The 288,358-nt window shown below is 38.2% G+C and overlaps 3 protein-coding genes and 1 pseudogene across 4 annotated transcripts; 2 read left to right on the forward strand and 2 right to left on the reverse strand.

Annotated features, from left to right (window-relative positions):
* Positions 1 to 12,289: 12,289 nt before the first annotated feature.
* C1H11orf97 (chromosome 1 C11orf97 homolog) lies at positions 12,290 to 42,872 on the reverse strand. The gene is made up of 4 exons (XM_061143998.1): positions 42,731 to 42,872; positions 36,917 to 37,021; positions 24,696 to 24,821; positions 12,290 to 12,629 (listed from the first exon to the last, which is right to left on the reverse strand). The coding sequence occupies exons 1-4, from the start codon at positions 42,870 to 42,872 to the stop codon at positions 12,625 to 12,627; spliced, it is 378 nt and encodes a 125-aa protein (XP_060999981.1). The 3' UTR covers positions 12,290 to 12,624.
* On the forward strand, positions 17,483 to 17,785 carry LOC133064477 (non-histone chromosomal protein HMG-14-like; annotated as a pseudogene).
* Positions 42,873 to 84,350: 41,478 nt separating the features above from the next.
* Positions 84,351 to 232,326, forward strand: CWF19L2 (CWF19 like cell cycle control factor 2). 2 transcript variants are annotated; one of them, XM_061143949.1, is made up of 19 exons: positions 84,351 to 84,469; positions 87,010 to 87,120; positions 87,836 to 87,955; positions 101,773 to 101,883; positions 102,605 to 102,724; positions 110,292 to 110,385; positions 130,859 to 130,965; positions 142,731 to 143,383; positions 150,088 to 150,300; positions 156,211 to 156,307; positions 158,039 to 158,131; positions 173,770 to 173,874; positions 175,795 to 175,932; positions 185,174 to 185,386; positions 201,390 to 201,506; positions 207,682 to 207,837; positions 212,890 to 212,970; positions 228,522 to 228,623; positions 231,644 to 232,326. In XM_061143949.1, exons 1-19 carry the CDS (start codon positions 84,377 to 84,379, stop codon positions 231,785 to 231,787), a joined length of 2,868 nt encoding a protein of 955 aa, XP_060999932.1. In that variant the 5' UTR covers positions 84,351 to 84,376; the 3' UTR covers positions 231,788 to 232,326. The 2 variants fall into 2 exon arrangements, with proteins under 2 accessions (XP_060999932.1, XP_060999940.1); XM_061143957.1 differs by lacking the exon at positions 150,088 to 150,300.
* Positions 232,327 to 271,863: 39,537 nt separating this feature from the next.
* Positions 271,864 to 272,308, reverse strand: LOC133043893 (small ribosomal subunit protein eS27-like). Its single transcript, XM_061125328.1, has one exon. The coding sequence runs from the start codon at positions 272,302 to 272,304 to the stop codon at positions 272,023 to 272,025; it is 282 nt and encodes a 93-aa protein (XP_060981311.1). The 5' UTR covers positions 272,305 to 272,308; the 3' UTR covers positions 271,864 to 272,022.
* Between the last annotated feature and the right edge of the window lie 16,050 nt (positions 272,309 to 288,358).

Consider the following 288,358-nt stretch of genomic DNA (forward strand, 5'->3'; position numbering starts at 1 on the left):
GCCCATCCTCTCTCCCCCACTTCAGTAAAATGAGACATCATAGATAGAGCCTAACATCGTGTTTGGCATTTGGTAGATGTTAATCTGCTTGCTTATTTATTCAATTTTCCTTTGTTGTTGTTCACTCGCTCAGTCATGTTTGACTCTTTGCAACCCAGTGGAGTTGCAGCACATCAGGCTTCCCTGTCCTTCACTATCCCCCTGAGTTTGCTCAAACTCATGTCCGTTGGGTTGGTGATGCCATCCAACCATCTCATCGTCTGTCGCCCCCTTTTCCTCCTGCCCTCAATCTTTCACAGCATCAGGGTCTTTTCCAATGAGTCGGCTCTTTGCACCAAGTGGCCAAAGTATTGAAGCTTCAGCTTCAGCATCAGTCCTTTCAGTGCATAATCAGAGTTGGTTTCCTTTAGACTGACTGGTTTGAGCTTGCTGGCCAAGGGATTCTCAGGAATCTCTCCAGCATCACAGTTTGAAAGCATCAGTTCTTCAGAGCTCAGTCTTCTTTACGGTCCAACTCTCACATCCAGACATGACCACTGGAAAAACCATAGCTTTGGCTAGACGAATCTTTTTAGGCAAAGTGATGTCTAGCTTTTTAAAATACGCTGTCTAGGTTTGTCATTGCTTTTCTTCCAAGGAGCAAGTGTTTGACTCCTGGAGAAGGAAATGGCAACCCACTCCAGTTTTCTTGCCTGGAAAAATCCCTATGGACAGAGAAGCCTGTTGGACTACAGTCCATGGGGTCGCAGAGTTGGACATGATTCAGCAACTGAAAAACAACAACAATATAACCAGTTAACAATGTTGTGATAGTTTCAGGTGGACAGCAAGGGACTCAACCACACATATACATGTATCCATTCTCCCCACAACTCCGTTCTCATCCAGGCTGCCACATAACATTGAGCAGAGTTCCATGCTTTATACAATGGGACCTTGTTAGTTATCCATTTTAAATATAGCTGTGTGTACATGTCCATCAAGATTAGTATTCTTAAAAGCTCACTTGTGAAAGGAGATGGATATACACATGAGATGGGCTTCTGGTGTGCTGGCCGTGTTTATTGATGTGGGCACTGGTTAGTGGGTATATTTGGTTGAGGAAATTCATCAGACTGTATGCTTACATATGTAATTTTATGTATGTATAGTATGTCAATAAAATGTTGCTAAGAAATCATTCTGTCATCAGTGAAGAATGAACTGGGTATGGTGCTTAGTTGCTCAGTCGTGTCTGACCATTTGGACTGTAGCCCGCCAGGCTCCTCTGTCCATGGGGATTCTCCAGACAAGAACACTGGAGTGGGTTGCCATGCCCTTCTCCAGGGAATCTTCCCAACCCAAGGGTCGAACCCAGGTCTCCCACATTGCAGGCAGATTCTTTTCCATCCGAGCCGCCAGGGAAATTGGGTATTAGGGACCAGGATAAGAGTAGAAGTATCTAGTCCAGTTAGAAAGCTCTTGCTATAATTAAGATGTGAAATGAGAGCCTGAACTAAGATAGTAGCTGTGAGAAAGAGATTAAAATTAAAGGAATCAATTCAGAGATACGTAGCAGGCCAGTCTCTTTCTCCAGGAAGCCCTCCTGGACATCCATGTGTATACATCTGGGGTAGGTCACATGGCCCTCCTGTGTGTGCCTGTATATACATCTTTCCGAACATGAATGGGCAGTGATCATGGCTGTTTCTGTCAAACTCTATCCCTAGCACAGAACCAGGCATCTAGTTGTATTCATCATCTCAATGAATACTTGTTGAGAGAATGAATGCTCTTATTGTATCATTAACATGCTCTGTTAATATCACTGATCCCCAGCTAGAAAGTGGGCAAGTATCAGGAGAAGCTGGCTACTTGAATGACTTGTTGTGACTTTAAGAAGTTCCTTAGGCTTTCAGTGGTAAATGCTATACATATATTAATCAGGACCCTGAGGACAGTCATCAGAAACTCCATCAAATTAGGCTGGGTCTCACTGGCACAACTCGGACCAGGCACCTATGCCTGAACAATCACTGGGGTCAGGGCATGTGGACTTCCTTCAGACCCTCTTCTGGGTCTCAGGGGTAGAATCAATCCCATATAAAGACGGTGGACTAACAATGGGGGAAAGGTAATTCCCCAAAGGAAAAAGTGAAGTGCTCTTCTTACCTGAAGAAGAAAGAAGGGACAGTGGCAGACACCGAAATCATGTGTCTACCAGCCTTGTGCAATTCTAAATAAATTCTAAATCACTTTAGAACTTTAAACATTCTATGATTCTTTTTAACTTTGTAACAATAAGCAAATGCTTCTTTTGTATGTATTTAAAGACCTCCTAGTTTCCACAAAATATTACACAAGAAGAACTGGATTTCAGTCGTAAGCATGATGACAATGTCAGGTATCAATAAGGAATTTTGACTAAAGGTTTGTAACTTTAGTGACAAACTAGAGGAGAGCTCCAAAATTCAAGGCTCACTTCATCAAGATGGTTGACGGAGCCATGCACAGTGGGACCAAGGATGGTGTATTCAGTTCCAAAATTTGATATAGGGACTGGATTCTCTGGGGGCAAGAACCAGGCTAACTGTGGTTCCTAAAAATTCAACTCATGCTTTGTTCTTCTCCATGGGAAGAGTTCATTCTAAGCCTGTCCTGCTGCTCCTCAGGACTTCCCAAGTGGTGCAGTGGTAAAGAACCTGCCTGCCAAAGCAGGAGATGTAGGAAACATGAGTTCCATCCCTGGGTGGGGAAGAGCCCCTGGAGTAGGAAATGGCAACACACCCCGGTATTCTTGCCTGGAAAATTCCATGAACAGAGGAGCCTGGCAGGCTATAGTCACGAAGAGTCAGACATGACTGACTGAGCACACACACACACTGCTCCTTCCCAGAGACAGATGCTATTTTCCAGAGATGCCTCAGAATGTGTTGTGACTGCCCCGGGTCTGCCCACCAGCGCCAAGCTCACAGTCAGCCTGGGGTCCGTGAGAATCAGACTGTCCTCAAATGGGTTGCTATTTTTGATTAGATCTGAGATGTCTGCAACTGAACATTGACCTGCTAAATATACTTCAATTTTTTTTTTCCCTTGAAGACAGAAAAGGGCAAAGTTCCTCCCAGGATGACATACTTACTAGGAAATGGGGAGCAGCCAGTGAGCAGGTATAACTGGAAAAGCTAACTCGTACGCAGAAAGGTGATTATTTCTTTTGTCAGATACGATTTTTCTCCTGTGCATAATTGGGCTGATGATTATGGAGTTATTTAGTTAATAACTGTTAAGGATTGTGTAAGTTCCATAACAATCCACAAGTTATTGTTCATCGCCCTATTAAATCCTTGATAGAAAAATAAAACTAGCACCAACTTTTAAGGTTGCTGGTCTTTATCTCAGTGCAAAATTTTACTGCCCCTAAAAGATTGTGATGAATAGTCAATATGAGAATGTATTACACTTACTTTAGGATTTTAACTCTTATGCACTCAAGTTCTGTCTGTATTCTTACTTGATTTGAACAGGTAATGCAAGAATTTTGGATGTTCAGGAGAAGGTACATTGTGAAATTCTGGTTTACAGTCAGAAATATTTGTATCATATTCAAAATGTTTGTAGGGCTTACATCTGCATTCTCCTTGTTAAACTACTCTTTCTTAGAGTGTATTTGCAGTCACGTGTACAAGTTATGGAATACAAGACTTACACGACAGAAAATTATTTTGGCCTTCTGAGGTGACCCACAATCTGTCTGTGGAATGTGTTTCTCTCTAAATAAACCCACTTCTTACTGCCCAAAAAGAGAAATAGAAAATTACGTTGACATTGCAATGAACATGTTAATATCACACAGTGCAGTGCCCGGCACATGCAAGGTGTATAATAATTGTTTGTTAAATAAGCGAATAGATGGGTGAATGAGTGAACACCACTTTTATTTATTTATTTTGGCTGCATCAGTCAGTATGTGGGATCTGAGTTCCCTGACCAGGGATTGAACCGACATCCTCTGAGGTGGAAGTGCAGAGTCTTAATCACTGGACCACCAGCGAAATCCCCACTTTTAATTTTACATTTCATGAAGCACTTATGAAACAGTTCACTTTGTTCATTCATGAAGAGTATGGAAAAGACTTTGGACTGAAAAATAACGACTAAGATAAATAATATAGCACAAGTGTAGGGTAAAAACATGGACTATCATACTGGCCTCCCCAATCATCTTCACCAGCACTATCTTCATACCTCACTTGAAGTCTATCTGGGTCCTCAGTCAAATGAGTTAGCACAAATCCTGTATAGTCTCAGGATTGCAAACAGTTCTGATCTGGGTTTACTATGGTACTGGCTCCACATCAGAGCTTATGTGTGGCCATACTCAAGGCAATCAGACCCTAACTCAAGACAAGACCCGAACTCAGGGAGGCAGCCCAGCTCTTTACAGTTGGAAGAAGGGATCCTGAATCCCCTCACGTTTCCCCTGTCCTGACCCCACTTCTCACACAGACCCAGGGCACAACTCACTACAGAAAATGGAGAGGAGGTGCATTTTCCATAGAAGTCAGGGAAGTCCACCTTGACCAGCAAATTTCCCTCAAGCAACCACTGAGAACACAAAAGTAGTCAGATCAGATTCCATCACGCTTGTTTCTGTGATTCTTCTTCTAAAAGGAGTCTGAGGTACTTGAAATATTAAGAAATACTTGCTGGATTAAAGTCAGCAGAACTAGTGACATATGAATGATTTTGAAAACATACGGGAATGGAAGGGTAAATGCATGTTGCTCATGCATGGCAAAGGAAAATTATTGTCAAAGAATTATTGCCACATTTTGTAGTTCCATGACCAGCTTACTGTGGTCAAATAAACCACAGCCCCAAAATCTTGCATGATTCACTGTGGTGAAATCACGATAAAAATGCTGGTTATATTATTTTCAATCACTCCAAAAAGAGCCTTTGGGTCTGAATTTACCCTTAGCAATGTTTCTGTATGCTCAGTTGTGTCTAACTCTTTGCTACTCCATGGACTAGAGACTGCCAGGCTCCTTTGTCTGTGGAATTTTCTGGGCATGAATACAGGAGCGGGTTGTCATTTCCTACTTCTGGGGATCTTCGGACCCAGGGACCAAACCTGCATCTCTTGTGTCTCCTGCATCGGCAGGCGGATTCTTTACAACTGCACCACCTGGGAAGCCATAACAATGTTTAACCAGATTCAACAAACATTTGATCTCAGGAGAAAGAGACTCTACAGGTGAATAAACACTGCCCCAACTGTCTGATTGCATTGCCGGAACTACTTCTGGCCTCGCAGCACCACACAATTCTGCAAAAAAAAGCAAACTTCTTTGCGTGAGTCACTGTTCAAAGACAATTTCCAGGAGCATCTAAGACAGTAGGAGGAGAGCAGCCCCTCTTAAAGTCAGAGGAGAGAAATTCGATGTGATTGAAGACTGGAGATGCTGTCTGATCACCATTCACAGAGCCCGCTCTTCATCACTGCAAAGCTGCTTTGCCTCCTTGGTTCCCTCCAAGGTCTCAAGGACCCATTTCCCTGTCCACAGTTTGAGAAAGAACTTTAGGGATTGTTGTTAGAAGATTTTGATATGATGACCTCAGGATTGTCTGTGTTCCTTTAAAAGGTAAAATGCTGTGATTTTTCTTTATTTTGATATATTTTGACATTGTCAGCTTGCAGAGTTATTCCTAAAGTGTTTTCCAAGCCATATAGCACTGAGAATCACTCTGTATTGATATTGGGTTGGTTTAAAACTGAACAAACTTTCTGGCCAACTCCATATTTGCAGGGCTACATTAGGGTCAGAACTTGTTTGGGTTTAAAAATTTGCAAAAGCTGTAACTTCACACAGTAACACTTATTGGATGTCAAGGGTGTGCCAGGCACGTGAGGTATATCTAAACAAACAAACAAACAAACATTTCTGCCCCTGTGGGACATGCTAACTATCACATTCAATCCATACTGTGAATTGTAGCTTTAGAGAAATTTCAGACTTGAAAAATCCACAAGTAGACTTCAGAAGCTGTGATGTGAGGTGAAAAACCGTGCCCCTTCCCTGGCTAGCCCGAATTTGCATAGGGCAGGCTCACTGGGGAGGAGACAAAAAGGAACAAAAAGAGGCAGCCTCTTTTGAGGCCTCTCCGTTGGAGTCCGCCTGCCCTCACACCTGGAGGTTGCACGATTCTTTGTTTGCCAAATAAAACTCTTGAGCTGTAACGGAACTGTGAAAAAAAAAAAAAAAAAAAAGCTGTGACGTGTTGGGCCTTTAGTAATCCTGCCTGTTTGCCTCTTGAAGCAACATTTCCTTGATTGCCTTGTCACTTTGTTCTTTGTCACTTTGAATTAATCAAGTGTTACCATCAGAGTGGAAAGTTCTTTTAGACACCTATCTCAAAAAAAAAAAAAAAGACACCTATCTCTGCAACTCATTATTAGTTAAGCAAGATTTTTTCATACTGTCAAATAACTTTTTCAGGTTAAAGGGAAGCTAGGGTTTGTGAGGGGCGGGGTGTAGACATTGATCTCTCCACCCAAAGTTTCTACTTTCTCACCTTTAGTTATAAAGATGTGGAATTATAAACTGGAAGGAAGCTATTTAGCCCATAGGTGTGCTCCAAGGAAGCACTATAATTAAGACAGATAAAACTAAAGGCAGTTGTACTACTAAGGATTCTTTTGGTTGCAATTACAGTGACCTACTAGAGGCAGCTTTTGACAAAAAAGAAAAAGTTGAGGGACAAAATTTACTATTATGTAAGAAGTAGGTCTCATAGTGACCCTTCTGTTTTATTTTTTTAAGAGTTGAAGAGTTTTATTAAAGATAATAAGAAAGCTAGTGTAATTAAGTTAAAGAATCACTCAGCAGAAACTTCCTTAAATGATGCAAGATTAAAGCCATCTGTGAGGCCAAAGGCCCCTCCACTGAGGGACAGTATCCAGTGATGCTCTGCAAGTCCACTGGCTCCCAGACTCTCACCTGACATCATGAGTATCTAAGGCCTTGGTGTCCTGCACCCAAAGCTAGTCTGTGACAGAGGGCTCACTTGAACAAAAGTTACTCTCTAGTGAGAGGGGTTTCAAAGTCCAAAAGGAGGACTGCGGGGCAGAGAACGCTGTCAGAATTCGACATCTGCTTCTTTCCCTCCACCCCGCCACCCCCATCGGCTCTTTCTGTGTTTCTCCCATTTGCTGGGCAGAACATAATCTTCCGTAGTTCCAACAGCAGTGTCTGACAAGCAACTTTGATTTTCAATTTTAAGTCTTTGGCAGCAAGAATCTGACTGCACTGTCTTGGGTGTAGTGTACACCCAGTGAAATTAGCTATGGTCTGGAATAGGATCCAGAGGTGTGGTGGTCTGTGGGTGGGCTGGGGAAGGGAGAGGGATGGTAGTTCTCAGAGAAAATGAACACCTGTGTGAGCTGAACAGTTCTGAAGAGGTGCCTGACTCTTGTTTTTCTTCTGATTTTAGACAGATGACCAAGGAAGGAACTTTCTCAGTCTATTATTTCCATAAACAAATGTTTCCTTATGTCTACTCTAAAACAACTTATTATGAAAAACTATAAACACATACAGACATAGGAAGAAAAGGGTGATGAGCCCCTCAGTTCCCTTCATCAAGATTCAGCAATTATTGATTATTGATTACCCACATATGTTCCACCTAACCACTTTCCCTTTATTTCTTTTATGTTTTCAAGTAAATCCCATTTATCATACCATTTCACCCCTTCATGACTGCCACTACAAAGTCTACTTACTCAAAAGGGATTACATGAGTCTAATCAGGCCTGGTAACTTAGCCCTGGTAAGTTGGTAAATTGGTAACAGTGTCCCATTGTTGCACTTACGTCATGTTAAGATTAATTACAGATTCTGGTGGTGCCCAGCCTGCTCTCCCAATGAGGAATCTCCCATCAACACTTGTCTAATGGTTTCATCCACTGACGAGCAGAGTCAGTCAATGCTTTGTGGATTATAAAATGATGGTTTCATTAATCTATCATTCTTTCCACATTTATTAACTGAAATTCTGTAAAGAAGATTTCCCTTAATCTACTAGGGCTCTTAGGTACCTAAATTACCAAATTGCTCAGAAAAGGTAAGAGAACAGATGATTCTTTCTTTTCAGTTACTACCTTTGTAAATAAGAATTAATGCCTTTGCAAGATCTTGATTGGTATTTAGTGAAGCTGGCTTTTGTTTCTGTTGTTGCTGTTTGCCTTCATTCTCTCTCATTTAAAAAAATATCCATTTGAACTCATGGCTCTTTATATATTCAGTGAGTGTCATTTATTTTGTGCTCAAATTTCCCCATCTTTGGCCAGAGGACTGCTTTATGGTGACTCCTAAGTGCTTTGGATGTGACCTATTAATTTTGGAAACTTCTCTGTTTTCTGGAACAACAAGATGTTCTAATTGCACCCTGGAGATTTCCTGCCTCAGGTCTAGAATCAGACATTTTTCCAAGGAGCCCTGGTTTCTTTTTTAATCTAAGTGTTTTTAAAAATCAGCTTTATTGAGGTACTAGGAGTTAGGCTTTCAACATAAAATTTTTGTGGAGACACAATCCAATTAATAATATTCAAACCAGGGAGATTTTTTTAAATGTTATGAACAATATTATTTAACTTATCAGGATTCCCTTTCAATAATGGCTACCAGGATCAAACTTGATAAACTTTAAATTAGAATTTAAATGAAAGAATATAGTGAAGTAAAGATCAGGATCAGGAGGAAAAAGGCATAGCTTTTAATGATCCATGCACACTTACAGCAGGGAGACTAAGAATCTCATTGTACAAGAAACTCAAGTGATAAATCTCTTTTTGAAATTGACCAGAGCATAAGCAAATAAAGGGTAGATGGGGAAGGAAGGAAGGAAGGCAGACAGACCCTCAGAGAGAAAAAAACAAAGGAAGGAAAGAAAAGTGAGAAAGAAGAAAGGAAAAAGAGAGGGAGTGTGGCAGGGGTGGAAATGAGAGGAACAGAGAGAGACGGACTCTGGCCAAATTAGGAAGTGGGATGAAGCCCTATGACTCAAGTGACCCAGCAGCCTATGGCAACTGTCCCTGGTTTGAATCCGGCCAGCATGGGAATTCCAGACCCAAGAGTGGATAAAATGAAGGAAGAAGGTGGGCAAGATCCAAACATCTTAGGAAAAAAGCAGTTTTCTTTTGTCCTCTCCTTGAAAAGAATGCTTCTGTCGCATTTCATCAAGAATAAAAAGAGCCATTGGTTTAAGATTGCTATAGATTTTTATCATTTGAAAGAATGCCCTTGTAACCCTGGCTTTCAAGGAGGTTTCATTTAAAAGTGCTTTTTAAATTTAAAAAAGAAAAATAACAAGAAGCATCCTATTATATAGTAATTTAAAAAATCATCCTCTACATTATTCGTTATTATAAATAATCCTGGCATGAAAAACCCTGTACATGAAACAGGTTCGGAAGATGTGCAGTGGGGCAGTGAAGAACAGAATTTGACCCCAGAAGGACCAAGGCCCCAAAGTAGAAATGGGAGGGGAGTCCTAGCAAGGAAACAGTGCGGTGACATCAGTCCCGAGGGGGAAGGCTGCCTTGTGAGCCAGCGGTTGGTCCGGAAGGGAGAGGCTGCTGGGGAGCCCCCGGCCCAGACTGCAAAGCCAAGGATGAACTGGGGGGAGCTTGTTTGGGGGCAGAAGTAGAGCAGACATGGGGAAGGATATTTCTAAAGTCACCCTGAAAGCCCAAGTGCAAAGAGGACACCATTTCTAAAAATAGATGGCTCAGTGGTAAAGAATCTGCCTGCCAATGCAGGAGACTTAGGAAACGTGGGTTTGACCTCTGGGTGGGGAGGATCCCCTGGAGGAGGAAATGGCAACCCACTCCAGTATTCTTGCCTGGAGAATCCCATGCACAGAGGAGTCTGACCGGCTACAGTCCATGGGATTCCAAGGACATGACTGAGCAGCATGTGCAAATAAAAGTCAGTCACCTACAGAGTCCCCCTTGGGGTCTGTGAGCTAATAGCAAGGTTTGTATCTTCTCCACAGGTAGAACCAGTGGAAACCGAGCTATCTTTCTTATAGTGAAACAAGATTTCGACTTCTGGCATTAAGAGCAGCACTGCTGCTGCCTAGATGGAACTACCAGCCAGCTCCCTTTGGGACAACATCATTCCAGGTCCCTTTTGGCCCTGGCCACGTGGAAAGGTATATGAGTCCAGAAATCTTCTCTGAGTATTATTGTCTGGTGTTGTATCTGTACTTGAGTATCTAATAACCATTTTTCTATCACAGTAGGAAAACATTTTTCAAAGTTCTTTTCTAATCTTTCCTTACACAACATGTTTATTAATCAGAAATAAAAGGATGCTGCCTATTTTGTCATGAAAGTTCAAATCTATTCAGCCAGTATTTACAGAGAATAGTGTAATCATCTGGCATTTATGTCATCTTGTGAATTAGGGCAAGGTTTGGGATTTGGGGCAAATTACTTAAATATTCAGTCTTGGCTATCTTGTCATATGTATATGTGATTTGTAACATGAGATTGAAGTGAAGTGAAATCGCTCAGTCGTGTCCGACTCTTTACGACCCTGTGGACTATAGGCTACCAGGCTCCTCCATCCATGGATTTCCCAGGCGAGAATACTGGAGTGGGTTGCCATTTCCTTCTCCAAACATGAGATTAGCAATGTATTTATTTATTAAATAGGATCTTGCTATTCAAGAAAACAAGACTTGCCCCAATGCCTGGAGCCTAGTAAATAATGAATAAAAGGTAACTGACAAAACAATGATGCCAGTGATGATAAGTAGGAATAAAGTCACATTCATCATTCATTTTCTGAACACTAATCATAGCAATCTATGTTTTATGCCTTGGAGCACATTAGTAAAAGTAGTATATATATATATATATATATTTCTGTGTGTTGAAATGTTGCAGACATGTTGATGGTAAGAATTTTGATAAGGTTAAGATTTTAGATTTGTTAGAATAGTAAATGCTTTACCCCAACTCCAGGTAGTTTTTGGTGTTATATTTCTTGGCTCACTGAAGACATAATCTCTCCAATTTTAGCCACTGGCTCACAACACTGTTTTTTAAGTATCCAGTGATGAGAGAGTTCCATAAACATGGTGGTGGCTGGAACTGGCTTACATGTAGGATCTCTGAATGTGTGGAAATGAGTGGAAATTTTTACATTAAATCTGGAAAAGTTTGGATTTTGACTCAAGAGATTGTTGACTGTTTCATAGTATAAATATTTTTAAGTAGGGAAGGGACATACCCAGTCAACAAATCTTTGTTGACCTGAGTTGATTTATTTCATTAAATCTGAGAGAACTTGAGAACTATAAACTGGGGAAAGCTTTAAGATGAGCTTGAGAGAGGAAGGTGAATGAAAGTTGTGTAATCACAAGACTAGGAAAAAGAATTTTTTTAAATTTGAGGGGAAAGCTGTAAGTAAATTGGGCTTCCCTGGTGGGTCAGCAATAAAGAATGCACCTGCAATGCAGGAGATGCAGGAGACACTATCTGAAAAACCCAAATATCCAAAAAGTAGAGTAATAAATGCAAAAAAAAAATTAGTACAAACATATACAGATTTTTTGGAGAAGGAAATGGCAACCCACTCCAGTACTCTTGCCTGGAAAATCCCATGGACAGAGGAGCCTGGTAGGCTATAGTCCATGGGGTTGCAAACAGTCAGACACGACTGAGTGACTCCACTTATACAGATTTTTAATGTAATTATTCAGTTATATTTTAATGAATAGGAATGATATGTTAAAAAGGGGTAAAATATATACCATACAATGTGAAATAAACATGTGAAATAAAACATGCATAGGAAAAAAGAATAAAACTGTATCAGCATGTTATCAGTGGTTAGTTCTAGAAACGAAATACAGATGGGTTTTTTTTTTCCTTTATTTTCCAGTTTTTCTATATGGTATATGTATTACTTTTGACAATTGTGGGGGAAAGGAAGGTTAGGTTTTTTTTTTTTTTTCTGCTTTTTAACTCTTTTTAGCCCAGTTGTATTATATTGAGTATTTGTAAAACCTCTCACCCCACTCCTGTTTTCAAGATCACTTCATAAATTTCCCACTTCCTTACTTTTTAGTGGACAAATTCTAGAGAAGTGATGAGCTCTACCAAGGCTAGCATTAAAATGGTTGTCTCTGAGTCAGAGGCTTTTCATCTCTGCCATTCATTTACTAACTTTTACCTTCACCTGGATATTCTTTTTAATGGATGACCATAATTATACTACAGTGAAAGGTTAACATTTATAATGTTTACCTTGAGGACTCAATAAAATGTCTTTGTTTCTTATCATATTTAGCATGTTTAATAAAATAAGCTGAATTAGACATCCAATGTATTCCAACTGTGACAACTAAAAATAAATATAATATTTTCCTTCATTGTTTTCAGGTGCTTAGCAAACTTTACCAATAGTCTTTCATTGCTTTGAATTAATTTACAGATAGGAACTAATACCGATAATAGGAATTACAGGCTAATATATGCTTTTTGTACACATCTAAGCTGTGAAATAAGCTTGGGTTTCTTCTGTGACATCAGGAGATAGAAGTTTCTTCTCAATGGAAAAGTTGTTCATCTTATCCTAGAGTAAAGAAATAAGTGGACAAATAAGCAAGTTTATTCTTTGGGGGAAACATTCTTTAGTCCCAACCCCATTTTAATCTAAAATTGATTTAATGTCCTCAGTAGTGATTCATTGGGCAGAGCAGCATGTAAAAGCATGTAAATCACCCAAGTGATTCAGGTAACTGGAGAAACCCCAGTCTTCTAGACCCTCCTCACTCAGAGCATAGTGTCTGGACTGGCACCAGCATCATCACCTGGGTGCTGGTTAGAAATGCAAAACCTCAGATCCTACCCTAGACTGACTATATCAGAAACTGCTTTTTAATAACATACCCATGTAACTGACATGCACATTAAAGCCTGAGAAGAGCTGGGCTAGATAACTTTATTATTATTGCTTTGTTGTTCAGTTACATGCCACAGAATAAAAAGGAAATGATAAAAGTAAATAATTCAATCTTATTGGTATAATGAAAGCAGGAGATACTTCACAGTCTCTAACTAAAGTGGTTTTTAAAATTTTTTTAAATTATAAAAGCATGATAACACATTCACAGGAGATTTGGAAAATACAAAGTTACATCTAGTCCCACTGTATATTACAATTATTTTATTATTTTTTATTGGAGAATAATTGCTTTATAATATTGTGTTGATTTCTGCCATACATCAACATGGATCAGTGCTTTTCAGGTTTACTATCGCCTTCTACTTTTCTGTCTATCCATTCTATTAATTTTTGAGAGTTTGATATTGAAACTCCAACCAAAAACTTCAACTTAAAAAAATAAAGATTTTTAGCTGGAGTTTCAATGTCAAACTCTCAAAAATTAATAGAATGGATAGACAGAAAAGTAGAAGGCGATAGTAAACCTGAAAAGCACTATGAACCAATTCAACATAACTAAGATTTATACAATTTTCACACAACAGCAGGATACAAATTCTATTCAAGTTCCCATGGACTGTAAACTATAAGACACTGGAACATATCCAGGGACATAAAACAAGGTGCAAAAATTTCATGGTCTAAAGGTATTGAAATCATACAGAGTCTGTTCTCTTATAACTGAGGCATTATGTTAGAAATCAATATCAAAAGATATTTGAAAATAGCCCACATATTTTCAAGTGCAATGTGACATTTTCCAAGAGAGACATTTGACTTAGTCATTGAAAGCCTCAATAAAGCTAAAAGACTGAAAAAACACAGATTGCAGAGAAGAAAGCACTTAAACGAGAACTTGATATCAAAGATATTTTTAAAATCCCATATATTTGGAAATTAAATGTCCACTTTTAAATGATGGGTGTATTGAAGAAGCCATAACAAGAAAAATTAGAAAATAATTGTAAGAGAATAAAAATGAAAATAATTTATCAGAATTTGTTGTATGCAGCTGAAGTTGCTCAATGCAACTAAATACAATGTGGAATCTTGAATAGGTATGAAAACAAATAATGGAAACTAGCATAAAATTTTGTGAAATTTGAACAAATCTGTACTTTAGTTAATGATACTGTATCACGTGTTAATTTCCTGTTTTACTTTTCTTTTCTTTTTTTACAGCTTAGTATTTCTTTATATCCTCAGAATTGGTTTAAAAGTTTCAAGCTTCAAAAAATTGTTTTAAATTATTAAGATAATAAGCTGTCTAGACTTTTTCGCAGTAATACTAGATGCCAGAATAAATGGAACTATATCAAAGTTTTGAGTGAACATAAATTAGAAATCTAGCATTCTATTCATACTTAGTTAAAGAAGTGGAACCAAAATGTCATAAATTTTTTAGCTAGGCAAATATTCCTAAGTTTCCTAAACTATAAATATTATGTCAGATCTGAAGGTGGCTGGCAGTGAGGGGCAGCAGGATTGCTCTTGAACTGGCTTTTCTGGGTCTGGCATCTGAGAGAGAGTTTCTGACAGAGTACATTAAGAGTGGTACTGTGAGGCTGCCAGGGCTAACGCCATGACAGGCAGCCTAGATTAGGAGTAGGCCTGGTTTTCCGGGGTAACATGATTATCAGGCCACCTGGAGCCAGCCAATCAACATGCGCCTAGTAAGAAAAAGGGAACCTATCAGGGGAAAGCTGAAAAGCCTGCGAATGCCCAAGTTTGAAAAAAAGCCCGTGAAGGTTTGGGCCAATAAGATTGCTTTGCAAACATGTAACCAATCTGCTTAAGCCAGCTACCAACTGCTTATGCACACCCTATAAATTTGGGTAACAGCTTGGGCTCAGCGCTCTCTGGCCCTGCACCACTGTGTTGGTTGCGGCAGAAGCCCTGGCTCGAGTCAGTAATAAACTTCCCTTTTTGCGAGTTGCATTGTCTTGGAAGCCTTCTCTCTTCCCGCTCGGGGATTCAGACATCGGGCAAAACAGTACTCCTTTCAGATACTCTCTTGAGATCTCCTAGGGGCAGGTCCGGATATCTGGGAACTGAGTGTTGGGGCAGAGAACTGCTCACGGAACAGCAGAGCCGGGTTCAGAGTCATCTTCTAGCTCCTATTTAGGTTGAACTTCAGTTCGGTCAAGTGCTTAGGGTAGCACCTTGCACAAATTCCAGGTCAAGTTGGTGGAGCAGGACAATCCCGACTCACCTCCTCCCAGGGACACACCAAAACTACAACATCATAAAGAACAGCTGTCTCTCAGGACTGACCTGAAGACTAGCACAACAGACTTTCTACAACCAAGGCTATAAGGAAAAGGCCACGATGAGAAAGGCAGGAGGTGCAGAGTCCTGGTCCATGAGAACCAAACCTTGGTTCTTCTCCTGTGAGGCAACCCACAACCCCAAGAGACATCACAACCACAGAGATACCCCCTGAGGAGCCAGGGGGCCATCATGCTCCCCAGCATCCGGACCTGCATGGGGAAGCTGAGTCCCCAAAAGAGCTGGTTCTGAAAACCAGCAGGGCTTACACCTGGGGGAGTGGGGCTGTGGGGACGAGGATGGGGGGGTTGCCCTGGGAAACAGCAGAGACACCACTCTTAAAGGGCTCAACGCAGAAACTCACTCACTCCAAACCCAGCGCAGAGGCAGCAGCTTGAAAAGCTCCTGGGCCATACAAGACGGGGAGTCCTTGACTCATTTTGGGGCCCAGAGGGGGAGGGGTCCAGTGGAACTTCCTCTGGGGGCGGAAGTGCCCGCAGATTTTCGTTCATTTTCACTTTCTTCTCATGTAGCTGGCCTGGTGCTAGTGAGCCCCGTCTCTATCAGTCTCCAGCAGCACACACAGCAACTGCTGTCCACCCATCACAGGAGGGCACACGCAGCCTACACAGGGGATACCCCGGGGGCACCTGGCTGGTTGACCAGGGGAGATTGTACTGCTGGGCCCCATAGGACACCTCCTACATAAGACCACCCTTTCAAGACTGGGCGATGAAGCTGATATACTCAAACAGAGTTCAGGAGTCAGTCAGTTCAGTTGTCGGACTCTTTGCGACCCCATGAACTGAAGCCCATCAGGCTTCCCTGTCCATCACCAACTCCCTGAGCCTGTTCAAAGTCATGTCCACTGAGTCGGTGATGCCATCCAAACATCTCATCCTCTGTCGACCCCTGCTCCTCTCACTTTGAATCTTGCCCAGCATCAGGGTCTTTTCTAACGAGTCAGACCTTCCCATCAGGTGGCCAAAGTATTAGAGTTTCAGTTTCAGCATCAGTCCTTCTAATGAATATTCAGGACTGATTTCCTTTAAGATGGACTGGTTGGATCTCCTTGCAGTCCAAGGGACTCTCAAGAGTCTTCTCCAACACCACAGTTCAAAAGCATCAATTCTTCAGTGCCCAGTTTTCCTTTTAGTCCAACTCTCACATCCATACATGACTACTGGAAAAACCATAGCTTTGACTATATGGACTTTTGTTGGCAAAGTAATGTCTCTGCTTTTTAATATGCTATCTAGGTTGGTCATAACTTTCCTTCCAAGGAGCAAGTGTCTTTTAATTTCATGGCTGCAGTCACCATCTGCAGTGATTTTGGAGCCCAAAAATAAAAGTCTGTCACTGTTTCCATTGTTTCCCCATCTATTTGCCATGAAGTGATGGGACCAGATGCCATGATCTTAGTTTTTTGAATGATGAGTTTTAAGCCAACTTTTTCACTCTCCTCTTTCACTAACATCAAGAGGCTCTTTAGTTCTTCTTCACTTTCTGACATAAGGGTGGTGTCATCTGCGTATTTGTGGTTATTGACATTTCTCCCAGCAATCTTAATTCCAGCTTGTGCTTCATCCAGCCCAGCATTTTGCATGACGTACTCTGCATATAAGTTAAATAAGCTGGGTGAAAATATACAGCCTTCACATACTCCTTACCCAATTTGGAACCAGTCCGTTTTTCCATGTCCAGTTAGAAACAGAATCAGGCAAAATTAAAACAACAGAAAAAAAAAAAAAAAACTAAACGAAGAGGAGATAAAGTTTATCAGATAAAGATTTCAAAGTAACAATTATAAGATGCTTATCAGACTCAGTAGAAAACTGGACGAATTCAGGGAGAGAATCAACAAAAGGCTCAAAGAATTGTAAGCCTCTTTCACCAAAGGGCTAGAAGATATAAAAAAAGAAAGATTCCACAATTTTGAATTCATTAACTGAAATAAAAAATATACTAGTAGGAACCAGCAGGAGATCAGAGAATGCAAAAAAAAAAAAAAAACCCAAAAAACAGACAAGTGATTTGGAAGACAAGGATAGTAGAAGTCACTCAATCAGAATAGTAAAAAGGAAAGAGAATAAAACAAAAGAAATAAGAAGAGGGCTCATGAGGGGTCCCAGCTCCTCTGGCAGCAGTAGACAGGCAGCCCAGCTTCTGGATTTCTCTCAGCACCCCCAGCGTGCGCCCACCCCGCCACCAGCATGTCCGAGAAGAAGGGCACCTCTGCATAGAGGACAGTAAAAGAGGACCCCAAGAGGAGATCCGGGAGGTTGTCATCTAAACCTGCTCCTCCAAAAGTGGAAACAAAGCCAAAAAAGGCAGTGGGAAAGGATAAATCTTCAGACAGAAAAGTGCAAACAAAACAGAAAAGGGGAGCAAAAGCAAAACAGGCAGAAGTGACCAACCCAGAGACTGGAGGTTTGCCTGCGTAAAATGGAGAAACTGAAAAGGAGGGGAGCCCAGACTCTGAGGAAGCAGGAAAGAAAGAAGCTATGTGTGGTTAACATCACACACCAGGTCCTATTGGTGGTCCCAGTCTACCTTCTCGTTCAATCCAGATGCATTATTATTATTATTATTATTTATTATTAGTTAGTTTCTTTAGTGGTTCTAGTAGTATTTTTAAGAAGGAGGGAATCCCACTTCATTCATTTTTAAACTGTAAGGCTTTTTTTTTTTTTAATTGGAGTATAGTTGATTTACACTGTTGTGTTAGTTTCACGTGTATAGCAAAGTGAATCAGTTATACACATACATATATCCACTCTTTTTTAGAGTCTTTTCCTATATAGGCCATTACAGAGTATTGAGTAGAGTTCCCTGTGCTATACAGTAGGTCCTTATTTGTCATCTATTTTATATATAGTATGTGTCTTTGTCAACCCCAATATGTTCCCACCTTCCCCCCGGTAACCGTATGTTTGTTTTCTACATCTGTGACTCTATTTCTGTTTTGTAAATAAGTTTATTTGTACCATTTTTTAAAGATTCCACATATAAGTGATATCATATGGTATTTGTCTTGCTCTGTCTGACATTACTCAGTATAACAATCTCTAGGCCCATCCATGTTGCTGTTGTAAACAATTTGCTGGTTGTTTTCTTTTTTTTTTTTTGGTACAATCAGAAATAGTGGAATATTGAATATGGGAAATTTTGATTGTGTTAGGTGTCAGCTTAATATTCCATAGATGAGGTTAGCTTTTATATCCTATAACTCAAAGACTACCAAATGACAATTTGGAGTCTGTTGTGCGTTTAATGTCTTGAACACTTTTTTTTTTTTTTTTTTTTTGGCTGTGCCGCATGGCATGCAGGATCTTAGTTCCCCGAGCAGGGATCAAACCCATGCCCCTGCATTGGGAGCATAGAGTCTTAATTACTGGACCACCAGGGAAGTCTCACTGAACACTTTACTTCTCTTCCCATGTTGATTTTGGGTAGAATTGTTTCCTAAAACAAACCACTCCTTGATCTTGGCTATCCTGGTCAGAATTTTGTGCACTGTGTACCATCTTTCTTTGGTCATGGTAGTCCAATTTTCCTAGAAACTTTGTTAATGTGCTGTGAACTCATCGAAAACTTGAAAAACTTGAGTAGGTATTGTATATAATACCAGACTGTGAATTAGTGGGACTTATGATATAACAGCACATCAACATTTGAATATATTGGTGCCTGTATCCTGTTAAGGAAAATTTGCCTCCACCTTTTCAGCTGGATCATGAGAAACGCTGGGCTGGAAGAAGCACACGCTGGAATCAAGATTGCTGGAAGAAATGTCAATAACCTCAGATATGCAGATGACACCACCCTTATGGCAGAGAGTGAAGAGGAACTAAAAAGCCTCTTGATGAAAGTGAAAGAGGAGAGTGAAAAAGTTGGCCTAAAGCTTAACATTCAGAAAACTAAGATCATGGCATCTGGTCCCATCACCTCATGGGAAATAGATGGGGAGACAGTGGAAACAGTGTCAGACTTTATTTTTTGGGGCTCCAAAATCACTGCAGATGGTGACTGCAGCCATGAAATTAAAAGATGCTTACTCCTTGGAAGGAAAGTTATGACCAACCTAGACAGCATATTAAAAAACAGAGACATTACTTTGCCAACAAAGGTCCGTCTAGTCAAGGCTATGGTTTTTCCAGTGGTCATGTATGGATGTGAGAGTTGGACTGTGAAGAAAGCTGAGCACCGAAAAATTGATGCTTTTGAACTGTGGTGCTGGAGAAGACTCTTGAGCGTCCCTTGGACTGCAAGGAGATCCAACCAGTCCATCCTAAAGGAGATCAGTCCTGGGTGTTCATTGGAAGGACTGATGCTGAGGCTGAAACTCCAGTACTTTGGCCACCTCATGTGAAGAGTTGACTCATTGGAAAAGACCCTGATGCTGGGAGGGATTGGGGGCAGGACGAGAAGGGGACGACAGAGGATGAGATGGCTTGGTGGCATCACTGGCTCGATGGGCATGAGTTTGGGTAGACTCTGGGAGTTGGTGATGGACAGGGAGGCCTGGCGTGCTGCGATTCATGGGGTCACAAAGAGTCGGACACAACTGAGAGACTGAACTGAACTGAACTTTCAGCTGGAAAGTCACTGGAATAAACTGTTCAGAAAGAATCACAATTACATGATTTCTTGGTATATATATTAAGAATTGTGTACAAATTGAAATGTCTGTGTCCTGATCCTCAAAACAACCAGTAAAATCTCAGTTATGAAAGAAAAGAAGACAAAAGTGAGGATAGTAAAGGGACCACTGAGAGAACATCAAGGGGAGGAACATTCACATAAAAGAGGTCCCAGAACAAGAAAGAGAAAGGGACAGAAAACCTATTTGAAGAGATAATGGCTGAAAGCATCCCTAATCTGGCAAAGGAACCAGGCAACCAAGTCCAGGAAGCACTGAGTCCCAAACAAGACATACGCAAAGAGACCGTCATGAAAACACATAATTAAAACCTCAAACTATCCCACAGGCCTCATGGCCAAAAAAACCAAAAAACAGAATATAAACAAGAGAAGTGGGTTTCCTGGTGGTTCAGTGGTGAAGAATCCACCTGCCAATGCAGGAAACATGGGTTTGATCCCTGGTCCAGGAAGGGATCCCTGATCCCTTAGTTGCCGCGAAGCAACTAAGCGTGTGGGCCACAGCTCCTGAGCCCGAGAGCCACAACTACTGAAGCCCGTGAGCCCTGGAAACCATGCTTTGCAACAAGGGAGGCCACTGCAATGAGAGGCCCGAGCACTGCAACAAGAGAGTGGCCCCTACTCTCCGCAGCTAGAGAAACGGCAATGAAGACTCAGCACAGCCCCCCCAAAAAAATCATGATAGAGGGTTACCCTTTTTGCTTTTGGGATGCTGATAAGATTCTGACTCCTGTTCTAAGTGCTGGTTACTCAGATGTGCTCAGTTTGTGAAAACTGAGCTGGACACCTACAATATGTGAACTTATCTGTATGTATATTATGCTTCACTTTTTAGGTCCCTCCTCTAGTGTCTTTCCCCTCCCTAGAGACAACTCTGTAACCAGTTTCTTAGGTCCTTCTTGAGCTATTTTAAGCATATAAAAGTTTATATCTTTTAAAATATATATATTATAATATACATATTATATATTATTTATATGTATGTGAGTGTGTGTGTAAGTTGCTCAGTTGTGTCCAACTCTTTGAGACCCCATGGGCCCTCTCTTTGAGACCCCACCAGGCTCCTCTGTCCATGGAATTCTCCAGGCAAGAATACCGGAGTGGGTTGCCATGCCCTTCTCCAGGGGATTTTCCCAATCCAGGGATCAAACGTAGGTCTTCTGCATTACAGGCAGAAACCTTACTATTTGAGCTACCCGGGAAGTTCCATTTATATACATATGTATACAGAAGCTTTTCTACTACATTTGATAAATGCTTGAGAAAGAACAACAACAACAAAAAGAGACAAATTGGAAAACATAAACTAAATGAAAGCACTGAATTGAAATATAAAGAGTACTACAAACTAGATAAAAGTAAAAGATCATCATAGAGTCCAGTTGTTTTTAAACACGGCTGCTCATTAGAATCGTATCTGCAGTTTCGGAGAAAAAACCAGTACCTGGGCATGTGTATTTTTCCAAAAATTCCAAGATAATTCTAATGTGCTTTTGGATTTTAAAAAGTGATTACAGGTTTTTTTTTTTTTAATTAAATGGTAGTTTTAGTGATATAGAATTCTATTATTTTCTGTTGACCAATCATGATACAATGGTATTAAAATGAATAATAGTTCCATAATCACAGTAGTAAAAGATGTTTATCAGTTTTCACAATCAACAGCCAGAAAAAAAATTAAAGATAATTTCAATTGCAAGCCATAATGGAAACATGATTAATCTAACAATTTAACATAATTATGTACAATTTGGGGAGTTAAGTAGAGTGACGTTGTAGGTGGACGTGCATACATGCACACATTTTCATCCACTCAGCCAGTCTGACTTTCGGTTGGTGCATCTAATTCACTTACACTTAAGGTAATTTTCGGTATGTATGATCCTATTACTATTCATTGCTTTTGGTTGTTTTTTTTTTTTTTTTAGGTCTTTTTCTTCTCTTGTGTTTCCTGCTTAGAGAAGTTCCTTTAGCATTTGTTGTAAAGCTGGTTTGGTGGTGCTGAATTCTCTTAACTTTTGCTTGTCTGGAAAGCTTTTGGTTTCTCCATCAAATCTGAACAGGAGTCTTGCTGGGTTCAGTATTCTTGTCTAACTTAAGTGTTTTAGAGTTTAGAACTACAATTGATTCTAGAACTGAAAAGGATTCTAATTTTAAATGACGTGTGTTAAATGTTGGAGGAGTCCCAGCTACAGTGATCACTGTACTATAGATAGTGATTCTTAGCTATCAGTTATCAACAGATTCTTATGGATTCATCAACTATGATTTGTATAGCAGATAGAAGCATTTTAGATGGCAAAATGCAGCTGGTAACTTACAGAGTTGAAGCTGAAACATTCAAGAATAACAGTTACTGTAACATGATCACTGTAAGAGCTTGACACTGGGCTGGAGATAGAGGGCTGAGGGCCGCTAGGAAGGTAGTGTGGATGAGTATCAGTGAGTGGGAGCTGTGAACAAGTTTCTCCTAAACTGTATGAGTGAAAGTATTGTCATTATAGTCAAAATCAAACATATGTTTTTTATTATATGCCCTTAATTGATAAGTCAGGGAATCTGTTGCACTTCTAGGTCTTAAGCTGAAGGTAACTTGTTCTTCAAACCAGTCTTATAATATGACCTTTAGAAAATCACCTTTAAAATAAATTGCTTTCTGAGTTTTATTGGAATGTTGGATTTACTCTCTAGAGCTGGGACCTGACTAACTGGGTGGAAAGTTGAAATAAACCATCCCCACTGGGCAAGTGTCCCAGACTTCGGTTGAATAACCATTACTTTAGGACACTCACATCTTTGTGGATTTTGCATTCAGTTGCCTCCCAGGTTCCTAACCCTGCATTCCTATGGCCCTGGCATTTGAGCCTGTTTAACTGCTACTATTCCACCTTTGGTGTCCAATGTGTGAATTTCTCTGCCATGGTTTCACAGAGGCTGAAGCATAGTGTTGAAAGTTAGATAGACATGGGCTTGTAGTTCTGGCCTCACTACCCTCTAGACATAGGAAGTTGGGTAATGCAAAAGTCTCCAAGCCTCAGTTTTCTCACCTGGAAAATGGAGACTAAAGCCCTCATCTTGTGTGACGCTGCAGATTACATAACTATAAAACACCCACTGCCATGCCTGGCACACGGTAAATGGTGGTTACGACTATGTTATTATTATTAAACCTAGGTCTCCATTACTGGTTCCTTTTTGCTACGTGAATTCCTTAGGTAACAAGTTTTTGTTTATCTTTTCACCTTGTGTGTCAGTCTTTAGTGGTTGTATTTTCCTCCTCCTGGATCCGTATTCCAGAGGCTGCCTCCCCGGGAGCCCCTTCTTTTGTGGCAGTCGGGCTGAGCCCTCACCTGCCTCCAGGCCCGGTGGACAGCCCAGATTCTATGCACTGCTGGCTCAAAGGGCTGGTGGTGTCTAGACACTGCTTCTCGCTAGCTGACTGACTTGGGTAAATTATTTAAAGCTTTCTAGGCCTCAGTTTCCTCATCTGTGAAATGAACTGTACCTGCTTCATGTGATTGCTGTGAAGAGTTAATAGATAATTACATGAAAAGGGTCTAGAATAAGAAGCGCTCCATGGCACTTGCCAGTATGATTCACATTTAGGTAAAGAGTACCCAAGCTTGGCACTTACCCACTTCTCTCTTCTCGGCCCAGGGTTCCCTCTCAATGTAGAGCTGTTTTCAGGACCTAACTGCATGTCCCTCCACTATCTGGACACTGCTTATGTCCCCATCTGAGAATCCCTGCCTTCTCCACATCCTGCCACAAATATTGCTGGCAGACGCTGGCGGGGAGAGTGAGGAATGAGTAATACTTTTTCCCCAAACATACTGTCTGTGAAGAACAGTGTCCTGGAACCAGCCTGTTGGCCTCCTACCTAAATAAGGTAAAACTCAGGGAACTGAGCAAAGCAGTTACCTTATTCTTCCTGAATTTCCTCATCTCTCTTTCCTCATTGCCACTAGTAAACACAGATCATCCATCTGCAAGAAAAGGACAGTGCAAGATTCCTACCCACTGAGCCTGTGGGCTGCAAAGTGTACCATGGATAAAAAGAGTCAGGGGTGTAACTCAGGAGTGTGAACTCCTATTGTATTCATGGGGTAAAATTCCCTGAACTGTAACTGTTCAAGTTCCACAATGAGGCAACGTATTGAACTGCTAAACTACAAGTAACCTGGGAGAAGCAAATCGAAAGAAGATTGGATTTTGACTGAGAACTATAAATAAAATACATCACTGGCTTATAAAGTGCTCAGCACTAGTGGTCAAGAACCTGCCTGCCAATGCAGGAGTCATCAGACGCAGGTTTCATCCCTGGGTTGGAAAAAGATCCCCTGGAGGAGGGAATGGCAACCCACCCCAGTATTCTTGCCTGGAGAACCCTGTGGACAGAGGAGCCTGGTGGACTACGGTCCATAGGGTTGCAAAGAGTAGGACATAACGGAAGTGACTTAGCATAGCAGAGCAATAGCACCCTCCACACTAGGCTTGGAAATCAAGTATGAAAGAAAGAAAGTGTTAGTTGCTCAGTCCTGTCCAACTCTTTGTGATCCCATGGACTGTAGCCTGCCAGGCTTCTCTGTCCATGGAAATCTTCAGGCAAGAATAGTGGAGTGGGTTGCCATGCCCTTCTCCAGAGGATCTTTCCAACCCTGGGGTCGAACTCAGATCTCCCACACTGCAGACAGATTCTTTACCAACTTTACCATTCTTTAGCCACCAGGGAGCAAGGGGAAACCAAGAGTATCAGGATCTTACTTCTCAGGCCTCCGTGCCTTGAATAGTACTTGGCTTGTGGCAGTAAACTGTTCCTGCTCGGCAGTCCTGGCTTCAAGCCTCCCACAGGGAGGTTCCTTTTAATGCTCCAAATCCCTTCCAGGGCCACTGTCAATATTTTCAAAAGCAAGATAATGATTATTAGTTTCTACTCTTTTTAGCACGAAGTGTTTTTAAACTATTTACCTGGCGATTATTTTTCTCAGATTTGGGTGGAGACTTATTTGACTTAATTACACTACCCAAAGACTTTAGCATTTGTTTAATGTGTAATTCCAGTTCATTTGTTCAATTATTTCCTATGCAGTTAAACATCTACAGTGCTAATTTAACTTCCCCTAAAGAAAGAGATGAAAAGTCAATAAAGAAACCAACAGCAAAACACAGAGAAATTAGGAATACGTAATAGGCAATGTATGGACTTCGTCTGTCAGTCTTATCTGAATCTGATTTAACTTCTAGAAGCACAAAATATTTCCAAAGATAACATAACCCAAAGTTACCAGATTAACTCCTCCAATAGAGCCTACAATCTTTTAAACTAGATGCTGGTTAATCTCCCTCTTGAAAGAAACAGTAAAGTAACTGGAAAACATCACTGCAAAATATTTGTAAAGTAATGTCTACTCATTGCAGAAGGCAAATTATAGTCCTAAATCCTGATACTGTCAATAAGTGCTGGCTTAGTAATGATTTGCACTGGGCTTTTCTCTGTATCTTAAAATCACATGTTTAGATTTGGGGAGTCAGTTAACAAGTATTTAGGGAGAATTTACTGTGTAGAAAACTGTGACCCAAGTTAAATAAAGAAATGAATTCAGGTAAGTGCCATAAGTTGGTTTTCCCATTTCTGAAGCTACAAATGTTAATATCCAATATTCTCCATAGATGTAAGGTTGCCCATGGCAAATACACTGACATGACTGCTCCTGAAAGGAGTCTATGCCATGTAACGACTAGGGGCACAGCCTTTGGGATCCGAGGTGATCTGGATTTCAGTAACTTCTCTACCACCTACCAGTTTTATGACTTTGGGCAAGTCATTTAATCCAGTATGTGTCAGTCCCCTCATGGGGATGACAATAATATCTACCTTGAAGGATTGTTATTGCATTTGGATGAAATGGACATAAGTGCTTTGTATCCAATAAATAGTAGCTTTTTTTTTTTTTTTTAAACAGAGACATTGATTTTCCTGTCCAAGCATGGACTGAGACTCTTTTTCCAGAGGCACAGTCATTGAACTGACTCACTGAACTGACTCCTTCTCTGCTCCTGAATGGAGTGCCTGAAGCTATCTATTAAGATTAGTTTCCCACTGCCCTTCTAAAGACCTTTAAAGAAGCCTACACAACCTCCTTCTGCCAAGACCTTTCAAAATTCAAGCTGTTTCTAATATTTAACCCAAATCTTCTCTTACTGATCAAGCCGGCTTCCTCTTCTGCCCTGTCTAGACATAGAAAAGGGTAATAAACTCTCAGATGAAGGAGTCCACAAACATTTACTCAATACTCTCTGTGACACCCTATGTGAGACCAAGGAAATAGGTTTAGATTTATTTCATATTGTGGGGAAGTGTGATAAATAGAAAACAGTTAAAAATACAGAGGCAGGGACTTCCCTAGTGGTCCCTTGGCTAAGACTCCGTGCTCCCAATGCAGGTGACTGAGTTCGATTCCCAGGCAGGGAACTAGATCCCACATGCCACAACTAAGAGTTCAGAAGCAGCAACTAAGACCCAGAGCAGCCAAATAAATAAATATGAAAAAAAAAAAAAAAAAGATCCGGGGGCAAAACTCTGTAGAAAACCCATCTCAAATTAGGTAGAAAGATTGTACCAATCTAATTTCGTTTGCTCTTTCAGATGCAAGCACAGCTTGATAGAAAAAAATTTGTTGCTGCCGTTGTTGTTTACTCCCTAAGTCACATCCGACTTTTTGCAACCCCGTGGACTGTAGACCGACAGGCTTCTCTGTCCTTGGGATTTCCCAGGCAAGAATACTGGAGTGGGTTGCCATTTTCTTCTCCAGGAGATCTTCCCGACACAGGGATCAAACCTGAGTCTCCTGCATTGGCAGGAGGATGCTTTACTGCTGAGCCAACAGGGAAGCCCTAACAGAGAAAGTACCTGAAACACAAATGCATATGCCCACAAATGCCTGGGTGAAAAAAGAAAACTCTCAAAGCAAAATATTGTTAGGCACAAGCATTTGTTGTACTTGGGGACAGAGGCTGCTGGGATAAATAGCATGATTTTGAGCGGATAGGATATTTTTGGATGAAAATGTTATGGAAAGTGATACATATTCTACTGGAGGAAAAGAGGATCAGCAAGAAGTATGAATAGCCTTTGAAGCAGTGGCATCTTTTTAAAGGGAGCTTCAGCCTCTCAGCTCTGGGCAAATGCTTTCCAGGTGGAGAAAGGAAGACAAGGGGTAGGGTGGGGGGGCGGGTGGAGCTGGCCAGAGAGACCTCAATGCTGGCAGCTTAACCTGAAAAGAGAAGCAGGCACAAGAGAGAAGCCAAGAGAAAAGAATTAAGTCCTTTCTAGAAGGTAGGAATATTATAGAGATTCTTTTCTTTCTCCTCTTTTCTTGCCTCCAACCCTCTTCTACTCAGAAATCTTTTTAGGTGTGCTTTTATCCTGAATTTTAAAGTTACAGAACAAAGTCTTTATGCTAAAAATTTTGGCCGATGGGCTCTGACCTGGTCTGACAGAGAAGGCTGCCATTTAAAAATATTTTTGTAATAAAAATAAATGAAAAAAAATATTTTTGTTTCCTTCAGCTGTCTCCAGACTGTGAATAATGAACATTAGACCTTGAAAAGTCAGCTTAGAAACATATTGTCTATGCTTCCTTTGTGTAAACATGGTCAGAGGAAGAAAATTTTAAGTCATTTAAACTTATGTTTGGTGACTTCTAAGCTCTGTAATTATCTTTTTTTTTTTGTAATTATTTTAACATGCTTTTGGTGTCTAGTAAGTTCCTTGTATATATATTGTAGGTACAAAAATATTTTTGTTGAATGTGTTAATGAATAGCAAAAATATCCGCAATTGCTGGGTAACATTTTAAATTTCTTAAATCTATACTAAACATAATAAACCAGACATATAGACACAAATGAATGTGTCTGGTAGCACATTCCCAAAATTAATTGGGAAATAGAATGTTGTATAATAGAAAACTAGTAAGCTTCATTAATCAAATTTTTCACGACCACCATAAACTCTGCTAGTTTTAGCCAGAAAAATACAAAAAACCCTAGCAATTTAAAAACATTAAATTACATATGGCAAAAACCACTACAATATTGTAAAGTAATTAGCCTCCAACTAATAAAAATAAATGAAAAAAAAACATTAAATTAGTACATTAATTTACTTCTGTGTGGTCCTGTTATAGAATTTTTTGAAATGTAGATGTAGTTTTAAAATAAATGGCAAAATGAATGCAGTAGTCCCATAATGCATGCCTCATACACCTACCTCTTCTTTTAAAAAAAATTGCAAGGAGGGGAAAATCTTCAGGGAACCACTAAGAATACATGAATGATCATGCTAGCTAAATTCTTACTTATCCAGAAAGTTACATGGTGGTGGTCAGTGGTTTAGTTGCTAAGTCATGTCCAACTATTGAGACCTCCATGGATTGTAACCAGCCAGGTTCCCCTGTCCATTAGATTTCCCAGGCAAGAACACTGGAGTAGGCTGCCATTTCCTTCTCCAGGGCATCTTCCTGACCCAGGGATTGACCCACATCTCCTGTAATAAGGGCTTCTCAGGTGGTGTTAGTGTTAAAGAACCTGCCAGCCCATGTAGGAGATGTAAGAGATTTGAGTTTGATCCCTGGGTGGGGAAGATCCCCTGGAGAAGGAAATGACAACCCACTCCAGTATTCTTGCCTGGAGAATCCCATGGACAGAGGACCCTGGGTGCTCTACAGTGCATAGGATCACACAGAGTCGGACACGACTGAGCACCTAGCACACACACTCCTGTGTTTCAGCTGGTCTTCTGCATGGCAGGCAGATTCTTTACCTCTGAGGCATCAGAGAATCTGACATCAGAGATCTGACCAGAAAATTGCATTTGTTTTTTTTTTTTGTTTTTCAGGATAATGAGATCCTGTAGATCCAGGCCCAATGACTTATCTGAACCTGTAAAGCCTCTGAAACCTGTTCTATCTCAGGTTTGGACCTGGACCTGGAGAAGATCCTGACAACATTGTTTTTACCAAAAAGAATACTATTCACTACCAATGCAGTTTCAAATCTTTTTTCCCTCTAAGAAAATATAATCTCATAAAGTATAACCCAATGACAAAGAACAAAGATATCAGCTTCAGATGAACCTATATTCATGTATCAGTTATTCCAGTGAGTGACAACAGTTACTGTTCCTCCCCTAGTCTCAGCTTCTAGAGCTACAAAATGGGAAGAATAGTGATAAGGAATGAGTAAACAGACAAAGTGGGTGATTAAATAGCTAATCCCACTGGGGGAGTAAAAGGTACAGGAGACTCCTGTAAGTTTATGATAACTCAAGGAGGCAGACTTGCTTAACAACAAAACCAAGCAGGCTTGTTTAGCAACAACATCATGTAACAAGAGCAAGAGACATGCCCCCAAACAATAAAACAATGCTAGAGGTGAGGCCCAGTGAGGTCAATAAGTTAATGATTCCCAGAATTTAGATAGGCTTGGGTGTATATAAGGAACAGTAGAAATTGCTTAAATTCAAATAAAAATATATATTCATATATGTATATACACATAGGAAAAAGAGAGAGAAAGGGCCAGGCAAGTAATATAAGTAAGTAGAGCAGACTAGAGGTAAGAAATAATTGGCTCTCCTAGTTTTTTCTTTTTCTACATTTTTTAGAGGCATGGATACCACAGAAATACGTTTTTTTCTTATTTCTACCACTTGCTCCATGGAAGAAAAGCTACAACAAACCTAGACAGCATATTAAAAAACACAGACATCACTTTGCTGACAAAGGTCTGTATAGTCAAAGCTTTGGTTTTTCAGTAGTCACGTACAGATGTGAGAGTTGGACCATAAATAAGACTTGAGTGCTAAAGAATTGATGCTTTTGGACTGTGTTGCTGGAGAAGACTCTTGAGGGAATTTCAAGAAAAACTGTGCAGCTAAAGTGGAGTCAGAAAGTACGGGAGACGAGTTCACAGAGGTGAGCAGGCCACCCGACAAAGTTGAAATTTAGCCTAAGGAAAATAAGAAGGCATTAGAGAGCTTTAAGCATGGAGGTGATGGGCAAAGATTTATGTTTGTCAGAGATGCCTCTGGTTTCTGAGAAGAGAATCGACTGCAGGGGGAAAGAGTAGAACCTGTCACTGGGGGCTATTGCTGAGCCTGCAAGAGATGGCTGGGGTTTGGGGAAGGTGGTTGTGGGCAAAGTGGTTGCTGTTGTTCAGTTGCTTAGTCATGTCTGACTCTTTGAGACCCCATGGACTGCAGTACACCAGGCTTCCCTGTCCATCACCATCTCCTGGAGCTTGTTCAAACTCATGTCCATTGAGTCAGTGATGCCATCCAAACATCTCATCCTCTGTTGTCCCCTTCTTCTCCTGCCTTCAGTCTTTCCCAGGATCAGGGTCTTTTCTAATGAGTCAGACCTTCCCATCAGGTGGCCAAAGTATTGGAGCTTCAGTTTCAGCATCAGTCCTTCCAATGATTATTCAGGACTGATTTCCTTTAGGACTGACTGCTTTGATTTCCTTGCAGTCCAAGGGACTCTCAAGAGTCTTCTCCAGCACCACAGTTCAAAAGCATTAGTTCTTCAGTGCTCAGCCTTCTTTATGGTCCAACTCTCACATCCATACATGACTACTGGAAAAACCACACCTTTGACTAGACTGACCTTTGTCAGCAATACGCTCTCTAGTTTGGTCATAGCTTTTCTCCCAAGGAGTAAATGTCTTTTAGTTTCATGGGTGCAGTCACCATCTGCAGTGATTTTGGAGCCCAAAAAAATAAAGTCTCTCACTGTTTCCACTGTTTCCCCATCTATTTCCCATGAAGTCCCATCATGGGACCAGATGCCATGATCTTAGTTTTTTGAATGCTGAGTTTTAAGCCAACTTTTTCACTCTCCTCTTTCACTTTCATCAAGAGGTTCTTTAGTTCGCCTTCACCTTCTGCCATAAGGGTGGTGTCATCTGCATATCTCAGGTTATTGATATTTCTCCCGGCAATCTTGATACCAGCTTGTGCTTCATCCAGCCCAACATTTCTCATGATGTACTCTGCATGTGAGTTAAATGAGCAGGGTGACAATATACAGCCTTGATGTACTCCTTTCCCGATTTGGAACCAGTCCGTTGTTCCATGTCCAGTTCTACCTGTTGTTTCTTGACCTGTATACAGGTTTTTCTGGAGGCAAGTAGGGTGGTCTGGCATTCCCATCGCTTTAAGAATTTTCCACAGTTCGTTGTCATCCACACAGTCGAAGGCTTGTAGTCAATGAGGCAGAAGTAGATGTTTTGGGCAAGGTCAGGAAATTTCAAATATCTTTCAAATGTAGATTTCACAGGATTCACTGATGGACTGACCACGGAGGGAGGATTTGCCTTCTAGGCCTAGTCAACTGAGTGAATGGCGGTACCATTTCTTGAGATGGGGAAGACCCACTGAAGAGTGGGATTTTAAAAGCTGGTTATGTAGGGATGTCCCTGGTGGTCCAGTAGTTAAGATTTCACCCTCTAAAGCAGAGGGTGCAGGTTTGATCCCTGGTCAGGGAACTTGGGCTTCCCTTGTAGCTAAATCAGTAAAGAATCTGCCTGCAATACAGGAGACCAGGTTCAATCCCTGGGTTAGGAAGATCCCCTGGAGAAGGGAATGGCAACCCACTCCAGTATTCTTGCCTGGAGAATTCCATTGACAGAGGAGCCTGGCGGGCTACAGCCCACGGGGTTGCCAAAGTCAGACATGACTTAGCGACTAAAACACTACCACCAGGGAACGAAGATACCGCATGCCTCGTGGCCAAAAACCCAAAACGTAGAACAAAAACAATATTATAAAAGATTCAATAAAGACTTAAAATGGTCCATATTAAAAAATCTTTAAAGATTTTTATTCTATTCTGGTCATGCTAAGTTTGAGAGGCCTTTAGATATCCAAGCCAAGTAGACTTCTGGGAATTTGAAAATCAGAGGCTGGAGATATAAAATTTGGAGTTGTCAGCACAAAAGGGCCAAGCGTGATCTGCAGGGAGGAAGCATGGGTACAGAAAAAGGTCTGTGACTGAGTTTTCCACATTTTAGAGCATAGAAGAAGCAGAGTCAGCAAGGAGGGTAGAGGAAGAGAGGTACAACTGAAACCAGGAGACTTGAGTGTGGCGACCTGGAGGCTGAGCGGAGAATGTGTTTTCCGGGGAAGGCGTAAATGGTTATGTCATATGCTGTGGAGAAGTTGAGTTTGTGGATTGGATTTGACCTTGAAGATCACTACATTTGACCTTAATGAGAAAGGTCATTTGCAATCTGGAAAAGAACAATTTCCTTGCATGTGCGGAAGCAAAGGCCTAGTTGGGGCGGGTGACAGAGCAGATGATAAGTAAAGAAATTAGAAATAATGGGTCAAGTGTACTTACTTCCAACGTCTAGGAAGAACTGCTTATACATCATGTGTGTGCCTGCTCAGTTGCTGTTTTGTATGACTCTTTTGCAACCCCATGGACTGTAGCCCTCCAGGCTCCTCTTTCCATGAGATTTCCCAGGCAAGAACACTGGAGTGGGTTGCGATGCCTTCCTCTAGGGGATCTTCTCCACCCAGGGATCGAACCCCTGACTCCTGCGTCTCCTGCATTCACAGGCAGATTCTTCACTCCTGCACTACCTGGAAAGACGACATTCAAGCCCCTAAAAGTTTTATGCAGAACTCTGGATGTGTGTGGCAAGGTGTGTCCTCCAGCAAGAGAGGCCATATCTTTCTTCTGATATTTAAAAGAGTTTGTCACTGTAAACCTTCTTCCAGTTTACAGTAACTGATGCAAGCTGCCAGCCTTAGTTCTTGGGGCTAGGCTGGAAGAGTGTGGAACTCTCCCTAGGTGCTAGTTTCCTGTTCTGGTCAGTGGGGATGCCAGCAGTGAAAAGGAGAAGAAACGAAAAAGAAAAAATATAGTAGGCTTCCATTTTTCATCATTCAGTTCAGCTCAGTCGCTCAGTTGTGTCCGACTCTTTGCGAACCCATGAATCACAGCATGCCAGGCCTCCCTGTCCATCACCGACTCCCAGAGTTTACTCAAATCCATGTCCATCGAGGCGGTGATGCCATCCAGCCATCTCATCCTCTGTCGTCCCCTTCTCCTCCTGCCCCCAATCCCTCCAAGCATCAGGGTCTTTTCCAATGAGTCAACTCTTCGCATGAGGTGGCCAAAGTACTGGAGTTTCAGCTTCAGCATCAGTCCTTCCAATGAATACTCAGGACTGATCTCCTTTAGGATGGACTGGTTGGATCTCCTTGCAGTCCAAGGGACTCTCAAGAGTCTTCTCCAGCACCACAGTTCAAAAGCATCAATTTTTTGGCGCTCAGCTTTCTTCACCGTCCAACTCTCACATACATATATGACCACTGGAAAAACCATAGCCTTGACCAGACGGACCTTTGTTGGCAAAGTAATGTCTCTGCTTTTAATATGCTATCTAGGTTGGTCATAACTTTCCTTCCAAGGAGTAAGCATCTTTTAATTTCATGGCTGCAGTCACCATCTGCAGTGATTTTGGAGCCCCAAAAAACAAAGTGTGACACTGTTTCCACTGTCTCCCCATCTATTTCCCATGAAGTGTTGGAACCAGATGCCATGATCTTAGTTTTCTGAATGTTAAGCTTTAAGCCAACTTTTTCACTCTTCTCTTTCACTTTCATCAAGAGGCTTTTTAGTTCCTCTTCACTTTCTGCCATAATGGTGGTGTCATCTGCATATCTGAGGTTATTGATATTTCTCCCGGCAACCTTGATTCCAGCTTGTGCTTCTTCCAGCCCAGCGTTTCTCATGATGCACTCTGCATATTAGTTAAATAAGCAGGGTGACAATATACAGCCTTGACGTACTCCTTTTCCTACTGGGAACCAGTGTGTTGTTCCATGTCCAGTTCTAAGTGTTGCTTCCTGACCTGCATACAGGTTTCTCAAGAGGCAGGTCAAGTGGTCTAGTATTCCCATCTGTTTCAGAATTTTCCACAGTTTATTGTGATCCACACAGTCAAAGGCTTTGGAGTAGTCAATAAAGCAGAAAAAGATGTTTTTCTGGAACTCTCTTGCTTTTTCAGTGATCCAGCAGACGTTGGCAATTTGATCTCTGGTTCCTCTGCCTTTTCTAAAACCAGCTTTAACATCTGGAAGTTCACGGTTCATGTATTGCTGAAGCCTGGCTTCGAGAATTTTGAGCACTACTTTACTAGCGTGAGAGATGAGTGCAATTGTGCGGTAGTCTGAGCATTCTTTGGGATTGCCTTTCTTAGGGATTGGAATGAAAACTGATCTTTTCCAGTCCTGTGGCCACGCCTGAGTTTTCCAAATTTGCTGACATATTGAGTGTAGCACTTTCACAGCATCATCTTTCAGGATTTGAAATAGCTCAACTGGAATTCCATCACCTCCACTAGCTTTGTTCATGTGATGCTTTCCAAGGCCCACTTGACTTCACATTTCAGGATGTCTGGCTCTAGGTAAGTGATCACACCATTGTGATTATCCGGGTCATGAAGATCTTTTTTGTTTTCATCATTAGAGCCCTTTAAAACATTACCTTACAGAAGCAGCTCTCAGCTTTGATTTTTTTCTAGGCTAAAATAGCACCTCTGTGCGACCTCTGGTGGATGCTATAAAAAGTGCAGCACCCCAGGCGGTCTTCATTTTATAGGAAAAATATTCGAGAGGTCTTCCCTGGTAGCTCAGTCCGTAAAGAATCCACCTGCAAGGCAGGAAACCCCAGTTGGATTCCTGGGTCGGGAAGATCCGCTGGCAGAAGGGATAGGCTACCCATTCCAGCATTTGTGAGCTTCCCTTGTGGCTCAGCTGGTAAAGAATACACCCACAATGCGGGAGACCTGGGTTCAATACCTGGGTTGGGAAGATCCCCTGGGGAAGGAAAAGGCTACCCACTCCAGTATTCTGGCCTGGAAAATTCCATGGACTGTATAATCCATGCGGTTGCAAAGAGTTGGATACGACTGAGCCACTTTCACTTTCAATATTTGAGAAGATTGCCTAGAAAAATGAATTTTTATAAACCAAATGATTTTTCCTAATTATTCAGACTGACATAAATAAATTTATCCATTTATTTATAATTTATAAATAAATAATTTATTTATTATTTTATATAAATAAAATTTATTTAAATAAACAAATAAATAATAATAAATTTATTATTAAGAATCAACACACCATCCAAATAGTGTATAAATTAGCTTTTCTGTAATCTCTGAAATGAAGGGGACCCAAATACAATTGCATAGACTTAAAAATTCTTTTTTAATCACAAGGGAAACAGTATATGTAGATTGGGTTTCAGAGAAACAATTTAGTTGGTCATTCTGCATCCATCCATAGAGTTCAAACTCTAAGACTTTCAACTTTCCTTCAAGACACTGTATGAACAAAATTAGCCATTCCTTTGACCTCTCTTTCCATAAGAACAGGTGATACAAGAAGACCTTAAAAGGCGTTTCTATGCTGGTTTTAAAACGTGAAGTGGGGGGAAAAATTCTTAAAGGAAAAAAGACATTATTTAAAGCTGTAGTATCAATGTGGCATTGGTATTGAGATCAATAAATAGATCAACGGGACAGAACAGGGAGTGAAGAAATAGGAAAAACCCCATAAAGTGTGAAGCTATGTCATGGGGTCTGAAAAGATGTCCCTCTGGGCCCGCAGCCTCTGCTCTAGTTTGGGCCCCACTAGCTTGGGCTTCCCCGGTGGCCTGAGAGGTGAAGAACCCGCCTGCCAGCACAGGAGATCTGAGACATAGGCTCGATCCCTGTGTTGGGAAGATCCCCTGGAGGAGGAAATGACTACCCACTCCAGTATTCTTGCCTGGAGAATCCCACGGACAGAGGAGCCTGGCGGGCGGCAGTCCATGGGGTCGCCAAGAGCTGGACAGTTCTGAAGCGGCTTAGCACAGCACAGCCTGTTGTTCAACAGTTCTCCTCGGAAAGTGTCAAGTTCTCTAAGTTCAGGAGTCAGGTCTTACGTTGCTTTTGTATCTTCAAGCAACTGCTGGTATCCAAGAGGGTTTCAATTAAAGCATGAAATATGCACCTGCTAATCACCGAGGAGGAGCTATAAAAATAAGGAGCTTCAGCAGTCTCAAAACAATGTCTATAAGGGATTCTTTAGAGTATGCACGTGTGTGTGCCCAGTTGCTTTAGTCATATCCGACTCTGTGCGACCCTAGCCTGCCAGGCTCCTCTGTCAATGGGACTCTCCAGGTCAAGAATACTGCCGTGGGTTGCCATGCCCTCCTCCAGGGAATCTTCCTGACCCAGGGATCAAACCCACATCTCCTGCATGGGTAGGCATATTCTTTATCGCTGAGCTGCCAGGAAGTCCTCTTTAGAGCATATCTTTTTTCAAATGAACCATCAGTGTGAGCTATCAAAGCCCAGACCATGTAACCCATATACTATGTGTATGTGAGATAAAATCCTGGGATGAATTGACCTATTTAAATGACTTAGATTCTTCTGGGTCAGTGATTTGCAAAGTGGGGTCTCTGGACCAGCATCATCAACTTGGGACTTGGTAGAAATGCAAATTCTTGGGCTTCCACCCCAGACTTTCTAAGCCAGTTATTCTATAGATGGGGCTCAGCTATCTGCTTTTAACAGGTAATTCCTAGATAATTCTGATGCAGTCAATACTTTGAGAATCACTGTTATTGGTATTACTTATTTGATAAAGATTGAAGATATTATTGTGCTTTCCAGACACTTGGAAAAAATTCTACTTATCATTAAGTAGAAATAAACCCACCAAAAATGTGGGACAGCAATGTAAATGCAACAGTTTATTTGGACAAAGGCAAAATAATTATAAAATTAGCCAAGAACCTCCAAGGGGGCTGTTTTTCTTTTAATACTCATGGTTTTGCAATAAATAAAATAATCACTGCCACCAAACAGGCAATTTTATATCCATTTTGCAAACATACTTCATTTGTCACTGAGATTACCTGCAGGTGGATGTTTAATGTGGCATTCATCTCTTTTAATATAAAGTTCTTCTTCGAGTACTTCCTTAATTCTCTTATGTGGTTCACAATATAAAAACTTCTTCCCTGTAAAGGCATTAACAAAATTGTTTGCTTATCATAAATTCTGCCCAACCTTCTAGTCATTATTTACATAAATAACTATTTTTTAAAGAGACAAATCCTTCCATACAAATAGCAGGTGTTTCATCCTGCAGACTCTATTTTGGAAAGATCCCTTCCAGTGTAACTTATAGCATTGTGGGGGACCGGGGTGGGGGGATGAACTTTATATTTTGCGGTTAAGTTTCAGACAACTTATTTTAAGTATTATGAAATAATATATGAAGTTTTCTTCATTAGCTTGAAGAAAACTTTCATTTATTCGATAAATTCTTATTAAAGACATACTCTGTGCCAGGCATTTGGGGCAGAGGACACAGCAGTGAGTAATAAAGATACATGGTGGCTCAGTTGATAAAGAATCTGCCTGCAATGCAGGAGACCTGGGTTCGATCCCTGGGTTGGGAAGATCCCCTGGATAAGGGAAAGGCTACCCACTCCAGTATTCTGGCCTGGAGAATTCCATAGACTGTATAGTCCACGAGGTCACAAAGAGTGGACATGACTGAGCAACTTTCACTTTCATGCATAGAGCCTACAATCCAGATACATAATATAGAACAGTCTAGCAGTATTTCATCACCTTTTTAAAATAAACCTGAATTGTAGTGGAGTGTCACTAATGGACATGTGACCTTTTCTTGTCCTCCAAACCTGGCCCCACAAGACCTCACTGCTATAGTTGAGGATGGACTATTTTTTCTAAATCTCTTTAGTTACATTTCTTCTGCTCAGTCCAGGGAGTGATCTGAGTCCATCTGTCTCTCTCTATACTCTCCTGTCAGCCCTTCTCTCTCTTGCTCTCTAAACTCCAGTCACGTGGACTTTCTGTCCATCACCACACATTGTCTCTTTTGTGCATTCTAGTTTCTCTGCCCGAACTGTCTTTCTCATAATTATTTTTGCCTGGGTAACTTCTACCTGAATGTCAGGTCTAGGCTGAAATGTCAGTTCTTTAAGGAAATTGTCCTTGGCTCCACAATCTTGAAATGTTCCTGGTTACTTTTTCTCATAGTATTCTCCTCTTTTCTTTCATTTGATTTATTGCAATGTGTATGCAGCCTCATTTACTTTATATACAATTTTATTTGTGTAACGATTAGGACCGTATGTCTCCCTTGCCAGGATATATACCATAAGAGCGGAGGTGTTGTCTGCTCAGTTCATCAGAGTCCTAGAACAGAGTGTGACATAATAATAGATGCTCAACAGGATTTCCCTGCTGGTCCAGTGTTTAAGAACCTGCCTGCCAATGCAGAGGACACGGGGTTTGACCCCTGGTCAGGAAACTAGATCCCACATACCTCGGGGCAGCTAAGCTTGTGCACCCCACCTGCTGAGCCTAGAGCCTGTGAACCACAACGACTGAAGCCTGTGCTCCCCAGAGCCTGTGCTCCTCAATGAGGGACGCCACGGCAGTGAGAAGCCGGCACCCTAGAGAGTACCTCCGCTTGCCACAACTAGAGATTGCCGGTGTGAAGCTACAAAGACCCAGCATAGCCAGAAATAAATAAACACAGACTTAAAAAAATAAGAGATGCTCAACAAGTGTGTGTTCAAGTGGCACTGAAGCATAGTCCAATCAGGTGGAGTGCAGGTTCCTCTATGTGTGTGTCTGCCCACGCAGCCCTGTGAACGGCAGGCAGCTAGTAGGTTCCAGCCCTAGTGCTTCAAAGCTCCATCCAGGGAGCCACGGAGACTCTCAATGACCAATGCAAAGATACGGCAGGTGTCATCTTTTCCAGACTAACTGATAAAGAACAAATTTGACCTGTGTGCAGACTGGCCCAAATGGGGCAAAAGACCCACTGCTTCTTGCTGTGGGTCTGGGTCATTCCTGGTTGTGAGACCCAAACACACCCTCAGACGTGAACAAGGAAGAGTGAGATACTCTCTGGGTCTGGTCTTGTTTTCCCCCAGATTCAGTCATATGAATGAGAGATGAATGTGGGTCAGCATTACTCAAGTTTAACTCTGGTTTCAAACTCAGTCAAATCATGATCTTCAGGCAGAAAAGGGTTTAACAAATTTGGCTAAGAGGAAAAGTCTATAATAGCTCAGTAGAAAGGAAGAGATCACGTGCTGTAATTTCAAGTCTCTTGACAAATTCCAGCCCTTCTCTCACAAGAATTCACAGGAGAAATCATCAAAGGTTTTGAGGAACTATGAAAAATGATAGACTTGTAAAGAGCTGTGTGTGTGTGTGTGTGTGTGTGTGTGTGTTTGTGTGTGTGCGCACGCATGCACACTCAGTCATGTCCAACTCTTTGGGAGCCCATGCATTGTAGCCCGCCAGGTTCCTCTGTCCTTGGGATTTTCCAGGCAAGAATACTAGAGTGGGTTGCCATTTCCTACTGGGGAATCTTCCTGGACCAAGGATTGAACCCATGTCTCCTGCATTGGCAGGTGGATTCTTTACCATTGTGCCACCTGGGAAGCTCATAAGGAGCTAGTATGGGCAAATGTTCCTTGCTCCAAGAAAGACAAAGAAAGGAAGGAAGCAAACAAGCTGGCTATTAACAATTGCTACGATTTATTGAATGCTTCCATGCCCTAGGCATCTTATGCATACTACCTTTCTTCTTGACAATCAGCCTATGGGAAGGTAAAATTATTCCTACTTTATGGATGAGGGGCTTCCCTTGTGGCTCAGCTGGTAAAGAATCCACCTGCAATGAAGGAGACCTGGGTTCAATCCCTGGGTTGGGAAGATCCCCTGAAGAAGGGTAAAGTTACCCACTCCAGTATTCTGACCTAGAGAATTCCATGGACTATAGTCAATGGAGTTGCAAAGGTTGGACACGACTGAACAACTTTCACTTTCACTTATGGATGAGAAGGTAAGTTTCAAAAGTCTTAAAACTAGTCATAAAAATGAAAAGAAATTGATGCTTTCAAACTGTTGTGCTGGAAAAACCTTTTGAGAGTCCTTTGGACAGCAAGGAGATCAAACCAGTCAATCCTAAAGGAAATAAACCCTGAATATTCATTGAAAGGACTGATGCTAAAGCTGAAGCTCCTACCCTTTGGCCACCTGATGTGAACAGTCAATTCTTTGGAAAAGACCCTGATTCTGGGAAAGATTGAAGGCAGGAGAATGGGACAACAGAGGAGGAGATGGTTGGATGGCATCACTGACTTAATGGACATGAGTTTGAGCAAACTTCGGGAGATAGTGAAAGACAGGGAAGCCTGGGATGCTAGCAGTCCATGGGATCACAAAGAGACAGACACGATTTAGCGACTGAACAACATAGCTGACCCTCTCAAACCAAGTTACTAAACTGACTAGATTAGGGAGATGTTGCAGCCATAGTATAGTATTTGCATTTCAGCAAGACTTTTGATAAACTGCATTCATATAGGAGGCAGAGTGCCCACGCCAAAGATGCTACTTGACAGATCAGGGATTTCCAGAGACTCTACTTGGAACTGTGGGGTTCACCATTTAATTAGTTAATCTGAATATAGGAACTTCCAGCAAATTCACCAAATGTGAGAATGACACAAACTTGGTGAATGGTTTATGTGCTGAATGGCAACCTCAGGACTCAAAGGGCCTTCCATACTTGGAATGAAATGTTCACATCCATAGGATGGTATTGATGGGGATAAATATAATGACCTGCATTTAGGACCAAACAGAGGGACTGCAGAAGTACGGGACAGAAAAGGCCTGGGTCAAATGTTTTCAGTTGGACAGAGGGAAAAAGAGAAACTAAGGATGTCATAGATTGCACTTGTCATGTGCTAGTAATCTAATGTGTCTGCCAAAACAGCTATGGTAAATTTATATAGATTCACTTAATGGAAGCATAATGTTCAGATTAGGGGAGGTTATGGTCCGACCACACTACCCTAATCTAACGGTACCTAGAATACTGGATTCAGTGATTTAATAAAACGGAGAATGTTGGGATAGTTCAGCCATCATGGTGAGAGCACTAGAAATTATTTTAAAGGCATGAATAAAAAATAAAGGTAACAATAAAGGTAACACTGAGACAATAAAAGATTTGATGGGGCTCAAATAGCCACCATTATATAATCCAAAGATGTTTCAGTGGGAAAGGACCATATTTTATCTGTGTATATTTGGGAGCAGATGTGTGATTAGGGAATAGAAGCTGTACAGACACTGAGGACCTTTCCAAAAAATAGAGACTGAAGATTTCAAAAAAAAATTTTTGAAAATTAAATGGGTAGTTGTGCAGGTATGAATAATCTGTCTCTACTTCAGCTGAAGCCCTAAACAATGAGCTCAGGAAGCTTAGGCAGGCACTCTTCATATGTTCCCACCCTGACTCTGTGCCCCTGAGTGTTTGGATACCAGCCTTAACTCATTACTCATTTCCCAGCAACTGCCCAATGGCAGGCACACAATCAGCACTCAATACTTGTTCAATTGACAAGAAAATGGCTAATTCCACCTTTTACTCCTACAGCCAAAAAGAATAAAGAACCTTTAAATTCTAGCATCGCTTATGAGAAAATCTGCAGGTAGAATTTCAAGTCAGAGTAAGGAATTCCTTAAATATACTGAATACTTACATATACACTGAACTTAGTTGCTCTAAATAAGGTCTCTGCGTGCTGTTGACAAGAACGAGAATGAGGCATCATAATCAGGTATATTGTGACTGATGCTGAGGAAAGAGGCAGGCAACAGCAGTTCTGAGGCGCCTCCGGAGGTCCCGGGCTCCCAAGACGGGGTGTGTGGTCCCTGGGGGAGCAGAAGTCGCTGCTCCTCGTCTGGAGCCAGGCGGCTCTCTAGAGGGGCAATCAGCGAGGCTCTGCAGAAGGACTGGGAATCGCTCACCTTCTTCACACTATTATGTTCATCTTCATCATTCCTTAGCACCTACTGAAGACGTGTGGGTTACACGGGGCTGGGAAATATCTGTAAATTTATGGAACAAGATGGATGAGCGCTTCGACCAGGCGCGGACTCAAACTTTTCGACTATGTTGGTTGTGACTGTGAACCAGACCTGCTTTTTACTTCTTGGAAGGTTGTTTGTATGTTTGGAAGGGCAGGAGGAAACAACATGTTAGCATGTGGCCCATAATTGTAAGATTCTGAAAGGGTCAGGTAATCATAATTTAAGAACGGAGAATCCAAGAGATGGGAGTTTAATTGTTTGAAGGAGTTCTCCTGGCACTGGGTGATGGTGGGTTAGGTACGTCCTTCCGCTAGTCTAAGACTTCAATTTCCCGGTTTGAAAAATGAAGGAACTGACAAAAATGATACGCGTATTTCCATGCGTGTGTATATAATTTATGTATTTAAAAACTAGTTTCATATTTTATATGTAAAACAAATTTAAATATTTTACACATTTTATAATTAAAATATATTTTGTAATTTAATATTTTGAATACTATATGTATGTGTATTCACACGTGCACAATTTTTTTCAATACCTTCCAGGCCAATGCCACTACCCATTAAGTTGGAGGCTACCTGGGCTCAGATAACCTTTTATGAAGGAGGGCTTGGGGAAATGGGCCAGATGCCTTCGGCCCTTACCTTTGCCAAAACAGCAACTCCAACCCCTCCCTCCAAAACCTTTGCGGCTTCAGCTAGTCCGACCGCGGTCTCCCCCGTCCGCCTTTCGCGGCTTCTCCTCGCCCACGTCCCTCCCGCGGTGTCCACGGCTGGAAGGGAACTCACACTGCTTGCGGGACTCCTGGGTTCCGCCGCCGCCCGGCTCTCCGCGCGCCGCGCACCCCGGGCCTGCAGGCGGCCGGGGCTGCTCGCCGTCGCGGCCCGCCTCGGGCACCGTCACGGCTGCGGCCGCCTCCTCCCCCCTCATGCCGCCGGGGTCCTCGGGGCCGGCGGCCGGCTGGCCTTCTCCGCTCTGCCGCCGGCGGCCGCGAACGCGAGGCGTCTCCGGTTGCCATGGTGGCGGGATCCTCGCCGCGCCGAGCAGATCTAAGCTGGCGTCTCCTGTGTCCCGCGCGCCCAGGAAGACAGACGCTGGAGTCGGCGGGGAGCCGTGATTACTAACCCACCAAAGCAAAGGAATTTCTGTTAATTTCCCGTATGTTTGTCACAGCAATTTTGCAAGAGAGGCTTTACTATTGCCTGGTAGGGAAGCTGAGATTCGAAAATCTAAGAACATTGTCTGAAGTTAGGCAACCAGAAGTGGCACAAGCTGGAATCCGAATTCAGAAAAGTTTGGTCCCAGATCCAAAGAGTAGATAGCCACCTGGAACAGGTAAAAGCGGGACTGGACGCGTGAGTTGAGGTAAGGTCACTGGTTTCACGCAGTGATGATGTTTGTCGTGTCCCGGCTCCTTGCTACACACACAACATGATGGAATAAATCAATGTTAAGGACTCCTAACTTTTGGATTGTAAATTCTTGTTGTTAAACAACTCTTGTAGTGTCAAGCACTTTTGTATTCACAATCTATTTCAATCCATATAATAACTGATTTTACGGATGAAGTCAAACTCAAAGTTTAATTTAAATAGCAAATGGGAAACTTTAGGGTTTTTGGAGTATGAGGTTGCGTTTGTTTTTGCAGTTATTTAAAACAACGTTGTGGTGTTACTTTTATATGGGGTTGAATGCATGAGACAAGTGCTCAGGGCTGGTGCACTGGGAAGACCCAGAGGGATGGGATGGGAGGGAGGTGGGAGGGGGGATCAGGATGGGGAACACATGTAAATCCATGGCTGATTCATGTCAATGTATGGCAAAAACCACTACAATATTGTAAAGTAATTAGCCTCCAACTAATAAAAATAAATGAAAAAAATAAAAATAAAATTGTATATAAAAAAAAAGAAAGCTAAATGTGCAGAATTAAACAGTTCTACAAGGAATGTAGTCCAATGCAACTGCCTCCATTTTACCTCCATTTTACTCCACTTTTCACATCTTTGGGCTGATAATTTAGTATCTACAACACATAACCAAATGCTTACTTTGTCACTTTTTATATTTTTCAGTTCTAGGTATCATATCTTGATTTCCTAGTACAGGAGATGAGAATTTAGCTCTCTTCCATGCTTCCCACCTCACATGTACTTACTACACCTTCAGACTCTGAATATAGATTAACTGAAATTTTTTCTAGAGTTTTTTCATTACTATGGCTATGTAAACTCTAACTGTAGTCAAGTTTAACCACCACCTAATACCCTAGGGTCACTTTTTTCATTTGCATAGCCTTTTAATTACTTGGAGTTAATAGTTACCTGGGCTTCCCTAGTAGCTCAGACGTTAAAGCATCTGCCTGCAATGCAGGAGACCTGGGTTCGATCCTTGGGTTGGGAAGATCCCCTAGAGAAGGAAATGGCAACCCACTCCAGTATTCTTGCCTGGAGAATTTCACGGACAGACGAGCCTGGCAGGCTATAGTCCATGGGGTTGCAGAGAGTCGGACACGACTGAGCGACTAACACACACACACACACAATAGTTGCCTTGCTCTTTCTTTTTTTTTCACTTCTTTCTTTTTAATTGAAGTATAGTTAATTTACAGTGTTTTGATAGTTTCAAGGGTATAGCAAAGTGACTTGGTTAATGTATATGTGTATATGTAGTGTGTATATATATATACTACATATATTATTATATATGTACATATATATTGTTTTTCAGATTCTTTCCATTATAGATTATTGCAAGATCTACAGTATAGTTCCCTATGCTACACAGTAGGTCCTTGTTGTTTACCTATTTTATATACAGTAGTGTGCCTCTGTAATCCCAAACTCTTAATTTAGCTCCCCTCCATCCCCTTTGTTAACCATAAGTTTGTTTTCTATGTCTGTGAGTCTATTTCTGTTTCGTAAATAATTTCACTTGTATCATTTTTTTAGATTTCACATATAAGTGATGTATGATATTTATGTTTCTCCTTCTGACTTGCTTCACTTAATATGATAATCTCTAGGTGACTTGCTCTCTAATTTGTTAGATTTTTCATGTCCTTATCACTGATTAATTCCCAAACTCTCCTTGTGTAAATCTCTTAATATGTTTAAACACATGAAGAGTTGTATCAATTTCATCTTTTTGAAAAAGTCCCTTCCAGAGAGACCTGTGATCTGCTCCAGTCTGCACTGGTTGCTCTCCAGATCTGTGGGTGCACAGCTGCTGGTGTAAGGATTTCCCTTCACTATCATACCTCTCTCTTGCATTGAATCCCTGATTTGTGGAGCCCCTCTTCCTCACTTTCCTAGTTTACTTATTTATTTGGTGGAGCCTACCTCCAAGAGCTTTTTTTCAGGAATGGTATATGGGACATAAAATGTCCAGGGGTAGACATTGACCGTGTCCAGGGGTAGTCCAGGGGTAGAAGTGTCTTTATTCTTTACTAAAGTGAGGGTCTAGCTGGTTAAATAATCTAAATTGGAAATCATTTTTCTTCAGAGTATTAAAGTCGTTGCACCCATTGTCTTTTGGCATCTACTGTGGCCAATTGAGAATTCTACTATCATTCTATTCCTGACCCCTTGGATAAAGGCTGTCCTTTCTTTGAAACGTGGAGGATCTTCTCTTTGCACTCACTGTTCTGAAATTCATGATAATGCACCTTGATATAAGTAAATTTTCAACCATTTTTCTGGGAACTCATTTCAATCAATAAATTCACCACTTTTATTTTGGAGATGTTCTTGAGTTATTTGTAATCTCTATTTTCTCTGTTCCCTCAGGAATTCCTGTCATCTGTATATTATTAGTAGATCTTCTGATTTGTCCTCTAATTTTCTGGCCTATTTTTTTCTATTTTATATCTATTTTTGCACTATTTGCTAGGAGATAGCCTCAACATTATTTTCTAAACATTTTATTTTTCACTTCTGCTATCATGTTTCTATTGGTTTGCCCCAAAAGTTCTTAAAGACATGATTTTCATTTTTACCAAGAACGTTATTGAACAATGTATTCACCATTTTGTTTCACTACCTTCTGTCATTTTCCAGGCAACTTTATAATTCCATCTTCCCAGAACTTTTTATCTTTTTAAGCAAAGAACTGTCCCAGGTGCCCTTTACAGTCTTCCAGGGAATTAAAATTTCTTCCATTAAGAGAATTTTTTAAAGATCAAAATAAACAGACATATGAAGGTGTAATGTCTGGTGAATATGGAGGATGATTCAGAACTTCTCAAACTGTAACAGTTTTTGCCTGGTCATCAAAAAAAATGTGGTCTTCCATTATCCTGATAGAAGATTATGCATTTTATGTCGACTAATTCTGGGTGCTTCTTATTGAGTGGTGTTTTCAGTTGGTCTAATTGGGAGCAGTACTTGTTGGGATTAATCCCTTGCTTTTCTGGAAGGAGTTCCCTTCTGTATGCAACATCACCTTCTTTGGATGAAGAGCAGTGTTTGGCATGGTTGGTCGTGATTCATTTTACTTGTCCCATGATCTCTTCTGTTCCACATTATTGTACAATATCCATAGTATTCATTGCCCATCACAATTTGTTTTATAAATGAAACATTTTTGTTACATTTCAGTAGAGAATCACAAGAAAAAACACAGTCAAGGTTTTTTCACTTAACTTATGTGGAGCCCAAACATCAAAGCGATTAATGTAACCAAGTTGGTGCAAATGATTTTCAGCACTTGGTTTGCATATTTTGAGTATGTTGGCTATCTCCCTTGTGGTGTAACGGAGATTGTTCTCAATTAATGTCTCCATTTGATGGCTATCAATTTCAACAGGTCTACTGGAATGTGAAGCACCATCCAGCAAGAAATCTCCAGCACAAATCTTCACCAAGCACTTTTGACACATTTGATAAATCAGATGCGCCAAGCACTTTCTCAAAACACTGCACAAATCTTTATTTTGTGTTTCAGTTGTGTTTTCACCTTTATTGACATAATAAAGTATAATATGCTGAAAACGTTGCTTGTTTCTTCCATTCTTAATATTAAAATGGCTATACAAAAATTCACCACTTTTGATAAGATTTTTAAAAAATGCAAGCTAATATGATAGCTGTCACAATAGTCTAACAAAATTGTTTTGGATGAAGTTAAAGACAACTCAGTGCTACTAGAGGTCATCATACTGAAAAAACTAAACAAACTTTTTGGCCAACCCAAAAATTTCTCAGAACTCTTTTGTGCATATGTGTAACACCTTGCCCTTATATCATGGATGGAACATCTTATCTCTCTAAGGATATTAGTGATGTCATTCCAGTGTTACTTTTTCCTTGCATAACTGCTGCACCCCCCCAGTTAAGTGTTCTGGTCTGTTTTGTCTTCTGTCTTTGTAGCTGCAGGTGATCGTTGACCATCTTGCCCCACCTAGTAGGAGAGTGTGACTCTCTGCAGACAGGTGGACTTGTCGACTGGGGGTTTCACTGATGGGTGACCTGTTTGGGGGAAGCCCTCATGTCACTATTACGGTCTTATCTCTTGAACTTCTCTGATTCTTCATAGAGTGACTTGTCTTGTCCCCCTGCTGGAGAGTATCACTCTGGTGCCAGCACCCGAGGAAGTGAGGGGAGGAAAGAACTGAAGGCTCAACAAGAAGAATGTAAATATTCATGAACTTTCCGTTTCAGTGTAGTGGTCCTACCCTCAAGAGGGCTGTGTACCTCCCACCCCTGAAAGCCTGTTTGACTTCCTTCAGAGAATTACCCTCAGTCTTCTGCTAGGGTAGAGCTGGGGGTGTCATTCATCTGGCTGCCAGGAATGGGGGTTCTGGGGGGCTAACTGCTTTTATTATTGTGGTAAAATGTACATAACATAAAATTGACTATTTTTTTTTTTTACTATGTTTAAGTATATAGTTCAATGGCATTAAATACACTCACATTGTTATACATCCATTACCACTATCTATTTCCAGGCTTTTTTCATTATCCCAAACAGAAGCTGTATTCATTTAACAATAATTATCAGTTTCCCTCTCTCCCAGCCCTCTGGTAACCTCTTCTCTTTCAGTCTCTATGAATTTGACTACTTGGGCACTTTGTATAAATGGAATCATACAAAATTTTCCTTTTGTGTCTGGGTTATTTCATTCAACAAAATGTTTTTAAAGTTCATCCATGTTGTAGCATGTATCAGAATTGCATTCTTTAAAGTTGAAATAATATTCTGGTTTATGTACATATAAAATTGTGTATATTCATTCATCTGATGGACATCAGAGTTGCAAATAATGCTGCAAAAGTGTAAAAAGATCAGTTCGAGTTCCTACTTTCAGTTCTGTTGAGAATATACTTAGAAATGCAATTACTGGATCATATAGTAGTTTGATGTTTAACTTTTTGAGGAACCATCAAACTTTTTCAAGTCCCTACACCACTTTACATTCCCACCAGCAATGCACAAAGGCTCTAATTTTTCTATATCCTTGTGGATATTTGTTGGTTTCCTTTTTGAAAATTTAATAGCCAGCTATTCTGATGAACATGAAGTAGTATCTTTTTGTGATTTTGCTTTGCATTTTCCTAATGCCTATTGTTGTTGAGCATCTTTTCACGTACTTATAGGCTGTTTGTACATCTTCTTTGGAGAAATGTCTATTCAAGTATTTTATCCATTTTCAAACTGGGTTTTTTGTTGTTGAGTTTTAAGAGTTCTTTGTATATTCTGGATATCAATCCTTTATCAGACACATGATTTATAAATATTTTCTCCCATTTAATGAGTTGCCTTTTCACTTTGTTGATAGTGTCTTTTGATTTTAAAAATGCTTCAGTTTTGATGTAGTCTCATTTATCTCTATTTTTCCTTTAATGCCTATATTTTTGGTGACATATCCAAGATTTCATTGCCAAATCTAAAATCATAAAGATTTTTCTCATATGTGTTTTTCTAAAAGTTTTATAGTTTTAGCTTTTACATTTAAATATTTGATCATTTTGCGTTAATTTTTGTATTAACGTTATAGTATGATGGATGAGTCCAACTCATTCTGTTGCATGTGGACACCCGGTTTTCCCAGCACCATTTGTTGAAATGGCTATTATTTTCCTCCATTGAATTGTCTTGACATTGTTGTCAAAAGTATTCAAAGATCCATAATGTGAGGGTTTATTTCTGGACTCAAAATTCTGTTTCACTGATACATATATATATATATATGTATATATATATATATATTTATCATTATGCCATTACCACAAGGTCTTGTACTAGCTTTCTAGTACATTTTGAAATCAAAAAGGGTGAGGCCTCCAACTTTGTTTTTGTTCAAGATAGTTTTGGTGTTTCTGGGTCCTTTGCATTTCCATATGAATTTTAGGATCCGTTTGTCAATTTTTGTGAAGAAGTTAGCTGGAATTTTGACAGATTGCATTGAACCTATATGTCAATGTGGGAGTGAGTGAGTGAGTGAGTGAAGTCGCTCAGTCATGTCCGACTCTTTGCGACCCCATGGCCTGTAGCCCACCAGGCTCCTCCATCCATGGAATTTTCTAGGCAAGTGTTTTGGAGTGGGTTACAATGTGGGAGTATTGCCATCTTAATAAGAAAAAGTGTTTTGATCCAGGAAAATAGGATGAAGCTTTCCGTTTATTTAGTGCTTCTTTCATATCTTTCAACAATATTTTATAGTTCTCAGAGCAAAAGTTTTGCACTTCTTTTGTTAAGTTTATTCCAAAGTTTTTTTTTCAATGCTATTATAAATGAAATTGTTTTCTTAATTTAGTTTTCTTTGATACTATTGATACTAAAAATTACAATTTCTTTGGCTCATTGATACTATATAAAAATACAATTGATTTTGTATATTGATCTTGTATCTTGGAGCATTGCTGAAGTTCTAATAGTTTTTTTCCAGTGGATTCCTTATGATTTCTTATATGCAAAATCATATCATCTGCAAAGAAATACTTTTAATTCTTTTTCAATATGTCTTTCGATTTCTTTTCTTGCCTACTTGCCCTGGCTGGAATTTGCAGTACAATGTTTACTAGAAGTGGTGAGAGCAGACATCCGTGTCTTAATCTTAGCGTGAAAGCACTCAGTCTTTCACCACTAAGTATGATGATGTTAATGTTAAGTTTTGAGTTTTTGTAGATGTCCTTTATCAGGTTGAGGAACTTTCTTTCTATTGCTAGTTAGTCTGTTAAGTGTTTTTATCACAAAGGTTAGCTATAACTGTTTGCTTTGTTAATTTAGTGGTTGCATCTGTGTTTATGGCATACATCCTTAATTTTTCATGGGCTACTTTCAAGAGATATTATACTGCTTCAGGCATAATTTAAGAACCTTCCATTTCTCTCTTTCCAGTCATTATATAAATGTCAACATATATTTTACATTTAGATATGCTATAAACTGTAAAAATTGTTAATATTTTTGTTAAAATGGTCAATTATCTTTTAATTATACTTTAACATATTTAATATTTATGTTTTTATATTTAAATAATACTTATTTTCCAAATCTGTATTATAATATTTATTTGTAAAATTAATGTATGAGACGATTTAAACATTTTGACAATCACAAACAGTTGCAATTATATTCTTTATATGACTAATAGTTTTTTTAACCATCTTAACCATTTTAAAGTGTTGAGTATATTTACATTGCTGTGTAGCAAGATCTCTAGAATTTTTTCATCTTGTTAAAGAGAAACTCTATCCCTATGGAACACCAACTCCCTGTTTTTCCCTTCCCCCAGCCCCTGGTAACAACCATTCTATTTCTATGAATTTGAATATTTTAGATGTCTCATATGAGAATTTACTTAACAATCCTTTCATGCCTTCCTTTGTGTGTAAGACCAAGGTCACCCCTCCACATACCAGTTTACAAAGCCTGGCCCCACCCATTAGTCTGTGTGGTGCTACCAGCAACGTTCCTATTTCCTGAGGAAACAGGCTAGAGAGAGACAGAGCCCTCAGTTCGTTTAAATTCTCTAGGCCCCCATGCCGGAAAAGATTGAAGGCAGGAGAAGAAGGGCACAACAGTGGATGAGATGGTTGGCTGGCATCACCAGCTCGATGGACATGAGTCTGAGCAAGCTCCAGGAGCTGGTGAAGGGCAGGGAAGCCTAGGATGCAGCAGTCCATAGGGGTGCAGAGAGTTGGACATGACCGAGTAATTGAATTAATACTGATGAGTAGTTTGTCGGTGCCAAGTCGCTTCAGTTGTATCCAGCTGTTTGCGACCCTTTGGACTGTGGCCCACCAGGCCGTCCATGGGATTTTCCAGGCAAGAACACTGGAGTGGGTTGCCATGCCCCCCTCCAGGAAATCTTCCCGACCCAGGGATCGCACCCACCTCTCTTATGTATCCTGCATTGGCAGGTGGGTTCTTTACCAGTATCGCCACCTGGGAAGTTTGTCTGTTTGTGATTGACTTATTTTATTTAGCATAATGACCTCCAACTTAATTCCTGTTGTAGCATGTGTCAGGATTTCCTTCTTTTTTAAGGCTTGATAATATCATATTTTACATATACACTGCATTTCTGTATTCATTATCTATTTATTAATCATGGGCATTTGGATTGTGTCCATGTCTTAGCTATTGTGAATAAAGCTGTAATGAATGTGGGTAAGCAAATATCTTTTCAAGATACTTCTTTGAATTCTTAAGTGGAATTAATTGCTAAATCATATCGTAATTCTATTTTTAGTTTTTGAGGAACCATGTCAACATGGTTATACACATAGGAAATGCAAATGAATGTACACATAAACTATTAATACTAGAATTAAAATAGTTATTAAGATCATTGGACACATAGCCAATAAAGACAAATAAATTTCACTTTTATATATAGAAACAAAAATATAGAAAAATGGAACTATTTACAATAGCATAAAAAGTGAGAAAATACATGGGTGAATCTTTTTTTAAAAAAAGGAAAGAATACCAGAACACACTAAAACATTATCAAGAATAAATAATGAATATCTAAATACATGAAGGGATATATTACATTCAAGCATTGTGACACTTCATTATAATGTTATTAATTCCTCAAATTGATCTATAGTGTAAGCTCAGTCTAGCTCTTAGCAGGGTTGTTTTAAAATAGAAACTGACAAAGGGACTCTAAAATTGAAAAGCAAATGCAAATATCCAGGAATGGCAGAAACAATGTTGAAGAATAAAAACAAAGTTGGAACATTTATACGACCACATATCAAGATTTCCTATAGGGGAATTCCCTGGTGATCCAGTGGTTAGGACTTGGCGCTTTCACTGCTGGGGCCCTGGTTTATTCCTTGATTAGGGAACTAAGATCTCACAAGCCACATAGCCTGGCAGAAAAAAAGAAGACTTACTATAAAGCTGTAGTATTAAACCTGTGGTAATTGAGGGAAAGATAGGTCAATTTGAACAAAACAGAGAGTCTAGAAACAGGCCCAATCACATACAATCACTAAATATACGACATAGTTGTCACTGGAATGTAGTGTGTGGCATTTGTGTGTGTGCAGGGTTTTGTTTTTTTTAATACATAGTATTGAATATATGGGATATTTATATGGGTAAAAAAATGAACTTTCACTTCTACCACAATCCAACAACAACAAAAAAATCAAAATGGATTATAGCACTAAAACTAAGAGAGTAAATTTCCTAGAAGAAAACTGTGAAAAAAATATGTTCATGATCTTGATGCAGGCAAAACTTCTTAAATATGAACTAAGAAACCCTAGCCATAAAGAAAAACTGTCAATAAATTAGAGGTCATTGAAATTAAGATCTCTTCATTAAAATCACCATTAAGAGAATAAGTCAAGACAGAGACTGGGAGAACATTTTTGTAATTCATATATTGTATGAATGACTAGTATCTAATATATAAAGAACTTCTACAAACTGATAAGAACAGGGCACACAACCCAACAAGAAAATGGAGAAAGATTTCACAAAAGAGAAGATCCAGATGTACAATCAGCATATAACAAATTGTTCCACATCATTAGCCATCAGAATAACACAAATTAAAACTTCAGTGAGACAATATTACATATGCAATAGAATCAGTTCAATTCAGTTGCACAGTCGTATCCAACACTTTGCGACCCCATGAACTGCAGCACCTTTGGCTTCCCTGTCCATCAAACACTCCCGGAGCGTGGTCAAACTCATGCCCATCAGATTGGTGATGCCATCCAACCATTTCATCCTCTGTCATCCCCTTCTCATCCTGCCTTCCATCTTTCCCAGCATCAGGGTCTTTTCCAATGAGTCAGTTCTTCGCATCAGGTGGCCAAAGTATTGGAGTTTCAGCTTTAGCATCAGTCCTTCGGATGAATATTCAGGACTGATTTCATTTAGGATGGACTGGTTTGTTCACCTTGCAGTCCAAGGGACTCGCAAGTCTTCTCCAACATCACAGATCAAGAGCATCAGTTTGTCTGTGCTCAGCTTTCTTTATAGTCCAACTCTCACATACACACGTGACTACTGGAAAAACCATAGCTTTGACTAGATGGACATTTTGTTGGCAAAGTAATGTCTCTGCTTTTTGATATGCTCTCTAGGTTGATCATAACTTTTCTTCCAAGGAGCAAGCATCTTTTAATTTAATGGCTGCAGTCATCATCTGCAGTGATTTTGAGCCCCCCAAAATAAAGTCTGTCACTGTTGCCATTGTTTCCCCATCTATTTGCCATGAACTGATGGGACCGGATGCCATGATCTTAGTTTTCTGAATGTGGAGTTTTAAGCCAACTTTTTCACTCTCCTCTTTCACTTTTATCAAGAGGCTCTTTAGTTTTTCACTTTCTGCCATAAGGGCGGTGTCATCTGCATAACTGAGGTTACTGATATTTCTCCCAGAAATCTTGAATCCAGCTTGTGCTTCATCCAGCCTGGCATTTCGCATGATGTATTCTGCATGTAAGTTAAATAAGCACGGTGACAATATACAGCCTTGATGTACTCCTTTCCTGATTTGGAACCAGTCTGTTGTTCCATGTCCAGTTCTAACTCTCGCTTCTTGACCTGCATACAGATATCTCAGGAGGCAGGTCAAGGTGGTCTGGTCTTCCCATCTCTTGAAGAATTTTCCACAGTTTGTTATGAGCAACACAATCCAAGGTTTTGGACTAGTCAGTGAAGCAGAAGTAGATGTTTTTTCTGGAACTCCCTTGCTTTTTCAATGATTCAATAGATGTTGGCAATTTGATCTCTCATTCTGCCTTTTCTAAATCCAACTTGAACATCTGGAAGTTCACATTTCGTGTACTGTTGAAGCCTGCCTTGAAGAATTTTGAGCATTACTTTGCTAGCATGTGAGATGACTGCAATTGCGTAGTAGTTTGAACATTCTTTGGTATTGCCTTTCTTTGGGATTGGAATGAAAACTGACCTTTTCCAGCCCTGTGGCCACTGCTGCATTTTTCAAATTTGCTGGCATATTGAGTGCAGCACTTTCACAGCCTGGTCTTTTAAGATTTGAAATAGCTAAACTGGAATTCCATCACATCCACTAGCTTTGTTTGTAGTGATACTTCCTAAGGCTTACTTGACTTCACATTCCAGGATGTCTGGCTCTAGGTGAGTGATCACACCATTGTGGTTATCTGTATCATGAAGATCTTTTTTGTATAGTTCTGTGTGTTCTTGCCACCTCTTCTTAATAGTGTCTGCTTCTGTTAGGTCCATACCATTTCTGTCCTTTATTGAGCCCATCTTTGCATGAAATATCCCCTTGGTATCTCTAATTTTCAAGAAGAGATCTCTAGTCCTTCCCATTCTATTGTTTTCCTCTATTTCTTTGCACTGATCACTGAAGAAGGCTTTTTTTTTTTTTTACCTTTGCATGCTATTCTTTGGAACTCTGCATTCAGATGGGTACATCTTTCCTTTTCTCCTTTGCCTTTCACTTCTCTTCTTTTCTCAGCTATTTGTAAGGTCTCCTCAGACAACCATTTTGCCTTTTTGCATTTCTTTTTCTTGGAGGTGGTCTTGATCACTGCCTCCTGTACAATGTCATGAGCCACTGTACATAGTGCTTCAGATACTCTATCAGATCTAATCCCTTGAATCTATTTGTAACTTCCACTATATAATCATAAAGGATTTAATTTAGGTCCTACCTGGATGGTCTAGTGATATTCCCTACTTTCTTCAATTTGAATCTGAATTTGGCAATAAGGAGTTCATGATCTGAGCCAAAGTCAGCTCCCAGTCTTGTTTTTGCTGACTGTATAGAGCTTCTCCATCTTTGGCTGCAAAGAATATAATCAATCTGATTTCAGTATCTACCATCTGGGGCAGGGACTCAGTGCAGCAGACCTGGGTGTGGCATAAGTAGTCTTGGTCGCCATTAACCCCACCACAGAGCCACCAGAACTTACATAGGACTGGGGAAACAGACTCATGGAGGGCACAAACAAAACTTTATGCACACCAGGACCCAGGAGAAAGGAGCAGTGACCCCGCGAGAGATTGAACCAGACTTGTCTGTGAGTGTCCAGGAGTCTCCGGCAGAGGCGTGGGTCGGTGGTGGCCTGCTGCAGGGTCGGGGGCACTGAGTGTAGCAGTGCGTGCATGGAACCTTCTGAAGGAGGGTGCCATTATCTTCATTACATCCATCATAGTTTGGCCTCAGGTCAAACAACAGAGAGGGAACACAGCCCCGCCCATCAACAGAAAATTAGATTAAGAATTTACTGAGCATGGCCCTGCCCATCAGAACAAGACCCAGTTTCCCCCTCAGGCAGTCTCCCATCAGGAAGCTTCCATGAGCCTCTTATCCTTATACCTCAGAGGGCAGAAAGAATGAAAACCAGAATGACAGAAAACGAATCAAACTGATCACATGGACCACAGCCTTGTCTAACTCAATGAAACTATAAGCCAAGCTATGTAGGGCCACCCAAGGCGGACGGGTCATGGTGGAGAGTTCTGAGAAAACGTGGTCCACTGGAGAAGGGAATGGCAAACCATTTCAGTATTCTTGCATTGAGAACCCCATGAACAGTATGAAAAGGCAAAAAGATAAGACACTGAAAGATGAACTCCCCATGTTGGAAGGTGCCCAATATGCTACCGGAGAAGTGTGGAGAAATAACTCCAGAAAGAATGAAGAGACAGAGTCAAAGGTAAAACAACGCCTAGTTGTGGATGTGACTGGTGATGGAAGTAAAGTCAGATGCTCTAAAGAGCAATATTGCATAGGAACCTGGAATGTTAGGTCCATGAATCAAGATAAATTGGAAGTGGTCAAACAGGAGATGGCAAGAGTGAACATCAACATTTTAGGAATCAGTGAACTCAAATCGACTGGAATGGGTGAATTTAACTCAGATGACCATTATATCTATTCCTGTGGGCAAGAATCCCTTAGAAGAAACAAAGTAGCCCTCATGGTCAACGAAAGAGTCTGAAATGCAGTTCTTGGGTGCAATCTCAAAAACGACAGAATGATCTCTGTTCATTTCCAAGGCAAACCATTCAATATCACAGTAATCCAAGTCTATGCCCCAACCAGAAATATTGAAGAAGCTGAAGTTGAACAGTTCTGTGAAGACCTACAAGATCTTCTAGAACTAACACCCAAAAAGGATGTCCTTTTCCTTGTAGGGGACTGGAATGCAAAAGTAGGAAGTCAAGAGATACCTGGAGTAACAGGAAAGGTTGGCTTTGGAGTACAAAATGAAGCAAGTAAAAGGCTAACAGAGTTTTGCCAAGAGAACGCACTGGTCATAGCAAACATCCTCTTCCAACACCACAAGAGAAGACTCTACATGTGGACATCATGCCCTGGAATAGCTATTTAAAGAAACAGACAGGGCAGTAAGAAGGGTGTGGAGGGTATGGTGCAATTGGAGATCTCATTCCCTGATGCTAAGATTATAAATTGGCATAACCACTTTGGAAATCTGTTTTGGCAGTTTTTACTAAAGCTGAATGCATAAGTATACCCTGCACCCCAGCAGCCCTAACATATACATACTTCAAAATCTTGTAGTAGAATATCATGCCAGCACTATTTACAAAAATACCAAACTGGGAATAATTCAAAGGAGCTTCAAAACTGGCATTAAAATGTATATATTGTATATTCCCATAGCAGAATACAACAATGAAAAGGAACAAATTCCTGCTACATGCAGAAATATGTTTGAATCTCACAGATGTGATATTTAGTGAAAGAAGCAAACAAAAACATAATTAATAAATGATTCCATTTAAGTAGGCAAAACAAATGATGGTGATAGAAGCTAGCATAGTGATTACCTTTGAGGGATCATGCAAAGAGGGAGCACAAGGTTGACTTCTGGGGCACTGGCTTTGTTCTGTTTTGCGGGGAGGGGTGGCTGCCCTACACAGCTTGTGGGGTCTTAGTTCCCCAGCCAGGGACTGAACTTGGGCCATGACAGTGAAAGCACCAAATTGTAACAACTCCACCACCAGGGAATTCCTGCTTGCTGTGTTCTATGTCTTGATGTAGGTGGTAGTTAAATGGACTTGTTCACTCTATAGAATTCATCAATTTCTGAACTTTACTGCATTTGCAATACCTCTATAAAGTTATACAAAAATTAGCATATTTTAGTTAGAAAAAATTAGTCTGAAAATGTTTTTACTCATAAGAAAATGTGGTTTATTTTGATCAAATGGTGAAGATTTACACAATTATTGTTTTTGTTTGCAGTACCAAAATACTTGGAGATAATTTAGTCACCAGTTATAGTAACTATATTAACTTAGGTGGTTTATTTCCTTCTTTCTCCTAAATGGCTTTTGGTTTTCTGTTCCCAATTATTACGTTCATGCCACTAATTATATACCACCTGAGATCTTTCGGGGACTAAATATTGATAAAAATAAGTACCTTTTTTATCCATGAACTGTGGTTACCATTTTTTCCTTGCCTTTTTTTTTTTAATTTCAAAAAACTAAAAATGAACAACAAAAGCAGAAAGGCTTATCATCTTTTTTCATTTTAGTTAAATGACAAGGACCAAAATATCCACTAGATGGAGGCAAAACCCAAGGCTAAGTTTTTCTGGTAACAAGTGAAAAATTGTATTTAATGTAAAAACAGAAATTCTTTATCAAGGAAAGAAAACAAGATATTGCCAAAGTTAATATATTACTTTGTGTTACTTAATGGTATATTAGTAAAAAAAAAAAAATCTGGGTGGATTAAGTTTTACATTCTATATTTAATTCCATATATTTCAAACACATCTCCAGAAGTCATCCTGGTCTTTCTTCTGCTTAGTAATAAGACAACTGAATAAGTAATGGGATGTTTAATGTTACTTTTTTTGTAACAATTTTGGGATTTATTTATTTTTAACTTTTTATTTTATGTTGGAGTAAACCCAATTAACAATGTTGGGATAAAATATTTTTGTTTTTTCTTCAGAGAAGTAGATGCTACAATCACTTTGGTATGCTATTCTAGATTCTGACAGCCTTGACCTAAATTATTTTCAAAGCCAACAAAATCCTTCTTACAGTAACTATAAACCGTCTTTTTCAAATTTGCTGAATGTTGTCAAGTGACTATTTTGGAGCAAATATTTTGTTTCTTATTCTATCATTTAATTAAGAAACTGCTCCTTGCAATTACAAAGGGTTTTTGGATTTGGATTTTAAAATTCCAGTGAATTGGTGAAATTTTTTTTTTTTTTTTTTTTGATAACTCACAACACTCTGCAAGCCCCAGAAAGATATATCCCTAGAATTTGGGGAGGAGGTTCTCATGTATTCCTCCTTGCTAGTGAAAATAACAAAAGGATGAAATTAGTTATCTCTGGATGACAGTTTTTAAAAATCAAACTTATTAAAGTATAACATATGCATTAAAAACTTCATCCCACTTAAAGTATAGAATTCAATGACTTTTGGACAACGTGTACTTGCAAAACCACCATTGCAGTCAAGATACAGAACATTTCCACCACCTCCAAGAGAATTTTCCTGACCCTGTGCAATTAAACTTACATCTCTGTCACCAAGCAACCACTGCTCTGCTGTTTATAGATTAATTTTTCCCCAAATGACCTTTCAGTTGTTCTGGATTTTTTAGGAGAATTCTCCCTCCCCCAACAAAGAGAACGCATTGCATTCCTCAGCATCCTTGTCCAAAAATGAAGTAACTCTTGTTCCCCCTGCTTCCTCTTGTAGTCATGCTTTGCCCTGCCATGAGGTTTTGCTTCACCTGTCTGAAGGTGACCTGCAGCCTCTGCTTTGCCTTGCTCTCGGACCAGCCACCACCCCAACAAGGGAATCAGCTGGGTTCTATGAACCTGTACAGTACCTGTGATTACACAGTACCACCAGTGGAAAAGGGCTTCCCTGGTGGCTCAGCAATAAAGAATCTGCCTGCCAATGCAGGAGAGGCGGATTCCATCCCTGGGTCAGAAAGATGCCCTAGAGAAGGAAATGGCAACCCACTCCAGTATTCTTGCCTGGGAAATTTCATGGATAGAAGATCCTGGCACATTACAATCCATGGAACAAAGAAAAGTTTGAAGTCAAAAAGAGTGATCGAATTGCACAGCTCATGTGTGAATGGATATTTTACCCAGAAATAGAGGAAGTTCAGGTTAGATGACACCAAAAATGACTTAGGTGGTTTCAAAGTTTCCACTGGAAATAATTAAAATTTAAGCCAAAACGGAAAATGAGAAAATGTACTTTTTTCTTGAAAATAAAGACTTTGCTTAAAGGGGCAAAAAAATGAAGTGACTGGTGTATATCTGGATCTATTTCTAGACTGTGTTCTATTGGTTTACATTTTCATCCACAAGTACTGTAATTTTTTTTAAAGTGTCCTTGTTACGTGTTTTAAACACAGTAACGTGTACATAGGTGTTCATTAGAAGGACTGATGCTGAAGCTGAAACTCCAATACTTTGGCCACCTCTTGCGAAGAACTGACTTATTGGAAAAGACCCTGATGCTTGGAGGGATTGGGGGCAGGAGGAGAAGGGGACGACAGAGGATGAGATGGCTGGATGGCATCACCGACTTGATGGACACGAGTTTGAGTAAACTCCTGGAGTTGGTGATGGATAGGGAGGCCTGGCGTGCTGCGATTCATGGGGTCGCAAAGAGTCGGACACGACTGAGCGACTGAACTGAACTGAATGTGTACATGTCAGTCCCAACATACTGCCTTGATAACTGCTTTTTCATAATTATCAAATCAGGTTGTATAAATCCACAAACTTAAAAAAAAATTACTATGGCTTTCATGATTTCCAACTAATGGATTCTCTGCTTATTTATGTTTTCGTGCTACAAATTGCAACTTTCTCCTAATAATAAGTGAAACTCCCTAGTCGTGTTGGACCCTTTGCCACCCCACGGGGATTTCAAGGGGTGAGAGCAGTGCTTCTGCCCCAGAACTCAAATGGCAGGTTCACGCCCATCATACCTCCCTGCTGTGTCCCAGCCCTGAAAACACACACTCGGCATTAACTGAAGCTTTCCATAATGGCCCGGGTTGAACTGATTTCTCTCTATGTGGAAGGTGGCATAAACGTAAACGCATTAAGAACGTTGGTGTTCTATGACGTGAGCTTTTAGTGTGGAGATCCGAGCTCATTGTTTCCTTTAGTAGCGTCACTTCCTTGCCCTTACGGACTGTAATGAAGTCAACTACCCAAGGAAAGCAAGCACCCAACCTGTTTTCCTAGGTGGGTTTGAAAGTGAAACACTCTTAGCTTGCAAAGGGTGAGAAAACGGCGTTTACTCACTGAACGTAAATGGCCGAGGCACACCCCGCATAATCCGCGGCTGTCTGGCAGCACTAGAAATGAACAGTTGGCACAAACCGAAATTGTGCGTTTAGAAGTTAAGTGAACTCGTCTCTATGTGGTGAGTGGCAAACCCATAGGACACAGTAGGAACCTTAGGTGTTAAGCAGAGCTGGTCGTAAGGAGAGTCAGGCAGATTTTACTTTAGAAAAGTTACTTGCTTGCGCTAAACATGGATGGCCGTGAACTGAGACTCAAAGTGTTTTTCTAAGAGGCTTCAGACTGAAACGTTCTCGGATTTACAGCGTGAGCACACTGTTTATGCCAGTGGTCCACAAATGGCAAGTTCACAACAAATGTATTTCCTGGCAGTGTCCCAAACTTGAATCTACTCACTTGGAACACACTGAACCTTTCCACAAAGGAAGGGGTGTGCACTGGTTGATCACTGTGCCATGAGTGGCTTCACCCTACAACGTGTTATGAAGCTAGGTGTTCTGTGGGCACACCTCCTAGTAAGGAGATGTAAGTACAGCGTTTCTTCAGAAAAGTCACAGCCAGGTGACCAGTACTGACAGTAGTGAGCAGAGAAGCAGCACCCAAAGTGTTTTCTCAAACACCCGAAGTGTTCCCCTAGGTGGGTTTCAGAAGGACACATATTTGCTTTCACAGAATAAGAGCAAACTTCCTGCTAGCAGAGCCTGATTTCCAGTTTGACACCCAGCATGTTTCCTTGCAGTGTCTCAGCACTGAAAATACACACTTGAGTCAAACAACCTTTGAACTATGGAAGTGGAGTGAACTGGTTGTTCTCTGTGGGTTGAGTTGCAAAACCATGAAATTATGAACCAAGGCACTCTAGAAGATGAGCTCTTAGAAAGGAAATCCAAGGACCGTGTTTCGGCAGAAAATTCACATGCTGGCATCAGGAATTGTTTCTAGTGAAGAAAGAATCAGCACCCAAAGAATTTTCCCAGGTAGGGTTGAGAATGAAACAGTCTAGATTTCAGGGGCTGAGAGCAGTCCTTTGCCAGCAGAACTCAAATTGCAGATTCACACTTATCATACCTCCTTGCCATGTCCCAGCCCTGAAAATACACACTTGGCACTAACTGAAGTTTCCATAATGGCCGTGATCGAACTGATTTCTCTCTGTGTAGTGCGTGGCATAAACATAAACCATAGGAACTTCGGTGTTCCATGACATCAACTCCTAGTATGGATATTAAAGCACATTGTTTCCTTTAGTAGTGTCACTTCCTTGCACTTATGGACTGTACTGAAGTCAATTACCCAAGGAAAACATGCACCCAAGCTGTTTTCCTAGGTGGGTTTGAGAGTGAAACACTCTAGCTTTCAAAGGGTGAGAAAACGGTTTTTGCCCATTGAATGTAAATGGCCGAGTCACACCCAGGATATTTCTCTTATGTCTCACAACACTAGAAATGCACAGTTGGTACAAAATGAACCTTCGCATTTAGAAAGTTACCGGAACTGTTCTCTATTTGGCTAGTGGAAAACCCATATGACACAGTATGAACATAGGTGTTCTATAAGCAGAGCTGGTAATAAGGAGAGTTGGGCAGATTTTACTTTAGAATAGTTACTTGCTTGCACTATCAATTGACAGTAATGATGTGAGAATCAGTGTTATTGTAAGGGGCTTCAGAGTGAAACATTCTCAGATTTACAGGGTGAGCGCAGTTTATTCTAGCAGTCCACAACTGTAGTTCATACCCAGCATATTTCCTGGCAGTGTACCAAATTTTAAACTACTCACTCGGTACACACTGAATCTTTCCATGAAGAAGGTGGTGTGAACTGGCTGATCTCTGTGTCATAAGTGGCCTAGCCCTAGAATATGTTATGAACCTCGGTGTTCCATGGGAACAGGTCCTAGTAAGGATATCTAAGTACAGTGTTTCTTCAGAAATGTCATGAGCTAGTGACCAAAACTGATGGTAATGAAAGTGTTTTCTCAAACACCCAAAGTGTTTTCGTAGGTGGGTTTGAGCAAGACACATTCTTGCTTTCACAGGATGGAGTACAGTTTAGGCTGGCAGAGCCCAATTGCCAGTTTCACACCCAGCATGTTTCCTTGCAGTGTCTCAGCACTGAAAACACACACTTGAGTCAAACAACCTTTAGTTGATGGAAGTGGGGTGAACTGTTTGTGTGTTGTGTTGTGTAACCAAACAAGGCATGTGAACCTAAGTGTTGTATGAGACAAACCCCTAGTAAGGTGATTCAAGCATGGTGTTTCTTCAGAATTATCACTTGATAGTGATAAAAACTGACTGGAATGAAGGGAGAATCAGCACCCAAAATGTTTTCCTCAGTGGGTTTTGAGAATGTCACTTTTGAGCTTTCACTGTATTCAAGCAGTGTTTTTGCTAGCAGACCCCAATTGGCAGGCTCACACAGAGAATAATTTCCTGCAGTGTCCTAGCACTAAAAATACACACTTGGGTGAAACTGAACCTTTCCATGAAGGAAGTGGTGTGAACTAGTTGTTCGCCGTTTTTTAAGTGGCATAACCATTCAAGGTGTTCTATAAGCAGAGCTTGTAGTAAGGAGACTCAGGCACAGTTTTTCCTTCAGAAAAGTAACTTGATTGCACTAAACATTGATGGCAGTGAAGTGAGAATCAAAGTGTTTTTGTAAGTGACTTCAGAGTGCATCATTCTCAGACTTACTGGGTGAGCACACAGTTTTTTCCAGGAGTCCACAACTGGTAAGTTCACACCCAGCATATTTTCCTGCAGTGTTACAGAACTGAAAGTGCTCACTTGGAACAAACTGAACCTTCCACGAAGACTGTGGTGTTAAATGGTTTATCTCTGTGTCATGAGCGGCATAAGCCTATACCATATTATGAACCAAGGTGTTCTATGGGCAGAGATCCTAGTAAGGAGATCCAAGCACAGTGTTCCTTCAGAAAAGTCAGGAGCTGGGAACCATGACTGATGGTAGTGAAGAGAGAATCAGCACCCAAAGTGTTTTTCTCAAACTCCCAAATTGTTTTCCTAGGTGGGTTTGAGAATGATACATTCTTGTTCTCAAAGGATGAGAGCACAGTTTTGGCAGGCAGACCCCCATTGCCAGGTTCACACCCAGCAAGTTTCCTTGCAGTGTCTCAGCACTGAGAATATACCCTGAGTCAAACAACCATTTGATGATGGAAGTGGGGTGAACTGGTTTTTCTCTGTGTGTTGAGTTGCATAACCGTACAAGGCATTATGAACCTAGGTGTTCTATGAGATGATCTCTAGTAAGGTGATCCAAGCACAGTGCTTAATTCAGAAAATTCAGTTGCTCGTGCCAAGAATTGACTGTAGTGATGAGAGAATCAGAACCCAAAGAGTCTTACCAGGCGGGTCTGAAAGTGAAACACTCTCACTTTCACAGGGTAACCACAATCTTTTTGCCAGCCGTCCCCAGTTGGCAAATTCACACTCAACGTGTTTCCTTGCAGGGTTCCAGAATTGAGATTATACGCTTGGAACCAACAGAACTTTTCCATGAAGGAAGTAATGTGAACTGGCTTTTCTCTTTGTGGTGACTTCCAAAAGCATACAATGCTTTTTGACCCTAGATTGTTTTAGGAGATGAGATCCCTGTAAGGAGATCCAAGCACAGTGTTTCTTTAGAAAAGCCACTTGCTGGCCATAAATGTTCACTGTAGTGAGTGAAGATAGAATCAGCTCCAGAGTGTTTTCAAAGGTGGGTTTGACTGTGAAACAGTCTGCTTTCATAGGGTGAGAGCTGTTTTGCCAGCATAACTCAAATGGTCCCCGCAGTGTCCCAGCCTTGAAAACACACACTTGGGACAAACTGAATCTTTCCATGAAGGAAGTGGTTGAACTGGGCATTCTCTGTGTCGTGCGTGGCATAAAAGTAAACGCATTATGAACGTTGGTGTTCGACGAGATGAGCTCCTAGTATGAAGACCCAAGTGCATTGCTTCCTTTAGTAGTGTCACTTCCTTGCACCAATTGGCTGGAGTAAAGAGAACAGCAACATCCAAGCTGTTTTCCTAGATGGCTATGATGGTGAAACTTTCTAGCTTTCAAAGGGTGAGAAAACTGTTTTTGCCGGCTGAACTTAAATGGCAGATTCACACCCAGCATACGTCTCTGCCGTGTCACAGCACTAGAAATCCACAGTTGGGACAAACCAAACCTTTCCATGTGGAAAGATGTGTGAACTGTTCTCCATGTGGCGAGTGACAAACCATAAGACAGTATGAACCTAGGCATTCTGTAAGCAGAGCTTGTAGTAAGGAGATTCAGGCACAGTTTTTCCTTTAGAGAAGTAACTTGCTTGCATTAAAAAATTAACTGTAGATAATTGAGAATCAAAGTGTTTTTGTAAGAGGCTTCTGAGTGAAACATTATAGGATTTACAGGGTGAGACCACTGTTTTTGCCAGCAGTCCACAACTGGCAAGTTCTCATTCAGCATATTTCCTTGCAAAGTCCCAGAGTTTAAAGTACTCACTAGGAAGAAACAGAATGCTTCCATGAAGGAAGTGGTGTGATCTGGTTGATCTCTGTGTCGTGAGTGACATAAACCTACAAACATTATGAACCTATGTGTTCTATGGGCAGAGCCCGTAGTAAGGAGATCAAAGCACAGTGTTTCATCAGTAAAGTCAGGAGCTGGCAACCAATACTGATGGTAGTGAAGAGAGATTCAGCACCCACGTGTTTTCTCAGACACCCAAAGTGTTTTCCCAGGTGGGTTTGAGAATGACACATTCTTGTGTGAAACATTCTCACTTTAACAAGGTGACCACAAGGAGATGACCACAAGGTGATAACAAGGAGATGAACATCTCCTAGATGGTTGACCTAGGAGATCCCAGTAAGGAGATCCAAGCACAGTGCTTCTTCAGAAAATTCAGGAGCTGGCAGCCCAAACTGATAGTAGTGAGGAGAGATTCAGCACCCATGTGTTTTCTCAAACATGCAGTGTTTTCCTAGGTGGGTTTGAGAGTGACACATTGTTGCTTTCACATGATGACAGCAGAGTTTTTGCTCAGTTCAGTCACTCAGTCATGTCCGACTTTTTGTGACCCCATGGACTGCAGCACACCACCTTCCCTGTTCATCACCAACCCCCAGAGCTTACTCAAACTTAGGTCCAATGAGTTGGTGATGCCATCCAACCATCTCATCTCTGTTGTCCCCTTCTTCCACTTTCACTCTTTCCCAGCTTCAGGGTCTTTTTCAATGAGTCAGTTCTTCACATCAGGTGGCCAAAGCATTGGAGTTTCAGCTTCAGTATCAGTCTTTCCAATAACATCCAGTACAGATTTCCTTTAGGATGGACTGGTTGGATCTCCTTGCAGTCCAAGGGACTCTCAAGAGTCTTCTCCAACACCACAGTTCAAAAGCATTGATTCTTCAGTGCTCAGCTTTCTTTATAGTCCAGATCTCACATCCATACTCTACTATTGGAAAACTTTGACTAATGGACATTTGCTGGCAAAGTAATGTATTTGCTTTTTAATATGCTGTCTAGGTTGGTCATAACTTTTTTTTAAGGGGTAAGCGTCTTTTAATTTCATGGCCGCAGTCACCATCTGCAGTGATTTTGGAGCCCAAGAAAATAAAGTCACTGTTTCCACTGTTTCCCCATCTATTTGCCATTAAGTGATGAGACCAGATGCCATGATCTTAGTTTTCTGAACGTTGAGTATTAAGCCAACGTTTTCACCCTCCTTTTTCACTTTCATCAAGAGGCTCTTTAGTTCTTCTTCACTTTCTGTCATAATGGTGGTGTCATCTGCATATCTGAGATTATTGATATTTCTCCCAGCAATCTTGATTCCAGCTTGTGCTTCATCCAGCCCAGCGTTTCTCATGATGTCTGTATATAAGTTAAATAAGCAGGGTGACCATATACAGTCTTGATGTACTCCTTTCCGTATTTGGAATCAGTCTGTTGTTCCATATCCAGTTCCAACTCTTACTTCCTGACCTGCACACAGAATTCTCAGCAGGTAGTTCAGGTGGTCTGGTATTTCCAATTGTTTAAGAATTTTCCACAATTTGTTGTGATCCACACAGTCAAAGGCTTTGGCATAGTCAATAAAGCAGAAATAGATGTTTCTCTGGAACTCTCTTGCTTTGTTGATAATTGAATGGATGTTGACAATTTGATCTCTGGATCCTCTGCCTTTTCTAAATCCAGTTGAACATCTGGAAGTTCATGGTTCATGTACTGTTGAAGCCTGGCTTTGAGAATTTTGAGCATTACTTTACTAGCATGTGAGATGAGTGCAATTGTGCAGTAGTTGGAGCATTCTTTGGCACTGCCTTTCTTTGGGATTGAAATGAAAACTGACCTTTTCCAGTCCTGTGGCCACTGATGAGCTTTCCATGTTTGCTGGCATATTGAGTGCAGCACTTTCACAGCATCATCTTTTAGGATTTGAAATAGCTCAGCTGGAATTCCATCACCTCCACTAGTTTTGTTTGTAGTGATGCTTCCTAAGGCCCACTTGACTTCACATTCCAGGATGTCTGGTTCTAGGTGAGTGATCACATCATCCTGGTTATCTGGGTCATGAAGATCTTTTTTGTATAGTTCTTCTGTGTATTCTTGCCATCTCTTCTTAATATCTTCTGCTTCTGTCCATGCCATTTCTGTCCTTTATTGAGTCCATCTTTGCATGAATTGTTCCCTTGCCCACAGTAGTAGAATAATGGTCATCTGAGTTAAATTCACCCATTCTAGTCCATTTTAGTTTTGAAATTGTCAATGTTCACTCTTTCCATCTCCTGTTTGACCACTTCTGATTTGCTTTGATTCATGGACCTAACATTCCAGGTTCTTATGCAATATTGCTCTTTATAGCATTGGACTTTACTTCCATCACCAGTCACATCCACAACTGGGTGTTGTTTTTGTTTTGGCTCCGTCTCTTCATTATTTCTGGAGTTATTTTTCCACTGATTTCCAGTAGCATATTGGATTGTACCAACCTGGGGAATTCATCTTTCAGAGTCCTATCTTTTTGCTTTTTCATACTGTTCATGGGGTTCTCAAGGCAAGAATACTGAAGTGGTTTGCCATTCCCTTCTCCAGTGGACCACGTTTTATCAGAACTGTTCACCATGACCCATTTGTCCTGGGTGGCCCTACACGGCATGACTCATAGTTTCATTGATTTAGACAAGTCTGTGGACCATGTGATCAGATTGGTTAGTTTTCTGTGATTGTGGTTTTCATCTGTCTGCCATCTGATGGAGAAGGATAAGAGGCTTATGGAAGCTTCCTGATGGGAGAGACTGACTGAGGGGGAAACTGGGTCTTGTTCGGGTGGGTAGGGCCCAGTGTCCCAGCGCTGAAAATACACACTTTGGTCAAACCAAATCTTTCTCTGAAGGGTGTGGTGTGAACTGGTTATTCTCTGTGTGCATAGTGGGAAACCCATGCAATGCTTTATGAACTTAGGTATTCTTGTAGATGAGCTCCTGGTAGGGAGATGCAAGCACTGTATTTCTTTCAGAAGTGTCACCTGCTTGAGCCAAGAATTGAATGCAAAGAAGAGTGTCAAAACTCAAAGCTTTTCCCTAGGTAGGTTTGAAAGGGAAACCTTCTAGCTTTCACAGGGTGAGTGAACTGTTTTTGCCAGCAGACCTCAACTGACAGATTCCCACCAAGCACATTTCCTTGTAGTGTCCCAGCACTGAACATACACACTTGGAACAAACTATACTTTCCACAAAGGAAGTGGTTTGTTCTGGCTCTCTGGGTGGTGACTGGCATAACCATACAATGCATTATGAACATAGGTGTTCTGTGAGATGAGCTCCTAGTAAGGAGAGCCAAGCAGGTTGTTTCCTTCAGAAGTGTCACTTCGTTGCACCAAGAATTGACTGCAGTCAAGACAGAATCAGCACCCAAGGTGTTTTCCTAGGTGCATTTGAGAGTGAAACATTCTAGCTTTCAAAAGGTGAGAGAAAGGTTTTGCCTGCTGAACATAAATGGCTGATTTACACACAGCATATTCCCTGCTGTGTCCCAGCACTAAAAATGAACACTTGAGACAAACTTAACCTTACTGTGTAGAAAGTTGTGTGAAATGGTTGTTCTCTATGTGGCAGGTGGCATACCCTACAATGCAGTATGAACCTAGATGTTGTATAAGTAGAGCTCATAGTAAAGAGATTCAGGCACAGCTTTTCCTTCATAAAAGTCACTTGCTTGCACCAAGAATTGACTGTAGTGGAGTGAGAATCAGCACCCAAAGTGTTTTCCTATGTGGGTTTCAGAGTGATACAGTCTAGCATTCACAGCGTGAGAACACACTTTTTACCATCAGACCCCTATTAGTAAGTTCACATCCAGAATACTTCCCTGCAGTGTCCCAGCACTAAATATAAATACTTGAAACAAAGTGAACCTTTCAAGAAGGAGGTTTTATATATAAAACCCCTGGTTGTTCTCTGTGATGCGTTATTAACCTAGGTGTTCTACGAGATGAGCTTCTAGTAAGGACACATAAGCACAATGTTTCCTTCAGAAAAGTCACTTGCTAGCACCAAATAAAATATTGACTGCAATGAGAATCAGCACCCAAACTGTTTTTCTAGGTGGATTTGAGAGTGATACATTCTAGCTTTCACAGGGTGACAACACTGTTTTTGCCAGCAGATCCCAATTGGCAGGTTCACAGCCAGCATAACTCCCTGCAGTATCCCAGCACTGAAAATACACACTTGGTTCAAACTGAATCTTTCTATGAAGGAAGTGGTGTGAACTGGTTGTTCTTGTAGTGAGTGGCATATCCATACATTGCATTTTGGACATAGGTGTTTTATTAGATGAGCTCCTAGTAAGAAGATCCAAGCATAGTGTTTCCTTCAAAAAAGTGACTCACTTGCACCAAGAATTGACTGTTGTTAAGAATGTCACCACCGAAGTTTTTTTCAAAGGTGGGTTAGATATTGAAACATTCTAGCTTTCACAGTGTGAGAACAATGTTTTTGCCAGCAGAACACTACTGGCAGGTTCACACCCAGCATATTTCTCTGCAGTGTCCCAGCTCTGAGAAAGCATACTCAGGATAAACTGAACCTTCCCATGAATGAAGTTGTGTGACCTACTTTTGCTCTGTAATGCTTTATGAACCTAAGTGTTCTATTAAATAAGTTCTTAGTAAGGAGATCCAAACAGGGTTTCCTTCAGAAAAGTCACTTGGCTGGTGCCAGAATTGACCATAGTGAAGACAGAATCAGCACACAAAATGTTTTCCTGGTGGATCTGAGAGTGAAACATTCTCACTTTCAAAGAGGGAGAACAGTGTTTTTGCTCACAGAGCCCAACTGGTAGGTTCCTGCCCAGCATATTTCCCTGCTGTGTCCCAGCACTGAAAACACAAACTTGGGACAAACTGAACCTTTCCATGAAGGGAGCTGTGTGCACTGGTTGTTCCCTGTGTGGTGAGCGGCATACCCATACAATGTATTATGAACCTAGGTGTTCTATGAGATGAGCTCCTTGTAAGTAGATCCAAGTGCAGTGTTTCCTTCAAAAAAGTCACTTCCTTGCCTGAAGAACTGACTTCAATTAGAGAAAATCAGCACCCAACTTGTTTTCCTAGGTGGGTTTTATAGTAAAACATTCCAGTAAAACAATGTCAGGGCAGTGTTTTTGTGTGCAGACCCCAGTTGGCTCATTCACACCCAGCATATTTCCCTGTAGTGTCCCAGCACTGAATATATACACTTGGGACAAACTGTACCTGTCCATGAAGAAAGTTGTGTGAACTGGTTGTTCTCTTGTGATGAGTGGAATACCCACACAACACATTATAATCTGAGGTGTTCTCAGATGAGCTCATATTAAGGAGATTCAAGCACAGTGTTTCCTTCAGAATAGTCACTTGCTTGCACCAAGAACTGAATGTAGTGAAGAGAAGATCAACACCCAACGTGTTTTCCTAGGTGGGTTTGAGAGTGAAACATTCTAGCTTTCAAATGGGAGAACACAGTTTTTGCCAGTAGACCCCAATTGGCAGGTTCACACCCAGCATATTTTCTGAAGTGTTCCAGCACTGAAAATGCACACTTGGGAAAAACTGAACCTTTCCATGAAAGAAATTGTGCAACCTGGTTGTTCTCTTTTTTATGTTCATCCTGGCCTGAACTCCAGAGGTAAAATTCTCTGTCCCCCAAATAATCTCCTTACCCCTCATATTACTATCTGATAGAGGTCAGAGAGAAAAGAGAAAAGCCCACAAGGCAGACAGGGAGATTATTGCAATCTCTCTTTTGATAAAAATTCATATATAGTTGACATAAAACATTATTTTAGTCTAAGTTATACTATATAGTAATTTGACATTTGCACACATTATGAAATGGTTCTATAATCTTTGTGTTTCTTATCAAAGCTTCATTTTGCTATTTTGTCATTGACCAAATGTAGAAAATCAAATCAAGAGACCCTGACCTTACCATAGAAGCAGTATGACAGAAATTTTATTGGGGGGGGCACTGTTTTAACACAGCCATAAAACATGTGGAAACATCAAGTAGAAAGATAGTGAGTTGAGGGTGGCCCATAAGGATTATGAATTTTTGTAAGGTGTCCATGTGTGTTAAGTGTTTAAATTAGAGTCTGTGTTCAGAAGATAGAATAGGCAATCATATCTATTTGATTTCCAATATTGTCATCATTTCTTAATTAATACCTGCTGATCACATCCCCATCTTCCTTTTACTTTGCCATGACCCCATTCCATGCCCTTATTACCCTTACTGAGACAATTCCAGAACAGACACCATCTCCCTCAGCCACTCCCTTTTCCTTTATCTTTTACACACTGCTCTCAGATTAAGAGTTCTGGAAACTCAGTTCCATTTCACTCCCCATATCATGGCTCTGGAACACAGTCACAAGTATCAGAAAAGTTCATATGCAAAACAGAAAAGCATTTTTCTAATTTCCTATTCATCTATGATCTGCTAAACCCTCATTTAATGATAAAGGCTTACCTTCCATCTTCCTTCATCCAATCCTGAAATTCCTAACAGCTGAAGCACCAGGGGAAACAAGGAACCATATCTTTCCCCTTTAGTTCTAGTGGAATTTATTTTTCTTTATACATAAAAAAACAATGGGGACTTCCCTGGTGGACCAGTGGTTAAGACTCAGTGCTTCTAATGAAGGGGACACAGGTTTGATCCCTGGTTAGAGCACTAAGGTCCGACATGTGTCATGGTTCAGCCATTAAAAAAAAGAATGCTATACATAAGGAAACTGCACTCAGTAGAATGTTATTGAGGTCCTACATAATGTATATATTATGTATGTGAGGGGTTTTGTTGGCCTGAGTGCTGTCAGTGTGTTGGTTCACATACAAATCTTTTGGGGACCCAAAGTTGATGATATCTGCCTAATCTGTTCTATTTATTCTGAAAAAAGTGTAGGAAAGGAAGGTGGAAGGGGATAGGGGTGGCAAAAGATGGAAAGAAGATGCTAAAAAAGGATAGCTACTATTAAAAATACAAACATATGGAGGCTAAACAACACACTTCTGAATAACCAACAAATCACAGAAGAAGTCAAAAAAGAAATCAAAATATGCATAGAAATGAAAATGAAAACATGACAACCCCAAACCTATGGGATTCAGGAAAAGCAGTGCTAAGGGGAAGGTTCATAGCAATACAAGCTTACCTCAACAAACAAGAGAAAAATTCAGTAAATAACCTAACTTTACACCTAAAGCAACCAGAAAAAGAAGAAATGAAGAACCCTAGGGTTAATAGAAGGAAAGAAAACAGAAAAATTAGAGCAGAAGTAAATGAAAGAGAAACAAAGGAGACTATAGCAAAAATCAACAAAACTAAAAGCTGGTACTTTGAGAGGATAAACAAAATAGACAAACCATTAGCCAGACTCATCAAGAAAAAAAGGGAGAAGAATCAAATCAACAAAATTAGAAATGAAAATGGAGAAATCATAACAGACAACACAGAAATACAAAGGATCATAAGAGACTACTATCAGCAACTATATGCCAATAAAATGGACAACTTGAGAGAAATGGACAAATTCGTAGAAAAGTATAATCTTACAAAACTGAACCAGGAAAAATAGAAAATCATAACAGACCCATCACAAACACAGAAATCGAAACTGTAGTCAAAAATCTTCCAACAAGCAAAAGTTCAGGGCTAGATGGCTCCCCAGGTGAATTTTACCAAAAATGTAGAGAAAAGCTAACACCTATCCTACTCAAACTCTTCCAGAAAATTGCAGAGGAAGGTAAACTGCCAAACTTATTCTATGAGGCCACCAGCACCCTAATACCAAAACCAGACAAAGATGCCACAACAAAAGAAAACTACAGGCCAATATCACTGATGAACATAGATGCAAAAATCCTCAACAAAGTTCTAGCAAACAGAATCCAACAACATATTAAAAAGATCATACATCATGACCAAGTGGGCTTTATCCCAGGGATGCAAGGATTCTTGAATATTCACAAATCAATGTGATAAACCACATTAACAAATTGAAAGATAAAAACCATATGATTATCTCAATAGATGCAGAGAAAGCCTTTGACAAAATTCAACATCCATTTATGATAAAAACCCTATAGAAAGTAGGCATAGAAGGAACAAACCTCAACATAATAAAAGCCATATATGATAAACCCACAGCAAACATTATCCTCAATGGTGGAAAATTGAAAGCATTTTCCCTAAAGTCAGGAACAAGACAAGGGTGCCTACTCTCACCACTACTATTCAACATAGTTTTGCAAGTTTCAGCCACAGCAATCATAGAAGAAAAAGGAATAAAAGGAATCCAGATTGGAAAAGAAGAAGTAAAACTCACTGTTTGCAGATGACATGATGTCTACATAGAAAACCCTAAAGACACCACCAGAAAATTACTAGAGCTAACCAATGAATATAGCAAAGTTGCAGTATATAAAATTAATACACAGAAATCCCTTGCATTCTTATGCACTAACAAAAAGAAAACAGAAAGAGAAATAAAGGAAACAATCCCATTCATCATTGCAAAAAAAGAATAAAATACTTAGGATAAATCTAAAGAAACAAAAGACCTATATATAGAAAACTATAAAACACTGATGAAAGAAATCAAAGAGGACACAAATAGATGGAGAAATATACCATGTTCACGGATAGGAAGAATCAATATAGTGAAAATGAATATACTACCCAAAGCAATCTATAGATTCAATGCAATCCCTAATGGTATTTTTCACAGAACTAAAACAAATAATTTCACAATTTGTGTGGAAATACAGAAAAGTTCAAACAGCCAAAGCAATCTTGAGAAAGAAGAATGGAACTGGAGGAACCAACCTGCCTGACTTCAGACTATTCTACAATGCTACAGTCATCAAGACAGTATGGTACTGGCACAAAGACAGAAATGTAGATCAATGGAACAAAATAGAAACTCCAGAGATAAGTCTACACACCTATGGATACCTTATCTTTGACAAAGGAGGTAAGAATATACAATGGAGAAATGACAATCTCTTTAACAAGTGGTGCTGGGAAAACTGGTTAACCACTTGTAAAAGAATGAAACTAGAACACTTTCTAACACCATACAAAAAACAAACTCAAAATGGATTAAAGATCTAAATGTAAGACCAGAACCTATAAAACTCCTAGAGGAAAACATAGGTAAAACACTCACTGACATAAATCACAGCAGGATCCTCTATGACCCACCTCCCAGAGTAATGGAAATAAAAGCAAAAATAAACAAATGGGACCTAATTGAACTTAAAAGATTTTGCACAACAAAGGAAACTATAAGCAAGGTGAAAAGGCAGCCTTCAGAATGGGATAAAATATTAGCAAACAAAGCAACGGATAAGAATTAATCTCAGAAATACACAAGTAGCTCATGCAGCTCAATTCCAGAAAAATAAACGATCCAATCAAAAAATGGTCCAAAGAACTTAACAGACATTTCTCCAAAGAAGACATACAGATGACTAACAAACACATGAAAAGATGCTCAACATCACTCATTATCAGGGAAATGCAAATCAAAACCACAATGAGGTACCATGTCACGCCAGGTAGAATGGCTATTATCAAAAAGTCTACAAACAATAAATGTTGGAGAGGGTGCAGAGAAAAGGCAACCCTCTTACACTGTTGGTGGTAATGCAAACTAGTACAGCCACTATGGAGAACAGTGTGGAGATTCCTTTAAAAAGTGGAAATAGAACTGCCATACAACCCAGCAATCCCACTGCTGGGCATACACACCAAGGAAACCAGAATTGAAAGAGACCCATGTACCCCAGTGTTCATCGTAGCACTGTTTACAATAGCCAGGACAAGGAAGCAACCTAGATGTCCATCAGCAGATGAATGGATAAGAAAGTTGTGGTACAAATACACAATGAAATATTACTGAGCTATTAAAAAGAATGCATTTGAATAAGTTCTAATGAAGTGGATGAAACTGGAGCCCATTATACAGAGTGAAGTAAGTCAGAAAGAAAAACACCAATACAGTACACCAACGCATATATGTGGAATTTAGAAGGATGGTAATGATGATCTTATATGCGAGACTGCAAAAGTGACATAGATATTAAGAACAGACTTTTGGACTCTGTGGGAGAAGGTGAGGGTGCAATGATTTGAGAGAATAGCATTGAAACATGTATATTACCATATGTGAAATAGATGACCAGTCCAGGTTTAATGCATGAGACAAGGCACTCGGGGCTGGTGCACTGCGATGACCCTGAGGGATGGGATGGGGAGGGAGGTGGGAAGGGGGTTCAGGATGGGGGACACATGTACACCCATGGCTGATTCATGTCAATGTATGGCAAAAACCATTACAATATTGTAAAGTAATTAGCCTCCAATTAAAATAAATAACTTAATTTTTTAAAAAAGTATAGCTATTGAGGGATTTCAGAGTTAAAAAAGAGGTAGTTTTATTTGTATGTTATTTTTAAATGGTCTAAGTTATCAAGAAAGGAAACTAAGTTGACTAAGACATTGATACTGAATAACAGAATGATAGTAAGAAATGCACATACCAAATGATACAAAGCTATGAAAATATATCTACATGACAAAAATTTGTGACACAAATTAGCAAGATGATTGTGATGATAATGAGGATCATTAATATTTATTGGATATCTACTTTGTGTCAGGTTCTTGTAAGGAATTTTTCCATTAAATCTTTACAATATAGATATAGTTTGTAAATGAAAAATAAGGCTTACAGGTATCCAGCAATTTGGGCAAGTGATATAGATTGTAAATTGCAGAGCCAAGATCAAACTCCAGAGCCTGAATTTCTAACCACTCCACATAGAAACTCCAGTGTCATCATCACTAAATTAGGCTAGAGTGACTTTTTATTGTTTTGCTTTGGTCTATCATGAATTTTTTGTTACATAATTAATAAACAAAATCATAATGACAATTGATTTCTTTTTTGAAAAATATGGTAAATTTGTTTGCTCTCATAAGTATGGGGCACTCTAACCTATGTCTTCTTCAGTCATTCTTCTTCTAACCCTCTATTTCCATGTGAAGGTAATTTTATCCCCACTGGATATTCTTGAGGCCTAGGTTTTGTCCTTGATCCTTATTAGATCTTGGGCTAGAATGAATGAACTCTATCTTGAACTCATCTTCGTGAAAATAGGGTATGATCAGCCTAATCATTGGGAAAAGTAGTTTGAATAAAGAGAATGCCTATTTGAGAGGTTAAAATACAGGACTGAAATGGGAAAAAAAAGGGACTGGTACATCATACAAGCCTGACAAATATACTTGTGGTGTTTTTTCCCCCTTGAGGCAGATGACAGTTATTTGCGGGTCTAGCTTTTCCTCTACTCTTGCCTGGAAAGTCCTATGGATGGAGGAGCCTGGCAGGCTGCAGTCCATGGGGTCGTGAAGAGTCGGACACGACTAAGCGACTTCACTTTCACTTTTCACTTTCATGCACTGGAGAAGGAAATGGCAACCCACTCCAGTGTTCTTGCCAGGAGAATCCCAGGGACGGCGGAGCCTGGTGGGCTGCCGTCTATGGGATCGCACAGAGTCGGACACGACTGAAGTGACTTAGCAGCGGCAGCAGCTTTCCCTCTAATCCAGATTAACCTTCCTGAAATAAAACTTTTGGTACATCATTCTCTAGTTCAAATTGTCAATAGGTCACTGTTGCTTATGGAATTAATCCTGGGCCTTTGAAACTCTCAGCAAAATTTCCTCAAACTCCCTTTGACATGGAGTTTTACTACCTCCCTTCGTTATTTCTATACTTCAATCAAATGAAAGTTGTTTATTCTCACTCATTATGATCTCACTATTCCTTCATCTTGGAATACCTCTCTTAATCCCACTCATCTTGACATGTCCAAATTTCACTCACTTTCAAGTGTGGATAGTCTCAAGCAAGTTTTTCATTTCTAAGATGGAAAGAACTTCTCTCATCTCTGAATTCCCAGGACATGCATTTATCCCTCTTATTAGAAATGCCATTTTCAGCCTTGCTTGGTAATTAGGTCATTATTATCTCCATATCTACCTCTTGATATAGGACCTGAATCTAAATTGTCTTCATATTTTTTTAATGACACTAAGCAAAGCATCTGTACATAATAGGTGTTGGGGTGTGTACCACATTGAAGTGAAGAGATGACTGTGAACAGATGTTCTCAGATCATATTTGAAACAGATCTAAGGCCTTTCAATATCTCATTAATAATAAGAATATAGGCACTAGTGTTATTTGCTCAGTTGTGTCCAACTCTTTGTGACCCCATAGACCATAGCCTGGCAGGCTCCTCTGTCTTTGGGATTCTCCAGACAAGAATACTCGAGTGGGTAGCCATTTCCTTCTCCAGGGGGTCTTCCCAACCCATGGACTAAACCTAGGTCTCCTGCATTTCAGGCAGATTCTTTACCACTGACTCACCAGGGAAGCCCCAATAAGACTATAAGCTCTAATGAAATCTAGAGACCCCTATAGAATTAAGGCATTCATTCCTCCAGTTGGGAGTGTTACATCACAGGGCTCATAGCTGAGCCCTTTCCCAGAAGTTGCTTCACTCAATGTCATGACCCTTCTCTATGGACAATTGGCACTCAATTATTGATTGAGATGGGTTTCAAAAACTCTTCCCCTTTGCCTCAATTTAAGAGATCTCTGAAGGGCTATTTCTGCTTCAAAACTTCCCAGTTTTCTCAGGGTATATGCCTGGAAGTGGGATTGTTGGGTCATATGGTAGTTTTACTCATAGTTTGTTAAGGAATCTTTGTACTGTCTTCCATAGTGGCTGTATCAATTTACATTTCCACTAACAGTGCAAGAGGGTTCCTTTTTCTCCACACCCTCTCCAGAATTTATTGTTTGTAGATTTTTTGATGATGGCCATTCTGACTGCTGTGAGATAACATACTACAAAGCCTCAGTCACCAAGACAGTATGGAACTGGCGCTATAACAGAAATATAGGCCAATGGAACAAGATAGAGAGCCTAGAGATAAACCCACACAACTATGGTACCTTCTTTTTTGATGGAGGCAAGAATATACAATGTGGCATAGATAGTCTCTTGGATAAGTGGTGCTGGGACAGTTACATGTAAAAGAATGAAATTAGAACACTTCCTAACACCACACACAAAGATAAACTCAAAATGGATTAAAGACCTAAATGTAAGACCAGAAACTATCAAACTCTTAGAGGAAAACACAGGCAGAACACTCTAAAATATACAGGCAGCTTATGTAACTCAATAGCAGAAGAACAAACAACACAATAAAAAAATGGGCAGAAGACCTAAACAGACATTTCTCCAAAAAACACATACAGATGGCTAATAAACACATGAAAAGATGGTCAACACTGTTCATTATTAGAGAAATGCAAATCAAAACTATAATGAGATATCACTTCAAACTGGTCAGAAGACAACCTTTTTAATAAATCATGCTGGGAAAACTAGACAGCGACATGTAAAAGAATGAAATTAGAACACTACCTAACACCATACAAAATTTAAACTCAAAACAGAATAAAGACCTCACTTTAAGATCAGACACTATAAAACTCTTAAAGGAAAACAATGGTAGAATGGTCTTTGACATAAAGTCAAAGTCAAATCCTTTTTGACCCAACACCAGAGTAATGAAAAAGACAAAACAAATGGAACCTAATTAAACTTAAAAACTTTTCCACATCAAAGGAAACCATAATCAAGATGAAAAGTCAACTTTCAGAATGGGAGAAAACATTTGCAAATGAAGCAACTGACAAAGGATTATTCTTCAAAATATACAAACAACATACACAGCTCAATTAAAAAAACAAAAACAAAAAATGGGCAGAAGCCCTAAATAGATATCTCTCTAAAGAAGACAGTCATGAACCAAGAGGCACATGAAAATAGATTCAACATCCAGAGGAGCCTGGTGGGCTAGAGTCCAAACAGTAGCAAAGAGTTGAACATGATTGAGAGTGCATGCCTGCACACACACACACAGTTATTTCAGCTGGATGTAGAATTCTGGACTGGAAATGATTTTTCCTTAGAATTGTAAAGATACTAATTATTAGAGAAATGCAAATCAAAACTACCATAAGGTATCACCTTACACTGGTCAGAATGGCCATCATCAAAAAAATCTACAAACAATAAGTGTTAGAGAGAGTGTAGAGAAAAGGGAACCTTCCTGCACTGATGGTGGAATTTTAAGTTGACACAGCCATTAAGGAGTACCGTATGGCATGTCCTTAAAAAACTAAATATAGAACTATTATGTGACCTAGCAATCCCATTACTGGACATATACCCAGGGAATCTATAATTTAAAAGTACATATGTACACGGATACTCATTGCAGCATTATTTACAATAACCAGGACATAGAAATAACCTACAAGTCCAATGACAGACGAATGGATAAAGAAGATGGGGTACAATGTAATATTACACAAAAATGGGCAGAAGACCTAAACAGACTCCAAAGAAGGCATACAGATATCAACAAACACGTGAAAACTCAAAATCTCTCATTATTAAAGCAATGCATATCAAAACTACAATGAGGTATCACCTCACACCATGGCCATCATCAAAAATCTACAAAGAATAACTGTTGGAGAGAATGTGGAGAAAAAGGAACCCTCTTGCATAGTTGATGGGAATACAAATTGATACAATCACTGTAACTGTAAGGGTTAATTTTGAATCCATATTGGATTTACTTCTGTGACTTCAATTCTTATTTTGGAGTTTTTGTTATTATAGGCATACCTAATGGTCTGCCTTAGGGAGCCCTGCCTGCCCCCTCAGCCTGACCTTTGGATTAGGGTGCCTTTGTTTGGCTCACAGGGAGATAGCTTGACCCTGCCCATCTGTGAAGGGCTATGAGAAAGTGAAATTAACACATCTTCCTGCCTGAGGCTTGCCATTCTAGGACATATTTGCAAGAATTAAATGGCCTTTTTATTTGTATCCTCACCTCCCCCCATCTCTGATCCATAAAAGAATCTGGCTTCTAGGCCCTGACAAGATGGTTATTTTGAGGCACAAGCCTGCCATCTTCTTGGTCAGCTGACCTTCCAAATAAAATGGTCTTCCTTGCTTCAACACCTCGACTCAGATTTATTGACCTATTCTGCGGCAAGCAGAGTGAGCATAGATTTGGTAACACCATTATGGAGAGCAGTATGGAAGTTCCTTAAGAAGCTAGGAATAAAAAGACCATATGATCTAGCAATGCTACTACTGGGTATATATCCTGAGAAAACCAGAGCTGAAAAAAGACACATGTACCCTAATGTTCATTGCAACACTATTTACAATAGCTAGGACATAGAAGCAACCTAGATATCCATCAACAGATGAATGGATAAAGAAGCTGTGGTACATATACACAAGGGAATATTACTCAGCCATAAAAAGGAGTACTTTTGAATCACTTCTAATGAGGTGGATGAACCTAGAGTCTATTATACAGAGTGAAGGAAGAGAGAAAGAGAAAAACAAATATCGCATATTAACATATATAAATGCAATCTAGAAAGATGGTACTGATGAACCTATTTGCAGGCCAGTAATGGAGTTGCAGACACAGAGGACAGACATGGACACAGAGGGGGAAGAAGAGGATGGGGCGAATGGAGAGAGGAGCATGGGAACACAGACAATACCATGTGTGAAACAGCCAGTGGGGATTTGCTGGTATGACTCAGGGAGCTCAAACTGATGCTCTGTGACCACGTAGAGGCGTGGGATGCAGTGGGAGGTGGGGGGAGATTTAGGAAGGAGGGGACACGTGTATACCTGTGACTGGTTCATGTTGATGTATGGCAGAAACCAACACAGTATGGTAAGCAATTATCCTTCACTTAAAAATAAACAAATTTTAAAAAGTCAAACAGAGGAAGACAAAAAAACGAGTAACCAACAAGGCCCTTCTGTTGCTCACTGTTATGTGGCAGCCTGGATGGGAGGGGAGTTTGAGGAAGAATGGATACATGAATATGTACATCTGAGTCCCTTGGCTCTTCACCTGAAGCTATCACAACATTGTTAATTGGCTACATCCCAATACAAAGCAAAAAGTAAGGGGGGGGCGGAGAAAGGAAAAAAAAAAAGATTTTTACAGATAGGTGAAGTAGAAACTCCTTGGAAAGTTTCCTGCAAACACAAATTGGGTTCTGTGAAACTTGAAAAGAAAGCATAATTACCTGTTAAACGGAATGTTACTTGCCATGTCAGTAAACAAAGGAGGTTGAAGTCATCAGACGTTGCTGCCACAATGTATGGTGAGCTGCTGAATCCTGAGGGAATCTCTAGAAAGGAAAGAATACTTGCCATCTAGTCGCCATTAGACTATGGCTGCTCCCCATGGTGAGCCCTGAGGAAACTCAGGATACAGAAACACAAGATACTGGCACGAGATAGCTGAGATGCATATCAAAGAAATGATTTCAAGAGCCCAGAATTTTGCATCTTTCCATACATAGAAAAGTGCTAAATTCCTTGACAAATCTGGTTTTCTTTAACTAATCATCTTTTGATGTTCAGACTATGTACCATTTGTTGCAAAACTTCTGTATATCCTGATTACTCCCCTTGCATCCTCAGAGCAGTTTTTCAGGGTTACTTGAGATACTGCCTCCTAGCCTTGAAATCCTAAAAGCTTCCTTTCAATAAAACGTAACTCTCGGCTTTTAGGTTGTGAATAACTTTTTAGTCGACATACCTCAATATAGTTTATGTTGTTGACTACAAGTTGGTGCTTACCTGTCAACTACAAATTGGCACTAGCCAAGAGCACTGCCTCTGACTGAACAACAAGGGCATTAACCATCTGCCTCTGCAGAGATCGAACCCTGTGCTGCTGCAGCTGTTGAACTTCAACATCCTTAGAGGGAGTTCAGGGTGGAATGAGTCACTCTGCGCTCCAGTGAATCTGGTGGGACAGGTCTTTACATTGTTGTTGTTCAGTCACTCAGTCATGACTCTGTGACCCCCCATGGACTGCAGCACGCCAGCCTTCCCTGTCCTTCACATCTCCCAGAGCTTGCTCAAACTCATGTCCATTAAGTTGGTGATGCCATCCAACCATCCCAACCTCTGTTATCCCCTTTTCCACCTGCATCCAGTCTTTAGATAGTTGGATATTTTTAGGAACTGATTTCATGATCCTAATCCTTGCATCTTCTCATATCTAGAAAAGCACTAAAACACTTGATGACATCAGATCCTTGTGACTAGCAGAAAACTTCTTGTAAAGAACTTGATTGCACTGAACTCTCTTTCACCAAAATATTATCTATTGACTTTCCCCAGCTGCCTCTTTGGTGCAGATGACACCACCGTTATGGCAGAAATCAAAGAACTATAGAGCCTCTTGATGAAAGTGAAAGAGAAGAAAGTTGGCTTCAAACTCAACATTCAGAAAACTAAGATCATGGCATCCAGTCCCAACACTTCATGGCAAATAGATGGGGAAACAATGAGAGATTTTATTCTTTTGAGCTCCAAAATCACTGCAGATGGTGACTGCAGCCATGAAATTAAAAGATGCTTGCTCCTTGGAAGAAAAGCTATGACCAACCTAGACAGCATATTAAAAAGCAGAGACATTACTTTGCCAACAAAGGTCTGTCTAGTCAAAGCTATAGTTTTTCCAGTTGTCAAGTATGGATGTGAGAATTGGCCTATAAAGAAAGCTGAGCACCAAAGAATTGATGCTTTTGAACTGTGGTGTTGGAGAAGACTCTTGAGAGTCCCTTGGACTTCAAGGATATCCAACCAGTCCATCCTGAAGGAAACGGTGTTGGAATCTAGATTTCTTCTCCTTGCATTGTTTCAGCCATAGGCTGGTGTTACTAACCCAGCAATTGATTCTGGCAGTTGGGTGGCTTTGCAGGCTTCTTTCTGATATGCAACTATAAGAGGAAGGGTGTTATAAGGGTGTTATAACACCAGATGTTGTTGTTCAGTCACCCAGTCATGTCCTACTCTCTGCGACACCGTGGACTGCAGCATGCCAGGACTCCCTGTCCCTCATCATCTCCCAAGCCCAAGTTCATGTCCATTGTATCAGTGATGCCATCCAGCCTTCTCATCCTTTGATGCCCCCTTCTTCACACCAGATAGTGGATGTATTTAACACAGAGTCAAAAGAAAATAGGTGTGAAGTGTAGCTCTTGCAGAGTTAGGGGGCAGAAGAGCAAATTTAGTTACAGACATTCAGAGTTAGGCGCTATTAAAGTAAACAAAAACAAAAAAACAAAACTAGGAATATTCAGACCTGCTCGCTATTCTATATTCTTTATCCTCAGGAAAGGCAAAGAAAAAAACTCATTCCTCCTTTTTTTTTCATTTGTTACTGAGACAGTATGAACAAACAATATGAGGTCAGAAAAAATGTTACACCTTAAACACGTATAAATTATGAAGAGCAATGCAAAATTCACATGACTTCTTCATATGGCTTAAAAAAAAAAATCCACCAAAGCAAAATGCTGACTCTTCAAAGCAAGTTTTCTCTCCTGCTAGTTTGCACTGTCTTTCTGGCCAGCCTGCCTTTAGTCCATTCCTCCAGCAATGGGAAACCTCTTTGGCGATAAGGGCACTTTGATAGAAATCTTTGCAACATGTACGTTTAACATTCCCGAATGCCAAACACACTGCGGAAGTTTTAAGGGGAGACAGCTGTGACATGCCGTCAGTCCCGTGCAAACTGCGTAATAAATGTACGCTGACACAAGTCCTGTTCAGGGCAAACCCAATATACGAAGCCAAGAGTTAACCTCTTGGCTTAACCTTCTGTCTCTTCCAAACCTACCGCTGCTGCTGCTGCTAAGTCGCTTCAGTCGTGACTGACTCTGTGCGACCCCCATAGACGGCAGCCCACCAGGCTCCGCCGTCCCTGGGATTCTCCAGGCAAGAACACTGGAGTGGGTTGCTATTTCCTGCTCCACTTCCAAACCTACGGGTTAGATAATTAACCGAAATAATAAGCAACAGTTTGCGCATGCTCTTTTGGTGGAGCCGAGCCCCTCCTTCCCCCAGTCGGAAGTCCCAGTTTGTTTACTAAATTACGACAGTCGTAAACCGAGATTTTTCTGCCGGCTTCCTAGCTTTACGACAACAACTATGGCGGCTGCCGGTGGTAGATTTGAAAGTGCGAGTAGCGTCGAAGAGCGTAAAGAACAGATTCGAATTGCCAGGGCCGAGGTGTTGCGCCAGGTACCTCAGTTTTGTGGCTTTGGGAGCCACTTAGAATTGAGAGTGGAGGCTTTCTGGGAGTCAGGCCTCTAGCTCGCCTGCCTCCCCCCACCCTTTCTTGTTTTAGTTCCTCAGTATCTTACCTTATCTAGTTGTGTGGGGATAGATGTTTTCCTTTGGGATGTTCGCACACTGTTGGGTGTCCTCTGTCTCTTAGATGCTCTGGAAGGCTCTAGTTGCTCATATTCTTTCCCAGAAAACTTGTTTATTTCCTCTGACGTTCCTTATCGTTTAAATCATCCGTGCTTGACGTTTCTATCACCCGATCACCTGTGCCGCGCACTTTCGAGGGACCCCACTACTTTCCCTGTATCTCTTACAGCCTTAGTCCTCCCTCTTGCTATATCTGAAATGAAATTTTCCGTTTTCAGGAACTCGTGTAAGGCACGTTAGACTAGATCGTTTCATTCTTCTTTTAAGTTATTTGTGTCAGTTATCCGGCTTATTGCAAACCCGTACTGAACCAAACAGCGATTGAGACAGAGATCTAAAAAATTTAGCCCTTCGAAAAAAGTTGAGAAACGTGTTTTTCATTAAGATTGAAATGAGTAGAGGTAAAATAAGGAACGGGGCAAGTAAACTGTACTATTGAATTATCTCACAAGATGTAGGAAGTGTGGCAGTGAAGGAGAAAAGTTGTAGTTGGAGAACAATGTAAGGTGAAACAAATGATGATGATTATTTTATTTGTTGTAAGCTGTAACCGTTTAAAACACATTTAAATGCAAATAAGGAACCGGTATAGGAGATAGGAAGGAGGAGGCATAATGACTGCAGTCAGATTTTACAGGGCAGGAAAATGGCAATAAGTCTTCCAGAGGTGAAAGGTCCGTGGTCCCTGATTTCAGCATATGTAATATTATGACCAACCTAGATAGCATATTAAAAAGCAGAGATATTACTTTGCCAACAAAGGTCCATCTAGTCAAGGCTATGGTTTTTCCAGTGGTCATGTATGGATGTGAGAGCTGGACTGTGAAGAAAGCTGAGCGCTGAAAAATAGATGCTTTTGAACTGTGGTGTTGGAGAAGACTCTTGAGAGTCCCTTGGACTGCAAGGAGATCCAACTAGTTCATCCTAAAGGAGATCATTCCTGGGTGTTCACTGGAAGGACTGATGCTGAGGCTGAAACTCTAATACTTTGGCCACCTCATGCAGAGTTGACTCCTTGGAAAAGACCCTGATGCTGGGAGGGATTGGGGGCAGGAGGAGAAGGCGACGACAGAGGATGAGATGGCTGGGTGGCATCACCGACTCGATGGACATAAGTTTGAGTAAATTCCGGGAGTTTGTGATGGACAGGGAGGCCTGGTGTGCCGCGATTCATGGGGTCGCACAGAGTCGTACACGACTGAGCGACTGAACTGAACTGAACTGAATGTATGTGTATAATAAATATCCTTCGTCCTTGTCTCTGATATTTCAGGCAGTTTTTGGAGGGAGTGGGTTTGTAAGCTATGATAAATTTTATAGTATAGCTATGTACAGAGTTTTGAGAAGGACCAATCCTAGCTTTGCAATTTGGGGAGAGAAGGAAAAGGCAGGAACAACTTCTTAGGAAGCTGTTACTTACTTAGACTATTTTTGAATGATAAAAAATTACCAATATGATCATTTGTTTTTAGAAAGGTGATTCTTTTTCAAACATTTTGAGGGTGTGGGTAGAGGGTTATGGACATTGCAGATTGAAGGTATGGAGGTCAGTCTCCTAACAGTTACAGAAGTATCAGGCACTATCAGTGGGATAGCGAAGGGAAAAGAGATTCAAGTCATTTCTGAGGTAGGGAGCTTAGGGGAGAGGAAGAGGTCTACAGTAGGTCCCAAGATTCTGTCCTTGATTGATGGCTCATTTCACTGTACTGGGCTGTGCTTCCTCAATCAGTCGTGTCTGACTCTTTGCGACCCTATGGTCTGTAGTCCACCAGGCTCCTCTGTCCATGGGGTTCTCCAGGCAAGAATACTGGTGTGGATTGCCATGCCCTCCTTCAGGGGATTTTCCAAACTCAGGGATTGAATCCAGGTCTTCTACACTGCAGGCAGATTCTTTACTAGCTGAGCTACCAGGGAAGTCTGGCTCATTTCACTAGTGATTGCTAATTGGTCATGCAGTTGGTAATGTGGAAGGAGAATTTGTTTTTAATCTTTCTTACCCGTTGGGAGGGGCTTCCCAGGTGGTGGTGGTAGTCTCCCACCAGTGCAGGAGACGTAAGAGATGCAGATTCAGTCCCTAGGTTTGGGGAGATGCTCTGGAGGAGGGCATGACAATCTGCTCCAGTATTCTTGCATGGAGAATCCCATGGACAGAGGAGCCTGGCAAGCTGCCTTCCATGGGGTTGAAAAGAGTTTGTCACAACTGAAGTGTCTTAGTACGCATGCACACACACTTTGATAGAAGCAAATTTGTGGTGAGCCTTACATGAAAGTGGGGGAAGTTTCTGTTTTACTTTTTTGGTGAGAAGTAGGTGGATCCATTGTTAATTTTTCTTTTTTCACTGTTTTAGGCTAAAGCCAATTTTGAAAAGGAAGAAAGGCGTAAAGAACTTAAACGACTTCGGGGTGAGGAAACATGGATGCTACCTGATGTGGTTAAGAGAGTTGAACAAATCTCACAGGTGAATACTAGCAGGCTTACTTGGTGTAAGCTTATTTTTTTTTTTTTGCACTTATTCAAGTTAATACTGGAGGAGCAACTTTATAAACTTTTTTACAAGTTATAGAATGAATATCACATAGTTGACAGTACTGAATATTTGTCTCTCTGGCTAGAGTAGTATATATTAATATTTTGGACATGATATTGGAAAGATTGTGTTAGTTGAGTTGGCTGGTAGACAGCTTAGATCCAAGTTTCCAGTCCACTTGTGGCAAGTTTATGGATCTAAAATGTTAAGTGTTTTAAGCTTAATGTGATGCTTTTTTTTTTTAAGGGGGATGTCTCAATTCTTGCTTTCTCTTCCCACAATTTATGCTGTCTTGTTAGATTTTATGTGGTTAGTAATCTATAAATTCTTTTGGACCCGTTGAAGGAGATACATACTGTGTTTTCATATATATGTTTGATTATATCTGTGTGTCAATATATGTACAAATAAATTAAAACTTCCCTTATATTTTTCCAAGAAATTTTAGCTATATGGTTTATTAGTAGTGCATATATTATAGAAGCATGTTAAAATTTTTTAGAAGAAGCTATTTATTTAATCATATTCCTTGTCTCCTTTCATGAAAGATTTAAAGTGTTTTAGGACATAGATCTTTTCCTCAAAACACTTACTTTTAAAGTAAGCTAAAACTAAATTCTTGCCTCTGCAAAATGATTATTTATAGGAAGACTGTGTGAAGAAAAAGAAGAAAAAAGGCAAGCATTCAAAAAAAGTAAAGAAAGAGAAGAAAAAAAAAAGCAAGAAACAAAAGTGTGAGAAAAATGAGTCAACTGACAGCTCCTCAGTAAGTATGCGCTAAAACGAACCAGAGAAGCTGCTTGAGAATATTGTGTCCAAAGGAGCAACATATGGGGACCTAAAATATATGTGAGAACTTAGGGAATATTGCTAGTTAAGATATACTCCCAAGAAAATGCTTGGGCGTCGTCTACTTGGAGGTGTACAGGAAATGGTAGAAATATGGATCTTAGGTTAGAGATAAGGGCTAGAGGATGGAGATATGGTTGGAGGATCATTGCTGTTTAAAGCCATTAGAATGGGTGAATTGCCTTGGGAAATTGAAAAGAAGGAAGAATACCAATACTGAGAAGCCAGACAGCACGTAAAGGATTTTAAGTAGAAGCAGTTGGAAAATTAGGAGAAACAGGAAAGAGTGAAAGGGGAGTAAAAATAGTACCATAAGAGAAGGGAAAGAGTACCAAGACTTTTCAGTTTGTTACCTCAGTTTGTTTTTCATAGACATTAACAGTTAAGTGTTTAAAATGGGTTGTATTTGTATATTTATCTTTGGGACAGAAAGGAAGAGAATGCTGGATCTGTTGTGTGTCTAGCCAGGTTTTGGATGACAGGACCCATAAAAGAAAGGAAAGCAAGGCAAACCCTCATGGTTGTTTTCAGGAACAGAAAAGTACATGATGCTTAACGAGATGAGTTGGAGGTATTTAGTGATAATTGGACTCCTAGGTATGATCTTCAGAGGATTATACTCTCAGTTGAGTCTTCATAAGAGGGCCAGACTGACTCCAGTCTGGCCCTCTTGTAGTTTCAGAAATTAAATTTTCAGCAGTATGCCCTGAGATGATAATTGGCTCACAAAAGCTTGTTTTATATAAGAATGTTGTTGTTTTGTCACTAAGTCGTGTCCTACTCTTTGCGAATCCATGGACTATAGCACACCAGACTATGTCCTCCACTGTGTCCTGGAGTTTGCTCACATTCATATCCATTGAGTTGTTGATGCAATCTAACTCTCTCATCCTGTGCTGCCCCCTTCTTTTGCCTTCAGTCTTTCCCAGCATCAAGTTCTTTTCCAGTGAGTTGACTCTTTGAATCAGGTGGTGGAAGTATTGGAGCTTCAGCTTCAGCAACAGTCCTTCCAGTTGAGGGTTAATTTCCTTTAGGATTGGCTGGTTTGATCTCCTGGCAGTCCAAGGGACTCTCAAGAATCTTCTCTAGCACTGCAATTTGAAAGCAGCAATTCCTTGGTGTTTAGCCTTCTTTATGGTCCAGCTCTCGTATCTGGACGTGACTACTGGGAAAACCACTGCTTTGACTATACGGACCTTTGTCAGCAAAGTGATATCTCTGCTTTTTAATATACTTTTGAGATTTGTCATAGCTTTCCTGCCAAGGAGCAAATGTCTTTTAATTTCATGGCTACAGTCAGCATCTGCAGTGATTTGGGAGCCCAAGAAAATAAATTCTGTCACTGCTACTAGTTTTTACCCTTCTATTTGCCATGAAGTGATGGGACCGGATGCTACAGTTTTTTTCATGTTGAGTTTCAAGCCAGTTTTTTCACTGTCCTCTTTCACCCTCATCAGGAGACTCTTTAGATCCCCTTTACTTTCTGCCATTGAAGTGGTATCATCTGCATATCTGAGGTTGTTAATATTGCTCCCAAGTAGTCTTGATCCCAGCTTGTGATTCATCCAGTCTGGCATTTCACATGATGTACTCTTCGTTTAAGTTAAATAAGCAGGGTGACAGTATACAGCCTTGTTGGACTCCTTTCCCAATTTTGAACCAGTCCATTGTTCCATGTCTGGTTCTAACTGTTGCTTCTTGACCCCCATACAGGTTTCTCAGGAGACAGATAAGATGGTTTGGTATTCCCATCTCTTTAAGAATTTTCCACAGTTTGTTGTGATCCACATATTCAAAGGCTTTAGTGTAGTCAATGAAGCAGATGTTTTTTTGGAATTCCCTTACTTTTTCTACAATCCAGCAAATGTTGGCAATTTGATCTCTGGTTCTTCTTCCTTTTCTAAATGCAGCTTGTATATCTAGAAGTTCTCAGTTCATATACTACTAAAGCCTGGTTTGAAGGATTTTGAGCATAATTTTGATAGCATGTGAAATGAGTGCAATGATATGGTAATTTGAACATTCTTTGGCATTGCTCTCCTTTGGGATTGGAATGAAAACTGACCTTTTTCAGTCCTGTGGCTACTACTGAGTTTTCCAGTGTTGCTGGCATGTTGAGTGCAATACCTTTTCAGTACAGTTTTTTATCATTTGAAGTAGCTCAGCTGTAATTCCGTTATCTCCACTATCTTTGTTTGTAGTAATGCCTCCTAAGGCCCACTCAACTTCTTGCTCCAGGATGTTGGGTTCTAGGTGAGTGATCACACCATCGTGCTTATATGGGTCATTAAGACCCTTTTTTGTGCAGTTGTTCTGTGTATTCTTGGCACCTCTTCTTAATTTCTTCTGCTTCTGTTAGATCTTGACTGTTCCTGTCGTTTATATGTCCATTCTTGCATGAAATGTCCCTTGATATCTCCAGTTTTCTTGAAGAGATTTCTAGTCTTTCCCATTTGATTGTTTTCTTCTGTTTCTTTGCATTGTTCATTTAAGAAGGCTTCATGTCTCCTTGCTATTCTCTGGAGCTCTGCATTTGGTTAGGTGTATCTTCCCCTTTGTCCCTTGCCTTTCCCTTTTCTTTGTTAAGCTATTTGTAAAGCTTCCTCAGATAACCACTTTGCCTTTGTGTATTTGTTTTTCTTTGGGATGGTTTTAGTCACTGCCTCCTGTACAATGGTATAAACCTCCATCCATAGTTCTTTAGGCACTCTTTACCAGATCTAATCCTTTAAATCTATTTGTCACATCCACTGTATAATCATAAGGGATTTGATTTAGGTCATACCTGAATGGTCTAATGGTTTTCTCTAGTTTCTTCAATTTAAACCTGAATTTTGCAATGAGGAGCTCAGAGCCACAGTCAGCTTCAGGTCCTGTTTTTGCTGACTGACTTTTGATGACTTCTCCAACTTCAACTGCTAAGAATATATCAATCTGCTTTAGGTATTGATCATCTGGTGATCTCCATGTGCAGAATTGTGTCTTGCGTTTTTGGAAAAGGGTTTGGTATGACCATCGTGTTCTTTTGAGAAAACTGTTAGCCTTTGCTCTGCTTCATTTTTTACTCCAAGGCCAAACTTGCCTGTTACTCTGGGTATCTCTTAATTTGGTACTTTTGCATTCCAATCCTCTGTGATGAAAAGGACATTTTTTTTGGTGTTAGTTTTAGAAGGTGTTGTAGTTTTTCATAGAACTGGTCAGCTTCAGGTTCGTCATCAGTTGTTGGAGCATAGACTTGAATTACTGTGATGTTGAATGGTTTGTCTTGGAAATGAACTTAGATCATTTCTGTCATTTTTGAGATTGTACCCAAGTACTGCATTTCAGATTCTTTTTTTGACTCTGAGGGCTTTTTTGACTCCATTTCTTGTAAGGAATTCTTGCCCACAGTAGTAGATACAATGGTCATCTGAATTTAATTCTCCCATCCCTATCCATTTTAGTTCACTGATTCTGAAGATGTTGATGTTCACTCTTCCTATCCCCTACTTGATCACATCCAATTTACCTTGATTCATGGACCTAACGTTCCAGGTTCCTATGTGGTATTGTTCTTTACTGCTATGTGAGAACGCAGCATCTTCATTCACAGTGAGAAATACAGCTGGATAGTTTTATCAAGTGTCCAGCATGTTTTGTAATGTTAGGAATATTATATAGAAAATAAAATTCTTTTGACTATAGCTCAGGACAAAGGGAGTTGGAAAATCTTAAAGGGAAAGCAAAATAGGGGTATTATTTCTACAATTGTGGGATTGAGTTGCTGACTTCATTGAGAATCTGATAAAATTGATCTTCTCTTCAATGATAAATTTATATATAAAGTTTATTTCAGTGGAGTTTATAAAACTCTCAGGAATTTACCCAAGTATCACAGCTGTTAAGAATCCCCATCCCATGGGGATATATGTGTCAGGGTGACTAATCATTTATGCCATTTGATTAAGGGCACTTGCTTCCCTTTATCAGAGACTCACTGTCCTATTCTTTGTTTTCTTGTTATTGTTGTTTTCTGATATGTAAGTATTTTTGTTGCTGCATATAGCATGTACATTTATGCTGCCTTTAAAGTTGTGTAACATATATCTTAAAGAGAGTAATTTGAATGAATGCTCAGTGCCCACATCACATTGAGGTTGACTGAAGAAGGAAAGAAAAATTTATACTGACATGAAGGGAAAGAAAGAAGAATAGTTTGGGAAATCAGGTTGGTTGGGAGGTCTTCTTAAGAAAATGTTTTTAGGGAGAGAGGCTTGGATATTATTGAGGAGAATGCTTCGTTTGGGAGAGCAAGGTTTCAGAGGATGGGGTAAGCTTAGCTGGGAAGTAGGAGCACCTTGTCTTCTGAGTTAGCAGGGAAGTAGTAAAGATGTACACAAATACAGATAAATGAAGAGGAAGTAGCAGATAAGTAAGGGTGACAGATTATTGATGATATTTCTGCTTGATGTTCTCTGTTTCCTTTGTAAAGTAGAAGGTAAAATCATCATGTGAGAAGACAACTTGAAAGTAGAAGTAGGATAGAGGGATTGAGGAAATGGTGTAGATTTGAAACAACTTTGCTTAGGTAGTAATAGAAACAAATGAATTGCTGGGAACCCTTCAAGATCCATGTGAGACTAGAACGAATATCTTGAGTGTCACAGTCTCTTGATTTTTTTTTTCTTTTAACTTTTAAAATCATTTTTACTGAGGTATAATTTATATATAATAAAATAATCCTCTATTAAGTGTACTATTTAATTCTTATATCTGTTTAGCCCTGTCAGTTAAGGTATAGAGCATTTCCATTCCCCGTAAAGTTCCTCATGGCTCTTTGCAATCAATTGCTCCTCACCCTCCCTCCTCCTCCTCCTCTCTGGGCAGCCATAGGTCTGCTTTATCCCACTATAGATTTGTTTTCCCTGTATTGGGATTTCATATAAATATTCCCTGGGCTTCCCTGATAGCTCAGGTGGTAAAGAATCCACTTGCAATGCAGGAGACCCTGGTTCAATTCCTGGGTCAGGAAGATCCCCTAGAGAAGGGAGAGGCTACCCACCCCAGTATTGTTGGGCTTCCCTGGTGGCTCAGCTGGTAAAGAATCTGCCTGCAATGTGGGAGACCTGGGTTTGGTCCCTGGGTTGGAAAGATCCCCTGAGGAGGGCGTGGCAACCCATTCTAGTATCCTTGCCTGCAGAACCCCATGAACAGAGGAGCCTGGTGGGCTACAGTCTGTGGGGTTACAGAGAGTCAGACACGACTGAGCAACTAAGCATAACATAGCAGCAGCATGAATATTCATATATGGTTAGTCCTTGAACAACTTGAGTTTGGACTGTACGGGTCCATTTATATGTGCATCTGTTTTGAGAAATATGTACTATAGTACTACATAATCCACAGTTGGTTGGTTGAATCTGCAGATGTGCACCCGTAGATGTGGATGGCCCACTGTAAGGTTACATGTTGGTTTTCTACTGCACAGAGGGTAGGCATCTCTAACCCCCATACTATTCAAGGGTCAACTGTAATATTATCTTTTTTATGTTGTGATTCTTTGGCTTGACATTATGTTTTTGCAACTCAAGTGATTGCATCTATCAGTATTTCTCTTCTCTTTTTTGCTATATTACAGTATATTCATATACCATGATTTGTTGTCTATTTTATCTGCTCAGAGTCATTTGGGTTGTTTTTAGTTTGTGGCTAATATAACTAATATGCCAGCAAATCTGGAAAACTTGGCAGTGGCCATGGGACTGGAAAAGGTCAGTTTTCACTCCAATCCCAAAGAAAGGCAATGCCAAAGAATGTTCAAACTACTGCACAGTTGCACTCATCTGACTCCGCTAGCAAAGTAATGCTGAAAATTCTCCAAGCTAGGTTTCAACAGTACATGAACCAAGAACTTCCAAACCTAGTAACTAAACAACACTGAATAAAGCTAGTGTGAATATGTACAAGTCTTTTTGTGGACATGTTTTTCTCTTGGAAAGGAACAATTATTTTCCAAAGTGTTTGGACCATTTTACACTCCTACTGGCAGTTTATGGGAGTTCCAGTTATTCTGCATCTTTGTGAGCACTTGGAATTCCCAGTCTTTGTAGTTTTCTGGCCATCTTACTGTGTGTATAGTAATATTTCATGTGATATTTCCTTGGATATCAATGATGTGGAGCATTAATTTAAATCTTTATTGGCCATTCTGTTTTCTTTTATGAACTCCAATTTACTAATTATTTTCTTTTACCATTAATTTCTCTTCATTACTGCTTTTGGGGTCCTAACTTTTTTGTACATCTCAAAGTTGTGAAGATTTTCTCCTGTGTTGTTTTTAAGAAATTTTGTAGCTTTCGTTTTTGTGTTTGTCAGCACTTCATTCTGAGTAATTTTTGTTTATGGTATGTATTAAGTGTCAAACTGTAGTTCTTTTCCATAAGAATTTCCACATGTTCCAGCATCATTTGTTGAGAAGGCTTACCTTTCTCTGTTAAATTACTTAGGCTCCTTTGTTTTAAATACAATTGAGCATATATATCTGTGGGGTAATTTCTAGGCTCTCTTCTGTTCCGTTGACTTGCATGTCTCTCCTTGGCCAGTAAATACACTGTCTTAATTACCACAATTCTCGGGTAAGTCTTGGAATAAAGTAGTATAAGTTCTATGATTTTGTTCTTTTTGAAAATTGTTTTGCTACTCTAGGATATTTGCGTTTTTAAAGTAAATTTTAGAATCACTTATCATTTTCAACAAAAGTGGCTACTGATGTTTTGATTGGAATTGTTTTGCATCAATAGATTGGTTTTGAGAGAGTTAATATCTTAAAATAGAGAGGCATGCAACTCATCATGCATACGATATATCTCTCCATCTTTTAAAGTTTTTTAAAGTTTCTCTCACAGTGTTCTGATATTTTCAGTGTAGAGGTCTTACTATCATCTTTTGCTATATTTTTATATTTTATTTTCTTGGGGTGCTGTTGGAAATGGAATTAAAAATAAATTTTATTTTTCTTGTATTTGCAGCTAGTATATATCTTTATAATAGATTTTTGTATATTTGCCTGTATCTTGTCACCTTCCTAAATTCACAAGTACTAGTGTTAGCTTTTTTTGGTTGATTTCTTAGTATATGATTATGTTATGTGTGAATAAAGACACCTTTTTTTTCTTTCCGATCTCTATGCCTTTTACCTCATTTGTTAATTTTTTATTGTATTTCACTAGCTAGGACTTCAGCATAGTGTTCAGTAGAAGTAATGAGACTGGACCTCCTTACCTGTTCCTTAAGTGGAAAGTATCTTTCACCTGAAAGCATGATATTAGCTGTGGGCTTTTCATGTATGCCCTTTAGATTGAGTAAATTCTCCTCTATTTTTATTTTTTTCCCCTAAGAGTTGGTGTATTGAATAAGCATTGGATTTAGTCAAATACCTTTCACACATCTGTTAATCTAATCATATGATTTTTCTCTTTTATTCTGTTGAAAGTGAGTGAAGTCACTCAGTTGTGTCTGACTCTTTGTGACCCCATGAACTATAGCCCACCAAGCTTCTCCATCCATGGGATTCTCCAGGCAAGAATACTATAGTGGGTTGCCATTTCCTTCTCCAGGGGGTTTTCCCAACCCAGGGATCGAACCCTGGTCTCCCACATTGCAGGCAGACGCTTTACCCTCTGAGCCACCAGGGAAGCCACATGAAGAATTACATTGGTTAATTTTTTTAATGTTATAGGAAGCTGAATTCCTGGGATAAACCCTGTTTGGTCATTTTTCTTTATAAAATATTTTATTTATATATATTTACATATGAATTTTACTGAATATGTTTTTTTTTTTATGATTTGATTTGCCCACAGTTGGTTGAGAAGTTTTGCCTCAGTGTTTATGAGGGATATTGGGTTTTAGTGTTAAGGGTAATGCTGGCCTCACATATGAATTAGGAAATATTCCCTCTTCTGTTTGTAGAAAAGTTTGTGTTAAGATTGGTGTGGTTTCTTCCTTAAATTATTGTTAGAGCTTACTGGTCAGACTGTTTGGGCCTAGCGTTTTCTTTGTGGGATGCTTAAAGTGCAAATTTAATTCTATTAATATCTGTATTAAATGTTTTCTTTTTATTCTTGAGTTATGGTAATTTGGATTTGCAAGGAATTTGTTTATGTCATCTAAATTGTTGAATTTATGTCCCCTCCTTCATTCCTGATTTTAGTTATTTCTATTTTTTCTTTGTTTCCTTGGTCAGTATAGTTTTAGGTTTATCAATTTTATTAATCAATTTTTTTAAAGAATTGACTTTTAGTTTCATTGATTTTCTATTTGTGTACATTCTGTTGATTTCCATTGTCTTTATTATTTCTTTCCTATTATATATTTTGTGTTTAATTTCCTTTTCTTCTAACTTCCTGAAGTGGGTACATAGGTCTTTCATTCTAAACCTTTATTGTTTTCTAACTGAGTATTTATAATCTATAAATTTTTCTCCTAGCACTGTTTTATCTCCATGTAACTGATTTTGATATTATATTTTCATTGTCATCCTTTTCAAAATATTTTCTAGTTAACTTTGTTATTTTTTAAACTTACAGACTGTATATGAATTTATGGATTTAACCAGGAATTTGTGGATTTAACCCTTTTTGTTTTTATTTCTGGCTTCAAATTTAATTCAGTTGTCATAAATCATACTGTGTATAATTTAGTTTTTTTAAAAAACTTATGAGGCTGAGTTTATGGCTTAGCCTATGCTCTATCTTGGTGAAAATTTCTTGTGTAATTGAAACGCATGTATATTCAGGTGTTGTTGATAGTTGTGGTGTTCTGTGAATGTCAACTTGGGAGAAAGTTTATTCATAGTGTAAAATCTGTGTGTTATGCATTTGTCTTTTTCTTCTTCAGGTTTTGTCAGTTTTACCTCATGTATTTTGAAGTGTTGTTAGGTACATACACATTTAGGATAGTTATATCTTGTTAATGAGTTGATGATTACAATATCATGAAATGTTCCTCTTTATTTCTGGTAATATTATTCTTTAAGGCCTACTTCTGTCTCATGTTAATAAAGCCTTTTTAGTTTTGTTACTATTTTTGCTTTCATGGTGTATCTTTTAAAAATTTTTTTTAGTTTTAATGTATCTTTATTTTATATTGAAAGTGTATTTCTTGTGGACAGTCTATATTTAAGGCTTGGCCTTTTTATTTAGCTTATCAATTTCTTCCTTTTAAATTAGAGAATTTTCTCCACTATCTAATATGATAGTCACATTGAGTTTTAAATTTTTAGTCAAAATTTATTGAAGTTATCAGGTTGAAAGATTATTTCTTTAGTCTCACTAGCCAGATTTTTTTGTATAGATACATAGATACATATGGCTAGATTAGTGGCTACCATATTGGGTGGTTCAGATATAGAAAGATCCTATTAGATACTACTTAGATTATTTATGTTTAATATAATTATAGATATGTTTGAGTTTCTCTTCTTGCCAGTCTGTTTTCTATTTGTCCCATTTGTTTTTATTCCTTTTTCTCTTTCTCCTAGCTTCATTTGGTTAGTTGTTTTTTTTAGCATTCTTATTTTTTTTTTTTACACAGTCCATGGAATTCTACAGGTCAGAATACTGGAGTGGGTAGCCGTTCCCTTCTCCAGGGGATCTTCCCAACCCAGGGATTGAACCCATATCTCCTGCCTTGCAGGCAGATTCTTTACCAGCTGAGCCACGAGGTTTTTTTTTTTTTTTTTTTTTCAGTTTTTTTTCCTAGGTTTTTTTTCCAGTCTTTTTTAATTCTAGTTTTGTGGTTTCTCTGCTGATCTTCTGGCGGTTTGTGAGCTCTGGAGATCTCTCTACTCATGTGTGTGTGCTCAGTTGTATCTGACTCTTTGCAACTCCATGGACTGTAGCTCATCAGGCTTCTCTGTCTATGGAATTTTCCAGGTACGAATACTGGAGCAGGTTGCCATTTCCTACCTCAGGGAATCTTCCCGACCTAGGGATTGAACCTGCATCTCTTGCATCTCTGGCATTGGCAGGCAGATTCTTTACCATTGCGCTGCTGGAAATAGCACAACTGTTCCTTACATGGTAGTCATCCTAATAATTGTTTCTTACATGGTAGTTATTCTTCGTGTATCCCTGTGGACTTGCATTCTAAACATGTTCAGTTTGTTATTGAGTTAAAGACTACAGGGGTCTCATATACTTTTCTGGAACTCTTTCTCTGTGTGGGTTCCTTTTCATGGATACTCTGTCTCCGTCATCATGAAGTTAAAATTCTGTTTCTTTAGCTCAGTGAGATTGTCATACTGTCCTTGCTTTACCTCTCCTTGTGCCTTTGCCTAGAAAGTGCCAGCAGGCAAGAACCAGCAGAGTGTAATTGTGACACTCACTTGTTTCTCTTTTCTCAGTCCTGCACAACTGAGAGTCAGCGTCTAGAAACAGTTGTTTCTTATATTTTCTACTTTTATTTTCATTTCTGTATATTTTTAATCTGATGTGGCATTTATTTTTTCATGACCAATGCAGAAGTCCTCAAGTACCTCGAGACATATACACATTTATATATATATATGCACACACACATTATATGTAAAACCTATATTTTACACGTATAAATTTTATGTATTTTATGTGCATATGTAACATATATGTATATAAATATGTATATTTTCCTTGGTGGCACTTTTCTGTCTTGGTTCTGTCTTTAGGTTTTGACTGTTAGATGGGAAGAGGAGTGTGGTTAATAATGATGCTACACATGAGAAGAGTCCTGGGACCTCTCTTAGGTCAAGAGTCACATTGATAGTTTATAAATTCTTCAAGGTAAGATGGAGGGTTGAAATTAAAATCAGCAAGAGAACTTAGGTCATGGTGTGGGGGGAGGGGAACATAAATCATGCTGAAGTGGTGAGGTGAGTGAATAATAGTGAAAATTAGCAACAAAATTAGTACAAATGAAGTGGAGGTAGGAGAGCTATACAGAATGGTCCATGTGTTGCTGTTGTATAAAGGGGTGAGACTGTCAGCTCTGTCACAGAGGCGTCTTTCCTTCAGTGCCTGATATTTAATGCTGGGACGCAGGCTGCTGCCTGAAGTCTCTATCCTGAGTTGTTGGAAGAGTCAGTTCAGCTAATTGTAATGCACATTTATTGAGTGCTGACTTTTTGCCAGACACTTGCATATACGTGGGGAATATAAGCATATAGAGTTTGAACTTTTGGGGAACTCATTGTTTAATTAAGTAGCCACATCCTTCCAGTGTGTAATCTCATGATGCCGTGGCATGTCAGGGTATTAGGGAAGAACGATTTTATATGCAGGCTTACTGAGGAAATGATGCCTGAGTTGAGATTTAAAGGGTGAGCAAGAAGCAGCCTCGCATATGGAGGTGTGTGTGCACGAGGACTTGTGAGAGCAGCGGTGTGGGAGTAAGAGGGAGCGTGGTGTAAAGTGTGTGTGTGTGTGTGTGTGTGAATTTAACTCTAAGGGACTTAGCAGTGTTAGGTTATAAAACAAAAGAGGATTGATAGGATTTTGTAAACCATGAAGTTTGATTTATGCAATAGTAAGTGTATCATCAAATTACATTCATTTGTATTTATTAGAGAACTTCAGAATAGCCATTGGTTAATATAAAATATAAAATGTAAACGTAGTTAACTTTTCTTTTACATAAAGGAAATCAGGTAGACAATTTAATTGTAGTATGGCCTTCTGGGACCCAGGCTTCTAGTTTTGTCACTCTATTGTCTTTAAAAAGTGCCTCTTAGAGTACATAACAGTAGAGAGGATTCCCTCTTTTTCTTAACTTCCAGAAAGTCCTACACAGTACTTTATTTCCACCTTATTGGAGACTTGATTAAGCCTTTACTTTCCAGGAAGGGAAGCACATTATATCTTCAAATAAAATTGAATCTGTTGGTCGGAAAGAAGAGGAGTAAAAATAGTCCTTATGACAGGTAGTCAGAGAACAGTAGTACTGTGGTCAGATGTGCCCTTTATATTGCTCTAAATGTATTTAGAGTGGGAGTTGGAGAATGAAAGGGAGCAGGAAAGACAGGGGTTATGGAGGCTAATTTGGTTTTTCCAGATGAGAAATAAGCAGGTCTGATCTAGGGCTGTTGCTTTAAGGATGGGGAGGAAAGAGCATATATTAGTTGGAACTATTGGTTGTAGGTAACAGAAACGAAATTTAAATTGGTTTCAGTTCACTTCAGTTGCTCAGTTGTGTCCGACTCTTCGCAACCCCTTGGACTGCAGCACACCAGGCTTCCCTGTCCATCACCAACTCCTGGAGTTTGCTCAAACTCAAGTCCATTGAGTTGGTGGTGCCATCCAACCATCTCATCCTCTGTCGTCCCATTCTCCTCCTGCCTTCAATCTTTCCCGGAATCAGTGTCTTTTCCAATGAGTCAGCTCTTCGCATCAGGTGGCTAAAGTATTGGAGCTTCAGTTTCAGCATCAGTCCTTCCAATAAATATTCAGGACTGATTTCCTTCAGGATGGACTGGTTGGATCTCCTTGCAGTCCAAGGGACTCTCAAGAGTCTTCTCCAACACCACAGTTCAAAAGCATCAATTCTTTGGCACTCAGCTTTCTTTATAGTCCAACTCTCACATCCACACATCACTACTGGAAAAACTATAGCTATGACTAGATGGACCTTTGTTGGTAAAGTAATGTCTCTGCTTTTGAATATGCTATCTAGGTTGGTCATAACTTTTCTTCTAAGGAGCAAGCATCTTTTAATTTCATGGCTGTAGTCACCATCTGCAGTGATTTTGGAGCCCAAGAAAATAAAGTCTGTCACTGTTTCCATTTTTTCCCCATCTATTTTCCATGAAGTGATGGGACCAGATGCCATGATCTTAGTTTTTTGAATGTTGAGTTTTAAGCTAACTTTTTCACTCTCCTCTTTCACTTTCATCACAATTAGAGTACAAAAGTCTCATAGGACATATAGCAATGCAGCTGAGTTTTAGGAATACCTGGAACTAGAGTCACGAATGCTTTCATGAGTCTTCTTGCTATCTTCCTTTTCTTCCCCTCTTTGTTCTGTTTTTGTTTTTCTTGATACTGATAAATTTTTGCTGAATTCTGTGCCTCATGATAGAAATGGTCTCTGCCAGTGTCTTTCCAGTTCTCCTTAGTTATAGAGTAAACCATTTTAGATTTCTGGAGAGTGACTAAGATTGAAATTGGTTGGTTTATGTAATAACCTCTGAAACAGTCTGCTCGGGCCAGGGATGGAGGTGGATCCCATGATAATCATTTGGTGTTCACTGTATGGTATAGTTTGGAAATCTTTTGGAAATACAGTAGTATGTTTAGATGGCGGGGGCAAGATGATCCTGAAACTTCTGACTTGGGTAAGTGGGTGGGTAGTGATGCCAGGATGCTTAATTCAAATATATAGGAAGAGGAACAAGTATTGTAGAAGTAGATGCTGGGTTTACTTTTTGTTCTTATTGAGTTCAACATGGCATTTAAATATTGTAGGCAGTTATTTAAATCATTGAAACTTTGGGTATATAAATTAGAAAGGTGTCAGTATAATTGGTGGTATTTTAAGCCATGAGAATGAATTTAATTCCCCAAGAGGAATATTTAGAGATTAAAAAGTATAGTGGGCAAAGACTGGAAACCCAAATAAGGTTGATATTTTAGGGATGAAAAAAAATGAAAGAGTGCAACCACACAGTTTTTATATGAAAGTATGTAAATTTGAGAATTTTACTTATATGCTAAATATTCTTAGAGCTCTGAAGATGAGTGGGTTGAGGCTGTTCCCTCCCAGACTCCTGGCAAGGAGAAGGCCTGGAAGATTAAAGATGAAAAGTTAGAAAAAGAAGATAATCAGATTATTCAGGTAAGCCACCTGATTTTAAACAAGTGTGAACTTACAAGAGTAGATGAATGTTAAAATGAAAGATGCATGTAATTTCTTCAGTAGAAAAATTAGACTTTATAAACAATATAACTTTTACAAGTAATTTAGCAATAATGCAATCTGCTGAGCCTTTGAACTTCATTTCTTCTCCTGTTGGAAAGTTAGCATTTATCCCTGTTCTAGTCTCTCAGGGTTTTCTGCTTCTGATTGTTGATGGGGAACTGGTACTTCTCCCCTTATGTATTTGAAGCTTTGTACTGTATGACCTGTCTACAGTTAGTGGAGTTCAAGTCACAGTTTTTTCCCTTCACTGCATGCCAAAATTTTACTTGCAATGCTCTTAGTTGAATAGTTCACTAGTTTTGGGTTATAGGTCATATGCCAAAGAAGAGTGTTATTTTTATATTGTTAGCAACAGTGAAGAAAGAAAGGTGGGAAGAACTAATGTCGGAGTACCTGTTTTGTATCAGGCATTGAGGTAGATGCCTTAAGTCAGTTTCTTGTTAACTCCTTACAGCATTCCTGAAATGTAGGTGTTTTTACCCATTTTTACAGGGGAGAGAATAAACTTGCTAAGAAATTATACAGCCATGTGGCTTTAATCCAGGTTTGAATGCCTCCAGAGTCTCTAAAATTTATTACTAAATGTTTAGTGTTGTTTTAATCAATTTAGATTGAAGTGACTACTTTTTCTTAACAGAGGGATGAATGGATGACGGTTGATTTTATGTCTGTTAAAACTGTGTCATCATTGTCACTCAAAGCTGAAAAGGAAGCTGCAAGGAAAACACAGCAAGAGAAAACCCAGGCACTTGAACAGGTAAGAGAATATTTAAAATACTTTACCTTTCTAATTTTCCTTTAAGTGATACACATGTATATAAATGCAGTTTTACTTGTAAGATACTATTTTTTGTGATATTTAGTAAAATCAGTGGGAACAACTATGAAATGTGATATAAGTTCTTTTAAAATAAATTTTTTGTAGGAAATAAGTATAAATGTATGTTGTGTTTATAAATCTAGGGCATATATGGTTGAGTATAGAATTTGATTTACAGCTTTGATTTATAAGGGTTTAGGGCTTGAACCGTGTTATATGTGTGGTCTGAAAATCTTTGAGGTGAGAATTTAAAGTATTCTTGAGTTAGTAGTACCTTGAAGTGATTGGCAAAAGTAACTCCTGGTCCTTTCTAGGGGATGACACTGTCAATTTAGGCCTCACATGTCTCTCAGAAACAAGTTCTATGGCATCAAAGGTCAAAAGCTAAAATCATAAAATGCATGAAAATGTAATGATGGTCCGTGAATGAGATTCACTTGAAACAATAAAGAACAGATGAATGGACAAGGAAGCTGTGGTACATATACACAATGGACTATTCCTCAGCTGTGAAAAGGACCACATTTGGGTCAGTTCTGATAAGGTGGATGAACCTGGAGCCTATTATACAGAGTGAAGTAAGTCAGAAAGAGAAAGACAAATACTGTATACTAATGCATGTATGTGGAACTTAGAAGACAGTACCGATCGTCCTACATGCAGGGCAGCAAAGGAGACACAGATTTTGGACTCAGTGGCAGAAGGAGAGGGTGGACTGATTCGAGGGAATAGCGTTGAAACATGTACATTACCATATGTAAAATAGATGACCAGTGCAAGTTCGATGCATGAAGCAGCACACTCAAAGTCGTGGTCCTCTGGGACAACCCAGAGGGATAGGGTGGGGAGGGAGGCGGAAGGGAGGTTCAGGATGGAGGGAGACACATGTATGCCCGTGGTTGATTCATGTTGATGTATGGCAGAAGCCATCACAATATTGTAAAGTAATTACTCTCCAATTAAAATAAATAAATTAATTTTTAAAAAAAGAAATATCTACACCAATAAAAAAAATAAACAACATAATCAGACCCATAAAACCTTTATCTTTTGGAATATTTAATAGCTTTATATAGTAACAGTAGGTATAGGAAATATGAATATGGGGTAAAAGATTAATAAGGTGGATTTGAGACAGAGCCAGTGTGAACTTGTAGAAATGAAAAATATGAGAGTTGAAATTAGAAAACTTGTAAATGGTCAAACAACAAACTAAATACAGCTGAAGACAGAATTAGGTAACAAGAACAAGAAAACAGTCTTTAAGAATTTACCTTGAGAGCTACGGTATAGCACATGGAACTCTGTCGGTGTTGTATGGTAGCCTGGGTGAGAGGGGAGTTTGGGCGAGAATGGATACACGTGTATGTGTGGCTGGGTCCCTTCGCCGTTCACCGAAACTGTCACAGCATTGTTTGTAAATCAGCTATACCCTAATACAAAATAAAAAATAAAAAAAAAAGAATTTACCTTGAACACCACATAGAGGCACTAATAAATGAAAACTATGAAGGAGTGATCATGAAGTCCTATGATCAATTTTTTTTTCTTTTGTTTTTTCCCCTCAGTTCAATTTTAATTTTGAAAATGTTGGTGTGGTAAATTGTATTGGCTTTATAATTAAGGAGCTGCCCATGTGGAACTTTGGGGCCAGGCGTTTTTAGAACACCTGTATTTCTGTTTTGTCTCTGAGTTAGACCTGAAGACGTTGGGACTCAAGGGGAAAGTGCCATAGGGAGATATCCAATGGATAGTAGAGCAAGAAAGAGGAGCTGACGTCAGGAAGTTGATTTTACCCGTTGCCATTACATGCTTGCTTCTGAAATCATGCTCTCTTCTTTGTAGGCATGAACAGTCTGATCTGTTAGGGTATCCCTGGCTTAGGATCTTAGGTTTTGCATGTATTCAAGCCTGTTCTCTATATCAATAGAATGTTGTAAACTCTTCAGTATTTTTAAGTAGATTGAAATAGTGATTAGTTTTTCTTAGAAATACTATTACAGAAAACCTTTCCTTTCCTGAGAAACTGTAGTACTTTGTCATGCTTATCAACTTTCCAGCTCTGAATTACAGGCTTTCTAATTAATATAATCTTTTCTTACAAATCCTTGTGTATAAACTTCTCTGATTCAAGTAAGTTAGCATCTGTTGGTCTGCTCATTTGATAATGTAGGTTTTGTCTTTTGCACCTGTATCGTCGTTTCCACTCCTGTCCTGCTCCTCTAGTTTGAATGCCAGTTGTTAGTTGTCTGTCTTCTCCTCTCTGCCTCGTTTATGTCCTCTCTACTGGAGCTGAGTTAGTATGTGTAGGGACTGAGGAGAGCCTCTGAAACTAAGAAACATACAAGGTTAAATATTATTGTGGTTCAGGCCCTAGTTTACTCTTGCCTGGGCAGTTACAATAACCTCTTTTTTTTTTTTCCCCAGCAGCCTGCAACTGATGTCAGATTAACTTTTTCAGAGTACAGCTTCTGTCATGGTCTTACTACTCTGTTTAGAAGTCTTCAGTGATTCAAGTTAATGAGAATGTGTCTTTGCCATTGCGAATATTTCCTTTTCCACAGATGAAGCTCCGCTAGTGGTGCTTCATGCTCTACCCTCCTTTCTCATTCTGTCCTTGAGGATATGAAGTACGTTTTCTATTAGAAAATTTGCAAAGAATAAACTGGGCATGCTTGACTTAGCTCTGCCTTACCTTCTTATGGAACAGACTGCCTGCAGAGATTATGTGGTGAATGAGATGATGTGGGGGTTAGTTCAGCGCATTCTACACCTGGGAAAGTCTGCCTCATTGCAGGGTTCAGTTAACAGATGCATTTGGTGTCCACTGAAAGAAAAATTCCACTTTAGCCTTCATTAACAATAAAGGTGATTTTGGTCTTTTATTTCCTCTTCTTGTGTGTGTGTGTGTGTGTGAGTAAGTGAGTGTATGTTTCTTACCTTGCTCAGAGCCAAGATTGAAAAGAAAGGAGCTGTATTTATTGTTCTTTTTTAAAAACCTCAAGATGCTGCCTGCAAATGGAGTCCAAACAGATTGGACTCTTTTCTTTTGTGTGATTTGCACCTCAACCAAAATAGTTAATTACTTTGTGTTTTTCTGCAAATTCCTGTCTCAGAATTTTTGTTCATCTGAATTTTTCTAAGTACATACCCTCTATCTCTGTATGGCTACATCTTGTTTATCCTTTAAGGCTTAACTTGATATATATGGTGAAATTCTTACTATTTCCCTTGATTGAAATAAATCTCTTCTTCCTTTATGTTTCCATAGTACCTTATTTGTTCCTTTACTTTATAGTACTTGTAATTTTCTATAAAGTGCTCTAATTTAATAGTCTTATTTTATTTCCCTTATGAGATTATAAACTTTTTAGAAAACTATATGTGCTGCTTTATTTCTCTTATACATTTGAAAGGGAAGAATATTTATTATTCTTTTACCCATGAATTTATTTTTGCTGCCTTGTAGATACCTGGATTTAGTCCTGATGTTTGATAACCTGTAGTACTTTTTCATTTTTGCTTAGGTAAAAATTCAGATTATTGTTCAGGAGTAAATCATCTAGACTAATTAGTGAGACTAGCCAGTTTTCAAACATCCACAGATCAGTTTGAGTATGTTGTGCCTGGTACATCATCTTATTCTCTTTTTTCTTTCTTCAGATGATGGTTAGCATTTTTATTTTTTTATTTTTGTAATTGGTATTTAAAAGCTTTATTGTGTTTTTAATTTAATTTTATTTTTTATTGAATTGTGGTTTGCATACAATATTAGTTTCAGGTGTACAACATTGTGATCCAGTATTTTTATAGATTATAACATAGTGGCTGTAATTCCTTGTGCTGTACAGTATGTCCTGCAGTTTATTTTATACCTAGTAGTTTGTGCATCTTAATCGCCTGCCTCTGTTGAACCCCTTGACATTACCTTTCCTGACTGGTGACACTGGTTTGTTTTGTGAGTCTGTTTCTGTTATTCATTTGTTTCATTTCACACATAAGTAATAACTGCAGCATTTGTCTTTCTCTGTCTTGGCTTATTTCACTAAGCATAATACCTGTCATCCATGTTTTGGCAAATGGCAGAATTTCCTTCTTTTCTTATGATTGAGTAACATTCTAGTATGTCTGTGTATCACAACTTGTTTATCCATCCATCTGTTGATGGATACTTAGGTTTCTTAAATATTTTGGCTGTAGTGAACAATTCTGATATGAACATTGGAGTACTTATATCTTTTTGAATTAGTCTTTCATTTTCTTTGAATTATATACTCAGGAATGGAATTTCTGGATCATATAGTAATTCTGTTTTTAGTTTTTTGAGGAACATTCATACTGTATTGAATAGTGGCTGTATAAATTTCCATTCTTACTTATAATGTACTAGGATTCTCTTTTCCCCAAATCACCAGCATGTTATCTGTGGTCTTTTTGATGACAGCCATGTTAACAGGTGTGAAGTGATGTCTCACTGCGGTTTTGATTTGCAATTCCACGGTGATGAGTGACGTGGAGCGTTTTGTCGTGCGCCTGTGTGCCATCTGTGTTCTCTTTGGAAAAATGTCTGTTCACATCTTCTGACCGTTTTTTAATTGAGTGGTTTACTTTTTGATACTGAGTTGTAAGAATTGTTTGTATATTTTAGATATTAACCTGTTGTCAGAAATATTATTTGCAAATGATATGACCAACATCTTAGAAATGGATTCTGTTGATATATTTTATTTCCATGTCATTCCTTGTATTCACTCGATAGTCTTTCACAATCTAACTCTGCCGTTTTGTAAACTTCCATTCCTCTTGTTTTTCACTCTGACAGACTGTTAACAAGCGGGGCTAAGTTTCTCCATAGTACATATTTGGAAATGAAATTGCTAAGTTATGAAGTATGCACCTGTGAAGTATGCAAGTTCTTTACAGACACTTGCAAAGAGTAGGATCAGTGTAGTGTCCCCCAACAATGTTTGTTTCTTTGCCATACTTAGTGTCTGTATTGTCATACTTAATTTTTGTCATGCTAATTAATGTGTGAGAAATTGTATTTTGTGCATTAATATGTGTTCCTCTGATTACGAGGAGAGACCTCTTCATTGTTTTCTTCTGTCATTTAGATTTCTCATAGTATGAGCGGCCTGTTTATGTTTTCTGTTAGTTTTTGTTCTGGGGTTGTCTTTTTCTTACTGGTAGTAGTTCTTTATATATTCAGTCGTGTGTCTTTGTTGTACTTTCGGGTAGTATAGTATGTCGTAATTTGTATTACTTGTTGTCAGTTGTCCACCTCAGTGTGTAATTTTAGTCTCTGTTATCCTGTTGAGTATCCGATGTGTATCTCTTTGAGTGTCTAAGAGCACTGGAGGGAATTTCTTGATTGTAGATACTATGACATTTTATAGTAGACTAAGAAAGGAGGTGACAGAATCTTTTTGTATACACTATAAGAAGTCAAATCATACTATTTTGCTTATGCCTCCAAGTTAACCTTTAACTAAAATTTTTTGTTTGTTCTTGATTTTCTCTGTTTTTTGGCTTGCAACACGTGGGATCTTAGTTCTCACACAAGGGATTGAACCTGCTTCCTCTGCAGTAGAAACGTGGTATCTTAACCACTGGACTGTAGAGAAGTCCCTAACTTAAATTTTGTTCATTGAAGATTCTGTACTTTTTTGTCAGCTCATGAATATGTTTTAAATGCTTAAAAAATTTTTTTTCACCAAACATTTTTGTTTTCAAAGTTTGGTTCATCTTACTAGAAACTAACGTTTAATTCCTTCCATTTTTTTCTATCCAATAGCCTTTATTATTTCTAGTAATTGCAGTTTTTAGTTCTAAGGAGCATTTTCTGACCCCTAAGTCAAATTGGATATCCCTCGTGTATGTTTCTGTAGTAGCCATTAATTTCATAGCACTTATCTCTATTAATATTGCTTTCCTTCTCCTTTCTCAAGGCCATAATTTCTTTGATGGTAAGAACTGTGCCTGGTTTGTTAATTGTAGCCTCAGTGCCTAGCATCCCTCATGACTCCCTGGTAGAGTCCACCTGTAATGCAGGAGACATGGGTTTTATCCCTGGGTCAGGAAGATCCCCTGGAGAAGGAGATGGCAACCCACTTAGTATTCTTTCCTGGAGAATCCCATGGGCAGAGGAGCCTGGCAGGCTACAGTCATGGGGTCGCAAGAGTTGGGCATGACTAGCGACTAAACCACCACCACCAGTGCCTGGCATAGTGCTTGGAACATGGTAGACTCCTGCATTGTTACTAGGTTATTATCTTCTCTTTCCTGATTACTACCACAGTTTTCTGATTGGTTCCCTGCCTCTAATGTTGCTCTTCTCCAGTTTTTTGTCCACTCTGAAACCAGTTTGCTCTTTGTATAATACAAAGCTGATCATGTTTATACTCACCATTGCCCCAGCATAAAGCTCCAATAGCTGTTTCAAGTGGCTCCTGTGACTTGGTCTCTGATTATTGTGCAACCTAATCTCTTGTTGCTACTCATTCATGCTTCTAAAATTTTAGTTAAGTCTGAATTACTTTCTTTCCTAAAACTGCAGTGCTTTCCCTTTCCTCTCAGGTTTTATGAACGTGCTTTTATTCTTGTCCTTGGCTGGCACACCTTAATGCTCTCGGTACCTACAAAAGAAACTGGCTAATTCTTATTCATCCTTAGGTTTAATACTACTCATATTACTTCCTCTAGGAAGTCTTTGATTTGTCAGCATGAGAGGAGTTTGAATTGTGTATGGTTTTAGCACTCTGTACTTCTGTCTTCAAAGCGCTTGTCAGTTACTTGTATATTGTCTAGATTCCTCACTATCTTATAAGCTAGCAAGGGCTGAGTTAGCCATATTGACTGTTTTATCTTCTGCATCTAATACAGTTCTGATTCATGGTGGCTTTCAGTAAAAACATTGAATAAATGTTAATTTAGACATTATTTCCTCCAAGTTGGAAAAAGTGTGTCTTACGAGTGTTTTTATCAGTTACTTCGCTTGCTGTTATTTTCTCCCATTCTGAAGGCTTTCTTTTAACCTTGCTTATAGTTTCCTTCATTGTGCAAAAGCTTTTAAGTTTAATTAGGTCCCATTTGTTTATTTTTGCTTTTATTTCCATTACTCTGGGAGAAGAAGAGGGTGGGATGATTTGAGAGGATTTGAAACATGTATATTACCATATGTGAAATAGATCACCAGTCCAAGTTGGATGCATGAGACAGGGCACTCAGGGCCGGTGCACTGGGATGACCCAGGGGGATGGGATGGGGAGGGAGGTGGAAGCGGGGTTCAGGATGGGGGACACATGTACACCTGTGGCTGATTCATGTCACTACAATATTGTAAAGTAATTAGCCTCCAATTAAAATAAATAAATTGGAAAAAAAGAATGTTTTAAATATTTCCCTAAGTTTGCAATTATTAACAGAGTCTCAGATTTTAATTTATTAATATATTTTATAGTGGGGTTATTTTAAAATTGTGACCTCTAAAAATGTTTCATTTCAGTCCAGATTGCTGGAAAGAGAATTGAATCCTTACTGGAAGGATGGTGGGACAGGTCTTCCACCAGAAGACTGTAATGTGTCATCCGTTACGAAAGGTATCTTTATATTTTGCTTGTAGCTTCATAAGCATTTCTTATAACTTGGTATTCCTAAGAGAATGCCCTGAGTCTGCTAGTAGATTGGCACGAGGTATTATGAATTCCAAAAATGAATAACAACCCATATCAGCTTTTGAGATGTATTAAATCTAAATTTTATCACTACTTATTTAAATATTTCTACTTGATGCTATAATTTTGATCAAGTCTGAAAACATCTGTGTCTGTTTATATATTTGCAAAACAATGATGTTTATTGATTTTTTGATGTGAAATTTGTATGGTTTTCTATTATGAACATCTATGGATTATTACTTAAGGTTCAGTTTACATATAGGAAAGCAATGATTAAAACATTTGCATTCTTTTAAGACCTTATTTAAATTATTAGTACTTGGCAAGATTATTTTATTTTGAATATGGTAGCAAATTAATTAAATATTTTTATACTCGATAATATTTTTATATTTGAGTTTATATTTTGAATGGATTAATGAAAAACATGGTTCTGTAAAGATACAATATTGCTGTGGTTTGTTACATTCTATGTGTGATGTATGCATGCTCAGTTGTGTCTGACTCTTTGTGACCCTGTGGTTTATAGCCTGTAGTCTCCTTTGTCCATGGAATTTTCCAGGCAAGAATACTGGGGTGGGTTGCCATTTCCTCCAGGAATCTTCCCAACCTAGGGATCAAACCCGCCTTTCTTTTGCCTCTTGCATTGGCAAGCGGGTTCTTTAGCACTACACCACTTGGGAATCCCTTTACAAAATGTATAAAGTATTAACGTTGTAAAGTTTCATGAAAGTTATGTATAAATATTAAATATGTGACTTCATATCTTCAGAAATTTTTACTTTGCCACCATGTATAAATTTGTGTTGACCTTAGGATACTGCTGTTGCTTTCCAGCAGATGGAGAGAAAATACTTAAGCCAATCACACATAATTTAAAAAGTACTTATATGCCAATTAAGTGTTACATTGACAACTCAATGAAAAGTTTAATTAATTACAGTTAACCAAGTATACACATAGTAATATTATAAACTGTTATCTTTTCATCTTAGTGATTTCTCAGAATATTCTCCTTCTTTTTATACACAGTGTATTTTTATTTTGGCCATTTGCCATGTTCCTTTGTATTTTATCAGAGATGTCCATGGAGCCACCTTATAGGTTCCTTTTTATTTTGTATTGATGTTATTAGTAATTATAGCATTTTATTTATTACCTTTCAGCATGGGCAGAAATATCTCCGCTGGGCTATATAATAATAACTGTAGTCATATAAAGGTGTCTTTGAAATACTGATTTTTAGAAATTTAAGAGTTTGAGGATCATAAGTTTTCTCAGTGAACCATTATGTAGGACTGAACAAAGCCTTTACCATCTCTGTTTTCACAGGACAGCCAATAAGTTCATCTATGGGAAAGACTTAAAATTGATAAATCCTGTCTTTGAGTATATGTAGTCAGCAGGTTCTTCACTGATTGAAGACCCATAGTTCTACCCTAAGTAGTATCTTTCAGCTGGCTGAACCAGTGGAATCAAAGGCACTAAGAGAAAAATTGCCTTACATAAAGGCTTTAGAGAGCCCGTCTCTGCTTCCTTTCACATCACGCTCTCACCATTTCCCTCTCATATTTATTTAGGAGGAAGAATGGCAGAAAGCTCCGAATGTCTGTCAGACATTCATATCCCAGAGTTGAAACTAAGCTTTAAAAAAGGATCTACAGGTTTTTTTTTCCCGTATGCAGATAGTGTAGTCGTTCTCTTTAAACCAGTGGTAGAGTTGAAACTATGAGACACCTGAGAGTATTAATACTATAAAGTAGTATTAAGAGTGTATGTAGAGCTGGTGTTTATATCAAAGGACTTAAGACTTTGGAGTTTGACTTCTTGAGGTTAGAATTTTGGCATTTCTGCTTATTCGTTCTGTAATTTGGGGAATGTTTCCTGACCTCTGTGAGCCCAGTTTAAACATAGTAGGGAGTAATGGTAATTCCACGTCTTATATGGTTATTGTGAGAATTAAATGAGAAAAATCTTTTATCACAGTATCTAGAACATAGTAAATAATAATGATGATGTCAAACAATTGTCCTTATGATGACATGTTTTAGGAAGATTTTATCAACAGATTTTTTGTGTGTGTGATGAGCCACATACACAATAATTAATGTTACTCTTGATATTTTTTTCCTTAGAGAAAGTTAAGTGAAAAAGTAAGCATGTTTTCATTGTCCATGCAAAATTATCTTCAGTCATGTTTTAGTAATGGGAACATTTGTACAATTTTTAAGTTTACATGGAACATTTTTGTATTAGCTTATTTTCAATAGCAGCCATGTGAGAGTAACAAAGTAGATGTCCCAATTGATTATAGTTTATCTAAATTTCAGGAAACTAAGACTGAAATTGGTCAAGTTATTTGCCTATAGTCATGTGAGTAACACTAGAATGCAGCTTTTCTTTATAATTCTAATATAGGGTTAGTTACTCTAAATTTTCATTAGAAGATTGTTACCGTGTAGTTAGTGAGAATTCTTGCTTTAAATCTCTGTATTTTTTTCATCGCATAGACTTTTCCCTCTTCATTTTTTGGCTTTCTCTTATAGAAACTTTAGAGAAAAAATTTAAAAGTTAATTTAAATCAACTGCCTTATTTTACAGATGGACAAAGTTTAAAGGCATTAATGACTTGCTTAAGATCTTACAACTATTTAGTAATAACAACAAGACTAAAATTTAGATCTCCTGGTACTAAGTTTATTGCTATTTTCGTATTATTCTGTCTTCTGAGAAAAATGAGGATGTAGCCCAGATTCACTTGATTGTATTCTGTCTATAACAATTCAGCTTTTAATTTTAGAAGCATATGCTCAGCCTCCTAATTTTTGACTTATAAAAAACAGCCTTCGGATATAGTCAATATTAAGTGCTTCATGGATAATCCCTGGTAGAGGGCATGGCAACTCACTCCAGTTTTCTTGCCTGGAGGATCCCATGAAGAGAGGAACCTGGTGGGCTATAGTGCATAGGGTTGCAAACAGTTGGACATGACTGAAGTGACTTAGCATGCATGTACATACCAATGAATTTACTGTAATTATTTGGTATATATTTATCTCAGAGAGAAGACAGGAACCATGCCTTATTCATGATTTTTTTTGTTTGTTTATAAAAGTTATATTTTTAATAAGCTGATACCCCATTCACCCCTGTTTCACCCCCTTATTATGTTTTGATTTCCTTCTGTGTGATTTTCTTATTCATAGTAAATATTCACAAAATACATGTTGGGTTTAATTTTTTGATAGATGCTACTGCAAATTGATATTTTTGTTTGATTTTTAAATATTAAATTCATGAATTCTCTTGTTAAAAATATTTTACTATTGCTGTTGGGGCCAGGGATATGGGCCTCAAATTGCATTTTGATTATTATTTTTTTTTAATGAATTTTTATTAGAGTGTAGCTGCTTTATGATTGATTTTTTTCCTTTTATTTTGTTTTTTATTAGAGTATAGTTGCGTTACACTGTTGTGTTAGTTTTTGCTGTCTAGCACAGTGAATCAGTTGCATGTATACATATATCTGCTCTTTTTTAGATTTTCTTCCCATTTAGAAGAAAATGGGGAGAAAATGTAGCCACAGAGGATTGAGTAGAGCTCCCTGTGCTGTGCAGTAGGCTCTCCTGTTCTTACACATATCAGTGTGTATGTGTCAGTCTCACTCTCCCAGTTCTTCCCACCCTCGCTTCCCCCTTGGTATCCATTGTTTGCTCTCCACATTTGTATCTCTGTTTCTCCTTTGCAGATAAGCTCATCTGTACCATTTTTCTAGATTTCACATATGAGGGATAGTTGCACAGTTGTGTCCAACCTTTTGTGACTCCATGGACTGTAGCCTGCCAGGCTCCTCTGTCCATGGAATTCTCCAGGCAAGAATTCTGAAGTGGGTTGCCGTTTCCTTCTCTGGGAGATTCCACATATAAGTGATATTTTTCTCTTTCTGACTTATTTCACCTTTGACAGTCTCTAGGTCTGTCTGCGTCTCTGCAAATGGCACTGTTTCATTCCTTTTTATGGCTGAGTTATATTCCATCCATTGCATATAAGTACCACATCTTCTTTATCCATTCATCTGTCATTGGACGTTTAGGTTATGTACATGTCCTGACTGTTGTAAGTAGTGCTGCAGTGAGTATTGGGGTACCTGTGTGCTTTTTAATTATGGTTTTCTCAAGATATATGTCCAGGAGAGGGATTGCTGTGTCATATGGTAGTTCTCTTTTTTATTTTTCTTACAGGAACCTCCATACTGTTTTCCATAGTGACTGTATCAATTTACATTGATACAGTGTTTGAAGATTTTTTGATGATCGCCATTCTGACTGGTGTGAGGTAGTAGTTTGGATTTGCATTTCTCTAATAATGAGAGATGTTGAGCATCTTTTCATGTGCTTTTTGGCCATCTGTATGTCTTTGGAGAATTATCTATTTAGATCTTTCACCCATTTATCCATTGAGTTTATTTTTTTGATATTGTGCTACATGAGAAGTTTGTATATTTTGGAGATTAATCCTTTGTCAGTTGCTTTGTTTGCAAATATTTTCTCCCATTCTGAGGGTTCTCTGTGTTTTGTTTATGGTTTCCTTTACTGTGTAAAAGTTTTGAAGTTTAGTTAGATCCCACTTGTTTATTTTTGTTTTAATTTTCATTTCTGTTGAAGGTGGATCAAAAAAGACTCCGCTGCAGTTTATGTCAAGGAGTCTTCTACCTGTGTTTTCCTCTTTAAGAGTTTTATAGTGTTCAACCTCACATTTAGGTCCTTGATCCATTTTTAGTTTACTTTTATGTGTGATGTTAGGGAGTATTCTGATTTCATTCTTTTATAGGTAGCTGTCCAGTTTTCCCAGTACCACTTATTAAAGAGACTGTCTTTTGTCCATTGTATGTTCTTGCCTCCTTTGTCATAGATTTGGTGACTGTAGGTGTGAGGGTTTATCTTTAGGCTTTCTATCCTGTTTCTATTTCTGTTTTTGTGCCAGTATTGTATTGTGTTGATGACTGTAGCTTTGCTGTATAGACTGAAGTCAGGGAGCCTGATTCTTCCAGCTCCATTTTTCTTTCTCAAGATTGCTTTGACTTTTTAGAGTCATTTGTGTTTCCATACAAATTGTGAAAGTTTTCATTCTAATTTTGTGAAAAATGTCATTGGTTATTTGATAGAGATTGCATTGAATCTGTAGATTGCTTTGGGTAGTATAGTCATTTTCACAATATTAGTCCAACCATTCAAAGACCATCATATATTATTCCATCTGTTTGTGTCCTTTTTGATTTATTTCATCAATACCTTATAGTTTTCTGAGTACAGGCCTTTTGCCTCTGTAGGTAGGTTTATTCCTAGGTATCATATTTATTGTGTTGCAATGGTAAATGGTATACTTATCTTAATTTCTCTTTCTGATCTTTCATTGTTAATGTATAGGAGTACAAGAGATTTCTGTGTGTCAGTTTTGTATCCTTCAGGTTTACCAGATTCACTGATTAACTCTTTTAGGTTTCTAGTAATATCTGTAGGATTTTCTATGTATAGTATCATATCATCTGCAAATAGTGAGTTTTGCTTGTTTTTTTCCCAATTTGATTTCCTTTTATTTCTTTTTCTTCTCTGATTGCTGTGGCTAGGACATCCAACACTATTTTCAGTAATAGTGTAGAGAGGAAACATCCTTATATTGTTCCTGACCTTAGAAGAAATGATTTTAGTTTTTTACCATTGAGAATGATGTTTGCTCTGAGTTTATCATACATGACCTTTATAATGTTGAGGTAGATGCCATCTGTGCACACTTTCTGGAGAGTTTTTTTTTTTTATCATAAATGAATGTTGAATTTTGTCATAAGTTTTTCTTCATTTATTCAGATGATCATAGGGTTTTTATTCTTCAATTTGTTGATGTAGTATACCCCCCTGATTGATTTGTGTATATTGAAGAATTCTTACATCCCTGGGATACATCCTAATTGATCATGGTGTATGCTGCTTTTAATGTGTTGTTGGATTCTGTTTGCTAGTATTTTGTTGAGGATTTTGTGTCTGTATTCATCAATGATATTGACCTGTAATTTTCTTTTGTTATTCTATTAATATCTTTTTATTTTATTAGAGTGGTGGTTATCTTGTAGAATGAGGTTGGGAATGTTCCTTCCTCTTCAATTTTTTTCAGAAAATTTGACATCAATAAGTGTTTACTCGTTTCTAAATATTGGGTAGAATTCACTGTGAAACCATCTGGTCTTGGGTTTTTATTTGTTGGAAGATTTTTAATCACAGTTTCAATTTCATTACTTGTGAATCTTCTGTTTATAATTCTATTTCTTACTGATTCAGTCTTGGATGGTTGTACCTTTTTAAATTAAAATTTGTCCATTTCTTCCATGTTTTATTGGCTTGCAGTTGTTGTAGTATTCTTTGTATTTCTGCAGTGTCAGCTGTAACTTCACTTTTCATTTCTAATTTTACTGATTTGAGTCCTCTCACTTTTTTTCTTGATGAGTCTAAATGAAGGTTTATCAGTTTTATCTATCTTCTCAAAGATCCCAACTTTTTATTTCATTGTTCTTTGCTATTCTTTTCTTTGTTTCTGTTTCAATAATTTTTATTATGATCTTTATGATTTCTTTCTACTAACTGTGGGTTTTGTTTGTTCTTTCTCTGGTAGCTTCAAATATAAGTTTAGGTTGTTTGAGATTTTTTTCTTGTCCCTTTAGGTGAGATTTTATTGCTATAAGTTCCTTCTTAGAACTGCTTTTGTTGCATCCCATAGATTTTGACTATCATGCTTTTGTTGTCATTTGTTTCTTGGTTTTTTGGTTTCGTCTTTGATTTCTTCTGTGATCCATTGGTTATGCAGTAGCATATTGTTTAGCGTCTATGTGTTTGTGTGTTTTACAGTTTTTTCCCCTCCTGTAATTGATTTCTAATTTCATAGCATTGAGGTTGGAAAGGATGCTTGATATGGTTTCAGTTTTCTTAATTTTACCAAGGCTTGATTTGTGACCCAAGCTATGGTCTATCCTGGAGAATGTTCCATATGTACTTGAGGAGAAGGTATATTCTGCTGCTTTTGGATAGAATATCCTGTAAATATCAATTAAAACTATCTGGTATGATATGTCATTTAAGGCTTTTGTTTCCATATTAATTTTCAGTCTGGATGACCTGTTCATTAGTGTAACTGGGATATTGAAGTCCCCCACTATTATTGTGCTACTGTTGATTTCACCTTTTATGGCTGTTAGCATTTGCCTTATGTATTAAGGTGTCAGATGCATAAATATTTACAATTGTTATATCTTCTTCCTGGATTGATCACTTGATCATTATGTACTGTCCTTCCTTATCTCATGTAAACAGTCTTCATTTCACAGTCTATTTTGTCTGATATGACTATTCCTCCTCCAGCTTTCTTTTGATTTCCATTTGCACAGATTACCTTTTGCCATTCCCTCACTTTCCATTTGTATGTGTCTGTAGGTCTGAAGTGTGTCTCTTTTAGACAGGTTATATACAGATTTTGTTTTTGTGTCCATTCAGCTGTGTCTTTTGGTTGGAACATTTAATCCATTTACCTTTAAGGTAATTTTTGATATGTATGTTCTTCCTGCCATTTTCTTAATTGTTTTGAATTTGTTTTTGTAGGTCTTTTTTCTTCCCTTTCTCATTTGTTCTCTTATGTTTCTTTCCTAGTGAAGTCCCTTTAGCAGTTGTTGTAAAGCTGGTTTGGTGTTGCTTTATTTTCTTAGTTTTTGCTTATCTATAAAGCTTTTGATTTTTCTTATCAAGTGTGAATGAGACTCTTGCTGGGTAGAATATTATTGGTTGTAGATTTTTTCCTTTCATCACTTTAGATATATCCTATCAGTCTATTGTTTCCTGCAGAATTTCTCCTGAAAAATCAACTGATAACCTTATGGGGATTCCCTTGTATGTTATTTGTTGCTTTTAACATTTTTTTCTTTGTATTTAACTTTTGTTAGTTTGATTAATATGTGTCTTGTGTTGCTTCATGGGTTTGTGCTGTATGGGACTCTCTACATTTCCTGGACATGGGTGACAGTTTCCTTTCCCATGTAGGGGAAGTTTTTGACTGATATATTCAGGTATTTTCTCAGGTCCTGTCTCTGTTTCTTCTGTTGGTTCCTATTTTATGTGAATTTCAGTGTATTTAATGTTGTTTCAGAGGACTCTTGAGAGCATCCTCTTGTCATTCTCTTTTCTGTATTCTGTTTTGTGCCAGAGATTTCCAATATTCTGTCTTCTGGGTTACTCATCTCTTCTTCTGCCTTAGTTATTCTGCAGTTGATTCCTTCTAGCGGATTTTTCATTTCAGTTATTGTCTTATTCATTTTCTGTTTAGTCTTTACATTAAAATTTTCTTGTATCTTCTTGATCCTTGCCTCCATGCTGTTTCTGAGATCTTGGACCACCTTCCCTTTCATTGCTTTGAATTATTTTTTGGATAAATTGCTTCTCTCTTCTTTATTTAGTTGCTCTCAGAGGTTTCTGTCTTGCTACTTCATCTCAACACATTCCTTTGTCATCTCGTTTTTTCCAGCTTGCTGTTTTTTTTTTTTTTTTTCCATTTATTTTTATTAGTTGGAGGCTAATTACTTTGCAATATTGTAGTGGGTTTTGTCATACATTGACAGGAATCAGCCATGGAGTTACATGTATTCCCCATCCCGATCCCCCCTCCCACCTCCCTGTCTACCCGATCCCTCTGGGTCTTCCCAGTGCACCAGGCCTGAGCACTTGTCTCATGCACCCAACCTGGACTGGTGATCTGTTTCACCATAGATAATATACATGTTTCGATGCTGTTCTCTCGAAACATCCCACCCTCGCCTTCTCCCACAAAGTCCAAAAGTCTGTTCTGTACATCTGTGTCTCTTTTTCTATTTTGCATATAGGGTTATCATTACCTACCATCTTTCTAAGTTCCATATATATGTGTTAGTATGCTGTAATGTTCTTTATCTTTCTGGCTTACTTCACTCTGTATAACAGGCTCCAGTTTCATCCATCTCATTAGAACTGATTCAAATGAATTCTTTTTAATGGCTGAGTAATATTCCATGGTGTATATGTAGCCAAAGTAATCTTGAGGAGAAGAATGGAACTGGAGGAATCAACCTGCCTGACTTCAGACTATACTACAAAGCCACAGTCATCAAGACAGTATGGTACTGGCACAAAGACAGAAATATAGATCAATGGAACAGAATAGAAAGCCCAGAGATAAATCCACGAACCTATGGACACCTTATCATCAACAAAGAAGGCAAGGATATACAATGGAAAAAAGACAACCTCTTTAACAAGTGGTGCTGGGAAAACTGGTCAACCACTTGTAAGAGAATGAAACTAGAACACTTTCTAACATCATACACAAAAATAAACTCAAAATGGATTAAAGATCTAAATGTAAGACCAGAAACTATAAAACTCCTAGAGGAGAACATAGGCAAAACACTCTCTGACATAAATCACAGCAGGATCCTCTATGACCCACCTCCCAGAATAGTGGAAATAAAAGCAAAAATAAACAAATGGGACCTAATGAAACTTAAAAGCTTTTGCACAACAAAGGAAAGTATAAGCAAGGTGAAAAGACAGCCTTCAGAATGGGAGAAAATAATAGCAAACGAAGCAACAGACAAAGGATTGATCTCAAAAATATACAAGCAACTCCTGCAGCTCAATTCCAGAAAAATAAATGACCCAATAAAAAAATGGGCCAAAGAACTAAACAGACATTTCTCCAGCTTGCTATTTGTTGTCTCCTTTTTGTAGGTTTCCAGTGGCAGTTCCTCTTGCTTCTGGAGTTCCCTTCCTGGTGGGTGTGGTCTCTCAAGAGACTTACACCTTTATCTTCTTGATATGAGTTGGATTTGCCTTGGAAACAGCAGAATGAACTCGGTTCATTTCCAAGGCAAACCATTCAATATTGAGTAATCCAAGCCTGTGCCCCAACCACTAATGCTGAAGAAGCTGAAGTTGAATGGTTCTATGAAGACCTTCAAGACCTTCTAGAACTAACACCCAAAAAAGATGTCCTTTTCATTATATGGGACTGGAATGCAAAAGTAGGAAATCAAGAGATAAAAACAAATTTGGCCTTGGGGTACAAAATGAAGCAGGTGAAAGACTAATAGAGTTTTGCCAAGAGAGCACACTGGTCGTAGCAAACACCCTCTTCCAGCAACACGAAAGACTGTACACATGGACATCACCAGATGGTCAATACTGAAATCAGACTGATTATATTTTCTGCAGCCAAAGATTACAAGCTCTGTACAGTCAGCAAAAACAAGACGGGGAGCCAACTGTGGCTCAGATCATGAACTCCTTATTGCAAAATTCAGACTTAAATTGAAGAAAGTAGGGAAAACCACTAGGCCATTCAGGTATGACCGAAATCAAATCCCTTATTATTATATAATGGAAGTGATAAACGGATTCAAGGGATGAGACCAGATAGACAGAGTGCCTGAAGAAGTATGGACAGAAATTCATGACATTGTATAGGAGGCAGCAACTGAGACCATCCCCAAGAAAAAGAAATGCAGAAAGGCAAAATGGTTGTCTGAGGAGGCCTTCCAAATAGCTGAGAAAGGAAGAGTAGCAAAAGGCAAAGGAAGAAAGGAAAGATATACCCATTTGAATGCAGAGTTCCAAAGAATAGCAAGGAGAGATAAGAAAGCCTTCCTCAGGGATCAGTGCAAAGAAATAGAGGAAAACAATAGAATGGGAAAGACTAGAGATCTCTTCAAGAAAATTAGAGATACCAAGGGAACATTTCATGGAAAGATGGGCACAATAATGGACAGAAATGGTATGGACCTAACAGAAGCAGAAATATAAAAGATCTTCATGACCCAGATAACCCCGATGGTGTGCTCACTCACCTAGAGCCAGGCATCTTGGAATGTGAAGTCAAGTGGGCCTTAGGAACCATTGCTTACAAACAAAACTAGTGGAGGCAATGGAATTCCAACTGAGCTATTTCAAATCCTAAAAGATTATGCTGTAAAAGTGCTGCACTCAATATGCCAGCAAATTTGGAAAACTCCACAGTGGCCACGGGACTGGAAAAGGTCAGTTTTCATTTAAATCCCAAGGAAAGGCAATGCCAAAGGATGCTCAAACTACCACACAATTGCACTCATTTCACACGCTAGTAAAGTAATGCTCAAAATTCTCCAAGTCAGGCTTCAACAGTATGTGAACTGTGAACTTCCAGATGTTCACGATGGATTTAGAAAAGGCAGAGGAACCAGAGATCAAATTGCCAACATCCACTGGATCATCAGAAAGCAAGAGTGTTCCAGAAAAACATCTACTTCTGCTTAATCAACTATGCCAAAGCCTGTGACTGTGTGGATCACAACAAACTCTGGAAAATTCTTAAGGAGATTGGGATACCAGCCCACCTTACCTGCTTCCTGAGAAATCTGTATGCATGTCAAGAAGCAACAGTTAGAACTGGACATGGAACAGCAGACTGATTCCAAATCAGGAAATGAGTGCATAAAGGCTGTATATTGTCACCCTGTTTATTTAACTTCTATGCAGAATACGTCATGCAAAATGCCAGGTTGGATGAAGTACAAGCTGGAATCAAGATTGCTGGGAGAATATCAATAACCTCAGATATGCAGATGGCACCACCCTTATGGCAGAAATCGAAGAAGAACTAAAGAGCCTCTTGATGAAAGTGAAAGAGGAGAGTAAAAATGTTGACTTAAAACTCAGCATTCAGAAAATTAAGATCATGGCAGCCAGTCCCATCACTTCATGGCAAATAGATGGGGAAACAATGGAAACAGTGACAGTTTACGTTTTTGGACTCCAAAATCACTGCAGATGGTGATTGCAGCCATGAAATTAAAAGACGCTTGCTCCTTGGGAGAAAAGTTTTGACCAACCTAGATAGCATATTAAAAAGCAGAGACATTACTTTGCCAAAAAAGGTCCATCTAGTGAAATCTATGGTTTTTCCAGTAGTCATGTATGGATGTGAGAAGTGGACTATAAAGAAAGTTGATTGCTGAGGAATTGATGCTTTTGAACTGTGGTGTTGGAGAAGACTTTTGAGAGTCCCTTGGACTGCAAGGAGACCCAGCCAGTCAACCCTAAAGGATATAAGTCCTGAATATTCATTGGGAGGACTGATGATGGAGCTGAAACTCCAGTACTTTGGCCACCTGATGCAAAGAGCTGACTTATTGGAAAGATCCTGATGCTGGGAAAGATTGAAGGCAGGAGGAGAAGAAAGGACAGAGGATGAGATGGCTGGATGGCATCACCCACTCGATGGACATGAGTTTGAGTAAACTCCGGGAGTTGGTGATGGACAGGGAAGCCTGGCGTGCTGCAGCCCGTGGGGTCTGAGTTGGACATGACTGAGTGACTGAACTGAACTGAACTGAACTGCAGTGATTGGAGCCTGCCCTAGATGTTGAGTGCGGCCTCCTGTGTGCTCTGTTGCCGTCACTGCCCTGTCCTGGGCAAGGTCTCCTCTGTAGTTTTTAAAGTGGAGGTTCCCAAATCCATCTCCTAGCTGTGATTCCGATCTGTTGTATGATGTAGTTAGGATTAGAGCACTCCCACTGGTAGGGAAGCCACTGAGTTTCACTCTTTTGGAGCTATTCACCTGTGAATGTACTCGGTTGTGTCCCCTTTTGGATGTTTTGTGTGCTCACAAGGGGTACCATTGTGGGTGCTGCTCTGGGCCCCACCGTAACTGTGAGTATGCCTGCAGTTGGCCCTGGTGTCTCTCCGGTGGTGTTTTCACGTGGCCTGCAGCACAGGGCCACTGAAGCTAGGTGTCCGTGTTGCAGTAGTCATTCGCCTGGTCACGCTGTGTGAGCTGTGGAGGCAGCTCGCACTCTGGTTTGTCCCTGTCCTCACGTGTACCTGTTCACAGCGCTCACAGCTGCTATAGCAGACTCATCCCAGTTGCAAAGTATGTGTTGTCCTTTTGGGTGTTTCACAGGGGCTGAATTTACGAAGCTGTCGCTGGAGGTGTAACCCTGCAGTTTGCACAGCCTTGAGGAAAGATTTCAACCCATCTTTTTTAGTTACATAGCTCCTGGGACTTAGCTGTGGTTTTCAGCCTCTCCTCTGAGTGAATTTCCTAGTGTGTGTGTGTGTGTGGGGTGGGGGGGGCAGCGGTGGGGGGATGCTATCTGTGCCCTTCTGGAAGAGTGAGGTGGATCCCTGGACCCGCTAAAAAATTTCCTAGTAATGAGGGTTTTCTGTGTGCTCCCAGGACAACAGGGCAACTCTTGGTCCTGATAATGGATTTCCTAGTGGGGGCTAGTTACCAGCACCCTCCTGGGATAGCAGGGCCGGTTCCAGCACCCACTGGTAGACTTCTAGTAGCAGGAACTTTCCCTGCTCTCCCAGGACAGCAGAGTGGGTTCTGACCTCCACTGACGGGTTTCCCAGTTCTGAAAGCTGTCCATGCCATGCTGGGACAGAGCGGGAGGTCCTGGTACCCAGTGACGGATTACATAGTAGAGAGATCTGTCTATACCCCTTGGACAGTTGGGTGGGTGTCAGCAAGCGCTGACATTTCCCAGGTGTGGAAGCTGCATGCACCTTCACAGAACAGCCTGGGCAGGTCATGGGGCCTGCTGGTGGAATTCCAGTGGCTGGCTCGTGCCCCTCCGGGTCAGCTGGGGTCGATCCTGTGCCCCCCACCCCCAGTAGAATTCCTGGTAGGTAAAGCTGTTTGTGCCCCTCCAGCCCAGCAGGGGTGGATCCTGTGACCTGCCTGTGGAAATTTTCGTTTTGGAAGCTGGCCACGCTTTTCAGGTCAGCAGGGTGAGTCCTAGGACCCCTGGTGGAACTGCTAGTGGCTGGATCTCTCTGCTTTTCTGTGTCCGCAGGGGCAGGTTCTGTGACTTCCTGGCAGGACCTCTGGTTTGGGAGCTGTCTGTGCCCTCCCGGGACAGCCTGGGCAAGTCCCGGGCCCTCTGGGGGAGCTCCCAGTGGCTGGAGTGTCTGTGCCCCTCCAGGTCAGTGGAGGCGGGTCCTGGGGCCCACTGGTGTATTGCCAATAGCTCAGTCTAGCCCCTTTGTGTCAGCCAGTGGGGTTTCTAGTTTTGGAAGCTGTCTGTGCCCTTCCAGGTCAGCATGGGCAGGGCCTGGTGTCTGCCTGTGGGCCTGAAAGAGGTAGCCATGCCCTCCTCCAGAGCCCAGGATGGCAGCGGTGGTGAGTCACACCCACCCAAGGAGCTCTTGCGGGTGAAGTCCTGTTGCTTGGGAGTGCTCAAAGGGGAAGAAGCTTTTATGATGATCCCGCTTCTCTCTTCTGCCTCTTCCAGTGAGGGTGTCTTGCCTCTTTGGTGAGCCCAGACTTCTTCCTAGTATACTGTCAGTTGCCGTGGCCTGAACTCCTCAGGCTGTTTCTGCACCTAACCTTTGTCCTGTCCCTGGGACTGAGCTTTACTTAGCACTTGACCCCCATCCTTACTGACAGAGGAGCATCTCACGTTGAGGAGTGTAGGCTGGTAGTGCCTTCCACAAGCCAGTTTCTGCTGTCTTGGTTTTAGGCTCCAAATCCTCCCCCTCTGTCCAGTCTAATTTCTTCACTGGCGAGGAGCCTTTCCAAGGTGCGGGAACCTTTCCTCCTTCTCAGTTCTCTCCCTGGGGTGCAGGCCCGATTCCTTCTTTTTCTTTTTTCCTTTTGTCCTGCCCAGTTACATGGAGGTTTTCCTTGTCTTTTCAGAGGTCTGAGGTCTTCTGTCAGTGCTCAGTAGCTTTCTCTGTGAATAGTAACACTTGTAGGTGTATTTTCAAATGTATTTTCAATGTTTCTCTGAAGGGTGTTTAATTGTTTCCTATTGTGACACCATTCTGAGCCCCACCTCAGGAGTTCATTCATTATCGGTTATTTTGAATTAGTTACTTGGGTCAAGAGCTGATACAAGAAGGACACTTTGACCCCTCCTCTCTACCCTCCTGAAAGCAGGGAATAAATCTCATAAAAGATGCAGTCCTTGTATCTTGAGGTAGAAGGAAATTCCTACTACCAGAAATAGGGAATTTCAGGCCAAAAAACGAATCAAACAGACCTTGTTACTCCTTCCTTTTTGTTAATAATCTGAGGTTTTTATTTTCGGCTGTACTGGGCCTCTGTTGCCGTGTGTGGGCTTTTTCTGGTTGTGATGGGGGCTCCTCTCTAGTTGCAGTGCACGGCTTTTCGCTGTGGCGGCTTCTCTTATGGACCACTGGTGTGGTGCGTGGGCTGCAGTAGTTGTGGCGTGTGGACTCAGTGGTTGCGTGTCCAGGCTGTGGAACACACGCTCAGTTGTGTGACGCATGGGCTTCATTGCTCTGTGTTAGGTGAGATCTTTCCGGATTAGGGATCGAACCCATGTCTCCTTCATTGGCAGGTGGATTCTTTACCACTGAGCCACCAGGGAAGCCCTTCTGTTTTTTAACTGGAGTATGGTTGCTTTCCAATGTGTTAGTTTCTTTCTAAAATGAAGTGAATCAGCTATATTTACAGATATATTACCTCCCTCTTGAACTTCCCTGTCTCCATCCCATCCAGGTAGGTCATCACAGAGCACTGAGCTAAGCTCCCTGTGCTATGCAGAAAGTTCCCACTATCTATCAGTTTTATGTATGGTAGTGTATTTATATCGAACCTAATCTCCAATTCATCCCAGCTTCCCCTTCCCCTGCGTGGCCACGTGTCCTTTCTGTCCTTCTGTGTTTCTACCTGCCCTGTAGGTAGGTTCACCTGCACCATTTTTGTATATTCCACATGTATGTGCTAATTTACGATATTTGTTTTTCTGACTTCAGTCTGTGTGATAGACTTTAGACACAGCCTCATCTCTACAAATGAACCAGTTTCCTGGCTGAGTAATATTTCATTGTGTACATACACCGCATCTTCTTTATCCATTCGTCTGTTGGTGGTTATTCAGGTTGTTTCCATGTCCTGGCTGTTGTAAATAGTGCTACAGTGAACATCGGGGTACATGTTTCTTTTTGAATTATGATTTTCTCAAGATATATGCCCCATAGTGAGATTGCTGGGTCGTATGGTAGTTCCATTTTCCGTTTTTAAGAAACCGCCATACGATTCTCCACTGTGGCTGTATCAATTTACATTCCCACCAACAGTGCAAGAAAGTTCTCTGTTCTCTGAATTCCCTGTTCTCTGTTCTCTGAATTCCCACCAACAGTGCAAGAAAGTTCCCTGTTCTCTGAATCCTTTCCAGCATTTATTATTTGTGGATTTAAAAAAAAATTTTATTCTTTTGTTTTATTTTTTTTTTCTTTTTCGTTTGTTTATTAGGTTTTCTTTTTTGTTTTATTTTTAATTCTTTTGTCTGTTTGTGGATTTTTTGGTGATGAACATTCTGACCAGGATGAGGTGATACCTCATTGTAGTTTTGGTTTTTCTAATAATGAGAAATGTTGAGCATCATTTTATGTGCTTTTTAACAATCTGAAGGTTTCCTATGGAGAAATGGCTGCTTAAGTTTTCCACTCTTTTTTGATTGGAATTTTTTTTATATTGAGCTGCACAAGAAGTTTGTATATTTTGGAGATTAATCCATTGTTGGTTGCCTCATTTGCATATATCATTTCCCATCCTGAGATTTTTCTTTTTGTTTTGTTCATGGTTCCCTTTGCTGTGCAAAATCTTTGAGGTTTAATTAGGCCAATTAATTTATTTTTGTTTTTATTTTCATTATTGTAGGAGATGAATTGAAAAAGATATCGCTGCAACTTTTGTCAGAGTGTGTTCTCCCTGTGGTTCCCTCTAAAAGATTTCTAGTATTGACCTTACATTTAGGTCTTTAATCTGTTTAAGTTTCCTTCTCTGTATGGCGTTAGGGTGTGTTCTAGGTTCTTTCTCTTGCAGGTAGCTGTTCAGTTTTCCCAGTGCCAGTTGTTGAAAAGACTGTCTTTCCATTGTCGTATATTCCTGTTTCCTTTGTCATAGATTGGATGACCATAGGTGGGTGGGTTTACCTCTGGGCTTTCTGTCCTGTGCCATTGATCTGTATGCCTGTTTTTGTGCCAGTACCACACTGCTGTGATGACTGTAGCTTTGTAGTGTGGTCTGACGTCAGTCAGGTCTGAAGTCAGCCCACAGTATAGCCCGATCCCTCCAGCTCCATTTTTCTTTCTCAAGGTTGTGTTGGCTGTTTGTGATCTCTTTTCTTTGCATGCAAATTGTACAATTTTTTGTTATAGATATGTGAAAAATGCCATTGGTAGTTTAATAAGGATTGCATTGAACCTGTAGATTGGTGATATAGTCATTTTCACAATATTGATTCTTCCAGTCCGTACACCAGAAACATGGTGTATCTCTCTGTCTGAGTCATCTTTTATTTCTTTCATCAGTATCTTGTAGTTGCTCAGTATAGGTCTTTTACCTTTTTAGGTTGGCTTATTCCTAGGTATTCTATTACTTTTTTGTGGCGGTAAATGAGATTGTTTCCTTAATTTCTCTTTCTAATCTTTGTTAGTGTATAGGTATGCACACAAGAGATTTCTGTGCAGTAATTTTGTGTCCTGCATCTTTACCAAATTCTAGTAAATTAATTAGTTCTAGTAGTTATCTGGTGGCATCTTTTAGAATTTTCTTTGCATAGTACCATGTCATCTGCAAACAGTAAATTTTACTTCTTTTCCAATTTCAGTTTAGTTCAGTCATTCAGTCATATCCGACTCTTTGCAACCCTGTGGACTGTAGCATGCCAGCCTTCCCTGTCCTATACCATCTCCCAGGGCTTGCTCAAACTCATGACCATTGAGTCAATGATGCCATCCAACCATCTCATCCTCTGTCATACCCTTCTCCTCCTGCCTTCAATCTTTCCCAGCATCAGGGTCTTTTCTAATGAGTCAGCCCTTTGCATCAGGTGACCAGAGTATTGAAGCTTTTCAATTTCAATTTCTTTTATTTCTTTTTCTTTGATAGCTGTAGCCAGGACTTTTAATACTATGTTGAATAAACTTTGTAAAGTGAACATACTTGTTGTACAAGTTCCTGATCTTACTGAAAATGCTTTCCACTTTTCACCTCTGAGTATGATGTTATCTGTAGGTTTGTCCTATATGGCTTTTATTATTTTGAGGTAGGTTACCTCTAAGCCCACTTTCTGGAGAGGTTTTTTTCCCATAATCATAGAAGTGTGTTGAATTTTGTTAAAAATTTGTTTTGCATCTATCGAGATAACCATGTGGTTTTTATTCTTAAGCTTATTAATATGGTGTATCATATTGACTGATTTGTATATATTGAGTAATCCTTAACATCTCTGGGATAAATCCCACTTGATCATGATATATTATCCTTGTAATGTATTGTTGGATTATGTTTGCCAGCAGTTTGTTGAGGATTTTTGCTTCTGTGTTCATCAGGAATATTGACATGTAATTTCTTTTTTTTGTCTGAGATCTTTGATTTTGGTATCAGAGTGATGGTGGCCTTTAGGTGAGTTTGGGAGTGTTCCTTCCTCTAATTTTCTGAAAGAGTTTCAGAAGAGTCACTTTTGTCTCTTCTCTAAATGTTGGATAGAGTTTGCCACAGTTTCAGTTTCGATTCTTTCGATTGATCTGTTCATATTTTGTTTCTTCATGGTTCTGTCTTGGAAGGTTGTATCTTTCTAAGAACTTGTTCATTTTTTCTAGATTGTCCATTTTGTTGACCTGTAGTTGCTTACAGTAATCTCTTCTGATCCTTTTCATTTCTGTGGTGTCAGTTGTAGTGTCTCTGTTTTTTTTTTTTTCTTAATTTTATTGATTTGAGTCCTCTCTCTTTTTTTCTTGATGGGTCTGGCTAAAGGTTTATCAATTTTGTTCATCTTCCCAAAGAACCAGCTTTTAGTTTCAATGATTTTTGCTATTGTTTTCTTCATTTCTGTTTCATTTCTTTCTGCTCTGATTTTTATAATGTTTTTATTTCTACTAACTTTGGATTTTTTCTTCTTTATCTAGTTGCTCTAGGTATAAGATTAAATTGTTTGACATTTTTCTTGTTTCTCTTGGTAGGATTGAATTGCTGTAAGCTTTCTCTTAGGATGGCTTTTGCTGTATCCCATAGGCTTTGGGTTGTTGTGTTTTTGTTGATTTTTTTTCCCCTGTATATTTTTTGGTTTCCTCTGATTTCTTCAGTGATCTCTTGCTTATTTAGTAGCATGTTGTTTGGCCTCCATGTGTGTGTGTTTTTGACATTTTTTTTTTTCTTGTAATTGATTTCTGTTCTCATAGTGTTGTGTTTAGAAATGATGCTTGATATGATTTCAGTTTTCTTAAATATTCAAGGGGCCTTCTCCTGATGTGGTAACCTCTCCTCTTCTTCAGCCACTCTCCCACCCCTACCCCCACCCCGCCACCCCAAGATTATGGATTCTATCTCATTTCCTCTTTTGTTTTACTTCCCTTTCTTTCCATCCTGTCTGGTCATTTGGGGATCTTTCTTGTCTTTTGATATATCCAAGATCCTCTGCTAATGTTCAGCATGTGGTGTGTTCAGATTGTTTCATTTGTAGATGTACTTAGTGATGTGCTTGTGGGAAGAAGTGAACCTCAGGTCCTTCTGTTCCAGCATCTTGACTGCTCTCATCTCCTTATATGTTCTTTATGTTCTATCTGAAGTAGCTTTTTTCCCCTTTGTGTGTACCTTTCTCGGCTTTAATTTATTTTGAGGCATAACCTGACTACTCTTTGTAGAAATCCAACTTGATTTTCATCCTGGTGTGTGAGATTGTCCCCTGACATTACATTTAGAAATAATTCTCTCCTTTTTTCGTTTTTATGTAACTCTTTATAATAGTGATAAATACTACATTTGATAAAATGTAATATTTTTATATTTATCTCCTCTTATCCTCATTCTCTTAGATTCCAGTTTTTTTTAGGGTAGTTCTATTTTTTATTTCTTTTTAATATTTATTTTTAAAATTTATTTGACTGTGCTGAGTGTTGCAGCACAAGTCTTTGATCTTCATTGTGACATGCAAACTCGGAGTTGTAGCATGCAAACTCTTAGTTATGGCATGCAGTATCTTTAGTTGCGGCATGTGAACTCTTAGTTACAGCATGTGGGATTTAGTTCACTGACCAGGGATCGAATTTGGACCCTCTGTGTTGGGAATCTAGAGTATTACTCAGTGGAGTACCATGGAATTTCCCAGTAGTTTCTTTTTGTTTTTCTTTTCTCATTATTGCAAAACTGTGCCTTACATATATAGGCACTCAAATATATGTTGAATTTTAAATGCACTTATGATTTTTACATGCTCAGAGAATAATATGCAATTTCATAGTTGCTGTAGTAGCAGTAAGTATTCTGTTATAACCACATGAAAAGTGTAACTGACATTAGTATTGCAATTGAATTTCAGTAGAAGATGGTGGTTTAAGCTGGCTAAGGAAGTCTTATCAAAGAATGAAAGAACAAGCTGAGAAACAAAATAGAAATATTGAGGACATTGTAGCTGAAAGATATGGGGTAAGTCTTGGTATTTAGGAAATAAATATTATTTTCAAAGTTATATGGAAATTAACTTTAACTTTGTTAGTGTTTTGTGCTAGGATACACTTTTTAATTGACTTGATACTAAATTTCAGTTCTAACTGTCTTCAACTACTGAAGCTGTGTTTTGCCTTTCATTTTTAGATAAACCTGTGCAGCATACTTAAATATAAAATTTAATGAATATAAAACTTAAGTAAGGACAATTTAAGAATGTATGTGTTTAATGTAAAAGCAGCATTTTCTTGTTGTGAAGAAATTTCAATAGTGTAGAAAAGCTTCCATAGAATACCTTTTGATATAAGTACTATGTTTTTTTTTTTGCTTTTAGAAAGTGATATTTATTCATTTTTCTTCCAGTTTTATTGAGATATACTTGACATGCAGTACTGCATAAGCTTAAGTTATGCAATATGATCTGACTTACTTAAAACATGGCGTGATTACTGTGTATGTGTGTGTGTGTGTGTGTATAAAACAATGGAATAATGCAGCAATGTATTTTAGAACCAGCTCCCCCATTCACAATGTGTGAATAATCTTTCTGTTTTAGCAGCTGTTGATGTCCTGTTTTCTTTCAGTTTCAGGAGAAAGAGGTTTAGAAAGGAGTAAACAAAAAGTGAGAGAATTACTATTCTTTAAGAGAATATGTGTTAATATTTTGATCTATATATGTTTAATTTTTTCCTCATTACTATATAATTTTAAAATAAACAGTTTTACAAAAGTAGGCTTATGTACTGCACTTCCCTGGTGGTTCAGTGGTAAAGAATCTGCCTGTCAATGTAGAAGACCTAAGACACGCAAGTTCAATCCATGGGTTGGGCAAATCCCTTGGAGCAGGAGATAGCAACCCACTCTGTTATTCTTGCCTGGAAAAATTACGTGAATAGAGGAACCTGGAGAGCTTCAGTTCTGGGATCACAAAGAGTCTGACAACAGACATAGCATAAGCTTACAGTCTACATTCTGGTTGTTTCACTTGCACAAGCAGACATAGTTGGATGCCAGTAAATATGTACATTTTAATGATCTCTTAATGTTTACACATAGATTTATATGGTGGAGGTGATGGAATGCCAGCCTAGCTATTTAAAATCCTAAAAGTTGATGCTGTTAAAGTGCTGCACTTAATATGCCAGCAAATTTGGTTATTCCTCAGTGGTTAAGAACTGGAGAAGATCAGTTTTCATTCCAATCCCAAAGAAGGGCAATGTCAAGGAATGTTCAAACTACTGTACAATTGTGCTCATTTTACATGCTAGCAAGGTAATACTCAAAATCTTTCAAGCTAGGGTTCAACAGTACATAAACCAAGAACTTCTCAATGTATAAGCTGGACTTAGAAAAGGCAGAAGAACCAGATTACTAAATTGCCAACATTCATTGGATCATAGGAAAAGCAAGAGTTTCAGAAAAACATCTACTTCTGCTTCACTGACTACACTAAAGCCTTTGACTGTGTGGATCAAAACAAACTGTGGAAAGTTGTTAAAGAAATGGAAGTACCAGACCACCTTACCTGCCTCCTGCAGGTCAAGAAGCAACAGTTTTAGAACCAGACTTGGAAAAACAGACTGGTTTCAAATTGGGAAAGGAGTATGTCAAGTCTATATATTGTTACCCTGGTTATTTAACTTAAATGCAGAGTACATCATGTGAAATGCCTGACTGGATGAGTCACAAGCTGGAGTCAAGATTGTTGGGAGAAATATCAACAACCTCAGACATGCAGATGATACCACCCTGATGGCAGAAAGCAAAGAGGCAAGAGAAACTTGATGAAGATGAAAGAGCAGAGTGAAAAATCTGGCTTAAACTCAGCATTCAAAAAACAAAGATAATGGCATCAGTTCATGGCAAATAGATGGGGAAAAAGTGAAAACAGTGAGACTTTATTTTCTTGGGCTCCTAAATCTCTGTGGAAGGTGATTGCAGCCATGAATTAAAAGATGCTTGTTCTTTGGAAGAAAAGTTATGATAAACCTAGACAGTGTATTAAAAGGCAGAGACATCACTTTGCTGACAAAGATCCATATAATCAGACCTATAGTTTTTCCAGTAGTCAAGTATGGATGTGAGAGTTGGACTATAAAAAAGGCTGAGTGCTGAAGAATTGGTACTTCCGAACCATGGTGCTAGAGAATACACTTGAGAGTCTTTTGGACTGCAGAGAGTCAAAACAGTTCATCCTAAGTGAAGTCAACCTGGAATATTCTTTGGAAGGACTGGTGCTGAAGCTGAAGCTTCAGTACCTTAACTACCTGATGCAAAATTCTGACTCTTTGAAAAAGACCCTGATGCTGGGAAAGGCAGGAGGAGAAAGGGACGACAGAAGATGAGATGGATAGATTGCATCACCTAGTCAATGGACATGAGTTTGAGCAAACTCTGGGAGATGGTGAAGGACAGGGAAGTCTGGTGTTCTGCAGTCCATGGGTGGCAAAGAGTTGGACATCCGACTGAACAACAACCTACTATTTATTTATGTTAGTGGAGAAATATTTATATGTTTTTATTTTTTTCCCTGTTAAACAGCACTGTGATGACCATCTTTTCCAATGAATGTTGTGTACTTACCTGGTTATTTTCTTAAAAGAATTACTAAAAGTGAAATTGCCAATTAAAGGATATGGATACTTACAGTGAGATATATATTGCAAAATTTCTCTATAGAAGGATTGAAGAAATTATTCTCAATAAAATTATTTTTTCCTATGATTTTCAATAGTAGTATTATGTTTTCTAGTCTATGCTACTATGATTGGTAAGCAGATTTTTTCTTTGCCTTTATTTTTATCATTTGTTTACTAATCAAGTGGATTCTTTTTCATATATTTTTTGCCATTTGATTTGATTATTTGTAGTATTTACTCATTTGGGGATATTGACTTAAGACTTTTTAATAAATCTTCCTGTTAGTTTCATGTTTCTTTTTTACTTATATTTGTTATGGTTATATTTAAAATATTTTTACCTAACAAAACCTATCAGATTTTTTCTTTCATGACATAATGTTCTTGGCATAACTCATCAACATTCTTTCTCCACCCACAAGATTATAAAAATGTACACTTCTATTTCCTTTAAGAATTTGTTCAGTTTTACTTTTATGAATATTTTTAATCTTTTTGAAATACATACTTGTGTATGGTTTAAAGTAAACATTTAACTTTTCTAAAATCTTTAGGTAGGTTTTCATAATATATTGAATGAATTATTCTTTTCCTACTAATTTCAATGACACATTTATTATATATTACATCATCTTTTATGAAGTCAGTTTATTCTCAAATCTCTTTTATTGATTTTTTTTGTAGTTTCCTGGAATTAGTATAATACTATTATTGTAGTTTTCAGTAACTCAAGTGGATAGGAAATAATTAGTGAATACGTACTGTATGACGGGATAAGTCTTCTTTCACTAGTTACTAAAAAGTAACTTTATATTCTTACATGTGCTTTTTTGTTGTTGTTCTAAAATTTAGAATCAGTTTTGTTAAGTTCAAGCTTGAGAGAAACAGTTTCCAGAGTACATTACAGAGTTACAACTCATTTTGGAATTTTATTTAAATTTAATTAAATGTATAGATAAAACAATTAATATCTGTAGAGTAGATATTATAAAGATATTAATTGCCATGTAATGCCACCCAAGATGGATGGGTCATGGTGGTGAGTTCTGACAAGACATGGTGCACTGGACAAGGGAATGGCAAACCACTTCAGCATTCTTGCCTTGAGAACCTCATGAACAGTCAGTCAGTCGGTTCAGTCTCTCAGTCGTGTCCGCCTCTTTGCGACCCCATGGACTGCAGCACGCCAGGCCTCCCTGTCCATTACCAACTGCTGGAGTCCACCCAAACCCATGTCGATTGAGTCGATGATACCATCCAACCATCTCATCCTCTGTCGTCCCCTTCTCCTCCTGCCCTGAATCTTTCCCAGCATCAGGGTCTTTTCAAATGAGTCAGCTCTTCGCATCAGGTGGCCAAAGTATTGGAGTTTCAGCTTCAACATCAGTCCTTCCAGTGAACACCCAGGACTGATCTCCTTTAGGATGGACTGGTTGGATCTCCTTGCAGTCCAAGGGACTCTCAAGAGTCTTCTCCAACACCACAGTTCAAAAGCATCAATTCTTAGGTGCTCAGCTTTCTTTATAGTCCAACTCTCACATCCATACATGACTACTGGAAAAACCATAGCCTTGACTAGACGGACCTTTTTTGGCAAAGTAATGTCTCTGCTTTTTAATATGCTGTCTAGGTTGGTCATAACTTTCCTTCCAAGGAGTAAGCATCTTTTAATTTCATGGCTGCAGTCACCATCTGCAGTGATTTTGGACAGTATGAAAAGGCAAAAAGATATGACACTGAGAGATGAACTCTCCAAGTCAGTAAATGCCCAATATGCTACTGGGGAAAAGTGGAGAAGTAGCTCCAGAAGGAATAAAGAGGCTGAATCAAAGCAGAAACAATGCCCAGCTGTCAGTGTGTCTCATGGTCAAAGTAAAGTCTGATGCTTTAAAGAACAATATGGCATTGGAATTTTAGGTCAAGGTAAATTGGACGTGGTCAAACAGGAGATGGCAAGAGTGAACATCAACATTTTAAGAATCAGTGAACTAAAATAGACTGGAATGGGTGAATTTAATTCAGATGACCTTTATCTCTACTAATGAGGGCAAATCTCTTAGAAGAAAGGGAGTGGCCCTCATAATCAACAAAAGAGTCCGAAATGCAGTACCTGGGTGCAGTCTCAAAAACAACAGAATGATCTCTGTTCGTTTCCAAGGCAAACCATTCAATCTCATAGTAATCCTAGTCTATGCCCCCAACCACTAATGCCGAAGAAGCTGAACGGTTCTTTGAACACCTACAAGACCTTCTAGAACTAATACCCAAAAAAGATGTCCTTTTCATCATAGGGGACTGGAATGCAAATGAAGGAAGTCAAGAGATACCTGGTGTAACAGGCAGGTTTGGCCTTGAAGTACAAAATGAAGCAAGGCAAAGGCTAACAGAATTTTGCCAAGAGAACGCACTGGTCATAGCAAACACCCTCTTCTAACAACACAAGAGATGGTGGACATCTGGTGGACATCACCAGATGGTCAGTATCAAAATCAGAGTGATTATATTCTTGGAGCAGAAGATGGAGTCAGCAAAAACTGGCTGGTTCAGATCATGAACTCCTTGTTGCAAAATTCAGACTTAAATTGAGGAAAGTAGGGAGATCCACTAGGCCATGGGTGTATGACCTAAATCAAATCCCTTAATGAGTATACAGTGGAAGTGATAAATTGACTCAACAGATTAGATCTGATAGAGTGCCTGAAGAACTATGGACAGAGATTTGTGACATAGTACAGGTGGCAGTGATCAAAACCATCCCCAAGAAAAAGAAATGCATAAAGGCAAAATGGTTGTCTGAGGAGGCCTTACAAATAGCTGAGAAAAGAAGAGAAGTGAAAGGCAAAGGAGAAAAGGAAAGATATACCCAATCTGAATTCACAGTCCCAAAGAATAGCAAGGAGAGATAAGAAAATCTTCCTAAGTGAACAATGCAAAGAAATAGAGGGAAACAATAGAAAGGGAAAGACTAGAGATCTCTTCAAGAAAATTAGAGATACCAAGTTTTTCCAGTAGTCATGTATGGTTGTGAGAGTTGGACTATAAAGAAAGCTGAGCACCTAAGAATTGATGCTTTTGAACTGTGGTGTTGGAGAAGACTCTTGAGAGTCCCTTGGACTGCAAGGAGATCCAACCAGTCCATCCTAAAGGAGATCAGTCCTGGGTGTTGATTGGAAGGACTAATGCTGAAACTGAAACTCCAATACTTTGGCCACCTGATGCGAAGAGCTGACTCATTTGAAAAGACCCTGATGCTGGGAAAGATTCAGGGCAGGAGGAGAAGGGGACGACAAAGAATGAGATGGTTGGATGGCATCACCGACACAATGGACATGGGTTTGGGTAAGCTCCGGGAGTTGGTAATGGACAGGGAGGCCTGGCGTGCTGCGGTTCATGGGGTCGCAGAGTCGGACATGACTGAGTGACTGAACTAAACTGAACTGAAGGGAACATTTCCTGAAAAGATGGGCACAATAAAGACAGAAATGGTGTGGACCTAAGAGAAGCAGAAGATATTAAGAAGAGGTGGCAAGAATACACGTAAGTATACAAGAAATATCTTAATGATCCAGATAACCACAATGGTGTGATCACTCTCCTAAAGCCAGGCATCTTGGAGTGCAAAGTCAAGTGGGCCTTTGGAGGGATCGTTACAAACAAAGAAAGTGGAGGTGATGGAATTCAGCTGAGCTATTTCAAATCCTAAAAGATGACGTTCTGAAAGTGCTGCACTCAATATGCCAGCAAATATGGAGACCTTGGTAGTGGCCACAGGACTGGAAACGGTCACTGTTCATTCCAGTCCCAAAGAAGGGCAATGCCAAAGAATGTTAAAACTACTACACAATTGTACTTATTTCACATACTAGCAAAGTAATGCTCAAAATTCTCCAAGCTTGACTTCAACAGTATATGAGCCAAGAACTCCCATATATTCAAGTTGGATTTAGAAGAGGCAGAGAAACCAGAGATCAAATTTCTAATGTCTTTTGGATCACAGGAAAGCAAGGGAGTCCCAGAAAAACATCATGACTACGCTAAAGCCTTTCCACAAGAGACTGTGGAAAGTTGTTCAAGACGTGGGAATACCAGATCACCTTATCTGTCTCCTTGGGTACCTGCATGCAGGTCAAAAAGCAACAGTTAGAACTGGACATGGAACAGTGGACTGATTCAAAATTGGGAAAGGAGTACATTATGTCTATATATTGTCACCCTGCTTATTTAACTTAGTATGCAGAGTACATCATGAGAAATTCCGGGTCTGGATTAAAGCATAAACTGGAATCAAACTGCTGGGAGAAATATCAATAACCTCAAGATATTCAAATATCATCACATATCACATCACCCTTATGGCTGAAAGCAAAGAGGACCTAAAGAGACTCTTGATGAAGATGAAGAGGAGAGTGAAAATGCTGGCTTAAAATGCAAATGTTCCGATAACTAAGATCATGGCATTGGGTCCCATCACTTCATGGCAAATAGATGGGAGAATAGTGGAAATGGTGAGGACAGACTTTATTTCTTGGGCTCCGAAATCACTGCAGATGGTGACTCCAGCCATGAAATTAAAAGATGCCTTCTCCTTGAAAGAAAAGCAATGACAAACCGAGACAGTGTGTTAAAAAGTGGAGGCATTGTTTTGCCTACAAAGGTCTGGATAGTCAAAACTATGGTTTTTTCAGTAGTCACGTATGGATGTGAGAATTGGACCATGAAGAAGGCTGATCGCCAAAGAACTGATGCTTTGATCTGTGGTGTTGGAGAAGACTCTTGATAGTCCCTTGGACTGCGAGGAAATGAAGCCAGTCAATCCTAAAGGAAATCAACGCTGAATATTCGTTGGAAGGGCTGAAGCTGAAGCTGAAGCTGTAATACTTTGGCCACGTGATGCGAAGAGCTGACTCATTGGAAAAACCTTGATGGTGGGAAAGATTGAAGGCAGCAGGAGAAGGGTACGACAGAGGACGAGGTGGTTGGATGGCATCACCGACTCAGTGGACATGAGTTTGAGCAGGGTCTGGGGGATAGTGAAGTACAGGAATGCCTGGCATGCTGCAGTTCTGGGGTCACAAAGAATCAGACATGACTGAGCGACTGAGTAACAATATTGAATTATCTCATCCTAAAATACTGATTATTCATCAGTTCAAATTTTCATTTCTTCTTTTCAGTACATTTCTCCATTTGTTGTTATATATATATCCTTATCCTTAGTATATTTTTTATTTTTTTCAATTATATGTTGAATCTTTCTTCCTTTGTATTTTCTGGCTTGCCTGGTATTAGTCTGCCCATTTTTTTAAAACTCTTGTCATTACAGATATAGCTCTTTTAAACTGGCTTATCTGGGAAAATAGTTACATGGAAATGTTGATACTTTTTCCTGCTCAGTATTACAATATTTAAACTTTCTTGTATTCTTGAAATAGAACTTCAGGACTTTGATATAGATACCTTTCTTCTGTGTTTAAGTGCATTTAAGATGAAGATTGTCATGTTTAAAAAGTATCTTTGCATTTATGGTTTATTGAAAGGTGCTTTTTTGTTAATTTGCTTTTAAATTAGGAGTGGGTATCTAATTTTTATGAAATAACTGTTTTGATATCCTTTGAGATAAAATTATTTTTTTTCTTTTGTTAATGAGATGAATTGTTCTAACTTCGGACCATTCTTGGATTCTTTAACTCCTATTTGATCTTGGCATTTACTTTAATATACTACTGAATTAAATTTGTTATTATTTTATTTTGCATTTATGTCTTTATATATATATTATCTTTAGTTTTCTTTTTATCTTTTAAGGGTTATAAGTTTACTTTCGAAACTTTGAAGTTTTATATAATTTTTTAACTCTCTAGAACAGTTAAGAATCAAAGAGGCATTTTGACATAATGGTTAAAAACATTTGCTGTGTAGTTAAATAGTCTTAAATTTCAATATCAGGTTTGTTACTCTTGCTGTGTGATCTTAGCTTCATTTTTATTTTTCATTTTAAAGACACGATTATTAGTATCATTCTCATAGGATTGTTGTGGGCACTAATAATAATTTGAATGCTTTTCATCTGCCAGCTACTGTTGTATTATGTCATGTATAATTAAATTTATTTAATAGCCAGAATTATAGTGTTATTTTTATTTAGTAAATGATACTGAGGCAGAGTTTAAATAACCAAGACTATGAAATTCATGAATAAATTTGATCCTAGACATTATAAGTAGACCCCATTTAAATGATTCAAAAGATGTAGTACCATAAGCATTGGATAAATTGTGTCAGCTACTGTTGTTGTTTTTGTTATTACCATGTTTTATTGAATTTTAGAAGCCACTAATTATGAAGGCATCATTAATTTATGTATCACCAAGAAAGAAAAAAGTTACCTATGAGGCAATGCTTAAATTGTGAAAATATCCCCCTTTACTGCCATCATTTTCGTTCTATTCACGTCATTAAACTTAAGAAACATGTTAAACCTGGATTTTTAAAATTATTTGATAAAATAAAATATAATGGATTATCTCTGTCTCGTCTAAGATAATGACTTTCCATCTCAACTCTCAGATTTTATGGAAATATTTAAAATTTTTAATTACAGTTTACTATAAATTTAAAAAATATGCCTGTTTTTCTTGACAATTGTATTCTTTGCAACTATAAGAACAATTGTTTAGATCTAGATCTAACGATTACATTTGCCATTTAGTTTATGGCCTGAATTCCTTTTTTCAAAGATACCTGCCCTAATTCATTTATGGTTTGGGAGAAGGTGAGGGTGGGATGTTTCGAAAGAACAGCATGTATATTATCTATGGTGAAATAGATCACCAGCCCAGGTGGGATGCATGAGACAAGTGCTCGGGCCTGGTGCACTGGGAAGACCCAGAGGAATCGGGTGGAGAGGGAGGTGGGAGGGGGGATTGGGATGGGGAATACGTGTAACTCTATGGCTGATTCATATCAATGTATGACAAAACCCCAAAAAGAAAAAAAAAAAAGATACTGAGTAATTTCTCCCCTAGAATTAGTAAGTAATGTACTTTCTGTTATGTTGCATTTTGGAAAATGCCTTTCTTCTGTACCTGTCAAGGAAAGATAATTTAACTGAATTGAATTCTTTATTTAGAATTATTATGTTAGAATTATTTTTCAAAATTTCATCTTCACTTCATTATCTTCTAGCACTTAGTGAAAAGTTATTAACAGTCTTAACTTCCTTTTCTTCGTTGGCAGAATGTTGTTTAGCTCACTCCCATTTGTTTACTTGTTCACATTCACTCCTTCCTTGTTGGGGTCCTTTAATGGACCGGAACCTTGTGGTACAGAGTTGACAATAAGAAAGTGAAAGAGAGAAAGAGGCTGATATCCCTTGGTTTACGCAGAGGACCAATAAAGTCCTTGACACAGGACTTGCATCGCTCACGAAGGCACCAGGCGCCCTCTCGAGGGGGTTTTAGAAGCCCGGGCAGAAAAGTGAGCACGACGGGTCTCCACGCTCCAGAGAGTGAGCCAGAAAAAGAGAGAGAGAGAGAGAGAGAGACAAAAAAGACCCGGGGACCTAAGCTCTGATGAAGCAAAGGTGCTTTAATGATTTTCCTATGAGTATATATAGGCTGTGGTACAAGAAACTTCTTTCGGGAATGATAAAGATCAGAAAACCAAACGTACAGCAACCGTTACCAAGGGAACAAGGGGTAATGTTAGTCACAAGGTCATGACACAGTCCATATCTCAAGAAAGGGGAACGAGACTAAGCAGTTTTGTCCTAAAGAGAATGTTTACTAAAGGAGACCCAAGCCTGCCTCACACAATGACCTCAGTCCCTGGGAGCAGCGTGCTGTTCCGCTTGAAGAGGGACAAAGGACTCATGAGAGACAGCACGTAGGAATCCTCCCGTCAAACATTCCCTGACACTTCCTCTGATCTGATCTTTGCGAAAAATTTATTTTCTGCATGAATTTTGAGACTCAGGAATTAGGATTTTTTTATGTATGAGTTTCTGTATGCTTCCCTTTCTTCCTTCCCCAAAGGCTGTTCAATGAGACCTTTGGATCTAGAAAATTAGCTGGGGAAATTTTTTTGTTAATGCTTCTACTGTCTTTGGTTTTTCCTTCTGAAAGTATATGCATGTTCTGTAGAATTAATTGTCCATGTGTCTTTTCGCTGTAACTTATATTTGTTTACCATCTTTTCCTAAGTATAGCAAACATAGGCTGGTGTTGAGTTCGCAGATCTGGATTCAGCACTTGTGTTGTTCTGCTCACTACCTGCCTGTCTGTGAACAGTTCTCTTTATGTCTTTCTTGTTCTTGAACTGCTCTTCTGTTCATGTGAGTCTGTTTTGTTTTAGCCATACAGTAACATCTTGAATCTCACTGACAGTAGGAAATATCTTTTAAAATATTATGTCTTTACTGTTTTCTGAATTCTGTTTTGTTTTAGTGCTGGGCATTTGGTCTAAATGGCTTCTTTTGAGCTCCAGAGTTTTTTTATTATTTGGTAATTTTTCATTGATTTTTCATATTTTTTAAAATGCTCATTTCATAGTGATGTGTTTCTTGGCTCCGGCTGCCACAGCACAGTTCCACAGACTGGGTGACTTAAACAACAGCAATTAATTTTCCTACATTTCAGGAGAATGGCAGTTGAAGATCAAGATATTAGAGGGTTTGGTTTCTTCTGAGGCCTCTCTTCTTAATTCATAAGTGTCTGCCTTCTAGCTCCGCCCTCACGTAGTATTTTCTCTGTGTGTGCTGATCTCTGTGTGTGTCCATATTTCTTCTAATTACAAGCATATCAGTCATACTGGATTAAGGCGTAACCCAGTGACCTCATTTTAACTTAATCACCTCTTTGAAGATCCTTTCTACAAATGTCACATTCTGTGGTTCTGTGGGTTAGAGGTTTGACATATGACTTTGGAGGGCGTGCATATTTCAGCCTGCGTCATTTAGGATGATTGTTTGGGTCTTTCATTCCCCTTTATGGGTTTTTCTTTCATTGTACTACGTGACAATGTGTCATGACACAGTGGCAGGCAGAGTACAAGTCATTGAGCCATTTTTAATTTTAAACATCTTGTTGATTTTCTCCTCATTTCTAGTCAATGGAAATATTTCAGTTGAAATTAAAAGAAGCTGAAAAAGCTGCATTTACAAAAGAAGATTGTAGACGAGAACGGTGGAAGAAACCAGCATACTCAGATAAAGCACATAGTAGTCAAGAAAGTGGAAAGTCAGACTTGGTAAAATATAATAAAAGTTCAAGAGGTAGATATAATACAACAGATATTGCCAACAATATCACTAAAGATAAGTTTAGTGGTGATGAAAAAGATGGTAGATCTGTGTTTTCAGAAACATGTAGAAGAGAACCCAGTCCAAGGAAAAATCAAGAATTTTCTTCTCATGTAAATTTAAGAGCTAAATTCTTAAGACCCTCTGATGATGAAGAAGTGTCATTTCATAGCAAGGACAGAAATTTTGAACCATCTAGTTCATCTTCAGCAGTAGTCCCTCAAGATTCTGTGTATTATGGTTTTCGAAAACCCGCAGAAAACAGTGAAGAAAGTTTATCATGGAGTCGATTTGGGAGGGGAGACAGGAAACATTCAAATCAAAAACCACTAGAAACCAGTCACAGTGTTGACCATGGATACATTTCAGAAGACGTGAGAGAAAAATCACAGGAGGAAGGCTTGAGAGATGACTCTGTGACAAAAGAACATCTACAGGATACAAAGTCTTCGCTTGCCAGGTATTCTGTCATTTGTTTTCTAAACTGATAAATGAATACTAAGGTCAGACAATTCAGGACACTGAGCTGTACTTTTAGAGCATCAGTTACTGATTAGATATGTTATGATTTTGTTTCTTAAATTTGATGTAAGTGATGAGATATGCACCTTTGACAGTTCAGTAGTTTCATTTTATATATTGTATTTCATTTCAGTTTATTTAACAAAAAGCTGAAAGATGAATTCAGTAGTGAATATTTCCCAAAATTTGTTGCTTTTTTGAGATCTATAAAGGTAAATTACCTTAATAGTTCTTATAAATGGATATGCTACATGAAATATTTTGGTAGATTTTGTTCAGTTCAGTTCAGTTGCTCAGTCGTGTTCAACTCTTTGCAACCCCATGGGCTATAGGACGCCAGGCTTCCCTGTCCCTCACCATCTCCCAGAGCTTACTCAAACTCATGTCCATTGAGTCAGTCATCCATCCAACCATCTCATTCTCTGTTGTCCCCTTCTCCTCCCCCCTTCAATCTTTCCCAGCATCAGGGTCTTTTCAAATGAGTCAGTTCTTGCCATCAGGTGGCCAAAGTATTGGAGTTTCAGCTTCAGCATCAGTACTTACAGTGAATATTCAGGACTGATTTCCTTGAGGATTGACTAGTTTGATCTCCTTGCCATCCAGTTCAGTTCAGTTCAGTTCAGTCACTCATTCATCTCCGACTCTTTGCAACCCCGTGAACTGCAGCACACCAGGCCTCCCTGTCCATCACCAACTCCTGGAGTCCACCCAAACCCATGTCCATCGAGTCTATGATGCCATCCAACCATCTCATCCTCTGTTGTCCCCTTCTCCTCCTGCCCTGAATCTTTCCCAGCATCAGGGTCTTTTCAAATGAGTCAGCTCTTCGCATGAGGTGGCCAAAGTACTGGAGTTTCAGCTTCAACATTAGTCCTTCCAGTGAACACCTAGGACTGATCTCCTTTAGGATGGACTGGTTGGGTCTCCTTGCAGTCCAAGGGACTCTCAAGAGTCTTCTCCAACACCACAGTTCAAAAGCATCAATTCTTTGGCCCTCAGCTGAAGATTGTTTCCAATCAGTGTATCTTAAAGATCTTTCCTCACCAGCTCATATGTATGTGCTTTTTTTTCATTTTAAAGTCTCTTTAGTATTCTGTTGTAAACTTTAGAGATAAGCTAGTATTTCTCATCAGTTTAGTTTTGTTGGGCTTTAGGTAGTTTCTAGTGTGTTGCTCTAGGTAATACTGCAATGAATAGTTTTGTACATGTATTTTTGCATACATGTTAAATATAGCTGTAAAATAAATTCCAATGAGTGGAACTGTATTTCTATATTTCATTGTACTAACCAGTTTACACTCTTACCAGTCTTATATGAGAATGACTTTTCTCTTCCTTGCCTTTAGTATTATTGAGTATTATTTAGTATTATTGTGCCATAGGTACATTTAAGGAATAGAAACTTTCTTTGATTTGCGTGTAAGCATGAGTGAAGTTTGGCCTATTTTTATAAATGTTATTTAATTTTAATTTTATTTGATTAACTAGTCATATATTTTGCCTAATTTTTGAGAGTGTTTTATGAGCATTTTTATAGTTGTATGTGATATACTTATAGTTGTATGTGATATACTTAATTTTTTCTCCTTTTTAGATTTCCTCTTTCTTTTCTCTTTTCATCTATTCTTTCATTCTTTTTTTTTTTTAAAAAAAATATTTATTTAATTTATTTATTTGACTGTGCCAGGTTTTAGTGTGGCATGTGGGATATAGTTCCCTCACCAGGGATTGAACCCCAGCCCCCTAAGTTGGGAGTGCAGAGTCTTAGCCCCTGGACCACCAGGGAAGTCCCTTCATTCATTCTTATGGTGATCATATTTATAGTTCTTTTCCTTTGTCAATTTTAGGCCCTAAAGTAGCTGGAAAACATCCTCTAACAGTGGCCCATGTGATTAATAATTTTAAGATGTTTATTCTTAGAAATAAAATGTGCTTGTATATAATTCTGTTTTATTGGAAAATATATTAGTTAATATATTTTCAAAAGTTTGAAACCTAGAGTAGTACATAGTATGAGCAAAACTAACGTGATGTCCTTAATTTTGATTTTATCTATGTTAATATCTGAATTTAACTCATTTTATATAATAGAAAATATTACATGAGGTTACAATGGTTAAAAACCTTGGCAGAGTTTTCTTTGATAGCCTAGGAGGACAAGAGAAGGATACTAAGTTCTGAAGTGTTTGAGTATAGTTATGAGATCTTTAGGGGAGAAAATTTGAGAATAAGTAGTAAGAAAAGAACTAAAGGGACGGAATTTATGAACACTGTCAGCAGGCAAAGAATAATTGCAGTATACTCAAGGTTTTTGAAATGTCTTTGGATTGGAGCTTTTTAAATTACATTTTCCCCAAAACTTTGAGCCAGAGTTTGTTGTGGGTGTGTGTCTGTGTATGGATGTGTGTTGTAAAAAGAGTACATTTAAATGGGAAAATAGGATTTCAGAAAATAATTTTGAAGAGGGCTTTTGAAATACAGCAGTAACCCTGGAAAATGAGAAATGCTTATACTTTTTTCTTTTTATAGGATAGTTGCAAATGCCATGGTGATTTTTTTTTCAGAGCATATGCTTGCCATTATAAATGCTTAGAGTCTTCCATTAAAAATGGAAGAGGGTGTCCCTGCTGTTTGTTGCAAAGCAGTGTGTGTACTGTGGTATCAACGATAATGTATTCTTCAGTCATTGATGCCCAACAACTTTCATTGTAATGTCTTTATTTGATACCTATTACTATTCTATTGTGTGTTGAATTATCTGTTAATATTGAAAATGCCAGAGATACTCAGAATTCTTGTGTATCATCATATTTATTCTGATCTACATTTCAATACTAATAAACAATTCTGTTAGAAACTATACCCGCTCCACAACTCCGTCAAAACAACAAAAAAAAGCAATGTTTGGAGTACAAACTTTACAACTATGAACGCTGCCTCTTTTAAAGGTCTCTGAGATTTCAGTTATCTTCTTGAAACTTCTGTTTGGTTGGAGTCCACATACCTTTTTGGGTGCTGTCTCTTGATTGATTCTTTGTATACTGAAAAGTGAAGAGAAAATGAAAGTTTCTCAAAAACAGAAGAGTCTGATAAAAATGACAAAGATGTGCCTTTGGGTAGGCAATAATAGAGATCTTTGGCAACTTAATCAAGAATATTATCATTGTAGAAGAGGATTTATAAGCCAGATTTCATGGACTAAATTATGACTGTGGATTATGATATAATAGAGATAGAAAGTATATGTGGGAGACATGGGTTAAATGCCTCCCTCATTCCCATATTTCCTAGGATACTTGAATATGTTTATCTATTAGTGGGAAAGACAGTATCAAATTTGAAAGGAACTAAAAATAAAGAATGATGATAGATGGGAAAATTCAGCAGGAATTCAAAGTTAGTGTATATGTATGTATGATACAGGTAGGATTATCCTGAGTTCAAATGTTAAAGAAGAGGAGAGTGTGGCTGTGGATGTGGGTGATGGGAGACAACTGTAGGAATTGCTTTTGGGGAAGGGAGTATAGTAGTTGTGGGTCCCGGGCTTGCCCTCAGGGCATGTGGAATCTTCCTGGACCAGGGATCAAACCCGTGTCCCTTGCATTGGCTGGTGATTTCCTAACTACTGAACCACTGGAGAAGTCTCCAGTTCTTCTAAAGTCTAGTCTGTCTGATACCTGTTTTGCTACTTCTTTTGATTTCCATGCCTTTAGTTTTAGTCTGTATGTGTCTCTGGGTCTGAAGTGGGTCTCCTGAAGATAGGATATATACAGTTCTGGTTTTTCTATCCAGCCAGCCAGTCTGTGTCTTTTGGCTAGAGCATTTAATCCATTTACATTTCAGGTAATTTTTGATATGTATTTTAGTATTAGAATTTTCTTTATTGTTTTGGGTTTATTTTGTAGGTCTTCTCCTGTGTTTCACACCTAGAGAAGTTCCTTTTGCATTTTTGTTATAAAGCTGATTTTGTGATGCTGTTATTCTCTTAGCTTCTGCTTATCTGTAAAGCTTTTGATTTCTCTATCCAATCTGAATGAGATTCTTTCATGTAGATTAAACTTGGATGTAGGTTTTTCCTCTTTATTACCTTGAATGTATCCTGTCATTCCCTTTTGGCCTACAGAGTTTCTGCTGAAAAAATCTGCTTATAACTTAATGGGGATTACTTTTGAAATTTTTTGTTTTGTTTTCCTTGCTGTTTTAGTATGTTTTCTTTGAATTTAATTTTTGTTAGTTTGATACATGTCTTGGTGTGTTTCTCCTTGAGTTTTTCCTTTATGGGCCTCTACCCTTCTTGCACTTGGATGTCTGTTTGCTTTTTCATGTTAATGAAGTTTCTGACTATGATCTGTTCAGATACTTTCTCAGACGCTTTCTCCTTCTCTTCTTTTTCTGGGACTCCTGTATTTCAAATGTTGATGCATTTAATGTTGTTTTAGAGGTCTGAAAGTGTCCTTATTTCATTTAATTCTTTTTTTCTTTATTCTGCCCCTTGACAGTGATTTACAGCACCATTCTATTTTCCAGCTCACTTATTCACTTTCTGTCACAGTCATTTCTGTCACAGTTATTGATTCCTTCTAGTATATTTTTTCATTTCAGTTTTTGTGCTTCCCATCTATTTTGTTGTTGTTATTGTTCTTTAGTTTCTAGGTCTTTGTTAAACATTTGTATTTTCTCAGTCCGTGTATCCATTCTGTTTCCAAGAGCTTTTGCATCATCTTTACTATTATTATGCTGAATTATTTTCCCAGTAGGTTGCCTGTTTCATCTTCATTTATCTGGTCTTGTTGCTTTTCACCTGTCTCTTTGTCAGTAACTTTTTTGTCGCGTGATTTTTTTTTTTTTTTCCCTTGATGGGTGGCACTGTGTACCTGTCTCACTGGTTGTCTGTCCTGAGACATCCAGCACTGGAGTTTGCAGGCAGTGGGTTAGAGCTGGAACTTGGTGCCAAGATGAGGCTGTCTAGAGACCTCACACTTACTGACATTCCCCAGGGACATGAAGTTTTCTCAGTCCATTGGCTTGAACTCAGTGCTCCCGCCAGAGGAGCTCAGGCCTGACACCTGGCTTGGTTAGGCAGGGGTTGCACCCGCCCCTCAGACGTCTGACTAGCCCTGCCAGTGCCTTGGAGGTGCCCTGGTTGTGAGGGTGTGCAACTCTTTGTCCTCCTGCCATAGTATAAGCCAGAAATTCTTTCTTAATGACTATTTATGTCGGTATTTTTTAACATATGATTCCCAGAAATTCACAAAGACTGTTGTGACAATTTGGTTTACACATAACTCATTAAATTGAAATGTCCTTCATTGTTTTGACTTGCCCTTGGACTTCAGCCTGCCAGGCTCCTCTGTCCATGGAATTTTTCAGGCGATAATACTGGAGTGGGTTCCATTTCCTCTTCCAGAGGATCTTCCCGACCCAGGAGTAGAACCAACATCTCCTATGTCTCTTGCATTGGAGGCAGATTCTTTACCACTGAGCCATTGGGGAAGTCCTTTTACTTCTATAAACTTATTTTATTTTTACCAAAAAAATATTAACGAACCTTTGAAATAAAATTGCATTAAAATTATTCTGTGTGCACATGTTTTCTATAAGTCATCTTTAGAAATTGAAAAAGAAATAGATTGTTTCTTTTACTCATTCAGCTTCGAAAGAAAATTATCTAGTCTCATGTGACAAAGAATGAAGTAACAAGGGAAGGTTGTTTTTGTATCAGAGATATTTATTTGAAACTTAAATCAGGTGCCTTTGACAAAGTCCATCTCCTATTCATCTCTTGTTTATTGAAATTTTTCTTGACATATTATTGTGTTGCCCGAAATTCAAGTAAATTACATTTACAGTACAATATAAATGATGTATAGCTCTAAATTTAAGTTGAGAAAGGTTACTGAAAAAATATTTTCCATACAAAATAGTATGCCTAATGATCCAGGCAATATCTCAACCAATAAAAGCATATAGGAACTAATAATGTTCTCCTAAGCTTAGATGACTACAGTTTTCTCACTGCATTGATTAAAAAATGTGAACTGAAAGAACTTAGGAAAGGGGACAAAAATAAGTTTTTTCTGATTGTGCTTTACCAGAAGTATTTTATATTTCTTAATCTAAGCACAATAACATTGCCTTTCCTTTCACCAATATGAGTAGAATTGATTTTTTTGGAATTTCTGCAGAGATTAATGTCCGAAAAAAAACCTCAAATGCTATCTACCAACAGATTTCTTTCTTTCCTTTTTTCCCAAAGGAGTTCAGTATTTAAATATAATTTTCACATATGGTGGTTAAAGTTTTGATTTAACAAAACTTTCTGTTTATTTTGCTATTTGTTGCTCAGAATGTTTGTTGAAAACTCAGGTTAATTTCAGTAGAGTATGATAAAATATACATATGGAGGAAAACTAGTAATACTATAGGTGTATTATTAATATTTGGAAGTATGACAGATGTTTTTCCTGCTTTAAATATTATATCACTCCCCTTTGAGGATTTTTAAGTACAACAATTTATTGAAGTATACTTGACATAAAACCAACTGCATGTGTATATAAAGTGTACAATTTGGTAAATTTTGTAGTGTGTATATTCTAATGAATCCATCACCCTGAAAAGTTTCTTTCTGTTCTTTCATAGTTATCTCTCTTGCCTCTCCACAAACATTGGCAACCCACCTACACAACTATTGTTGGATGTCTCAGTTTTATTCATGTTGCTGTATATAAGAAGAATTCTTACCTTTTTGTTGATGGATAATATACCATTGGTAGATATATTGTACCACGGTTTGTTTTTCCATGTACCTGCTGGTGGATGTTTAGAATCTTTTCACATTTTGGCTGCAAAAAAGTAAGCCTCTTTGAACATTCATGTACAAGTCTTAATATGAGCATACACTTTCTTTTCTCTTGAGGAAATGGCTAGGGAAGAGTGGCTAGATCATATGGTAACTATATGTTTAAATTTTGAGAAACTGCCAAGCTATTTTACTAAGTATTTGTGTCATTTCACATTACCACCTGCATTGTATTAGACTTGCAATTCCTCTGCATTCTTACTGGAATTTGGTGTATAGTCAGTCTTTTAAGTGTTCACTGTCACAGTGTATGTGTAGCAGTATCTCCTTATGGTTCTGTGTTCCTCTAATGACATCAAGTGCTTACTTGCCATCCAGATACCTTTTTTTAAAATATTAAGAATGTGTGATAATTTTGCTTCTGTCATTTCTTTACATTACAAGCTTATATGGTAATTTGTATGTTTTTTTCCCCTGATCAGTTGGGTTAGAAATTTATCAGTTTTACTGTCTTTAAAAGTTTTTGCTTTCATTGAATTTGTTTACTGTTTTTGTTTTTCACTTATTTCCACTTTGATTTTTATTACTGTGCTTACTTTGAATTTAATTTGCTCTTTTTCTGGTTTCTTAAGTTGTAAACTGATATCATTGATTTGAAACTTTCTTTTCTAGTGTCAATATTTAGTGTTATAAATTTCCCTGTAAGTAATACTTTAGCAGCCTCCCACAAATTCTGATATGTTGCTAATGATTTCTAATTTAATTTTACTGTGGTCAGAGAACTTTGTATGACTTGAATCCCTTTATGTTTATTGAGACTTGTTTTATGGCTCAGAATATGGTCTATTTTGGAAAATGTTTTGTATGCACTTGGAAAGAGTGTTCTGTTGGGTGGAATGTTCTCTGAATGTCAGTTAGGTCCTGCTAGTTGCTGGTGTTACTCAGTTCTTCCATATCCTTGCTGATTTTCTCTTTTCTTAGTCTGTCAAGTATTGAGAGTGGGGTCTTGAAATCAGCAGCTGTAATTGTAGATTTTTCTGTTTCTCTGGAATTCTGTCAGTTTTTGCTTTATGTATTTTGTTGCTCTATTATTTGATGCATAAGTATTGGATTGGCCAAAAGGTTTGTTTACATTTGTTTGGAAAGTCCTGAACATACCTTTTGACCAATCCAGTATTTATGGTGTCTTCTGTACTTTTTCTTTGTTTTGTTTATTTTACAGGTCTTCTGTGCTCCTGATGGATTGTTTTCTTTTTCATATGAAATGACTTTCTTTGTCCCTTGGGATGTTTTTTGCTCTGCATTCTAATGTGATGTTAAGTAAGCCTCGTTAACTTTCTTTTGACTAATTTTCAAACATGTTACATCTTTTTCTCTGATTTTACATTTAGCATCTTTATGTCTTTGTAGTTCATTTCTTGTTGGGCTTCCCTCGTAGTTCAGCTAGTAAAGAATCTGCCTGCAGTGCAGGAGACCCTGATTCAATTCCTGGGTTGGGAAGATCCCCTGGAGAAGGGATAGACTACCCACTCCAGTATTTTCGGGCTTCCCTGGTGACACAGCTGGTAAAGAATCTGCCTGCAATGCAGGAGACCTGGGTTTAATCCCTGGGTTGGGAAGATGCCCTGGAGAAGGGAACCGCTACCCACTCCAGTATTCTGTCCTGGAGATTTCCATGGACTGTTCATTTCTTGTAGTTGAATTTTGCTTTTGTATCCATTTGATGATTTCTGCCTATTAATTCAGGTGTTTAGACTATTTATATATATTGTGATATAATTAAATTTGAATCTGTAATTTTCCTGTTTCTTTTCTCTTCATCTTATCTATTTTTTGCTCTCTTTTTCTTCATCTGACTTCTTTTGGATTGAGTATTTTTATGATTCCATTTCATTTCTTTAGTTGTGTACTTTCTGTATTTTCAGTGGTTTCTTCGGCTTTGACAGCACACATATTTTTAAAAAATATTTAATTAATTAATTTGACTGTGTCCAATTTCTATTGCAGGAAATGGAATCTTCCATTGCTGTACGGAGGCTCCGGATTCATAGTTCAGTAGTTGCAGTGCATTGCCCCACAGCATCTGGGATCTTAGTTTTCTGAGCAGGGATTGAATCCACATCCCTTGCATTGCAAGGTGTATTCTTAACCACTGGACCACCAGGGAAGTCCCAGCAGCATACATCTTTAGTTTATCTACCTTCAAGTGATATTATGCTACCCCTGTAAGAACTTTATAGTAGTTTATTTACATTTCTCCCCATCCTGTCCTGTTAGAGTTTTCATACAGTTTACTTATACTTGTTATAAACTCTTGTTATTATTTTTCTTTAATTAGTTATCTTGAAAAAAATAGTTATCTTAAAAAAGAGACTTGAGTAATAAGAAACAAGTGAATATTTACCCTTGTAGTCATCATTTCTGTTGTTCTTCCTTCATTTGAGTTGATCCATATTTCAGTCTGGTATAATTTTTCTTCCATTTGGAGGCTTTTCTTTAACATTCTCTCAGCTTTTTATGTCTCTTCATTTCAGCTTTTTTAAATTTTTTAAATTTACTTTAATTGGAGCATAATTACAATATTGTGGGTTTTGCCATGCATCAATATGAGTCAGCCATAGATACACATGTGTCCCCCATCCTGAACCCTCCTCCCACCTCCCTCCCCACCCGATCCCTCCAGGTTGTCCCAGAACACCATCTTTGGGTGCCCTGCTTCATACATCAAACTCTCACTGGTTGTCTCTTTTACGTATGGTAATATATATGTTTCAGTGCTGTTCTCTCAAATCATCCCACCATCTCTTTCTCCCACTGAGTCCAAAAGTCTGTTCTTTACGTCTGTGTCTCCTTTGCTGTCCTGTATGTAGGGTCGTTGGTACCATCTTTCTAGATTCCATATACATGCTTTAATATATGGTATTTGTCTTTCTCTTTCTGACTTACTTCACTCTAAACAGGCTCTGGATTCATCCACCTCGTTAGAACTAACTCAAATGCATTCCTTTTTATAGCTGAGTAAGTATTCCATTGTGTATATGGACCACAACTTCCTTATCCATTCATCTGCCGATGCACATCTAGGTTGCTTCCATGTCCTAACTATTGTAAATAGTGCTACAGTGAACATTGGGGTACATGCGTCTTTTTAAATTCTGATTTCCTCGGAGTATATGCCCAAGAGTGAGATTGCTGGGTTGTATGGTATTTTTATTTCTAGTTTTTTGAGGAATCTCCATACTCTTTTTCCATAGTGGTTGTGTAAGTTTGCATCAACAGTGTAAGATGGTTCCCTTTTTGCCACACCCTCTCCAGCATTTATTGTTTGTAGAATTTTTGATGATGACCATTTTGATGATGACCATGTGAGATGATGCCTCATTGTGATTTTGATTTGCATTTCTCTAATAATAAGTGATGTTGAGCATCTTTTCTTGTGTTTATTAGCCATCTGTATGTCTTTGGAGAAATGTCTGTTTAGGTCTTTTGCCCACCTTTTGATTAAGTTGTTCATTTTTCTTGTATTGAGCTTCATGAACTGTTTGTATATTTTGGAGATTAATCCTTTGTCAGTTGTTTTGTTTGCTATTGTTTTCTCCCATTCTGAGGGCTGTCTTTTCACCTTGTTTATCATTTCCTTAGTTGTGCAAACGCTTTTAAGTTTAATTAGATCCCATTTGTTTATTTTTATTTTTATTTCCATTACTCTGAAGTGAAAAGGATACTTTGACTTGAGGTAGAATTCTAGGTTGACAATTTGAAGTACTTTCAAGATATTGCTACTCTCTTCTTGCTTATGTTGTTTCTGATGAGAAATCTGCTGTTTCCTTTTTTCTCTGTGCATAAATGTCTTTTTTCCCCCTCCTGTGGCAGCTATAAATTGTTCTCTTTGTCAGTAGTTTTGAACAGTTTGATTATGATGTGCCTTGATGTGGTTTTCTTGTTTTGTTTTTGTACTAGGAATTCTGTAAGCTCCTTGGATTTTTAGTTTTCACTAAATTTAGTAAACTTTGACCTTTGTTTCTTCTGTCTCCCATTTATTTCAGGGACTCCAATAATATGAATAGTAGGCTATTTGTGGTTGTCCTATACGTCTCCATTGTTCTTTTCTGTTCTGAAATTCTTTTTTTCTGTGTGTTTCATTTTGTATAGAAGTTAGGCATTGGAAACTAATGTTTCAATTTAATTTTTTTCTTTTGCAGTCTAATCTCTGTTAATCCTATTCAGTGTAGTTTTTATTTTGACCATTGTAATTTTCACTTGTAGAACTTAAATTCTAATCTGTTTTATGTCTTAGTTGTCTCTTACTTTTCAACCATGTGGAATAAATTTATATTACCTTTCAATGTCCTTGTCTTCTGTTTGTTAAATCTCTGTCAGTATTTTGATTGATAGCTTTTTCTCCAAATTAAGGGTTTTACTTTTTTTCTAGTTTGCAGGTCTGACAATCTTTAATTGGATACTAGATATTGAGAATTTTATTTTGTTCCATGGTAGATATTTTTGCATTCATGTAAGTGTCCTTGAGTTTTCTTTTGGGAGACAGTTAACTGAATTGGAAACTGGTCCTTTTGATTCCTGTTGATATATGGCAGAAGCCAACACAATATTGTAAAGCAGTTATCCTCCAATAAAAAATAAATAAATTTAAATTTAAAAAGGAGTTTTACTTTTTCAGTGCTAGATATATTTATATTCCTGGAAGTATTCTTGAATTTTGTTTTGGGACATGGTTAACTTAATTTAAAACTGGTCCTTTGGACTCCTGCCCTTAATGTTTGTTGGGTGGGCCCAGAGCAGCATTTAATCTAGGGTTTATTTCCCATTCATGAAAAAGGACCTTTAATACTCTACCCACTGCATTCATAATTATGAAGTTTCCTAGTCTGGCTATTGGGACCTATTCCTATTACCAGGAATGCTGAATGCTGTTCCTCTAATTCTCCCGACTACAGGTAGTTTCTGGTTATTACTCAAGGGGAACTCTCTACACTTCTCTGGAATTCTTTCACTGTGCAGCTCCTCCTCTCCTGCTGCCTTGGACTCTTAGCTATTTCTCTTTCATTAAGGAGTCCTTCATGCTCTGTGTAGGTTCACCCTCCTTGTATTGTAGTCTCGAACCTTTCTTATGGCAGTAAGGCAAAGTTTCTTAGGAGAACTTTGTATATGCCAGGAATCTGACCTTGGCTGGAAATTTATCTTTTCTTTTTTGAGGCTTGCACACTATAGGTTTGATACATCACCTTAGCTGTAAATTAGGTTTTTGTTGTCTAATTGTGGGTTGTCTTTGCAAAAGAGCACGTGGTCACTATTTTTATTCTTCAAATGTAGATAAATGTAATTTTCTGGTTATAGTTTCTTAGCTTATCAGTAAGTTATCCATTGAATGAGAAGAATTTCTGTAGCTGTGTAGAATTATGACCTGATTATAGTGTTAATTTTTGTTTCTTTTTTTAGAATGAGTATGGGAATATTAGGGACTTCCCTGATAGCTCAGTTGGTAAAGAATCTGCCTGCAATGTGGGAGACCTGCGTTCGTCCCTGGGTTGGGATGATCCCCTAGAGAAAGGCTACCCACTCCAGTATTCTGGCCTGGAGAATTCCATGGACTGTATAGTCCATGGGGTCCCAAAGATTTGGACATGACTGAGTGACTTTCACTTCACTTCACAGGAATATTAAGTTATGATGAATATTACTTTTATTATTTTTCTCACTGCTACTGGGTCTTTGGTCAGGTATTGTAACTGCCATAGGCCATGATGGCATTGTAACATAGTATCTTTAAGTAGTGATTTTTAGGGGAGCATTGAGGCTTTTATATTTATTATTTCTGTTTGTGCTGATTGCTTTGTGAAGGTCATTTGAAATAACATTTGAATCTTGGTGTTGTTATTTACAACAGCTTACTTGTTAATATGTACTTATATTTCATATGCTCTTTGTGTGTCCTTTTCAAACAGAAGTAGTCCAGGGGATGAGTCTATCCACGTCTTGAGTGTTGATGAGAAGAACAAGTTAGGAGCCAAAATTATCAAGGCAGAGATGATGGGCAATATGGTAAGGCTTATGAAGAATAATTACTAAATATTTAACTTCTTACAAGTAAATTTTGGTAGTTCCTAAGCTATGGGGATGTAGCATCTTTTGACAATACTGTTGCTTATTTATTCTTTGAAGAGATTCCTGAGCACTCCTAAGAACAGTATGTCTACTTCTAAGTAAATTATGTAATTTGTCAAATTTTTGGAATTTATGATCTTAGGGAACTAAATGCTTTTAAATTTTAAATTTAGGGAACTAAATGCTTTTAAATTTTAATGAAATTCATATTTCATTAATAATGTGTTACTTTCTTAAATTCCCTTACGTAGGAACTTTAAAATTGAACTACTAAAAAGAATGGTTAATTAATTTTTTCAACATTTTAGGCAACTTATTTGTGCCTGACTGTGTTAGATGCTTTGTGTAGCTCACTTAATTCCCATGATAATGTGATTTGAGACTTAACCTGAGAATTGAGTAGAAATGAAATTATTTGGTAAGAGTGGCATCTATCTATTATTGTCACATTCCTCTTATACAAATACATGTCACACTGCACATGGCAGAATGGCAAAGTCAGATAGCTGTCTATGTCTTGAAAAAATTGATTCTCTTGTGGTCATGTGTATGTACACATCTCAAATCCAAATATAAGTCATCTTAAGTAGTCTTCTGTTTTGGTGCACTATCTGTGTGACACTCTGTAGTAGAACAAAAAGTGAACAAACTTGATACTTCTGATTTTATCAGTTTGTATCTCTAATAAAAATCATATCTTGCATATGCTGCACTCTCTCTCTTTGAATCTAATCTTTGATGACACTGAACTCAAGCTCAACCCAGAAATTAGTGAGACAGACCACCACCAACAGCGAAAAAATAACATTTATGTTTAGAAAGCACAAATAAATTGGTTAAAACTGTGAAAGAAAGGTAACCATGTTAGGAGATTAACATATGTTAAAAGAAGTGTTCTGTGTTCATGGACCACAGCAGTGGAGAAAACTGTCTTTGCTTGTCGTAGTATTCTATTTATTTAATTTATTACATTGTGATTTATTGTTTTATATGTTAGTATTTATAAATTTTTATAGATTTCCTAGAATAAAAATGAAATGCATTCAGTTTTTATCTAAATTACTTATCAACAGTAAATAAGGTATTATTTTAAATACTACAATGGCTTTCTTTTTATTAATAACTGAAATTCTGAGCATTGGAAGTTTATAGTATCTAAGGAATTATAAAAATTCCTTTCTTAAGGGTATGTGTTTCTTTTATCTCTCTATCCCTTCTCTAAAATATATGTCCTTGTAATTATTTACTATCAAAATAAAAACAATTTCCATATGTATTTGAGAATTTTGTAACCCAGATGAATTCATTAAAAAGTAATGCATTAGACTGTGAGCTGGTAAGTGAATGTAGTTTTTAGCTACTTGAATGTTTAGGGCTTCCAAGGTGGCTCAGTGGTAAAGAATCCACCTGCTAATGCAAGAGATGCAGCTTTGTTCCCTGGTCTGAGGTGATCCCCTGAAGAAGAAAATGGTAACCACTCTAGTATTCTTGCCTGGAGAACCCCATGGACAGAGAGCCTGCTGGGCTACAGTCCAGGGGGTCACAAAGAGTTGGGCATGACTCAGTGACTGAACATCATCATCATATGAATTTGAAATATTCTACAAATGAATTAAACGATATATCTGTTTTTTAAACACCTGTTTTTCTTATCTTTTCTATTTGAAGGAATTAGCTGAACAACTTAAAGCCCAACTTGATAAGGCAAATAAATTCCAAGACACCATAACACAGATGTCATCAAAAAAATCTAGGGTAGAGGTAAGTAATAACAGTTTGATTATAGGTAGCCAGTTACCTTGTGTAATACTTCTGCTTTGTAGTGGTACTATTTAATGTTAAATGTGTCTATATCTCTTATTGATGTGTTTGTATATATTTATGTTTGTTTGCTTGTTTTTAATATTTATTTTCATATGTATTCTCTTATCTTATACCATTGTGTCCTGATGGACAGAGGCCTAGGTCTAGGGTCAAGGGGGCCTGGTTTTATTCTGGGCTCTGCCATTTACTGACTGACCTTGCACAAGTCAAACTGGTCATTAACTTCTTTCTGTCCAGAATGAGACACTTGAATTTGGTATCCCTCTCATGTAAAATATTTTGTTCTAGGATTCGTTCATCTATCTATTTGTCAATAAAACAGATAAAAACATGTCTTTGTGAAGTATTATTTGACTAGGAGGAGAGAGATAGTAAGTGATAAAGGTTATAATAAACTGTACTGCATAGTCGAAGGTTATGTATCCTAAGCAGGGTAGAGGGAATCTTGAGTGTCAGGTCTGCTGTATGTTTATGTGTGTGTGTGTGTCTTGGGATGCACAGGCTAATTCTCATTGGAGAAGTGATGCAAGGACTTGAAGGAAGTTAAACAGTGATCTCTGTGTCTCTGAGTGAAGAGCTCTGTGGACATAAGGAACAGAGAAGAAAAAGAAATAAAATGAATTGAGATCAGAAAAGAAAAAGCTCTCACTATTTGTGGATGTGTGTCCAGTATTTAGACGAAATAGCAAGGAGACCAGTGTTACTGGAGTTAAATGAGTGAAAGAGAAGTGGAAGATCCAGATCAGAGAGTCTGTGGGAGGCCAGATCATGTTAAGCTTAAAAGTCATAATAAGGAAGTAGGTTTTTATTCTGGGTGAGAAGTAAAACTATTCAGATTTTTGAGCAGAAAATGGATTTTGACAGAACCATCCTGGCTTTTTTGTTAGGAGTAGATTGAAGGAGAATAAGAGCAAACATGGGGTCTAATTAAGCTTTTGCATTAATACCCATAAGAAGGAATAGTGAACTTGACTAATATAGTAACTGAAGAGATATTCGAAGTAATTAGATTTTTTACATGCATAAATGTTTTCCATGTATATTTTGAAGGACTTGATTATTGTGATGGTTTAGATGAGAGAGGAATATGAAATAGTGTTGAGAATCTTTGTATCTCTTGTCATCAAAGATATTTTCTGTTTTGGCAATGTCTTTCCTGGTTTTGATTATCAGGGTGATGGTGGCTTTATAAAATGAATTTAGGAGTGTTTCTTCTTCTTCAATCTTTTTGAAGTGTTTGAGAAGGATCACTGTAAGTTCTTATTTGTGTATCTGGAAGAATTTCCCAGTGAAACCATCTGGTCCTGGACTTTTTTTTTGCACGGAGGATTTTTATTTTTACAGATTTGATTTCAGTTCTAGTGAAATTCATCAGTCTGTTCCAAATTATCTACTTCTTTTTTGTTCAGTTTTGGTAGGCTGTGTGTTTCTAGAAACTTTTCCAATTCTTCTAGGTTGTACACTTTGTTGGCATGTAATTGTTCATAGTATTTTCTTTTGGTACTTTTGTATTCTGCAATATTGGTTGTTATTTCTCCCATTTTATTTCTTCTTCTTTTTTTGGGGTGGGGTCCTCTCTTTTCTTAAAGTTCTTGGCCAGAGATTTGTTGATTTTGTTTATTCTTTCAAAGGACCAGCTCTGAGTTTTATTGATATTTTTCTATTTTTAAAAAATCCTTTATGTATTTATTCTCTGACCTTTATTATTTCCTGCCTTATCCTATCTTTAGGTTTTGTTGTGTGATTCTTTTAGGTGGCAAGTTGTGTTCCTTATTTGTGATTTTTCTTGTTTCTTGAGAAAGGCTTGTATCACTGTGAACTTCTCTGTGCTTTGGCTGCATCTCATAGATTTCCTATGGTTGTGTTTTCATTGTCATTTATCTCAAGATATTTTTTAACTTCCTCTTGATTTCATCATGGCCCTTAGTTTTTAAATAGTATGTTGTTTAGTCTCCATATTATTGTTTTTTTTCCTAGTTTCTCATTCAATATTTGATTTCTAGTTTCATGCGATTGTGGTCAGAAAAGATGCTTGAAATAATTATTATACTCAAATTTCTTGAAGATTATTTTGTGTCTTAGTTTATGGTGAATTCTAGAGAGTGTTCTATTCACACTCAAAAAGAATTTGTATTTTTTGTTTTGTTTTTATATAGAGTCCTGAAAACATAAATGACGTTTAACTGTTCTATCATATCATTTAGAGCCTCTGTTGCCTTACTGATTCTCTGTTTGGAAGATCTGTCCATTGACATGTGTTTCGTATTAAGTCTCATACTGCTTTTGTATTCCCATCATTTTCTCCCTTTATGTCTGTTAGTATAGGTTTAGTACTTTGGGTGTTCCTGTATTGGTTGCACATATGTTATTGAGTGTAAAGTCCTCTTCTTTTGTAAATCTTTTATTATTACACGGGCTTCCCTTGTGACTCAGCTGGTAAAGAATCTGCCTGCAGTGTGGGAGACCTGATCGATCCCTGGGTTGGGAAGATCCCCTGGAGAAGGGAAAGGCTACCTGCTCCAGTATTCTGGCCTGGAGAATTCCGTGCACTGTATAGTCCATGGGGCTGCAAAGAGTTGACATGACTGAGTGACTTTCCCTTTCACTTTATTATTATATAGCATTCTTCTTACTTCTCTTTGTATCCATTGCTTTAAAGTCTATTTTGTTTGAGAAGAGCATTGGTACCCCCTTTCTCGCGGTTATGTTTGCATGAGCTGTTGTTCTCCAGCCCATCATGTTCAACCTGTGTATGTCTTTTGCCCTAAAGTTGGTTTCTGCAGGTAGTTTATTGTAGGCTCTTCTTTTATCATCTCATCAGCCTTTCTGTCTTTTTTTTTTTATCTTTCTATTGAAGGATAATTGCTTTACAGAATTTTGCTGTTTTCTGTCAAACCTCAGCATGTATCAGCCATAAGTATACATATATCCCCTCTCTTTTGAACTTCCCTCCCATCTCACTCCCCATCCCACCCTCTAGGTTGAAACAGAACCTCTGTTTGAGTTTCCTGAGCCATATGGCAAATTCCCTTCGGCTATCTGTTTTACATGTGGTAATATAAGTTTCCACGTTACTCTTTCTATACATCTCACCCTCTCCTCCCCTCTCCCCATGTCCATAAGTCTATTCTCTATGTCTGTTTCTCCATTGCTGCCCTTTAAATAAATTCTTCAGTACCATTTTTCTAGATTCCATATATATGCATTAGAATACAATATTTATCCTTCTCTTTCAGATTCACTTTACTCTGTATAATAGGTTCTAGGTTCATCCACTTCATCAGAACTGACTCAAATGTGTTCCTTTTTATGGCTGAGTAATATTCCATTGTGCATATGTACCACAACTTCTTTATCCATTCATCTGTCGATGGACATCTAGGTTGCTTCCATGTCCTAGCTATTGTAAATAGTGCTGCAGTGAACAATGGGATACATGTGTCTTTTTCAATTTTGGGTTCCTCAGGGTATATGCCTAGGAGTGGGATTGCTGGGTCACATGATGATTTTATTCCTAGTTTTTTAAGGAATCTCTGTACCATCTTCCATAGTGGATGCCTCAGTTTACATTCCCACCAACAGTGCAAGAGCATTCCCTTTTCTCCACACCCTCTCCAGCATTTATTGTTTGTAGACTTTGGTGGTGGCCATTCTGACTGGTGTGAGGTGATATCTCATTGTGGTTTGATTTGCATTTCTCTAATAATGAGCGATGTTGAACATCTTTCCATGTGTTTGTTAGCCATTTATATGTCGTCTTTGGAGAAATGTCTGTTTAGGTCTTTTTCCACTTTTTGATTGGGTTGTTTCTTTTTCTAGCATTGAGTTGTATGAGCTGCTTGTATATTTAGGAAATTAATCCTTTGTCAATTGTTTCCTTTGCTATTATTTTCTCCCATTCTGAGGGTTTTTTTTTTTTTTACCTTGCTTATAGTTTCCTTTGTGGTACAAAAGCTTTTAAGTTTAATCAGGTCCCGTTTATTTACTTTTGTTTTTATTGCCATTACTCTGGGAGGTGGGTCATAGAGGATCTTGCTTTGATTTATGTCATTGAGAGTTCTGCTTATGTTTTTCTCTGAGAGTTTTATATTTATTGGTCTTACATTTAGATCTTTAATCCATTTTGAATTTATCTTTGTGTATGGTGTTAGGAAGTGTTCTAATTTCATCATTTTACATATAGCTGTGCAGTTTTCCCAGCACCATTATCTGAAGAGGCTGTCTTTGCCCCATTATATATTCTTGACTCCTTTGTCAAAAATAAGGTACACATAGGTGCAAGGGTTTATTTCTGGGCTTTCTGTCTTGTTCCATTGGTCTGTATTTTTGTGCCAGTACCATACCATTGATGACTGTAGCTTTGTGGTGTAGTCTGAGGTCAGGAAGGTTGATTCCTCCATCTCCATTCTTCTTTCTCAAGACTGCTTTGGTTATTTGGGGTTTTTTGTGTTTCCATATGAATTATGAAATTTTTTGTTCTAGTTCTGTGAAAAATGTCATTGGTAATTTGATAGGGATCACATTGAATCTGTAGATTGCATTTGGTAGTATAGTCATTTTCAGAATATTGATTCTTCCTACCCAGAAACATGGACTATCTCTCCATCTGTTTGTCATCTTTGATTTCTTTCATTAGTGTCTTATAATTTTCTGTGTACAGTTCTTTTGTCTCCTTAGGTAAGTTTATTCCTAGATGTTTAATTCTTTTTGTTGCAGTGTTGAATGGGATTGATTCTTTAATTTCTCTTTCTGATTTTTCATTGTTAGTATATAGAAATGCAAGGGATTTCTGTTGATTGATTTTGTATCCTGCAGGTTTGCTAAATTCACTGATTAGCTCTAGTAATTTTCTGATACTATCTTTAGGGTTCTCTGTGTACAGTATCATGTGATGTACAAATAGTGAGAGCTTTTTCTTTTCTGATCTCAATTCATTTTATTTCTTTTTCTTCTCTGATTGCTGTAGCTAGGACTTCCAAAACTGTGTTTAATAATAGGGGTGAAAGTGGACACCCTTGTCTTGTTCCTGATCTTATGGGGAATGCTTTCAGTTTTTCACCATTGAGAATAATGTTTGCTGTGGGTTTATCATATATGGCCTTTATTGTATTGAGATAGGTTCCTTCTATGCCCATTTTTTAAGGAGTTTTAATCATAAATTGGTGCTAAATAATGACAAAGGCTTTTTCCGCATCTATTGAGATTATCATATGGATTTTATCATTCAGTTTGTTTTTTTTCCATTTATTTTTATTAGTTGGAGTCTAATTACTTTACAATATTGTAGTGGTTTTTGCCATACATTGACATGAATCAGCCATGGATTTACATGTGTTCCCCATCCTGAACCCCCCTCCCACCTCCCTCCCCATCCCATCCTTCTTGGTCATCCCAGTGCACCAGCCCCGAGCACTTGTCTCATGCATCCAACCGGGGCTGGTGATCTGTTTCACACTTGATAATATACATGTTTCAATGCTGTTCTCTCAGATCATCCCACCCTCGCCTTCTCCCATAGAGTCCAAAAGTCTGTTACTGTTCATGAGAATGCAAACTAGTACAACCACTGTGGAGAACAGTGTGGAGATTCCTAAAAAACTGGAAATAGAACTGCCATATGACCCAGCAGTCCCACTCCTGGGCATACACACCGAGGAACCCAGATCTGAAAGAGACACATGCACCCCAATGTTCAATAATATGGTGTATCATATTAATTGATTTGCGTATATTGAAGAATCCTTGCATCCCTGGAATAAACCCAAGTTGATCATGGTTAATGAGCTTCTTCATGTGTTGTTGATTCTGTTTGCTAAAATTTTGTTGAGGAATTTTGCATCTATGTTCATCAGTGATATTGGCCTGTAGTTTTCTTTTTTTGTGTTGTCTGTGTCTGGTTTTGGTATCAGGCTAATGGTGCCCTAGTAGAATGAGTTTGGAAGTGTTCCTTCCTCTGCAGTCTTTTCAAAGAGTTTTAGAAGGATAGGCATTAGCTCTTCTCTAAATGTTTGATAGAATTCGCCTGTGAAGCTGTTTGGTCCTGGGCTTTTGTTTTTTGGGAGATTTTTGATTACAGCTTCAATTTCAGTGCTTATAATTGGGTTGTTCATAATTTCTGTCTCTTCCTGATGCAGTCTTGGGAGGTTGAACTTTTCTAAGAATCTGTCCATTTCTTCAAGGTTATCCATTTTATTGCCATATAGTTGGTCATAATAGACTCATAATCCTTTGTATTTCTGCATTTCCTATTGTAACCTCTCCTTTACATTTCTAATTTTGTTGATTTGATTCTTCTTTCTTATTTTCTTGATCAGTCTGGTTAAAGGTTTGTCAATTTTGTTTATTTTCTCTAAGAACTGATTTTTAGCTTTATTAATCTTTAGTATTTTTTCTTTCATTTCTTTTTCATTTATTTCTGCTTGGATCTTTATAATTTCTTTCCTCTGCTAATTCTGGGGTTTTTCTTTCTTTTTTTTCTTTTCCCAGTTGTTTTAGGTGTAAAGTTAAGTTGTCCAGTTGATGTTTTTCTTGTTTCTTGAGGCAGGATTGTACCGCTATAAATTACCCCTTAGAACTGCTTTTGCCACATCCCATAGGTTTTGCGTTGTCATGTTTTCATTGTCATTTGTTTCTAGGAATTTTTTGACTTCCCTTTTGATTTCTTCAGTGACCTGTTGGTTATTTAGAAACATATTGTTTAATCTCCATGTGTTTGTGTTTTTCACAGTTCTTTTCTTGTAGTTGATATCTAGTCTCATAGCGTTGTGGTCAGAAAAGATGCTTGATACAATTTCAATTTTCTTAAGTTTACTGAGGTTTGATTTGTGACCCAAGATGTGATCTATCCTGGAGAATATTCCATGTGCACTTGAGAAGAAGGTGTATTCTTCTGCATTCGGATGGAATGTCTTGAACGTATCAATGAGATCCATCTCATCTAATACATCAATTAAGACTTGTATTTCCTTATTAATTTTGTTTTGATGAACTGTCCATTGTTTTGAGTGGGGTGTTAAAATCTCCTACTATTATTGTGTTATTGTCAATTTCTCCTTTCATGTCTGTTAGTGTTTGTTTTATGTATGGGGTCCTCCTATCTTGGGTGCATAGATATTTACAATTGCTATGTCTTCCTCTTGGATTGATCCCTTGATCATTATGTAATGTCCTTCCTTATCTTTTGTAATATTCCCCATTTTAAGGTCTGCTTGGTCTGATATGAGGACTACTAACCCAGCTTTCTTTTGCTTCCCGTCTGCATGGAATGTATTTTTCCATCCTCTCGGTTTCAGTCCCTACGTCTCTTTAGGTCTGAAGTGGGTTTCTTTTAGCCAGCATAGATACGGGTCATGTTTTTGTATCCAGCCAGCCAGTCTGTGTCTTTTGGTTGGAGCATTTAATCTGTTTACACTTAAATTAATCATTGGTATATATGTTCCTGTTGCCATTTTCTTCATTGTTTGGGGTTGATTTTGTAGATCTTTTTCTTCTCTTGTATTTCTTGACTATATAATTCCCTTTAACATTTGTTGTAAAGTTGGTTTGGTGGTACTGAACTCTTTTAACTTTTGCTTGTCTGAAAAGCTTTTGATTTCTCCATCAATTTTGAATGAGATACTTGGTTTTACTCTGGTACAGTAATCTTGGTTGTAGATTTTTCCCTCTCAGTACTTTACATATATCCTGCCATTTCCTTATGGCTTGCAGAGTTTCTGCTGAAAGATCAGCTGCTAAACGTATGGGGTTTTCCTTGTATATTACTTGTTGCTTTTCCACTGCTGCTTTTAATATTCTTTCTTAGTGTTTAATCTTTGCTAGTTTGATTAGTGTGTGTCTTAGCATGTTTCTCCTTTGGTTTATCCTGTATGGGACTCTTTGTGTCTGTTGAACTTGACTGACTATTTCCTTTTCCATGTTGGTGAAATTTTCAACTATAATCTCTTCAAAAATTTTCTCATACCCTTTCTTTTTCTCTTCTGCTTCTGAGATCTGTATATTTTGAATGTTGGTGCATTTGATACTGCCTTAGAATTCTCTGAGAACTGAGACTCAGTTCTTTTCATTCTTTTCACTTTTTCTGCTCTTCAGAAGTTATTTCCGTGATTTTATTTTCCAGCTCACTGATTTGTTCTTCTGCTTCAGATATTCTGCTTTTGATTTCCTTCTAGAGTATTTTTAATTTCAGTAAGTGTGTTGTTAGTCTCTATATGGTTATTCTTTAATTCTTCTGGGTCTTTGTTAATTGATTCTTGCATTTTCTCCTTCCTGTTTTCAAGAATTTTGATCATCTTTTCTATCATTATTCTGAATCCTTTTTCAGGTAGTTTGCTTATTTCCCATTCATTTATTTGAACTTCTGTGTTGTGCAGTATTTCTCTGCCTTTTCATTATTTTTTTTTAAAGTTATTGTGTTTGAGGTCTTCTTTTCAACCAGTCTTCAAGGTTGAATTATTTCTTACTTTTGGTTTCTGCCCCCCTACGGTTGGTCCAGTGGTTTGTGTAAGCTTCATATAGGGTGAGATTTGTGCTGAATTTTTTTTTGGTTTTTCCTCTGATGGGCAAGGCTGAGTGAGGTGGTAATCCTGTCTCCTGTTGACTGGGTTTTTTTTTTGTTTGTTTGTTTGTTGTTTGGATGAGGCGTCCTGCACAGGGTGCTACTGGTGGTTGGATGATGCCAGTTCTTGTATTCAAGTGGTTTCATTTGTGGGAGTTCTAACTATTTGATACTTCCTAGGTTAGTTCTCTGGCAGTCCAGGGTCTTGGAGTTAGTGCTCCCACTCTAAAGGCTCAGAGCTTGATCTCTGAACTGGAGGTCTTCTGGAATCTGAGACTGAGCCGCATGAGCTTTCTGCCAAGTTTGTTTTTGTTGTCCTGGTTTCCAGCATGCCAATTCCACTGTGCTGGGTTTCTTTTGTGTTTGACTTCCATAGCATGAGCTTTCCCCAATTCGGCTTCTGCCGTGCTTGGTCTCTGCCTTGCAGGGGCTGAGCTGAGGTTATTTCAGCCAGATTACACCCAAGTCACGGCACCAGATACTTTGGAGGAGTGTGTAGTTTCCTCAGTTCTGTCTTGCAGCAGCAAAGGTTAGAAATGGCAGACCAGTGTTATAGCTTGGTTACAGCTCAGAGAGCACACTGTTACTCTCTCAAGCATCAGAACCTTCTGGTTTAGTTTCTTTTTGCTGCTCGCGTCCCTTCAGATTTTCTGCTGTTGACTTATCACTATGGAAATTCTGCCATCCCGCTGCCTGCTCAGCCTGCCCACCAGCCCGCAGCGCCTCCCCAGGGCTGCAAGGCCCACACCTCTGTTCTGTTTTTGAGATCTTGTGTCATCTTTACTTTCATTACTCTAAATTTTTTTTCATATAAATTTCTTATCTCCTGATTATTTGGTTGTTCTAGTAGATTTTTATCTTTGTCCTTCATCTTCAAGGTTGAAAGTATCTATTAGCTGAGATATCCTTTAAAATATGACATTATTAATACTAGTTGATTAATAGTGAAAATACATAATACTGTGTGTGCATGTAAGATCGAAAATTTGAATGCATTTTTTTCCCTTTCTGTTTCGACAGGGAAAGTAAATCTCTAATAACTGAAATTGAAATAGTTTTCTTTAATAATTAATTCTCCTTGGAGAGATAGACCGAAACGCAAATAATTTGCTTAGTCTTGTTTTGAATTGATTTTTAATGAAGTTGTTAGCTAGTATACTTTATGTCATTTTTTTATTAGGACCTTTTCAGTAAAATTCTGTTTTTATCATAGAATGCAGTTTGGTGTATATTTAATAAAAGTTCATGGGAATAACTTCTTCTGAAGAGTAGAAGTGAAAAGAATCATTTGAGGGCTGTTAATTGAAAGAATAAAAGTTACGTGGAATACCATTGTGGTAGATAATTCAGCAAGTTCATTCTGTTGTTTAATTGCTTTCAAGGTTTGGTAGGGTCTTTATTCTTTTTTTGTACCTTAAGCCTATACCGTCTTTGTCAGTATACTTCAGTTATGGTTTGAAGGGGACACTATGTGGAATTGCAGTCTCCTTCTGCTACGATAGAATTGCCATTTTTTTTTTTTTATTTTTTATTGTAGCAAAGTAGATTCACAATGTTGTTAGTTTCTAGTGTACAGCAGACTGATTCAGTTTGTACATAACACGTGTCAATTCTTTTTGGATTCTTTTCTGATTTACTTTATTAGATAATGTTTAGCAGAGTTCTCTGTGCTATACAGTAGTTCCTTGTTGGTTATCTGTTTTAAAAGTAGTGCATATATGTCAGTCCCAAGCTCCCAGTCTACCCCTTCCACCTGCCCTGCCCTACTGGTAACCATAAGCTTGTTCTCTAAGTCTGTGACTCTGTTTCTGTTTTGTAAATAAATTCGTTGGTGCCCCCCTCTTTTTTGTTTTGTTTTTTTTTTTTAGGATTCCACATATAAACATGTATTGTTCTTTCGGTGTCTAACTTGTTTCACTCAGTATGACATTCTCTAGGTCTATCTGTTTTGCTGCAGATTGCATTTTTTTTTAATTGCTAAGTGATACTCTACTCTCTGTGTGTATCATATGGTGTTATCCATGTTTTTGTTGATGGACATTTAGGTTACTTCCATGTCCTTGCTATTGTAAATAGTGGTGCAGTGTGTATTAGGGTGCATGTGTCTTTTTGAATTGTGGTTTTCTCAGGGTATATGCCCAGTAGTGGGATTGCTGGCTCATATGGTGGTTCTGTTTTTAGTTTTTAGAAGAATCTCCATACTTTTCTTCATAATGGCTGTATCAATTTACATTGCCACCAACAGTGCCTGCACTCTCTCCAGCTTTTACTATTTGTAGATTTTTTGACAATGGCTATTTTAACTGGTGTGAGGTGACATCTCATTGTAGTTTTGATTTGCATTTCTCTAGTGATTAGCTGTGTTCAGCATCTTTTCGAACGTGCCTCTTCACCATCTGTATGTCTTCTTTGGGGAAATGTCTGTTTAAGTCATCTACCCTATATTGATTGTGTGTTTGTTTGTTTGTTTTAATATTGAGCCACATGAGCTGTTTGTAAATTTTGGAGATTAATCCCTTACTGATCTCATTGTTTGCAAATATTTTCTCCCATTCTATTAGTTGTCTTTTCATATTACTCTGGGAGACAGCCTCAAGAAGATAGTACTGTGGTTTACTTTAAAGAGTGTTCTGCCTGTAGTTTCCTCTAAGTGTTTTTGTAGAATCTGGTCTTACATTTGTGTTTTCAGTCGTGTTGAGTTTATTTTTTGTGTATGGTGGTAAGGAACGTTCCAGTTTCCTTGTTTTACATGTAGCTATTCTGTTTTCTTGGGAACATTTTTTGAAGAGACCATCTTCCTTCCCTTATATAGTCTTGTCCCCGTTGTAATAGATTAACTGACCATAGGTGTGTGGGTTTTTTGATGATGAAGGTGCAACTCCAATACTTTGGCCACCTCATGCGAAGAGTTGACTCATTGGAAAAGACCCTGATGCTGGGAGGGATTGGGGGCAGGAGGAGAAGGGGATGACAGAGGATGAGATGGCTGGATGCCATCACTGACTGACCGGGGGTTTGTGATGGACAGGGAGGCCTGACGTGCTGCGATTCATGAGGTCTCAAAGAGTCGGACACGACTGAGTGACTGAACTGAACTGAACTGACTGTGTGGGTTTATTTGTGGGTTTTTTTATCCTGTTCCATTGATCTATATTTCTGTTTTCATGCCGGTACCGTACTGTTTTGATGTCTGTAGCTTTGTAGTATAGTCTGAAGTCAGGGATTCTGATTCCTCTAGCACCGTTTTTCTTTCTCAAGATTCATTTTGCTTTTCAAGTTCTTTTGTGTTTCCATACAAATAATTTTCTTTTCGTTTTGTTCTAAAAAAAATGCCATTGGTAATTTGGTAGGAATTGCATTCAATCTTTATAGATTGACTTATGCAGTATTGTCATTTTGACAGTATTGGTTCTTTCAAACCAAGAATGTGGTACATCTTCTCATCTGTTTGTATAATCTTTGATTTCTTTCATCACTGTCTTGTTTTTGAAATTTACGTCTATTGTCTCCTTAGGTTGCTTTATTCCTACATGTTTGTTTCTTTTTCATGGGTTGATAAGTGGGATTGTTTCTTTAATTTCTCTTTCTGGCCTTTTGTTTTTAGTGTGTAGATGTATAACAAATTTCTATGTTTTAATTTTGTATACTGTAACTTTACCAATCATTGATGAAATCTAGAAGTTCTCTGGTAGCATCTTTAAGATTTTCTATGTATAGTATCATGTCATCTGCAGACAGTGGCAGTTTAATTTCTTCTTTTCCAATCTGGATTTCTTTGATTTCTTTTTCTTCTTAAGTTGTGGTGCCTTGGATTTCCAAAACTGTGTTGAATGAAAGTGGCCAAAGTGGACATCCTTGTCTTGTTACTCATCTTAGAGGAAATGCTTTAAGCTTTGCACCCATAAGTATGATGTTGGCTGTAGGTTTGTCATAATTGGCTTTTATTATGTTGAGACATGTTTCATCTATGCCCACTTTCTGGAAGGTTTTCTTTTTTTTTTTTTTTTAATCATAAATGAGTGTTGAATTTTGTCAAAAGCTTTTTCTGCAGCTGTTGATATGTCTGTATGGTTTTTATTCTTAAGTTTGTTGATGTATCACTGATTAATTTGAAAATAAGAAAATTATTTGCATCCCTGGGAGAAATCCCACTTGGTCATGCTGTATGACCCTTTCAATATTTTGTTGGGTTCAGCTTGCTAGTATTTTGTTGAGGATTTTTGTGTCTGTGTTCATCAGTGATATTGGCCTATAATTTTCTCTTTTTTTGTAGTCACCTGTGTCTCATTTTGGCATTATGGTTGTGGTGGCATCATAGAATGACTTTGGGACTGTTCCTTTGCAGTTTTTTGAAATAGTTTTAGAAGAATAGATGTTAACTTTTTTCTAAATGTAGATATTAACTCTTCTCTAGTAGAGTTAATGGTAGAATTTGTCTATGAAGCCATTTGTTGCTGGAGTTTTGTTTGTTTGAAGATTTTTAATCATAATTTCAATTCATTACTTGTAATTAGTCTGTCCATATTTCCATTTCTACAGTGGAAGAAGATTCTTGGGAGATTGTACCTTTCTAAGGATGTCTTCATTTCTTCTAGCTTGTCCATATTATTGGCATCTAGTTGCTTGAGGCAGTCTCTTACGAGACTTAATTTTTGTGGTCCGTTGTTACTTCTTTTTTATTTTTAGTTTTATTGATTTGAACCCACTCCCTCTTTTTCTTGATGCCTCTGGCTAAAGGTTTTATCAATTTTGTTTTCAAAGAACCAGATTTTAGTTTTATTGATCTTTCAATTTTTTGAAATTTTTATTTAATTTCTGCCCCAATCTTTATGATTTCTTTCCTTCTACTAAATTTGAGTTTTCTTTGTTCCTCTTTTTCTGGTTGTTTTCATTGTAAGGTTAGGTTGTTTATTTGTGTTTTTTCTTTTTTCCAGACGTAAGATCGTATTATCTTAAACTTGTCTCTTAGAACTTCTTTTTCACATCCCATCGGTTTTGGATGGTTGGGCTTCATTTCCTTTGTCTGTAGATATTTTTGATTTCCTGTTTGATTTCTTCATTGATCTGTTGGTTGTTTAGCAACATATTGTTTAGCCTTCATGTACTTGTGTTTTTTAGATTTTTATTTTCTTGTGTTAATGTCCAGTTTCATAGTGTTGTGGTAAGAAAAGATGCTCAGTATGATTTTAGTTTTGTTAAGTTTACTGAGGCTTGATTTGTGATCCACGATGTGATCTCTTCTGGGGCATGTTCTTACGCAATTGAGAAGAAAATATATTCTACTGCTTTTGGATGCAATTCTCTGCAAATACCAGGTAAGTCTATGCAGTGTAATCTGTGATTTAAGGCTTGTGTTTCGTTTTGATCTTCTGTCTGGATGATCTGTTAATGATCTGTTGAGGAAAGAGTTAAAGTTTCCTAGTATTGTTGTTTTGTCGATTTCTCCTTTTATGACTGCTAGTATTTGTATTATTGGGCTGCTCCTACATTAGGTACATGTATATTTATAACTTTTATGTCTTCTTGGATTGATCATTATGTAGTGTCCTTTCTTGCCTCTTACAACAGTCTGTAATTTAAAGTCTGTTTTGTCTGATATGAGTATTGCTACTCCAGCTTTCTTTTGATTTCCATTTGCATGGAATACCTGTTTCCATCTTCTTGCTTTCAACTTGTATATGTTCCTAGATCTGAAGTAGGTCTTTGCAGACAGCATATATACTGATCTGTTTTTTAACATCCATTCAACCAGTCTTTGTTTTGGTTGGAGTATTTATCCCATTAACATTAACATTTAAGATAATTATTGATACATGTTTCCTGTTATTATTGTTTTTCACTAAGTTTTATCACTTGTTTTCACTAAGTTGTGTCTGACTCTTGCAGCTCCATGGACAGTGTAGCATGCCAGGGACCTCTGTCCTCCACCATCTCCCAGAGTTTGCTCAAGTTCTTGTTTATTGAGTTGGTGATGCTATCTAACAATCTCATCCTCAGCCACCCCCTTCCTTTTTTACCTTCAATCTTTCCCAGCATCAGAGTCTTTTCCAGTGAGTCAACTCTTTGCATCAGGTGGCCAAAGTATTAGAGCCTCATGTTGTTGAAAATCTGAGCCGTAACTTCCACCCCTCCAACCCCGATCCCTGGGAGACCATCTAATACTAACAGGGACGTCTGGCCCAGTCTCTTAAGAGGTCACTATTTCTTCTCCTGTGTCCTGGTATGCATGAGACCCTGAGTGCTCTCTTTAAGAGTGAAATTTCTGTTTCCCCCAGGACTGTTAAATCACTGAAGGTGTGCCTTCAAAGCAAAATTTCTGGGGGCTCCTCCTCCCATTGCCAGACCTGCAGGCTGGGAAGACTGATTAATAACTCAGGACTTTCATTCCTATTGGAGAACTTCAGTAGTATAATTTTTTTCCACTTTCTGGGTTGGCCCCCCCAGAGGGTATGGGATTTGATTTTATTGCTTTTGCGCCCCTCATTCCATCTCATTATAGCTTCTTTGTCTTTGGGTTTAGGGTATCTCTTTTGGTAGGTTTCAGCATTTTTTTGGTCAATAGTTCTTCAGCAGTTACTTGTGATCTCAAAATTTCTGTAATAAGGGTCAAGCCCACTTCTTTCTACTCTGCTCTGTTGTTGACAAGCCAGGATTTTTAAATTGAAGAAACATTTGCTAAATATAACATCTGCTCTGTAGGAAATGGGCACTCTCCTACAGTGCCTGTTTAAACCATTGGTGTTTTGTCATCTTTTATGTTATCTAAATGAAAACTTTATTTGAAGTTTGCTTCTGTGATTATTTTTAAAAGTTAAGTAAACTTTGGGTGTATTTTCCCACCTTTTCCCTGAAAAGATTATGGTCACTTTACATTATAGTATATAATGAAAGTTCAGGATGCTTCAGATAATCCATAATATTATGTGAAAATAAAATCATTTTATGCTTTTTTGGCTATTAAATGTAAGCATTCAGTATTTTTCTCAATAATTTCAGTTTTTACCTCTAAAACTTTATATAGGATGAAGATCAGGAAGAAGTGATCCTTGTCAGAACAGATCATTCCGGAAGAGTCTGGCCTGTAAACACACCGGGAAAACAAGAAGGAAGAAGGAAAAGACAGATTGTATGTTTAACATGTATCTTTTGTTTATTAATTTAGAATTCCTTTTTTCCCCTTTGTATCAGATTTACAGTTAATCCTTTAACTTCGTGAGTTTGAATTGCTCAGGTCCACTTATACACACAACTTTTTCAATTAATTACATACTGTAGTACTACGTATCTGTGGTGGTTTGAAGCTGTGGATATGGAGTATAGTTAAAGGATCAACTATAGTCTGATACAAAGGGAGAAAGAGGAATTCACTGCCCCTAACCTTTGCATTGTTCAAGGGTCAGCTGTACTTTGAAATATTTTTAGACATGTAGTTCAATAATGCAAATGCTGTTGGTCTTTCATCGCCCAGTAGTATATGCCTCTTTGCAACCTCATGTACTGTAGCCTGCCAGGCTCCTCTGTCCATAGCATTTCCCAGGCAAGAATTTTGGAGTGGGGTGCTGTTTCCTTTTCCAGGGGATCTTCCCCCCAGCAATCAAACCCACATCACTTACATTGGCAGGTGGATTCTTTACCCCTGAGCCACCAGGGAAGGCCAGTGCAAATATTGGAAGGTAGTAAATAGTGATATTACTTCTAATTATATCCCTTTGCCTTTTACAAAATATAATCTAATTCAACAACAGTTGTGAACATTGAATTTTTAAGGAAATCTTAATTTTAATGTTTATTTCTTTGACACTGTTTCTAGCTTCTTTTTACACACTCATCATAGCTCTTAGGGACAGCCTTGGTCCCATAGATCTCTTATGTGTGTTTGATCCTTTATAAACCTAATTTGGTTTTCTGTCTTCTAGCTGTAGCAGTTAATTTATACCACTGCCTTGAGGCTCTTAAAATGGCAAGAACAACATATTCAGTTTTCTCAAGTTAGATTTTTTGTTTTAAATTTGAAAGGTCTTATAAGCAGTAATTGAGTACACAGAAGAGTCATTTAGAATCTTTCTGTCAAATGTTTATGATCTGCCTGTTGAGTGCAAATAGAAATGGGATAGATACATCTTCTGATGAAATGGGAGGTATTCGGGTTTTGCAAGAAAGATGTCACAGGAAAATAGTAAAGGTTTGAATTGTATGAGATGACAGAACTGGCTTGGGGTTCATAGATACATTGCCAGATGGCATTCAGTAGTGTTCTTGAATTGCTCACTACTGAGTAATCTAGGTACAGGAGTAGAGAGGTAGACACATTCAGTCGGCACTGAGGTTTGCTTTTTGAGTGTAATGAAAGGATAAGAGGACCAGAAAGATTTGCATCCAAGGAATGATTAAAGTCATAGAATGTGGGATACAAGCTTGTGGAGACGAGAGTAGTGACATGGGCATAAAATAAAAAGAGGATGGTTCCAAAGAAGCTGAACAGCAGGATTTATTTGGATAAGGGAATTTGAGAACAGTGTTGAGGAGATTTTGATGGGTAATAGATAGCACTTTTCTTTTCCACTGATAGGTATGGAACCAACTGAAAGGGAAACCTGGAATTGTTTAGATGAGAGTCAGAATGTCAGCTTTGCTTCTGATACAGCTGTTTGAAGTAGATTTGCTTAAACTTCACTTTTGTTCTTGATATACTTTCTCGATTTCTGGATAACTCCTGACTTAACTCTACAATGATATGGATTTTTTACTACAAGGAGGGGAGAGGAAGCATAAAGCAATTCTGCCTTTTGCCTAAAACTCAGAAATCAGATGCTATCATACTTCTATCTCTTGGGAAGAGGAAGGTAATGCTACAGAAGAGATAGGGAGTGTTATTCTAATGGAAATTCCTCCACATGTATGCAGACAGAATAGAAAGAAATTGGAAGGAAAGATTATGATATATATATATTGGGATTTTTGCTTTTAATGTCAGATTTATGGGTAGTACATTAAAATACTTCAGACTCGTGTTTTCACTAAACTTACAGTGTTCATTTTGTCATAGGTTTCAACTCATGAGGAAAAAGAAAGGGTCAGATACTTTCATGATGATGATAACTTAAGCCTAAATGATTTAGTCAAGAATGAAAAGATGGGAACAGCAGAAAATCAGAACAAACTTTTTATGAGAATGACATCAAAGGTAAGATATATTGCTGGGATACCTTTGAATTTTGAGAAATTCAGTCTACCCAGTCTACAATGATGTACTGTTCAGAGACAGCTGGTTCTCTCTAAACTTTGTCTTATTAAATTAAATCCTTTTTAAGACATTAGAAACCTGCATTTTAGAATTGATGTAATTGGGCAGTATACTTTTGGGATTTAGTTTTTTTAAAAATAAGAATTCTGGGTTAATTTTATAATGTATTCTATGAAAATGTTAATTATATATTTGATCTACCATTTAAGAGAACATTTGGGGCAAGACTTTTAATGTTGACAATGTGCTGCTAATTAGATTACCAGTCTGTTTTGTCTTGATGTTTCATCAGTTCTTCATAATTATGCCACAGGTGTATATTTGAAGTAATATATATTATAAAAAATATTATAAAGAAGGCATCTTGGGATAACCTTAAGTCTATTCATATGAAAATTTTATATTCTTTTTAAAAGTATATCAATGTTTCATGGATAGTAGGATGAATTTTTAAATGTCAAATATTAATCTTTGTTGCACACTCTTCATTCCATTTCCTTTCAAACACTGCCATTAACACTTGTTATCAAAGAGACATTTAAGTTAGGGTTTGACCCCACTGGGAAAATTTCTCTCACTGTATTTACAAGTGAAGTTTTATTGGGACACAGCTATGTTCATTTTATTTCTATGTAGTCTGAGGCTATTTTCATTTTATAACTGCTTCATTTACATGTAATCTAAGGTTGTTTTCACTTTATGTGTAGTCTAAGGCTGTTTTCACTTTATAACAGCTGAGCTGAATAGTTGAGACAGAGACTTCATAGCCCACAAGACTGAAAATATTTACTGTCTGGCACTTAATTGAACAAATTGCTATCCTTGCTTATGATGCTATTGGTGATGGGAATTTGAACCTAGGTATGTGAGGGATAGGAGGGAGACTTTTTACAGTATACCTTATTAGACTTTTCTTTTTAGCTTTATGAATATTTTACCTGGTAGAAAAAATTGACTTAATGAAAACTAGAACAAAGGTAATCAAGGTATCAGTGTGTATATATGTGTGTCAGAGGGAGTAAAAGATGCTTTGATTTAAATAGAAATGTTCATTCTTATCACCAAGAATTGTATGGGATCTTAACTTTAGCCTATTAGGTTAATTTTTCTTCTCTTTATTTTGCGGGAAATACTAGAAATCTTCTAGGATCTGGAAATTCACTGCAGAAAGGACATATTTTTATGAAAGTTTCCTTCTCAGAAATTTAGAAGTGTGAATGAAATATAGTTTTAGTAATTTTATCATAATCCATTCACATTTATACAGAAAATAAAACCTTTTTAGAATTTTTAGTTAAAAATAAATCACTTATTAATTAAAAAGGTATTTATTGGGTACCTAATTTGTGCTGAATACCATTTCAGGTGCTGGGTATAGTGAAGTAATAAAGTTCCCCAACCCCAAGGAGCTTATAGTTTGTTGGATGAGATAGAAAATGAACAAATGCATGATATAAAAATTACATAACATTAAAAAATTATATAACATAAATACTGTGTCACAAAATAGAAAATATTTTTGTAGAGAGTAAAACAAGATAAAAAGAGATAGGATGGTGTTTTCAGTAGAATGCTGAAGGAAGACCTGTCTGTGAAGGTGATGTTTCAGCAGACTTCAGAACAAAGTGAAGGGGAGTGGTCTGTATAAAAATCTGGGGGAAGACCTTGTAGCAGAAACAAATGCAGAGGATCTGAAGAAAAGACAAACACTACAAGCCTTAGAAGACAGCAGGCTGACACGTGACTGTGGATAGAGGCAGAAATGAAAAGAGGAAAGAGAGGAAATGAGAAGAGGAAATGGTCAGACCATGTCAGGTCTTGGAGGCCGTGGTGTGAGAGCCTTTGCTTTTGTTTTACTTATTTATTTTTAAAAGTTGCTTTCCCATTCTGCCTTACACCTATGCTGTCACAGGTAACCTTTCTTAGTCTTCTTTTTCCTTTTGGCTGTGCTGGCTCTTTGATCTCCGCAGGCCTTTCTCTAGTTGTGGGAAGTGAGACCTGCTCTCCGGCTGCAGCGTGCGGGTTTCCTTTGTTGCACAGCATGGGCCCTAGGGTGCATGGGCTCCGTGGTGTGGCTCTTGGGCTTCAGAGCACAGGCCCAATAGTTGTGGCACACAGACTTATGTGTCATGGCATGCAGGGCCGAACCCATGTCTCCTGCATTGTCAGGCAGATCGTTACCACTGAGCCGCCAGGGAAGCCCTTGTTTGTTTCAAATGATGAGAAACCATTTGAAGGTTTCTAGTAGGACCTCATGACCTCATTTTGTGTTTTATAGTTGTCCCAGGGCTTCCCTTGTGGCTCAGCTGGTAAAGGATCTGCCTGCAATGCGGGAGACCTGGGTTTGACCCCTGGCTTGGGAAGATCCCCTGGAGAAGGCAAAGGCTACTCACTCCAGTATTCTGACCTGAGAATTCCATGGTCTGTATAGTCCATGGGATCGCAAAGCGCTGGGCACGACTGAGCGACTTTCACTTTCACATAGATCTTATATATTCTCTCTCTTTTTTTGTCTTTGTTCTCTCTGCTTTTCAATTGTCGAAAGTTTCTGTTGTCATATCCTCAAGCTCACAGATTTTTTTTCCTTAGCCTTGTCCAATTATTAATAGATTCATCAAAGGCAAATTTGTCACTTCTGTTATGGTGTTTTTTTATCTCTAGCATCTAGTGTTTTTTCTTTTCTTTTTTTTGGTTCTTTCTTTGCTTATGTTGTACTTGTGCTTAGTCACTCAGTCACGTCCAGCGCTTTGGACTGCAACCTGCCAGTGTCCTCTCTCCATAGAATTTTTCAGGCAAGAGTCTTCCTGGCCCAGGGATCAAACATACATGTCCTGTACTCTTGCATCTGCTTACATTACCCATCTGTTTTTCGTGAGCCTGTGCTGCTGGACTGTGGATTCCACCAGTACTTCACAGGTTTTTCTCCACTTAGTTGGAATAGAGTGGCTAGGAGGGGCTGGATTTGAATGTTTCCCTTCTTTCAGGTAGATTAGGCTCTGCTAACACTCTAGCAGGTTAAACTCTGGTATGGTAATTTCTGATGAAGGGCTGGCCTTGTTAAGAAGAAAAGAACGCCCTGGTATATTTCAGTGTTTCTTTTTCCCTTCCGCTCTTGAAAGTCATAGAGGATTTTTCTCTGATCTTTACTCTGAGGACCTGGTAGAGCTCCAAGAGGTAAAATTCACAAAATTTTGAGGGGGCCCTCAATGACTGGATTCCCCTGGCTTTTTTTTTTTTTTTTTTTTTTTCCTGCCGCGCGTGCCAGGGGGAGAGCTGGCCCCGAGGGCGCAGGAACCGGGGTCTTGTGCCACGCGGGCAGGAAAGGGGGAGGGGCACGCGCCCCAGGGGTAGGAGGCTGACCCCCGGCGCTCAGAAACTGGGAGGGGCGGCGGGCGCGGGCGGGGCTCTCGAGCCGCGCAGGAAAGGAGGGATTTTCGAGCCGTGCGCGCCTGGGGGAGGGCTGGCCCCGTGCGCTCAGGAATGGGGGCACTTGTGCCCCGTGTGATGGAGGCTCCGCGCGCGCAAGAAGTGGGGGCTCACGTCGCCTCCCCTGGCATTTTTAACTTGGATGTCTGTCTACACTGAGCCTCCTGAAATTTATCAAGTACAGTTTAGATTTTCCTACCCTGGCACTGGTTCTCACAGAACCACTGGGTTTTTTTTTTATAGATAAATTAGGATTCTTTGTACCAACCTGATTGTTTCTCCAATTTTGGGGGCAGTTACTTTCCTGAGTCTAAAAAGTGCTGTCAGTTTTTCAGTTTGTTCACCTGTGTACTTGTTGGGATAGAGTGGTGACTTCCTAGCCTCTGAAATGCCAGTCTGGAGACTGTTGGTTTATGTTTTGAAAGATTTTTTGGTGACTCTTGAGAATGTAATGTAGACAGGCAAGAATGGAAGCAGGGAGATTATTTAGGAGGATAATTTCTTTAATTCATATAGAGCCTTGGGTTAGGGTGGTAAACTGGTGAAAAGCAATAACATTTGGAGCAATGATGGTGTCATTCATTGAAACAGAAAAACTTTGACAGGAGAAAAATCTTTCAGGAGGTGCAAGATGAGTACTATTATGAACACATTAAGTATGCCCATTAGTCATTCACATGATGGTGTGGAATGACTGTGCATGGAGCTCTGGGTATATCTTGGTTCTCCCATATAGATACAGATGCTGTTAACAGGGACTTAAGAAATTGTTTATGAGGAGGATCTGAAGACTGAGCTGAGCACTATCTGAAAGAAGGAAAAAGATTCAGCGAATGGGATTCAGAAGGCACGACCAGTGAGGTAGAAGGAAAACCACGTGGTGTTTCGGAAGCCAGAGGAGACAAGAAGGATGTTGTGAATAACTGTGTCTCCTGTTTCTGAGAGACTGTAGGATTTTCACAGATGGAAAAATGAGTATTCATTTGGCATTGGGAATGCTTCTGATGACTTTTTTTTGTGACCATGCCATTAAGCTTGTGGGATCTTAGTTCCCCAAGCAGGGATTGAACCTGGGTCATGGCGGTGAAAGTCCTGCATCTTAACCACTGGACCACCAGCAAACTCCCTTTGTGACTTTGATAAGTGGTTTTCTTGGTCTCTGAAAGAGAAAAGCTTGATTACGATGTGTTCAAGAGTGAGTGTAAGAACAGGTGGTGAAGAGATAAGCTTAGAAAGGAGCTGCTTACTGTCCATCAGGAAAGGCACAGATGCAGTTAGGTTTGTAAATGTGGGAGTAGCAAATGAACTAGTTTTCCTCTTATTGCCTCTATTAGTTGAATGAAAGGACTCAGGTATCACTTGAGAGTGATGATGAAGAAGGAGTGTTAATTCCAACAAGTACTGCTCCCAATTAGATAATAATAATTCAAAGGAAAATAAATAATCTTCCACCAGGTTAGTGCAAGACCACATGTTTTGATGACCAGGCAAAAATTGTTACAGCTTGGCTGGAAAGTTCTGATTCATCCACCATATTCACCAGACATTGCACCTTCAGATGTCCATTTCCTTTGGTCTTTACAAAGTTCTCTTAATGGAAAAAATTCATTTCAATTCATTCAATTCCCTGGAAGACTGCAAAAGATACCTGGAACATAAAGATAAAAAGTTTGGGAAGATGGAATGGTGAAGTTGCCAGGAAAGTGGCAGAAGATAGTGGAACAAACTGGTGAATACATTTTTCAATAAAGTTCTTGGTGAAAATGAAAATGGCAAGACTGAGGACAAAATTGGTCTTAGAGCAATATGTGCAAAGCCTGAAGAGAACAGTACTTTGGGGGACTAAAATAGGGTGGCAAAGTATAGAGTTTGAGTAGGGATATGATCACATGTGACTGACTGTGTGGATCACAACAAACTGTGGAAAATTCCTAAAGAGATGGGAATATCAGACTACCTTACCTGCCTCCTGAGAAAACTGTGTGCAGGTTAAGAAGCAACAGAAGCAGACACGGAACAACAGACTGGTTCCAAATTGGGAAGAGTAGGTCAAGGCTGTATATTGTCACCCTGCTTATTTAACTTCTATGCAGAGTACATCATGCGAAATGCCCAGCTGGATGAAGCACAAGCTGGAAACAAGATTGCCCAGAGAAATACCAGTAACCTCAGATATGTAGATGACACCACCCTAATAGCACAAAGTGAAGAGGAACTAAAAAGTCTCTTCAGTCGCTCAGTCATGTCTATCTCTTTGCGACCCCATGAACTGCAGCACGCCAGGCTTCCCTGTCCATCACCAACTCCCAGAGCTTGTTCAAACACATGTCCTTCGAGTCAGTGATGCCTTCCAACCATCTCATCCTCTGTTGTCCCTTCTCCTCCCACCTTCAATGTTTCCCAGCATCAGGGTTTTTTCCAGTGAGTCAGTTCTTCACATCAGGTGCCAAATATTGGATCTTCAGCTTCAACATCAGTCCTTCCAATGAATATTCAGGACTGATTTCATTTAGGATGGACTGGATTGATCTCCTTGCAGTCCAAGGGACTCTTAAGAGTCTTTTCCAATACCACAGTTTAAAAGAATCAATTCTTTGGCACTCAGCTTTCTTTATGGTCCAACTCTCAGATCCATACATGACTACTGGAAAAACCATACCTTTGACTATGAAGACCTTTGTTGGCAAAGCCATATCTCTGCTTTTTAATATGCTGTCTAGGTTGGTCATAGCTTTTCTTCCAAGGAGCATGTGTCTTTGAATTTCATTGCTGCAGTCACCATCTGCAGTGATTTTGGAGCCCAAGAAAATAGTCTGTTAGTGTTTCCATTTTTTCCCCATCTATTTGCCTTGAAGTAATGGGACTGGATGTCATGATCTTTGTTTTTTGAATGTTGAGTTAAAGATCCTCTTGATAAAAGTGAAAGAGGAGAGTGAAAAAGTTGGCTTAAAACTCAACATTTGAAAAATGAGGATCATGGCATCCAGTCTCATCACTTCATGGCAAATAGACGGGGAGAAAATGAAAACAGTGACAGACTTTATTTCTTGGGCTCCAAACTCACTCTGGACAGTGACTGCAGCCTTGAAATTATAAGATGCCTCCTCCTTAGAAGAAAAACTATGACAAACCTAGACAGTGTATTAAAAAGCAGAGACATCACTGCCAACAAAAGTCCATATAGTCAAAACTATGATTTTTCCATTGGTTATGTGAGAATTGCACCATAAAGAAGGCTGAGCACTGAAGAACTGATGCCTTCCAACTGAGGTGTTGGAGATGACTCTTGAGAATTCCTTGGACAGCAAGGATATAAAACCAGTCAATCCTAAAGGTAATCAACCCTGAATATTCATTGGAAGGACTGATGCTGAAGCCGAAGCTCCATTACTCTGGCCATTTGATGGGATGAGCTGACTCATTGGAAAAGACAGACGCTGGCAAAGATTGAGAGGGAAGGGGGCAACAGGGATGAGATGGTTGGATGGAACCACTGACTCAATGGACAAGAGCTTGAACAAACTCTGGGAGATTAAGAAGGACAGGGAAGTCCGGTGTGCTGCAGTCCATGGGGTTGCAAAGAGTTGGACACTGAGCAACTGAAAAACAACATGATCATGTGTGACTGAGGTGACTCATATTTATGAGTCCTTATTGTGTGCCAGGCATGTGCTAAAGGATTAAGAAAGATGACCTTGTTAGATGAATAATATTGTTACAACCATTGTAAAATAGGGAAATAGACCATAGAGAGACTGCAGAAAGATTAAATAACTGCCTGATATTATTATATTAGAATATTACCACAGTTATTCTGATTATAGAACCCAAGTTTTTAACCATTATACCTTTCAATATCTATGATTTAGTAGGCCAAAGAATGGCTTGAACTTGATCCTGTTCCCAATATAGAGCATTTTGAGGATTTTAAGCCAGGACATAAATAAGTTAATAAAATTTTTGTTTTAAAAACATCCTCCTTGCTACAGTTTATTTTGAGGAAGGTTTAGAGAAAGTGCCTTGAGATACAATTGAAAACTGTTTTATATTCTATGTGGAATGCATGCTAATTTTTAATTTTTTTTATCATGGATGAGCTTCTGGGATTTATTTTTGTTAATGAAAATAAATTTTAATTCCTAATTTAAGTAAATTAGGAGTTTGGGGTTAACAGATATACACTCTTGTATATAAAACAGCAAGCAAAGACCTACTGATTAACACAGGAAACTACATTCAACTTTCTGCAGTAACCTATAATGGAAAAGAATTCAGAAAAGAGCACACACATATACACATACACGTGCACACATGTATGTATCTGAATCATTCTGCTGCACACCTGAAATCAGTATTTTTTTTTTCAATTTCTCCTTTATTTATTTATTTATTTTTTCAGTGGGTTTTGTCATACATTGATATGAATCAGCCATAGATTTACACGTATTCCCCATCCCGATCCCCCCTCCCACCTCCCTCTCCACCCGATTCCTCTGGGTCTTGCAAACCAACCACACTTTAATAAGATAAATACGCTTTTAACAGAGTTTTTAAGCATTATCAAAACACCATTACCACATACCCCTAAATTAGCAGTACGTCAGTGTGTCTAGCCAAAGACCACCATGGACACATAGAATTAAGTTTAGTTTATTATATAGCTGCTGTTAAGTCACTTCAGTCGTGTCCGACTCTGTGCGACCCCATAGACGGCAGCCCATCAGGCTCCCCCGTCCCTGGGAGTCTCCAGGCAGGAACACTGGAGTGAGTTGCCATTTCCTTCTCCAATGCATGAAAGTGAAAAGTGAAAGTGAAGTCGTTCAGCCCTGTCTGACTCTTAGTGAACCCATGGACTGTAGCCTACCAGGCTTCTCCTCCTCCATCCATGGGATTTTCCAGGCAAGAGTACTGGAGTGGGGTGCCATTGCCTTCTCCATTATTATATAGCAGCAAAACAGAATTCACACCATGTTGAACTGTGGGATATTCTCCATAAGAGTGTTAGAAAGGCTTATTAAAAGAATTTGATTATGTATGCATGAAACATACATAATTTTATAAAATTAAAATTATAAAAATAAATTAAAAAGAAAATTATTTTTTAAAGAGAAGGGAGAAAATAGTTCTCAACATTAGCAAATTGGTGGTATGTTTAATAGAAGGTATGCTAATTTTATAGGGAAAGTTGTTCTTAACCTCTCTGTGATTTAGTTTCCTCGTTTATAAATCAAAGTGATAATGATTCCCTCCTCATAGGAGTGTGAAAGTAAAGGTGTCAGTCTCTGTTGTGTCCAACTTTTTGCGACTGCTAGGCTCCTCTGTCCATGGAATTCTCCAGGCAAAAATACTGGAGTCGGTTGCCATTCCCTTCTCCAGGCGATCTTCCAGGCCCAGGGATCGAACTCAGGTCTCCTGCATTGGAGGCAAATTCTTTTTTGTCTGAACCACCAGGGAAGCCCATAGGAGTATAAAAACAATCAAATTGCATAGAATTGCACATACTAAATACTCAGTACACTCTATTTGTGATGATAATGATAATAAATTGATCCCTGCAGTTCAAACTTAAATTTTAATCACTTTTTTCTTTTTTAAAATTTTCATGTAACCTTTTTATCACAGAACTTGTAACTTCAGTATGCCACAGTATTATCAGACACAACTGAGCGACTAACAGTTTCATTTTATTTTTTTCATGACAATAAACTGAATAAACCACTGCCTTCTCTCTACTACTTTTATTTTGGTTTTTCAGTTTATGGGAAAAGCAGACGGAGACTATTACACTCTGGATGACATGTTTGTCTCCAAAGCAGCTGAGAGTGAACATTTTGGTGAAGAGGAAGAGAATCAGAGGAAAAAAGCTATTGCTGAGCACCGGAGTCTTATTGCACAAATGGAAAAATGTCTTTATTGTTTTGACAGCTCTCAATTTCCCAAGCACCTTATTGTTGCAATAGGTGTTAAGGTAAGAAATATAGTGTTTATTGTCCTAAGGAAATGAATTAATGGTATATGTAAATTTGCTTCTTTCTTCATACACTTCTAAGATTCTAAGTAATCCATCTTGTCTTACTCTATGTTTCAAATATTTTCTAAGTTCCCATGATTCTTAGGATTTTCTATAGATTGAGTATAAATATTCAAATGATATGAAGCTCATGTTTCATGTAATTCCACTCTACAGAGAGGCAACATTGAGTTGTGCTTCAGGCCTTAGACTTTGGATCCAGACCACGTGGATTCAGATCCTTGCTCTGCCATATCCCATCTGTGTGATCTTATTTTCATGATTGGCACTTAAGTGTCAGTATTAAAATCACTTCAGAGCTACTTACTCTAAAGTAGCTTCTGCTTCTTCCCTTACATTCTCATGAAATCTTTTTATTTCTTTATAGGCTATCTCATAATTTGAAGAAGTTTGTTGTACAGTTAATGCTTGGTAACCCCTGGGGATTGGTTTCTTCAGTCCCGTATATTATAATCCACAGATGCTCAAGTCCCATAGTCAGCCCTCCATATCTATATTTTGTTTTACTTGTTGAGTGTCCCCCTTAGTAGTCTGTTAGTTCCGTTAGTGTAGGTAACTTTTACTTATTGTATATATGCATGTTTATAGTCACTTCTTCAATAAATATTCTTGGTGTTCAGTCACTCAGTCATGTCCAACTCTTTGTGACCTCATGAACTGCAGCACACCAGGCTTCCCTGTCCTTCACTGTCTCCTGGAGCTTGCTCAAACTCATGTCCATTGAGTCGGTGATGCCATCCAACCGTCTCGTCCTCTGTTGTCTCCTTCTCCTCAGTAAATATTAAGTATCACTTATTTAGTAGCCACTCATAATAGTCACTTATTTCAGTATTTGGCAATTTAATTCTTACATTAAGTAAATAATTATCATGTACCTGTTGTATGTCAGAACTTAATTAGTCACTGGGGAAAAGTAGAGAATCAAATATACTTGTGTAGATTGTATTCTAGTGAAATAGAGCAGAAAATAAATAATGTAATGGTTGCCCTGATTTAAGGAATGTTGTTATGAAACAGATATAGAGAGGAAATGTGGAAATGTGGGAGGCTGTTTTTTGAGAAGCTGATCGAAAAGGCTTCTCTGAGGAGATATTTTATAGGTATGAAAGATGAGAAAAAGCAAGCAACATGAAGATCTGAATGAATAATGTTTCAGAAAGAGGTGTCAGTGAGTGAAGACACGAGGTAGGCATTTATGGAACTGAAGGGGAAAAAAAAAACAGTGTAGCTAGAGTGGAGTGAGTGAGAAAAAGTGGTGTGATTGGAAGTTGAATGAATGAATGCTAGTTTCAGAAACTAATAGTGTGGAAAATATACATATGCATATTGTTTGTTACACACACATATACACAGAACCTATGTAGCCAAAGAACTAGTATTGATTTTTTCATTCCAATTCTAGTCTTTAATACCTTTAGGTCATTGAGAACGTCAGTTTATCAGCTTAAATTTTGTTTTTTTTTTTAATTTTAACTTTTCATTACCCTTCTTTTCCATTTGTTTCTTTCCTCTAGACTTTATCAAAAAGTAAAAGTAAAAAATTCCATTCAAAATTTAATCAGTCAAAAAACTCTTAACCCACCTTGCCAGTTACTTGTATTAATTTTCCCATGTTCTTTTCTAGACTGTTACATAAACATTTACATTTTCATAATTAGGACATTTGGTATAAATATTTCATTCCTCTTTAGTCTGACCCCTACCTTTACAAAATGTAAGAATAAATTAAACATAAAGTAACAAAGTTTTCAAAAAGTCTTTATCAGAAGTTTGGGTTTTTTTCAATGACTTCATTTTCCCTAAAGCACTGAAGACAGTCAGGGTCCACACAGGCACAAAGGTGTGAAGTGTACACTTCTGTTTGCCTCCTGATTTATAGGCTGTGTCCCAAAGGCATTTCTCAGTGAAAGGAACTGTTGGCCAGTAAAGAGCCATTTTCTATTTTCAACTCATATATTGTTTCATGCATTTCATTTCCTATTCTCAGTTTTCCTTTTTTACTGTGAGGTAATCCACATTTTTCAGTTAGAAGGTATTAAATTTTAATTATAAAATTAATTTTCCAATTAAAGGTACTAAATGTTCTTTTTGCCTCTAACTTACTGAGCATTAGCTGATCTGTTTCTTCCTCTTGAGCCAGTCATATCATTTTGATTTCATTTTAGCACTATTTGAATAGTGTTATTAACACGAATAGATCCTTTCTTGATCTGTGCTTTATTGTGCTATCTTAGCTCTAAAAAAATACTGTATCTTAATTAGCTTCAGATTTTCATCTATGAATATTTTAATATAGAAATGCTTGAAATATTGATTTGATGGAATTTTATCTGTTTCCTACAATATCTGACTGTTTATCCTATCTGTTGTAGCTAATAGATTATTTTATTAATCTGAATAAGCAATAAGATATTTACCCTTTTAGTCATTACCCGAGTTAATTATATCTGACTGCAAGTTTCTAAGGAATTACTTTATGTTAGTAATAATTAACAGTATTCTAAAGCAATTCAGTCATACTCATTCTTCTTGAATTTCTAATACTTAAAGTTAATGTCTTAAATACAAATTTCTTATGAAGCTATGTTAGTACTCATTAGAGTCAGACAGTTATATTAGTTTCTGGTCATAAATTGTCCCTACCTTCTCCTTTTTTAAAAATAAAAAAATTATCTATCCTCTTTTTGTCTTAACACTATACTTTACTTTAAACAGTGCTTTAATTTTTAATTAAGACAACATAAACAGATAGATTATTCCATGTTGCTGGGTTGGAAGAATCAATATTGTGAAAATGACTATACCGCCAAGTGCAATCTACAGATTCATTGTGATCCCTATCAAATTACCAAGGCCATGTGTTACAGACTTAGAACAAAAAATTTCATACTTGATATGGAAACACAAAAATAGCAAAACCAGCCTTGAGAGAGAAGAATGAAGCTAGAGGCATCAACCTTTCTGACTTCAAACTGTACTACAAAGCTACAGTCATTGAGACAGTATGGTTTGGCACAAAAATGGAAATCTAGACCAGTGGAACAAGATAGAGAGCTAGAGATAAAACCACCACCTATGGTACCTTGTTTTTGACAATGGAGGCAAGAATATACAGTGGGGCAAAGATAGCCTCTTGCATAAGTGGTGCTGGGAAAACTGGACAGCCACACAGCTACGTGTAAAAGAATGAAATCAGAACACTTCCTAACACCATAGACAAAGAAAATCTAAATTAATTAAATACCTAAATGTAAGACCAGAAACTATAAAACTCTTAGAGGAAAACATAGGCAGAACACTTGATGACATAAATCAAAGTAAGATTCCCTATGACCCAACTCCTAGAGTAATGGAAATAAAAATAAGCAAGTGGGACCTCATTAAGCTTAAAAGCTTTCAAACAGCAAAGGAAGCTATAAACACGGTGAAAAGCAAACCCTCAGAATGGGGGAAAATAATAGCAAATGAAACAACTGACAAAGGATTAATTTCTAAAATATACAAGCAGCTCATACAACTCAATACAAGAAAAGCAAACAATCCAATCAAGAAGTGGGGAAAAGACCTGAAAAGACATTTCTCCAAAGAAGACATACAGATGAAAAGAAAACAAAAGACAAAAATGAAAAGAAGACATACAAACACATGAAAAGATGCTCAGCATCACTCATTATTAGAGAAATGCAAATCAAAACTGCAATGAGATATCACTTCACACCATTCAGAATAGCCATCATCAAAAAGTCTGCAAACAATAAATGCTGGAGAGAGTGTGGAGAAAAGGGAACGCTCTTGCATTGCTGTAATGTAAATTGATACAGCCACTGTGGAAGATGGTATGGAGATTTCTTAAAAAACTAGGAATAAGACCACCATGTGACCCAGCAATCCCACTCCTAGGCATACACCCTGAAGGTGAAAGTTGCTTAGTCATGTCTGACTCTTTGCGACCCCATGGACTGTACAGTCCATGGAATTCTCCAGGCCAGAATACTGGAGTGGATAGCCTTTCCCTTCTCCAGGAGATCTTCCCAACCCAGCGATCAAACCCAGGTCTCTCGCATTGCAGGCAGATTCTTTACTAGCTTAGCCACAAGGGAAACCCAAGGAAACCAAAATTGAAAAAGACACATATACCCCAGTGTTCATTGCAGCGCTATTTAAAATGGTTAGAACATGGAAGCAACATAGATGTCCATCAACAGATGAATGGATGAAGAAGCTGTGGTACATATACATATATACAATAGAATACTACTCAGCCATAAAAGAAACACATTCAAGTCAGTTCTAATGAGGTGGATGAACCTAGAGCCTATTATACAGAGTGAAGTAAGTCAGAAAGAGAAATATAAGTCTTACATACTAATGCATATGTATGGAATCAAGAAGGATGGTGCCAATTAGTTTTATTTTCAGGGCAGCGATGGAGAAACAGACAGAGAACAGAATTCTGGACACAGGGGGAGGGGAGGAAGGAGGGTGAGCTGTGTGGGAGAGTAACATGGAAACTTACATTACCATATGTAAAACAGGTGGCCAGTGGGAATTTGCTGCCTGACTCAGGGAGCTCTGTATCAGCTTAGAGGGGTGGGGTGGGGAGGGAGATGGGAGGGAGGTTCAAGAGGCAAGGACATATGTATGCCTGTGGCTGATTCGTGTTGATATTTGGCAGAATACAACAAAATTCTGTAAGGTGATTATCCCTCAATTAAAAATAAAATCAGATAAAAATACTTTGACTTTTAGAGCAGTTTTACATTTACAGAAAAATTATGAAACAATATAGAGTTTTATTACCTTGAGCCTGGTTTCCTGTTATTTCCATCTTAACATTGGGAAAATTGTTACATCTAATGAATCAGTACTATTTTTTGGTTTGTTTTATTTAATATAGCTGATGAATAATATGTTAGTTTCAGGTGTACTATAATGATCTGACATTTGCATTCATTATGAAATGATCATCATGAAAAGTCTAGTAACCATCAGTTCCCATACAAAGTTATTACAGTATTATTAGCCATATCCCTAATGTGTATTATACCCCCATGCCTTATTGATTTTATAACTGGGGTTTTATACCTCTTAGTCCCCTTCACCTATTTTGTACCCCATCCCCAAACACTCCCCTCTGCCAACACCCACTTATTCTCTGTATCTGTAAGTTTGACTTTGTTTTGTTATGTTTGTTCATTTGTTTTTTTGATTTCACATATATGTGAGATGGTATTTATCTTTCTGCATCTAACTTGTTTCATTTAGCCTAATTCACTGTAGATCATTCCATAGTGTTACCAATGCCAGGATTTCATTTTCATTATGGCTGAGTTATATTTCATTGTATATATGTTTCACACATACATATACCATATCTTCTTTATTCATATTGAAGGATGCTTGAATTTCTTATATATCTTGGGTATTGTGAGTAATGCTGTAATGAACATTGATGTCCGTATATCTCTTTGAATTAGTGTTTTGTTTTTGGGGGGTGAATAACCACAAGTGGAATTGCTGGATCATATGGCAGTTCTATTTTTAATTTTTTGAAGAAGTTCCACACTGTTCCGCAGTGCCTGCACCAATTTACATTACCACCAATAGTGTAGCAGGGTTCTCTTTTTGTCCACATCCTCACTAACATTTGTTATTTATTCATTTATTTATTTTTGATGATAGCCATTCTGACAGGTATGAGATGGTGGTATCCCACTGTGGTTTTGATTTGCAATTCCCTTATTAGTGATATTGAGCATTTTTTCATGTGTCTGTTGGCCATCTGTATATCTTCTTTGTAAAATTCTGTTTGGTCCTGTGCCCGTTTTTTTTTTTTTTTTTTTTTTTTTTTTGCTTTCATTTTATATATTTATTTAATTGGAGGATAATTGCTTTACAGAGTTTTGTGGTTTTCTGTCATAACATCAAGCATCATCATAGGTGCACTCATGTCCACTGCTCCTAAACCTCCCTCCCACCTCCCTCTCCATCCTGCCTTCTAGATTGTCACAGAGTCCCTGATTGAGGTCCCTGAGTGATACAGCAGATTCCCGTTGGCTGTCTGTTTTGCATATGGTATTGTAAGTTTCCGTGTTACCGTCTCCATACAGCTCACCTTCTCCCTCCTCCCTTCCCCTGTGTCCACAGGTCTGTTCCCTATGTCTGTTTCCCCATTGCTGCCCTGAGCATTAATTCCATTTTTAAAGTACCATCTTTTAAGATTCCATATATATGTGTTAGTATACTATATTTCTATTTCTGACTTACTTCACTGTATAATAGACTCTAGGTTCAGCCACATCACTAGAACTGACTCAAATGTGTTCCTTTTTGTGGCTAAGTAGTATTTCATTGTATATATGTACTGCAGTTTCTTTATCCATTAATCTGTCAATGAACATCTATGTTGCTTCCATGTTCTAGCTATTGTAAATACTGCTGAAATGAGCATTGGGGTATATGCATCTTTTTCAGTTTTGGTTTCCTCAGGGTATATGCCTAGGAGTGGGATTGCTGGGTCATATGGTGGTTTTTATCTCTAGCTTTTAAGGAATCTCCATACCATCTTCCATAGTGGCTGTATCAGTTTACATTCCCACCAGCAATGCAAGAGCGTTCCCTTTTCTCCACACCCTCTCTCCAGCATGTGTTGTTTGCAGACTTTTTTTGATGATGCTATTCTGAATGGTGTGAAGTGATATCTCATTGCAGCTTTGATTTGCATTTCTCTAATAATGAGTGATGTTGAGCATCTTTTCATGTCTTAGCCATCTGTATGTCTTCTCTGGAAAAATGTCCCTTTAGGTCTTTTCCCACTTTTTGATTGGATTGTTTGTTTTTCTGATATTGAGTTGTATGAGCTTCTTATATATTTTGGAAATTAATCCTTTGTCAGTTGTTTCATCTGCTATTATTTTCTCCCATTCTGAGGGTTGTCTTTTCACCTTGTTTGTAGTTTCCTTTGCTGTGTGAAAACTTAAGTTTAATTAGGTCCCACTTGTTTATTTTTATTTCCATTACTCTAGGAGGTGGGTCATAGAACATCTTGCTTTGATTTATGTCATTGAGTGTTGTGCCTATGTTTTCCTGAAAGAGTTTTATAGTTCCTCTGCCCATTTTTAAATCAATTGTTCGCTGTTTTTGATATTGGTTATGTGAGTTCTTTGTGTATTTTAGGTGTTAACCCCTTATCTATTATTTGCAAATATTTTCTCCTATTCATTAGGCTGACTTTTAATTTGGTGATGATTTCACTATATAAAAACTTTTCAATTTGATGTAATCCCATATATTTATTTCTGCTTCTGTTTCCCTTACCTGCAGAGACATTTCTAAAAACATATTGCTAAGACTGATGTCAAGTGTTTTCTCTAGAAGTTTTATGGTTTCAGGTCTTGCATTTAAATCTTTAATCCATTTTGAGTTTTTTTTTTTTAATATGGCATGAGAAAGTAGTCTAGATTGTTTCTTTTGCATGTCTAGCTTTCCGAGCACCATTTGTTGAAGAGACTGACTTTCCCCTTCGTATGCTCTTGCTTTTTTGGTTGTAGATTAATTGGCCAAGCATGAGTTTATTTCTGGGCTCTCTGTTCTGTTTTTTTGATCTGTCTGTCCATTTTTGTAGCACGACCATTCTGTTTTGATTTCTGTAGCTTTGTAGTGTAATTTGAAATCAGAGAGTGTGATACCTCCAACTTTATCTTCTTCTTCAAGCTTGTATTGGCTGTTCAGAGTCTTTTGTGTTTTTATACAAAGTTTAGAATTATCTGTTGTAGTTCTGTGAAAGATGCCATTGGTATTTTGATAGGGATTGCATCTAATCTCCAGAAGGTTTGGATAGTTTGATCATTTTTAATATTAATTCTTCCAGGCTATGAACACAGATTTTTTTCCATTTATTTTTGTCCTCTTCATTTTTTTTTTTTTCCAATCACTATCTTATCATTTTCAGAGTACAATTTGTTTATCTCCTTGGTAAGATTTATGCATAGGTCTTTTGTTCTTTTCAGTGGAACTGTAAATAAGACTTTTAATTTTTCTTTCTTATAATTGTTACTAGTGTATAAAATGCCACAGATTTCTGCATATTAGTTTTGTATCTCACAATTTTACTGAATTCATTAATTAGTTCTTTTAGCCTCTTGGTAGCATCTTGAGGGTTTTCTATATACAGAATCGTGTCATCTGCAAACCGTGAGGTTTACTTCTTCCTTTCCAGTTTAGATTCGCTTTATTTCTTTTACTTGTCTGATTGCTGTGGCAAAATACAAGTAGCAAGAGTGAGGGCTTCTTTTTCTTTTTATTTGTTTTTTATTGAAATATAAAAATACTAATATAAAATATAAAAAAGCAATATAAAAATTGGTTTACAATGTCATATTCATTTCAGGTTTTTAAGGTAGTGCTTCAGTATTTCTGTAGATTATACTCCATTTAAGATGGTTACAAAATGATGGCGATATGTCCCTGTGCTGTACAGTGTAGCTTTGTTACCTATTTTATACCTAGAAGTTTGTACCTCTTAAGCCCCTACCCCTATCTTGTCTCACCCACTCCTCTCTCCACTGGTAATCACTAGTTTGTTTTCTGTATCTGTTTCATTTTATTCATTTGTTTATTTTTTTAGATTCCACATATAATGGAATTCCACATATACAATATTTATCTTTCTTTGTCTAACTTAAGTCACTACTGAAACACTACATTACAAACCTGAAATGAATATAACATTGTAAACCAACTATATTTCAATTAAAAAAAAAAAAAAGCATTATATCTCCTAGGTCCATCTATGTTGTTACAGTTGACAGAATTCATTCTTTTATTATGGCTGAGTAATATTACATTGTGTGTGTGTGTGTATATAGTATATCTTCTTTATCTTTTTATCTGTTGTTGGACACTTAAGCTGCTTCCACATCTTGGCTATAGTAACACTATGGTAAGTAACACTATGAGCATTGGATTGATGTGTCTTTTCAATTTATTGTTTTCATTTTCCTTGGATATATACCTGGAGTGGAATTGCTGGATCATATGATAATTCTGTATTTAGTTTTTTGAGGAACCTGTATACTGTTTTCTGTAGTGACTTCCAATTTACATTCCCAACAACAGTATATGGCATTTCCTTTTCTCCACATCCCTGCCACCATTTGTTATTTTTAGACTTTTGGATAATAACCATTCTCACATGTGTGAGGTGATATCTTTATGGTTTTGATTTGCATCACTCTGATGACTAGAAATGTTGATTAACTTTTCATGTGACTGTTGGCCACCTATATATCTTCTTTGGAAAAGTGCCAATTCTCGTCTTCTGTTCATTTTTTAATTTGATTGTTTTATTGATATTGAATTTTATGAGCTGTTGACATATTTTGGATAGTAACCCCTTATTTGTCATTAGCATTGCAAATATTTTCTCCCATTCAGTAGGTTGTCTGTTCATTTTTGCTGTGCAAAAACTTTTAAGTTTAATTAGGTCCTGTTTATTTTTGCTTTTGTTTCTTTTGTCGTAGGAGTCCGATCCAAAAATGTACCACATGATTTTTGTCAGGGTTCTGCCTATAATATTCTATGGCTTTAGGTCTTCCATTTATGTCCTTAACCCATAATGAGTTCATTTTTTCATATGGTGCAGGAAAGTGTTCTAATTTCATTTTTTGCATATAGATGTTCAGTTTTCCCAGCACCCCTCGGGACAGGTGGAGGAGACCGTCTTTCCTCCACCGTGTATTCTTGCCTCCTCTGTCGTAGGTTACCTGGCCGCAGGTTCACGGCTTATTTCTGGGCTCTCTATTCTGCTTCTGTCCATCCGTGTCCATTTTGTGCCAGGACCACACTGCTGCTGTGACTTTACTGTAGCTTTGCAGTATCAGCTGAACTGAGGGAGCATGGCTCCTGTGGTTTTGTTCTTTCTTCTCAAAATGGCTCTGGTTATTCTGGGTCTTTTGTGTTTCTATACATAAATTTTAAGATTATTTGTTCTAATTCTTTGAAAAATATGATTATTTTGATATGAATTGCATTAAACTTTTAGATTGCTTTGGGTAATTTGGACATTTTAGCCATGTTACTTCTACAAATTCATGAACACAGGATCTCTCTCCATTTCTTTGTATCATCGCTCCCCTTCATAAGTGTCCTATAGTTTTCAGACTTCAGGTCTTTCACATGATTAGTTGAAGTTTATTTCTAGGTATTGTCTTCTTTTTGACGCAGCTTTATATGGGATTATTTTATTGCTTTATTTTCTGATTATTCATTATCAGTGTATAGAAAAACAGCTTTCTGTATATTAATCTTTTATCCTGCATCTTGACTGAATTCATTTATTTGTTATAGTAGATTTTTTTATATCATCTTTAGAATTTGTTACGTATAGTGTCATGTCATGCAAACAGTTTTACTTCTTCCTTTCCAATTGTATCCTTTTTATTTTTTTCCTTCTCTGATTGCTGTGACTAAAGACAGATGGTAAAAGTGGACATTCTTTTTATTCCTGGTCTTAGAGAAAATACTTTCAGCTCTTTACTATTGAGTATAATATTGGCTGTGAGTTTGTCATATATGGCTATGTTATATTGGTATATGTTCTCTGCATGCCCACTTTGGTGACTCTTTTTTATAAATGGATTTTCATTTTGTATGGAATACCTTCTTCAATTTCCTCACTTAATGTGTGTGTAACTTTAGATCTGAAGTAAATCTCTGCTAGGCAGCATTTATATCATTATTGTTTTTATACCCAGTTAGGTGCTCTGTTTCTTTATTGCTGTTTTGTTCATTGTTTTCAGATTGTTTTTATAGTTATTTTTTGTTCCTTTCTTCTCCATTTGTTCTCTTTCCTTATGATTTGATAACTGTCTTTAGTGTTTAGTGTGATATCCACTGGATCATAGAAGAAGCAAGGGAATTCCAAAAAAAAATCTGCTTCCTTGACTACGCTAAAGCCTTTGACTCTGTGGATCATAACAAACTGTGGGAAATTGTAAAAGAGATAGAAATACCAGACCACCTTACATGCCTCCTGGAAACCTGTGTGCAGGTCAAGTAGCAACAGTTCAAACCAGACATGGAACAATGGACTGGTTAAAAATTGGGAAAGGCATACGTGAAGGCTGTATATTGTCACCCAGCTTATTTAACTTTTATGTAGAGTACATCATGCCAAGTGCTGGGCTGGATGAGGCACAGGCTGGAATCAAGATTGCCAGGAGAAATATCAACAACCTCAGATATGCAGATGATACCACTCTAATGACAGAAAGTGAAGAGGAACTAAAGAGCATCTTATTTATTTTACTTTACAACATAGTATCGGTTTTGCCATATATTGACTTGAATCTGCCATGGGTGTACATGTGCTCCCCATCCTGAACCCCCCCTCCCACCTCCCTGCCCATCCCATCCCTAAAGAGCATCTTGAAGGTCAAAGAGGAGAATAAAAAAGCTGGCTTAAAACTCAGCATTCAAAAAGAAGATCATGGCATCCAGTCCCATCACTTCATGGCAAATAGATGGGGAAACAATGGAAACAGTGACAGATCTCATTTTCTTGGGCTCCAAAATCACTGCAGACAGTGACTGCAGCCACTAGATTAAGAGAATTGCTTCTTGGAAGAAAAACTATGGCAAACCTAGACAGCATATTAAAAAGTAGAGACATCACTTTGCCAACAAAGGTCCATATAGTCAAAATATAGTTTTTCCAGTAGTCATGTACGGATGTGAGAGTTAGACCATGAAGAAGACTCCTGGCCGAAGATTGATGTTTTCGAGCTGTGGTGCTAAAGAAGACTGGAGAGTCCCTTGGACTGAAAGGAGATCAAACCAGTCAATTCTAAAGGAAATCAACCCTGAATATTTGTTGGAAGGACTGATGCTGAAGCTGAAGCTCCAGTACTTTGGCCACCTGATACAAAGTGCCAGCTCATTGGAAAAGACCCTGATGCTGGGAAGGACTGAGGGCAAGAGAAGGGGATGACAGAGGATGAGATGGTTGGATGGCATCACTGACTCAGTGGACAAACTCAGGAGGTAATGGACAGGAAAGCCTGGTGTGCTGTAGTCCATGGGGTCACACAGAGTTGGACACGACTTAGCGACTGAACAGCATAAGTGTTACATTTGGACTCTTTTTTCTTTTTTGTGTATATATATGTATATTAAAGTTTCATGTGTAACAAAACAAAATTTATGGTAACAAAACAAAAATATTAAAGTTTATTTTTTTCTTACCCTTATGTTCATATGTAGCATCATTTATATTTACATATATATACTAATTGGCTTCCCAAGTGGTACAGTGGTGAAGAATCCACCTGCCAATGCAGAAGACGTGGATTGTATCCCTGGGTCAGAAAGATCCCATGGAGTAGGAAATGGCAACCCACTCCAGTATTCTTGCCTGGAGAATCCCATGGACAGAGGAGCCTGGTGGGCTACAGTCCATGGAATTGCAAAGAGTCGGACATGACTGAGCACTTACTCCACACACATATGTAAATATAAAATCATTATTTTAAATTCATGATCCATTAAGTTTATACTCATTCTAACCACAATACATTTTAATGCCCTCACCCCCATGTTTAATGTTTTTGTTGTCATATTTTACATCTTTCTGTTTTGTGTATTCCTTAACTACTTACTGTGGATATGGATAATTTTATTACTTCCATCTCTTAACCTTCCTGCTAGCTTTGACCTTTAATATATATTTTCCTTTGCCAGTGAGATTTTTCCTTTCATAATTTTCTTTCTTCTATCATGGCCTTTTCTTTTCTACTTCGTGAAAGTCACTCAGTCATGTCCAACTCTTTGCAACTCCATGGACTGTAGCCCACCAGGTTCCTCTGTCTATGGAATTTTCCAGGCAAGAATACTGGAGTGGGTTGCCATTCCCTTCTCCAGGGGATCTTCCCAACCCAGGGATCAAACTGGGTCTCCTGCATTGTAGGCAGATTGTTTACCGTCTGAGCCACCAGGAAAGCCCCTGAGTCCTTTCATTATTTCTTATAAAGCCTCTTCAGTAGTACTGAACTCTTTTTGCTTTTGCTTGTCTGTAAAACACTTTTACTCTCCTTCAAACCTGCATGATAACCTTGCCAAGTATTGTGGTGGTAGGTTTTTTCTTTTCATCACTTGAAAGATATCATCCTTTCTGCCTTGCAGTTTCTGTTGAAGTTAGCTGATGGCCTTATAGGAGTTACATTATATGTAACTAGTTGTTTTTCTCTTGCTGCTGCTAAGATTCTTTCTTCATTTTTATATTTTGCCATTTTAATTATAATCTTTCTTTGTGCAGACATGTCACATTCCTCTTGTTTGGAAATTTCTGTGCTTCTATAACTGGATATCTGTTTCCTTCTTAAGGTTAGGGAAGTTTTGAGCCATAATTTCATTGACTAGATTCATTGACTAGATTTTCTATCCCTGTTCTTTCTCTTCTTCTGGAACACCTATAATGTGAATATTAGTATGCTTGATGTTGTCTCAGAGGTCTCTCGTAAACTAGTCTCACTGTTAAAATCCTTTTTTGTTGTTGTTGTTCCTCAGCTTGAGTGATTTACATTACTGTCTTCTAGCTCTCTGATCAGTTCCTCTGTATCATGTAATGTACTGTTGATTCCTTCTAGTATATACTTTCATTTTAGTTCTTGAACTTTTAGTACTCTTTGGTTCTTCTTTATATTTTCTCTTTGAAATTGTCACTGTGTTCATCCCTTCTTTTCTGAAGTTTCACTAGCATATTTATAATCATCATCTTGAACTATTGGATCAATTGCTTATCTTTGTTTAGTGGTTCCCCCCACCCCAAGGTTATGTTTTTCTTAAATAGCGAAGCCACTCTTTTCATGTATTTATTTTTGGCTGTACTCAATCTTCTTTGTGCATGGGCTCTCTCCAGTTGCGGTGAGCAGGGAGTATTCTCTGGTTTCAGTGTGCAGGCTTCTTACTGCAGCGGCTTCTCCTGTTGCAGAGCACAGGCTCTGCGGTGTGCAGGCTCCAGAGCATGGACTCGCTAGTTGTGGCACACAGGCTTAGTTGTCCTGCGCCATCTGGATTCCTCCTGGACCAGGGAATCTAACCTGAATCCCCTGCATTGACAGGCAGATTCTTAACCACTTGACTACCAGGGAAGTCCCTGATGTGATGTCTTCTTCCTTCACTTGGAGCATTTCTTTCATCACCTGTTTTACCCAAATTTCAGTTTTATTTCTCTTTATTAGGTGGACCAGTTACTTCTTCCCATCTTTAGAAGTAACCTCTTGGTATGGCTGCAGGCCTGCTGGAGTGCATGGTAGGCTTTCCTCATGGTTAGCAGTGTCACCCTGTAGGGCCTAGGGCTGCTGCTGTCTTGCTGATTTGGGGTGGCGTAGGCTTCCCAAGAGGTTCACATGTGCCAGGCAGGGGTTGGGGCGGGTGCTAGCTTGCTGCAGGGCAGGCCTGGTCCTTGGCACTAATGAGCTAGAGGGAAGGTTTGAGATACTGGTTGCCCATGCTGGTAAATGAGGTAGAACGAGCTGCCTTGAATGGCTGCCGCCAGCTTCTCTGTCCCCAAGGATAGTCCCAATTACTTCTTGCCTCTCTCAGAGGCACTCGAAGGTTGGCAAGTGGGAGGGATCTGAACTAGGCTACTTTGAAACTACTGGCTCTGTGCTACAACTCAGAGAGTGTGAGATTTTGCATGCAGCTTTTAAGAATGGAGTCCCTATTTCCTATTGCCTGTGGGATCTCTCTCATATGCAAGCCTTGAAGGCTTTCAAAGCCAGACATTCTGGGAGTTCATCTTCATGGTGCAAGCCCCCTGCCTGGGAGCCCAGTGTGGAATTCAAATTCCTTGCTCCTTGTGGAGGACCTCTATGACTATCATAGTCCTCTTGTTTGTGGGTTGCTGACTGGGGATGTATGTCCTAACGATAGTGTATCTTCACCCGTTACTTATCTTGTTGTGGCTTCTTCTTTATGTATTTAGTTGCAGAATATCGTTTCTGCTAGTATTCAGGTGGTTCATATAGATAGTTGCTCTGTAATTAGTTGTAGTTTTGTTGTGGCTGTAGGAGGAAGTGAATACAGGGCCTTCCTACTCTACCATCTTAGTCACCTCTCCAATGCTTATTCCTGATATTGCTTCTAATTGTGAATATTGTTGTGATTTAACTGTAAATTTAAGTATGTATAGCCATATTCATATACACTCCTAGTTCTTCACTCAAATACCAAAGAATTTAAAATTTGCATTATTTTAAAGCAACTAGTCAGTTAATAGATAAATGTTATTCATTAATTCTCTTATATAAAGTTTTTCTAGCTAAAACCTAACCAAAAAGTTATAGAAAATAAGATCAAGCCACTTTGAAGAATACGTCCTTATGAATACCTTTTGCTGTCTACATGTATAGTAATTGACCTTTTTGACCTTTTTTCAAATAATACAGTTTGTGTAAAATGGAGAAATAGTGCCAGCTTCTAGGTAATACATGTATATAAATAAATAGAAGTTAACCAGTGCTGTAAAGCCATGTAGAAGTTATGTCTCTTTTCTTAGCTAATGATTAGTAGGCATCAGTTTAACTTCCATATCATTACCAGATCTTGTATTTTTTTTTTGCAAAATTTGTGTTGTTTCAAGGGCTCTGAAGACATGTAGCTTTCTCAGATGAAGGATAAAATGTTTATCATTCTCCCCTTTGGTAAGTTTCATCTTTGAGGTATCTTAGTCAAAATTGAGACTTCTGCAATAAATTTCTGGTTTATTAAAAGGCATCTTCATGGCTTTTAAAATTTTAACTTGTGAATATCTTCAAAATATTAAAGTATAGTATGATATATTTTATTACATGTTAGCCATATTGACCTACGAGGGGCTTGTCTTTCAGAACTGAGAATGAATAGCAATAGCATTTCACCTTTGCATCTTCTTTCCCCATAGGTTTATTTATGTTTACCCAATGTACGATCTCTTACTGAAGGACACTGCTTGATAGTCCCTTTGCAGCACCATAGGGCAGCTACCTTATTGGATGAAGACATCTGGGAGGAAATTCAGGTCAGCATGATGATGCTCATGATCTCTGTTATGATCCAGAGCAATTTTTACACACCATTGTGACAAATTCTAACAAGTTTTATACCTTTATTCAAAGATTTTACACTCTAAATTTAACACATATACATTTCCATAGTTGTGTATACCTGTGGGTCATGATGTTATCACCACTCACTACCTTTTTACTTTATTGAAAGCTTTAAACAAATACTTCTAATGAGATATGATTGTCATATAATGTATTCATTTAAGGTATACAACTGATAGCTTTTGCCTACTAAATGAACTTTGACCAACTAATTATATTTATTTAAAATAAAAATCAGTGTAAGATTTCTAATAATTGCTTTTGTGAAACATGAAATAATCATTCTTGCCAAGGTAAGCTAATAAATTACAGCCAAAAAGAAGGATGTTTTCAGATAATAAAAGGTGATTTTTGGAAGATAGTGATTTATGCTTAGTGACTGTCATATTTTCCCATAATGGCATTGATATTTTCTGCTACTGTGATATTGTCATGATTTTGTTACCAGGCTAAATTTCCACACATTTCCCTTATAGACTGGCTGACATTTGTATTCAGGGATTTTGTTTGTGTGTGGTTGGGGGCGTGGGGGGGTGGTTGGTGAATCTTCAAGAAATTGAAAGGCACAATATGGGTGAAATTGCTGCTAAATGATTTCAAGACCTTATACTCACCAAAACAGGAAGAGAGAAAAAAAGCACTTGTTTTTCCAATGGTTGACAAGTGAATAGGGGTTATAAGAACCCCTAATTAGAAACCATGAAAATTTTAAGACTTCGTAAGAGACTAATCATGGGTCTCTTTAGAAGACAGGTCATGATAGAGAGTTCTGACAAAAGGTGAACCACTGGAGAAGAGAATGGCAAACCACTTCAGCATTCTTGCCTTGAGAACCCCATGAACAGTATGAAAAGGCAGAAAGATATGACACTAAAAGATGAACTTCCCATGTCAGTAGGTGCCCAGTATGCTGCTGGAGAAGAGTGGAGAAATAACTCCTTAAGGAATGAAGAGGCTGAGCCAAAACGGAAACAGCACCCAGTTGTGGATATGTCTTGTGGTGAAAGTAAACTCTGATGCTGTAAAGAACGATATTGCATAGGAACCTGGAATGTTAGGTCCATGAATCAAGGTAAATCAGAGGTGGTCACACAGGAGATGGCCAGAGTGAACATTGACATTGTAGCAATCAGTGAACTAAAATTGTCTGTAATGGGTGAATTTAATTCAGATGCCCATTATATCTACTCCTGTGGGCAAGAATCCCTTAGAACAAATGGAGTAGCCCTCACAGTAAACAAGAGAGTCCAAAATGCAGTACTTGGGTGCAGTCTCAAAAATGACAGAATAATCTCTGTTCGTTTCCAAGGCAAACCATTCAATATCACAGTAATCCAAGTCTATGGCCCGACCAGTAATGCTGAAGAAGCTGAAGTTGAATGGTTCTATAAAGATCTACAAGACCTCCTAGAATTAACACCACAAAAAGATGTCCTTTTCATCATAGGGGACTGGAATGCAAAAATAGGAGGTCAGGAGATACCTGGAGTAACAGACAAGTTTGGCCTTAGAGTAGAAATGGAAGCAGAGCAAAGGCTTACAGAGTTTTGCCAGGAGAATGCATTAGTATAGCATACACCCTCTTCCATCAACGCAAGAGACCTTTCTACACATGGAGATCACCAGATGGTCAATAGCAAAATCAGATTGATTATATTCTTTTCAGTCAAAGATGAACAACCTCTATATAGTCATCAAAAACAACCTCTATATAGTCATCAAAAACAAGGAGCTGACCGTGACTCAGACCATGAACTTGTTATTGCAAAATTCAGACTTAAATTGAAGAAAGCAGGGAAAACCGTTAGGCCATTCAGATATGACCTAAATCAAATCGGTTACCTTTATTCAGTGGAAGTGATAAGTAGATTCAAGAAATAGATCTGATAGACAGAGTGTCTTAAAAATTATGGACAGAGGTTTGTAACATTGGACAAGAGATGGTGATCAAGACCTTTCCCAAGAAAAAGAAATGCAAAAAGCAAAATGATTGTCTGAGGAGGCCTTACAAATAGCTGAGAAAAGAAGAGAAGCAAAAGGTAAAGGCGAAAAGGAAAGATAGACCCATCTGAATGCAGAGTTCCAAAGAATAGCGAGGAGAGATAAGAAAGCCTTCCTTAGTGATCCCAGCAAAGAAACAGAGGAAAACAATAGAATGGGAAAGACTAGAGATCTCTTCAAGAAAATTCAAGATACCAAGGGAACAGTTCATGCACAGATGGGCACAATAAAGGACAGAAATGGTATGGAACTAACAGAAGCAGAAGATATTTAAAAGTTGAAAGAATACACAGAAGAACTATACAAAAAAGATCTTCGTGATCCAGATAACCACAATGGTATGATCACTCAACTAGAGCCAGGTGTCTTGGAGTGTGAAGTCAAGTGGGCCTTAGGAATCATCACTATGAAATAAGCTAGTGGAGGTGATGGAATTCTAGCTGAGCTATTTTAGATCCTAAAAGATGATGTGTTAAAGTGCTGCACTCAGTATGCCAGCAAATACGGAAAACTCAGCAGTGGCCACAGTACTGGAAATGGTGTTTTTATTCAAGCCCCAAAGAAGGGCAATGCAAAAGGATGTTCAAACTACTGCACAATTGCGTTCATTTCACATACTAGCAAAGTAATGCTCAAAATTCTCCAAGCCAGGCTTCCACAGTACATGAATTGAGAACTCCCAGATGTTGAAGCTGGATTTAGAAAAGGCAGAGGAACCAGAGATCAAATTGACAACATCCATTGGATTATAGGAAAAGCAAGAGAATTTCAGAAAAACATCTACTTTTACTTCAGAGACTATGCTAAAACTTTTGACTGTGTGGATCACAACAAACTTTGGAAAATTCTTAAGGAGATGGGAATACCAGGCTATCTTACCTGCCTTCTGTGAAACATGTATGCAGGTCAAGAAGCAACAGTTGGAACCTGACATGGAAAAACAGACTGGCTCAATTTGGGGACAGGAGTATGTCAAGGCTGTATATTGTCATCCTGCTTATTTAATATATATGCATAGTACATCATGAGAACTGCCAGGCTGGATGAAGCACAAGATGGAATCAAGACTGCTGGGAGAAATATCAATAACTTCAGATATTCAGATGACACCACCTTTATGGCATAAAGCGAAGGGGAACTAAAGAGCCTCTTGATGAAAGTGAAAGAGAAGAGTGAAAAAGCTGCCTTAAAACTCAACATTCAGAAAACTAAGATCATGGCATCTGGTCCCATCACTTCGTGGCAAATAGATGGAGAAACAATGGGAACAGTGACAGACTTTATTTTCTTGGGCTCCAAAATCACTGCAGATGGTGACTGCAGCCATGAAATTAAAATGCTCCTTGGAAGAAAAGCTAAGACCCACCTAGACAGCATATTAAAAAGCAGAGACATTACTTTGCTGACAAAATAATAGTCAAAGTCCATATAATCAAAGGTATGGTTTTTCCCGTAGTCATGTATGGATGTGAGAGTTGGACCATAAAGAAAGCTAAGCACCGAAGAATTGATGCTTTTGAACTGAGGTGTTGGAGAAGACTCTTGAGAGTCCCTTGGACTGCACGGAGATCCAACCAGTCCATCCTAAAGAAAATCAATCCGGAATATTCATTGGAAGGACTAATGCTAAAGCTGAAACTCCAATACTTTGGCCACCTGATGTAAAGAACTGACTCATTGGGAAGACCCCCGATGCTGGGAAAGATTGAAGGCAGGAGGAGAAGGGGATGACAGAGAATGAGATGATTGGATGGCCTCACTGACTCGATGGACGAGCAAGTTGCAGGATCTGGTGATGGACAGGGAATCCTGGCATGCTGCGGTCCATGGGGTCAGAAAGAGTCAAACTCGACTGTGTAAATGAACTGAACTAAACTGAACCTGAAATTATACCATTAAACTCATATTTTTTAAGTCTTTTTTTATATATACACATATTTGTATATATATAGGAGAAGTACTTAAAAGTGTGTGTGTGTCCTCCTTGAGGCTATAGGTATGATGTTTATACATTTTATAATATTGAACTATTTTTGCATCACTACTGATTTAGTGATTTTAAGGTTTCATTTATAATCATGACATCTTAAGTCTGTTTTATTTGCTGTTGTCCAGATCTAACAGTTAAGCCAGAAGAGACTTATGAAAAAATCTGAAGTAAAGAATTTATTAGATAATCTTTAGAGTATCTAAATTTTTATTGTTGTTGCTGTTGTATTTAATCTACTTTTTCATTTTTTAAAAAAAGTGGTTTTCAGGTATATAGTTCCATTCTAGTAATTATTTTCCGCTTTCTAATGTTATAAAATTTTCACCACAGAACTATGTGATTACTCAATAAATAACAATTAATTGAAAATATGCATAATAAATAAAAATTCACAAGTGTGCTAAGTTAACAAAGAAAGACAATCTTTAAAACTATATTATAAAGCCAAACATACTTTCCATTTGGCTGTTTTTTGTTTTGTACATGTATTATTAGACATGTGAAGATAACTATCTGGGATATAATTGAGTGGGAAAAGAGAGTTATCTGTTGTCACTTTCTGATTTGTCTGAAACAGCTTGAGTTATATCACTGGTGTCTTCTTCACTGTTGTTGCAAACAGCACCTAATTCACAATACATTGAGACAGCTAAAGTTAATTTCTTACATCATTATCCATTGTGGAAGATTGCCTTCAAGAAGTAATGCAGGCATTCAGATTTCTTCCATGATAAGCTTCTCCTGTGGTGGAATTCTTCTCTTTCACACCCTTGGTTTGAAGAAAATAGACGTGAGAAGACACTACCTTTTGATAACTCTTTTAACACATATCATTTCCATATACATTACCCAGAACTAAACATGGCCCCACTTAAGTCCCAGAGATACGGGGAAGTTTAGTCTTCTTGTTTACTCAAGAAGAAAAAAATGATACAATTTAGTGAACACAGCCTTTAGGGGGAAGCATTTTTATATACAGATAACAGATGGAAGGTATAAAATTGAAATGATCGATAACTATCATGTAGATATTTATACCTGTGTTTTATTATTATTTTTATCATAATTTAACTATATTGTCTGTACATTATCTCCATTTATGTGATTTTAGAAAGTATAATACCAAAGTCAGACAATTTTTAAAGGGGGAGCCAATTGTCTATAATCATCTATAATGATTTCGCTAACAGTCACCTACTATGAGACCATAGGTATTAGCTAAGACTTCAGCAGCAGATTATCTGAAGTGAAGAGACTATGCTGAACTTACACTTAGCTGTGGTTAGAAATGAATAGTGAATCCTCTATCTGTTGCTTATTAGGTAGCATTTTAGTTCATGTCAAATTACCATTATTTGATTGTTTTTTTCCCTTCTTGCTCTTCTTTTATAAAAGGAGTGGAAAATAGAATAGTGAGGAGGGATCAGTATTAAATAGTCAGAGGAGACCTCATGGGAATCTAGAACTCCCACCCTCTACCCAGCAGTAATTTGTATCCTTTCCCTGTTTGGGTGTCAGGAGAGGCTTGAGTGGCAAACCTGAACTGCTGTCTCCACGTGGCAGAAATTAGGCAGGGTCTTAACATAACCTGGTTGAATCTCTAGGAAATTATGCTTAATGAAAATTTGCAAGTTAAGGATCAGCACACATATAAAGGGAACCAGCAAATGAAGTTACTTTGAGGTTAGAAAACAATTGGAAGTGAATTCTGCTTGTCTCACTGAATTTAAGGATGCCTACCTGCTCAGAGTACTTTTTTTCGGTTTTTGGATGTTTTTGTATGATTTTACTGTTAGTTCTATGTAATTTACCATGTAATTTTGATTTTATCACTTCCTTTTCTTAGTTTACTGAAACTGTTTGCTATATATACATAATACTGAGCAGAGTGAGTTTCAGGTAAAAAAAAATGTTGCTTAACTATGTGAAATGTGGTAGGTTTAGGAAGTAAAGTAACTATAAGATAACATTATGGAATTCCAACATTGTTTAACATTTCTTTTTTATTTTAAAAGAATTTGCTACACTTTTTATTGTTTTCATATTTTGAATCTCCTATCATTGCTTTATTTACCTAGCCATTTTGCTTTCTTCAGATGTTTAGAAAATCGTTGGTGAAAATGTTTGAAGATAAAGGATTGGACTGTATCTTTTTAGAAACGAATGTGAACATGAAGAAACAGTACCATATGGTTTATGAATGTATTCCTCTCCCAAAGGAAGTGGGTGATATGGCTCCCATCTATTTTAAGGTATTTATAATAGTCTTTACATACATATTTATTTTTTACTGTATTATGGTTTTATGAATACAGTTATCTTTATTCTGATATTTTTCTCTTATTTTTTTTTTTTTAGCTTTTTTTTTTTTTTTTTTTTTTTATTTATTTTTTTTTCCAGTGGGTTTTGTCATACATTGATATGAATCAGCCATGGATTTACATGTATTCCCAATCCCGATCCCCCCTCCCACCTCCCTCTCCACCTGATTCCTCTGGGTCTTCCCAGTGCACCAGGCCCAAGCACTTGTCTCGTGCATCCCACCTGGGCTGGTGATCTGTTTCACCATAGATAGTATACATGCTGTTCTTTTGAAATATCCCACCCTCACATTCTCCCACAAAGTTCAAAAGTCTGTTCTGTATTTCTGTGTCTCTTTTTCTGTTCTGCATATAGGGTTATCGTTATCACCTTTCTAAATTCCATATACATGTGTCAGTATGCTGTAATGTTCTTTATCTTTCTGGCTTACTTCACTCTGTATAAGGGGCTCCAGCTTCATCCATCTCATTAGGACTGGTTCAAATGAATTCTTTTTAATGGCTGAGTAATATTCCATGGTGTATATGTACCACAGCTTCCTTATCCATTCAGCTGTGGTACATATTTTTCTCTTATATACTTATCAATTTTATATCATTAAGAAATGATGTAAAGCACAAAAATTCTGCTGTTTAAATTTTCAAAGAAAGAAATTTGAAATTTTGACCTTTAAAAGCATGCTTATTTGTAAGTGTGAATATACTATCAAATAGTAGTTTATCATTTCTATGTTAATTTGTCAAATGAAAAATCAGAGTTTTACCTTGAAGTACTTTCAAGTCAAAATTATAGTCATAACTCTACAAAACTTACCATTGAAGTTCATCAGAACCAGAGATAGTTATATGCAAATAGTACAAATTACAATTGCTGAGATGTTACTGCTGTAAGTCTTAGTATTTAATATTTCATCATGCTATTTGTAAAAAGAAACCAAAATCTAACCTTGCCATGCATTTTTGAAAATTATAATAAATGATTAGGGTTCTTAAACAATTAGGTTTCATTATAATATTCAAGCATGCATCTGTGTGTGCTCAGTCACTACGCTGTGTCTGTCTATTTTGTGACCCCATGGACTATAGCCTGCCAGGCTTCTCTGTCAATGGGATTTCCCAGGAGTGTGTTGCCATTTCCTTCTCCAGGGCTTTTCCTGACCCAGAGATCGAATCCAGGTCTCCTGCTTGGCCAGATTGTTTCTTTACCATGGAGCCACTAGGAAAGCCCATAATGTCCAGGCAGGTTTAACTAAATAGCCTGTGTTTAATACTGACCTGGGTGCAGTATAATTTATAGACTAATATAAATTTGTAAATGTAGAACCGTATATGGAATTGTAACATCTACATTTAGAAAAGATAATGTTTTGTTGAGGTGATATAGAAACTTGAAAAGTTTAGACAGTGTAGGGTGGTAAAGTTTAATTAATGTGGACTGCAAATCCCAGTAAAAAGGATTATTTTTAAAAAAGAATTATAAAACCTATTAAGGTTGATGAGGTGGTGAAAATCTACTTTTCCTGTAGAAATTTTGAAAAACAATCTGATTGTTTGCTTGAAAATGTCATGCTATTAAAGTGCAGAAGAACAAGCCAGATAATCTGCAACTGCATATTAGTCCTGTGTTAAACAAAATCAATTGAGAAAGAGATTATTATGCTTTTCTTCAGTTTCTTTTCTTTTTCCCTTATGCTTCCTCAGTAGAGTACTAGATTATGAATGTAAGTATTGAAGTATATAGCGCACAACATAAGCAGCTACTGTTGCTCAGTGGTGGGTGACAGAAGTATCATCTTTTAGAAGAATGATATATCACTTTCCTATACTAACTCGCATATCATCATTAAAGACGTGTTTGATTTGTCTTCAATTTTCTATCGAATGTACTACATTATAGTGTCAACACAAGAAACACATGTCTTTTAAATAGGGAATAGCAGTACACTGTGCTTATTTGAAAGTTAATTTCACATTTAAATTTGCTTCATTATAGTGATGTTATATAAAAATGAGAGTATTTTATACTTATTACCCTAGTGCTTCTTTCTATTAAATATTTTTTTACAATAAATGTTAGTCATATTAATTAGCTTAGAAAAGTCTTATAATTCCATTTCTGTGTCTTTTTTTCCCATACAATTTTACTCCTTTTTTCTGTAATCAGAAATAGTTCAAGTATTTGGTTACCAGAAAGCACATGAATAGCTGTTGTTATATTCAAAGAAGAGCAATAAAGCAAATTGAATTTCTTTGAGTTGGTATCTGTGAATGGAGTGGGCTTCCCAGGTGGCTCAGGGGTAAAGAATCTGCCTGCCACGAGGGTGGGATGATTTGAAAGAATAGCGCTGAAACATGTATATTAACATATGTGAAATAGATGACCAGTCCAACTTAGATGCATAAAATAGGGCACTCAAGCTGGTGCACTGGGACAAGCCAGAGGGATGGGATGGGGAGGGTGGTGGGAGGAGGGTTTGAGACTGGGGGACACATGTAGCACCGTGGCTGATTCATGTCAATATATGGCAAAAACCACCACAATATTGTAAAGTAATTCAGTTCAGTTCAGTTCAGTTCAGTCATTCCATCGTGTCTTACTCCTTGCGACCCCATGAACTGCAGCATGCCAGGCCTCCCTGTCCATCACCAACTCCCAGAGTTTACTCAAGCTCGTGTCCATCGAGTCAGTGATGCCATCCAACCATCTCATCCTCTGTCGTCCCCTTCTCCTCCCACCCTCAGTCTTTCACAGCATCAGGGTCTTTTCAGATGAGTCAGTTCTTCGCATCAGTTGGCCAAAGTATTGGAGTTTCAGCTTCAACATTAGCCCTTCCAGTGAAATTTCAGGACTGATTTCCTTTAGGATGGACTGACTGGATCTCCTGGCAGGCCAAGGGACTCAGGAGTCTGCTCCAACACCACAGTTCAAAAGCATCAATTCTTCAGCACTCAGCTTTCTTTATAGTCCATCTCTCACATCCATACATGACTACTGGAAAAACTATAGCCTTGACTAGACGGACCTTTGTTTGCAAAGTAATATCTCTGCTTTTCAATATGCTGTCTAGGTTGGTCATAACTTTCCCTCCAAGGAGTAAGTGTCTTTGAACTTCATAGCTGCAGTCACCATCTGCAGTGATTTTGGAGCCCCAAAAAATAGTCTGACACTGTTCCCACTGTCTCCCCATCTATTTCCCATGAGGTGATGGGACCAGATGCCATGATCTTGGTTTCCTGAATGTTGAGCTTTAAGCCAACTTTTTCACTCTCCTCTTTCACTTTCATCAAGAGGCTCTTTAGTTCTTCTTTGCTTTCTGCCATAAGGGTGGTATCATCTGCATATCTGAGGTTATTGATATTTCTTCTGATATTCCACCTTGTGCTTCTTCCAGCCAAGCGTTTCTCATGATGTACTCTGCATATAAATTAAATAAGCAGGGTGACAATATACAGCCTTGACGTACTCCTTTTCCTATTTGGAACCAGTCTGTTGTTCCATGTCCAGTTCTAACTGTTCCTTCCTGACCTGCATACAGATTTCTCAAAAGGCAGGTCAGGTGGTCCGGTATTCCCATCTTTTTAAGAATTTTCCACAATTAGTGGTGATCCACACAGTCAAGGGCTTTGGCATAGTCAATAAAGCAGAAATAGATGCTTTTCTGGAAGTCTCTTGCTTTTTCGATGATCCAAGATGTTGGCAATTGGATCTCTGGTTCCTCTACCTTTTCTAAAACCAGCTTGAACATCTGGAAGTTCACGGTTCACGTATTGCTGAAGCCTGGCTTGGAGAATTTTGAGCATTACTTTATTAGCGTGTGAGATGAGTTCAGTTGTGCAACAGTTTGAGCATTATTTGGCATTGCCTTTTTTTGGGATTGGAATGAAAACTGACCTTTTCCAGTCCTGTGGCCACTGCTGAGTTTTCCAAATTTGCTGGCATATTGAGTACAGCACTTTCACAGCATCATCTTTTAGGATTTGAAATAGCTCAACTGGAATTCCATTGCTTCCCCTAGCTTTGTTCATATTGATGCTTCCTAAGGCCCATTTGACTTCACATTCCAGGCTGTCTGGCTCTAGGTCAGTGATCACACCATCATGATTATCTTGGTCGTGAAGATCCTTTTTGTATAGTTCTTTTGTGTATTCTTGCAACTTCTTCTTAGTATCTTCTGCTTCTGTTAGGTCCATACCGTTTCTGTCCTTTATTGAACCCATCTTTGCATGAAATGGTCCCTTGGTATCTCTAATTTTCTTGAGGAGATCTCTAGTCCTTCCCATTCTATTGTTTTCCTCTATTTCTTTGCACTGATCACTGAAGAAGACTTTCTTATCTCTCCCTGCTATCTTTGGAACTCTGCATCTTTCCTTTTCTCCTTTACTTTTCATTTCTGTTCTTTTCACAGCTATTTGTGAGGCCTCCTCAGACAGCCATTTTGCTTTTTTGCATTTGTTTTTTGCCTTACTTGTGTACTTGTAATTAGCCTCCAATTAAAATAAGTAAGTAAATAAATAAATAAAAAGAATCTGCCTCCCAATGCAGGAGCTGCAAGATACATGGATTTGATTCCTGGGTTTGGGAAGATCCCCTGAAGGAGGAAATAGAAGCCACTCCAGTATTCTTGCTGGGATAATGTAATGGACAGAGGAGCCTGGCAAGCTACAGTCCAAGGGGTCGCAAAGAGTCAGACACGGCTGAACGGCTGAGCATGCATACATGCTGTGAATGGAGTAGGAAATTTGTGAATTTTGATGTACAGGAGTATAGAATGAGTAAGATAGAATCAATTTGGCTGAAGATCAGACTTGTATGAAATCAAGAAATCGCAATTTTAAGTAACAGAAATTAAAGGCTTAATTCATTCAAAATAATAACCTAACATGTATATTATACCCTATAGCTAATTCACTGTACTACTTTAATTTTAAACTGCCTCTTTGTATTTACTTGTATATTTTCATTAACAAATGGCTATTTCTTAGAAAGCCATAATGGAATCTGATGAAGAATGGTCTATAAACAAGAAATTGATTGATCTCTCTTCAAAAGACATCAGAAAGTCTGTAAGTATTACTTTTTCTTAATAAAAGAAATAACCCTACTGTTTAGAATCTTTGTAATTTCCATATCTTATTTAAGAAAGAGACCATTTGGCTCAGTGACCAGAGTTGAAGTAAATATAATTCTACAGATGAAGAAATTATTTTCATCGTACCTGGTCTGGCAAATCCTTATTTGTTTAATGGCTTATATGAATATTTATTCCTGATTTTCTGGCCCTCTGCAATTGTAGTCCTTATAATTGGTTATGACAGCCATAAGACTGGCGTGAAAATTCTTCTTATGAGATTCTCGGCCTCTGTGGGACAAGTGAGGAAAGATGCTTTCTTGTTACTGAATTTGTAATGAGAAAAACATTGGTCTTTCCTAAAGATCCTGTTTTGAATTTAAAACTCTTTCTCGCTCTTTTTTTTGAGGGTGTAGGTGCTTATACATAGGTTCACTGTTATGTTCCTTTAAAATAGTAGTTGAGCTAGATTATGAATACATTTTTCTTTTAGAGACTTTACTAACCATGCTTCATAGTTTAATCTTGATTTTCAGGTCAAGTTTTAAATTGAAGTAACACTTAAGTTGAGTACTTCTGTAATGACCTCCTTCTTTTTTTGAAATACACATTAAATGGAATAGATATATAATAGAACTATAGATTTCTTTTCCTTTTTCTATGAAAAGAGTATTATATGAATGTATATTTGAGTGCCTGCTATTTACCGGCCAGTGTTCTAGGTACATTTATACATAATGAAACAGAGCAAAGACTTTTTGTAGCTTAGATTCTGGTTCAAGAGTTGTGAACCTGCATTCTTTGTACTAAGTCTAGCCTCCTGCCTGTTTGTGTGAATGAAATTTTATAGTAACATAGATATATCCTTTTATAAGTGCTGTTTTTGGCTGCTTTCATGCTACAAGGGCAGAATTGAGAGTTATAAGAAAAATTTTATGATCTGCAATGCCCAGATTATTTTATTTAAATTGAAACTTTTATTATAGGTTTTAATTTTTTTTAAGTTTTTAAAATTTTGCTGACCCTTATTATAGAAGATATCACTAGACTATTTCTCTTGCATTTCTTTTGGAAATCCAGACTCCTGATACATGTGACCAATAGAATCTCCTATTACCTTTCTTATATCCCAGACAAAAGATTGAAATCTGCATTATTGGAGACAATTTTAATTCAAAAGTAAAACCATTTATATGTCTTTTCTCTTTTTAAAAATTAAAAAGAAATTTAGTATAATTTTGAAAGTTTAATTTCCATTTACAGTTATTACAAAATACTGGCTGTATTCTCCATGTTGTACAACACATCCTTCAGCCTGTCTTACACATGGTAGTTTGAACCTTCAGCTCCGCCACCCCATAGCTCCCTGCTCATTGGTCCTGGTAACCCCAGTTTGTTCTGTGTATCTGTGTGTCTGCTGCTTTCCCCCTTTATTCATTAGTTTGTTGTATTTTTTAGATTCCACTGTCAGTGATATCATACAGCATTTGTCCTTCTCTGCCTTGTTTCAGCTCCCACAATGCCTAGTGCCATCCAAGTCCATCCCTGTTGCTGCAGATAGCAAAATTCTGTTCTTTTTAACATCTTTATCCATTCGTCTGTTGATGGACACTTAAGATGCTTTCATATCTTGGCTATTGTAAATAATGCTGCTATGAACATTTTCCAACCAGTCAATCCTAAGGGAAGTCAGTCCTGAATATTCATTGGAAGGACTGATGCTGAAACTGAAACTCAAATACTATGGCCACCTGATGTGAAGAACTGACTCATTGGAAAAGACCCTGAAGCTGGGGAAGATTGAAGGCAGGAGGAAAAGGGGATGGCAGAGGGTGAGATGGTTGGATGGTATCACCAACTCGATGGACATGAGTTTGAGCAAGCTCCGGGAGTTGGTGATGGACAGGGAATCCTGGCATGCTGCAGTCCATGTGGTTGTAAAGAGTCAGACATGACTGAGCAACTGAACTGAACTGAACTGATGAACCTTTGGCTTTTTATACAATTCATGGGGTTCTCACAGCAAGAATACTGGGGCGGTTTTGCCATGCCTTCCTCCAGTGGACCACATTATGTCAGAACTCCCCAGTGGAAACCATCCATCTTGAGTGGCCCTGCGTGGCATGGTTCATAGCTTCATAGAGTTACACAAGCCCCTTCAGCATGACAAGGCAGTGACCATGGAGGAGACCAGAGATCTCTTCAAGAAAATTGGAAATATCAAAGGAACATTTCATGTAAATATGGGCACAGTAAAGGACTGAAATGGTGAAGACCTAACAGAAGCAGGCGAGATCAAGAAGAGATGTCAAGAACACACAGAAGAACTATACACAGAAGATCTTAATGACCTGGATAACCACATTGGTGTGATCACTCACCTAGAGCCAGACATCCTGGAGGGTGAAGTCAAAAGGGCACTAGGAAGCACTGCTGCCAATAAAGCTAGTGGAGGTGATGAAATTCCAGCAGCTCCTAAAATCATAAAACATGCTGTTAAAGTGTTGCATTCAATATGTCAGCAAATTTGGAAAACCTAGCAGTGGCCACAGGACTGGAAAAGGTCAATCTTCATCCCAATTCCCAAGAAGGGCAATGCTAAAGAATATTCAAACTACTGGACACTTGCACTCACTTTCCATGCTAGTAAGGTTCACTTTCCACACTAGTAAAGTTATACTCAAAATCCTGCAGGCTAGGCTTCAGCATTACATGAAACAAGAACTTCCAAGATGTACAAACTGGGTTTAGAAAAGGCAGAGGAACCAGAGATGAAATTGCCAGCTTTGACTGGATCATAGAGAAAGCAAGGGAATTCCAGAAAAACATCTATTTCTGTTTCATTAACTATGCTAAAGACTTTGACTGTGTGGGTCATAACAAACTGTGGAAAATTCTTAAAGAGATGGGAATACCAGATCGTCTTACTTGTCTCCTGCAAAACCTGTATGAAGGTCAAGAAGCAAGTTAGAACCTTATATGGAACAACGGACTGGTTCAAAATCGAGAAAGGAGTACAGAGAGGCTGTGTGTTGTCACCCTGTTTATTCAGCTTATATACGATGTGCTTAGCTTAGTACATCATGCAAAGTGCTGGGCTGGATGACTTACAAGCTGGAATCAAGGTTGCCAGGAGAAACATCAACAACCTCAGATATGCAGATGACGTTACTGTAATGGCAGAAAGTGAGGTGGAACTAAAGAGCCTCTTGATGAGGGTGAAAGAAGAGAATGGAAAAGCTGGCTTAAAACTCAATATTAAAATAACTAAAATGGCATTTGGTCTCATCTCTTCATTACAAATTGAAGGGGAAAAGGTGGAAGCAGTGAAAGATTTCCTCTTCTTGGGCTCTAAAATCCCTGTGTATGGTGACTGCGGTCATGGAAGTAGAAGACGATTGCTTCTTGGAAGGAAATCTGTGGCAGACAGTGCTCAGTCGCTTCAGTTGTGTCTGACTCTCTGTGACCCAGTGGACCATAGCTCACCAGGCTCCTTTGTCATTAGGATTCACCTCCTCCAGGAGATCTTCCCCACCCAGGGATCGAACCTGCATCTCCTGCCTTGCAGGCGGATTCTTTACTGCTGACCCACCAAGAAAGCCCATGACAAACCTAGACAGTGTATTAGAAAGCAAAGACATCATTTTGCCGTCAGTGGTCTATATAGTCAAGGTTGTGGTCTTTCCGGTAATCATATACAGATGTGAGAACTGGACCATAAAAAATCGAATAATTGATGCTTTTGAACCATGGTGGTGGACTCTTGAGAGTCCCGTGGACAGTGAGGAGGTCAAACAAGTTAATCCTGAAGGATATTAACCCTGAATATTCATTGAAAGGACTGATGGTGATCCTGAAGTTTCAGTACTTTGGCCATCTGATGCAAAGAGCTGACTCATTGGAAAAGACCCTGATGCCGGGAAAGATTGAAGGCAGAAAGAGAAGAGGGCAACAGAGGATGAGATGACTGGATGGCATCACCAAGTCAATGGACATGAACTTGGGCAAACTGTGGGAGATCGTGAGGGACAGGGAGGTCTAGCGTGCTGCAGTCCATGGGCTCGCAAAGAGCAGGACATGACTTGGCAACTGAACAACAACATAAACATTTTTATGCATATACCTTTTCAAATTAGTGTTTTTGTTTTTTGCAGATAAATATACCCAGGAGAGGAATTGCTGAGTTATATGGTAGTTGTATATTAAGTTTTTTAATAAACCTCTATACTGTTTTGCCCAGTGGCTACACCAATTTACATTCCCACCAATAGTGTTTGAGTGTTCTCTTTTCTTCATATCCTTGCCAACTTTGTTATTTGCTTTATTTTTAGCAGTAGCCATAAAGGTGTTAGGAGATATCTCACTGTGGTTTTGGTTTTGATTAGCATTTTCCTGATGATTAGTAATTTTGAGCATCTTTTCATATGCCTATGGCCATCTTCATTCCTCCTTGGTAAAATGTCTATTCAGTTTTTTATCCCCTTTATAATTGGGTTGTTTGTTTGTTTTCATATTGTGTCGTATGAACTGTTTATATATGTTGGATTAACCCCTTATTGGTCATATAATTTGCAAAAATTTTCTCCCATTTAGTAGGTTGTCTTTAAATTTTGTTGATAATTTCCTTTGCTGTGCAAAAGCTTTTAAATTTACTTAGGTCCCATTTGTTTACTTTTGCTTTTTTTAATATACTCCAGGAGATGGATCCAAAAACTTTTGCTGTGATTCATGTCCCTGAGTGTTCTCTGTTTTCCTGTAGGCCTTTTATAGTATCTGGCCTTAACTTTAGATCTTTAATCCATTTTGACTTTTATTTTTTGTATGGTGTTATAGAATGTTCTCATTTCATTTCTTTACATGTATCTGTCTAGTTTTCCCAGCACTGTTTATTGAAGATACTGTCTTTTCTTCATTGTATATTCTTGGTTCTTTTTGGTAACCATAGGTGTGTGAGTTTATTTCTGGACTCTCTATTCTGTTCCATTGATCTGTGTCTATTTTTAATGCCAGTATCGAACTGTTCTGATGGGTGTAGCTTTGTATTAAAGAGTATAGTCTGAAGTCAGGGAGCATAATTCTTTCAGCTTTGTTCTTCTTTCTCAAGATTGTTTTGGCTATTTGGGGTCTTTTGAAGATATAATCTTCCAAAACTGAGCCAAGCACAAATAGAAAAGATGAATGGACGAGTTACCAGTACTAAAATTGAGTCAGTAATTAAAAAATTTCCAGCAAACAAAAATCTAGAACCAGTTGGCTTTACAGCTGAACTCTACTGAACATTTATCCTTCTGAAACTATTCCAAAAATTTGCAGAGGAAGGAACGCTTCTAAATTCATTCTATGAGTCCAGCATCACCCTGATACTAAAACCAGACAAAGATATCACAAAAAAGATTAAAGTTCAGTATCACTGATGAACATAGATGAAAAAATCCTCAACAAATAACAGCAGACTGAATCCAGCAATATATTAAAAAGATCATATACCGTGATCAAGTGAGATTTAACCCAGAATTGCAAGAATTTTTCAGTATTCATAAATCGATCAATGTGATACACCACATTAACAAATTGAAAATAAAAACCATGTGATCATCTCAATAGATGGCAGAAAAAACTTTTGATAAAATTTGGCATCCATTTATGATAAATTGCTCCAGAAGGTGGGCATAGAGGGAACATACCTCAAAATAATAAAGGCCATATATGATAAGCACACAGCTAACATTTACCCCCCTCCTGTTGCTCCCTGCTAAAGTCAAGGCTTCTCAGTGTGCAACAAAATTAGAATTAGATTTTAACAATTTAGAACACAATAGAATTATATTTTTGGCTAGACTTCTGAAAGAAAGATACCTTTTAAACTTAGATAAGAAGAACCCACAAAGTTAGCAGATATCATTGATTTCATATTAAATCTCTTCTCTCTCACTAACTGAGGCAGATAAGACAGAGGTTAATATTGTTAATATTTAAAATACTTGTAAGTACTGATAGAAAAGCCCCTTAAAACTTACCTAATGAATGGACTAAGGGCTTGATAAAACATTTCACAAAAGAGAAGAGATATCTATCTATATAAAACACCTACCACGATAGCCTTAGAGCAAACATTTATTAAGTGCTTAGTAGCTCCAGGCCATTTATATGTTTATTTCTTGAACTACCCAACTCTTCTTCCCTATCTTATAGCTTAAGAAACAGCCATAGAGAAGTTAAATAATAGTAAAGAAATGATACCAGGCAGCTTGGCTATCATCAGAAATAAATGCTGGAGAAGGTGTGGAGAGAAAGGAACCCTCCTACTCTAGAGAGTGTCATACTGAGTGAAGTAAGTTAGGTAGAGAAGGAGAAATATTGTATGACATCCCTTATATGTGGAATTTAAAAGAAATGATACAAAAGAACTTCCTTACAAAATAGAGACCCACAGACTTAGAAAACATATTTATGGTTGCCGAGGGCGGGGGTGGGGAAGGACAGTTAGGGAGTTTCAGATGGACATGTACACACTCCTGTATTTAAAATGGATAAGCAACAAATCCATGGAACTCTGCTCAATGTCACATGACAGCCTGGATTGGGGGCAGTTTGGGGAAGAATGGATACATATATATGTATGGCTGAGTCCCGTTGCTGTTCATCTGAAACTATCACAACATTCTTAATAAGCTATACCCCAGTATAAAATAAGAAGGTTAAAAAAAAATCTCAAAAAGGAGAACTATTAGAGGGACTTCCTTGATGGTCCAGTGGTTAAGAATTCACCTTCAGATGCAGGTTCGGTCCTTGGTCAGGGAAGAAAGATCCCACATGCCATGGGGTGACAAATCCCACATGCCACAACTCTAGAGCCCTGGGCACACAGCAGCAAAGATCCTGCATGCCACAGCTAAGACCCAGTGCAGCCAAATAAGTATTTTTTCAACTGAATTATTAGAAAAGTTAAAAGACAAAAATGATGAAATTAAGTATAACTAAAGTAAACAGTTAAGGGATAGGCATAGAGATGTAAAATATGACATCAAAAATAGAAAACATGTAAGGAGAATAAAAAATAATAGATCTTTTAGAATGTCTTTGAACTTAAATATCAGTTTAAAACAAGTAGGTATATTGATAGATATAAGTCAACATATATGAACTCCATGATAACTACTATATATGCAATATTTTATTGGTAAGCCATCTAGTACCTTTGGAGGAGGGAATGGCAAACCACTCCAGTATTCTTGCCTCGAGAAATCCATGAACAGTATGAAAAGGCAAAAAGCTATGACACCAGAAGATGAACGCCCCAGGCTGGAAGGTACCTGATAAGTTAGTGGGAGAGAGCAGAGAAATGGCTCCAGAAAGAATGAAGAGGTTTTAGCTGTGTGGATCACAACAAACTATGGAACATTCTTAAGGAGGTGGGAATACCAGACCACCTTACCTGTCTTCTGAGAAACCTGTATGCAGGTCAAGAAGTAACAGTTAGAACCGGACTTGGAACAACAGACTGGTTCAGAATTGCAGAAGGAATACATCAAGACTGTATATTGTCACCCTGCTTATTTAACTTCTAAACAGAGTACATTATGCAAAATGCCAGTCTGGATGAATCACAAGCTGGAATCAAGATTTCCAGGAGAAGTGTCAACAACCTCAAATATGCAGGTGATACCTCTCTAATGGCAGAAAGAAGAGGAACTAAAGAGCCCCTTAGTAAAGGTGAAAGAGGAGAGACAAGGAGCTGGCATAAAACTCGGTATTCAGAAAATGAAGATCATGGCTTCCCGTCCCATTGCTTCATGGCACATAGATGGGGAAACAATGGAAATAGTGACAGATTTTCTTTTCTTCAGCTCCAAAATCACTGTGGATGGTGACTGCAGCCACGAAATTAAGAGATGTTTGCTCCTTGAAAGAAAAGCTGTGACCCACCTAGACAGTGTATAAAAAAAGCTGAGACATCACTTTGCCAACAAAGGTCACTATAGTCATAACTGTGGTTTTTCCAGTGATCATGTACAGATGTGAGAGTTGTACCATAAAGAAGGCTGAGTGCTGAAGAATTGATGCTTTCGAATTGTGATGCTGCAGAAGACTTGAGTCCCTCAGACAGCAAGGAGATCAAACCAATCAATCCTAAAGCAAATCAACCCTGAATATTCATTGGAAGAACTGATGCTGAAGCTCCAGTCGTTTGGCTACCTAATGCGAAGAGGCGACTCATTGGAAAATACCCTGGTGCTATGAAAGATTGAGGGCAGGAAAGGGGGCGGCAGAGGATGAGATGGTTGGATAGCATCTCCAACTCAATGGACATGAGTTTGAGCAAACTTCAGGAGATAGTGAAGGACAGGGAAGCCTGGCATGCTGCAGTCCATGGGGTCACAAAGAATTGGACATGACTAGTGACTGAACAACAGCAATGATCTAGTATCTACTGCAAGTTTATTTATTTTAATCTGAATATATAGCTGAAATAAGTTCCTGGAGGGTTAATATTTTCACTTAACCAGTAAGAAACACATACAGATTCTTGCAATGGTTATCACATATTTAACTTTGAAGTGGTTTCTTTTCTAAATCTCCACATAGTGTTTTATCTGAGACTATTTGAGAGCCAGAGCAGCTTGGGAATGAACTAGATGGCCTCTTGAAGTCCCTCCTAGCTTTAGGATTCAATAATTATATAGATGGAATTGTGACGAGAACTTGAGTCTAAGAATAATTTCAAAGCAGGTCACTTTTTACAAAGTTAAGCTTTCCAGTGTCTTTTAAACATGATAATGTTTCTGAGCACGAAGTGAACAATCTTGATCTATTTTAGCTTTATTTTAATTTTGAAGAAATCTCATTATGCTTCTTTTAAAAAAACTCTACATCCAAAAAAAAAGCAACCCTCTCATCTCCTTAGTTTCATGAAGTATTTTGTATGTGTATTGGGGGTGGTGATTTTTTTCCCCATAGTAGATTCTTGGCTGTTACTACAGATTCACATATTTATAATTCATTCTGATTCTCGGTTCATTTGTGTTTTTATTTGTGTGAGTATAAACTTCTTTTTTTTAAATGCCTATTTTGTCTACTTTCTCTAGGTATTTTGATTTATTTTCACTGTAGTGTGAAGTTCATGAAAATACACAAGGGAAAGATATCTGAATGTTAATTGCAGAGGGGTTGTGTGATGTTCACTAAGTTGTCAAGAAAGTGGTCTTTTTTCACAAGATAGTTTTTTTTTTTATCACAACAGTTAATAGAGCAGTCACATGAATTCTTTCTCAACTTTTTATTATGATTTTGAAATTTAATTCTGTGATAACTGTAGCTGTTGAAAAACATCTAAGACATCTTGGGTTTGACTTTCAAAACTAAGCGAAGTTCTCCTCAAGGAAACTTTGGGTTTACCCCAGGTTCTTTAAATATGAGGACAATTATAGAAAGTCAGGATTAAAGACTGCTATGTTTAAAGTGGAAAACTCAAATACTACTCTTTTTCTATCATCAATAAAATTTTTTGCTGTAATTCTGTTAGTACTCTTCATGGGTGGTACCAAAGTTCCAACTTCTTTCACTCCTACTGGTCAGGGCAGGAAAAGGTGAATGCTAAATGTACATGTACTTTGATAATGGAGCCTTGGCAGTGCCTACTGACTAGTAACTCTTCTAGCAAGAGCATAGGTTGTACCTTTTGCACCCTGCAGTGAGAGAAGAGTTGCTGTGACAGTGTGTTCATCTTGGAAATTATACAATATGTTGTTGAGCTTTGCTGTGTATACACAAATTACCACAAACTTAGTGCTTTAAAAATAACACATTATTATCTCATAACTTTGGAAGTCATAAATACGAAATGGGTTTAAAATCAAGATGTTAGCAGGCCCGGTTTTTTTTTTAGGCTCTTAGGGAGAATCCATTTCCTTGCCGTTTTCAGTTTCTGGAAGTGACCTGCATTCCATGGCTTGTGGTCCTTTCAAAGCCAACCAGTATAGGATCTTCCAGTCTTTCTCTGACTCTGACCGTCATATCCTATATAACCTGGGTTAATCTTTCCATTTCAAGATCCCTAACTTAATCATATCTGCAAATACATGTATATTTGTATATATATATATATATATATAAAGTAATTTATTTATGGCAAATAGGCAATTAGAGCATTGACATATTTAGGGAGCCATTTCTCTACAAAATACAATATCATACCAACAAAAAACATGGGCACTGTTATCATAAATTGATTCCTCAAGTTCTCCTCCTGGAGAGTACTGTTCTTTATTCATGTAGTCTTCAATATAATTTTAGCCATTCATATTCATGTTTCACACATGTTGATCTATTTCAGATAGCAAAAAGTATTTTAATGGAGCCTTCCATTCTTTTTTGACTACTAGATTTTCACAAAGCATTGTTAATAGGAGGTGGAAATGAAAATAATATTTGAATAATATTCTCTTTGCCAAACATTAGTCTGTGTACTTAATATGCATTTTTCTATTTGATCCTCACAGCCAACTTCTGAGCTCTTCATATTTATCATAAGACTCACAGATCTTAAATAAGTTGCCTAAAGTTATAGTTATAAGTAACAGAACTGTGATTAGAGTCTTGTCTGTCTAATTTTTGGCTGTCTATGTCATACATGTTTTAAATTTTACTTTAAAATGTGAAAATATTTTTTAAAAAGCACGAGTAGTAACCATTTATCTGCATTTTATATTATATACTATTTTGTAAACTGATTTTTTAACTTACACTTTTCCTATAACCTGTACAACTCTTTATAGGCCCCAGTTTTAACTGCTTTATACTATTTCAAGATGACCACTCTTCTTCCACCCTACCATACTATCTCTTCCCAAGGCATGCCTTCTGGAGGGCACAATACAAAATATATATAATTAGGTAGAAATATGTAATTCAGTGGAACTGAATCATGCCGTGTAGGGCCACCCCAGACGGACGGGTCATGGTGGAGAGTTCTGACAAAACATGGTCCACTAGAGAAGGGAATGGCAAACCACTTCAGCATTCTTGCCTTGAGAACCCCATAACAGTATGAAGGGGCAAGAAGATATGACACTGAAAGACGAACTCCCGAGGTTGGTGGTGTCCAATATGCTCCTGGAGAAGAGCGGAGAAATAGCTCCAAAAGGAATGAAGAGGCTGAGCCAAAGTGGAAATAGCACCCAGTTATGGATATGTTTGGTGGTGAAAGTAAAGTCTGATGCTGTTAGCAATATTGCATAGGAACCTGCAATGTTAGGTCCATGAATCAAGGTAAATTGGAAGTGAACTGAAGTGGACAGCAATAGTCAAATTTAATTCAGGTGACCACTATATCTACCACTGTGGGCAAGAATCCCTTAGAGGAAAGGGAGTAGCCCTCAAAGTCAATGAAAGAGTCCAAAATGCAGTACTTCGGTGCAATCTCAAAAGCGACAGAATGATCTCTGTTCGTTTCCAAGGCAAACCATTCAATCAATATCACAGTAATCCAAGTCTACGCTCAACCTCTTAATGCCAAAGAAGCTGAAATTGAAAGGTTCTGTGAAGAACTATAAGACCTTCTAGAACTAACACCAAAAAAGGGATGTGCTTTTCATCATAGGGGACTGGAATGCAAAAGTAGGAAGTCAAGAAATACCTGGAGTAACAGGCAAGTTTGCTATTGGAGTACAAAAAGAAGCAGAGCAAAGGTTAACAGAGTTTTGCCAAGAGAATGCATGGGTCATAGCAAACACCCTCTTCTGACAACACAAGAGAAGACTCTACACATGGACATCACCAGAGGGTCAATGCTAAAATCAGACTGATTATATTATTTGCAGCAGAAGATGGAGAAGCTCTATACAGTCAGCAAAAATAAGACCAGGAGCTGACTGTGTCTCAGATAATGAACTCCTTATTGCTGAACACAGACTTAAATCGAAGAAAGTAGGGAAAACCAGTAGGCCACATGACCTAAATTAAATCCCTTATGATTGTATAATTAAAGTGATAATCAAGGGATTAGATATGATAGAGTGTCTGAAGAACTATGGATGGAGGTTTATGACATTGTACAGGAGGCAGTGATCAAAACCGTCCCCAAGAAAAAGAAATGCCAAAAGACAAAATGGCTCTCTGAGGAGACCTTACAAATAGCTGTGAAAAGAAGAGAAGCGAAAGGCAAAGGAGAAAAGGAAAGATATACCTATTTGAATGCAGAGTTCCAAAGAATAGCAAGGAGAGATAAGAAAGCCTTCCTCAGTAATCAATGCAAAGAAACAGAGGAAAACAATAGAATGGGAAAGACTAGAGATCTCTTCAAGAAAACTAGAGATACCAAGAGAACATTTCATGCAAAGATGGGCACAATAAAGGACAGAAATCGTATGGACCTAGCAGAAGCAGAAGATATTAAGAAGAGGTGGCAAGAATACACAGAAGAACTGTACCAAAAAGATCTTCACGACCCAGATAATCACGATGGTGTGATCACTCACCTAGAGCCAAACATCTTGGAGTGTGAAGTCAAGTGGGCCTTAGGAAACATCAATACAAACAAAGCCAGTGGAGGTGATGGAATGCCAGCTGAACTATTTCCAATCCTAAAAGATGATGCTGTTTGTTAAAGTGCTGCACTCAGTATGCCAGCAAATTTGGAAAACACAGCAGTGTCCACAGTACTGGAAAAGGTCAGTTTTCATTCCAGTCCCAAAGAGGGGAATGCCAAAGAATGTTCAAACTACTGCACAATTGCATTCATTTCACATGCTATCAAAGTAATACTCAAAATTCTTCAAGCTGGGCTTCCATAGTGTGTGAACTGAGAGCTTTCAGATGTTCAAGCTTGATTTGGAAAAGGCAGAGGAGCCAGAGATCAATTTGCCAACATCTGTTGGATCATCAAAAAAGCAACAGAATTCCAGAAAAACATCTACTTCCATTTCATTGATTATGCTAAAGCCTTTGACTGTGTGGATCGCAATAAACTGTGGAAAATTCTTAATTAGATGGGGCTACCAGAGCACTTTACCTGCCTTCTGAGAAACCTGTATGGATATCAAGAAGCAAAGTTAACACCAGACATGAAACAACAGACTGGTTCCAAATTGGGGACGGAGTACATCAAGGCTGTACATTGTCACCCTGCTTAGTTAGCTTATATGCAGAGTACATCATGAGAAATGCCAGCCTGGATGAAACACAAGCTGGAAGCAAGATTGTAGGGAGAAATACCAATAACCTCAGATATGCAGATGACACTGCCCTTATGGCAGACACCAAAGAGGAACTAATAGCCTCTTGATGAAGGTGAAAGAGGAGAGTGAAAAAGCTGGCATAAACTCAACATTCAAAAAACAGAGATCATGGCATCCAGTCCCATCACTTTATGGCAGATAGGTGTGGAAACAATGGAAACAGGGACAGACTTTATTTTCATGGCTTCACAGTCACTGCAGATTGTGACTGCAGTCACAAAATCCAAAGACGCTTGCTCCTAGGTAGAAAAACTATGACAAACCTAGACAGTGCATTAAAAAACAGAGACATTATTTTGCTGACAAAGGTTCATATAGTCAAGTGTATGGTTTTTCCATTAGTCATGTATGGATGTGAGAGTTGAACCATAAAAAAGGCTGGTCACTGAAGAACTGATGCTTTTGAACTATGGTGCTGGAGAAGACTCTTGGACTGCAAGGAGATCAAGCCAGTCAATCCTAATGGAAATTGATCCTGAATATTCATTAGAAGAACTGATGCTGAAGCTGAAGCTCCAATACATTGGCCACCTGATGTGAAGAACCAATTCATTAGAAAAGACGCTGGTCCAGGGAAAGATTGAAGGCAGGAGGAGAAGGGAACGACAGAGGATGAGATTGTTGGATGGCATCACTGACTTGATGGACATGAGTTTGAGCAAGCTCTGGGAGATGGTGAAGGACAGGAAATCCTGACGTGCTGCATCCATGGGATCACAAAGAGTTGGACATGACTGATTAACTGAATGACAACAAATATAACTCACTGCCAAAATTAGCAAATGCAACTTTATGAGGGGATTAAGGGTGGGAGATATTATTTTAATCACTGTGGATGGTGACTGCAGCCATGAAATTAACAGACGCTTGTTCTTTTAAGGAAAGCTATGACAATCTGAGACAACATATTAAAAAGCAGAGACATCATTTTGCTGACACAGTTCCATATTGTCAAACTTACGGTTTTTCCAGTAGTCCGGTATGGATTTGAGACTTGGACCATAAAGAAGGCAATTGATGCTTTGAAATTGTGATGCTGGAGAAGACATGATGTCCTTGGACTACAAGGAGATCAAACCAGTCAATCCTAAAGGAAATCAGCTTTGAACATTCATTAGAAGGACTGTTGTTGAAGCTCCAATACTTTGGCCACCTGATGTGAAGAGCCAACTCATATGGAAAGACCCTGATGCTGGGAAAGAGTGAAGGCAGGAGAAGGGGGTGGCAGAGGATGCGATGGTTAGATAGCATCACCAACTCACTGGACATGAATTTGAGCAAACTCTGGGAGATAGTGGAAGACAGGGAAGCCTGCGTGCTGCAGTCCATGGGGTCACAAAGAGTTGGACATGACTCTGTGACTGAACAACTGCAATATTACTTTTTTAAAAAAATTATTTATTTACTTACTTGGCTGTGTTGGGTCTTAGCGCCATGCCAGATCTTTAGTTGTGACATGTAAACTCTTAGTTCGGCATGTGGGTTCTAGTTCTTCAACCACAGTTCGAACCCAGGCCCCCTTCATTGGGAGTGCAGTGTTTTTGCCACTGGACCACCAGGGAAGTGCCCAATATTACTTTAAATTGACCGATTTGAATACTTTCTAGTAACAGAATTAGGGCTTGGAGGAAAAACTTGCAAGGACAGAAGATCTACTTAATATAAAGCTAGAAATTATGACCTTTCCCAATCAAGATAGTGTCTGAAATACTTCATGCCTACACACGTGTGTGTGTGTGTGTTCATGTGTGTCTTTGATTGTGTGTAGTAAGAGGGAGGGAAAGATAATACTTAATAGTGGCAATATTTTAAAATGAGATTGATAAACTAAATATTACTATACCACCTTACCAGTTAATAAAAAAGCTTTAATTGTTTGCATTTATCTTTGATCAGTAAGTAGCAATAAAAGTTCAAGGATGTTATAAACAAAGCTCTGAGTATATTACTAAGCCCCAGTTCCTTTTCTGCACTGCGAGAAAAAATACAAGAAAGCATATCCTTAATTTATTTGCATAGTCTAAAGAAAATTATTGTGTTGTTAAATATTTTAAAAGTGCCTTTTCTTTCCTGTTTTTCCCAAAGACAGAAAAATAATTGGTTCTGATTATAATTGCTGGATATTATGAAGCACTTATCCAACTGAAAGTCAACAAAATGAAATGTTTTAGTTAGGTTATTTTTTGAAGTATTCTATAGTTGGAAATTCATTATATATGTTTGTCTTGAGGAATACTTAATTAGGAAGAGGGATTAAGCATAACTTCCTGATTTCATGCTATATTCATGTGTGATTTATCTGTTTTTTTAGGTACCCAGAGGCTTACCTTACTTCTCTGTGAATTTTGGCCTCCAGGGGGGGTTTGCCCATGTCATTGAAGATCAGCACAAATTCCCACATTACTTTGGAAAGGTATGCTCACAAATTTGTAAAATTCCAGAATTTAGCAATTTTGTAACACTTCTTTTGAAGGGAAATAACTTTGGGCACAATATACAGTGAAGTTGGTGACTACTGTAAAACCCAGTTTTCAGATGGAGTACCCAGAAGCTATTAAGAAATATATACCAGGATGTTTATAACAGTCAGGAATGTCACTTTGGAACCAGTTTGTTGACAGTGTCGGTGGTGACTGTACTGTTTTCCTGTGGAGACAGCCAGGCTTGTGCTGAGAATGATAATTGATAATGATGATAACCTATTCATTAAGGATTTACAGTGAGCCTGGTAATGTTCTCAGCACACATTTAATGCTCATAATAACACTATCATGTGGACATTTTATACTTTCATTTTATAGATGTTGAAACCAATCTACAGAGAGGCTATATAACTTCCTCAGGATCATGTGCTAGTAGGTGACAGAACCAAGGGGTGCATAAGTTCTTGCTTGAACTAGAAAACAAATGATCTCACATATTCATTTATAACTAAGTACTGTACAGTCTGAGAAGAATATAGCACTCATTCCACACAGTTTCTGGTCAGATACTACAGTGTAGATCTTTCAGTTGCTAGTGGATTCTTTCCATTACTACAGATTGCCTTCTAGGGGTGTAGTCCTTAAATTTAAGTTCTATTGAATATCTGGGAAGTATGTAAGTTAGTATCAGGGCCTAGAAAGAAACTAATGTAGCTGTGGGAGGAGTCAAAAGAAGTTTGGTCAATAACAGCTCAAGAAAGTGGCCTTTCAGTCTAGTGTAGGTCAGGCCTTTCTCTCTGAATTAGAGGAGCCTAGATGGACTTTGTCCGTGGCTCCCTGTTCTTCCTCCCCACTTTCATCCCCGGTGTCAGATCATTTTCTACAATGATTAGGGACCTGTGAGAGGTTTGGACTCACAATTTTTTATGCTGTTGTCCTTAAAGGCTAATGAGAGACCCCAAACCACATTCATCTATGAACTGTTGAAATGTGTTTTAGAAACTTGTCTGAGAATTTTTCAGAATATCTTTTCCCAGAGTTAACTAGAAAGAAATTTGTTTTCATTGCTCTAAAAAACATTGTTAAATTTCAGTAGAGTTTTATAACTCAGAAATTTTATGACTCTGCTTTTATTTATTTTAAAAAATGATTCTAGTAAAAAGGAAGTAAATATCTAGTTTTTAACTTGCATAAGTTTAATTGGGAGATTGCCCTCCTCCAAATATTATGCATATGTTATGATTTATATGATACAGTTTTAGTGTTAAAAACTTCTTTAGTTAGCATTACATCACTGATCCATTTTCCTCAAAATTTCTTTCCAAGAAAAAGCCTATCTACTCACGAACTCCCTTCAGCCTGCAGTTGTTTAGACAGCAAGAAGAGTTGGTCTCTTTGCATTAATATCTGTTTCAGTAACAGAACAAGAATCAACCCTTAGAGTATGTGTACCTTAATGGTACACATGAGACAAAATTTGATGTTTTATAGAAAATTTTAAGTCAATTTTAGAAAAATTTAGGTCAAGAAAGCTAGGCTTTCTTAAACTACATTGCTGGTGATTGGCTGATGCTAAGAAACTCCTGCCTTAAATTTGTCCTCTTTTTAAACTGTGTCCCTCTTGGCCCCTTTACTTCCTTTACCCAATGAAGAGACTTCCTTTTCCATGAAGCTTTTCTTGATTTATCCAGCAAATAGAATCTCCTTTCTTTTTGAGTCTCCATATAGTCTACTTTGGCATTTACCTTATTCTGCTTTATAAGACAGTTCTTTATGTAGTTATTATTGTGGCTCCCACCACAGCTCTGCATTCTGTTACGAGTTTTCTGAAGACAGAGAAATGTATGTTAGTTATTTCTGTATCACCTACAGTATTTGGCCTTTTCTTGTGTATAGTAGATCCATTTATTAATAGAATATTTGTTAAGATGAAGAACTTATGTCTTAGAGCAATTACATCCAAGGTCTTACAGTCCTGTAGACCTAGACTGAATATGCAGAATTCTACCCCTAGCCCAGAGTTTTCCTGTATTACCGTACTTCTCTTCCCTCAAGCATTATAAATCTTCCCAATATCTTTCTATATATGGATACTCACTATCATGCATGTGTGTTCAGTCATTGAGTTATATTCAACTCTTTTGCAACCCCATGGACTGTAGCCTGCCAGACTCTTCTGTCCATGGGATAGCCCAGGCAAGAATACTAAAGTGAGTTGCTATTTACTTCTCCAGGGGCTCTTCCTGACCCAGGGGTCAAACCAGCATCACCTGCATTGGCAGGCAGGTTCTTTGCCACTGAACCACTAGAGAAGCCCACTCACTCTCATAAATTTAGTTAATCTCTATAGCTGATATTATAGGAACAGGAAGAGAGTCATGAAAGAAATGATCTAGAATAATAAGCAGACCATTGAAAATATATTATTTCAGGGCTTGGGAATATGGCTTTTTAAATGAAGGTGATTTATAATTTTTAATTATTGGTTTACATTCATTGGTACTAAAATATGCTTTCATTTCCTAAAAAAAAAAAGATCTCCAGTTAATAGAAGAAACTGGTTTTTAAATATACTGGGTAGTAGAGAGAACATTAGCCTGAGATTCAACAGTAGTTGAATAATCAAGTTTATAATTGCTACATGTTGGTCAACTCTTCAGACTTTCTTACCAGAGCAGGTAATAAGGACCAAATTAATTAAATTTCATTTTCTCTTCTTTCCCTTTGCTGCTGTCTGATAGATGTACTACGAAGCAACAGATAGACAAATTATTTGACAGGAGACACAATTAAGGACCCTTGGAATCACCGGGTTTACATAGTTAGAATTAAATGAAAACAAGTTTTTTTTTTTAACGTGAAACTAATATTTATATAAAATTTGAGCATCCTTGCAGAGAAGTACTTAATATTATATTTAGTAACAGAATAAACAGGAATTACATTCCTTCATTCCTGTTTTTCAATCTTTATACATGTATGTGTTTGTATTTTTCTCATTCTTTAAAAGGAAATCATTGGTGGCATGCTGGATATAGAACCAAGAGTTTGGAGGAAAGGGATGCGAGAAAGCTTTGAAGATCAGAGGAAGAAAGCACTGCAGTTTGCTCAGTGGTGGAAACCATTTGACTTCACTGGAAATAAAAAATGTTGAGGCAAAGCTTTCATTTTTTATTTCCTTTCCAGATTTCTTTCAGTTTTATTTCCATTGCATCTAGCTGAACAACTAACCATCAGGTCATAGAAAAAGAGTGTCATGATCTGGGTTTCTGACAACTGTACATCATTGAATTGTATTGGTTTCCTTCACCACCTGCTCCTGTGGACTGCATTGTAGTAACCATGGAGACCAGTTATGTTGGGTGACCTGTTCATGTCCTGTTCTGTACCTGTGTCTTCATGTTCTAAACTATTTTAATCTGTAGAAAGACTTTCCTGAAGAATTATATAGGAAGTATCGCAAATCATTGGTTCAGAGGGAAATAGGTCTGCTTCAAGTTTGTTAAGTCTACTGACTAGCTTCTTTTGCATTTAAACTAAAATGTGGCACATTTAGTGATAATTGAAATTTCTTTTCACAGCATTTTATAGAAGCTCTTAATTTTCTACCAATACCATATATATCACTGCTATTCTTTTTATTAAAGGAAAAAAGAATGTCCCCAATAATAAATAATTAAATGAAGTATATAATATGTTCGTGATTTGTTTTTATTTCTGCAGTTTTAAATAGTGTGTTTGAATTTTGGTGATTTTACATGTACTTTCCAAAAATCACAGTTTATAGTCGTTTGGGGTTTCTGTGAAAGTTAAAAATTTTAGCCAAGTCATCATTTTGGGGTTGTATTGATTATTACAAAATATTAACTAATAAGTAATGTGTGTATTTTTAAGTGGCAGGAGCACATTCTGTTGTCCTATTTGATCTAAAGTTCTTCATTTTCCTTTATGTTTACACTTGGTATGAAGAGAAAAAACTGATAAGTATAAAATATGGGCATCATCTCCAAGAGTGTTGCTACTTTATTTTTTACATGGAAGATATTTTTGTAGCCACCCTTTTTCAAAGATGTTGAGTTTTTGGAGCCAAACCTTGACATTTTGTCATGAAATGTTGAATATTTAGAATCAATGTGACATGTACTCTAGAGTAACTCTTAACCAGACAGTTATTTTTAATATTGATATCTTTATTTAGTATCTTGAAAAAGGATATGTTTATGTTCTATCTCCAGTTTTAAAATTTTAATAAAAGTTGGAAGTTTAATCATTTCAAATTCTCAGTATTTGCAAATTGCATTTAATAGTTTTTATCATTGATAATTGACAGTATAAATTTTATTTATTGCTGTTTTCAGACTATTATGGCCTTGCTACAAAGTCTCAAAGAAATCTTTAACATTCACTTATTCCTTATTCACTGACTGTGTTAACATTAGTTGACAGGGAATTTTATTGCATACTGGTAGTACAAAAATAAAAAATTCTTCAGTTCAGTCGTTCAGTTGTGTCCGACTCTGGGACCCCACGGACTGTAGCACACTGGGCCTCCCTGTCCAGCACCAACTTCTGGAGTTTGCCCAAACTCATGTCCGTTGAGTCAGTGATGCCATCCAACCATCGCATCCTCTGTCATCTCCTTTTCCTCCCGCCTTCAATCTTTACCAGCATCGGGGTCTTTTCCAGTGAGTCAGTTCTTCACATCAGGTGGCCAAAGTATTAAGAGTTTCAGCTTCAACGTCAGTCCTTGCAATGAATATTCAGGACTGATTTCCTTTAGGATGGTCTGGTTGGATCTCCTTGCAGTCCAAGGGACTTTCAAGAGTCTTCTCCAACACCACAGTTTAAAAGCATCAATTCTTCGGCACTCAACTTTCTTTAAGGTCCAACTCTCACTTCCATATATGACTACTGGAAAATCCATAGCCTTGACTAGACAGACCTTTGTTGGCAAAGTAATGTCTCTGCTTTTTAATATGCTGTCTAGGTTGGTCATAACTTTTCTTTCAAGGAGTAAGCATCTTTTACTTTCATGGCTGCATTCACCATATGTAGTGATTTTGGAGCCCCCAAAAATAAAGTGTCACTTTATTTCCACTGTATCCCCATCTATTTGCCATGAAGTGATGAGACTGGATGCCATGATCTTAGTTTTCTGAATGTTGAGTTTAAACCAACTTTTTCACTCTCCTCTTTCACTTTCATCAAGAGGCTTTTTAGTTCGTCTTCACTTTCTGCCATGAGGGTGGTGCCATCTGCATATCTGATGTTATTGATATTTCTTCTGGCAATCTTGATTCCAGCTTGTGCTTCATCCAGCCCAGTGTTTCTCATGATGCACTCTGCATATAAGTTAAGTAAGCAGGGTGACAATATTCAGCCTTGATGTACTCCTTTTCCTATTTGGAACCAGTCTGTTGTTCCATGTCCAGTTCTAACTGTTGCTTCCTGACCTGCATCCAGGTTTCTCAAGAGGCAGGTCAGGTGGTCTGGTATTCCCATCTCTTTCAGAATTTTCCACAGTTTGTGGTGATCCACATAGTCAAAGGCTTTTGTATAGTCAATAAAGCAGAAATAGATGTTTTTCTGGAACTCTCTTTCTTTTTCAGTGATCCAGTGGATGTTGGCAATTTGATCTCTGGTTCTTCTGCCTTTCCTAAATCCAGCTTGAACATTTGGAAGTTCATGGTTCACATATTGTTGAAGCCTGGCTTGGAAAATTTTGAGCATTACTTTACTAGCATGTGAGATGAGTGCAGTTGTATGGAGGTTGGAGCATTCTTTGGCATTGCCTGTCTTTGGGATTGGAATGAAAACTAACCTTTTCCAGTCCTGTGGCCACTGCTGCATTTTCCAAATTTTCTGGCATATTGAGTGCAGCACTTTCACAGCATCATCCTTTAGGATCTGAAGTAGTTCAACTGAAAGTCCATCACCTCCACTAGCTTTGTCCGTAGTGATGCTTCCTAAGGCCCATTTGACTTCACATTCCAGGATAACTGGCTCTAGGTGAGTGATCACACCATTGTGATTATCTGGGTTGTGAAGATCTTTTTTGTACAGTTCTTCTGTGTATTCTTGCCACCTCTTAATATGTTCTGCTTCTCTTAGGCCCATACCATTTCTGTCCTTTATTGTGCCCATCTTTGCACAAAATGTTCTCTTGGTATCTCCAGTTTTTTTGAAGAGATCTCTAGTCTTGCCCATTCTGTTGTTTTCCTCTATTTCTTAGCACTGATCACTGAGGAAGGCTTTCTTATCTCTCCTTGCTATTCTTTCAAACTCTGCATTCAAATAGGTATATCTTTCCTTTTCTCCTTTGCTTTTGGCTTCTCTTCTTTTCACAGGTATTTGTAAGGCCTCCTCAGATAGCCATTTTGCTTTTTTGCATTTCTTTTTCTCTGGGATGGTCTTGATCCCAGTCTCCTTTACAATGTCACGAACTTCTGTCGATAGTTCATCAGGCACCCTTAAATCTATTTCTCATTTCTACTCTGTAATCATAAGGAATTTGATTTACACAGGACTGGGAAACAGACTCTGGAGGGCACAAACAGAACCTCGTGTGCACCAGGACCCAGAAGAAAGGAGCAGTGACCCCACAAGAGACTGACCCAAACTTGCCTGTGTGTGCCCAGGAGTCTCCAGTGGAGGTGTGGGTCGGTGGTGGCCTGCTTCAGGGTTGGGGCCACTGAGTGTATCAGCATCAGTGTATCAGTATCTTTTGAAGGAGGTCTCCATTATCTTCATTACCTCCACAATAGTTTGGCCCCAGGTAAATAGCAAAGAGTTGGACATGACTGAGCAACTGAACTGAACTGAACTGAAATAGCAGGGAGGGAACACAGCCCCACCCATCAACAAAAAATTGGATTAAAGTTTTACTGAGCATGGCCCTGCCCATCAGAACAAGACCCAGTTTCCCCATCAGTCAGTCTCTCCCATCAGGAAGCTTCTGTAAGCCTCTTCAGTTCAGTCATTCAGTCCTGTCCGACTCTGCAACCTCATGAATCGCAGCACGCCACTCCTCCCTGTCCATCACCAACTCCCGGAGTTTACTCAAACTCATGTGCATCAAGTTGGTGATGCCATCCAGCCATCTCATCCTCTCATCCCCTTCTCCTCCTGCCCCCAATCCCTCCCAGCATCAGGGTCTTTTCAAATGAGTCACCTCTTCTCATGAGGTGGCCAAAGTATTGGCGTTTCAGTTTCAGCATCAGTCCTTCCAATGAACACCTAGGACTTATCTCCTTTAGGATGGACTGGTTGGATCTCCTTGCAGTCCAAGGGACTCTCGAGAGTCTTCTCCAACACCACAGTTCAAATGCATCAATTTTTCAGTGCTCATATTTCTTCACAGTCCAACTCTCACATCCATACATGACCACTGGAAAAATCATAGCCTTGACTAGACAGAACTTTGTTGGCAAAGTAATGTCTCTGCTTTTTAATATGCTGTCTAGGTTGGTCATAACTTACCTTCCAAGGAGTAAGTGTCTTTTAATTTCATGGTTGCAGTCACTATCTGCAGTGATTTTGGAGCCCAAGAAAATAAAGTCTGTCACTGTTTCCACTGTTTCCCCCATCTATTTGCCATGAAATGATGGCACCGGATGCCTTGATCTTTGTTTTTTAAATGTTGAGTTTTAAGCCAGCTTTTTCACTCACCTCTTTCACTTACAAGACGCTCTTTAGTTCTTCATTTTCTGCCATAAGGGTGGTATCATTTGCATATCTGAGGTTATTGATATTTCTCCCAGCAATCTTGATTCCAGCTTGTGCCTCACCCAGCCTGGCAATTTGCATAACGTACTTTGCATAAAAGTTAAATACGCAATGTGACACTATACAGCCTTGATGTACACCTTTCCCGATTTGGAACCAGTCTGTTGTTTTATGTCCAGTTTTAACTGTGGCTTCTTGAACTACATATATATTTCACAAGAGACAGGTAAGGTGGTCTGGTATTCCCATCTCTTGAAGAATTTTCCACAGTTTGTTTTGATCTACACAGTCACAGGCTTTGGTGTAATTAATGAAGCAGAAGTAGATGTTTTCCTGGAATTCTTTTGCTTTTTCTGTGATCCAGTGGATGTTGGCAATTTGATCTCTGGTTCCTCTGCCTTTTCTAAATCCATTTTGAACATCTGGAATTTCATGGTTCACGTACTGTTGAATCCTGGCTTGGAGAATTTTGAGCATTACTTTGCTAGCATGTGAAATGAGTGCAATTGTGTGGAGGTTTGAACATTCTTTGGCATTGCCTTTCTTTCGGATTGGAATGAAACACACTGGGAAGACCCAGAGGGATCAGGTAGAGAGGGAGGTGGGAGGGGGGATTGGGATGGGGAATACATGTAAATCCATGGTTGATTCATGGCAATGTATGACAAAAACCACTACAATATTGTAAAGTAATTAGCCTTCAACTAATAAAAATAAATGAAGAAGGAAAAAAAAAGAAAACTGACCTTTTACAGCCCTGTGGCCACTGCTGAGTTTTCCAAACTTGCTGCCATATTGAGTGAAGCACTTTCACAGCATCATCTTTTAGGATTTGAAACAGCTCAACTGAAATTACAACACCTCCACTAGCTTTGTTCGTAGTGATGCTTCCTAAGGCCCAGTTAACTTCACACTCCAGCATGTCTGCCTCTAGGCAAGCGATCACACCACTGTGGTTATCTGGATCATGCAGATCTTTTTTGTATAGTTCTTTTGTGTATTACTGCTACCTCTTCTTAATATCTTCTGCTTCTGTTAGGGCCATACCATTTCTGTCCTTTATTGTGCCCATCTTTGCATGAAATGTTCCCTTCATATCTCTAATTTTCTTGAAGAGATCTCTAGTCTTTCCCATTCTGTTGTTTTCCTCTATTTCTTTGTATTGATCACTGAGGAAGTCTTTCTTATTTCTCCATGCTAATCTTTCAAACTCTGCATTCAAATGGGTATATCTTTCCTTTTTCCTTTGCCTTTCACTTCTCTTCTTTTCACAGCTATTTGTAACGCCTCCTCAGACAGCCGTTTTGCCTTTTTGCATTTGTTTTTTTTTGCAGATGATCTTGATACCTGCCTCATGTACATTATCACAAACCTCCATCCATAGTTCTTTAGGCACTCTGTATATCAGATCTATTTCCTTGAATATATTTGTCACTTCCACTGTATAATCTTAAGGGATTTGATTTAGGTCATCCTGAATGGTCTGATGGTTTTCCCTACTTTTTTCAATTTAGATCTGAATTTGGGAATAAGGAGTTCATGATTTGAGCCACAGTCAACTCCCGTTCTTGTTTTTGCCGACTGTATAGAGCTTCTCCATCTTTGGCTGCAAAGAATATAATCGAAATGATTTTGGTGTTGACCATCTGGTGATGTCCATATGTAGAGTCTTCTCTTGTGTTGTTGGAAAAGGGTGTTTGCTTTGACCACTGCATTCTCTTTGCAAAACTCTGTTAGCCTGTGCCCTGCTTCATTTTGTACTCCAAAGCTAAATTTGCCTGTTCCAGGTATCTCTTGACTTCCTACTTTTGTATTCCAGTCTCCTGTGATAAAAAGGACATCTTTTTTGAGTGTTAGTTCTAGAGAGTCTTGTAGGTCCTCATAGAATTGTTCAACTTCACCTTCTTCAGTGTTAGTGGTTGGGGCATAGACTTGGATTACTGTGGTATTGAATGGTTTGCCTTGGAAGCGGAGATCATTCTGTCATTTTTGAGATTGCACCAAAGTACTACATTTTGGATTCTTTTGGTGACTGAGGGCTACTCCCATTTCTTCTATTTTTTGATTGAGGCATTTGTTTTTCTGGTATTGAGGTGCATGTGTGAGTTGCTTACAAATGTTGGAAATTAATTCTTTGTCAGTTGCTTCTTTTGGTATTATTTTCTCCCATTCTAAAGGCTGCTTTTTCACCTTGCTTATAGTTTCCTTTGTTGATCAAAAGTTTTTAAGTTTAATTAGGTTCCATTTGTGTATTTTTTGTTTTTATTTTCATTACTCTGGGAGGTGTATCATAGAGGATCTTGCTGTGATTTATGTCATAGAGTGTTCTGCCTATGTTTTCCTCTAAGAGTTTTATAGTTTCTTGTCGTACATTTAGATCTTTAATCCATTTGGAGTTTATTTAGGTGTATGTTAGAAAGTGTTCTAGTTTCATTCTTTTACTGGTGTTTGACTAGTTTCCCAGCATCAGTTGTTAAAGAAATTGTCTTTTCTCCATTGTATATTTTTGCCTACTTGTCAAAGTTAAGGTGTCTGTTGGTGTGTGGATTTATCTGTGGAGTTTCTTTTTTGTTCCATTGATCTATATTTCTGTCTTTGTGCCAGTACCATACTGTCTTGATGACTGTAGCTTTTTTAAAATGAAAATGAAAGGTGCTCAGTTGTGTCCAACTCTTTGCGACTTCATGGCCCATGCGGTCTGTGGAATTCTCCAGGCCAGAATACTGGAGTGGGTAGCCTTTCTCTTCTCCACAGGATCTTCTCACCCCAGGTATTGAACCCAGATCTCCTGCATTGCAGGCAGATTCTTTACCAGCTGAGCCAAAAGGGAAGCCTTTGTGGCTAATACATATCTCTGGGCTTTCTATTTTGTTCCATTGATCTATATTTCTGTCTTTGTGCCAGTACCATACTGTGGTAATAGCTGTAGCTTTGTAGTATAGTCTGAAGTCAGGCAGGTTTATTCCTCTAGTTCCATTCTTTTTTCTCAAGATTGCTTTGGCTATTTGAGGTTTTTTATATTTCCATACGAATTTTGAAATTATTTGTTCTTTTTCTCTGAAAAATACCATTGGTAGCTAATAGGATTTGTGTTGAATCTATAGATTCCTTTGAGTAGTGTACTCATTTTTCACTATATTGATTCTTCTGATCCATAAACATGGTATATTTCTCCATCTATTTGTGTCATCCTTGATTTATTTCATCAGTATTTTATAGTTTTCTATATATAGGTCTTTTGTTTCTTTGGGTAAATTTATTCCTAAGTATTTTATTCTTTTTGTTGTAATGGTGAATGAGATTGTTTCTTTAATTTCTCTTTCTGTTTTCTCATTGTTGGTGTATAGGAATGCAAGGGATTTCTGTGTATTAATTTTATATCCTACAACTTTAGCTCTAGTAATTTTCAGGTGGTATCTTTAAGGTTTTCTGTGTGGAGGATCATGTCATCTGCAAATAGTGAGAATTTTACTTCTTTTTTTCCAATCTGGATTCCTTTTATTTATTTTTTTCCTTCTCTGATTGCTGTGGCTAGGACTTCCAATACTATGTTAAATAATAGTGTTGAGAGTGGGCACCCTTGTCTTGTTCCTGATTTTAGAGGAAGTGCTTTCAATTTTCCCCATTGAGGATAATGTTTGCTGTGCCTTTGTCATATATAGCTTTTATTTGTTGAGGTATATTCCTTCTTTGCCTGCTTTCTGGGGAGTTTTTATCATAGCTTCGTTCTGAATTTTGTCAAATGCTTTCTCTGCATCTATTGAGATAATCATATGGTTTTTATCTTTCAATTTGTTAATATGGTGTATCACATTGATTCATTTGTGAGTATTGAAGAATCCTTGCATCCCTGGGATAAAGGCCACTTGGTCATGATGTATGATCTTTTTAATATGTTGTTGGATTCTGTTTGCTAGAATTTTGTTTAGGATTTTTGTAGCTATGTTCACCAGTGATAGTGGCCTATAGTTTTCTTTTTTTGTGGCATCTTTGTCTGGTTTTGGTATTAGGGTGATGGTGGCCTCATAGAATGAATTTGGAAGTTTACCTTCCTCTGAAATTTTCTGGAAGATTTTGAGCAGGATAGGTGTTAGCTCTTCTCTAAATTTTTGGTAGAATTCAGCTGTGAAGCCATCTGCCTGGGCTTTTGTTTGTTGGAAAAATTTTGATTACAGGTTCGATTTCTCTTATGGGTCTGTTAAGATTTTCTATTTCTTCTTGGTTCAGTTTTGGAAGGTTATACTTTTCTAAGAATTTGTCCCTTTCTTCCACGTTGTCCATTTTATTGGCATGTCATTGCTCATAGCAGTCTCATGATCTTTTGTATTTCTCTATTATCTGTTGTGATTTCTCCGTTTTACTTTCTGATTTTATTGATTTGATTCTGCTCCCTTTTTTTCTTAATGAGACTGGCTATTGGTTTGTCTATTTTAATTATCTTCTCAAAGAACCAGCTTTTAGTTTTGTTGATTTTTGCTATAGTCTTCTTTTCTTTTTCATTTATTTCTGCTCAGATATTTATGATTTCTTTCCTTCTACTAACTGTGGGGTTCTTCTTTTATTTCTAGTTGCTTTAGATGTAAAGTTAGGTTGTTTATTTGATGTTTCTCTTGTTTCTTGAGGTAGGCTTGTATTGCTATGAATCTCCCTCTTAGCACTTCTGTTAGTTAATCCCATAGGTTTGGGGTTGTCATGTTTTCATTTTCATTTGTTTCTATGCATATTTTTATTTCCTTTTTTATTTCTCCTATGATCTGTTGGTTATTCAGAATCCTGTTGTTTAACCTCCATATCTTTGTGTTTTTAATAGTTTTTTTTCCCTGTAGTTGATATCTAATCTTACCGCATTGTGATCAGAAAAGATGCTTGAAATGATCAATTTTTTTTTTTTTTTTTTAATTTTACTGAGGCTAGATTTATGGTCCAGGATGTGATCTCTCCTGGAGAATATTCCATGTGCACTTGAGAAAAAGGTGAAAACCATTTTGGGGGGGAGGTGAAATGCCCTATAGACATCAATTAGGTTAACTGGTCCATTGTATCATTTAGAGTGTGGGTTTCCTTGCTAATTTTCTGTTTGGATGATCAGTCCATAGGTGTGAATGGGGTATTAAGGTCCCCGCACTATTACTGTGTTACTGTTAATTTTCCTTTTCATACTTAGCATCTGCTTTACATATTGATGTGCTCACATGTTGGGTGCATATATATTTATAAGTGTTATACCTTTTTCTTGAATTGATCCTTTGATCATTTTAGGACACAAAGTAGTGCCTTTCTTTGTCTCTTATCACGGTCTTTATTTCAAAGTCTATTTTATCAGATATCTGCTACTCTGCTTTCTTTTGGTCCCCATTTGCATGAAGTAACTTTTACCAGCCCTTCAGTTTCATTCTGTATGCGTCCCTGGGTTTGAGGTGGGTCTCTTAAAGACAGCATATATAAGGGTCTTGTTTTTGTATCCATTCGGCCAGTCTTTGTCTTTTGGTTGGAGCATTTAGCTTATTTACATTTAAGGTAATTATTGATAAGTATGATCCTGTTACCACTTACTTTGTTGTTTTGAGTTCATTGTTATAAACCTTTACTGTGTTTCCTGTCTAGAGAAGATCCTTTAGCATTTGTTGAAGAGCTGGTTTGGTGGTGCTGAATTCTCTTAGCTTTTGCTTGTTTGTAAAGCTTTTGAGTGCTCCTTCACATCTGAACGGGATCATTTCTGAGTAGAATAATCTTGCTTGTAGGTTTTTCTCTTTCATCACTTTAAGCATGTCCTGCCATGCCCCTCTGGCCTGGAGAGTTTCTATTGAAAGATCAGCTATTATCCCTATGGGAATCCCCTTGTGTGTTATTTGTTGCTTTTCCCTTGCTGCTTTTAATATTTGCTCTTTGTGTTTGATCTTTGTTAGTTTGATTAATATGTATCTTGGGGTGTTTCACCCTGTGTTTATCCTGTTTCGAACTCTCTGGGTTTCTTAGACTTGGGTGGCCATTTCCTTCCCCATATTAGGGAAGTTTTCAACTACTATCAGCTCAAGTATTTTCTCATGCCCTTTATTTTTGTCTTCTTCTTCTGGGACACCTATCATTCGAATGTTGGAGCATTTTACATTGTTCTAGAGGTCTCTGAGGTTGTCCTCATTTCTTTTCTTTTTTTCTTTTTTCCTCTCTGCTTCATTTATTTCCATCGTTCTATCTTCCGTGTCACTCATCCTTTCTTCTGCCTCAGTTATTCTACTAATGATTCCCTCCAGAGTGCTTTTGATCTCAGTTATTGCATTATTCATTATTGATTGATTTTTCTTTATTTCTTCTAGGTCCTTGTTAAACATTTCTTGCATCTTCTCAATTCTTGTCTCTAGTCTGTTTATCTGTAGGTCCATTTTGTTTTCAAGATTTTGAATCATCTTAACTATCATTATTCTGAATTCTTTTCCAGATAGACTCCCTATCTCCTCCTCTTTTGTTTGGTTTGGTGGTTTTTTTTTTTTTTTTTTTTTTTTTTTTTAATCATATTCCTTTACCTGCTGAAGATTTCTCTGCCTTTTTAAAAAAGGTTTTAAAATAATATTTATTTCTTAAAAGTTAACATGTGCATAATAGGAAATCAAAAAACACAAGAAGCAAAATGCGAAGTCATTCATAATCACAAGCAGTTTAACCACTTGACATGTCCTTCTGGGTCTCATTTGGGTATTTTCACAACTAAGCATCCATTTTTATGTAATTAAGATCATACAGTTACGTATCATGCTGTTTCACACATCAGGAATATTTACCATTTCAAAGTCCCAAAGCTATGAGTATTTTGATAACCAAGAATACACTACACCAACTCCATCTGGAAGGAAAAAAAAATGTACTCTTGTCTTTCTTGTTAACAAAAATTTCAAAGACAAAAATGGCAACAGGCCTCTATATAAACATATTGGCAGAGCTGTGATTAAAAAACTACATTCCCTTAATGTTCAACTAAAAATGAGACATAAAGCAACAGAGTACACAAAGTATAATGCTCCTAAGAGGATTCATCATCCAATCTAAACTATTAAGGTATTAGCAAGGAGGTATGTTTCTGCTGAATTGTTTAACAATGCATTCCTGCAGTACAGCCAAGAGATGCACACATCAATGGTTATCATCAAAATATAAACATGAACACATCCACATACAGCCCTCCCTCTATACTTCCTTCCACCCCTCAGCTGCCAACCTGAATGAACAAGTCCTGATGTACATTGCTCAGAGACAATTTAATAATTCCAGGTCCAAGATGCTGCCTTTTTTAAAAAATCAATTATAACAAAGATATTTACAAATTGATTAATTCAGGAATTCTACTTTTTATCATACATTGTCACCTCAGGACATCTAAAAAGCCTAGATGTTGCAAAATAATGAATCTTGTCCTCAATAATAGGTACTTCACAAAAATGCACATACAGACCTATGGTTATAACCTAAAACTGTCTTCTGGATAATGGAGATATTAGCTTAGAGCCCTTCCCATCACCCTTCCTCTTACTCCTCCTCCAGCATTTCAGTGACTAAGTACCAGACTACATCTAGTTCCAAGAGGTGGATTAACACAGATACTCCCAGAAGACACAGCCCTTCCTAAAAACCAACATTTTTTAAAGAAAGAACATTTAATAACCCCTTAATAGGGGTTATTTTACTGCCTCTACTTTTAATATACTTTGGGAATTAAGACTTGGTTGTTGTTTAATGCACAGCAATGTTAACTAAAATGCACAGACAGAACAATGGCTAGGCAATCTGAACTTGTCTAAAGACCAGTGGGCACAGAGCCCTTCTCTGTCACCTCCCCCGACCCCCACCACCCACTGAACAATCAGCTTATAGTCCAAGACAATTCCACTCCCCAAGTAAAACCATTCCTATGAATTAACAGGAAAAAAAAAATACTTAAAAGGTGTTTAACACTATACTTTCAAAATAGGTTGTATACTTTTACAACATCTAGAAAAGCTAGATGTTTCAAATAAGGATTTAAATTTGTCCACTATACATACACGTGGTAGCACTGAATACACTGCATACAACGACTATAGTCTCCAAAGTGTCATCTAAACAGGAACACTCTCGCCAAAAACCCTTCTCCTCATCTCTATCAACCCACTGGACAAATCTAGTAAGCATCTGTAATGTTTAGAGGGGATTTTAACAATTCCACTTCTCCCAGTTGTTTAAGAAGTCTTCCTTATGCATTTTAACATCAAGTGTACACAATGTATTTATTGGTTGTTTTTGTCATACACTGGCAACCTCTTTAACATCTAGGAAGACTAGATGTTGTAAATTTGGACATTTGTCCCTTATGTACACTATATACACAGCTAAGTAAATCAAAACGCAGAGACAAATACGGGACAATGGTTAAACTTGCCTAACATAAACATACTGGTATAAACCCCCTTGCAGTTTCTCCCTGAACCCACACAAATAAAATAATATGTACTGCTCAGTGAGGTGGTTTGAATATTTTGATCATTCCATTTTTTTTTTTTAGGTTTTAAAGCATTTATTTCCTAAATTTTCCACTTATTTATTTTTATCCTGTTATATTTTAGATATTTGTTAGAAGCCATAAATCTTTTGAGCATGAGGTAGGTTTTTTATTTTTTAATTAAACTGAGTTTTATTGTGCACAAATGCTAACTTTCCCTAGGATACAATGCTATTTTTTTTTTTTCATTTACTTATATTAGTTGGAGGCTAATTACTTTACAGTATTGTAGTGGTTTTTGCCATACATTGATATGAATCAGCCATGGATTTACATGTATTCCCCATCCTGAACCCCCCTCCCATCTCCCTCCCCATCCCATCCCTCTGGATCATCCTAGTGCACCAGCCCTGAGCACTTGTCTCATGTATCCAACCTGAACTGGCGATCTGTTTCACAATTGATAATATACATGGTTCAATGCTATTCTCTCAGATCATCCCACCCTTGCCTTCTCCCACAGAGTCCAAAAGTTTGTTATATACATCTGTGTCTCTTTTTCTGTCTTGCATTTAGGGTTATCATTACAAGCAATAAATGCTGGAGAGGGTGTGGAGAAAAGGGAACCCTCTTACACTGTTGGTGGGAATGCAAACCAGTACAGCCACTATGGAGAACAGTGTGGAGATTCCTTAAAAAACTGGAAATAGAACTGCCATATGACCCAGCAATACCACTCCTGGGCATACACACTGAGGAAACCAGATCTGAAAGAGACACGTGTACCCCAGTGTTCATCACAGCACTGTTTACAATAGACAGGACATGGAAGCAACCTAGATGCCCATCAGCAGATGAATGGATAAGAAAGCTGTGGTACATATACACCATGGACTATTACTCAGCCATTAAAAAGAATGCATCTGAATTAGTTCTAATGAGGTAGATGAAACTGGAGCCCATTATACATACTGAAGTAAGCCAGAAAGGAAAACATTCCATTTCTAAATGAGTATTTCATGTGAATCTTAACAAAAGGATATATCTACAAAATATTATTTCACTACCTCTTCTTTTAACATCCTTTGTGTACTTCTAAACATCTAGAAAGACTAGATATTTCAAATAAGGACTTAAGTTTGTCTGCTATATACACAGTAGTGTTGAATACCCACATGTAACAATGGTTATATCCGAAGGTGTCTTCTATGAAGGAACATTCTGGTCCAGAACTTTTCATTTCTCCCAATTCCTCCTTTTTGCCATCCATCCAACAGTGGGCGGCGAGGACAGACATATGTATCACTTAGATGTGATTACAATTTCACTTCTAAAGGTCCTTTTCAGAAGACAACCTTTCAATGAATTTTTAACACAAAGTGTACAAAATGTGTTAGTTTACTAACCCTACTTTTGTCTTACATTGGCAACCTCTTTAATACGTACAGACTAGATATTATAAAATTGGGACCCATTTGTCCAGTATGTACATAATATATACAGTAAAGTTAAACGAAATTCACTTCACATATAAATCAATGGTAAGCTGAAATGTTCTACTACACACTAGCAAAAGACGTTTTGCAAACTTCCCTCCCACCTCCCTCATCCCAATGAAAAAGAGTATACTATTCGGAGAGATGGTTTAACAATTCCAATTACAGTATCTCCCATCAGTTTTAAAAAGCTATTTAAAAGAAGCATTGTTATATTGCTTCTACTTTTAAATGCACCAAGCACTTCTAAATATCTAGAAAGACTAGATATTTCATACAAGAACTTACTTGTCCACTATGAACACAGTACTGTTAAATAAATTGCACACATGTATCAATGGTTATAATTTGAAATATCTTCTAAATATGACCATTTTGGCCTGATCCATTCCTTCTCTCACTTCCTTCTCTCCACCACCAATCCAGTTGACAAGTACAGGCATGTGTAGCTTAGAGGTGTTTGGATAAATTCATATCAAAAATCACTTAGAGACGACAAGCATTCTTACGAATTTCAACACAAAGTGTACAAAAATGTGCTAATTTTACTAACCACTGTGTCATACACTGACAACCTCTTTAGCATCTAGAAACTAGATGTCACAAAATTAGGACTCGTTTGTCCATTATATACACTAAATACACAGCAAAACAAAGTGCACATAACACACAAAAAATGGTTTCATCTGAAAGCGTCCAGGTACAAACACACTAGCATATTACTTTTTGTAATTCTTTCCCTCCCACCTCCTGCAAACCACTGAACAAATATAGACAATAGTATACTGCTCACAGAGGTGGTTTAACATTTAACATTCTCAAAGACAGTTTCAGTTCAGTTGCTCAGTCGTGTCCGACTCTTTGTGACCCCATGAACTGCAGCACACCAGGCCTCACTGTCCATCACCAACTCCTGGAGTTTACCCAAACTCCTGTCCATTGAGTCGGTGATGCCATCCAACCATCTCATCCTCTGTCGTCCCCTTCTCCTCCTGCCCTCAATCTTTCCCAGCATCAGGGTCTTTTCAAATGAGGCAGCTCTTTGCATCAGGTGGCCAAAGTATTGGAGTTTCAGCTTCAACATCAGTCCTTCCAATGAACACCCAGGACTGATCTTTAGGAGAAAGTACTTCCTATGAATTTGAGCAAACAGATATTTACAAAGTGATAGTTCACTGCCTCTACATTTAGCATACCATCAGGCACTTCTAAACATCTAGGTGGACTAGTTGTTTCAAATAAGGACTTAATTTGTCCACTATGTACAGAGAAGTCTTGAATAAACTGCCATATCTAACAGTTATAATCTGAAATTGTATTCAAAATATGAGTGTTCTAGCCTAAGACCCTTTCCTTCTCTCCCCTCTCCATCATACTCAGAAGGCTGTCATGCTCAATTTTCAGAAGACAATCTTTCCTAGAAACTTTTACTAAAAAATATAAAATATGTATATTTTACTAACTCTATTTTTGTCATACATTGGCAACCTCTTTAAATCTAGAAAGACTGCCGCCTCTGCTGCTGCATTGCTTCAGTCATGTCTGACTCTGTGCGACCCCATAGACGGCAGCCCACCAGGCTCACCCATCCCTGGGATTCTCCAGGCAAGAACACTGGAGTGGGTTCTAGAAAGACTAGATGTTATAAATTAAGACTCATTTGTCCATTATATACACTATATATAAAGCAAAGTGAAACAAAATGCACGAACAGAAAAAAAGACAGTGGTTAATCTTGCCTCACTATAAACACACTGGCACAGATGTCTGCACGTCCCTCTCCTCCCCACCCCCCCACCCCCCGCCACCCCGACCTTGAACCAGTCACAAAACACAATGTGTACTGCTCCAGAAGGTGGTCTGGCCAACCCCCCCCCCCAATAACATTTCATATGAATTTTAACAAAAAGATACAAAATCTCTTTTTACTATCTCTACTTTAACACTTCAGGCACTTCAGAGCATCTAGAAAGACTGGATATTTGAAAAAAGCACTTATTATCAACTATATATACAGTAGTGAGAAATAAAATGCACACACAAAACAAAGGTTACACGGAAATGTCTTCTAAGTATGACCAGTCTGGCATAGAACTTTCTATTCTTTCTCCTCAAGGTCTTCCATTCCACGTTCTCCAACCCACTGAATAAATGTCCACTTTGGTGGCTCTAAAAGTTGCTTCTAGAGGTAAGCAAACAACTCCATTTCGAAAAGTCATTTCCAGAAGACATCTCTTTTTATATATATATATATATATATATATATATATATATAAACAAATGAATATTTACAAGACATATGAGTTTTCTAACTATTTTATCCTATGCCAGCAACCTCTTTACATCTAGGAGGCCTAGATGTAGCAAACGTTTTCTTTTGAAGGGTTGGAGGTAAAGTTGAGAACAGCTTTTTCATATTATATACACAGGCCTTCTATCAGCAGCAGGCACTTTCTGTTGGCCACAAGGGGTACTTACTCTACCATTTCTATCTTCCAACATCAAGGTCTTGGTAGAATAACGATCAACCGCTGGATGGCCCGCTAACTTCCCACCCATTGACGACCATGGCTCTGCTCACTTAGCCGGCCCGTTACATCCTTTGTCCGTTGTCGTCTGGATGAGGCAAGGTCTCGTCCAACAGGGACAGGGCTGTCACCTCATGTCGCGGATCTGGTCAGCCCGAAGGCCTAAGGGTGGAGGAGCTGGCATCCACAATCCCAGGGCCCTCGAGGCTCTCTAATGGCCCTCCACGGCATTTGAGCAGCCGCCATTCTTCTAGTCCTGCCGCGTCCAAGGCCCAAAGGTGCCAGGATCTCAGTGGCCAGGCGGAGGCTTCGCCTAAACCCAAGCCCGCAGCCATGGATGAAGAGACCCAGCGGTTGGCAGGATCCTGGCTCAGAGGGATCGCAGCATTAGGTCGCGGCCGTGGGGGCAGAGTGAGAGGTTCACGGCTGCTTTTGGTCTTGGGCCCCGCCAACTGGCAGCTTCAGCCACCGCTCTGCAAAACACACCCGAGAGTGTCCCTGGGCCCCCCAGTGCACCCACCCACCAGAGGCTGGAGGGCCTGGGAGACCCCAGGGTAGAAGGCTGTCAAACGCTTCTAGCCACTCTCTGTGTTGGAACTCTTATCTGCCTTTTCATTTTGTTTAGATTGCTGTGTTTGGGGTGCCCTTTCTGCAGGCTGGAAGTTCATGGTTCCTTTTAATTGTGGAGTCTGCTCCCTGGGAGTAATGGCTTGTCAAGGTTTCCTGGTTGGGGCAGCTTGTGTCTGTGTTCTGGTGTGTGAAACTGAATCTCTTCTCTTTGGATTGCAATGAAGTGTCCAGCAGTGAGTTTTGGGGTGACTATGGGTTTAGCATGGCTTTGGGCAGCCCGCATTTTAGTGTTCAGGGTTGTGTTCCTGTTTTGTTGGAGAATTATCATGCTGTGTATTGCTCTGGATCTTGTTGGCTCTTGGGTGGAGCTTGGTTTCAGTGTAGGTGTGGAGACTTTTGCTGCTGCTGCTAAGTTGCTTCAGTCATGTCTGACCCTGTGTGACCCCATAGACGGGAGCCCACTAGGCTCCCCCATCCCTGGGATTCTCCAGGCAAGAACACCAGAGTGGGTTGCCATTTCCTTATCCAATTCATGAAAAGTGAAAGTGCAGTAGCTCAGTCGTGTCCAACTCTGAGCGACCCCATGGACTGCTGCCCACCAGGCTCCTCCATCCATGGGATTCTCTAGATACTGGAGTGGGTTGCTATTTCCTTCTCTGGAGACTTTTGAGTGAGCTCTCATCTATTAAGGTTCCCTGGGGTCTGGAGATCCCTGATGTTCTAAAGTTTTGTAGTTAAGCATCCTGCCTCTGACTTTCAGACCTTCTCTTATAGTAGCCTCAAGACTTCTCCATCCATACGACAGAGAAGATAAAACCCTAGGTTTATTGGTGAAACAATTCTCCACAGCCAGGAACACCCAGAGAGGTTCACAGAGTTATATAGAAAAGAGAAGAGGGAGGAGGGAGATAAAGGTGGCCAGAAGGTGAAAGTGAAAGTCACACATTCGTGTCCGACTCTTTGTGACCCCATGGACTATACAGTCCATGGAATTCTCCAGGCTAGAATACTGGAATGGGTAGCCTTTCCCTTCTCCAGGGGATCTTCACAACCCAGGGTTCTGACCCAGGTCTCCCACATTGCAGGCAGATTCTTTACCAGCTGAGCTACCAGGGAAGCCCAAGGAGGAGAAAAGGGGGAGCAAAAAGGGGAGGGAGCAATCTAGCCAGTAATCTAATCCCTCAGTGCTCTCCACAGCCTGGAATGCCCAAAGAGATTTCACAGTTATGTAGAGAAGAGAAGAGGGAGGAAGGAAATAGAGGTGACCTGGAAGAGAAAAGGGAGAGTCAAAAGGGAAGAGAGCAATCAAGCCGATAGTCAAATCCCAAAGTGAAAATGGATACTGAAGAGTAGATGCTTAGATGTACAGAACTGATAACAAATATCAAAAAACAAAGATTAGAAACCTAGAATAGAGGTTAGACTCTAGAAATAAAATATAAAAAGTACAAAACATTATCAATCACAATAATTTTAAAAATATATAGAATTTTTTATAGGGTTTTTTTTTTTTTTTGGAAAGGTAATAGGCCATAAAAATGAAAGTTGAAGGAGTAATAAAGAACTAAAATTTTTAAATTAAAAAGTGATAAAAGTAAAAATATATCTAGGAATTCCTCTGGAGCTGTGGTGGGCAGTGTGGGGTCAGTTCAGAGTCAGATAGCCCCTTATTCCAGCTTGTACTTGTTCTCAAGGTCTATAGGTGCCCCTCAAATGTCTCCAGCATTAAATGCAGGGTTTTACTCTTTTACACCTGTTACCTCCAGAGCAGTTCCCCCTTCTTTCTTTATTTTGGCTTCTTCTGTTTGCAAGACTCTTCAGGGTCTAATTTCTTCCCTGACATAAGGGGGCAAAGGTGGCCACTTATTTAGGCTCACTTGTTCAGTTGTGTTGTTTGGGGGGGGGGGACACTACAAACAAATACTACTGGCGTGTGGGGGGAGTGCTCACAGTGGATGGACCACACTGCCACACCCGAAGGTGGCCTGTGCTTCCCGCGTCTGCACTGCTCAGTCTCCAGGGTGCTCTGTGATGGCACTGTCCCAAGTGAGCCCTGCGTTTCAGGCACTTCCCAAGTCTAAGCCACGCGTTTTGTGCCCTTCGCAGTCCGAGCAGCTCAGGTGAGCGGGTGCTTGGCAAGCGCACTGTCCCAGGTGGGCCATGCATCTTACTCACCTGTCTGGTCCCCGCCACCCTGTTTCCAGGGTGTGCTGGGAGAGCAGTCCCAGGTGTGCGTGTGTCTCCTCTGGGGAGCTGATCTCAGGCTGTGACCCTGCTGGCAGATACCAACCGCCCAGGAGCCCAGGAAGATGGGGAGCCTGCTCAGAGTTTGGTGGAAGATATGGTCTCTGGGACTGAGATTGCAGCAGATCCTTGCCTTCCAGCTCTGGCTGTTGCTTGCCTGCCTCTCTGACTCCAAGGACAGAGGGCCCTATATGCAGCCGGCTTGCTCTCCTTTGGTATTTGCTCAATCCTTTGTCCTGTGAGTGTGCCAAGAGTCACCGTGTTACAGCAGAGCCTTTCATGGGACAGGTCTTTTTTTTTTTTTTTTTTTGGTCTCTCTGGTGATCCCACAGTTTGGGTTGCTCTCTCACATTAGCTCCCTCAGATTGTCCTCAGGGCATTCAGGCCTGGTCTTTACCCTAAGGACCAATTATGCAGCCCTCCCTGCCCAGCTCCCACTCGCTGGTGGTGGACGCAAGAGTCTGGGCTTCTCCACTGGCAGTTGTGATTAGGCACATATTCTATGAATTTTTTTTTCCAGTTACGTTGCCCTCTGAGATTCCAAAACTTCCCACAGACATGCGTGTGAGAGGGTTTCCTACTGTGTGGAGACTTCTCCTCCTTCCCGACTCCCTCCCCAGGACGGGTCTCCATTCCTAAAACTTTTGCCTCAGTTTTTGTCTTTTATGTTTTGTCCTACCTCCTTTCAAAGATTGGGCTGCCTTTCTGGGTGCCTGGTGTCCCCTTCCAGCATTCAGAAGTTGTTTTGTGGAAGTTGTTCAGGATTCAAGTGATCTTTTGCCGAGTTTGTAGGGGAGAAAGTGGTCTCCCCATCCTATTCCTTCGCCGTCTCGGGACTGCCCCCTAATAGGAAATTTTTAATCTCAGTGTCTTTGAAATAAATTTCTTTGCATTATGAATGGGATTGAGTTTTTTCTTTATGTTTGTAATTTTTTATATTTGCATCTTTGTGATTTTTTCATACATTTTAATCATTTTTATGCTGGCCATTCTTTTCATCATTGACTAATGTGAGTTCTTTGTGAACTTATTCATTTGTAATTATGAGAAGTATGCCCAGTGATATTGTAACAAATGTTTTTCCATCTTGAAAATCTTGCTGTCCAGATTCAATTTTCAAGTAGTCAAAAAGAACAAAAAGTTGTTTTTTATTTTGCCCAGATTTAAACCATGATTAAAAGCCCTTCTTCATTCCTAGATTATAAATAAAATAAAAATAGAATAAATTAAGGTTTATTTTCATCTAGAACTGTTATTTTGAGTAGTTTTAAGCAAGGAGATAATATGGCTGGATTTTATATTTTAAAAGTTCATTTTTTATTGTTGGTTCATTTTTTCTGTGTGATGTATGGATTTGAGGAAAGCAAGAGTGAATATGGAGATATTAGTTAGGTGGTAGTTACATGGAAAGAGATGATGGGGCTTGACTTAATGTGGCTTAATAGAGCAGAGAAGCTCTAGGAAAGTTGGTGGTTGAAAGATACTTTGGAGATTGTACTGACAGAACTTTGTATTGAATGTAGATACTGCAGGATAGGGAGAAATCAAGGCCAATCTTCAGTTTTTTACTTCTGCAATTGGGTGGATGTCATGCTACTCACAGAAACGAGGAAATGAAAAAGGCTGGAGTTGATATTTCATGAGAGTAAACCTAGAGTTCTAATTTATCCATGTGAAGTCTGACATCTTTGAAAGACATCCAACTGTAACTTTTCACTGTTAGATATTTCTAAAAATTTCCATCCCTGATTATCATGACATTAATTTATATTACCTATTATCACTCATTGCTCCTTTCAACTTCACACTCTTGAAGCATGTCTGCCCTTTTTCCAATTATTTTAGCTCCTGCCTGATTAGAACTCTCTAATAAGTCTCATCATAATCCTTGTTTTATTCAATATACTTGATCCATTTAATACCTGTACTGTCATTCCTTGAAGTTTTCTCTTCCAGTGGTCTCGTCTTCTACCTGAGCAGCTCATCCCAATGTTCATACTCCAGATCTGGTTATATTAATACCTGCAGCCTATCTATCTCAATAACATCCTTTCTTTCCATCTCATCCCTGTTAGTACTCCAATTCTAAGAATTCATTAGCCCCACTAGGATCACCAGTCCATTGACTGATCTTATCTCTTTATCATTGATCTTCACCTCCTTTAAGTCCTCTTTTTCCTCTTTATTCAGCTTACATTTGAAAGTCAGTTATTGTTGTCACTCTCTTGAATATTCCTTGACTTTCTTAACTGTCTTGTTAGATTCATATCTGTAAACACTAAGGATTCCCTTAATGTTGCTTGGCAATCTTACTATATTTTTCTAGTGTGTTTATTCTCATACTCTCTAGACAATTACTTCAGACCTTTCCTCTTCTCAAACATCCAATATCACCTTCCCCAATCTCCCCTCAGCTTAATATTTTTTTTACTTCAGTAAAAAATTGAAGTACTCAGATAAGATCTCACATTAACTACTTTCCCACATGTATTTACATTCTCACACTTAAGCCTACGTTTTCTGCTCTCTCCCTTGTCACCATAGTTGACCTATCCACAGTCTTATTTAGAATTAGTCTCGCAAGTTGTTTACCATGCACCCCTGTCACCTCCCTCACTTGCTCAAGATATTGCTCCAACATCTCTTCTTTCCTATGTAATAAAATGTTACTCTTTAGTGGAACGTTCTCGTCAGCACACAAACATAGTGTTATTTCTCCTTTTGTAAAAAGCATGGAAAAGTAAAACAAAAGCTCCCCTATCGACCTAATTATTTGCATCCCATTTCCACAATAGCTGTTTACACTCACTGTTTCCAATTATTTTTTCTTTCTCTCCTAAACCAATTTCAATCATCTTTTTATCTCCACTACTCACCTAAATTACTCTTGTCAGGGTCACCAATGATCTTCATGTTGCTGAATTCAATAGTAGTCAATTTTCATTCCTCATTTTAATTGAGTTTTCATCAACATTTGGAGTTGCTCACTCTTCTGCTTCTTATATTTTCTTTATTTGGTCTCTATGACACTGCGCTATCCTGATTTTCTTTGTACTTCACTAATCATTCCTTTTTAGTCTCTTTTTGCTGAACCTCCTTTTCCTCTTGACCTCTTGATATTGCAATACCTCATCACTTGTTCCTTTGTCTTCTTTATTTTTTATATGCACTTATTCCTTTGGTAATTTCTTAATGTCAGTATATCTATAATCGAGACCTCTCTCCCAAACTCCAGACACATGTATCCACCTATTTACTTGCTGTGTTCACTTAGAGGTCTCCAATTCAGTATGTCTGAAACTGAACTCGTTGTCCTCCCAAACCTGCTCTACCTATAACTTCCCTCATTTCAATGGCAGCAACACTATTCTTTCAAGCAGCTGTTTAACACAAGTGGAGTTGCTCATGGTTTTTTTTTTTTCTTCCTTTCTATTCTCATATACAACCTTTTAGAAAATCTTTTTGATTCTACCTTCAAAATATATTCAGGATCAGACCATAGCTTTAGTGGTATTATAATCTTATTTCTCCAGATTACTGAAATATCCTGACAAATCTTCCTGTTTCCATTCTTTCCCACCCCCTTCCCACAGTCCATTCTTCCCCCCTCCCCAGTCCATTTAACATAACAACCAAACTAACCCTTTTAAATATTAGTCAGATTATGTCACTCCCTCTGCTCAAAACTATGTAGTGGTCTCCCACTCTCCATCATTTTACACAGAGTATAACTTTTTACAGTGTCTTCCAAGGTCCTACATGATCTGCACACCTATTCCCTGCCCCACCCTTAACCTTTTTGATCTTCTTTCCTACTACTTGGACCTTAGATCACTCTGTCCTAGCCAAAATGGCTTCCATGATTTTTTGAACTTGTCAAACATGGATACATTTCTCACCTCCTTCACATTTTTTAAGTATCAATAAAGCCTACAAAACAGCTCTATTAAAAATGACAGTCCCTTCACCTTGCTATCCCTATCATCCTATCCTACCTATAGTTTTCCCATAAACACTTAACATACTATAACATGCCATGTATGTTTTCATACTTTTTTATAATAACTATTATTTATTCTCTCTCTCCTTGTTAGACTATAAACTTGAAAAGGTTAGGAAGCTTAGTTTTGTTCTTTGCTGTACTGCAAGCACTTAAAATATTGCCTAGTACACTATTAGCACTCAATACATTTTTGAATGATTGAATACAATTTTTCAAATGTATTTTTAATTGGAGGATACTTGCTTTAAAAGGTAATGGTTCCTACCATACAGCAACTTCCATAAGACATAAGCATACATATATCTCCTCCTTTATGAACGTCCCTCCAACACCACCCCCATCTGACCCCTAGGTTGTCACTGTGCACCAGGCTGGGCTCCCTGTGTTACACCACAAATTCCTGCTAGCTCTCTGCTCCACACATGGTCATGTATGTATTTCAATATATTTCAATTTTTCAATGCCTACTCCCTCAATTCATCCCACCCTCGCCTTTCCCTGCTGTGTCCACAAGTCCCTTCCCTATGTCTGTGTCTCTCTTCCTGCCCTGCAAATAGGTTCATCAGTCCCATTTTTCTAGAGTTTAATATACAATACCTGTTTTACTCTTTCTCATTTACTTCACTCTATATAACAGGTTCTAGGTTCATCCACCTCAGTTCAACTGACTCAAATTTGTTCCTTTTATGGCTGAGTAATGTTCACTTGTCTATATGTACCACATCATCTTTATTCACATCTAGGTTGTTCCCATGTCCTGGTTATTGTAAACAGTGCTGCAATGAACATCAGGGTGCATGCGACTTTTGAATTATGATTTTCTCAGGGTATATGTCCAGTAGTAGGATTGCTGGGTCATATGGTAGCTTTATTCCTAGTTTTTAAAGAAAACTCCATATTGTTCTTCATGGTGCTGAATAAGTTTATATTCCCACCAGGAGGGCAGTAGAGTTCCCTTTCCTCCACATTCTCTCTAGCATTTATTGTTTATAGAGTTTTTGATGATGGCCATTCTGACTGGTGTGAGGTGATAACTCATTGTAGTTTTGATTTGCATCTCTCTAATAATAAGCAGTGTTGAGCATCTTTTCATGTGTTTGTTGGTCATAGTGTATCTTCTTTGGAGGAATGTCTGTTTAGGTCTTCTGCTCATTTTTAGATTGGGCTGCTTGCTTTCCTAAAACTGAGCTGCATGAGCTGCTTGTATATTTTGAAGACTGAATAATATTTTTGAATGAATGAATAGTTCCAAAGTTAACAGGCACTGACAGAGTCAGAGTTCCATCCTTGCAGTCAGGTGCTGTAGCCTGTTGTGGTCCTTTAATGGACCGGAACCTGGTGGTCCAGAGTCAACGATAAGAAAGTGAAAGAGAGAAAGAAGCTGATACTCCCTGGTTTATGCAGAGAACCAATAACACCCTAGAACAGGGCTTGCACCACTCACGAAGGCACAGGGCGCCCTCTCGAGGGGGTCTTGAAAGCCCAGGCAGGAGAGTGAGCTTGGTGGGTTTCCACGCTCCAGAGAATTAGCCAGAGGAAGAGAGAGAGAGAAAGAAAGACACAGGGACCCAAGCTCTGATGGAGTAAAGGTGCTTTAATGATTTTTCTGTGAGTATATATAGGCTGTTGTAAAAGGAATTTCTTTCGACAATGATAAAGATCAGAAAACCAAATGTACAGCAACTGTTACCAAGGGAACAAGGGGTTAACAATGGTCATAAGGCCAAGAGACAATCCATATCTCAAGAAAGAGGATCGAGACGAAGCAGTTTTGTTGTAAGGAGAATTTTTACTGAAGGAGATTCATGTATGTCTCATCCTCAGTCCTGGGAGCGACATGCAGTTCTGCTTGTTTCTGTTGCCAGAAACTGACAAGGAACAGAGGATTTATGAGAAACAGCACGTAGGAATCCTCCTGTTAAACACTCCCTGACAATCCCCCCTTATTTATTTATTATATTTGTGAAAAGGGTCCTGACCATTTGAGTTTATTAAGTTTTAACAATTTTTGTATAAGGGCAATGGTAAACAACAAATATAATTGTCAAGACAATCACCAAAGTTCAGTTTCAGATCTGATGTTGTGAATCATGTTCTAAATCCATCTGCATGGGTCTAGCCCAGATAATTGATTAGCTAGTTGTTTAGCTAAAGTTTTCAAATTAGTGGAAGAGGGTAGATTTTTAGAAAAGGTTTCAAAGATTTCTGTTTGTAATAATTGTACATTCAGAGAGGCACTATCAAGTATATTTTGTAAATGAAATATGATTTGTTCCCAGTTGTAGGCACTATAATTGAATTGAACATGAGTAACACAAAATTGAGTAGAATTCCAATCATATTTTAGTACCACCTGTTTTTGTACATCTATTAGTTGATCTCCAACCCATTTGATGGCTGTTTTTAGTTCCTGTGTTTCGTCTTGAATATCCTCATCTATCTGAGCCTGAGTGGCCCATATAATATGAGCATCTTTAGTCTAATTTTGGATAATATTACGTGTTTGAATTGAGGTTTGTAATGTCAGCGATGGCAGCAGTGGTGCAAATAGCTACTAATCCCAAAATGCCAAAAATCAGCCATCCAGTGAATTATTTAGATCATTGGAGCAGTTTAGTAAGTAACTGGGAAGCAAGTCCAGCCATGGGGCCTTCTTTCCTGGGCTGCTGCAGATTTATTGGTAACCACAGACTACATCGAGATCGAAGAATCAAAAGGGATTCATTTCTTAAGGAAACAGAAAAGTTAAGACAAGTATATAATTTGTAATTTATACAAGTTACAGAATGTAAAGTCTTATTGAATTGTAAACTCCTTATAGCTAGAACAAAAGGAAGGGGAATACAAGCTTGTATGAAATATGATTGATTATAATGAAAGAAATATTTACTGTGACTATGACTGGTCCCTGTGAAATGTCCAGTCCAAGTCCCAAGTTCTTCGGTGATTGCAGCAAGTTTCCAGATGTCCCATTGTTCAGGCCCAATCTGTTTATCGAGGACGATTTGAGGGTGAGAAGGTGTCATTTTGCTGTCAAGCCAGCCAAGGAGTCCTTTTCATGGTAATGCTCCATTGTAGTGTTAGTAACCTTCCATGATACTTGAGTAGCATAGTCACACACACTGCTGTAAATATCATCTGAGCAGTTAGATAACCATATAGCATGGGGTCCCCAATCAACAATGGTGTAATTGGCCACAAACATTAATTTCCCTGATTTAGCTTGATATTTATCTCAATAAATAGGAGTATATTTAAAGTCTTTATAAGTAAACCCCTTACATTCTAACTTTTGTCCTTTTCCTAGAGTTTTGGTAGTATTGACATGGTTTTCATAAAAGGACAGGGCAGTAAACGTCCAAGCAATGTGTGGAAGTTGTTTTTTGGAGGCAGGATGAAAGCCCATGTTTGTCAACTAACATTAATACATAATTTTGTTGGACCCATGCATAAAGAAAGGATTTCATAGCCTAGAAAAATGTTAATTAGTCTTCTTTTTTTTCTCAGGATGAGAGGGCCCCTCCAAGTTCCAAGGAGGGGGCATATGTGTTGAGTCATTAGTGGATACAATTGGTCCTATATCTGTCCATTCTGTAACCTACAATAAAAGGGGAGGGGGGTTAGATATATAAGCACAATAAGTGTGATAAAGCAAGTCAGTCTGAGAGGGGGAAGCAAAAGCAAGCAAACAAGCATAGTGACAAAAATATTTTCAGGATTCTGAGGCATTCCCTGTTGAGAAATCAGATTTTCAGCTTGATTAGTAAGGGTTTTTATTTGTCCCCAAGTAGGGAGATTATAAGTTCAAAGACATCGAGTGTGGCGTTTTTTGGAAATGTTTAAAGCTGCCATGGCTTGTATTGGAATTTCTTCTTCTTGGGGTTTTTGTTGTTTCGTCTCTAGTTTGAATGTTGGGGGCCCTCTTAGGTTGAATCTTCCAAAGAGGAAGCCATGTGAGTTCGTTGGATCCATCTGGAGAAATACAAGCATATCACTTTCCCTGTAAGATTAGTTTCTTAGATTCCCATTAATTAGTTAACCCGTCTTGATACCAAATGGGCAGAGGAAGGGAGGTGTCCTTCACTGCCTCGAAATGTTTTTCTGCTTTTGTCAAAATATCTCCTTGTGGTAAGTTTTAAAAATGTAAAACAAATAAAGCTATCTTAACAATAGCTATAGGCTTAAAGAATATATTGCATTGGAATCTAGTAAAGTCTGCTCTGGATAAGGAAGATAAAAGTGTTCCTGTGTATTCCCTCTTTTTTAAATTTTTAATTTGTAGTTTCAGTATGTGATGTGTTCATTTAACTATGTCTTGTGTTTGTGGATTATAAGGAATGTCTGTAATCTGTTTAATAGAGAATGAATGTAAAAATTGTTTGAAATGTCTAGAAATATACGCAGGGCCATTGTCTGTTTTTACAGAATTAGGTGTTCTCATTATTGTAAAGTAAGCTAACAGGTATAACATGTCGTGTAGTTTCACCGTGGGGAGGTGTGGCCCATATAAAAGAAGAATTTGTATCAATTGAGAGTTGTAAGAAGGAAGAAGAAGAAAGTTCAGGGCAATAGTTACATCCATTTGCCATAAAACTCTCTTCCATTTGTCATAAACCTTTTTTATACTTTTGTATTTATCATTCTAGTTGTTATTCTTTATACCCTTTAATTAAAAATATACATCTTATTTTTCTTTAGCAACCATGAAGTGTCTTGTATATTAGCATTTTATAGATTGATGAATATATTTATTACATTATATTATATATTATATATATTGTTATATACAAATATATCCATTTATATTTATATATATATTTATTAATAGTCTAAGATCTCTTTAGTTTTTCTGTAAGAAAAACTTTTTGTAAGAGGAAGTTAGTGTTTAGTAATTAATGTTTTAAAATCTTATTTTATTTGGAAATGACCTAGCTATTTAATAAACTTTTATCATTTAGTTTAGTACAACTCTAGAAATTTAAGTTATTCCAATCCTAAGAGATTAGTTTAGATAGACATTTAAAAAATATAATTATTTTTAATAGAGTTTATCTAAAAGTTGTCATCTCATTTATATATATATATATATATATATATATATGTGTGTGTGTGTGTATATATATATATATATAAAGAGTTACTTTTCTGTTGACAAATTTAGTTTACCTTAAACCTAGGCATAACAAAATATTATACAACTTTGATGATTTAAGACATTTCTTAATTAGATTAGCAAATAAACATTATATTTAATATTGAATATTTTTCAGTTCATGTGAACCTGAATTTGAATAGAGCTCATTTATAAATTAATTTCATATTATCCAAAAACAAAGACATACATTGAGACACAGATAAAGTTAGACAGACAGACAGACATAGTTTTCTGTTTGAAATTAAAATTTTTTTTTTCTTTTTTAGTTTTACCATTTTGTTTATGGTTGAAGTCCCAGAGAGAGTGGGCTGTGTATCCCAAGGACTTGATAAAAGTTAACTTTAGATTTTTTCTTAGGCCTGTTTTTGTTTCCTAGGCAGAATTGGAGCTCCCAAATATACTTTAATAAGTTTACCTTTTCTTAACTGCATGTGTAAGAAGAACTGGTTTTGCAATTTCAAAAAAGATTTTATTTTAATCAGTTTTCTCTGGAGTCTAAAGAATATTATGGCCATTCAGTGTCAAAAATATAATTTCTCTTTTTTGTAGTCACAGTATATCATTAATGATATATGCATGAGGGAATTGCTGTCACATTGGGTATAAAGCCTTGGCTACAAAATTTTGACAAATAGTAGGACTGTTAAGCATACCTTGAGGTAACATAGTCTATTGAAATCTTTTATGAGGCCCAATGTGATTAGGAAAAGGGAGAGAGAAAGTGAATCTCTCTCGGTCTAAAGGGTGTAAAGGTATATTAAAAAAGCAATCTTATAAATCAATAATAATAATGTGCCAATTTTGAGGAATAGTAGTAGGTGAGGGGATCCCTGGTTGCAATGCACCCATAGGTTTCATAGATGCATTAACTTTTCTGAGCTCTGTTAAGAGACCTTATAACAACAATAGGAGTGTGTTTTTTTTTTTTTTATAACAAAAATAGGAGTGTTCCAAGGAGAGTAAGATTCCTCAATATGTTTCAATTCTAATTGTGTGTCTATATAAGTTCTTTATAGTTATATTGCTCAGTCGTGTCTGACTCTTTGCAATCCCATGGACTGTAGCCTACCAGGATCTTCCATCTATGGGATTTTCCAGGCAAGAGTACTGGAGTAGGTTGCCATTTCCACTAGCGCCACCTAAATCTAGTGAATTAAGGGAGTCTCAGTAAATCACCCTCCTCTTAGGTAAGAGTGATCATCCTATCTCATTGGAGTTTCTGAGAAAAAAAGGGAAAATAAATATATGAAAAGTTTTGGGTTTTTTTTTTTTTTTTTTTTTTTAAAGACATACCCCTTGTTAAAAGGTAGCTGAGCTAGCAATCTCTATAGGTCACTGTTGCTGCTGCTGCAAAGTCACTTCAGTCATGTCCAACTCTGTACGACCCCATAGACAGCAGCCCACCAGGCTCCCCCATCCCTGGGATTCTCCAGGCAAGAACACTGGAGTGGGTTGCCATTGCCTTCTCCCCATAGGTCACTGTGTGTGTTTAGTAGCCTGTAATTTTTCTTTTGTAAGGGGCCATTGCTCTGTCCAAATAGGTTTGTCATTCCTCCAAGTTATTCTAATAACTGTTTTGTTTTTAAATGAACAGTGGCCCCTAGGAAGAATGTGGAATGTATATCTGAGTTTGCCATTGCATAAGTAAGTCCCTTCCTATTAGATTAAGGGGTGCATCTATCACATAAAGTCTTAATGTTGTAGGCTGGCCTTTTGGTCCCTCACATGGGTAGATTTGAACATTTTGATATATTTCTTGTACTTTGGTTTGAGAAATTCCTGTTATATGGCAAGAGATTTTTTGTATAGGCCAGGATTTGGGTCATAAGTGTTTGGAAATAATAGTAATATTAGATCCAGTGTCAAGGAGACCAGAAAATCTTTTGTCATTAATTTTGATATTTGTATTTGGTCAGGCATATTCAGATACTAATGATATCCATAAGGATTGTTTTGATCTGTACTGCCAAATCCGCCTGTCTGTACATCATTAGAGGAGTTAATACAAATGTAAGGCAAAAGAAGTAATTGAGCAATTTTGTCCCCCTTTTGAATTGCCATAGAATCTGAGATGACATCATGATTTGAATTTCTCCTTTATAATCTGAATTAATTACTCCATGGTGAACAGTAATTCCTTCAAAATTCAAACTAAATCAGCCAAGTAAAAGACCAAAGGTTTGTGGGTGCAGGGGCCCAAAAAGTCTGGTAGGTATTCCAAAAGGGACTGCTCGAGGGTAAAGGAGAAAATCATTTAGGGCTGGTATATCGATGGCAGCATTGCTGGATGTTGAGGGTTTGAGGGAAAAGATGGAATTTGCCCCTGGTTTTTGTTGAAGGGGATCTGGGTGATCCCCTGCTTGGAGTTTTCTGGAATAGGTTTTCCTTCAATACCAAATTAAGATTTACAATCTTTGGCCCAATGCATTCCTTTATGGCAGCGAGGGCAGATTTTTGGAGGTCTTTTATTAGCCTTCTTAGGACAGTCCCTTTTTAAATGGTTCTTATCTCCACATGTAAAACATCCTTCATCTTCCTTTCTAAGGGCAGTAGCCATTGTTTCAGCTAGCGTTTGCATCTTTTGAGTTTCTGATCCTAGATTGTGACAAGCCTTCAAATAATCAATAATAATCCCAGTCTCATGAATTGGATTGATAGCTTTTTGACATTTCTGATTTGCATTCTCATAATCAAGTAATTTCTCTAGCTGTTTTTTGTTTTTTCCTCTGATTATAGTACAAGAAATAGCAGTTTCTAATCTAGCTAAAAAATCTGCATAATTTTCATCAGGTCCTTGTAATATTTTAGTGTAGCTACATGTAGGCTCTCCTTGAGGAGTAATTTGATCCCAAGCTTAAAGGGCCACTGTTTCTAATTGTTCATGCAACAAGGGAAGACACTGTATTTGAGCTCCTATGGCATCAAATTGTCTGGTGTCAGTTAACATTTCAAAAGTAATTTGGTTTGGGGGAATGCCAGCTCGAGCATTCTTTTTTTTTTTTTTTTTTAAATTAAGGAAGATTTTATTTGAGGATGTTTATTTATTTACTTTTTTTTTTTACTAATTTCTTTTTTCCCCAATTATTTTTATTAGTTGGAGGCTAATTACTTTACAATATTGTAGTGGTTTCTGCCATACATTGATATGAATCAGCCATGGGTTTACATGTGTTCCCCATCCTGAACCCCCCTCCCTCAAGCATTCTTGTTAGTGTGATCTCTGGCTGTATCATGAAACCACATTTTCCAATGAAGATATTCTCCTGGCTTAAGGAGAGCTTTTACTAAAATTTGCCAATCATAAGGAATAAAATTTTTAATAGAAGATTTCATAGAGTTTAGAAGTTCTTTAGTGAAAGGTGAATGAGGGCCATACATAGTTATAGCCTTTTCATTTATTGTATGTGAGAAAAATCAATGTCTTCATATTGAGGTATTAGTGGTCTTTGAGCATTAACATTTTTTAACAAAGGAAAGGCAAAAAGATCATTGGCCCTAGAGACTTGAGATTATAAAGCCAGCAATTTAGAGGGCCTCTGTCATGAAGGAGAGCTAGTAAGTGCCGATTTTTTTTTTTTTTTTTGCAAATATGAATCTGTGTTAAGGACTTATCATTATTATCTTAAAAAGTATTGCCAGTTTTGGTGTCAAAAAGTGTCTCACGAGAGTTGTTGTCAGAATTATTAGGTTCTAGCAAAGGAGAGACTTTTGGAGTTGTACCTGTTGGCAGAGGAGGCACATTTGGAGCAGCCAGGGTATGATTAGTAGGAATTTTTTTAAATATTTTATGTTTTTTTAGTTGGGCCTTTTGTAAAGTTTCATCATCTAATTTATATTCATGTTTTGTCTGTTGTCAAATATCGGGAGGGCTAAGATTACTTTGAAATGGCAGAATTACAGCTTTAATGAGAGCTCATAGGGGCCAGAAATCAATTGGAATATTTTTTCTCATCTGGCGGCTTGTTCAACAATTTCTTTGACCTGGTGCCAAATTTCTAAATCAAAACTATCTTTATCAGGGAACCAAGGATTGCATTCAACCAGTGTTTAAAGGCAAGCCTCTATTCATTGGCATGAAACCAAAAGTCCCTGAGCTTTAAACAAATGTTGAAGTAAAGTAGAGAAATGATGGGGTTTTCCAGCCTTTTAGTACTTACCAATTAACCGTAAGTACTTACCGACCTCAATAGGCCCTGAGTCACTCCGTCTGAAATGCCACACATATCAGGTCCCTGTTCGGGCGCCACTTGTTGTGGTCTTTAATGGACCAGAACCTGGTGGTCCCGAGTTGACGATAAGAAAGTGAAAGAGGGAAAGAAGCTGATACTCCCTGGTTTATGCAGATAACCAACAAAACCCTAGAACAGGGCTTACACCGCTCATGAAGGCACAGGGCGCCCTCTCGAGGGGTTCTTGACAGCTCGGGCAGGAGAGTGAGCTCAGTGGGTTTCCACGTTCCAGAGAATTAGCCAGAGGGAGAGAGAGAGAGAGAAAGAAAGACACGGAGACCCAAGCTCTGGTGGAGTAAAGGTGCTTTAATGATTTTTCTGTGAGTATATATAGGCTGTTGTACAAGGAATTTCTTTTGACAATGATAAAGATCAGAAAACCAAATGGTACAGCAACCGTTACCAAGGGAACAAGGGATTAACAATGGTCATAAGGTCAAGAGACAATCCATATCTCAAGAAAGAGGATCAAGATGAAGCAGTTTTGTCATAAGGAGAATGTTTACTGAAGGAGATTCATATATGTCTCATCCTCAGTCCTGGGAGCGGCATGCAGTTCCACTTGTTTCTGTTGCCAGAAACTGATAAGGAATAGGATTTATGAGAAACAGCACATAGGAATCCTCCTGTTAAACATTCACTGACAATAGCCCAAGCTTTTTCTTAGTGAGTTTCACTTCCTTTCATAGCCTTTATTAGGCAAAGTGTAGATTGTTCATATACAAAGGCAAATGAAATTGGCCCATTTATTACTCTGTAAGACAGGACAGGTAGGCCTATTTATCATTCATAAAATCTCTGAAATCTACTAAGCACTCTAAGATTGGTTAGCAATAATAATCGGCAATATTTTAGACATAAGAAAACTTTTCTGTGTTAATTCTAATACTTATTCTTCTAATGACTTGAGTGTGTTTATATGCATGTGATGGAGGATATGGCATATAGATCAGTGGTATTTGTTAAGAACAGAATATACTTGTTACCACTCCTTTTCCATAGTATCTCACAATGCACAATCTAATATTTAAAAATTCATAAGCTCCCTGCAGGTAAAGTTTTTGTTGTTATTCACAACATACTTGATTTTAATGAGAAATTTGCCTTGCTGAAGGATGTGTGTGTGTATGTGTGCATGTGTGTGTCTTGAGGAAGAGCTACTGAAGATCGCATTTAGATCCGAAAGCACTCTGGGGTGAGCAAGCTGGATGGAATCATATGTAAGAGTTCTTTGAAAATCATCATGAGATTAGCTGGTGGTGTTGAGGAATACTGATGAAGGGAGGTTCTAGACTTTTAAATGTGGGGAAGAAGAAATGAAAATATTTAGTAAATATTTCTTTAAAATAGTTTTTGTGTCCATAAATGAATGAATAATTGGACATTCTCTGAGTCCAAAGGGTAATGCTAAAAATTATCAGACACATTCTACAAGATGTCTATGGGTATATTTCAGACATCACTGGTGATCAAAGTGTTTCTTTGGGAGTAAGCAGAGAATTGTTTGAAAATGTAGTTTTACCTCTATTTTGACCCTCAGATCTACAGACATTATTTTACCTGCCCTAATGTCTTTTCCCTTAAGAGAATTTCGCTTTAATGTCTTAAAGTTCTTCTTAATTCTTGGCTTGTATATAAATACAAGTGACTTGTATACACTTGTATGTATACAAGTGACTTGACTTGTAGAGATAAAAGGAAGATGACTTTAAAACTGCCTATCTCCCGGTTTTGAAAAACTGTATGAGGGCTTCCCTGGTGACTCAGATGCAAAATTAAAGAAAAAAATTTCATATTCATTTTTTTTCTTGATGAGAAAATGAAAAAAAAAGAGATACTTCTGATGAATGTTTATCAACATAGACATTACTCAGTCCACCAATTTAAGTGTTCAGTCAGTTTAGTCTCTCAGTTCTGTCTGACTCTTTGTAACCCCACGGACTGCAGCACGCCAGGCTTCCCTGTCCATCACCAACACCCAGAGCTTGCTCAAATTCATGTTGATGATGCCATCCAACGATCTCATCCTCTGTCATCCCCTTCTCCTCCTACCTTCAGTCTCTCCCAGCATGAAGGTCTTTACTAATGAGTCAGTTCTTTGCATCAGGTGTTTAAAGTATTAGAGCTTCAGCTTCAGCATCAGTCCTTAGAATGAATATTCAGGACTGATTTCTTTTAGGATTGACTGGTTTGATCTTGTAGACCGAGGAATTTTCCAGAGTATTCTCCAACACCATAGTTCGAAAGCATCAATTCTTTGATGCTCAGCTTTCTTTATGGTCCAACTCTAACATCCATACATGATTACTGGAAAAGCAATAGTTTTGATTATATGGACTGTTGTCAGCAAAGTTATGTCTCTGATTTTTGATATGTTGTCTAGGTTTGTCATAGCTTTTCATCCAAGAAAATAAAGTCGTTCACTGTTTGCATTTTCCCCCATCTACTTGCCATGAAGTGATGGGACGGGATGCCACGATCTTAGTTTTCTGAATTTGAGATTTAACCCAACTTTTTTAACCCTCCTCTTTCACTTTCATCAAGAGTCTCTTTAGTTCTTCTTCACTTTCTGCCATAAAGGTGGTGTGATCTACATATCTGAGGTTATTGATATTTCTCCCAGCAATCTTGATTCCAGCTTCCTCCAGCCCAGCATTTCTCATGATGTACTCTGCGTATAAGTTAAATAAGCAGGGTGACAATATACAGCCTTGCATACTCCTTTTCCTATTTGGAACCAGTCTGTTGTTCCATGTCCAGTTCTAACTGTTGCTTACTGACCTGCATCCAGGTTTCTCAAGAGGAAGATCAGGTAGTCTGGTAATCCCATCTCTTTCAGAATTTTCCAGTTCATTGTGATCCACATAGTCAAAGGCTTAGTCAATAAAGCAGAAATAGATGTTTTTCTGGAACTCTCTTGCTTTTTCAGTGATCCAGCAGATGTTGGCAATTTGATCTCTGATTCCTCTGCCTTTTCTAAAACCCTTGGTATATGTAATTTTCTTTAAGAGATCTCTAGTCTTTCCCATTCTATTGTTTTCCTCTATTTCTTTGCATTGATCACTGAGGAAATCTTTCTTATCTCTCCATGCTATTCTGTGGAACCCTATATTCAAATGGGTATATCTTTCCTTTTCTCCTTTGCCTTTCACTTCTCTTATTTTCATAGCTATTTGTAAGACCTCCTAAAACAACCATTTTCCCTTTCTTTTTCTTGGGGATGGTCTTGATCACTGCCTCCTGTACAATGTCACAAACCTTCGTCCATAGTTCTTCAGGCACTTTGTCTATCGGATCTAATCCCTTGAATCTATTTCACTTCTACTGTATAATCGTAATGGATTTGATTTAGGTCATACCTGAATGGTCTAGTGGTTTTCCCTACATTTTTCAATTTAAGTCAGAATTTTGCAATAAGCAGTTCATGATCTGAGCCACAGTCAGATGGTCTTGTTTTTGCTGACTGTATAGAGCTTCTCCATCTTTGGCTGCAAAGAATGTAATCAATGATTTCAGTATTGACCATCTGGTGATGTCCATGTGTAGAGTCTTCCCTTGTGTTGTTGGGAGAGAGTATTTGCTATGACCAGTGTGTTCTCTGGCCAAAACTCTGTTAGCCTTCGCCCTGCTTCATTTTGTACTCCAAGGCCAAATTTGCCTGTTATTCCAGGTATCTCTTGACTTCCTACTTTTGCATTTCAGTTCCCTATAATGAAAAGAACATCTTTTTTGGGTGTTAGTTCTAGAAGGTCTTGTAGGTCTTCATAGAACCATTCAACTTCAGCTTCTTCATCATTACCAGTTGGGGCATAGTCTAGGATTACTGTGATATTGAATGGTTTGCCTTTAGATCGAACAGAGATGATTCTGTCATTTTTGAGATTGCATCCAAGTACTACATTTCGGATTCTCTTGTTGACTATGATGGCTATCCATTTCTTCTAAGGGATTCTTGCCCACGGGAGTAGATATAATGGTCATCTGAGTTAAATTTACCCATTCCAGTCCATTTTAGTCCCCTTATTCTTCAAATGCCAGTATTCACTCTTGTCATCTCCTGTTTGACCACCTCCAATTTGCCTTGATTCATGGACCTAACATTCCAGGTTTCTATGCAATATTGCTCTTTACAGCATCGGACCTTCCTTCTATCACCAGTCACATCCACAACTGCATGTTGTTTTTGCTTAGTCTTCGTCTCTTCATTCTTTCTGGAGTTAGTTCTCCACTGACCTCCAGTAGCATATTGGGCACCTATGACCAGCGGAGTTCACCTTTCAGTGTCCTGTCTTTTTTCTTTTCATACTGTTCATGGGGTTCTCAAGGCAAGAATACTGAAGTGGTTTGCCATTCTCTTCTCTAGTGGACTACGTTTTGTCAGAACTCTCCACCATGACCCATCCATCTTGGGTGACTCTACATGGCATGGATCATAGTTTCATTGAGTTAGACAAGGCTGTGGTCCATGTGATCAGGTTGGTTAGTTTTCTGTGATTGTGGTTTTCAATGATTGTGCAAAATGATTACCACCTTACATTTAGTTAGCACTTTGATGACCTCACATAATTACTTTTTGTGTGTATGATGGGAACATTTAAAATTTATTCGTATAGCACCTTTCAAGGATGTGATACACTATTGTTAGACTACAATCACTGTGCTGTATATTAGATACCCACAAGTATTCATCTTATAACTGGATGTCTGTACCGTTTGACCAATATTTCCCCCTGCTTCCTAACCCCTATAACCACAATTCTATACTCTGTTTCTTTAAGTTTGACTTTTAGATTAAATATATGATATTCATATAGAATTTTTTTCACTGTCAGCATATTTCTCTTAGAATAATGTCCTCAAATTTCATCAGTGTTGTTTCAAATGGCAGAATTTCTTTCTTTCTCATGACTGAATAATATTCCTGTGTGTGTGTATACATATATATCTCATCTTCATTCATCCATAGTTAGATGCTTCAGTTCAGTTCAGTTCAGTTGCTCAGTCGTGTCTGACTCTTTGCGACTCCATGAATCGCAGCACACCAGACCTCCCTGTCCATCACCAACTCCCGAAGTTTACTCAAACTCATGCCCATCGAGTCAGTAATGCCATCCAGCCATCTCATCCTCTGTCGTCCCCTTTTCCACCTGCCCCCAATCCCTCCCAGCATCAAGGTCTTTTCCAATGAGTCAACTCTTCGCATGAGGTGGCCAAAGTATTGGAGTTTCAGCTTCAGCATCAGTCCTTCCAATGAACACCCAGGACTGATTTCCTTTAGAATGGACTGGTTGGATCTCCTTGCAGTCCAAGGGACTCTCAAGAGTCTTCTCCAAATCACAGTTCAAAAGCATCAATTCTTCGGCATTCAGCTTTCTTCACAGTCCAACTCTCACATCCATACATGACCACTGGAAAAACCATAGCCTTGACTAGACGGACCTTCGTTAGCAAAGTAATGTTTCTGCTTTTTAATATGCTATCTAGGTTGGTCATAACTTTCCTTCCAAAGAGTAAGCGTCTTTTAATTTCATGGCTGCAATCACCATCTGCAGTGATTTTGGAGCCCCCCAAAATAAAGTCTGACACTGTTTCCACTGTTTCCCCATCTATTTGCCATGAAGTGATGGGACCAGATGCCATGATCTTAGTTTTCTGAATGTTGAGTTTTAAGCCAACTTTTTTACTCTTCTCTTTCACTTTCATCAAGAGGCTTTTTAGTTCCTCTTCACTTTCTGCCATGAGGGTGATGTCATCTGCATATCTGAGGTTACTGATATTTCTCCCAGCAACCTTAATTCCAGCTTATGCTTCTTCCAGCCCAGTGTTTCTCATGATGTGCTCTGCATATAAGTTAAATAAGCAGGGTGACAATATACAGCCTTGACCTACTCCTTTTCCTATTTGGAACCAGTCTGTTGTTCCATGTCCAGTTCTAACTGTTGCTTCCTGACCTGCATCCAGGTTTCTCACAAGGTAGGTCAGGTGGTCCGGTATTCCCATCTCTTTCAGAATTTTCCAGTTTATTGTGATCCACACAGTCAAAGGCTTTGGCATAGTCAATAAAGCAGAAATAGATGTTTTTCTGGAACTCTCTTGCTTTTTCAATGATCCAGCAGATGTTGGCAATTTGATCTCTGGTTCCTCTGCCATTTCTAAAACCAACTTGAACATCTGGAAGTTCACGGTTCATATATTGCTAAAGCCTGGCTTGGAGAATTTTGAGCATTACTTTTCATTCCAATCCCAAAGAAAGGCAATGCCAAAGAATACTCAAACTACCGCAAGATTGCTCTCATCTCACACGCTAGTAAAGTTAGATGCTTAGATTGTTTCAATAAATGTCCGTGAATAATGCTGCAAAGACATTAGATTTTTGTTTCCTAAGTAAAATGAGAGGAGGTTTCTATAGGAGCATCTAGAGATGGGCATGGTAGGGAGGCCAGAGTGGAATCTATTTCTTTGCTTGATCCCATGGTCAGATTCCACAGTGAGAAAGCTCCAGGCAGATGCAACAAAACCTCTTTTATCAAAGATATCTGTGAAACATGGGGATAAAAGCTGTATTTCATCCAGATGGGCAGTATTAGTTCCTATCTGTAGAGATATTAGTGAACATAGATGTGAACATCTTGAGGGCCTAAGTATTACTAGAGTCAGTTGGGGCAACAGATGCCAGAATTTTCAATAATAATTTATTGATGTGCAGACAGGTGGTTGAATCCTGGAAACAATTAAGCATAAATTAGATGTTTCCCTAATTCTACTTTGCTGTTATCTGTAAGATATGCCTCTTTTTTTTTTTTTTTGCCCATAATCAAAACTTTATTGAAAAACTGACACCAAAAGAGGAGACTGCTGCTGTATACTTTACAAAATTAAATATAATTACATTATCTTGGTAGATTAACTGGAATTAATGAACTGATAAGGCTTTCTGCAATAGAACACAAATTCAAGAAGTTGTGTGGATCATTAGTGTTGCTTACTTCTAAATGAACAGTCTTCTGTGAGTCTGGCTTTTCCTCCTGTTGGCTGGAACAGCACTGTTGAACAGCCTACACAAAGCACTACTGTCTGAGCGTGGTTGAAAACTGTGGTAATCTTGTAGCAACCTGGACATTTTACATCCATGAAGTAAGAATTTGGACTTTGAACCAGCCGTTTCTTTTTATGTTTTTTCTTTTTCTCCTCCAAGGAAGGATGCAGTAACTCTCTAGCTAAAGGCATGTTGATCCTTTCACAATCCCAGCCCATGCAGATCTCTCAATATGCCTCTTAAAAACAACTCTTTTGCAGGGATTAGGGAGGGGCATAGTAACACCTCTCTAATATTTGTCCACATCAATTTTATGGATCTCCTTGGTAGCTCATACAGTAAAGAATCTGCCTACAATGCAGGAGATCTGGGTTCCATTCCTGGGTCAGGAAGATGCCCTGAAGAAGGGAATGGCTACTCGCTCCAGTATTCCTGCCTAGAAAATTCCATGGACAGAGAAGCCTGGTGGGCTATAGTCCATGGGATCACAAAGAGTTGGACATGACTGAGTGAATAACATTTAATACATCAATGTTAAGAAGCATTCTGATTCCAGAAATTTTTAAATGTGGGGAGAATATTTCTTAGAACCAAAGAAATAATGTATATAATATGGTGCATATTATAATATGGTATACCAAATACAATGGCATGCTTCACTAATATCAACTCAACTGTATTATCTTTCAGCAAAAACTTGGGAGTCAGACTTCTGGGTTTGTATCCTGACTCTTCAACATTGTAAATTAAGTCTTTATTTAGGTTCTCTGCTCCTCACTTTCTTTCTTAAACTAAGATAATAATTATTAAATGCATTTCATAAGAGATAATTTTGTAAAGTACTTAACTTACTGAATGGCACAAATAAGGGCTTTAGGATGTTATGGTTTATAATAAGAAATATATATTTGTGTTTTTTTCACATTTCTGTCACAGAACTCCTAACACCCTTGGAATTTCCTAAATGAAAGAATCAATAAAGATGTCTCTTTTATGTTAATGAGATGACATTGGGGCCCCACCAAAAGATGAGGGTATTTGCCTGGAGAACAAATTCTGTGATTCAGTTCAGTTCATTTCAGTTGCTCAGTCGTGTCCAACTCTTTGTGATCCCATGTACTGGAACGTGCCAGACTTCCCTGTCCATCACCAACTCCAGGTGCTTACTCAAACTCATGTCCATCAAGTTGGTGATGCCATCCAACCATCTCATCCTCTACCATCCCCTTCTCCTCCTGCCTTCAATCTTTCCCAGCATCAGGGTATTTTCAAATGGGCCGGTTCTTTGCATCAGGTGGCCAAAGTATCAGAGTTTCAGCTTTAGCATCAGTCCATCCAATGAATATTCAGGACTGATTTCCTTTAGGATTGACTGATTGGATCTCCTTGCAGTCCAAGGGACTCTCAAGAGTCTTCTCCAACACCACAGTTCAAAAGCATCAATTCTTTGGCACTCAGCTTTCTTTAGAGTCCAACTCTCACATCCATACATGACTACTGGAAAAACCATAGCTTTGACTAGATGGACTTTTGTTGGCAAATTAAGGTCTCTGCTTTTTAATATGCTGTCCAGTTTGGTCATAGCTTTTCTTCCAAAGAGCTAACATCTTTGAATTTCATGGCTACAGTCACCATCCGCAGTGACTTTGGAGCCCAAAACAATAAAGTCTGTCACTGTTTCCCTTGTTTCCCCATCTCTTTACCATGAAGTGATGGTACTGGATGCCATGATTTTAGTTTTCTGAATGTTGAGTTTTAAGCCATCTTTTTCACTCTCCTCTTTCATTTTCATCAAGAGGCTCTTTAGTTCTTCACTTTCTGCCATAAGGGTGGTGTCATCTGCATATCTGATGTTATTGATATTTCTCCCGGCAATCTTGTTTCCAGCTTGTGCTTCATCCAGTCCAGCATTTCTCATGCTGTACTCTGCATATAAGTTAAGTAAGAAGGGTGACAATATACAGCCTTGATGTACTCCTTTTCTGATGTGGAACAAGTCTGTTGTTCCCAGGTCAAATTCTAACTGTTGCTTCCTGACCTGCATACAGATTTCTCAAGAGAAAGGTCAGGTGGCCTGGTATTCCTATCTGTTGAAGAATTTTCCACAACTTGTGGTGATCCACACAGTCAAAGGGTTTGGCATGGTCAATAAAGCAGAAGTAGATGTTTTTCTGGAACTCTCATGCTTTTTTGATGTTCCAATGGATGTTGGTAATTTGATCTCTTCTTCTTCTGCCTTTTCTAAATCCAACATTAACATCTGGAAGTTCGCGGTTCATGTACTGTTGAAGCCTGGCTTGGAGAATTTTGAGCATTACTTTGCTAGCGTGTGATTTGAGTGCAATTGTGTGGTAATTTGAATATTGTTTGGCATTGTCTTTCTTTGTGATTGGAATGAAAACTAATCTTTTCCAGTCCTGTGGCCTCTGCTGCATTTTCCAAATTTGCTGGCATATTGAGTGAAGCACTTTCACAGAATCATCTTTTAGGATTTGAAATAGCTCAACTGGAATTCCTTCATGTCCTCTAGCTTTGGGAATGGATGGGAATTTTCAGTACCATCCCTCTGATCTTGGGGGAGGTGAAAGGGAGTTGGAGATTGAATTAGTTGCCAATGGACAAGGATTTCATCAATCATCCTAAGTAATGAGGCCTTGGTAAAACCCCAAAAGGACAGTGTTTGGAAAACCTCCAGGTTGGAAGTGCTGAGATGGTGAAGTGCCTGGAAAAAGCATGGAAGCTCTGTGCCTTGCCCTGTGTATAGCTTTCATCTGACTGTTTCTGAGTTATATCTTGTTGTAATAAGTTGGTAATCTGGTAAGGAAAATATTGCTATGGGTTCTGTGAGTTGCTCTAGCAAATTAATTGAACCAGAGGAAGGGGTCATGGGGACTTCTTATTTATAGCAGCAATTTGGGCATGTGACTGCCGTCTGAATTTAGCCTTGTAGTCTTGAATCCGTGACCTGTAGAATGTGATACTGCCTCTGGGTAGAAAGTGTCAGAACTGAGCTGAATTCTGAGACACTCTCTTAGTAGCCTAGAATTGTTTGTTTTTGATGTGGTGGGAATTGGGTCCAAGAATCAAAAAGAGGTTCAATAATGTAGTTATTATTATTTTGCTTTTGTGCAGTTGAAAAGTAAAATTTTCCTAAATACCAAATCACAGTTTAAAAGGAATAGTAACAATTTGGAAAAAGATATCCAAACCGTGGAAGGATCAATTAAACAAACCATACAGTTAATTGCAATTTAAAAGGAATAGTAACAATTTGGAAAAAGATATCCAAACTGTGGAAGGATCAATTAAACAAACCATACAGTTAATTGCAAAAGTAAAAAAGTGGGAATAATTTGCTGTGAACATAGCAGGAAGCAGATTGATAAAGAAAAAAGGTATAATTATTAGCTAGAAAAGTCGAGTGCTGTCAAATATATATAATAGGGAATAGACTTACTGTGTGAAAACCTAGATTTTTAGAACATAATCATTGTCATGCATTGATGACCAAAAATTTTTAAATGTGCAATGCTTTCTGCTTTCATATTCAGACCAAATTCTGTTGACCCAGATCTGCTCACCATTCTTTTGTCTTTTGTTTTGACCACACATACTGCTTCTCAGTGCTCTTGCTCATTTTCAGCTTTGATCTGCATGGAAAGAACAATAGTGAGATTTCCTGAGATCAGTGCCTTAAAAATCAGTCAAAAGGTTAGTATGATTTGGTTCCTTGGTTATTTTAGTGGTTTTTGAAAAGCTTTTCTTTGGGGCCTTTTATATAGTGATGGTTTGGGAAGAACCTGGGGAAGAAAATTGAATGGTGGTGGAGGCAGGTTTAGTTTTTGTTCTATTAATTTCCATCAGTCTTTAGTACTACAAGCCCATTATCTTTAGAAAGAAATGAATAAAAATTGTTGATGGAACCTCACATAAAAGGACTGTTTTTCACTAAGTCTTATCAGTTTGACTTCATGCTTGTATAAGCGACAGTGAAAGAACAACGTCTAGAGCTCAAAGTATGAGTATCTTGATGCCAAGATTACTGGTGTATTCAATATGCCCCTCAAAGTAGTAGTTTCACTTGTGATTGACTATGAACACTGAATCTTATCCTTCAAATGCAAATCATGGACCTCGCAGACTGCATCAATGTTCTGTGCCAGAGCTCTTAACTAGTCTGTTTGCTTAATAAGACTGACTCAAATGTCGCATTAATAATGTGCTCCATGTGAACTGACAGAGGAGTATCTAGTTTCTTAATAGTCGTGTGTCACTGTTTGCCTAGTAAGTTGGTATGCAGGCATTGCTTTCTTGGGAAGGGAACAGGTGCAAGTTTGAGGGCCTTCCAGAAAAAAAAAGACAAGCACAAAAGAAGCTTTACCAACCTCATTACTGGGACTGGGAAGCTTCATTGTAATTTGCTACACAGCTCCTGTGTTTTCTATCAAGTCATAGGCAAGTAGCTAAATCAATCTATCATTGATGTTTGCTCCACTGTTGATCTGTCACATCTCAAGAGCATGAGGATGTTGTAAAATGGACAAGGAGCTGAGGGTAATTTTGTACGTGCCAAATGGGAAGGTGTGATATGGTCTCACTTGACTTTGGCAGAACTAAATTAGAATATTGTTGTGCTGCAAAACTCATTAATGTATAAAATTAATTACATGACATCAGCTTATGGTTTGCTATAGTCAGAGATTTGTCTTCATTTGCATTTTTGAGAACCTCTTTTTTGGATACATACTCAGGAGTGGAATGGCTGGATCATATGGTAGTTCTACTTTTAGTTTTTTAAGGAACCACTATACTGTTTTCCAGACTGCTCCACCAATTTATATTCCAAGCAACAGTGTAGGAGGTTTTTTTTTTTTTCCCCTCCACACCCTCTCCAGCATTTATTAATTGTAGGTGTTTTGATGATGGCTATTCTGACTGGTGTGAGGTGACATCTCATGGTGCTTTTTGCATTTCTCTGGTATGAGCAATGTTGAGCATCTTTTCATGTGCCTGTTAGCCATCTATATGGTTTCTTTAGAAAATGTCTAGTCAGGTCTTTTGCCCCCAGCTTAATTGGGTTGCTTATTTAATATTGAATTGCATGAGTTATTTGAATATTTTGAATAGTAACCCCTTATTGGTTGCATTGCTTGCAAATATTTTCTCCCATTCTATAGGTCATCTATTTGTTTTGTTGATGGTTGCCTTTGTGATGTAATTTCTTTTAATTTTAAATGTCTCATTTGTTTATTTTTGCTTTTATTTATTTTTCCCTAGCAGACCAATCTGAAAATGTGTTGCTAGAGTTTATGTCAAAGAGTGTTCTGCCTACGTTCTCTTCTAGGATTTTTATGGTGTCGTGTCTTAAATTTTGGTCTTTAAACCATTTTCACTTTAGTATTGTATATTGTTTGAGGAAAAGTTCCAATTTTATTGTTTCACAAGTAGCTGTCCAGCATTCCCTGTACCTTTTCTTGAAGAGACTGTCTTTTATCCATTATAAAGTCTTCCCCCTTTATAGATTGACCATAGATGTCTGGATTTATTTCTGGGCTCTCTATTTCTGTTCCATTCATTTATGTTCTGATGTTCTGTTTTTTTCTGTGTGTGCTAATACCACCCTATTTTGATTACCATAGTTTGGGATTATAGTCCTAAAGTCTGGAAGATTATAATTCCAGCTTTATTCTTTTCCCCCAGAATTGCTTTAGCAATTTGAGATTTTGTATAAATTTCAGAATTATCTGTTTTAGTTCTATGAAAATTCTTCTGGGTATCTTGAGAGAAATTGCGTTAAGTCTGTAGATCTCTTTGGGTAGTTTGCTTATTTTAATAATATTGATTCTTCCAATCTAATCAAAAGAGCATGGGATATTTTTTTCATTTATTTGAATCATCTTCAGTTTTGTTTATCAATGTTTTATAGTTTTTGGTAAATAGGTCTTTCATCTCCTTGGTTAATTTTATTCCTAGCTGTTTTTTAAATGGTATTTTTTTTTTTACTTTCCTTTCTGATGTTTGATTATTAATATGTAGAAGCAAAACAGATTTTTTATATTAACCTTGCATCCTGCAAACTTGGCGAATTCATGTATTAGTTCTAATAGTTTTAGGGTGGAGATTTTAAGGTTCTCTATATAGTGTATCCTGTCATCTGCAAATAGTGACCATCTTATCTCTTCCTTTCAATGTGGATAGCTTCTTTTTCTTGTGTGATTACTGTTGCTAGGACTTCCAATACTATGCTAAATAGAAGCAATGAGAGTGGGCATCTTTGTCTTGTTCCTAATTTTAGTGAGAAGGGGTTCAGCTTTTAGTATTATAGTGTCAGTGAGTTTGTTGTAAAAGACCTTTACTATGGTGAATTATGTTCCCTCTATACCCACTTTGATGAAAGTTTTTATCATAAATGGATGTTGAATTTTGTTAAATGCCTTTTCTTCATCTATTGAGATAATCGTATAGTTTTTGTCTTTCCTTTTGTTAATGTGGTGTATTATATTGATTTATTTGCATAAATTGAAGCATCCTTGTGACCTTGGAATAAATTCAATTTGATGATGGTTTGTGATCCTTTGTATGCATTGTTGGATTCAGTTTGCTAATATTTTGTTGATAATTTTAATCTATATTCATCAAATATATTGGCCATAATTTTCTTTTTTCTTTTTGTAGTGTTTTCATCTGATTTTGATGTCAAGATAATAGTGTTCCCTGCTTTTTAACTTCTTGAAATAGCTTGAGGATAGGTATATATTTTTCTATGTATGCTTGGAAGAGTTCCTCTGTAAAGCCTTCTGGTCCTGAACTTTTGTTTGCAGGGAGGTTTTTAAATTACAGATTGTTTTACTTCTAACAGATCAATCTGTTTAGATTATCTGCTCCTTCTTGACTCAGTCTTAGCAGACTGCAAGTTTGTAGAAATTAGTCCATTTCTTACAGGTTACCCAACTTGTTGGGCATTTTTTTTTTTTTTTTTTTTTGTATATTGGTGGTATTGGTTGTTAGTTCTCCTCCTTCATTTCTTATTTTGTTCATTTGGGCCATCTCTCATTTTTTCTCAGTGAGTCTGGCCAGAGGTTTGTCAATTTTATCTTTTCAAAAAAATAATTTTGGGTTTCATTGATCTTTTCTATTTTTTGAAATCTCTACTTTGTTCATTTCCTCTCTGATCTTTATTATTTCCTTCCTTCTGCTGACTTTAGGCTTTGTTTCCTTCTAATTCTTTTAGATGATCAGTTAGGTTATATGAGTTTTTCTTGTTTCTAGAGTAACACATGTATTGCTATGAACTTCTATCTTAGAACTGCTTTTACTACATCTCATAGATTTTATAAACTAATGCTTTCATTGATTTTTTCTGAGATGTTTTCTGATTTCATCACTGAGCCAATGACTTTTTTAGTGTCATGTTGTCTAGTCTCCATATATTTTTTTAAATCTTTCTTCTTTCTGTAGTTGATTTTTGTTTCATACAGTTGTGGTCTGGAACAATACTTGGTATATTTTCTATCTTCTTAAATTGTTGAAGCTTGTTTTGTGAGCTAGATTTGGTCTATCCTGGAGAACATTCCATGTTCACTTGAAAAGAATGTGTATTCTGCTTTTTATGGATGTGGTTAGTGTCTTGTAGATATCAATTAAGTCTAACTGGTCTATTGTGTAATTGGCATTTGTGACTCTATTGTATGTGTTTGATTTGTGGTTTCCATGTTGTTCATGCATGTTGATCTATAATGATACTTAGGAAAGACACCCTTGAGGATTACACCCAGCATTAAATTAATGATGTCATAAGCAGATCTGTTAAGAGGTCTGGAGAGCCCTCTTTTCCTGAGTAGTGTGCATATATGATACTGGGGCAGCTGATATTCTCATAGATGAGGATGACACAAATAAATTTGACACTATCAGCAATGACTCTTTTGTGCAACAAGCTTTTAGAAATAAAAGTAAAAAGTCCTGGACTCAAATCTGCTAGAAGTGGTGATTGAAGGGTGCATTAAGAAATATTCTTTAGGACCCACTTTGGCTGGAAGTGATCCCCCTTGGTATACTTTAAACTACTGTGTTCAGAGACTGAAGGAGGAGGCTATGAATGAAAAGTGCCATCTTTGCAGGGCATGTAGATGAAATGTCACAAATGCCTTAAATAGTACAGATGAGAAACAAGATCTTTAAAATGGCTCTTTCCAGTTACAAACATGTCATTTTAACCCTTCTGTTAAATGGGATGGGCATTCCCATTAATGTAGTAATTGATAAAGTCCAGCAACTGGGTAATTTAGTAACATGGAATTGTGAAAGAAAAGGAAGACAGGGAATGCAACAAAAGCAATTAACAGAGTATCTAGAAAAGATATGTTTCTGGCTCTCCTTAAAGAAAGAGTCCCTAAAGAAAAAAAGTGACAGAATATGTGCTAAAGAATTATGAAATATGAATTGTAAGTGAGGGTTAGATGTAAGAAAGGCGTCTCAGGATACTGTTATGGATAAAAAAGAAAAAGAAGGAAACAGGTGACCAAGAAGAAATAGTTCATTTACTAATGAAGATGGAGAAAATGAATCTAAAGACTCAGATTTGTTCCCCAATCCCATTTATCCTTGGAAGGATTTAAAGAAAAATGAAAAGAAAGAATGACTTGAGGGTCAAGATCTGATAGACTCTTGGACTAGAAAAGATAGGTAGCATCATGTAAAAGTAATAATGTTTTTTAGAAAATGGCTCAGAAATGACTGTGGGGCATTAAAAAACACCAAGGCAGAGGCCTCTTTAATCTATGAAATCCAAGGAATTTTTAAAATATTTAATGGGAGGGTAATTGCTTTACAACATTCTGTTAGTTTCCGTCCTACATAAACATGAATCACCCACAGGCCTACATATGTCTCCTCCCTCTTGAAACTTTCTCTCAACTCCCACACCATCCCACCCCTCTAGGGTTTCACAGAGCACAGGGTTTGAGCTCCCTGGATCTTACAGCAAATTCCCACTGGCTGTCTATTTTACATATCGTAATATTTATGTTTCAATGTTACTTTTTAAATTCGTACCTCCCTCTCCTTCCCCCATTGGGTCCAAATGTCTGTTCTCTATGATTGCATCTCCATTGCTGCTCTGCAAACAGGTTCATCAGTAGAATCTTTATAGATTTCATATATATGTGTTATCATACAATATCTGTTTTTCTCTTTCTGACTTATTCACTCTAGATAATAGGCTCTAGGTTCACCCACCTCATTAGAATTGACTCAAATTTATTGCTTTTTATTCCATTGATGTTTGTACCACTTCTTTATCCATTCATCCATTTATCCAAACAGTACTGCAGTGAAAATTGGGGTATGTGCATATTTTTCAATTATGGCTTCCTCAGGGTGTATACACAGTAGTGGAATTGTTGGGTAATATAGTAGTGTGATTACTAGTTGTTTGTTTCTTTAGGGAATCTCCATACTGTTCTCCATAGTGGCTGTATCCACTTTTATTCCCATCAACTATGAAAGAGGTTTCCCTTTTCTCCACACCCTTTCCAAGCTTGTACATTGTATTACTTGTACATTTTTTGATGATAGCCATTTTGAGTGGTGTGAAGTGATACTTCATTGTAGTTCTGATTTGCATTTCTCCTTATGATTATACAGTGGAAGTGAGAAAAAGATTTAAGGGACTAGATCTGATAGACAGAGTGCCTGATGAATTATGGAGGAGATTCTTGACATTGTACAGGAGACAGGGATCAATACCATCCCCAAGAAAAAGAAATGCAAAAAAGCAAAATGGCTGTCTGAGGTGGCCTTACAAATAGCTATGAAAAGAAGACAAGTGAAAAGCAAAGGAGAAAAGGAAAGATATACCCATTTGAATGCAGAGTCCAAAGAATAGCAAGGGGAGATAAGAAAGCCTGCCTCAGCGATCAATACAAAGAAATAGAAGAAAACAATAGAACAGGAAAGACTAGAGATCTCTTCAAGAAAATTAGAGATACCAAGGGAACATTTCATGCAAAGATGGGCTCAATAAAGGACAGAAATGGTATGGACCTAACAGAAGCAGACGATATTAAGGAAAGGTGGCAAGACTACACAGAAGAACTATAGAAAAAAGATCTTCATGACCCAGATAATCACGATGGTGTGGTCACTCACCTAGAGTCAGACATCCTGGAATGTGGAGCCAAGTGGGCCTTAGAAAGCATCACTACAAACAAAGCTAGTGGAGGTGATGGAATTCCAGTTGAGCTATTTCAAATCCTAAAAGATGATGCTGTGAAAGTGCTGTACTCAATATGCCAGCAAATGTGGAAAACTCAGCAGTGGCCACAGGACTGGAAAAGGTCAGTTTTCATTCCAATCCCAAAGAAAGGCCATCTCAAAGAATGCTCAAACTACTGCACAATTGCACTCATCTCACATGCTAGTAAAGTAATGCTCAAAATTCTCCAGGCCAGGCTTCAGCAATACGTGAACTGTGAACTTCCAGATGCTCAAGCTGGCTTTAGAAAAGGCAGAGGAATCAGAGATCAAACTGCCAACATCTGCTGGATCATCAAAAAAGCAAGAGAGTTCCAGAAAAACATCTATTTCTGCTTTATTGACTATGCCAAATCCTTTGACTGTGTGGATCACAATAAACTGTGCAAAATTCTGAAAGAGATAGGAATATCAGACCAGCTGACCTGCCTCTTGAGAAAACTATGCAGGTCAGGAAACAACAGTTGGAATTGGACACGGAACAACAGACTGGTTCCAAATAGGGAAAGGAGTATGTCAAGGCTGTATATTGTCACCATGCTTATTTAAATTATATGCAGAGTACATCATGAGAAACGCTGGGCTGGAAGAAGCACAAGCTGGAATCAAGATTGCCGGGAGAAATATCAATAGCCTGAGATATGCAGATGACACGACCCTTATGGCAGAAAGTGAAGAAAAACTAAACAACCTCTTGATGAAGTGAAAGAGGAGAGTTAAAAAGTTAGCTTAAAGCTCAACATTCAGAAAACTAAGATCATGGCATCTGGTCCCATCACTTCATGGGAAATAGATGGGCAAACAGTGGAAACAGTGGCAGACTTTATTTTTCTGGGCTACAAAATCACTGGAGATGGTGATCGCAGCCATGAAATTAAAAGACGCTTACTCCTTGGAAGGAAAGTTATGACCAACCTAGATAGTATATTAAAAAGCAGAGACATTACTTTGCCAACAAATGTCCATCTAGTCAAGGCTGTGGTTTTTCCAGTAGTCCTGTGTGGATGTGACAGTTGGACTATGAGGAAAGCTGAGCACAGAACAATTGATGCTTTTGAACTGTGGTGTTGGAGAAGACTCTTGAGAGTCCCCTGGACTGCAAGGAGATCCAACCAATCCATCCTAAAGGAAATCAGTCCTGGGTGTTCATTGGAAGGACTGATGATGAAGCTGAAACTCCAATACTTTGGCCACCTCATGTGAAGAGTTGACTCATTGGAAAAGACCCTGATGCTTGGAGGGATTGGGGGAAGGAGGAGAAGGGGACGACAGAGGATGAGATGGTTGGATGGCATCACCGACTCAATGGACATGAGTTTGAGTAGACTCAGTGAGTTGGTGATGGACAGGGAGGCCAGGGATGCTGAGGTTCATGGGGTCACAAAGAGTCGGATATGACTGAGAGACGGAACTGAACTGAACTGAATAATGAGAGATGGTGAACTTCTTTTCAGGTGTTTATTGTATGTGTGTGTGTGTGTGTGTGTGTGTTAGCTGCTCTATTGTGTCTGACTCTTTGTGACCTTATATACTGTAGCCTGCCAGGTTCCTCTGTCCATGGATTTCGCCAGCAAGTATACTGGAGTGGGTTGCCATTTCCTTCTCCAGTGAATCTTCCACACCCACGTCTCCTGCATTCCAGGCAGATTCTTTACCATCTGAGTATGTCTTCTTTGGAAAAATGTATGTTTGAGTCTTCAGTCCATTTTTTTTATTTGGTTGTTTGTTTTTCTGATATTGAGCTGCATCAGCTGCTTGTATATTTTGGAGCTTAGTCTTTGTCAGCTGTTTCATTTACTATTATATTCTCCCATTCTGAGCATTGTCTTTTCACCTTGCTTTTTGCTGTGCAAAAGCTTTTAAATTTAATTAGGTCTCACTTGTTTATTTTTGTTTTTATTTCCATTATTCTAGAAGGTGGATCATAAAGTATCCTACTGTGATTTATGTCAAGGGGTGTTCTATGTTTTCCTCTATGAGTTTTATAGTTTCTGGCCTTGCATGTAAACCTTTAACCCATTTTGAGTTTACTTTTGTGTATGGTGTTAGTGGGTGTTCTAGGTTCATTAATTTACATGTAGCTGTCCAATTTTCCCAGAAATACGTATTGAAGAGGCTGTTTTTCTCTCCATTGTATATTCTTTCCTTCTCTGTCAACGTCAAGGTGCTCTTGGTTGCATGGCCTTATCTCTGGGCTTTCTATCTTGTTCCATTGGCCTATATTTCTGTTTCTGTGCCAGCACCATACTGTATTGATGACTGTAGCTTTGTAGTATAGTATGAAGACAGGAAGACTGATTCCTCTCACTCTTTTTTTCCCTCCCCTCAAGATTGATTTGTCTATTCAGAATCTCTTGTGTTTCCATACATATTTTGAAATTTTTTGCTCTAACTCTGTGAAAAGCACTACTGATAGTTTGATAGGGATTGGTTGAACCTGTAGAATGATTTGGGTAGTATAATCATTTCACAACATTGATTTTTAAAATGATTTTTCCAATCCGAGAAATGGTATATCTCTCCATCTCTTTGGGTCACCTTTGATTTCTTTCAAAAATGTCTTATACTTTTCTGCATACAGGTCTTTTGTTTATTTATTTAGGTCTATTCCTAGGTATTTTTTTCTTTCTGTTGCAATGGCAGATGAGATTATTTCTTTTAATTTCTCTTTCTGATTTTTTATTTTTAGTGTATCAGAATGCAAGGGATTTCTGTGTGTTAATACTATACCCTGTGACTTTGCTATATTTAATGATTAACTGGTAATTTTCTATCTATAGCATCATGTTGTCTACAGACAATGAGAATTTTACTTCTTTTCCACTCTAGATTTCTTTTATTTCCATTTCTTTTCTGATTGTTGTGGATAAGACTTCCAAAACTATGTTGAATAATAGTGACAAGAGTGGGCACACTTGTCTTTTTCCTGATCTTACAGGAAATGCTTTCAGTTTTTCACCATTGAAAATGTTTACTGTGGGTTTGTTGTGTATGGCCTTTACTACATTGTGGTATGATCCTTCTATGTCTACTACCTGGAGAATTTTTATCACAAATGGATGTTGAATTTTATCAAAAGCCTTCTCTGCATCTATTGAGATGATCATATGATTTTTATATTTCAATTTTTAATATGGTGTATCACATTGATTGATTTTTATATATTGAAGTATCCTTGCATTCCTGGGATAAAGCCCACTTGATCATGGTATACAATCATTTTAATATGTTGTTGCTTCTGTTTGCTACAATTTTATTGAGGATTGTTGAATCTGTGTTCATCATGATATTGGCCTGTAATTTTCTTTTTTCTTGGCATTTTTGTCTGGTTTTGTTATCAGGATGGTGGTAACCTCATAAATGAGATTGGGAGTTTTTCTTCCTCTGCAATTTTCTGGAAGAGTTTGAGCAGTATAGATGCTAGCTCTTCTCTATACTTTTGGCAAAATTCACCTTTGAAGCCATCTGACCCTGGGATTTTGCTGTTTTTGGAGGTTCTTTTTTATTACAGTTTTGATTTCTGTGGTTGGAATTGGTCTGTTCATACTTTCTATCTCTTCCTGGTGCAGTTTTGGAAGGTTGTACTCCTAAGAATTTGTCCATTTCTTCCATGTTGTCCTTTTTATTGGCATATAGTTGCTCATAGTATTCTCTTATGAACTTTTGTATTGTCAGCTGTAACTTCTCCTTTTTCTTTTCTAATTTTATTGATTTGAATTTTCTCCTGCCCCCCCTGCTTTTTTGATGTTTCTGATAGTTTGTTAATTTTATCTTTTCAAAGAGCCATATTTTAGCTCTACTGATATTTGCTATTGTCTTCTATATTTCTTTTTCATTTGTTTCTACTCTGGTCTTTAATATTTATTTATTTCTACTAACTTTGGGATTTTTGTTCTACTTTTCCAGTTCTTTTAGGTTAAGGTTGGATTTTTTATTAGATATTTTTCTTGTCTCTAGATGTAAGTTCGTATTGTTACAAACTTCCCTCTTAGCACTGCTTTAGTGCACCCCATAGGTTTCCAGTTGTCATATTTTCCTTCTCATTATTATCTAGTTATAGTTTGATTTTCCTTTTGGTTTCTTCAGTGATCTGTTGTTTATTCAGTATCATATTGTTCAGCCTCCATGTGTTTGTGGTTTTATAGTTTTTTCCCCTATAGTTGACACCTAATTTTATAGCATAGTCATCAGAAAAGATGCTTGAAGTGATTTCAGATTTTTTAAAATTGACAAGGCTTGTTTTCTGACCCAAGATGTGATCTGACCTGGAGAATGTTCCATGTGCACTTAAGAAAAAAGTGAAGGCTACTGCTTTTGGATGAAATGTCCTGTAGCTTTCAATTAGATCCAATTGGCCCAGTGTATCATTTAAAGCTTGTGTTTCCTTATTAATTTTCTGTCTGAATGATCTTTCCATTAGTGTGAATGGGGTAGTAAAGTCTCCCATTATTATTGTGTTACTCTTGATTTCCTCTATAATAGTTGTTAGTATTTGCCTTATGTATTGAAGTGCTCCTATTTTGGGTGCATATATATTTATAATTGCATTTATTATAATGGGTGCATATATATTCTTCTTGGACTGAGCCCTTGATCAATGTGTAGTGTCCTTCTTTGTATCCTGTAACACTCTTTAAATTCTATTTTATCTGATAGGAGTATTGCTACTCCCACATTCTTTTGATTTCCTTTGCATGGAATATCTTTTTCTTGCCCCTCACTTTTAGTCTATATGTGCCCCTATATCTGAGGTGGATCTCTTATCAACAGCATATATAGGGGACTAGTTTTTGTATCCGTTCAGCCAATCTATGTCTTTTGCTTGGAGCATTTAGTCCATTCACATTTAAGGTAATTAATGATATATATCATCCTATTACCATTACTTTGCAGTTTTGGGTTTCTTTTTGTAGGCCTTTCTTTCTCTAATGTTTCCTGTCTAGAAAAGTTCCTTTAGAATTTGTTGTAAAGCTGGTTTATGATTATGAATTCTCTTAATTTTTGCTTATCTATAAAGCTTTTTATTTCTCCTTCGAATATAAACAAGATCCTTGCCTGATAGAGTAATCTTGGTTGTAAGTTTTTTGTTGTTGTTGTAAGTTTTGTCCTTTCATCACTTTAAGTATATGCTGTCACTCCCTTCTGACCCACAGAGCTTCTGTTGAAAGATCCTCTGTTAGCCTTAAGTGAACCTCTTGTGTGTTACTAGTTGCCTTTGCTTTGCTGTTTTTAATATTTGTTCTTTTGTTAGTTTGATTAATATGTGTCTTCACTCCTTGGAAGGAAAGTTATGACCAACCTAGATAGCATATTAAAAAGAAGAAACATTACTTTGCCAACAAAGGTCTGTCTGGTCAAGGCTATGGTTTTTCCAGTGGTCATGTACACATGTGAGAGTTGGACTGTGAAGAAAGCTGAGTGCCAAAAAATTGATGCTTTTGAATTATGGTGTTGGAGAAGACTCTTGAGAGTCCCTTGGACTGCAAGGAGATCCAACTAGTCCATACTAAAGGAGATCAGTCCTGGGTGTTCATTGGAAGGACTGATGCTGAAGCTGAAACTCCAATATTTTGGCCACCTCATGCGAAGAGTTGACTCATTTGAAAAGACCCTGATGCTTGGAGGGATTGGGGGAAGGAGGAGAAGGGGACAACAGAGGATGAGATGGTTGGATGGCATCACTGACTCGATGGACATTAGTTTGAGTAAACTCCGGGAGTTGGTGATGGACAGGGAGGCCTGGCTTGCTGCGATTCATGGGGTCGCAAAGAGTTGGACACGACTGAGCGACTGAACTGAACTGAACTGGCATCTTTCACTTGGTTTTATCTTGTATGGGACCCTCTGGGCTACTGGGAATTCGGTGGATAATTTCTTTCCCATTTTAGGAGAGATTTTTGATTATAATCTCTTGAAATATTTTCTCATGCTTTTTTCTTTAGTCTTCTTTTTCTGGGACCTGTATGATTTGAATGTTTGTTCACTTAATATTGTCCCAGAAGTCTCTTAGATTTTCCT

Source organism: Dama dama, chromosome 1 (assembly GCF_033118175.1).
Source record: "Dama dama isolate Ldn47 chromosome 1, ASM3311817v1, whole genome shotgun sequence".
Classification (NCBI taxonomy): Eukaryota; Metazoa; Chordata; class Mammalia; order Artiodactyla; family Cervidae; genus Dama; species Dama dama.

What these genes read in the sequence shown, in the direction of transcription:
- CWF19L2 (XM_061143949.1), top strand. Translation starts at nt 84,377, where the DNA reads ATGGCGGCTGCCGGTGGTAGATTTGAAAGTGCGAGTAGCGTCGAAGAG. An exon ending in TGTGTCATCCGTTACGAAAG is followed by an intron (nt 110,386 to 130,858) that starts GTATCTTTATAT and finishes ATTGAATTTCAG; the next exon opens with TAGAAGATGGTGGTTTAAGC. An exon ending in TGGCTCCCATCTATTTTAAG is followed by an intron (nt 207,838 to 212,889) that starts GTATTTATAATA and finishes GCTATTTCTTAG; the next exon opens with AAAGCCATAATGGAATCTGA.
- C1H11orf97 (XM_061143998.1), bottom strand. Translation starts at nt 42,872, where the DNA reads ATGAGGGGGGAGGAGGCGGCCGCAGCCGTGACGGTGCCCGAGGCGGGC. An exon ending in CCAGGAGTCCCGCAAGCAGT is followed by an intron (nt 37,022 to 42,730) that starts GTGAGTTCCCTT and finishes ATGCCTTTACAG; the next exon opens with GGAAGAAGTTTTTATATTGT. An exon ending in CATTAAACATCCACCTGCAG is followed by an intron (nt 24,822 to 36,916) that starts GTAATCTCAGTG and finishes AAATATTGACAG; the next exon opens with TGGCCCTGGAAGGGATTTGG.
- LOC133043893 (XM_061125328.1), bottom strand. Translation starts at nt 272,304, where the DNA reads ATGGGCTGGGATTGTGAAAGGATCAACATGCCTTTAGCTAGAGAGTTA.